The sequence below is a fragment of the Microtus oregoni genome, unplaced genomic scaffold (genome assembly GCF_018167655.1).
Source record: "Microtus oregoni isolate MIOR12 unplaced genomic scaffold, Mior012 000006F_ref0000085, whole genome shotgun sequence".
NCBI lineage: Eukaryota > Metazoa > Chordata > Mammalia > Rodentia > Cricetidae > Microtus > Microtus oregoni.
Window position 1 is genome coordinate 10,507,049 of NW_024543065.1, and position 288,358 is coordinate 10,795,406.

Genomic DNA, 288,358 nt, shown 5'->3' on the forward strand with positions numbered 1-288,358 from the left:
AAGTTAAAGCCTTCATTTTTGTTTAAACAGAAAATGGGAGGGGATGTGGGAGTTTCTTCTGTGTGCTGTGATTACCATTAATGAATAAAGAAACTGCCTTGGCCTGTTGATAGGGCAGAACTTAGGTAGGCAGGGAAAACAGAACTAAATGCTAGGAGAAAGAAGGGTAGAGTCTAGAGATGCCATGGAGCCACCAGAGTAAGATGTGCCAAATCTTTGATGGTAAGCCCCTGCCATATGGCAATATACAGATTAATAGAAATGGGTTAAATTAAGATATAAGAGTTAGCCAATAAGAAGCTAGAGCTAATGGACCAAGCAGTGATTTTTTTTCTTTTTGATTTTTCAAGACAGGGTTTCTCTGTGGCTTTGGAGCCTGTCCTGGAACTAGCTCTGTAGACCAGGCTGGTCTCGAACTCATAGAGATCCACCTGCCTCTGCCTCCCGAGTGCTGGGATTAAAGGCGTGCGCCACCATCGCCCAGTTCCAAGCAGTGATTTAATAAATATAATTTCTGTGTTATTATTTCAGTTCTGGGTGGCCAGGAAGAACAAGTGGCCTCCTTCTACATTCATCGCTCTCTTTTCACCTTAGTGGGTCACCAGGCATACAAGTGGTTCAAAGATATGCAAGCAAAAACACCTACGAATATAAAATACATAAAATCTGAAAATAAAAATGTTTGAGGAACTTGGGAAATGACTCAGTGGGTAAAGCAATTTTCATTTGAGTATGAAGATTTTAGTTGGATTCCGCAGAACCCGAATATCAGTCAGGCACAGCAGTCAGTCTGGAATCCTAGTGTTCTCTAGTGAGATCTGAGGTTATGACAAGAGAATTCATGAAAGCTCTTAGGCCACACAGTGGCTAACACAAAGGAGGCTGACACCTGTGGTTGTCTTCTAACACTTGGGATTTGGTCTGTAGCCCTTCCACCTTCAAACACACACACACACACACACACACACACACGCGCGCTCGCGCGCGCGCGCGCGCGCGGCTAAGTAAGTTCTAAAGAAAAAGTTATAGAAAGCTAAGATTGTGTTGTTGGCTTCCACTCAGGTTTGGTGAAGGTTTTATGACAGATGGTATCACAATGGTTGGGACATGCACATCTGAAAATGCAATATGAGAACATGGGAAGCCAGAGGGCTGGGACATTCTGCTCTTGTTCTTTACATAACAATTCTTTCTCTCTCTCTCTCTCTCTCTCTCTCTCTCTCTCTCTCTCTCTCTGTCTCTCTGTCTCTGTCTCTTTCTCTTACACACACACACACACACACACACACACACACACACACCACAAAGTCAGTTTTATCAAATTCTTCTTGGGATCTTCTTGGGAGCAGCTTGCCCAGGCTTTCTTTGCATCATCACACCATGAAGATTCCATGTTTTTCCTTCTGGCACCCAGGGGACAAAGCTGCTAGAACATGGAACCTTGGAGGCCACACTCAAACATCAGTCCAGAAGCAGTGAGATCATTGAAGTTCATACCACTTTGAAAAGCCACATTGGTGACATGACCACTCAGTACAAGGAGGGTCTGAGAACTTCACCTCTAAGTTCTTCCTTCTTAATAATGTAAGCCCAGACCTAATAGAAGACTTTCTGTGGGTAGAGTTTTACAAAATGCCAGACCAGTCTTCCTCAATTTGCCAGAGCCATCAAATGCAGAGCCAGACAGAGTCCTGATCGCCTGGGGAGACATAACGACCAACCTCTACAAGGAACTTGAGTGGAATCTTAAAAAAGAAGAGCTCAGAAAAACATAAAACAGATGAAAATCCAGGAAAGGATGGCTTTTAAACTGTAAAAATGTCTCAGTGTAGGATGACTTTTAATTTGAAATATATCTCAGCGTAGGATAAATTTTAATTTGTAGTAATATCTCTGTGTTGGGTTTGAGCTGTGGCACATGCACCTTGGCATGCTATGTATTAAAGAAAAAGCAGTCCTGGTGTGCTACACTATTTGCTGATTACCCACGAAACTAAAATGTATTAAAAGATAGTTATTAAAATATATTTTTAAATGATGGCTACTCTCTATATAAATTTACTTCACACGCAAAGCCCTCCAGTTCCCTTGCTTGAGGCATGATGGTAAGAACTCCCCTAGACACCTTACTTCAGTGAAGACAGTTTTATGCTGAAAATAATGTTGCAAGAAATGGATACACATTAAATAATTTTTTAATCCCTGCCATCAGGAAGACAAACCTTCATGTAACACAACTGTGACTGTTTACCTCTAGAATATTCTTGACTGACAACACACTGTGAAAGTTAACTTCACAGTTCCTGGGACAGAATAAATAGATCTAAAACAGTGAGCTCACGCAGAGATGGGGCTTGCTACAGTGCTTTCAGAGATTAATTGAAAAGCATAGTCACCATGAAGGTAATTGGAGTTATGACTCCAAATCTTTCTGAGAAATCACCATCTGTAACCGGCTTTTACTTCATTTATTCCTAGCTATTTCATATACATCAAAAAGGAAAAAGGAAAAGGAAATGGGATACACTAGAAAGTAATGAAATCTGAAGTCATTCTTTTTTTCTATTAAGTAGATCTGTAACCATTGGCACTGCCCCTACCCTTTTAATTCCTTTCTTTCAGATTTTCACTCAGGAGGTACTTTCCCAATAGGGTGATTTTCTTTTTTTAAAGTGGTTCTGGCCCCAGGTTTCCGTCTTGCAGAATCCACCTTCTCCATCTTGAAGCTAAGTGCAGTCAAATGCTGAGTCGCATGCCTTGTGCATGAAGCAGAGACCCATTTGAGACAAATAATCGTGTCTACTGTGTATTGCTTATCTTCCAATGGGAAGGAGGGAGACAGACAGGGAGAAAGAGAGGGCAGAGACAGAGATTGAGATCATGTGTGTGTAGACATTTTATAAGGTTTCTAATTTTATTTTGTTTTACTTTGTTTTAGCAACAGGACCTCCTAGGTAGCCCAAACTGACCTCAAACTTGTGATCATCCTGATTCTATCTTTTATGTGCCGCATGACAGCTGAGTACCACCATTCCTGACTTGCATTTAAAATCTTAAAGCTAAGTATGTAACGTTTTCCATTATCAATCTGAAGCCGAATGACAACATCTTTATTGATAACAATTGATTGATTCTAATATTGTAGATTCCTTGGAACATTACGTCCTAACTCTGACCATATCAGGCTGAGAGAGAAAGAGAGAGAGAGAGAGAGAGAGAGAGAGAGAGAGAAAGAGAGAGAGAGAGAGAGAGAGAGAGAGAGAGAAATTGTCAGTAATTAGCAGATTTATATGTACACCTTAAGGTTTGGCCAGTAGGTCTAGCTCCTCAAAAAAACTGATTCAATTGAAATCCATAATTCAAATTTGTCAAGGCAAATCATTATCATTTATTATTAATGTAACTTGAGGTATTTTGTGTTATACACACACACACACACACACACAAGTTTGAAATTGAAATGGAAAGATCTGATTTTTAAAGAATCAGCAACTTGTTAGGGTTTAATTTCTAATAGAATATTAGTGAAATGTTTGGAACTATTCTTAATAAGGTTTTGAAGGGGTCAGTCTCCCGAGGCTCTAAGATGGTATCCCAGGGAAAAACATACATCATCCTTGATTTTTCTTTCAGATACAATATGCACCTAATGTGTGAAGAGACCAATGGGCTGTTAAAGCAAGACTGTCCCTTCTCCAGGTGCATTCCGGGGAAGCTTTTAAAAGATACTGTTAAGAGGTCTGAGGGTAGTGTTAGAACGCTCATAGAAACTCCGCCATCAGAAAGGAGACATTACAACCTTTACAGAATGAAAAGGTTAGTACTTTGACCAATCCTTATGGTTTTGTCATTATAATGGAAGAGTTGAGCCCTACCAGGGAAACATAAGGGCATGATGTCTATCATAATGGACATTCGTCTGGTCCCTCTTCCTAACACTTGCTTTTAACCCATGTCCTTGTCTCACCATTACCAGGAAGGGCTATGCAGATTCACTCATTGGAGAAAGGTCTATCGCAAGGCGAGCAGGCTCATCTCTCTACCTGCTAGCTGTTATGAAAGTCCAAGAGAAACTGGTTTCAGAGAACTGACTTCTCTCTTGAGGTTCTTGAGTCAGTTATTCCTCTTTGTGTCTTCCCAGGAAGTCACCAGCTCATTTCTGTAGTGAACTTTGTGAGGCAGACTGATTCTTAGCCTCTATGACTACTCTACTACAGCAGCTCTCAACATGTGGGTAGTGACCCCTTAGGGGGGGTCAAATGACCCTTTCACAGGGGTCAACTAAGACCATCAGAAAACCCAAAAGTTGCATTATGATTCATAATGGTAGCAAAATTACAGATATGAGGTAGCAATGAAAATAATTTCATTGTTGGTTATCATCATAACATGATGAATATATTAAAGGGTCTCAGCATTAGAAAGGTTGAGAATCATTGGTTTATCAAAAAGCAACTGTTCTAAGGTCCTGTTTATTTTCTCAGGGCTTGTTGAAGTTACAGAGAAGGAAGAGTAGTTTTTATGCAGGATTTAATTTTCTTTCTGGATTAAGAAAAAAATCCCCTCCCTCTGCTCCTCTAATAAGATGGAGCTCACCAAGGCCAGCTGGACTGTGACTGAAAAAGCATGGGATAAAACTGGACTCTCTGAACATGGTGGACAATGAGAGCTGATGAGACGCCAAGGACAATGACACTGGGTTTTGATCCTACTTCATGTTCTGGCTTTGTGGGAGCCTAGCCAGTTTGGATGCTCACCTTCCTAGACCTGGATGGAGTGGGGAGGACCTTGGACTTTCCACAGGGCAGGGAACCCTGACTGCTCTTTGGACTGGAGAGGGAGGGGGAGAAGAGTGGGGGGAGGGGGAGAGGAGTGAGAGGAGGGGGAGGGAAATGGGAGGTTGGGAGGAGGCGGAAATTTTTTTCAATAAAAAATAAAAAAAAGAACACAGAAAAATAAAAAAAGAAAAGAAAAAAATCCATATTTATCCTTATTTGAATACATAGTTGGGAACAGAAGAACATGATGATGAAGATATTACAAATAGGGGGCCATTCATGGACACTGGGATCACTCATAATAGGTACTATCTTGCCTGCCCGACATTGATTCCTCTGGTTTGGGAAAGAGTTCACTGGTTTCCTCGAGAGGTTGCACATTCCAGAGCTTTCTGATAGCTGGAGCTATATGACAAATTCCTGTCTATTACAGTCCTGAGATCACATTGGATGGTGTAAACAGAACATAGGGAATGACCTGGTAAATAAACAAGTTCCTCTTCCTCAGGTCTAGGGCTTTGCTGATACATGAATGTGTAATCCAAGTTGAATTAATCAGGGCCTGTGTTGGGTCTTTCCTGGTATAATCAAGCGAAGGCAGTTTTTCTCATTATACTGAAGACTGCCATGGTTTGTGACAGTGGCATGATCTCCAAGAAGCACAACTCAAGACAGAGACAATAGTCTGATGCCCTGGTGATGCTGAATATTTTTATCTAACACTAGCACTGTTTGTCACCTTTCGGAGACATGAACCAATGAGTACCACACTTTTAAGCCCAAAGCAAGGAGAATTCTTATTTTCAAGGAGGGGAGTTTGACATTTACTTCTTTAGAAATAAACAACGAGAGGGATGTTTCAGAAAATAAAGAATGTGAGATACTAATAAACATGATCTTAGGTTTATTCTTCACTTAAAGAGTATGGCATCATATTAAAGTGTTATGTACTGGTTTTTAGCCTTGCTTTTAAAGTGTGCTAATTGTGAAATAATTCATAATAAAATATTTAACCAGTTCTGCTAACTTTATAGGAAAGCAGCTGCAGAAAATTTACCATAGGAATGTGCAACTGTATTCTTTGGCTCACTTTAAAGCTTCTCATTCTTCTGTTTTGGACAGAAATCATTAAAAGTGCTGACACTAACTATAACTCTGTCATCATTTTGTTTCTGGAGGCCTGGGTATGTGTGTGTTTGTGAGTGTGCACATGTGTGTGGAGGCCAGGAGTCAACTCCGGTGTTGTTTTTCAGGCACCATAGACCTTGGGTTTGGAGACTTGGTCTCTCCGTCGTGTCTGAGGCTCACAAATTTCGTTAGGTTAACTGCCCAGCAAGCCCCAGGGATCTGCGCATCTGTGTCCCCCCATCACTGGCATTACAAGTCCAATGTCCCATACCCACCCCCATGCCTGATTTTTATGTTGACTCTGGAGTGTGAACTCAGGCTCTTCTACTTCCATGGCTAGCACTTTGCTGACTTAACATCCTCCCGAGGTGCTTAATCATCATTTCAAGGGTGGGTCTTTCTCTGTTTCTCAGAAAACCTACTGAGACATATTGAAGAGGAAGGTATTGATTCCAAGTACTGAGGAACAAACCTAGTACATACACATGGTTTTACTCAACAAGAACTCTCCGAGGTACAGCTGAATAAATTGGGATACTGCTGGTTACATTCCCCTCCTTTCAGGCCAGCTAAACAATTAAGTATTGTGTTTAAAGATGTGCATGAATATTAGTGAATATCTGTGCTGGTTATTCTTGGTTGTCTACTTCACTACACCTAGAATGAACTACAATCCAGAAATGGAGAGCACACCTGCGACAGATTATTTTTGCTTGGTTTGAAGTGGATGGATCCACTTCTAGTCTGGACCTTTGAGGTAAGAAGCCATCTGCCTTTGAACTAGATCTTGAGTCAGGAAGACACACTTTTAATCTGGGTCAGGCCTTCTGCTAGAAGCCTAAATAAGGACATAAAAGAAGGAAGTTTTTGTTCTTTTTCTTGTTAGCAAGTCTATTTCTTTATTGGCATTAAAGCCTGCTTCTTTGGGATAACAGCATATACTGATGATCAGCTGGGATATTCAACCTTGTGGATTTTTGAACTTTTCATGTACTGCCAGCCATTGTTAGATTAGCCTGTAAGTCATTCTAATGAATCTCCTGTGTGTGAGGTCTCCTGTACACACACACACACACACACACACACACACACACACACACACACACGTAGAGAGAGAGAGAGAGAGAAATTTATTCTATAAGTTTTGTTACTCTAGAGAACCCTGACTAATAAAATATCTAATTATATGTAGTTGGAAAATCTGACCAAATCGATTTCAGATAACAGTATGCAGGAGTAACTGCATACTGTACCCTCAGCATGATGGATGTTCCTAGTCAGATATCTTGTCTTGCTAGTGCTCGGGTGAGTGTGTGAAAGTCTCTTACTCTGACCATGGTCCTTTTCATTTGCTTAGTCTTTCTTTCACTATTTGGAAGCCATGTTGCTGTGCCCTTGTTAAATGAACCTGTAGTGTTGCCAGTGATCTTTGAAGGTGATCATACTCACCCACCCCCCACACAGAAAATTACATTTAAAGTGTTTGCTTTGACTTTGGCTTTGGGAAATGTTGTATTATGTGTTGAAGAGAGCAGCGGACTGTGTTCCTGCCACCCAGCTCCCGGCTGCCTGGCTAGCTTATGCCCCAAAATAACAACATGGAAACTGTATTATTTTAAACACTGCCTGGCCCATTATATCTAGCCTCTTCTTAACTAACTCTCACATCTCGACTAACCCATTTCTAATAATCTGTGTAGCACCACGAGGAAGTAGCTTACCAGGAAGGATTCTAGCCTACATCCATCTTGGGCCGGAGCTTCGTCACATCTGTCTGAGGCGTCTTACCTCACTGGCTTCTTCCTCCCAGAATTCTGTTCTGCCTTCCCCACCTACCTATGTTCTGGCCTATCAGGCCAAGCAGTTTTCTTTATTGATTAACCAATTAAACCACAGATTGACAAATGACTTTCCCCCATCAATTATGTGCCATGGTTTGCTTTTCTTTGTTATGTTCCAGATGATTCTTGAATCTGTGGGCTTGTGACTTTTTGGGCTTAGGACAGTCATTATCTCTTGCTCTTTTATTTATTTATTTATTTATTTATTTATTTTATTGAGAAAAGGAGAAAAAAAAACAAGTTTCCACCTCCTCCCAGCCTCCCATTTCCCTCCCCCTCCTCCAACCCTTCTCCCCCTCCTCCCACCCTTCTCCCCCTCCCCCCACTCCTTTCCCCCTCCCTCTCCAGTCCAAAGAGCAGTCAGGGTTCCCTGCCCTGTGGTAAGTCCTAGGTCCTCCCCCCTCCATCCATATCTAGGAAGGTGAACATCCAAACTGGCTAGGCTCCCACAAAGCTAGCACATTAAGTAGGATCAAAACCCTGTGCCATTGTCCTTGGCGTCTCATCAGCCCTCATTGTTCGCCATGTTCAGAGAGTCCAGTTTTATCCCATGCTTTTTCAGTCACAGTCCAGCTGGCCTTGGTGAGCTCCCAGTAGATCAGCTCCACTGTCTCAGTGGGTGGGTGCACCCCTCGTGGTCCCGACTTCTTTGCTCATGTTCTCCCTCCTTCTGCTCCTCATTGGGACCTTGGGAGCTCAGTCCAGTGCTCCCGTGTGGGTCTCTGTCTCTATCTCCATCCATCACCAGATGAAGGTTCTATGATGATATGCAAGATATTCATCAGTATTGCTCTAGGATAGGGTCATTTCAGGTTCCCTATCCTCAGCTGCCCAAGGAACTAACTGGGGACCTCAGCTTGGGCAACTGGGAGCCCTTCTAGGGTCTATCTCTTGTTCTTTATACTATTTCTGTCTCCTCTTCTGAGGGGTTCACTGAACTCTGAGGGATTTGTTGGAGACATCCCATTTAGGATTGAGTCTACAAGGTTTCTCACTCTCTGTAATATGTGGCAGTGAGACTTTATTTGTTCCCATATTCTACAGGAGGAAGCTTCTCTGATGATGTCTGAGCAAGGTACTGATCTGTGAGGACAGTCATTATCTCTTAAAATACAATTTCTCTTCTTATTCTTTTTCTTCTTCTGTTAGTGCTTATTTCATATATAAAACTTATTCACTGTAACTGAGAGTCTCCTATGTTCTCTGTATTTTCTACTTTAAAACAGAAAGAAACTCTTATCTACAAATAACATCTTGACTGCAGGATATGCTAGGGTAATAGTGGCACAAAGTTTGTAGGAGCAACCCACTAATATATAATTTAACTGAAGGTCCACTCCAGATGAAATCCACAACCAACACTGCTTGGGATAGAACTTGCAATTAGATAGCCCATGTACCTGGGTAAAAATAATTGATCTTAAAAAACAATTAAAAAATGTAGTGATAAATGACTTCTAATGATATTCTGCTCTCCTCACAGGACAGGTGACGTTGACCAACATATCAACTTGACAGGCTTTTTTTTTCTTGTACTTTTATTTGTTTACAATTTGGTGCTTTTGCTATTGTTGTTTGTTTGATTTGTTTTGTTTTTCTTTTTCTATGTAGTTTTGGTTGTGTTTTGGGATGTTTGTTGTTGTATTGGGATTTTGGTTTTTTTGGGGGGGAAAAACTTAAAGTCGGGTGGTTAGTGATGGGGAGAGGATCTTGAAGAACTTTGGGGAAGGAAGAATGTGATCAAAATACATTTAAGTTTAAATAATAAAATATATAAAAGTAAAGAAAACTAACACCCCCCTAAAAGAAACAAAGGCCTCTCTAGAACATAAAAGTGTCTACTTCCCTACTTTTCGACCAGCAGTCCTCTTCCTGTTCATCTCATCTGGTATAAAACCTAATGTTTATTCCTCATTGTAATTACTATATTTTTTCAGCTCTGTCTTTTTATGTGTCTTTTTTTCTGTGGAAATTCTTATCTTCTAGTATTTAACATTTGCATTAAAGTTATCATAGATGCAGTGTCTGTTCCACCCAGTCCCACAGCTGTTCAATCCCAAAGAAACACATGGAGGTTCATATTAATTGTAAAGTATTTGGCTTGTTAACTCTGGCTTATTAGTAACTAGTTCTTGCAGCTGAAATTATTCCATAATTCTTGTCTACGTTTAGCCACAAGGCTTGGTACCTTTTCTCAGTAAACGCTCTCATCTTGCTTCCTCTGCATCTGATTGGTGACTACATTTCTATCTTTCTTCTTCCCAGAATTCTCTTAGTCTGGTTGCCCCACCTATACTTCTAAACTAATATAAGTAACAAATCTTTACAGTATGCAAAAGCATTATCCTACAGCAGGTTATTTTATTATTTATTTTATGTTTTATTATTGTTTAGTGTGTGTCTGTGTGTGCATGCACACACTTTGCTTGCATGTGTGACTGTGCTCCACATACATGAATGACACTCACAGAGACAAGAAGTGGGTGTGGGAGTTACCTATAGTTGTGAGTTACCATGTGGATGCTGGGAATTGAATCTAGGTTATTCAGATGAGCAGCCAGTGCTCTAAGCTCTGAGCTACTTTTTCAGTCCCTCTTATGTTATTTTGGTATATTTTTATTTGTAACAAGATCATGCAGAGTTTTGCAGCCTGTGATTCCTGGGCTAATGTAAGACTCCATCTTAGGCTTCCAAATACTTGAAGCTGTAGGTTATAGGCAGGTCTCACAAGGTTCAACTCAGTACTAATAAGTCTAGCAATTGAGTTACCTCATGGATTTGTTACTATGTTTCTCCTGCCACTTCTGTATATCATTGTTTTATTTTATATATACATTATATTTTAAATCATATATTTAATTTCTAGATGCCATTTTAATGATGTGTATATATGTTTATTTATACAAGTACTCTGATGATCCTTTCTAGTGGGACCATTCATTTCTGTGTTTGTGAGACAGTCTTCAGAGTCTACATATGTCACTGTGGCTCTTAAAGCAGGCTGGGTCTGCTCTGAGGCTTTGTTGCTGCATTGTTTGGTCCTTTCTTTTCTACTTCATACACTCTCATTCTGCTGCATGCCGTCAACACTGATGCCTTTGTGTAGGCAAAATCTCAAAGGCAAAAGTGGGGCAGTACAGAAAACTTCCTTGAGTTGTCTTGGATGTTCTATTTGTCCAAAATTTTAGTGTTCAGTTTCTCTAACTGCCAGATGCAGCTTAAAACTTGACACAGTTTCTCCTTCTCAGTCACCAGGCTTTGCTGTGCTTTTAGCCTCTTTATTGGTATCAAATACTACAAATGCCTGGAAGGAGAGAAAAACACAACACTGAGTTCTTCTCATAGCATCCCCCACCTTCCAGAACTCCTATCCTCACTGCTCTGGCAACCTGTCTATTCCTTACAATTGCTTTAAAAAAAATCTGGGTTTTCCAGAGAATTTGGTAGAAGAGTTGATGAGATATCATCTCAGGGTTGGAAGCAGTCGTCTCCACACTCCTTCATTCTGCACACTGATTGACATGTGCTGCTTGAGCATCAAGGCCTTTGATTCTTTACACTAAGTGAATGCTTTATAATTTTTGTTAAAATCCCATTTTCATTTATACAAATATTCTAAAAGTTTGATGTTAAATCTACTAGTGTTTTCCTTTAAGACTCCAACTAATGTTTGAAAGCAGTTTTTCTAAAACCTCAGTCACACCTTCCTGTCCCTGACTTTTGTTTCTTTACGTTAATATTTAAGTTTAAAATTTATCTTAATTTTCTTTCACAGAGTGTTTTGGAATTCTCCTTCCCCCCAATTATTAAGCAATCATTTGAAAAAAATACATCTTTCTTCCTTACTGGCTTGAAAATCTACTTTCTGCAGGTTGAAAATTGTGACATATAGTTTGTTTGTTTCTGAACTTTCATTAGTTTGACTGTGATTAAACATGCCATGTCTGCATTCATAACTGAACTTCAGTAATTCACTGCACTATGCAATAGTTCAAGTAATTTCTCTCTTTCGCCCATTTCTTCTTGGCTGGTCACATAAGGATGTCTTTGAGATGATAGAAGTAGTAACAACTTGGGTTACAGTGGCAATGATGGCAATACAGGACAAGGCCAGAGGAGTGGCCTTGAGGACTGTCACCCATAGAGCTTGGGGAATTTCAAAACTGACAGAAATGCCTGCTTATACATGACTTTAAGCCTTCTAGCATGACACTCTTAAAAATGGTGGAAACACTAACTTTATGATTGAGATTTTAGAAAAAAAAAACCATATTGTGACATATAGGGAGGTCCTCTGTGTGAAGAGCAGAAAAGGGACAGAGTAAGTATAAAACTCCAGTGATATAGTGGAATCTTCTAGCTTTGACTACAGGACAGAGACTGTAGTTGAAAGTTAAAGACATCAAGTGAAATGAAGCAGTGATTACATACTAAATAAAATTTACTGTAGCACCAACTCAATAAATGTATGATTTTCAAGAGGCAGCCCTTTCCATATTTTAAAGTCATATGACATATGCCACTAGGCTATAAACAGTGTTTGTAGTCAAGAGAGAGGCCCAGACTTAGGCAAGAAGAGAATAGATGACTTTTATATCAAGCTTGGGAGATTTAGGGGACAAAATGTTTTAAGTGATAATGTAGATGATACTGGCAGAAATCATTTGATGCAAATTGCCATTTAACCCTGGTTTTGCATGGAATGAAGGTTGGCAAATTGCTATAAGGGCCAAACGTGATTAGAAAGAGTAGAAAGAATTTTTGTAGGTGTTATACCATGGCCAGGCTTAATTCCAGAATCCAGTCTGTTAGGAGAGTAAGCAACTCCAGCATATTTCAGCTCTACTCACTTAAACCAATCTTTTTTTTTATTTGCCTACAAAACCCATAGATACTCTCACTTCATATTGTATATGCAACCTCTAAAATACTGTTTGAATTAAGTACAAAGAAAAGAAAGCAAAGAAACTCACAACAAGCTGACTCTCTTCACAGGTGAGCCATCTTGAAGAATGTGAGTTTGGATATCTGGTGTTACCCCTCATTTGCCATATGGTGTTATGAGCAAGGGGGAGACATTCCCCTTTGCCCCTTACCACCTGTGTCAGGTGAGAGAGCTGGCCCTGAGGTCATGAGTACCCGTTAACTGGTATGGAGGAGGGAGCAATGTCCTCCTTTCCCTTTCCCTTCCTGTGCCAGGCCAAAGAGTGGGTCCCTGTATCATGATAGTGAAGGAGCTGGTCCTGGTTCTCACCGACTGTAGCTCTTGGAAAAGCAGGCCCTGCACCCCACTTGGGCAGCACAGTAATGCTGACTCTGTCGATAGAGGGTGCCAGTAAGGTGAGCTGACCCTGAGAATATGAGCATGAGAAATCTGACCCGAGCCCTCATCTTCCATATGGTGGCTGGAGGAAGGAGAGACGCCCCTGCTGGTGAAGAGCTGACCCTGAGGTAACAAGAGTGAGAGAACTGGCCCTGCCTCTCACCAGTTGCACCACTTGGCAGAGTGGTCTCTGCATCTGATCTGGGCAACACAGTAAAGCTAGCTTTGGTGGTATAGGTGTGGGTGTGCCAACCCTGAGGGTGTGAAATCAGGAGAACCAACCTCACCCTTGCTGCTTGCTGCAGGGGTTTAGCTAGGCAGATGGTGCTGGAGATCTCACCCTGGTGTTGAGGATGAGGGTGAGCTGGCAGGCTAACCAATCCAGCCACCACCCAGGCCCAGAACCAGGGCTATATGAGTTGGTAATCCCAACATTGACTCCATCTACAGACTGGTCCTAAGGACCCAAAGTTGCAGGACCTCTATGATACAGGGCAACAGGAGGATATCCAAGAGGATTCCCAGTGAGGGTACAATATCAAGGATGGAGGCCTTGAACTAGGCCACTGACTTGGTATAGTGAACACTTGAAATTAAGACATATGGACAATAGGGTATACTGTGTGACTCACAATGTCACGCTACAGCTTCCACAATGAGAATTTTCTTTTCTTTTAGATTTTATTTTGTTTTATCTTGTGGGGGAGGTTCCAAGGGCACAGGATGATGTGAAAAGATGGGGAAATGAATGTGATTGAGATGCATGATGTGAAATCCACTAAGAATTGTGTTAGAATTTTGATGGGGATTGCATAGAATAATCTGTAGATTGCATTTGGTAATTTTGGAAAATGTGTTAATAAAAATTTTCCATTTTTATTATGTTGATCCTACCTATCCATGAGCATGAGGGATCTTTCTATTTTCTGATATCCTCTTCAATTTCTTTTTCCAAAATCTTAAAGTTCTTGTCATACTTGTATTTCATTTGTTTGGTTAGAGCTACCCCATCATATTTTATATTATTTGTGGCTATTGTCAAGGGTAATGTTTCTCTGATTTTTTTTCTCAGCCCATTTATCATTTGTATATAGGAAGGATACTGATTTTTCGATTTCATCTTTTATCCTGCCACATTACTGAAGGTGTTTATTAGCTGTAGGAGTTCCCTGGTAGAATTTTTTGGGGTCACTAATGCATACTATCACATCATCTGCAAATAGAGACAGTTTGACTTCTTCCTTTACAATTTGTATCCCCTTGATCCCCTTTTGTTGTCTTACTGCTGTAGCTAGAACTTGGAGTACTATATTGAATAGATATGGAGAAAGTGGACAGTTTTATCTTGTTTCTTATTTTGGTGGAATCACTTTGAGTTTCTCTCCAATTAGTTTGATGTTGGCTGTCAGCTGCTGTAAATTGTCTTTATTATGTTTAGGTATGTTTTTTGTACCTTTGATCCCTCCAAGACCGTTATCATGAAGGGGTGTTGAGTTTTTGTGGAAGAAAGGGAGAAAAGATTATATGAGTGGGGGTGTGTATGTCAAGAACATGACTGGAAAGCCATAGAGACAGCTGAGCGGATGGAGCTCATGGGAATTCACAGACTCTAGGCTGACAGCTGTACAGCCTTCATGGGAAATAACAGGACCCTCTGCATATGGATCACAGAGTGTAGCTTGGTCTGTCTGAGGGGACCCTGGAAGTGGGACCAGGATCTCTCCCTGGTACATGAACTGGCTTTTCAAACCCATTCCCTCTGATGGGATGCCTTGCTCTGCCTTGATGCAGGATGGAGGTGCTTGGTCCAGCCTTAACTTAATGTGCTAGACTTTGTTGGCTCCCCATGGGGAAGTCTTATCCTTTCTGAGGAGTGGATAGGGGGTTGGCTGGGCTTAGTGGGAAAGGAGAGAGGGGAGGGAGGGTTAACTGTTGTTGGTATGTAAAATGCATCTAAAAATAAATTAAAAAAATCTAGTCAAAGGCAAAAAAAATTCCACAAAGAAACAGTAAATGTTAAATTAGGAAAAGAAAACCAATGACAACAAATCTGCTTTAAACTGGATGTAGTGACACATGCCTGTAATCCCAGCACATGACACATGTCTGTAATCCAAACACATGACACATGCCTATAATCCCAGCACATGACACATGGTTATAATCCCAGCACATGACACATGCCTGTGACGCCAACACATGACACCTATCTGTAACCCCAACACATAACACATGTCTGTAATTCCAACACATGACATGACACATGCCTGCAATCCCAGCCCAGCAGCAGAGGATTGGCAAGAGTTTAAGACCAGTCTACCCTTCAGAGTGAAATTTTGTTTAAAAAAAAAACCAAAAAAACAAAAATGAAAACAAACAAAGACTGATTTTGAGGGTTAAAGATTAGTTTTCACAAGATTTCTCTTGTTTCCTTTGGCTTTGGGCATTTTTAACTTTAAACTTTGATCGTCAGAGCAGAATTGTGGAATTGGAAGCTTGTGCAGATCATTTAGTTAGTTTTTAAAGTTACATTTAACCAGCAAGTGAGTTCTGAAGAGGAAATGTTTGCGAGTGGGAAGCTGTGCAAAGCCCAGGAGTCATGTTTCTAAGCACTGCCCTTAAAGACTTTCCTTCACATTGTGGAGGCCACAAAGTTCCCATCGTCTACTGCAGTCATTCCTGAGCCACTTTCATATAGCACTCTCCCCCACCTTCCTTTAAGGTTCAGCAAAAATTTTAATGTGAAAAGATAAAAGTGGTTTCCCACCCTCTTCTGAGGATCAGATTTCCAAAAACAGCTGACACAGGCCTCTTTTGTAATCAAGTTTAATATAAAAGCACCAAGAGTATGCAAATAAAACACCAAGCTAAACTCCAGATGCAGAGAGGTAATGCACTGATGTCACGCCACCCTTAAGGTAAGACACTGCTCCTGCCTGCTGGCCATGTGCAGTGGTCACACCACAGGTACCTGTTTCTTCACGGTCTCACCGCCACTGTGGATGCATAGGCACTGGCAGCTTGCCAACCTCATTACTTTGGGTAGTGTCAGTTCAGACAAACACGCCCCACCCCCACACCTGCTCAGTGTCAGAAGGAAATGAAGCCGCAAGAAGAAGAACAAGGGCTTTACCCACTCTGCCTCCTGCCTGTTCTCGGCCTTCCCCTGCTCTAGTTGTCCCTCCTGGGCTTGGCTGCAGTGTGACATCCTCTCTGCCCCAGGGAGAAAGTGTGAAGAGTAACCACTGCGGACAAGTACTTGTCCACCTAGGGCTGTTCTGCCCCGGTTTGGCCCCCCCTTTGACATTCTGCCTGCTAGAGAGAGGAATTATGAGCAAAGAAAGCGACTGCAGACAATTGACATCCAGAAGCCACAAGTTTCTGTAAAAATCAGATCTGCACACCAACCAAGACAGAGCCATGGCGGTATCGCTGGAAGAATTTGTTCACTCCCTTGATCTAAGGACCCTTCCCAGGGTCTTAGAAATCCAGTCAGGCATCTACTTTGAAGGTAAGCATTTCTCTACTTTTTTAATTTGCTGGAAAGTTTTTTATAAGAGTCTCTTGGGAATTTGTGGGAGAGATTTTAATAAAGAATACACAAAGGGCTGTGTACGTGGCCTGGCATGGCAATTAGGTTCGAACCTCATTGTACCCACAAACACAAATCTTGAGTTTTCCAAAGGAAAGGTGAACACACACACACACACACACACACACACACACACACACAAATGTAACAAACTGTTGAATAGTGGAGACCCAGCAGCTGGTGAAGGAGGGAGAAACTAAGGCTCTAGTTGATGGTGATATCCAACAATGTGAACTGGGATCCTTTTTTTGATAAGAATTCAACAAGTCAACACACATAATGTGCTACTTCTGCCTACTTTTTGAACATTGTTGTGATTGGGTTAAAAAAGGGGGGAGCATAAAATGGCGTTTAAAATAGGTACAAAATGGGCCTTTGTCAATGTAGCAGGCAGTGGTGGCATAGGTCTTTAATTCCAGCACTTGAAAGGCAAACACAGGCCAGATGTCTGACTTCAAGGCTATCCTGGCCTACAGAAGAAATTTCAGGATGACCAGGGCTACACAAAGAAATACTGTCTCAACAAAGCAAACAAACAACAACAAAGATTTCGTTCCCTGTAATAATGCATGTTCTGCACCTGATTAGGACAGAACAGATTGAGCTATGATCAAGTGTTGGTTAGGTATATCCAAAAAGTGTCGTTGATACTTGTTTCTAGATTATTCAAAAAAAAAAACGCAAAAAGGAGAAAAGAACAGCTGAATTTGCTTTGATTCACCCAAAATGAATGTGACATCAAAGGCACAATCCTTACAAATGAGTACTTCCAAGTTCAGAAGGACTTCTAAGCTTGCCTTGCATTTATGCTCCTCTTTCTGTAGTGACCCCACTAAGCTACATAAATGGTGGCAAATTCTATGTAAAGATACAGAAATTAGCACCTATTGTCCACAAAATTCCTCTAAAACTCCGTGTTGAAGAGTTAAAGTTCACTGAAAATTATTGAAAACTAGGCTGGTGAATTTTGGTATAGCTTACTACTGTAAGGAAAATCCCCAATATGTTTTCTAGCATTTTAAAGTTAGTTTGATTACATATAAAGTACTGAAAAACATTTTCTAGGTGGATATATGTTTCTGCTTATAAGAACAGGAGAATTAAAGCAAAACAAAGAACTGGGTCTACTGAAAGTATTAGGAAATTAAAGAATGGTTGGCTTTCCCACTTACAACCTGTCCCTGACTTCCCATGGTTAGATTTCCACTTTTTTTTTTTTTTTTGCTTTGCAAGAAATGCACAGCCATTCTGGTTTTCTTTTTTTATTTTAAGTATAGTAGTCAATCAGTTACATGGGGCATTAAACACTTGGTTTTGAAATGGGCATTTTGTAGCAGGCAGAGGTTGAACATGTCTTTAATCCCAGCACTCTGGAGGCATAGGCAGGCAGATCTTTGAGTTCGAGGTCAGCCTGGTCTACAAAAAAAAAGTTCCAGTCCAGGGTTGCACAGAGAAACTCTGTCTAAAAGAACAAACAAACAGCAACAACAAAGGAATTGATTTCCTTCGCTGTTCTAATGCATGTTCTGTACATGATTGGGATAGAATAGATTGAGCTATGATCATGAGTTGGTTAATGTATGCAATGAATTTGGGAGTTTCCAGTGGGTTTATCAAGATGTATCCATATCACAAATTAGGAAGCAATTATTCAGTTTTACCATACCAAAAAAAAAGGTTGATACATGCACACCTTCCTACCTCCATACTCCCGAGTTTGTACTAGTTGCCCTCAGAGTTTACTTAAGTTTGTGAACTGATATTTGGAATTAGGCCATCTTTCATCACATCTACTCCCTTTCACATCAGAATTTACACTTCTAAGCTGTCCATCCATTGCTTCTCATCTCACGGTTAATGCTTTTAGGGCTTAACAGAAGAAGTCTTTCTGTATACCTACGAAGAATTGTTTTGTAACAGCTTCACAGTTTCAGATTTTATATTTGGTCCTTTGTTGATTTTCAGGATGCGTTGCTATGAGATGTAGAGGGATCCAATTTTACATTTTTTTTTTTACAAGTTAGGTCAGATTTCTCAGTACCATCAGATAATATACTCACATGTGCATCCTTTGTCTTGGAAATAAATACCTCTTCTGGTCTGTTAGTTGATGTTTTCATTATTTGTGCCCAATCATTTGATTTTTTTCTGAATGACAGGTGCATCTGATTCCCTTGTTTTTGCTCAATATTCTAAGGCTGACTTAGCTGTTCAGAGACTTAAAGTGCATTTAAAAAATAACAGCTACTTCTCTAGGAAATCTAACAAAGAGCTTTCTTAGATTCTCTTGGTTTTATATGTTAACTAAAAGAAACAGTAAGTTGTTTCACAAAAGAAACTTGATCCATTACTGTCTTCTTCCTTTATACTTTATTACTATGTTATCACTTAATTGAAATGAATGTCCACAGTTAAGTACATCCATGTAACAGTCACTCAAGAAATAGAAAAATAGTGCTCTAGAAGACACATCGTAAATACTTTTCAATTGTTATCTAGTTTCTTCCCTAAATTAACCAATACTCCATGACTTTTGTTTATTTATAAACTTCATGTAAATGGAAAATTATAGTATGTACTCTTTTGGCTGGCTTACATGTGTTGTAAAGTTAATCTATACTATTCTATACAATTTGTTTTGCTTTCCTTCCTTTTCTTTCTCTCTTTCTTTTTCTGTTTTTCATCTTTCTTACTTTTTTCTTCCTTCCTTCCTTTCTCTCTTCCTTTCCTTATTTCTCTCTTTCTTTTCTTATATCAGTACTGGGGACCAAAACTAAGGCCTTATGCATGCTACGCAAGTGCACTACCACTAGGCAATAGCCCCAACCCTCTTCTCACTTCTATTTTGCTACAGGGTCTTACTAAGTTCCATAAGCTGGCTTTGGACTCACTCTATAGCCCAGGCATGTCTTCAGGTAGTGACCCTCCTGCTTCAACCTACTGAGAACCTAGGTTTATAGGTGAAGACCATCAGTTCTAGTAGTGTATAATATAGTAGTGGATTAATAAACCAAAATTTACTTAGCCATTCTACTGCGGAAGGACATTTGGATTATTTCTACTTTAAAGTCACGGGTAGTGTATTATCATGAAATTCTCTTATACATTCATGTTCACAAGCATATTAAAAACAAGCAAAATGGCTATGTCTAATGGTGTGTATATTGTGCTTGATGGGTGGTGGAAGAAAAATTTCCTAAGCACTTGTTCAGTCTACATTTCCATTAGATGTCTCTGAAAGTTCCTATTAACACATTTGATGATATTTTCTGTCACTGGTTTTCTTGCTTTTAGTCTTTCTGGTAGGAACCCTGCAGGGAGCCCAGGTTTTACTTCACATCTGCCTTCTGTCTAATGAAATCCAGGACATATAGTCTTCTATCCCATGATGCTTGCAGATTCTCTTTAGGACACGGTTCCTGGGTCTGGCTCATTTATATTATGGTTTATAAATTTGTGCTAATGACTTGATTATATATATATATACACCCACACATATATATGTATATATATATACATATATATATATATACATATATATGATAATCAGTTTTCTGGTGTGAATATTTTTTCGCCTGTGAAGCTTACCATTTTCTTAGGAATACCTTTTCATGAGTGGAAGTTTTCAATTTTACTGTTAGAGTGATCAGTTTGCCATTACAATTTTATTCCATGCTGCTAAAGAAATTTTTATTTATCATGAATTATGAAAATACTATGTTAGCCTCTTGAAATTTAATTATTTAGTCTTTGCTTTGTATCTGTGGTCTGCCTGAAATCAATTGTTTTGTATATACGCTATGACATGAAGGCCAAGATCTAGAGAGAGCTAATGAGTACAATGATATTGACAGGAAAGAAAGTGAGACAGCATCTTACTATGTAACTCTGCTGGACAGGAATTTGCTGTTGGGCACCAGGCTGGCATTGAACTCACGGAGACCATCTGCTTTCCACGTGATAGCATTAGAGGGGTCCCACACCCTACCTGGTTGAAAAGCTCCCTTTGCTCATGCTGTATCGTGTCCCCTAGTCATAAACACCGTTGTTGTATTACGGAGTGGCGGGCTGTGTCCCGCCACCCGGCTAGCTTTACCCGAAATAATTACACGGAAACTGTATTCTTTTAAACACTGCCTGACCCATTAGTTTCAGTTTCTTATTGGCTAGCTCTTACATATTGATCTAACCCATTTCTATTAATCTGTGTAGCCCACGAGCTGGCTTACCAGGAAAGATCTTAACCTGCGTCTGTTTGGAGTGGGAGAACCATGGCGACTCCTTGAATCAGCTTCTTTCTCCCAGCATTCCGTTCTGTTTACTCCGCCTACCTAAGGGTTGGCCTATCAAATGGGTCTAGGCAGTTTCTTTATTAATAAGAAATCACTCCCACATCACACCGTGTTTCAGACCAGGATCTCCCATGGCTTCTCTGCTTCTCCAGACACAGTCACAGGGCTGTTCATTTTATGTTCCTATTAAGACAGATTATCAGTCTTAATGCATGCGGAACTGGAGCATTACTGCACGCTCATCCTACATGCTGTATGAGATTATGCTGCAGGGCTGTGGTTCTCTTGACTGCACGTTTGACATCTGACACGTTTTTAAGATTATCGATGTCTGCGTGTGTGCCTTACAAGTGCAGATTTAATTATGTAGGAGGTAAGGTGTCACTGTCCCGAGACATCTCCCTGATGACTCGAAAGCACAGCCAAACTGGAAGCGACTGCTGCGGAATAGGCTTTCCAATGTGTTCTTATTCTTCAAGTTGGGCTCTTTGAATGATCATATACATTTAAGAATTCACTCGTCAACCTCCGCAGAAGTCCTATCTGAATTCTGATGAGCAGTGTATCATTTAGAGAAGGATTAACATCTAGAAAATTAACGAGGCTATGATCTATAAAATTCTGCTCAATGAACTGGAAATGCCTCTCAAGCTATGTCTTTTCTTTTTGGTCAGTAACGTTTGTAAATTTCTTTTGTATCTTCACTGTTTTCACACTTTTTCTGAGTATTTTTTTCACATCGTTGTGTTAATGAATGGTATCTTAAGCAGCTGCAGTTACTCATACCCATAATCTCAGTAGTAGGGAGACTGAGGCCAAAGACTGAAGGCCATCCTGAGATAAATAGCTTCAGACCAGCCTAAGATATGGGAATCCATCCCTAAAACACCAAGTCAAACACAAACAAACCAACTGGGAACCCTTCCACATTTTCAGTTTTGTTTGTTGTGTTTGCTGAATTCTAAGAAAATATGTCTCTAATACCTACATTTTAGATTATTGATTTTTTTAGACACTTCAAATTTTGTAAGGCCTGTTTTCTCCTTCCCAGAACTGTACCTTCATCTTCCCATTGAAACACTGGTTAGTGTTTCTAGCAGAAAATGAAGCAAGGCTAACAGTGAGAGTCAGAACCCTATCACGTTTACAGTCACAGAAAACATCCATACGTAACTCACCATTGAAGTTGTGCAGTTTAGGTTACAGAACATTGTTTCCTTGTTAGCAATGGGTTTTAAAATAAAATCCCTGAGTATGTGTTTTTATTAAATATTCCCCCTGTAGCTTGTATAATGATTACATAAGTTTCTACATTGATTAATATCAAGCAAGGCTTTGCATATGCAGCACAATCAGATTAGTTAGATATCGCTGAATTGGTTTTTAATATTAAAACAACTTTGTATTTCTTTTAGAGAACATTATTGACTTGAAATTTTTATTCTTTGTGTAGTTGCCACCAGGATCCATATAAGGTTGGATCGAGTACCAAACTTCATTGTTGTTGTTTTGAGACAGGGTCTTACTATGTAGTTCAAATGCGATACTTCTGCCTTAGGCTCCGGAGTAGTGGGGTCATAGGCTTGTATACTACAGCTGGCAAAATGGCCCCTTGTCTGAGTTTCTCATGTCATTTTCTTTGTGGTTCTGGAAAGTGAATCCACTACTTCATCCATACTAATCAACTACTTTGTAACTAAACTTCTTGTGTGTGTGTATGTGTGTGTTTGATTTTTCGAGATAGGGTTTCTCTGTAGCTTTGGAGTTTGTCCTGAAACTAGCTCTTGTAAATCGGGCTGGCCTGGAAATTATAGAGATCTACCTGCATCTGCCTTCCGAGTGCTGGGATTAAAGGCGTGTGCCACCAGGGCCCAGCACAACTAAACTTTTAGTTAGAAGTCTTTTCTTGTAAAGATTTAGAGAAAAACTTGATGCCATTTCTTCTGTAACGATTTAGTAGAATTCCTAATACAGTAATTTAAAAAAAAAACTTTTATTGATTCTTTGTGGATTTCACATTATGCATTCTTATCCTATCCATTTTCCCATTACCCTCATTTGCCCTTCACCCTTGCAAACTTCCCCCAAAACAAAACAAAAATCAAAACCCAAACAAAGAAACAAACAACAAAACAAAACAAAACAAACCAATAAAACAAAAAGCAAACAAACAAAAAATAAGAATAGTTTTGTAGCTGTGATAGCTGTAGCTCATCTTTTGTCCTTTTGTCTTTGCTTGCAATTGGTTTGAGGCCTCTGGCTACACTTTTCATATTGGGCCCTCATTGGGGCTCCTCTTGGATATTCTGTCGCTGTCCTGTGTCATGGAGATCCTATAATTTTGGATCTGTAGGTTCATTGCCTCCATATCTGGAGTGGGCCAAATCATAGCCCTCGTTCTGGGCCTGGCTGGTAGCTGGACTGGTCCACTGGCCAGTTTTCTCCTTTTTCTCCACCAGGGTGAGCTCTCCAGCACTGTATCAGCCAGCCCACCCAATGTAGCCTGAGGCAAGGAGTGGGACCAGCTCTCTTGCTATCAGGCCCTTGGGTCACGCTCGTCCACACTCACACTGCCAGAGCCAGCTCCACTGTCTTGCCCAGGCAAGGTGCAGGGCCATCTCTGTCTCTCTCTCTGTTTCTCTCTCTCTCTTGCTCACGGGCTATAGAGGGAGTGTGTGTGTGTGTGTGTGTGTGTGTGTGTGTGTGTGTTGGTGGTGGGTCAGCTCTCCTCATTTCAGGCCCTTAGGATTGGCTCACCTTCATCCCCTCAAACAGGGTCAGCTCTAGGCTGCTATCCTGGTCGGGTGCAGGGCCAACTCTTCTGTTGTTGCAGCTAGTGAGGGGCAGTGCTAGTTCATACACTTGCCTGACTCGGTTGGGGGGTATCATGCCTGCCTCAGGTAGCTGGCCAGAAGGGTGGGATGGGGAGTGGGGGTGGGAAGGAGGGCATCTTTCTCTCAACCATGCTACCATATGGCAGACTGGAGGTGGGAGAGTCATGTCTCCTCCTCCCATGGCTCTCATGGCCTCAGGGTCAGGTTATCTGTGCCACTGCCAACAGGGTCAGTTCTAGTGTACTGCCCAGATGGGTTACCAGGTCCACTCTTCCATTTGCTGCAGCCAGTGAGGGAATCCCAGGGCCACCACTCTTGCTTGCTGTGGGTAGGGAGGGAGAGCATCTTTCCCTCACCCATGCCATCACATGGTTGACAGGGGCAGAGCAGGGTCCTCTCTGCTATGCTCACTCTCTCAGGGTTGTGTTCCCTATAACAGTGTCAACTCTAGTGCTGCCCACGTGATGTGCAAGCCTGTGGTGAGGAGTGGGGTCATCTTTCCTGGTTACCGGGGCCAACACTCTTGCTTTAGTCCGGTGACGGGCAGGGCCAGCTATCCCAGGGTCAGTAAGGGGTAAGGCCAGCTCACCTCAGCCTTTGGATTTCAACAAGCTTGGCTCTGATGATCTTCATGGCAACACAGACAATGGACATCAGTATAGACCCCAGTCACAATTGTACCACAAACTAAGTCCACATGGCCCTTGGCAGCAGCCCAGACCTGGGGAAGTAAGGTCACCCAGATCAGTGTGATCCTTGTAGCAGCATGGCCCTCAGACACTGACATGGTCTCAGGTAGCTGATCAGAGCCTCGGCATCTGGACCGCCCTCAGCAGTAAAAGGCACCACGTACTTCAATTCAGACGCTGCCTGCTGTAGAGCCACCAGACATGGCCCTTGGCAGCAGTCCTGGCCCCAAGACACTATGGCCCTGGGTGACATCACAGACCACTCAGATCAGCATGGCCCTGGTGGCAGCACAGCCTCCAGATGCACACATGACCAGAGGTTGCAGTCTATACTCTAGGCATCCTGTGGCTTGTGGTGGCAACATGGGTCATAGACATCAATACAGACCCTGGCCATGCTACGACCATGCCAATAAAGACATTTTAAGGAGGGATTTCTAAAAGCTAATAATTTTAATTATGTTCTCAGTTCTTTAGCAAGGTCATCCGATCCAGGAAAATTGTTTGTTTGGTTTTTATTGAAAACAATGGCTAAAGAGATGGCTCATTGATTCCGATAACACAGTGTTCTTTAGAGGACCAAAGTTTGGTTCCCAGCGCTCATATCAGGTGGCTCATAATCACCTGAAATTCCAGGTCCAGGGGATCTGTTTCTGGCCTCTGTGGGCACCCGCACTCCATGTAAATGTCCCACAGAGTCTTATACACATTCATATAATTAAAAATACTAAAATATATCCTTAAAAGGATCAAAATATAAAGCCATTTCTAGATAGTTTATTAGAGTTTAGAAAATGCCAATAGCGTGGTCATCTATCCTAGGACAGTTCCCTGAACATACTCACAAGCACACATGTTCTTCTGTTTCTATGGTAACCTGATAACAATTTACTTCACTTTTCCTATTATTTTCCCAGTAAAATAGAAGATGCAATGAAAGACTGCCAGCATATTGAAGAATTCTCATATGAATTCTAGTCGTGTATCTTTTTTTATTTCATTGGCTCACCTAAGTAGAGACTGATATCCTTAGAAGTCCTCAAGACTTGCTCTTGATCATAGCTATTTTTGTGTTTCTTCTTATCTTTGTAGTAGGGTGGGGCTACCCCAGGAGTGGGAATCCTTGTCTTATTCTAGTCATAAAGAAAATCATCTAAAATCTTTTTATTAAGTTCTAAGCACTGGCATTTAATTTTTACTTAAAGAAAATCTTCTTTTCCATGTTTTATAGGTATTTACATGATGAGTTGGTTTTAAAGTTAATGCTGTTTATCTTTAAGCTGGAGAGATGGTTTAGTGGCTAAGAACACTGTCTGCTCTTCGAAAGGTCCTTAGTTCAATTCCCAGCAACGACATGATAAATTGTCTTTAAATATTCATCAGGGAAGTGCTTGAAGAGCTTTGGGTGAGAGCTTGTTATATGCGTGAGGCCATGTGTCAGGGCAGTTGAGGTGTCCCACTCTTTCCATAGGACAAGGGATGAAAGTGAAGAACCTGTTAGAGGGTCTCAGGGACCCAGTTGTTCACTGAAGGTAGCACATTGCAGATGGAACTGAGAAACAGTTCTCCTTCGAGACTAATGTCAATAGCTTCCTCATGGGTATTATTAACAGCTTTGGTAACCTGGGTCTGGGACACTCTCCTTAGTGGCTAGCATTCTCTTGGAATAGAAACCACTATTTAGAATCCTAGATAAGGACCAACAAGATGTCCTCCGTCATCTCAGTAGACTATGGCTGGTCTCAGCACCACAGCCACAATCAGACTGTCCACTTTGTCCACTGAGCTATCAAGGCTCATTGTATTCTCTCTCTCTCTGTATTTTCACATTTAACCATAATTAAATTAGCCAGTAGACTTACCTATTTTAGATCTGCGTTAGCTTTATCTTTCTGAAATGAGCTCTGTAGATTTTACTGTTTTCTATTTTCTAAGGTAATGTTTCAAAAATTATTTTCTAACTTCTCTAACTTCTCACAAAGTTGGTAGAACTCATGTGTCAGGACTCCCAAATATAGAGTTGTTTGGACAAAAAAGAGTTTAGTTTTACTAATAGTCTCTAGTGTTTGGTGTCTTTTATTGATTTCTGACCTAATTTTCTTTTTTTCCTCCTCCTCCTCCTCCTTCTTTTTGTTTCTTTGTTTTTCTAGACAGGGTTTTTCTGTGTAGTCCTGACTGTCCTGGCACTCTATTTGTAGACTAGGCTAGGCTCAGACTCAGATCTGCCTCCTTCTGCTGCCCATGTGCTCGGATCAAAGGCGAGCACCATGACTTTCTGCTCCTGAATCTCCATTTGCTTTCTTGGACTCTCTGATGCTCTGTGTTGAACTGCATCATTTAAAATGATTACTTCCTTCTTGATAAATGCATTTAATATTAAAATGTATATCTAGGTACTTTTGTCAGGTGACATTTTCAGATAGGACCTTGTCCTGTAGCCAAGCCTGAGACCAAACTCATCATCATTCTGCCTCAGTTCCTTTTCAATGTTTAAGAAAGAGCCACGTAGGCCTTAGACTGGGTCCTCTTGCTTTAGTTTCCAGGCTACTGGGCCGAGATTACAAGTGTGAATGATCAGTTTTGGGCTCATTATCTTAATTCTAATTACTATTTCCTTTCTTTTAAATTCAGTGGCTATTTGTTGATTATTCATATGAGATTTAATTTAGCTATCTTTTGCTTTTAATTACTTTTATTCAGTTTCATTAGAGAACAAGGTATTGTGGCCTTTTCTTTTAATAGTCTGATGTTTCTTTTACCTTATGGTTTGAAGTATGCCCTACTTTAAGACACAGAAGTTGAAATTGGAAGCAGCTGACAGGTGACATTAGGTTCTGTGGTACTAGACTAAATTCTTTGAACTGAAAACCACCATGGTAACAGGAACCATGCTAGAACATTCTAACGGGCCCGTTACTCATATTTTGAATGTACTCTTGTCCTACTAAGGTGAGGAAAAGCTGTAGATTATAAATGAAGGACTCAGCTCCCTGGGTCAGTTCAATGTGAGCAATGTCATTGACTTAACCCTGCAGCAGTTGCCTTCGCCTCTGTTACGTGAAGATTGGCCTCACCCTGAAGGTTGCTAAGATAAAGTGAATACATTTAGATAGGCAAGTAACTCATAGTTATCTTGAGAATCATAGAAACTATTATTACTTCATAAAAAATAGTGATACATGGCAAGGAAAACTTATTAGCCATTTCTAAATAAAAAAAAACACAACAAAAAAAACAACAAAAAAACTCGTCACCACAACAAAAGCCCAGACAATTTGAATCATACTGATTCCTACAGAATACAAAGAGAAAAAACAAATCCAAAAAATGAAAAAAAAAAACCCACCCCAGTAACATTTAAGACATTAACAAAAACTCACTAAAAATCCTCAAAAATATTAAGCTAGGAACTCAAGAAAGTAAATTCTAGGGTGCCATAAACAAGGCTCAGTGGTGAAGAGACTCGCTGTCTCGCTCCTGCACTCACCTGTGAGCACTCACCTGGCAGCTCACAGTCTGTGTAAGTTCAGTTAAAGGAGGGGCTCACTCCCTCTTATCCCTTCCTCAGGCACCAAGTGCATATATGACCCATAGGCAGAAATGAATGCAGATCATTCATATAAATAAAAAAATCTAAATACATTTAAAATATTTTAAACTTTATGTATAAAGTTAATATATATATACATATATATATATGTATATATATATATATATATACCAAATCATGAATGTGGAAGAGGATAAACTACTAATAAAAGCTATATCCACAGTAAATGCAGTAGACAGGATATAATATCCTGGCTTCCTAATTTCTGCCAACACTGAGTTAAGTAAATATAAAATGTAAAAATTAACAAAAACGGAGACTAGTTCATATGCCACATAAAAGATTTTTACATTTTTTCTTCATTGTGTGTGTATGAGTGTGCACTACTGACAAAATGGTCATGGAATGATAAATCATCATTTATCTGTTAAACCTGAGAGGTACAAAAATGATTCATAAAACTCTGTGCAGGAAGCCAGTGGGGTGTGGCACTCCTATAGTCCACACTCAGCAGGCTAAAGCAGGAAGTAGGAAGATCTCAACTTGGAGGCCTTCCTGGGCTGCATAGTGATACCTTGTATCAAAAACCAAAAACGAAAAGCAGCTAGGTTAGCCACACGTAGGCATGCATGAGCAGAACCAAGATGAGCCAGGTGATGGGTATATAAACCTCACTGGCATTTCATGTGACAATTAGGTAATCCAATTAGCATATAAAATGTGCACAAATACCAGACCTTTAGAAATTAACTTCAAAACATAATTATAAAGAATAAAAAGTAGTAACTAAATGAAAAGGTTTATTGAAAGATGTTTTATAGACAAATATTATGCTCGCATCAGCATGGAATACAGTGCACAAATTTTAAAAATTCATTATCAAAAATTATTGTCCATGAGGCCAGAATTACATATAGGAACAAAATGCAAAACTCCCCTCTCTTTGGAGGAATTACACTTTTATATGCATGCAAATAGAGCCAATGCTGCAGAAGGGCGGGGTATGTTTTTACTGGGGCGATCAGGACTCACCCCTTAACTTTATTCTTCCCACATATGAACAAGTCTTTACATTTCTATTCTCAAAATGTAGGTTGAAGTTTCCATGTCCCTTAAATCTCAACCAAGGCCCGAGCATTTTCCCTTGGGTTAAGACAATTCTGATGAAATGCAATTTGAACAGGGGTCTGAATCCACGCAGGAAGTGAGCACTACAAATATCTGGGGAAATCAGCTTCTTGTTGAGGACAGCAAGTACAAACCTGTGAAGAGCTTGCTTCATGTGGTTAACAAGCAGGGCGGGGATGAGAGTTATGGGATTGAAGCAGAGCAGTTGAGGGGAGAGGTGCAGAAGACAGAGTTGGTCCAAGCATGGAAGGTCATACTCATCAATAGCATAGCATGTGGCAGGGATGGCTGATGCAAACAGGGCTCTGTGTAAGATCAGGCAGTCAGGAAAGACTTTCTGAAAAGCAGAGAAGATACAGAAAATGAGAGATCTGAAGGGCAAGAAACATCTGGTCATGTGTGCAACAATCTTCCTAATTCTAGTTTTACTTAACTTAGATAGCGATGGACTGCGCCCTACTGAGATGCTCGGGTTGGTGTGAGTGTTTCCTTCTTCATCTAACCTGAAATGTCCAACTCTCAAGTTTCTTTGTAGACATCTTGCAAAGTGATTGTCTATCTTGTAATAAGTAGTTAGAGAATAACAATTTCAAAATTATCTTTACCATAGACACATCATCTATTTGGGGTTCAAGCCCTGCCTAATCATAACAAGTTATAGAAAGGTTGATCTCTGTAATCATTATCATCTTCAATTATTTGAAAGATAGTTTACAGTCAAGAAACAAAATGGAGAAAAGAAGGTCTTAATTTATTCTATTTTTGAATGTGTGGGTGTCTTGTCTTTTCGTACCCTCTTGGGATCATATGATTTAGTTACACTGCTGACTATATGAGCTCTAGTTACTGTCATTTAGGAATGTATACTTTAAGAATCAATGAATAATTTGACATATTCTATCCTTGTAGACTTTGGAAACTGTCAAAATGGAACCCCCAAAGTCTTAGTTGCTAAGTAACTACAATTAAGAGAGACCGGTCCTCATCTGCCTCTACTGAATATGCAGTACACTAAACTGCATGGCTTATTGCTGAAATCACTACTATTTTGAGGTTCTTTAGAAAATGCAACCTTTAACATAACCTAATCATTCTTACCAGAACAATGATACAATGTTATATTTATTATGATCAGGGTGAAGTCTTTATCAACTAAAAAGTAATTACACATTCACGTATTTGAATCACACATTGTCAAGGGACCTACTGGAGTAAAGCTGTTCCCACCTGTTCATAGCAAAGTGAGTTCACCACTTAGCATTTAGGAAATACTTTCTGTGGCTTCTGTGACTATTCTTTTTTACTAACATTACCACAGTTTATTTTATATATGCCATCATTTTGTTTTTGGTGGCGATTAAAATTTTGGCAAATACTCAGTGCATTATAATCTTAATTTTCTAAGAATTATTTTTCACTTCATAAAATTATATTCATAAGCTTGGCACTTTGGTAATTGTGGAGACATAAACTATTCATAACACTACAAACAAAAGTACTGTTAATATTTTGGTGTATTCTCATCTAATTTTCACAAAAGTGTAAGTGAACTTTAAGAAGGAGAAATGTTGATGCTGACATTTCTTTCTTCTTGCTTTACCTAGAATCTTATCCCTTTGTACTACTTTGAATAATTGCCTCAACTTAAGCCATTAAAATTTATTGCCATGATTATCAAATTTTTTACCCAACTTGTTTACCTGATTACTTCCTGGGAAGCTTTCATCCTGTATCCTGAATCATGTGTCTGATATGTGAAATAGAACATTTCATTCCTCTGTAAACACCCTTCTATGGCATTCTCATATTTTTATCTCAAAATAGAAGCTTGAATGAACAATAAAGCTCTACATTGTCTCCCTGCCCATTATTTAAGTTTCTGGTTTACCGGTCCTTCCCCCATCTATGCCTGTGTCTTTCTCACTGTTACACAAGCATGCAGGCTAGTCTCATTAAAGCTTTGCTAGAATTCTCTTCATGTCTTGCAAAACTCCCATATCACACATCTGTTTGGCTAAAACACTTGTCTTTGAAGCCTGCTAAACATACAAGTTTTCCATATCCTTTGTCTTCCATATTCTGCTCTTGAGGTTTTACCAAAATATCCAGGCTTTAAATTCAGGGGCCTCTTTCCATTCTATTTTTCTGGTGTCTTTATTGAGGTATAGTTTGCATCCTATAGAACCTGCTCTTGAGTATACAAGTCAGTGGTTTCTTGTAGGATGATAGATAATATTGTGCCATCTTGCCTAGTTAAGACCATATCCATAGCATCACAGAGCTAGCTTGAGTGGTTTTCTCAGCAACCCCCACTCTCTATTCCAGTCTGAAACAGCCATTGATAGGTTTTTTTGTCTGAATATTTGCCTTCCATAAACAGTTCATATATGAGTCATGCGTCACCTCTTCTTTGGCTCCCAGAGTCTTTCACTTAGTATCATGCTTTTGTGGTTCATCCATGTCATAAAACTTAATATTTTGTTTCCTCTTGCTCCTAATAGTATTTTATTGTATGGACTGCATCACATTTTTTTTTGTTGTTTAAAGCCCAAGACAGACACTTAGATTGCTTCACATTCAGAGATATTTTGGATAATATTCCATTCATTATGCATGAAGAACCAATTTTACCACATCTTCATTGAAGCTTAGTGTTACCTTTTAATTACATCTCCTTGTAGTTTTAATTTGAATTTCTGAATAATGATAACGGTGGACAGTTTATCTTGTGTTGATTAGCACCATGTTTTTTCCTTCTTCAATAAAACATTTCATATTATTTACCAACCCTTTACTTAATTGTGTTCTCTATGGTGTTAAATTATATAAATATTTTACATATTCTAGGTAGTTGATCTGTAAAGTTTTCCAAATATGCAATGTCCAGATATTATCTCTTTATGATCCACCTGAAAAGGTTTTAGCCTTTATTTAAGTCCAACTTATAAAAAATTTTCTCTCCTTTTACAGCTCATGCTTTTGCTATCATGTTGACTAACCCAAAGTCATAAAATTTTCTTCCTTTTCTCTTTTTGATGTAGGCAGGAGGGTTCTAAAGACTGAAATTTGAGGATTTTCTAGACTCACAGAATTTACAAAAGCTGTCGTTTTCCCAAGTGATGATTTATTATCATCCAGTAATGTTTTAGGGGACGTGTGTATTAGCATATTTTGGAGAAAATAAAAGGTCCGTGAGGCGAGAAGGAGGGAACGATGGGGCCAGAAGTGGTGGAAAACCCTAGCAGTCCTTTAGCAGAGCAGAGCATTTCTGGAGATACTGACCTAAAAAAGCAAGGCTCAGCTAAAAATATGAAGAGTTTTCTTCACACGATTCAGAGCAGAAGAGACTTCTTTCTACTCTTGATCAAGGAAGATAATGTTGATGAAACCACACACACATTTGCAGAAGCTAAAGTATAATTTGGACTAAGTCCATAAACATAACGTGCAAAGTGTTTCTTATAGCAATTGTTAAGTGTTCAGAAAATGTTTTTTTTTTACTCCTGGAAGTAAAAGTAAATGTAAGTACCATGTTTTGAATAGTATAACTATTATAATATTGCTTGTTCTTGAAGACATATGTTGAAATCATAGAAATTATTTCTTAAAATTATGTCTCTTCACTTCTTCCTTGGTTTCTTCTAAAAAAAATACATGAAGTGGTGTTGCCCTAAAGGACTCTGTGGCCTGAAAAAAAGAGACATGTATTTTTAATTTTTTTCTTAACATAGTGTGAAAAGTGCTGTATAGGACAAAACAACTCTTGGAACCCTGGTGAGTGATGGAGAATCAGAAGGCACGCACAGAGAAGTGATGATGATGTTTCTGAATTCATAGCCTAAAGAAAAGATGACTAAGCAAAAAGGAACTTTTAGAACGAGAGACAATTGCTTAAATAGAAAGATACCCAATTATAAAATTCCAAATGTGGTCCAATCAGGGAATTCTGGATAGCTGGGTCATTTGTGATCATGTTTTAAATGGCTCTTTAGTTATTCAAAAGATGCTGAGTTCCTATATAGGCTCCACTGAGGTCATAATGGTGGGATACAGATCTGGTGATGTAGTATCGTCATAAGAAACAGACACCAGACATCATCCATGTTTTCTGCCTGTCTGTCAGTGTCTGTGTTTACATGCATGCATTAAGATCACATAAAATTGGCAGGAGAAGGTAGCAGTAATCAAGCCAGGAAGAGTGTCCTCTTCAGAATCTAAAGTTCTAAACGTATCCTACAGCGGTGAGGTAATAGGTACCTGTTCCTGCAGCCTTTGTCGTAGCCATGCAGTCGCTAAGCAAGCTCTCTTTTCTCCTTCCAAAATCAAGACGTGTTCGTTGGAATTAACTTGAAAACTAGAGGAAAAAATATCCATACATATCTAGAATGTTTAAGGCAAGCATCCATTCTGGTGGAGGTAGACTGGGTGGATATGAAAGAGATGAGACGGAACTAAGAGGAGCGTCAAAACTGAGTTTTGTGGTCGTTTCAAATCATCTCGGTTTCTGAGCTCCTGGTAGTCAGCCAGCAAGGAAGATGTTAGAGTTTCTGAACTAGCAGTGCGGGTGGTGGATGGAGGCCAACACTAATGTATTTGTTGCAGCCCAATGGGCTTGAAGCCTTTATAAGACAGTGGCACAGATAACCCTTAAATGTAAAAATTTAAGCCAGAAATGTAGATCAGAGACTCAAGAAGGGTCAGAGCTGACAGGCTTGGTGTCACAGATTTGCAGGGCAAGGATGAAGGGGGGAGGGGAGGACTTTTGTTTCAGGGACTGCACTAGGCTTCGTACCCTATGAGTTGCCACGGACACCAACAAGGGTGATGTGAGTAGAAGAGGTCCTTAAAAAACAAAAAGCAAATTGAAACCTAACGAACCAGGGACAACCAAACACCCGTCTGGTTCAGAAGACAAGAAGATAATAGTAAAGCAGATTATGAATGAAAAGAGGTAATATAAAATGGCACTGAGAGAGTGTGAGGGAGAGACGCTTGGGTTATTACAAGGTGTTAAAAGTAGTGATCGTTAATGTACTAAAGGCTTACTGTGGGATGGAAACTGGGGTGTGAATGTAGATTTAGGCATGTAAGCATATTCAATGGATATATTTTATATACGCATCTCTCCACATAAATATGTAAATATATAAAATGAAGTATATTAAATAACGCTTCATATATAAATATAATGAGGTTATTAACGAATGCTTTTATGTGCTTTTCTACATACAACTATAGTACCCATTGCATATATGTGCACACATATTAATATTATTAATAATTTAGTTTATTCTTATGTTTTTGTTATTTAATTCTTGGAAGTCATTTGTGAGGTAATAATTATTATTAATAATATGATAGCCATTTTCAGGGTCAATTATCCGCTAAGATGGCCTCTTCAAGAGCTAAATTTATAGTGAAATTAATTCTTGTTCTGTACCCAAAAGAGTTGAAATGAGAAATCTTAACATGATTGGCACCACATAAAAAAATCATCGATTCAAGAATATCTCATAACCACACACTAATGGCAGCTGCCCATTCAGGTTTGATTTCTGAGAAACATGCATTGCAGATAAGAAATGGCTCCATATTTGCCTTGTCTTTCAACACATTATTACTCATTTGTTACAATTAGAGGAATTTGACAAGGAAGAATTCACTCTAAAACTGGTTGAACAACTATATTGAATAATGATATTTAGCAAATTATTCCATAGATGGACATATTTTTTTTTGTGGCTTTAATGTTTGCATGAGAATTCAGATGGCAAAATCCTGCCTATTTGAGTACCCACATACATCTTATTTTATGGCTAATTGAGCTTAACGTTTTTCTACCTAAATTGAATGAATCAGGGCCATGGTAGTAAAAGCAGAGAAAATTTGAAAATTATAGCGTGATATTCTAGTTTCATCTATTCATATTTTACAAATTGTATGTATTTATGACGAATTTTTTTTGAATTTTTATATGAATTTTTAACACTGATATTGGTTTGCAGTGTGTCAAGAGAAATGAAAGCGTGTAGAGTTAAATGACATATGAACGTCACACTAAAAAAATCAGCCAAAGAAAACTAGCATTTTTCCAAATGAGCTTATATTTATAAAGACTTACTAAGGACCCTTATCTAAATTTTGAAATAGAGTTTTCACATATTTGTGTGCACTGTTAAATTCTCAGGTGTGGAGCTGTGCTTCAGAGCCAAGCAATCTAGAGTCACGGGGCCTAAAAATGGAGAAACTTAAAATCAGTAATTATGAAATAAATATTAACTTTCCCTGCGAGACCTGTATATAGTTGAGCAACATATGACTGTGAGATAGAATTTGCACACCAATGCAGTTTCAAGACCTGTTGGTTTATTTATTTGTGTGCAAAGTTCTACTTCAGGCTACATTCTTAAAAAGCATATATTTTTCTCTGAGTGATATTTGATTTTTTTTCCTATGCAAACTTTGGAACAGTTTTTGTTTTCCATTTTCTAATATTTGAGACTTTAGACTTTTGGTCAATGTGAAGTTACACTTTAATATAATTAGATATTACATCTAAAGTAAGAACAAAAGCAAAGATTCAAAGTCTAGTGCCTGTGTGTGTGTGTGTGTGTGTGTGTGTGCTTGAGTAGAATACATTTCTTCCTATAGTTTATCTTAAACAGGCCTTATAATTTAGGAAAGAGCTCTAAAACAGGTGCATTACAAACAAGCAGAAAAGCTCGGGGAGAAGTGATTTCAGTTTTTTCCCCCCTAGACGTTGTAAAAGAAAATGACTGCCAGTACTTTCAATGTTGTTTACTTCAATGGAGCTGTGCCAAATGAGAATGTTATTTACATCTATAGTGGGGGTAGTCACACTTGAAAATTTCTCACTTATGTGTTGTTAAATATGAGCCTTGACTTTGGAATAAAATGCAGCCAAATGGAGTTCGGGAACTGATTGGTCGTATGTGCTTTCTTCATCTTCTACCAATAAAGGAACAGTGAGTAACAAAATGAACGTGATTTTAATTTTATTAGCTGCTGCCTTTATAAAAGCGATGGACTCTATGACTTTGCTAGCTCGATGAATTGCTCACAACTTAGCAGGTACAAGTGCTTGGCCAATTATTTACCGCTGCATAAAATTTTTAAAAAGAAAATGGAAAATCTTTGTCTCAGGAGCAGTAACTGTGCATTTGTTGACACTGACTGGCTTTGTTAGGTACCACTAAATGATGAGCAAACCAGTGTGCACGTGAGAATGCAGCCCCCAGCCAGCCTGGGAAAAATCACAAGACTTGTTTTGGAAAATGTCTTTATACAACCTCTGTTCTCCTGAAGGTCAAAGCCTCACGTGTTTATTCAAACACCTATTTTGGTTTAGTTCCAATGCACATTTCAATTTAAAAGTTGAGATTTTAATCAAAGTTATGTAAGCAAACCTAGTACATCTTTTCACAAGATAATCACCACAATTGACAATACCATTTTTGTAATTTTTAAAGAAAAATAATTGATCAGTAGTTTTCTTAGCCCAATTACCTCCTAATTATAATTTTAATTATAATTTTAATTATAATTTTTATTTCTTAATAGAAGAGTTAGGGATGAAGAGTGATTTTCTGCAGGCTCGTAGAGTTGGTTTTAAAGATGGTATTTGAGTTGTCAGAAATGAATACCTGCCCAAGAACGATGTCTGGATTCTGAGCACAGACCCAAGTGCCATAACATCAATAACAATTAAACCCTCATCATTGACACCAGGAAAAGTTTAGACATACTAAAAATAGCTTTTCACCTAGAACTTTTGAAATGTAGTTGTGTCAATTTTGAAATCATAAGCAAAACCTCTCTGATGTTTAAAATGAATCACGTGAATGTCTAAACATTCTTTTTTTCTTAACATTATTTGTTGAAATACGAACGGCGGGCTGTGTCCCGCCACCCGGCTAGCTTTACCCGAAATAATTACACGGAAACTGTATTCTTTTAAACACTGCCTGACCCATTAGTTTCAGTTTCTTATTGGCTAGCTTTTACATATGGATCTAACCCATTTCTTTAATCTGTGTAGCCCACGAGCTGGCTTACCAGAAATGATCTTAACCTGTGTCTGTCTGGAGTGGGAGAACCATGGCGACTCCCTGACTCAGCTTCTTTCTCCCAGCATTCCGTTCTGTTTACTCCGCCTACCTAAGGGTTGGCCTATCAAATGGGTCTAGGCAGTTTCTTTATTAATAAGAAATTACTCCCACATCAATTATTCTTCTGAACCATTTGTCTGTTAAACCTCTTTTCTTTATTGTAAATGAACCTTACTTTAGAACAAAAAAAAAATCCTAAATCACCCAAACTAATATTTTGATTTTAACAGACAGACTTATCCAAGTCAAGTAAGAAAAAAGTGTTTTCTTTTTTTAATCGGGAGAGAGAGAGAGATAGAGAGAGAGAGAGAGAGAGAGAGAGAGAGCGCATGTGGAACTCAGAGGACTACTTTGTGGAGTCAGTTCTCTCTTTGTATCTTAACGTGTGTTCTAGGGATCAATCCCAGGTTTACCAGACTTGTACAGCACATGCCTTCACCACCTGATAGATATCTCACCACCTGTCAGTCAATGCATTTATTTACTATTGATGGGGAAAAGAATGGAAAAAACATCCTTTATATTCACAGTTGCTTTCATAGTGAGATATCTATGATGGAGACAGGCAAAAGTGGTAAAACTATTTCAAGGGATGCTCTATGATAATGTATGTCCAAGTGGTCACACAATTACTAGATTGATATTGCTTCTATCAATTATTAATTTGCCCACCTGAACTTTTCTCAAAATATGCTTCAGAGAACTTGTCTTTTCTCTAGATAGAAATAATATTTTGAAAAAGTTTTTCCTTTTAATACAGTATTTAGCAAGTTAATATTATAATATGTTTTAATGTTTAAGTGAGTGTTTTACTCCACTAACAATAGAGGAATGAAATTTTAATGTCTGCTATTTAGGACATTCTAGTCTTACTAAGAAAAAAAATCTATCCATTGGTAAGTTATTAAACTACTGACAATTCAATTTAACTATTGATGGATTCCATTTCTAAGGACAAGTGGCCTCTAGCATTCTATTTTTGCTGTTGGCTTTCATTCTAATTCCTATCTGAATTCAGAGCCCTTTTCAAAATGGTGAAGAACCACACAAGACAGAATGTATGTTTCGACATGGTTTGAAATATGTCATAGGCTCCTGTTCAGTGAAATCAACCACCCCTACTTATTAAATCAACCTAGTGGAGACTTAATTCTTTTTATAATAAATAAACGGGGAAGAATGTGGGAGGAGGATGTGGTCAAGATCTACAGCATGTGTGTGGGAGACTGTCAAAAAATAAATAAATTATAAAATACTAGGTGAGAATCATTATGCCAGACTTCCCTAAGAAAATGCCTTTTGTTGCAAAGTGACAAGAATTGATTTAACCATCCACTGTTATTAGATTCTTGGTAGATATTGATAACCTTCAGTCCTTGGAAGTAGATGGCCAATGTTAGTCACTTATGTCACAAGCAGACTGATCTAGTACAATTCAAGAAAGTCTTAGGTCAAATTTGACCACATGTGCAAAACATCATTTTTTTGTGTGTGTTTGCAATCAGGATTAAAGCAGTCATCTGGCTCCTGGGTCAGCATGACTCCACCTCAGCTGTTAGTCTTTGGAAGCTCTCAGACAGTACCTTGCATGTGCAGTTCTTCAACGATCTGTGCAGCTGTGTTTACCCTAGGTTTTAGTACTATTCTGGTTAGATAACAAAATTGCCTTGACTCAGCCACTGAGATGGAGGGTCCAGTACAGGGCCTGTCATCGTTAGTGTGGTCAACTTGAAAAGATCTAAATTTACCTGGGAGGCGGGCCTGGGAGCTTGGATTGTACTGAGATGGGAAGACCTATCTATTGTGGCTGGTGCCCTTCTCTACTTGGAATGCTGGACTATACAAGTGGGAAAGGGAGGGTGATCAGCAGGGTGCATTCATTGCTGCCTGCTTCCTGATTGTGAATGCAAGGTGCCAACTGTTTCAAGTTTCTGCTGGCTTGATTGTCTTGGCACTCGAGACTACACTTTTGAATGGGGAGCCAGGATTACCCCTTTGTCTTGAAGTGGCTCTTCTCAGAATATTTTGTCACCGTCACAGGAACGCAACTAAGCTAGTGCCAATATTGATTCCCTATGCAATCTTTTTGCAGTCCTTTGCAGGTACTGGAGTGCCCATGTTCTATTTCTAGTCAGTCAACTTATTTAAATACCACTCATTGAATACCTCCCATGAAGCAGGCATCCTACAATCGTTATTCCTAGAGAACAAAACCTTTGTTAGCATAAGATAAAAATAGATGACATTTCTGGTAGCTTGGGACTTGTGCTTGAGATTTTTCACATTAAGCAGCCCTACCGTGCGTTTATGTTTCTAATTAATGCACTTCAAATGTTAAACAGTCGTTTCCTTATCCTTCTCTCAGAGCTAAAACTGTTGAATCCATGTATCTCATTTTCTAGGCTAGAATATGTTAGGCAAATTACATACATCTTATGAGAAGCATAAACATTTATTTCTAAACATCTTTCAGGAGCTTCATTCTTATTCTTAGTGAAGAAAATCAAAGCATAGAGTTAGTTACTCTCATCTATTTCAATGTCATTCTTACAATTTTCATATATACTTAAATCTTTATGTTATTCCAGGCTGATATATAGTATTATGATAATGCTTTTTTTTATGTAGAACAGTGTTTACAAAATTAACTTAACTTGCGATCTACTACGTCTTGGGTTATATGGATGGAGAAGAGAGGGAACAGAGAAAGTCACTGAGACGAATTTTCCTTCAGAGTAACAGGTTTATTAACACTGCAGATGACAGTGGGGGATCTGAAGATAGGCTTCGGTCCTGCCAGACAAAGCAGGGAATCAATGCTAAAGGTTTCCCAGGGAGGAGAATGAAGATACAATTTGAGGCAGCAGGTTTGGTTACTGTGGCACTAAGCTATGTGTCTGTAGTCAGTTGCATCTTGTTGATGGGGAAGGAGGAGGGATTCAGCTCTTGGCGTGATCAGTGGGTGACCTCCAGCTTTTCATAACAGTTATCTGTATGCCAGAGAGACCCTAGGGGTGTGAATGCATTTATGAGAGCTTTGGGAACAACATCTGGAGTGTCAGGGAATTTGAAAACATGGGTGAAGGAAGGGATGAAGGTTGGTTGATGTGGGAAGGGGTAAGAGTGTAGAGGAAGGAGTGTGGCCAGATGGTATTGGTATCGTACTACATGCATGAAAGTGTCAAGGAATGCATTCATAAAATTACAGGTTATGCTGTACTTTTACTTTTAGAATATTGGAGGGTAGCCCAGAAATTTATCTATAGAAAACCCTCTTCTGATTCTCATGCAGCCTGCCTGCAGAGTTGAAAGGAAGCAGACAGGACCACTGTGCTGGATGATGGTGATTTTCTGAGACATACATTGGAGATGGCGCTCATTGCCTCTTTCCCAGCCTTTCCTTTTCACTGAACCCTAGCACCTGCTGTTTTCTTAGTAGCCTGAAGTCTCAACTTACAAATTTCTTTGTATTTGGTTTTCTGCTTTTTGTACTTAGGTTCCTGTGCGTGCCTGCGTCACTCTACATCTTATTTGCTCCTAATGTCTCTTGTCACTCTGCAAGCAGATGAGTCTCCCAGAAGCTTTCTTGGAAAAACACCTCACAGCGTATCTTATAAATCTACTTTTGATGAGTTCTCTCCAATGGTAGACGTTTAGTTAGAAGATCGTCTTGGAAATCCAGTGGATATCAGACAATCCTGTGGGAGCAGGTGGAATATATTTTCTGGGGGTCCCATATGCCAGTGCGTGCATATGTGGAGGTTAGAGATCCGTGTCATGCTGTCTTCTCCTTTCGCTCTGCACTTTATTTCCTTTGGGGGAAGTTTGAACAGGAATAGAGTGACCAAATCACCTGTTTCATATTGAATGAGGTAGGTACAGTAAGGATGTTTGAGGAATTGGTTCGCCTTACCAAAATGATAAAATTGTGTAACAAAAAATGTGTGTAAAAAAGCCCTTCTTATTATCATGATATCTGGCAGGTATATAACATTGTTCCATTTCATTCCACTCCTTCATAAAATATCTCTTCTTCTCTTCATTGCAGTTTTTAATCTTTTATTTACTTCAGTGACTTTCCCTGTGGTTTCTATCTTTCTTTTATGTTCTTATGGTAGTAGGAGCTTACCAATTTGAAGCTTTTGCTGTCTTCTAAAATAAGTCACCACTGCTAAAACTTTCCCTCTCGGAACTTAAATAGTTGTGCCACACAAAGCTTGATAGGTTATATTTTCATTTTCACTTATTTCAATCCATGACTTGACTACATGGTGTCTGGTGTTTAAGTGCAAAGAGAGTTTCCTGTGAGCATTTTGATTTTATTTTCAGTTTGTTTCTTTGTGGTCATAGATTATTGTGATCCAGTTCTTTTAAGTTTACCAAGCTTTCTTTAATTATAATTTTATTTTTTGTTTCATATGTGCGGTACTTTGCCCTACCTGTGTGACTCTGTACCACTTACATGTCTGGTGACTGTGGAAGCCAGAAAGGAGTAACAGATCCCTTGAACTGGAGACACATAAGATTGCAAGGCACAATGTGGTGCTAGGTGTAGACTACTGGTGGTCTGGAAAAAGCAGCCAGTACCCTTCACTGATGAACCATCTCTTTTCCACCCCCACCCTCATGAACTTCTTTTAAGGCACATTTCATCTCTGTGAATGTCCTTTTGAGCACTTAAAGACAGATGTATTTTGCTGCTATTAGGCAGAATTATCTTTCCGTGGAGACTGGACTTAGTAGTTGACAATGTCACAGAGTTCCTCTGTGATTCAACTGATAATCTGTCTAGCACTTTGGTCAGTTGCTGAGGGAGGGTGCTGGAGTTTCTAGGTGCAGTTGTGACTTCTGTTTCCTTCATTTAATTATTAAAGGGAGTTTTTCAGTTCTCTGGCTTGGTAAATGTGTGCCGAGTATCACCATAACTCCTTAACAAACTAACTCCTTTACTATCTTCTTTTTTTCTTTTGTCTGTATTAGATATTTTTGCTGCAAATTTTACTTTAATAAATACCACTTTCCATTTTCTTTGATAAATGTTTGCTTGGTGTATCTTTTCTAAGCCTTCTTTGAATTTTCCTAATTTATTGTAGTTGAAGCAAGCCTCCTGGATACCTTAGGGAGCGATAACAGATAGGAACCCCAAGCACTTCACTGACACGAGCCTGGAATCTGTCAGAGTACAGACTCTTGGGACTGAGAAAGTCTGTACTTACACTGTTGGGTACATAGAGGCTTTCCAATTCTGGCTAGTGAAAAAATTCCTGCTTTTTCACTAGATATCACCCCAGTGGGAGGAGAAGGAACTTGTCCGTGCTTTATTGAGATACTGAGAGCCCAAGATCTTTGTGTAGTTCCCACCCAGGATTGGGGAAATTAGTACTACTTCAATAGGATGGAAGCCCCAGCATTGAGCTGTACTTTTTCTGATACAATCTAAGCAAAGGATGGGGGTGAGAGCAGGTGCAGGGTGTCTATGACAGTTTTTCAGGAAAAGGAGTCCATGGTATCTACTATCTTTTGCTGAAATGGCTGGAACACAGCCTTATATTTATATTTATTTATTTATTTGGGGACATTTGTCTACAGTAGAGTAGCTATTGCCTGCTTATTGCTTCTGGATCTTTCAACTAGAGCTAAGACTTTGATGAGGATTTTGTTTTGCTTTGAAAAAGATTATTACTATATAGCCAAGGTAAGCCCCCAACTTTTTGTTAATGCATAGTGAGGGGTGAACTTAAACTCAAGGTGACTCAGCATGTTGAGAGCTATGATTATACAACTGTCTGAACCTTGGGCATATTTCATCTGTACTCATTTGGCATTCTAGGTTGCTAACTTTTTCAGCTTTAGATCTGGTGTATATGAGGGTAAAGAAATGCATGTCTATCTTCTCAGAGGCAGATGCCTCTTAATAAGATTTCACAGCAAATGTAAGATTAATATGTCTCGGACTCAATAAATGCTTGTTCAGTGCTAATAAAATCCTGTTGGGTGGCTTATAAAAACCATAATGATAATGTTCTCTGAATTTAGAATTCCAGATACTTTCTCCTAATATCATCTTCATTGTAACTATATTTTATAAACATGCATATATATGATCATTTGATTAATATATTGCACTGTTAAAATTTCATGTAGATGGGTATTAATAATTTATATTTATTTCACAATATAGAAACAAGTGAACAAAATAATTCTTTTATTTGAAAAATGCATATATTCAATTAACTTATTAATAATAAAATAAAAATGTAAGTCAATATAGAGAAAGAGTTAATTTAAAAGCTTCTTTTAACTTTTTTATTATTCTTTATCAGTTCTTATGCATGAATATAAAGTATTTGGTCATTTTCAAACCATAGTCGCTGTCTTTTATATCCCTCCCATTCTTCCTGACCCATTTCTTCTCACCAATCCCCCTCCTATTTTCACATCTTTCTATTTCTTTGTTGTTGTGGGAGCTGCAGGCCTCTTCCCACAGCCCAGCTCCTGGCCACCTGCTAGCTTTACCTGAAATAACAACACACAAATTGTATTCTTTTAAACACTGCTTGGCTCATTTTATCTAGCCTCTTCTCGGCTAACTCTCGCACCTGAACTAGCCCATTTCTAATAATGTGTGTAGCACCCCAAGGTGCGCTTACCGGGAAGATTCTAGCCTACATCCATCCTGGGTTGGAGCTTCATCGCATCTGCTCCAGAGAGCAGAGCTATCAAGTCTGAGCATACTTCCTCTTCCTCCCAGGATTCTGTTCTGTTTACTCCACCCACCTATGTTCTAACCTATAAAATGGGCCAAGGCAGTTTCTTTATTAGCCAATGGCCTTCCTCCATCATTTCCCCTTTTTCTGTTTAAAAAAAGGAGGAAGGCTTTAACTTTAACATAGAAAAATTACATATAACAAAACAGCTATCAAGTAAAAATTACAATATTTACATCTATTTTATCTGTAGTTGGCATGATAACCAGGCTAGCTTAATATGAAACAGCAAATTTTAATGAAGGAATGGCTTACAACACCAGGGATCCAGCGATGAGCAGGAGATACAAAAAAAGAGAGCGGCGGGGCTCATGCCACCAAATTTATATGCAAACATTAGCCTGAGGCGAACACGCCCCTCATTGGGTGGAGTTTTCCCTACATCTCCCCTTTTTGTCTAAATAAGACAGAACTAAACCAAATACAACTATATACAATAGTAACAAATAATAAATATAACAATCAATATTTAGCAAGAAACATATAACAAAAGTTTTGCTAAACATTCTATCTCAAGGAATCTAAATAATGTAGAGAGTAACTACAATTATATAATCTTCAACTCCGTCAAAGATCTGAGAAGGGAATTAATATTACTTAACAAACAAGAGATATTCAAAATGTGCAACAAATGACAGAGACAACTGACTACCTAGGCAATCATCCGAAGTCTTGTTTGTAATGTTGAGTCAACCAACTTTGGGTAAGGCCTAACATAACTGACATACCATTATTAAAGGCAAGGAATTTTCTTAGAACTATCCTACCCTGTCTTGGCAAGATAAGACAATCCTGTTTCATCCACTTATGGATACTGTGTGTATTTGTCAGTAGTTGAGGTATGGGCTTTTCTTAGACCAAAGGCCAGTTCTGCCAAGAAGACAAGCTCCCAGTGGAGTGTCTTTGGTGCTCAATGTTCTCTCAGGAGTAGAGTGGCATTGCCAGGAGTAATTGTGTCTCGCTGGCACAGAATTCTAGGTTAGATTAAAGGCCATTTTCTACAGCTCTTCAAAGAGGCTGAAGATTATATATCTATACTAAATATAATCTCTATGTATCTAAAAGACCTGATTAATTCTCAATATCTATCTAACTTGAAGACTAAGAGAATAAACACCTGTGCAATATATGAAGACAATGATCTTCAACTGTAAACAATATCATTACATATCAAATGTAAACAATGTTATTATATAAATAGTATCAGAGGTAGAAAATGTACATTGTAATATGGTAGATGTATCAATACAATATAGACAAAGTTATAAGCATACTCTTATACAAAAATAGAGGTAGGAACACTCACATTCAATATTCACAATATCAATATACAAGAAACAGTACCAATATAATTTTCTAAGAACAGTAATTCACAAATACCAATCATCCCATCAAACCAGTTAATCCCCCATTTTTTTGAAAATACCCCTAAATCCATAAAATATCTCCCCATCCCCTCAATCCTAAACCAACCACTAAATGATATCCCTAACCCTGAGGGCAAACTCTGTTGGGAGAGGGGACGTTGTCCTCTAAAATTGCTTCTAGCTGACATGGGGGCAACGTTCTTCTTAGGGGGTCCTGGGAAAGCAAATGATGGTAAAATTCCCAAATTAACCTTTGACCTAAGAAAATTGTAACTAGTCTCTGAGCATTTTGAGAAGGTCTGGCCAGAGTGTTGTCAAAAATATGCACCATTCGAAATTGTCTAGTGCAGTTGGTACCAAAAAACAGGTCTAATTTTAGTGCTTAAAAAAAAATCATGACGTCATAATAACCAGATTGAGTTGATGTGCGGCCCCATTGTCATCCTGGAAACTTCAAAGATTACTGTAGGAAAAGTTGTTGTTTGTTATGGGAAATTTAAACATTAACAACAAAGACATATACTGACATATAAAGAAAGACACAGATATGAGGAAAGGCAAAGAAAGATTATCAAGTATATAATTATTCTTATTCTGTCCCATTTCATGGCTCCTGACCTGAAATAGAAACTCTGAAATATCTCTTATCAACAGGCTTGGGATTGAAGAGGGACTGAGCCATAGTCCAAGTCCAAAACCAGCTCCACATATTTATAAAGAAATGTTTAATAAGACATATAAAAATTAATATTTAGAGAATGTATAGAGTTTTATTGTTGATCCTTAGTGGGTCATAACTAGTTTCCATCCATCAGTAATTAAATATTCAGGGTCCCTTAAATTCTTTGAAGATGAGTATTTTCCTGTGGAGATAAGAAAAGAACCCTGACCCCAACCTATCTGTATTTCTTACCATCTGTATGTTCGCCATCCTTGTGAATGAATTGTTATTTATCTTTTCCAAGTGGTTTCTCTTCTTCAAACCTAACCTTTATTAATTTTGATTGTATCCACAATTTTTCCTCACCAGTGGAGACAAGAGCAAAACCCCTACCCCAACGCAGCACATCTCCTGGCTTCCATTGTGAGGTCAGCACATCCTTGAAATAAACTGGTAGATTTAGTTCAGTAGACTTTTCCATTATCCAATGTCTTTCAGCAGCCATTGTTCCCTTCTCATTAGCGTTGAGAAAATTCAAGGTTAACAAAGCATTATGTAACCTATTTCTAGGGGTGTTTCCCACCCCTTTCTGTTTGTTCAACATATCCTTTACAGTTCAATTTGATCTTTCTATGACTGCTTGACCTGTAGGATTGTATGGTATACCTGTAACATGCTTGATATTGTAATAATCAAAAAACCGTTTTATTTTCCTAGAGACATAAGCAGGACCATTATCTGTCTTTACTTGTGTAGGTATACCCATGATAGCCATGACTTCTAATAAATGAGTGATTACTGAATCAGCTTTTTCTGAACTTAAAGCAGTTGCCCACTGAAAGCCTGAATAAGTGTCAATGGTGTGATGAACATATTTTAATTTGCCAAATTCTGCAAAGTGGAACACATCCATCTGCCAGATTTAATTCCTTTGGGTGCCCTTTGGATTAGCCCCTGCAGGCAGTGGCATTTGATTATATAAAGAGCCAGTAGGGCATTTCTTTTCAATCTCCTTAGCTTGTTGCCATGAAATAGAAAACTCTTTCTTCAAAACTTTGCTATTAACATGATTTTTTTTATGAAATTCAGAGGCTTGTAGCACACTACCAATCAATAATTGATCAATTTCTGCATTACCTTGTGCTAGAGGACCTGGCAGACCCGTATGGGATCGGATGTGTGTTATGTAAATAGGGCAATGCCTGTTCCTGATCAAATCTTGAACCTGGATAAACAATGAAGTTAGTTCTGTATCATCAGGTATAAATTCAGCAGTTTCAATATGTAAAATAACTCTTTCTGCGTATTGTGAATCAGTAACTATATTAATAGGTTCTTTAAAATCTCTTAGCACCATAAGAATGGCATATAATTTTGCCTTCTGGACAGAATCATAAGGACTTTGTTCCACCTTACCCAAGTCTTCTGATTTGTAACCTGCCTTCCCTGATTTATTGGCATCAGTATAGAATGTACGGGGCTCCAGTTATTGGAGCATCATGGACGATTCAAGGAAGGATCCAAGAAGTTCTCTTTATGAAGTTAAGCCTCTTGCTTTTTGGATAGTTGTTATTAATGTCTCACAAAAAATAAGCACAAGCTCTTTGCCATGGTTCATTATCTTCCCATAATTTCTTTAGTTCATCAGCAGTGAAAGGCACTATAATTTCTGCTGGGTCTATGCCTGCTAGCTGACAAAGTTTCAACTGGCCTTTTATAATTAACTCAGAGACTTTTTCCACATAAGTTTTCAGTTTTTTACTTGGTTTATGTGGTAAAAAGATCCATTCCAAGATAATATCATCTATCTGCATTAAAATTCCTGTAGGAGAAATTTTTTTGATGGTAATATGATGAGAATACAATTGAGCTCTGGATTCAACCTGTCCACATGTGCCTGTTGTAATTTTTCCTCAATCATTGTCAGTTTTTTTTCTGTTTCAGCTGTTAATTCTCTGGGACTTTTTAAATCTCTATTACCATCCAAGGTTTTGTTCAAATGAATTATTAAATCAGGTTTTATTCTGATAGCTGGTCGTAGACTGGAAATGTCTCCTAACAGTCTTTGAAAGTCATTAAGAGTCCGTAGGCGATCCCTCTGAATTTGTGCCTTTTGTGTCTTGATTTTTTGCAAACCTATTTTATAACCTAAATATTTAACAGAATCTCCCCTCTGAATCGTTTCAGGAGCAATTTGCAATCCCCATTTAGGTAAAAGTATCTTTATTTCTTCAGTCTGTTCAAGGTATCCATGTTTGAATCGGATAACAAAATGTCATCCATGTAATGATATATTATCGATTTGGGAAATTTCTTGCGTATTATTTGCAATGGTTGATTCACAAAATATTGGCACAGGGAGGGGCTATTTAACATACCCTGGGGGAGGACGGCCCAGTGGTACCTCCTCAAAGGTTGAGAATTGTTATAAGTAGGCACTGTGAAGGCAAATTTTTCTCTATCTTCTTTTTGTAAAGGTATAGTGAAAAAACAATCCTTTAAATCAATAACTATGATAGGCCATCCTTTTGGTAATAAAGAGGGCAAAGGAATTCCAGATTGCAGAGGGCCCATAGGTTGAATAACCTTGTTGATGGCCCTGAGATCTGTCACCATTCTCCATTTACCTGATTCTTTCTTAACCACAAATACAGGAGAATTCCAAGGGCTGGTAGATTCTTCTATATGTCCAGCATCTAATTGCTCTTGTACCAGCTATTCTAAAGCCTGTAACTTTTCCTCAGCTAAAGGCCATTGCATTGTCCATATTGGTTTCTCAGTCAACCATTTTAGAGGCAAGGCTCTTGGTATCTCTGAAGGAACAACAATTGCTTGTTCTTGTACAGTCTGAATGGCTGGTTTTCTCCGTTTGTAATATCTTTTAGTATTATTCTCAGAAATATATGCTCTAGAAGTAGCAGGAATGTTAATTTGAGTATTCCATTGTTGTAATAGGTCACAACCCCATAAATTCACTGCAATATTGGCTAATATGGCCTTAATTTTCCTATTTGTCCCTCTGGCCCTATGCATTCAACCCATCTCATGCTCTGCCTTACTCGAGATAGGGTTCCAATTCCCAGGAGTTAAACATTTACATTCTGAAGAGGCCAATACGGATGCCGAGATTCTGGGGTAATGATACTTACATCAGAACCTGTGTCCAGCAGGCCAGTAACAAAAATGCCATTTACACACACTCTCAGCTTAGGTCTTTGATCACTTATAGAAGTTTGCCCAAACACACAGAACTCATCTTTCTGATCATTATTGCTTGTAACAGTAGGCATGGGGCTTCTTAATTGTCCTGATGAGGTACGTTCTTTGCAGTAACTGGAAATGACTGAACCATGTTTGCCATGGGGGCCTGTGAGGCCCCCCCCCCTCACGTTTCCAGTCTGTATCAGGTTGCCTTGTCTATCTCTTGTAGATCTGCATTCATTCGTCCAATGTCTGCCTTTTCCACATCTTCTACATAAACCTGAAGGCTGAGTCCTCCTATTTCTGTTATTTCTAGAAGATGCATTATTATTATTTCTGAAAATCCGTTGTCTACAATTCCTTTTCACATGACCCATTTTGCCACAATTAAAACTTTTGGTATTCTGGTGTCTCCTTTTTACCATTGGAAATTGCTTCTTCTACCCATGCTTCAGGGCCATAGTCAAATGTATCAACATTCAGTTTACTCAAGACCCATTCTTCCAAGGGCACTGATCTGAGCTTTAAAGGCCCCACAATCCTTTTGCATTCCACATTTGAATTTTCATAAGCCCAAGACTCAATCATTATATGTCTTGCTTCTTGGTCAGTTATCCCTATTTGTACAGCTTTAGTTAGCCTTTGTAAAAAGTTACTAAAGGGCTCTCTTTGACCCTGTTTAACTCTGACAAATGATTCCATTTTCTGTCCTGGGTCTTGTACCCTGTCCCAAGCCCTTAAGGCTGCTGTAGTACACATGGAGAATGTGTTTTCATCCAAATTAGCTTGTTCCTGAGGGTTGGAAAAGAGCCCTTCACCTAGAATTTTATCTAGGGAAATGTCAATTCCCTTCGCTCTTTCCTGCTGTTCTCAGAGTCTAGCCTCTTGCCTGAATAAGCATTTCCAATTCAATTGCGGTCCACTCTCAAGTACTGCAGAATTCAATTGGAGCCAGTCAAAGGGCATGGTCCTATTTTTTGTGGCCCAAGATTTTAGCATCTCTTTAACAAAGGAGGCGTGCATCCCAAAAGTCATCACAGCCTGTTTAATTTCCTTGTGATCATTCATACGGACAGGCTCCCATGTATCTTCCTTTATGACCCTAGGGTTTCTGGAACCAACCACTTTCTCTGTTGTTATTACTGGAAAGGCAGGTAGAGCTGTAGGTAGAGCTTTGTGGGAATTGTCCCGGAGAGATTTACCCACAGATGTAGTTAAAATTTGCCTTTCTACCCTTTGCTCTTCTTCATTAGAATTTAGAAATTCCTCAATCTTTTCAATTCTATTCACCATTGCCTTCTGCAATGTCTGAATTTCCTGTTCAGAATTATGTTCCAAAGCCTTCATTGAGGATTCTAAAGTATGACGTTTGTCCATTAGAGATAACATCTCATCTTTGGACATAATTTTTGTGGCATAAACCGTGCCTTCTTGTATTGACAATCTTTCTGCCAATCTGTCATAAGCTTTAGACAAAATCTGATTGTCACATTCAGCAGTTTTGATTCTCTCAGTTAATGTTTCAGTTCCTAAAGAAAGGGACTGAAGCTTACAATCCAAATCAGCTGTTCCCTCTTCCATAGTAATGAATTTCTCCATAACATCAGCCTGTACCTTTTCTAAATTTTACTCAATTGATCGAGTCATGTTAAACAAAGATCTCTTCTCTTCTTGGAGAACTTCAAACTGATTCTTGAGAAGATTGTTGTCATTCTCAATTGTTTTTAAGAGTTCAACCTCTGCCTTAAGAATCCTGGATTCGTCTCATAAAGACTTTATCATATTTCTATTATCAAACCATATAGTACCAAGGAAAACTAGGAATTCCAGAAAGATCCATAGATGTGGGGTAACAGACACCTCTTGTAAAATCTCCCACACAGTACAATCAAAAAGGCTGTTAAAGTCTTGAATGTTAACGTTTTCAGAAATTTTCAATCAAATCAGTATTTTTATTTATAAAAGAAATTTTTTTTTACCTATAATGACCGTTTCCTGCCAGTGGTGGCAAAAGAAATGCACCTGAGTCCACGTAGCCAAAGTCAGAGCCCGTCTGAAAAGTCTACTCAAAACCCCAAACTGAAAGTTAACTGTAAACAGCAGGGGGGAAGGGCCAGGAAACGGGGCAGAGCCAAGGCAGGACTTAGCCACCTGCGGGGAGGGGGATGCAGAGCAGTCACATGTGCGGAGTGGCGTTGTGTACTGATCATGCTGTTTACTGCTAGGTGCTGGGGGGGGGCGCGCTGAATACAGAGATGCTTGCACCACTTGCTAAATCCGAGCAATTCTGGAGGGCAGGTCAGGGCCACACGTGTGGGCAGCTCCTTTGTTTAGTATGGCAGGCGGGGCCGAGTGGGGTTGCCGATCTGCCGAGCTGCCACTGTACTGTGGCCTGAACGTGCAGCTGGACGGGAGTGGGGAAAGTGAAAACAAGCCGGGAACACACTGTGAAAGCTAGTGGGCTATGCTCAGCTGACTTGCTCGCAAAGGCTGGGAAAGATCCAGCTTGCGCCCCAGCCATGCAAGGGCGGGGGCAAAAAAGCCCGATGTTGGAGCGCCAAAATGTAGTTGGCGTAATAACCAGCCTAGCTTAATATGAAACAGCAAATTTTAATGAAGGAATAGCTTACAACACCAGGGATCCAGCGGATGAGCAGAAGATACAAAAAAAGAGAGCTGCGGGGCTCAGGCCACCAGATTTATATATAAACATTAGCCCGAGGCAAATACACCCCCCATTGGGTGGAGTTTCCCCTACATTTATCTTTATCATAACTAAGGAAAACTATAACTATAACTATCTATCTATTCTTCAACTCCATCAAAGACTCCAGAAGAATACAATATTACCTAAGCAAACAAAAAATAAGCAACTTTCAAAACTCTAGAAATGACAGAGATATCTCGCTGCCTGTACAGTCACCCAAAGTTCCTCTGTACCATTGGGGCATCAATCTTCAGCCTTCAGGCCCATAGTATCCAGAGACATTTCCATGAAGCAGGAAATTTCAAAGGCAGTCAGCCACTATCTGCTGTGTCCTGCAGAATGTCTTACAGACTCTTTCATGAATCAGGAACCCCGAAAGATCATCTCATCTTTAGGCAAGTTCAGTAGTCCTCTCTCTGTGGGTTCTCTGTGTCCAATTTATGCAATAGTCCAGACAAGAGCAGTTTCTTGCCCAAATGGCTATCAAACTCCATAAGGATCCTCTTCGATGCCCATCTTCTTGAAGTAGATTGGTGCTGCCAGGAGCAGGCATGTCTCATTGTCATGAAAAACCCTAAGTTATTAAAACATTAAATAGTATATTCTGTAGTCTTTGAAAGATATGAAGAATGCCTATCTGAAATATATCTATGTACATCTGGAAAATCTAACTAACATGACTACAAACTTGACTATTATTAATGATTATCCATTAACAACCTATATACATTACATTTTTAAATGAACTATACAATCACAATACCTTAATCAAGATCAGAAACACATATACATATAACAAAATTGACCTTAAATCTAAATCACTAAAGCAAAATCCATATCAATGTAAATTATTCATACCTATTTCACTTTGTTTCATTTTTATGACTCGCTGAGTTTAACTGGGATTGATTTCCTAAGCATGGGTGGGAGTTATTCAGTGAAGCAAGAGCAACTTAATAATGGTGTGTTGATGAAGAAAATGTCTCTGCCTAGCTCAACAGTCATTGGAGCCAATAGCTCCTTATGAACAGGTAGGACCTTGTGAGTCTCTGTACCATCTTGGGTAGGTCTTGTGCAGGTAAACATGGCTGCTACGAGCTCACAGGTGCAATGGTCATGCCATATTTAGACAGCGCTGCATAGCATTCCTCCCTATCCTCCAGCTCTTATATTCTTCTCATCCCTTTCCTTCATGGTCCTTGACACTTGAAGGGGTTAATCCAGATGTCTCACTTAAGGCTGAGAACTCAACAGTCCTTATTCTCAGCACTCATTTATGAGTTTCGGTTCTAACTGTTGCCAAATTCAAAAAGAAACTTGGTTGGCCAAAGTTGAGAGCAACAATAATCTATGGAGGGAAACATAATTATTGAGAAGGCAACATGGCATCATGTGCATTTAGCAGTGCTAGGATTCCCCCTAGGGCCCTTGAACTGCCTAGTCAAGGGCTTCTGAACAGGGTTTACAGTATCTGTCATGAATTTCTCCTGTGAAGAGGGCATGAAAGCCAATCAGAAAGTGATTGTTTACCCCCATAATAGTCATGACACTATTACACCAGGCAGTGCTTCATGTCTGGCATGTGGGTACTGTAGTTCACAAGAGTCATATCTAGGTAAGACTGTTTGTTGATGGCTTTCCTCACCTAGGAGCTTTCACAGCACCTTCTGGCGCTGTGAAAGCTAGCCAAGCAAGGAAGAAATATCCAGTTCAGATCCAGCCTGAGTTCTCTATGTCCTGCAACTAAAATAAGTGTGTCTTTAGTGATGGGGGCCTACCATCTTGTTTTGAAGGCAATCAAGAGCAATGGCAGTAGCTTGTATTGCTTTGGGGGAACCTCTGGAGCCTCAGTGACCAACAATTCACCCCAGCACTGGTATTATTGTTTAATACACTTTCAGATTCTGAAAACAGTATTATCTAACCATGCAGGGTAGCTCTGTTCAAAGTTTTTAAAAATTATATCATAGCCTATGTTCTATATGATATATGTTATATTATATATAAAATACATAATGTAATATATTATATCTTAGTTTATAAAAGAGTCGTTTTCCATATAACTTTCTCTGCATTCTTACTTTGATTCTTCTTCCATCCCACCTTTCTTCTCTATTCCCTCTTCCTTACCTTCCACCCCAGTACAGATTCTTCATGAATGCTATAGAGATTTATGGTGTGGGAAGGCCTTCTACATATGTGTTGCTTTTATTGGTAAATAAAGAAATAAAGAAACTGGTTTTGGACAATGGCCTAACAGAATATAGCCAGACTGTAATGAAGATCTCTATATATATATATAATGGAGAGAGAGAGAGAGAGAGAGAGAGAGAGAGAGAGAGAGAGAGAGAGGAGAGAGAGAGGAGAGAGTAGGCAGAGTCAGCAAGATGCCATGTAGCCACCAGAGTGAAAAGACACAAGTTGACAGCTGGAACCTTGCCATTAGCCCATGAACCTAATAGTAAAATATAAAATAATAGAAATGAGTTAATTCTAGATGTAAGAGCTAGCTAGCAATATGCTTAAGCAATTGGGCCAAACAGTACTGCAAATAATATACTTTCTGAGTGATGATTTTGGGTCTAAGAGGCCAGGAACAAATGAGCAGTTTCTGCCTACAAATTGGCACCCAATGTGGGGAATGAAGAAGCAGCTTCTGCCTACAGATTTATGTCTTGCCTTGTTACTTTTCAGTCAATTTCTACAAGAAATGTAGCAGTGTATTTTCCCCATTATCAGAGTACTTCACCTACTCACTCAACACATGGATGTGGTAGATACATATACAAAATATGCATTAACAGTTATCTTACTTGACCCTCAAAATAACTATTTGAGGTAATACTATTTTCTCATAAAGTTAAGAAAACTGAGGCTCAAACTGCAATTAGCAGATGAAAAATTTACCTGAAGTCAATAAATGGAGATTTTAGACTTCAACCTGCTTCTAGAGTAGGTATTTGGTCATTCATCATTTTTTTTCTCATTCTCTCCCTTCATTCCTTTCTTCCTTCCTCTGCACTAGGGATTTAACTCAGGCACTACTACATACTGGACTTATGCTCCTATGTAAACCACAGCCCTATAGGAAGCCATCCTTACTTATAACATTTCCCTAGTTAAGCTCAAGAATAAACAGGAAAAGTCCCTTTCTGTCACTGTCTGTCTCTCTCTCTCTCTTTCTGTTATTTTTTTTCGCTGGATATAGTCATCAATTCTACAAGCTCATTCTGTCCTCTTACCCATAGCAACAGACTTCCTGTCTTCAGCATTTTAAATAAAACACACATCTGTTTTTCTATATGACAATGCAAGATTTTATAGGTGCAGCATGGTCTAATTTATATAATATAATATTTAAATACCTTTCTTTCTGGTTTTTGGTTGCACAACTGTCTTTTACTTTTCAACAATACTTTTCTCTTTCTGCAGCACTTTCAACTAAAGGTAATATTTTACTGTTTTCTTGAAGCTTGATTGTGTCTACTTCTTTGACCTTTGGCTGTTGAGTTGTAAAGGTATTTGATGTGTGAAATGCTTTCTGCATGCTGCTTAAATGAAAGGAATATTTTTATTTTCCTCATGTTTTTTTTCTTATAACTTAAATATAGCTGTAATGATGGAAACCCTGGGGTCATATTAGAACATGTGAGATGGAGGAGAAACTGGACAGCACATAAGAAATAGTTGGTCTTATGAAGATACCCCATAAACTCTGGTACTTACCACTGAGTTGTACCTAATAGAGAAAAATTGGTTTTCTTATTTTAGGGCGAGGAAGATGGCTTAGTGCAGTAGTTCTCAATCTCTTAAATATGTGACCCTTTAATATAGTTCCTCATGTTGTGGTGAACCCCCAACCATAAAATTATTATTTTTTTGCTACTTGATAACAGCAATTTTGCTACTGTCATAAATCATAATGTATATATTTGATATACAGGATATCTGATATGCTATCCTTGAGAAAGAGTCATTCATCCCCAGGGATTGTGATCCTGTGGTCAACAAGTTGAGAAACACTAGCATAGTGAGTAATCCACCTTTTATCAGGCCTGATGACTTGAGATTGATTTCTCATGGTTGAAGGAGAGAATGTACTCCAATAAATTGTCCTCTGCTCTCACATGCCCACCATGGCATATTTCCACCCATTAGTACATGAATTCATAGCTACAAAATAAAATAAGTAAATGTGAAACAAGAAGTTCTTGCTTAAGGAACTCTTGTTTTTTATTTGTTTCATCAGTTGAGTAGATGGTCTTAGAATGAGCTTTATGATCAGTGATTCCATATTTCATTTTTTATTCCAAAGAATTAAGCATAGGCTTTAGTGGAAATAAATTGCTTGACTAAACACTACATTCATATCAATTATCAACTCACAGTTTCCTCAAGAATGACAATGTTTATTGAGCTAAAAAATTTCCCTAAAAGAAAGGAGTATCCACATATAATTTTTAAGAGAAAACTTTTTCTTGGCTAATAGCATATATATCAAAGATAAAAGGAAAAAATTTTTAGTTGTAGCTAAAACTATTTCTATCTGGTATTAGCGTATTCTATTTTTTAATTTATGTACAGTGACACACACACACACACTCTCTCTCTCACACACACACAACCTACTGAGTGCATTTAGTGTTCTTATGCACATGTTTTGGCATGACTATTTGGAATTGGACAACCTACCAGGGATGGCTTTCCTGTAGAAGACTGAGTCTCCTTCTCTCTCAGCAGTCACTGATTCTCTGTAGGTCTTCCTCTAGGACTTGACTTGTGGAATATTCCACATTAATAATGGCATATTTACCAGAGTTTTTAAAAGGCAGGTCTTGTTTAGGTGACCTTGTTGTTGAGATTTGATGGGTGCAACTTCCCTGTCCCATCTAGAAGACACTCTAAGTGGGTGTCTTGATCCTCTGGCTCTTTCTACTTCCTCTTACTCAGCGTCCTCTGTGCCTTAAGTGTAGAGGTCACAGTGTAGAAGTACCAAAGGAGGTTATGTATACCACAATCACTTATTTTATGTATTTTGAACACGTGTAGATTTCTATAATAGTTTTCATCTGCTGTACAAACAAGCATGTTTTATAAGGCTGAGATCTTCACTTATCTGTATATGTAATAATAAATATTTACAATATAGTTAGAAATTATACTGACTTAGAAAAATAGCAGTAGCAGATTCTCTTCTAGAGTCTTTGACCTCTCCAGTCATAGGTAGTAAGCTATGTTTATAGTACCAAACATAAATTACATCCAGTTAAGTGATTTTTACCACTTGGGGGGTAACTAATGGTTACCCCCCAAGGTAGAAATACACCATAGGGGGTATCTTGCCAAACCAGTTGTTGTTATAATTCATAGCCTTTACAACTACGTAAGCATCTTAGTTATTGTTCTATTGCTGTGACGAGACACCATGACCAAGGTAACTATTAGGAAAGCATTTAATTGGGAACTTGCTCACAGGTTTAGAAGGGTGGTCCATGATCCTTGTAGAAAGAAACAAACAGGCATGGTGCTGGAAAAGTAGCTGAGGCCTTTACATCTTGATCCGGGGGGGGGGGGGGGGGAGGGAGGGAGGGAGAGAGAGAGAGAGAGAGAGAGAGAGAGAGAGAGAAGAGAGGCTGGGTCTGGTCTGGGCTTTTAAAACTCTCAATCCCATTCCCAAAGGCACACATCCTCTAACACAACCACACCCAATTCTTCCCAAACACTTCCATGCCCTGATGACTAAGAACACAAATATATGGTCTTATGGGAGCCATTCCCATTCAAACCACCACAGTAAGATTATTGATTTCTCCCCTTCTTAGCTTGTACATTACTTTCTGAAACCACGTGATGTAGTCCTCACGAAGTTGTTTCCAGATCAGTTCCAGTTCCATTACTCCAAGGCCTCCACTTAAGTTTTGTGATGTCTTAATCAATAGGATCTTACTCTCAAGTTCTAGAAGGCAACTAAGGACAATGGCGAAAGTCTATGTTCATTTTGAGGTCTTGACCAGCCAACAATTTGAAGGGAGTGTTATCATGCTTCCCATTGCAGTTTTGTTAGACTGTCATCTTGTGTAGTAACTGCATTAAGTGTTTCTATATGTGTGTATGTGCATGCAAGTGTGTGTGTGTGTATTATACCTTACAAAATCCTGTGAATTCTTTAATAGGATCAAAGAGACAGTTGATATTTCATTTTCTTTATATAAATTTCTTGATTTTATTTTCAGATTATTTTATTGTATTTTTGTGTGTATTGGTATTTTGCCTGCATGTGTGTCTGCGGATCATGTGTGTGCCTAGTGCCCACAAGAGGCAGAAGAAGGTGTCAGATCCTCTGAAACTGAAATTATAAATCATTGCAAGCTAAAATGTGGGTTCTGGAAATTGATCCCATGTCTTCTGTGACAGCAGCCATTGCTTTTAATAACTGTACCTCTCTGTCCCCCACTTTTTTGCCTTAAAGAACAATGCAAAAATTTGACACACATATAAGTATACTTTCAAGTCAACTTATTAAATAATTAGTTTTCCTATGGAATTTTTAAACTTCCTTGGTGTTATCTCTTCTTACCTCTCTTCCTTGTGCATAAACTGCCTTCATCCTCCATATTCTAATGCCTCCCTATGTTTTCTACCTAGATGTTTTTTCCTGTATATTTGCATGCCTTCTTTCTCCAGCTTCAGACAATGTGAGCTTTTGTAAAAGAGGAAGTAGATCATTTTTTTCTTGTTTGTTTCTTTATATAGATTCTGATTTAATATTGAGAATTAGAAGGTATTAGCTACTCTGTGATAGAAACTTTAACAAGTTTTATTGACAATTCCTACATATTCCACCATCAACTCAATTTGGTATGAAGCTTTACTCATTGTCTAAAAATTTTGGTAGAATATGGATACAGAAAGTTCTTTCATGAAAAGTAAGTTTGACATCTAATATATGATTTAAATTTTTTATATGTATGTTTTCCTGCCAGGTATTTTGGCCATGGTTTTTAATCCGAGCTACATTTGAAGCTATGATAGAAAGGATGTAAATCTAAGGGTAGCCTGGACAGAGTAGTGGGATGTTGTCTTATCAAAATGAAATTTAAATTTCTAATTGATCTGAACACCAAATTTAAAAAGAGTTACCACTCTTCAAACGCTTTAGACATTCTATTTGTTGTAGGTTTGGCACAATGAGGAAAATTCTTACAAGAAAAAGTTTGTGCAGAACTATAATAAATTATTAAGTGATGTTGCCAATCACTTCACTTTAGACTAAATCACTGCAAAACATGTATAAAATGAAACTATAAAAATGTAAGTAGGTAACTGAAAATTAACATTGTACTGTATAAAGTTACATGGTGTATATAGACAGATGTATGTATATTGCTTTGTTTATGTCTCAAAACAATTTCCTGCTGCCTATCTCAGTAAGGTGTGTCTCAACCTTGAGATCTTCTTTCCTTAGCCACTCCAGTGCTGGAGTGACAAGTGTGTGTCACCATACTTGGCTTAATGTTGATTGTGTTGAGGCCATGTTAGACCTTTAACCTTCTCTTCTTTGTGCTAAAAGAAAACAAACAAATGAAAAAAAGCTAGTGAACCAGAATGCAAAACAAAGTAAAACAAATTTTAAAAAGAAAAGAACATTAAAACCTACAGTAGTTATCAAGGATTTCAGTGCTCCACATATCCAATTAAAGGTAGCATTAAAGATGCAACTTATCATTGCCATTCCAGGAGTCTGTTATGAATGACTAATCATTTTAAAAATCAAACTCAAATCTTCCACAACTAATATCTGATCAATAAAGCAATATTTATCTATAACATCATCTAGTATATACATAAAGTGGTTGCATGGAAAATTTGAGCTCTTTAAATGAGAGAGGAGTGAGACATTAAAACCAGCTCAGCACTGATGTTGTAGCACATTCTACTCTTTGTCCCTGATCCATAACCTTTCAAATACCAGAATCCTTCGCTCTCTTCCCAATCTTCCAGCAAAACATAAATTCTGTGACTTTCTTCCTGATGACCTGGGCTTTTCTTCTCACAGTAAGAAACATCTTGTAGCACAAAAGCTTTGATATCCAAAGCATTTTTTTTTCCTGATGTGACACAAAGAACTGACTTTGAAAGTAAAATCTGGCATATTATATCTGGTTTTCTTTCTCTTTGCAACTGAGAAATTGTTTTCTTATTTTCTTTTCAGCATTGTAAAGAAATCCCTTTATATACATACTGCATCCCTCTTGGACTAAAATATGTCATGTAATAATCATCCATTTTTTATTCTTATATTCATATAAAGAGATTTCAACAATTGTAAAAAAACTTTTATCTTTCAATAAAAATGATACTTTCAAGATTCTTATTTTCCACCCTTCAAAAAGTTTGAGTCTGAGAACCAAAGAATGACAGAAACTTCTGTTATCTTCCCTGAGTGAGGAGACTTCATGTTTTGGCATTAACAGAGGAATTTATATAAAGGAAGAATTTGGCTACTTTTAGATAGTATTTTTCTAAATTTACTACTTGGGTTTCAGTTATTTTAATGTTTATTTTTTATGTTTACTAGAGAAATAATTTTTGCTTTTTATTGGTGCATTAGTTACATTTCTTGTCTTTGTGACCAAAGACCCAAGAAGAAGTAATTTTAGGGAAGAAGGGTCTATTCAGAGGGGATATATGAGAAGGCATGGTAACAGAGATGAGTGTGCCCAACTAGTCATCCACCCGTATTGACAAATCATATGGGAAACCTCAGGGAGTGTCTTCCCTCCTTAGGTAGATATTTCTGGAAACTCCCTCAAGAATCACCAAGAGGTATGACTCCTGGGCAATTCCATATCTTCCAAGCTGACAATGAAGACTAAACATCCCAGCTGACAATGCCAAAGACTACCTTAAAATGGCTGCTTAGTCTTTGTATTCCTTTTACCTTCCTTTAGGCAGGATACTATTAGATTGTACAACCTTCACATTCATCAAAGATATGGTTCAAGTAGTTATACAATAAGCCACCTACAAGGAACCAAACATCTGAGCCACTGCTAATGGTGTTGACAATGTTCCTTTTTGGAACAGACAACTGGTTACAGCCTTCTTTCAAAACTTCATAATCTCTATGTAGAAGAGTTAAAGTCATTGTTTTCTACATGTTCCCAAGGGCTACAAAAGTTTATATGTCTATCCTATAGGAACATAAATGATTCTTAGTACCATGAAGAGTATTTTAGCAACATGAATTACTAAAAGATAAAACAAGGCACTGTAAATTAATTTTTGTTTAAATACGTAAAACAAATGAATTGCTTCACTGAACAGGTTCAGCGAAAGTTTGGACAGTAAATCAGTAGAACCGCAATTGTAGAGTCAATCGTGGTAGTACATTAGTAACACAAGATTGTAGCTGAGTTCCAGGCTCACACTGAGATGTTAAAATTCAACATCTTATTAGATTTAGCTTCACATTATATCTATCTTTAATACATATTATGTATATATTAAGAATAGCTGTAATAATTTGCAGTTAGAACTATTACTGTCATGTATTCTTGTTGATCGAAATGTATATAATCAGAGTGTCCAGGCTCCTGGTATTATCAGAACTATTACTGTCATGTATTCTTGTTGATCGAAATGTATATAATCAGAGTGTCCAGGCTCCTGGTATTATCAAGGGAGTCAAGTTAACAACACCAATAAACTCTCTGTGTATTAGTTTTCTTTTTTATTCTTGAACTGCTTGAGAGTAACTCTGCATCCATGTTTGGAGGTGGTCATATATTTCTACTGAATATTCATGAAATGCTTCTCTATATTGAAAACCCAATTTATTTTCTTATTCTACTTCATTCTACACTTATATTTTGATAAACTACAATTAAAATAAATTATAAAAGTTGAGGAAAAATATGTACAAAATACTAATTTCTATTACTTATTTCAATAAACCTAGTCTTCAAAATGCATGTAAAAATTCTGAAAACTTTACTCTTGGTTTCTATATTATAATTCACAAGCATAATGGCTAATTAAGTACTTTATTAATGCTAATAACCTTTGGGAAATATATACTATGGTAGAGCTTTACTTTTATGTATTGTGTGTGCATTTTACAGTACATTTGAGGCCCTAGATAATCAACATAGCCAGTACATTCATATTAAGTGAGAGGTAGAGAACATCTTTATGACTTTCGTTCTATAGTAGTTTTACTTTACATCTAGGTTATAAGACACAGGCAGGCTTTGAAGAGTCATTACCTATATTTGAAACCAAATCCTTACTAAAACAATGCATCAAATCCCAAGAAACTTTATTATTTGTGATGTCATTTTGTTGCATGAAATTTGAGTAAAATGTAGGGATATTTGGTCAACAATAATATCAGATGATGAAGAACTACACATCTGTGCCACCATCATAGAATAGAAAAAGTTTGTGGTTACATAGGAGAAATGCTCATCCACACACAGACACCCCTTGATCTTTCTACTCTGCCAATCACACAAAGAACCCAAAGATCACATCGGTAATAATGAGCATGCACGAAACCCCATAGTACAGTCTTTAAAATCATGTTAATTATTTAAGAGTTAGTCATTTAAAAACTGAATTATCCCTCCCCCATGTGTACAATGAGTAAAACCCTTCTGACTGCATTTGTATCACTCAGTGTAGTGGAAAATGCAGCTTTCATTTAAATCCCTGTTCCTAACATTTTAATCTTTTTTCCTTTCTTTATATTTTCATTGAAAGTTCAGTCTTTTCCAATCCATAAGATCTTTCATTGCTTTGTTTGTTCAGATTTGATTTTATTTTACTCGAGATAGTGTTTCACTATGTAGCAATGGCTGGCCTTGAACTTGCTATATAGGATAGGCTGGCCTTTGACTTACAGAAATATGCCTGCTTCTGTGTGTCCTGAGTACTGAGAGTAAAAGCATATGCCAGCACCCCTAGACTCAAATGCAGATTTTTCAAAGCTCTCTTGCACACTCCTGTTTTTAGGCTTCATTTCCTGAATAAAATCTTAACCCTCAATTAACTAGAGATTCCGATATTCTTCACAGTGTACAAACCATTCCCTAATTCTTTTGAGGGCAGTCATCCTTACTTTTTTTTCCTATTTTTTTTTCTATTTTTTTTTATTGCAAAAAGAAGAAAAAAAAAACATAAACAAAAAACAAGTTTCCTCCTCCTCCCAGCCTCCCATTTCCCTTCCCCTCCTCCCACCCTTCTCCCCCTCCTCCCACCCTTCTCCCCTTCCCCCCACTCCTCTCCCCCTCCCTCTCCAGTCCACAGAGCAGTCCGGGTTCCCTGCCCTGTGTTAAGTCCTAGGTCCTCCCCCCTCCGTCCATATCTAGGAAGGTGAACATCCAAACCGGCTAGGCTCCCACAAAGCCAGCACATTAAGTAGGATCAAAACCCCCTGCCATTGTCCTTGGTGTCTCATCAGCCCTCATTGTTCGCCATGTTCAGAGAGTCCGGTTTTATCCCATGCTTTTTTGGTCACAGTCAAGCTGGCCTTGGTGAGCTCCCCGTAGATCAGCTGGACTGTCTCAGTGGGTGGATGCACGCCTCGTGGTCCCGAATTCTTTGCTCATGTTCTCCCTCCTTCTGCTCCTCCTTGGGACCTTGGGAGCTCAGTCCAGTGCTCCTGTGTGGGTCTCTGTCTCTATCTCTATCCATCACCAGATGAAGATTCTATGATGATATGCAAGATATTCGTCAGTATTGCTCTAGGATAGGGTCATTTCAGGTTCCCAATCCTCAGCTGCCCAAGGAACTAACTGGGGACCTCATCTTGGGCACTAGGGAGCCCCTCTAGGGTCAAGTCTCTTGCCCACCCTAAAGTGGCTCCCTTAACTAAGAATTGTGGTTCCGTGCTCCCCTATCCACCTTTCCTTTATCCCAATTCTCCTGTTTCCCCAGGTCCCCCCTCCTTCCCTTCTACCTTTTCTCTCCCTATCTTCCCTTACCCCCATCCCACCCCACCCCCAAGATCCCATTTTCTCCCCGGAAATTTGGTCTACTTCCCTTAGCCAGGAGGATAACTATATGTTTTTCCTTGGGTTCACCTTCTTACTTAGCTTCTTTAGGTTCACCTATTGTAGACTCCGTGGTCCTTATTTATGGCTAGAAACCAATTATGAGTGAGTACATCCCATATTCATCTTTTTGGGTCTGGGACACCTCACTCAGGATAGTGTTTTCTATTTCCATCCATTTGCATGCAAAATTCGAGAAGTCATTGTTTTTTACCGCAGCGTAGTACTCTAGCGTGTATATATTCCATACTTTCTTCATCCATTCTTCCATTGAAGGGCATCTAGGTTGTTTCCAGGTTCTGGCTATTACAAATAATACTGCTATGAACATAGTTGTACAAATGCTTTTGTCATTTGATAGAGCATCTCTTGGGTATATTCCCAAGAGTGGTATTGCTGGGTCCAGGGGTAAGTTGACCCCGAATTTCCTGAGAAACCGAAACACTGACTTCCACAGTGGTTGCACAAGATTGCATTCCCACCAGCAATGGATGAGGGTACCCCTTCCTCCACAGCCTCTCCAGCAAAGGTTATCCTTGGTGTTTTTGACTTTAGCCATTCTGACAGGTGTAAGATGATATCTCAAAGTTGTTTTGATTTGCATTTCCCTGATTGCTAAGGAAGTTGAGCACGACCTTAAGTGTCTTTTGGCCATTTGAACTTCTTCTGTTGAGAATTCTCTGTTCAGTTCAGTGCCCCATTTTTTAATTGGGTTAATTAGCATTTTAAAGTCTAGTTTCTTGAGTTCTCTATATATTTTGGAGATCAGACCTTTGTCTGTTGCGGGGTTGGTGAAGATCTTCTCCCAGTCAGTAGGTTGCCTTTGTGTCTTAGTGACCATGTCCTTTGCTTTACAGAAGCTTCTCAGTTTAAGTAGGTCCCATTTATTCAATGTTGCCCTTAATGTCTGTGCTTCTGGTGTTATACATAGGAAGCGATCTCCTGTGCCCATCTGTTGTAGGGTATTTCCCACTTTCTCTTCTATCAGGTTCAGTGTGTTCGGGCTGATATTGAGGTCTTTAATCCATTTGGACTTGAGTTTTGTGCACGGTGATAGATATGGGTCTATTTTCATTCTTCTACAGGTTGACATCCAGTTGTGCCAGCACCATTTGTTGAAGATGCTTTCTTTCTTCCATTGTATACTTTTAGCTCCTTTATCGAAAATGAGGTGTTCATAGGTTTGTGGGATAAAATCCGGGTCTTCTATACGATTCCATTGGTCGACTTCTCTGTTTTTATGCCAGTACCACACTGTTTTCATTACTGTAGCTCTGTAATAGAGTTTGAAGTCAGGGATGGTAATGCCTCCAGAAGATCCTTTATTGTATAGGATTGTTTTGGCTATCCTGGGTTTTTTGTTTTTCCATATAAAGTTGATTATTGTCCTCTCCAGATCTGTGAAGAATTTTGATGGGATCTTGATGGGGATTGCATTGAATCTATAAATTGCCTTTGGTAGAATTGCCATTTTTACTATGTTGATCCTCCTAATCCAAGAGCAAGGGAGGTCCATCCATTTTTTGGTATCCGCTTCAATTTCTTTCTTCAATGCCTTAAAGTTCTTGTCAAATAGATCTTTCACTTCCTTGGTTAGATTTACCCCAAGATATTTTGTGCTGTTTGTGGCTATCGTGAATGGTGAAGCTTCTCTGATTTCCCTCTCTGCTTCCATATCCTTTGTGTATATGAGGGCGACTGATTTTTTGGAGTTGATCTTGTATCCTGCCACATTACTAAAGGTGTTTATCAGCTGTAAAAGTTCTTTGGTGGAGTTTTGGGGGTCGCTTATGTACACTATCATATCATCTGCAAATAACGAAAGTTTAACTTCTTCCTTTCCAATTCGAATCCCCTTGATCCCATTATGTTGTCTTATTGCTATTTCTAGAACTTCAAGTACTATATTGAAGAGGTATGGCGAGAGTGGACAGCCTTGCCGTGTTCCTGAGTTAAGTGGGATGGCTTTGAGTTTCTCTCCGTTTAATTTGATGTTAGCTGTCGGCTTGTTGTATATAGCTTTTATTATATTTAGGTATGACCCTTGTATCCCTAATCTCTCCAAGACTTTTAACATAAATGGATGTTGAATTTTGTCAAATGCTTTTTTACCATCTAATGAAATGATCATATGGTTTTTTTCTTTCAGTTTATTTATATGCTGGATTACATTGATAGATTTGCGTATGTTGAACCAGCCCTGCATCTCAGGAATGAAGCCTACTTGATCATAATGGATAATTTTTCGGATGTGTTCTTGCATTCGATTTGCCAGTATTTTGTTGAGGATTTTTGCGTCGATATTCATGAGTGAGATTGGCCTGTAGTTCTCTTTCCTGGTTGAGTCTTTGAGTGGTTTTGGTATCAGAGTAATTGTGGCTTCATAAAAGGTATTTGGTAATGACCCCTCTGTTTTCTATATTGTGGAATACATTAAGGAGTATAGGTATTAGGTCTTCTTGGAAGTTCTGGTAGAATTCTGCATTGAAACCATCTGGTCCTGGGCTTTTTTTGGTAGGGAGGTTTTTGATAACAGCTTCTAATTCTTCGCGACTTACAGGTCTGTTTAGATTGTTCACCTGGTCCTGGTTTAGTTTTGGTAAATGGTATTTATCTAAAAAAGCGTCCATTTCTTTTACATTTTCCAGTTTTGTGGCATACAGGCTTTTGTAGTAAGATCTAATGATTCTCTGAATTTCCTCTGTGTCTGTGGTTATGTCCCCCTTTTCATTTCTGATCTTATTTATTTGCGTGTTCTCTCTCTGTCGTTTGATTAGTTTGGATAGGGGTTTATCAATCTTGTTGATTTTCTCCAGGAACCAGCTTTTTGTTTCATTGATTCTTTGGATTGTTTTCTGTGTTTCTATTTTGTTGATTTCAGCCCTCAATTTGATTATTTCCAGTCTTCTACTCCTCCTAGGTGAGTCTGCTTCTTTTTTTTTTCTAGAGCTTTCAAGTGGGCTGTTAAGTCTCCAATATGTGCTTTCTCTGTTTTCTTTAGGTGGGCACTTAGTGCTACGAACTCTCCTCTCAGGACTGCTTTCATAGTGTCCCATAAGTTCGAGTATGTTGTTTCTTTATTTTCATTGAATTCAAGGAAGACTTTAATTTCTTTCTTTATTTCTTCCTTAATCCAGGTATGGTTCAGTAGTTGACTGTTCAGTTTCCATGAGTTTGTAGGCTTTCTGGGGGTAGCATTGTTGTTGAATTCTAACTTTAATCCATGGTGATCTGATAAGACACAGGTGGTTACTAATTGTTTTGTAACTGTGTAAGTTAGCTTTGTTACCAAGTATGTGGTCAATTTTCGAGAAGGTTCCATGAGCTGCAGAGAAGAAGGTATATTCTTTCTTCTTTGGGTGGAATAATCTATAGATGTCTGTTAAGTCCATTTGCTTCATTACCTCCATTAATTCTCTAATTTCTCTGTTTGGTTTCTGTCTGATTGACCTGTCCATTGGTGAGAGAGGAGTGTTGAAGTCTCCTACTATTAGTGTGTGCGGTTTGATGGCTGCCTTGAGTTTTAGTAATGTTTCTTTTACGTACGTGGGTGCTTTTATATTAGGGGCATAGATATTCAGGATTGAGACTTCTTCCTGATGAATTGTTCCTGTTATGAGTATAAAATGTCCCTCTCCATCTCTTCTGATTGATTGAAGTTTGAAGTCAACTCTGTTAGAAATTAGTATGGCCACACCTGCTTGTTTCTTAGGTCCATTTTCCCAGCCCTTTACTCTGAGTAGGTGCCTGTCTTTGTAGTTGAGGTGTGTTTCTTGTAGACAGCAGAATGTTGGATCCTGTTTTCTTATCCAATCTCTTAGCCTGTGCCTTTTTATAGGTGAGTTGAGCCCATTGATATTAAGTGATATTAATGACCAGTGGTTGTTAACTCCGGTCACTTTTTTAGTAGTAGGGTTTATGTGTTTTCCTTCTTTGATTTGCGCTGGTGAAGAGTCTCTAGATGTCTGAGTTATTGTGGTCATTGTTGGACTCCTTGGTTAGTGATTTTCCTTCTATTATTTTCTGTAAGGCTGGATTTGTGGCTACGTATTGTTTAAATTTGTTTTTATCCTGGAAAATTTTGTTTTCTCCATTTATAGTGAAGGAAAGTTTGGCTGGATATAGTAGTCTGGGCTTGCATCCGTGGTCTCTTAGTTTTTGGAGAACATCTATCCAGGACCTTCTGGCTTTCATGGTTTCCATAGAGAAGTCAGGTGTAAGTCTGATAGGTTTACCTTTATAAGTAACTTGGCCTTTTTCCTTTGCGGCTCTTAATATTCTTTCTTTATTCTGTATATTTTGTGTTTTGATTATTATATGGCGAGGGGATGTTTTCTTTTGATCCAGCCTATTTGGTGTTCTGTATGCTTCTTGAACCTTTATAGGTACATCTGTCTTCAGGTTGGGAAAGTTTTCTTCTATAATTTTATTAAGTATATTTTCTGTACCGTTGAGCTGCACTTCTTCTCCTTCTTCTACTCCAATTATTCTTAGGTTTGGTCTTTTTATTGTGTCCCATATTTCCTGAATGTTTTGTGATGAGAGTTTGTTGGACTTGTTGTTTTCTTTGATCAGAGCGTTTATTTTCTCTATGTTATCCTCAGAATCTGAGACTCTTTCTTCTATCTCTTGTATTCTGCTGGTTATACTTGATTCTGTAGTCTCTATTCGTTTACGTAGATTTTCCATGTCCAGCCGGCCCTCTGTTTGTGTTTTCTTCTTTGCCTCCATTTCAGTTTTCAAGTCATGAACTGTTTCCTTTATCTGCTTGATTGTTTTTCCTTGGTTTCCTAGGGTATCATTCACTGATTTACTCAATTCCTCGAACTTTCTATTATACTTCTCATCCATTTCTATAAGGGCATTTTTTATATGTTGTTTAAGGGTGTCAATCACTTTCATGAAGTCTGTTTTTTCTACTTCTTCTTGATTAAGGTGTTCATGTCCTCCTGTTGTGGGGTCACTGGCTTCTGGTGGTTTCCTGTTGTTTTTCAGATTGTTGGGAGAATTCCTGCATTGGCGTCTGCCCATCTCTTCCTCCCAATACTCCCCTTTGGATCTTCTTTTACAGGATCAGGTCTTCTTGCCTACTGATGTACCTTCCCAGTGATGTCACTCCCCAGAGATGTTTCTCCACAATGATGTTTCACTAGGTGCCCAGATCGAAACTCCGCGCTGCTTGGTTAGCTCACGAACAAAGGGCCCACCCTGCTTGCTGCTGGCAGGCTATGGGAACAAAGGAGCTACCGGCCACCCCTTTGTCCTCCCGGTTCGGGTTCGGTCCCAGCACCCTAGCAGGCTGAGCAGGGAGGTGCTATGCCCCAAAGAAGGGAGGGAGGGAGGGAGACAGGGGGTGTGGGGATCTGGATGTAAGCTGAATGGGATAGGAAGAGAGAGGCGGTTTGGGCAGTATAGCCCCTGTAGGATGGCCAGGAATTGTGGGCGGGCTGAGGTATGTTCCCAGCTGCCGCAGCACTCACTCACCACAATGATGTTTCACTCGGTGCCCAGATCGAAACTCCGCACTGCTTGGTTAGCTCGCGAACAAAGGGCCCACCCCACTCGCTGTGGTCAGGCTATGGGAACAAAGGAGCTACCGGCCACCCCTTTGTCCTCCCGGTTCGGATTCGGTCCCAGCGCCCTAGCAGGCTGGGCAGGGACAGTCATCCTTACTTTTATGACTCTTTTGATTGACGTGTTGGGGTGAGGAAAGCATGAATTTTGAAGGTTGGTTCTTATTAACAGTCAGGGTCTTGTTCTGCTAGGTAAGCAACAGGCTCACTAATTCATGTGCCCAGTTATCTCAACAATGCATTGAGACAGCAAGTTCATTTGCTTTTAGGTATATTTTTCAGATGCCAAGAAAGAATTTGTCTGGTTTTGGAATGGATAGGAACTTCTTTTTATAGAAGGCTGGCCATACAAATATCTATATCAGTCATAGTTCCTTCTAAACTTCCTTTGTACGGCAAACTTTCTAGAAAAATTGAAGAGCTCTCTCTAATAGTACCTTTAACATCTATCAACCACAATGTTTTGGGATATAAATGTAATATAATAATTTCATATTTAGGCCTGGAGAGATGACTCAGTGGTTAAGAGCACTGACTGCTCTTCCAGAGGTCCTGAGTTCAATTCCCAGCAGCCACATGGTGGCTCACAGCCATCTATAATGAGACTTGGCGCCCCCTTCTGGCTTGTGGGCACACATGGAAGGAATGTTGTACACATAATAAATAAATAGATATTAAAAAAATTTCATATTTAGAGGTTTCATTTATGGACTTGCTGCTTCCTGAAAATATATTATATTCTTGAACATAGAATCCCATAGGCAACTGGTATGGTTCTCTTATACATTGCCATATACTAGCAATCATATTTTTCAGGCAAGACTTCCTAATGCATCCATATCTATCACAAATCTTTATATGAGCTCCACTGTAAAACAAAAACAACAAAATATAACGAAAAGTATCAATCAAGCTTGGTTGTGTTTGCCTTTAATCCCATCTACTCAAGAGGTTTAACTCACAAGTTTTAGATCAGCCTGATCAATTTTGTGAGACCCTGTCTTAAAATAAAAAGTGAAAAGGGATGGCTAAGTAGCTTAGCTTTCTTTTTCTTGCCAGCCAACTCCCAAATAACAGCACGGAGACTTATTATTAATTATGAAAGCTTGTCTTTAGCTTAAGCTTGTTTTTAACTATCTCTTATAACTTAAATTAGCCCATTTTTATTAATCTACATACTTTCACATACAGCTCATCCTGCTTCTTCTGCATCTCTTGGCGTCTCTCCTACACCTAGATTCATCTCCCACTTTCTCCATTGGCCATTCAGCTCTTGACTAAATCATTCACAGCGTATATCTCACACAGGGTACAAATATCTCACACTACTCAACATGCATAGTCCATAGGTTCAATCCCTTGTACCTAATGTGGAAAAATAAAAGTAGAAATCACACCAAAGAACTGCCTGCCCCTTACATTTTTTAAAGTACCCGGAAAGCAGCCAGATAATCTGAATTGTGCTTGGCCCTTTGATAGTAAACACAGAAAGAGAAAATACACCTCACACCAACCCTTTTGTAGGACACGCTGATATAGAAAGACAGTTACTGTCCTACGAATCTCTTACAGAAAAGGCTAATAATGAAAACATTCACATGGGACCTAGTATGAACAAAAATTATATAGTAAATCTGTGGGGTAGGGTGATGAGGGAAGGGTTTGTACATTTAGCTAACTTATTTTCTCTTTTCTAGGAAGTTATACTAAATCCCCAAATGTATGTGGTATCAATAATAAAAATCACCCGAATTCCAGCTTTAATGGTAATTCCCAAATCTCTGTGAGGGAGTGTATACAAAGTGCTATTAGAGCACAGGAGGGAATGGACATTTCTTTAGTTGGATATGAGGAGGCTTTGAGGAGGAGCGTTAGCTGAATCTTTAGGGTTGGCTGAGCTTGGACAGTTCAATGAGCAGGTAAAGCAGTGAAAGAGAAGGCATAGTTTGGGACATGGTGTGTTTGAACACAGACAAGAAAACCTTCCTCTTTCATGACTGCCACACATGCTTTGAGGAGAAATGGAAGGGGAAAAGAAGCCTACTGAACCAATTGTTTCGACTGTTCCTATGTGATCATAGCATTGCTTATATGGATTGGCAAGCAAGGGATGAGCTCATAAAAGGATATTAATGTGTCATTTTTATCGAGCAAAGTAGTATTACAGAGGAGGTGATTTCAAAGGCACATGGCTCTTTCATTACAGTCTTCAGGGGCAATGTTTGATCACTGAAAACAGGCTGCTTTGTTCCAGTTCGCTCTGATGTTTGGCATTATCCTGAATACATATGCTCTGACTTGGAGAGAATCAGACTGTAAAGATTGAAGAGATTTGAGACTTGCATATTCAAAATACATGTCTCCTTGTTAAAATGGGAAGAAGACTACTTGAATATGTATGTCTATACATAAGCAAACATACTTCAGACACGCATCTCAGGAAAAGTTTAAAAAGCAGTCACACATATGTGTTTATTCTGAGATCATGGAAGTTGCCTATTTTTAAAATTCATCATTATATGAAAACTAAGGGACAAGTATATTTTAGGAGGCTTTATGTTGGTAAGAACGAAGTATGAGAAGCTTGCTTATTTCACGGACCTACAAGAAGATATATGCCCTTGTTACCTGTCGCTGACACAGCTTCTGCATTTTGGGTGCTCGTGAGCATCCTTTCAAGTACAGAAGTAGTGAGGATGTGCTTCAGCTTGCAGCGTGTTTGCCTCCTGTGCACATAGCCCTGGGGTTGATCTTCAATACCATGCCAACTGTGTGCAGCAGCATAAGATGCAGTCCCAAGCCCCTGCATCAGAAGTTAATGCACTTCTTAGCCTGCATCATGAGTTCAAGACCAGCCTGGACTATACAAGACATTTTCTAAAGTGCGAAATGGAGAGTGAAGCATGTTTCTACTTAATCTTAAGAATAAAACCTAGAGTCAGACATTAGGGTGAAAGCTGAAAGATCAGAGAAGCAGAACAGCCAGCTACCAGAAACTTCTTTCCTCTACTAAATCTCCAACTGAATGGGGGCACCTGCTTCTTTGAATCCTAGACTGAAATTGTTGTCTCTAGAATCCTCAGATTGAATTGGCACCAGATCCTGTCTCCAACCATTTTATATACCTGTCTCCACATCCCTCATGCTGGGATTAAAGGCATGAGCCTCCCAATTGCTGGGATTAAAAGCATGAGATCCCATGTGCTAGAATCAAAGGTGTGAGCCACCACCAGCACTGTCTGTCCTCTATAGTTAACTAGTGGCTAGCTCTGTCTTGTAATCTCCAGGTAAGCTCTATTTGCCAGAACACAAACAAAACATTATGCAACAAGGGAGAAAGACACACACTCACACACACACACACACACACACACACACACACACACACACACACGCACACAGAGAGGCAGAGAGAGACTTTCCTGGCTAAAAGCAAAATGGTGGTCACATGTTAAATGAGGAATTTTCTATTAGTATTTGCATGGTGTTCTTTTCCTAATGTTAATAAAAAATGCATTTCTTTTCTATTTTTAAGGAGAGAAATAGATGCTTAGGAAGAGACTAAAAACTTTCAATGTGTTGGCTAGAATGCATAATTTTATTGTCATAGAATTCTCCAGCTTCATGCCCTTACAAACTGATATATAATCTTGCACAAATTTATCTTTTGAATTTTGGATCCTTTTGAATATATAAAAGATGGCATTCCCTGCCCGTGAGTTGGCTATAAATCGTACTGAAGAATAGACACTCATTGTACTGAAATTAAGTTCAAGACTTCCAGCTAAAAGGTGTTCAGTTAAATGATGTCCTCTTTTATCTGATAAAGAAAAATCACTCCTTAGCACTTACATATCTCAAATCTTTTACCTGTTACCCACCTCACAGAACCCAAGGTTTTCTGTGAGCGGGTGGCGTGTTTTCCTCTGATTTGTTTTGCAACAATTCCAAAACATGTTACTTCAGCTCTGTGCTTGCAGCGCAGACCAGAGCTTTACGAACCTTAATGTACTTATTAATCATCTGGGGAGCTTGTTAAAAATGCAGGTTCTGATTCAGCAACTTGACCAAGATTCTAACAAGCTCCCGGGTGGCACAGTGGACCACAGTTTGGGTAGTTAATGTCTAGAGTACAAATGACCTCTTATTAAAGTGGGATTTCTTTCTGCACCCAGATAACTGGAGATGTAGATTCCCTGATTTTAAAGTTACTTCAGCCTGTTGTTTTGTGCATTGCAAATCTAATAAAAATATTATTTTTACTTGCTCCACATATTCCTTCTTAAAACAAAACAAAACTAAACAACACCTCACCTCTCTTACTTTACAATTTAGACTCAAGAAACTACTTAAAGTTTCCAGAATGCATCAGGTTTTTTTTTTTTTTTCATATCTCAGTACCTTTCTAATAGTATTGCTTCTGCCCATTTTGGCACCAAGTGACTCTTCTTTAAGGCCCATATCGGCTGTTGTGTCCTTTAGGATTCAATCCTACTTCCTCTTTCCTATGGAAACGGAGATGCCTCTGTGACTTCACAACACTCCACATTTCCTTTATTAGGGTTTCCCACACCCTGGGTCTTTTGCAATGGACTGGCTTCCTGCCCACTCTTGGCAGGACCATGCTTCTGATTGAAAATACTAGACCTTTTATCCCTGATGGCTACGGCCAGTCACAAGACCTCACACCATTAGTTTACTGACTGAGTGAGTATAAAGGAAGCCTGGCTGGGTTGTAATCATACAAAAATATAATTCAATTATTATTTTTCTAATGAACCTTAAACTTGAATTAGGAATAATAAAAACCAAATTCACGAAAAGTTAAATACAGGATGATTTAATGGTAGTGATACAGAATGTCACTATGTGATTTATCACAGCATAGAACTGTTCTGAGTTTACTGACAGAAGATGTGAGATGGATTTTTTAAATTATTTATTTCATACCTCAGCTTGTTCAAAATAGAACTCGGGACTAGCAGATCTATGTCCTCAGGCTGATGAAAGTATAGGAGCATAAGTAGTTAAGAGAATAGTGTGAGAAGACAAATGGGGTGTGGGATAAGATGCTAACAGGTCAAGGACCAGACAAGCTGGTCCTCAGGACTGATGCTCTCTGTGCAGGATGGAAGGTCTCACGTGGCGCACTTCGATTTCCACCCTGCCCGGGAGGCACACCTTTGCCAGGCTGCTAGCTGCCTTCTTGCCCTTTGGCCTCTGGTAGAATCTGGCCACAGAGGTACTCTTGAAGAACAATAAGAGTCAGGACATCTGCTTTCTTAGGTTGCCTAGAAGTGGCTGTGCCTCTGTGTAAATTGTCCTTAAGGAAGTCAAGATCCTTCAGATGACTTTGATTGCATCATGCCATGGTACTCGTTGAGGCACTGATAGAATCGTAGAGTGCTTTGAACTGCGTGAAATCTCAGATTTAAAAATTTTTATGAAAACCATGAATGCCATAAGAGGGTTATAACCTGTCTGTCTATCTATCTATCTATCTATCTATCTATCTATCTATCTACCTACCTATCCACCCACCCACCCACCCATCTATCTATCTATCTATCTATCTATCTATCTATCTATCTATCTATCATCTATATCTCCATATATGTATGTTTACAAACACATGTATGGCTAGAGTCTGTGAGGGCACTAAAGAAAAAAGGAAACTAGAAAATTTACTTTTCAATAGAGAAAATTCAGAAAGCAGACAGAGCTAACATTTGCCCTCTTGGCCTTACATTTAGTGTGATCAAGAAGCTTAAGCCACCTAGAGGGAAAGACAAACCACTATTGTATTTAATGCTTGTAGTCCTGTAATGCTCCTTACACCGGTATAAGTGACTGTTCATTTGTGATGCGATTGTCTTCCAGAGACTCTGCCTTGAGCTGTTCTCCTTTGACTAGGGCTGACTGTTCAGAACTATGACCTCTCATCTTTCCTGATGTTCATAGTCTGATTGTTTCACAGCCCATTCACCTTCTCTCTGGAGACACAGAAAGACAATGAATGAATGAAAACCTTACCATGAGTATCTATGATGAAAGTTTTGTCGAGAAGGGGGCTGAGACTGTGAGACAAAGTACAGCTGCTCTGTTTAGCTGGGCTGTTCTGCCACCTATTGCCATAAAAGTGTTGAGTGCTGTCTCTGGTTTGTCAAAAAGCCACAGATAAAAATGGACAAGAAGACTTAAATTAAATTCATGATGATGAAGAGAACCAGATCTGAAAAATAAATAGGATGCTGTTAGTATGAAGCCTTGATACACAAGCATCTCTGTCTTTGCTTGGACTGTATTATAGCCCTGTTTGCAGTACTGACTCACATTGCTGTTGACTCATATGGGCCTAATTCTGTGACCTGGCAAAAATGTACCATAACTCCTGGCAGCGGGAGACCTGACTGTGGTTTGACCTTGGGTAAATGAGCTAAAGGTGATGAACAAACCATAAAATTCAATTTAAAATAATAAAAAAAAACCAAGATTGTTTATACTTTGCCCAGTGGATAAAGTGAAAATCCAATATGTTTCCTGGTGCATGGTGTACATTCTGGGATAGTCAGATTTAATTAAAGTTTATTAGCTGGATAAGGGAGGAATTGAGTGAAAACATTTTATATGAGGCATTTGGTAGTGATTTTGTTCTTTACTGTTTAAGCTTTCCTTTATTAAAGATTATTTTCTTTATTTTCAGGGTCTATTTATGAAATGTTCGGCAACGAATGCTGTTTGTCAACAGGGGAAGTGATTAAAATCACAGGCCTCAAAATTAAGAAGATAATGGCTGAAATTTGTGAGGAGAATTCTAGAGATTCCGAGTCTCAGAAGCCCTTTGAACTGCCCATGAATTTTCCAGGTACTGTCAACTGCAAACACTCCACATGGTATTAATAGTTACATGCAATCAAAACAACTGGAAACAAAGAAAAATGCCAGCCTCCATATTATTTTTGTTGTTATTGCTGCTGTTGTAGTTTTGAGACAGGTTCTCACTAAGTAATCCAGACTGAACTTGAATTTCAGTCTGTCCTGCCTGGGTGACTGAGTGCTGAATTTCCAAGTCTGCAACGATACTAGCTGCCTGGGGGAGATTGTGTAGTTGTATGGGTTGGAGAAGATAGAATTCTTATAGGTCAATCAATTTAAGAACTGAAAAAGGCAACCATGCTATACATTTTTCATTCTTGTTTGGCATAGGAACTAGTCACTTTAGTTAGCAAATAACTTCCTATTTACAAGTGTTTAGTGTGTCTTTAGAGTTATATTATTTTTAACTGATTCATAACAACATAAACATAATATTTATGAAAGAATGTAATATTTTCATTCATGAATGCATACATAATATTTCAATCAAGGTAAAGATTGCTATTGTCTCAATTATTTATTTTTCCTTATGGTGAACATTGTAGAAACACTTGTTAGTTTTTTGAAATGTACAGTACATACTTAGCCTGAGTCACTTTACTGTGCAACAACATGCCAGGACTTCTGATCCCTAGGAGGGCATTTTGTCATGTGCATCATTAGATGTTCTAGTGAGCATCAAAATAAGTCTGTTAGCTGAGCATGGTGGTGCATATCTATGAGCCCAGCACTTTGAAACAGGAAAACATGACTTCAAGGACAACCTGGATCACATAACAAAGCCCTGCCCATGTATCCCTCTCCAACAAAATTATAAAAATGAAAAAAAAATCAAAACTACATTTTCATGAGACATATAAAACTAATTAGCATCACTTAAACCTATCTATTTTATTTTTAAAACAGTTTCTGTAGTTCCTTGACTCACTGCCCACATGATCTTACTGATCTGCTTGATCCTTTTTATGTAGGTAACTCGACTAAGCTTTCCAATACCATGTCTTGTAGGAACTGGTTGCCCTATATCCGACCCTATTATATATATTTAATTTTTATATACCTATGTGTGAATAGCACAGCATGCATACCATTGGGTAGTCACTAGTGATTCACTTGTCTTGTGCTCTAGACTATGGGCAGTCAAACTTTCTGGAAATGGTCAGACCATCACATTTTAAGGCTTTGTAGGCAGATTGTTTCTTATAACTACTCTACTGCGATCTTTTAGGTCACTACAGGTAGGAAATCAGTCAACCAGTGGTCTTGAGAAATCATCAAAAGTTTTACTTATAAAAAGAAGTGGCTGAAAGGATTTAATCAGTCAACTTATTTGTTGATGTGTGCTCTACACTGCTAGTACTCAGACTTAGTATTTCTATAACCGAGTACACTCAGGACAAACTCAATACATGTCAACTGGATGATCAAATAATACACATCACAAATATTACAATACAATATGTTTCACAGTGGGATTAATGTAAATCTGAGCTGCATAGGATCAGTAGGTCCTGTTTTTGAACATGGATTTGGTAGCTGTATTTCCAACTCCAACAGTTTTTAATTGTGTTACCTTGACGAATTATTTCCTTTCTCCAAATGTAAAGTTAAATACTAATACTGCTATATAGCTCCTAGTTTTTTTTGGAGAAGGGTAATATTGAAATATAATTAAAGTGCTCATTATGGTGTCTTGGAATATAACAAAGTCTACAAAATAGCGATAACTTATATAAACATTATCAGGATTCTCATGGATATCATTGGAGGGATCCAAAATACACTTCAGAGAATGTGATAATTGAGGTTTAGAGAGCAAAAATAAATTAGGTATATTTAGGAGAAGATTCTTCCAAGTGCCATTCTCTGTCCCTTTGAGCCAAAAGCATGCCCATTCTTCCTGGTCTTTCATAACATGGTTTTAAAACCTGGCTACACAGTGGGCTCATCTAGGGAGAGTAGAAAGTCAGGATGCATGAGACATCCTGATTTATTTGGGTGAAGTCTGGTCACGAAGTGTTCTAACAGCTCCCCAGGTGATACTATCATGTACCTGAGGTTGAAAACCAGTGCTTTATAAGAAATAAAGCTAGATGTAATCTCTCAATCATCAATTAATCTCTCTCTCTCGCTCTCTCTCTCGCTCTCTCTCTCTCTCTGTATATATACTGCATGCACATGTCTCATATATCTATGTAACTGGCTTGGAACTTCCTTTGTAGAAGAGTCATTCCTCAAACTCATATAGAGTGCCTGCCCCTGCTTCCAAAATGTTGGGATTAGATGCAAGGGCTTCCATACCCAATGTAAATCACTATATTTTATGCCATAGTTATTGCACTTATTGCAATTTATATGTAATTGGAGTTATTTTGTGCTTTTTGGACTAGCATGATCTAATAGATAATAAGGTGGCTAAGAGCAGAAGTGAAATCATTTATTACTGTAATTCTCAGTAATCAGAACACGATATATAGAATAAACATTCACTTAGCTAAAATGTTCAAAATTTTCAGATAGCGGAAGAATATCTTATTGGACTACTGGAAACACTTGGCTTTTGACTGAAGTCTAGTTTAGGTTATCACTATTTGGAACTTCCTTTGAGCTGCATGGTAACTTTTCATTATTTGAGCAAATGTTTAAAGACATGCTTATAAGTGAGTGTTATTATGAGGGTCAGGATATGATGACTATGATGGTTATGGAATGTTTTCTTTCAGAAAAGACTCTAAGATCCCATATAGATCTTTCTTTGTTATTATCACCTGGGGGGAAAGCTCAGAATCAAGGGCAATTTTCATGAATCCTAACTGCAGCATATGCTTGGTCTATATTAAAAAATTTCATTTGAACTACAATCATATTTTATAATATTTTATAATTTAAAATTCCTTTAATGTTTTAACACAAAATTTTATCGACATATACTCATGATGCATAGTGATAGGCTTCATTTCAAATAACTATATCATGTACTTGGAATACATTCATTCCCTCTTTCTTTCATCACCTCTCCCATTCTTGCCATTCATCCTCCAAGTTTTGCTTCTCCATAAATACACGATTACATATATAATATACATATATTGCATATAACACGTACCTGTAATTTTATATAACTGCATGAAAATCTAGGATCCACAAATTAATGAGCAATAAAAACATGTGATATTGTCAGCTGTGTCTATTTTCCTGCAAATGATATAATTTAAATCTTCTTTAAGGTTAAATATAACTCCACTGTGCATGCACAGCACAATTCTTTATCAGTTTATTGATTGATGAACACTTAAGATGATTTCATAACTTGGCTCCTGTGGATAGTGTAGCAATAAATATACAGGTGACAACATCTCTGTAATATGTGGACTTAGAGACTTTGTGAGCTTACCTAGAAGTAATGTATTTGGGTCATATGCTAGTCCTATTTTTAGCTTATTGAGGAACTTCCATATTAATTTCCACAGGTTGAATAAATAACATTTCTATGCTAGTGTTTATTGTTATTTGTTTTCTTAATGATAACCATTCTGACTGGGGTGAGATAGCATCTCAATGCTGTTTTATTTTGTATTTTTTTTTGGTAGGCTAAGGATTTTGAACATTTCAATCATATGTTCATTGATCATTGGTACTTCATCTCTGTTTGTTATATTGACCCATATACTGTGTGGAATTTAGTTCTTTATGTATTCTAAATTTTAGTCCTCTATGTAGCTGTCAAAGATTTTCTTCTATTCTTAAATTGTCTCTTCACTGAATTGTTTTCTTTGCTGTTTAGAAACTTTTAAATTCTACAGCATTTATCACAGCTTCAAATTTTTTTTCAACTAAACCAAATCTACGTAGTAAAAGAAATCTCTAATGACAATTTTAATCACTGAATAAATGCATTTTAAAAGATACTAAACAAGGGGAAGACCCCTCCAAAGGTGTTTTAAAACATTCTGTCATATCAGGTTAACTCTTAAAAATTCTTTTTGCAGCTGATTTCAAATTTATTCAACTGTTAGAGGACATACTTTCTGAAATTATGAATTTTAAAAATATACTGAGATTTGTTTTATGAATATATACTCTATATAGAAAAATATGTGCCCTATTCTTATAGAAGTCCATTAAAGACTTTTAATGATTCATTTGTAGGGGTGTTGTGCTCATTTCTTAGCTGATCCTTCATAACAATATAACTACTGTTGAAATCATGTATGTGTATATTAAACGAAAGCAGAGAAGAGTTGTTTAATGAAAAAGAAAACAGGAAAGATGGGTGTAAAAAAGGGGAATCAGTAGGACAGGTTGAGGGGTAAAATACGCTCATCAAATCACATATAACATATATATTAAAATGTAATGATGCTAAATACCCCTATTATTATTATTATTATTATTAAATTATATGGTTCCTTAAAATTCTGTACATTTTTATTTAATGTACTTTGAGTGTCTGGGAATATGCATCTATATTTATAATTGCTACTGATTTTGAGTAGAGAATCTCTTTTAACATCATATAACCTTCTTTTTCAGTAATAACACTTTTAAAAGTAAATTTGGTTCAGTTTTTTACATTTTTTTTGACTTATTGATTTTTTAAACAACATCTTGATCTACTGCTAAGCTTGGCTCTGAATTCACAATATTCTTGCTGTAACCTACTGAAAGATGGGATTACAGGTGTGCACTAGCTTGCTCTGCTGTATTTTGTTTGATTTAAAACAATTATTCCAGTTTGCTTTGTCTTTATTTTCTTTTTTGCAACTAATTACACAGTCAATCTACTTTTTTTACACTCAAACTACTTACATTTTTGAATTTAAAGTCTATCTTTTGTAACACATAGCATGTGCTTTGATAATTTTCTCTTATCGTACCAAAGTTCCTTTTAATCATTATTTATCCACTTTTAGCTAATATCATAACTGATAATAAAGAATTTATGACCATTATTTTTTCCTACTTTTCATGTTTTCTACTCTTCTGCTGCTTCATTACTGGCTACTTTCTGTATATGGGCATTTTCAATCTTCCACTTTAGTTTTTGTTGAACTGTAATAGATTTTTCCTTTAGAATAGTTTTAGGTTCATAAGAAACTTGACTAGAAAATTCTTCAGTGAGAGCCAGTCTCCAAAACACCAAAGTCAACCAATCTCCCAACCAAACATATCAAAAAAGAAAGAAAGAAAGAGAGACCTCATTATGATTGTTGAATTACATAGTAAATGTGGTAACAGAATATTTATCTCAACAGAGTACTAGACTGTTTTGCAAACTGACTTCGCCATTTTCTACTAGTATGAACAATGAATGAGCCTTCTTTTTCCATGTCCTTACCAGGAATTGGCTCTATCAGTGTCTGCATTTGATCATTCAGTACTTGTACACCTATGGTATCCATGTAATCTGTACTTAATCTGGTTTTAATCTGCAATTCCCAGATGGAACTCTAGTGATAATGGGTATATTTAAATATACTTTCTGTGGTGAGGAATCTCTTGATTTTTGTCCATTCAAAATGTGTTATGGGTTTTCTTACATTATGAACTCTTTGTAAAGCTTGGATAATAACTTTTTGTCACATTTAGCTTTTGCAAATATTTTCTCTTAAATCTATGGCTTTTAAAATCATTTTCTCATTCTCTTGATAGTGTCATTTTTTGAAACATTTTTAATAAAGTCTTGTTTACCGTTTGTTTCTTTCTTAGATTCTGCTTTATGATTGTACCTAAAGTTCATCTGCAAATCCAAAGTCATCTAGAGTTTCTCAAACTGCTTCTTGGTGTTTGGGGGTTTCACATTTAGGCCTTCTGATTTATATTGAGTTAATATTCGTAAAGGTGTAAGCTCTGTGCCTGTATTCACTTTTCTGCATGCAATGGTGTGGAATTGTTTGTTGCAAAGAATACATCGGTTGCATTTTGTTTCCTTTAGTTGGCTATATTTCTCTGGAATAACTCCTGTGCTATTGTTGTGTCAGATTCGCCAATCTTTATTCTTTGACTAGCACCACTTTCTCTATAATGTTGACACTTTATAATAGGTCTTGATGTCAGGCAGGATCATTAGTCTGAATTTGTTAATATTCAAAACGTTGCCTATTCTGTGCTTCTTTGCCTGTCCATGTCAACTCTTAAAGTTTTGTTAATATTCATAAAATAATCTCCCAAGATTTTGACTGTACTTATAATTAACAGATGTAATTGGGAAGAACTGACTTTTTCTTACAATAGTGAAGCTTCCTAGCCATAGATGTAGAATATTATTCTATTCGTTTATACAGTTTTGCTTTTATCAGGATTTTATAGTCTTCTTCATAGAGAATTAATACATAAGTTAATATATTCATAACTATTGCATTTAGAGATATTTAACTGTTGGGGAGGGTTTACACATGCCAAGATGTGCAAGTAGGAGCCATAGGAGAACTTATCAGAGTCAGTTCTCTTTTATACCACGTGGCTCCCGAGGCTCAAATTCAGGTCATCATGTTTGATGGCAGGCACCTTTATTCCCTGAACCGTCTTGTCAGCCCATCCTTTTGAGCATAGTTACGGAAAGTTTTAAATTTCAAATTCGTCTTAACTATTGCTTATAAAAGCAAGTAGTTTAAAACAAACAAACAAAACCATTTTATGCTTGCTCTAATTGCTCTTTTGGGGGGATTTTTTTTATTAGACACTGTCTTGGATTATTTTTGCTGACTCTTTAAGATTTTCTGTATGAATAAATGTGTCATCTGTGAACAAAGACACTTTTGCTTGAGCCTCTTAGCATTAGTGATCAGCAAAATGTTAAAAAGGAGGCTAAAGAGGACATGGATATGCTACCTTCCCACCCCATCTAGTTAGTAAGCCTTCCAGTGTATTGTCAAGTAGTCTTGCAGTCTAAGGTGCTGAGGTTTGTATTGTATTACCGTTTTTGAACTCAATGGACATGGGGTGTTGTCGAATGCTTTTTATCTATCTTTTGTTGTGATCATATGATTTTTCTTCTTTAGCTTCTGTCTATGATAAATTACACTAATTAATTTTCAAATGTCAAACCATTCTTTAATTAGTAAATAGGAAAAACACAGTGATCATGCAATATAATCCCCCCTTTTTTAATCAGTGGAGGATTTAATTTGATGATATTTCTGAGGATTCTTATAGTAAGAGTAGGGAGATAATGATGTATAGGTTCTTTACTTATTCTATAGGCATGAGAGCAATGCTTACCTACACTGAATTAAAAAGTATCTCCATGTTTTTATCTTTAGGGAAAAAAAAACATGTTTTCCCATAATTTTCTTAACTGTTTGGAAGAACTTAGCGGTGAATCCCATCTGGGCCTGGCATTTTTGGTCTGGAAGTCATTAATCATTAATTCATTGTCTTTGATAAATATAGTTCCGTTGAGAGAGCCAGTTTCTTCTTTGATAAGTTTCTGCAGATTGTGTCTTCGAAAAGGTGACTATTGCAAACAGGTTGGCAAGGTGGTGAGAACATGCTTGTTCATACGTGCCTTGTTAGACTGGCATTCCACAGGAGCTACAGAATCTCTGTTTTGATTTGAGGTATCTGTGTCTACTCTCTCCATTTGTTTTTGGTATTCTGGCTAAATATTATTCTATTTTCTTGATCTTTTGTTTTTTTATTTTTATTTCTTGATTTTCCACATTTAGTGGGACTAGTTTGATCCTTTGCAGCTCCTGCCACTATTAGTCCAGAGTCAGTGAGCTCTCACTAGCTCAGGTCAGTATTTCTGTGAGAATCCCCACCATGGTTTTGACCTCTTTGCTCATATTATTGCTCCTCCCTCTCTTGGACTAGTCTCTGGAAGCTTGGCGCAGTGCTTTGCTGTGGATCTCTGTATCCACTTCCATCAATTGCTGGATGAAGGTTCTATGATGACAATTAAGGTAGTCATCAATATGCTTACAGGGGAAGGCCAGTTTAGGCATCGTCTCTACTCTTGCTTAGAGTCTTAGCTGGGGTCATCTTGTGTAGAATTTCCCCAGTGCTGTTTCTCGCCAGACCCTTAATGGCTCCCTCTATCAAGATATCTCTTTCCTTTCTCTCCCTCCTTCATCCTTCTTGAGTGTCCAGCTAGCTCCTTCATGTTCTCATACTCCCTCCCTTCTCCCCTGCACCTCCCCTTCCATCCTTTCTTCTCTCCCTCCAAATTTTCTCAGGAGAGCTTGTCTGTTTCCCCTTTCCAGGGGGATCCATATCTCAGAATTGTCCTTGTTACCTAGCTTCTTTGTGATCATGAACTATAGGCTGAATATCCTTTGTTTTTCCATCTAATATCCACTTATATGTGTGCACATACCTTGATTGTCTATCTGGGTCTGGATTACCTCACTCAGAATGTTTTTTTTCTAGTTCTTTTTATTTGCTTGCAAATTTTAAGACATCATTGCTTTTTCTGCTGAGTAGTAGTCCATTGTGTAAATGTAACACATTTTTTTTTTATCCATTCTTTGGTTGAGGGACTCCTAGGCTGTTTCCAGGTTCTGGTTGTTATGTATAATGCTGCTATGAACACAGTTGAGCAAATGTCCTTGTAGTATGAGTGTGCATCCTTTGGGTATATGACCAAGAGTGATATTGCTGGGTCTTGAAGTAGATTGATTTCCAATGTTGTGAGAAACTGCCACACTGATTTCCAAAGTAGCTGTAAGACTATGCACTCCCACCAGCAATGGAGAAGTGGTCTCTCTACTCCACATCCTGTCCAGCATAAGCTATCATTGGTGTTTTTAATCATAGCCCTTCTGACTGGTGTAAGATGGTATCTCAGAGTTGTTTTAATTTCTATTTCCCTGATGGCTAAGGATGTTGGACCATTCCTTAAGTTTCTTCTGTTGAGAATTCTTTGTTTAGATCTGTATCCCATTTTTTGATTGGGTTATTTGATAATTTTAATATCTAGTTTTTTTGAGTTCTTTTTATATTTTGGAGATCAGTCCTTTGTGGGATTAGTGATGTTTCCCATTTTGTAGGCTGCCATTTTGTCTTAGGTACTGTGTCCTTTGCCTTACAGAAGTTTCTCAGTTTCAGGGGTTCCCACTTATTAATTGTTTCTCTCAGTGTCTGTGCTACTGGTGTTATATTTAGTAAGTGGTCTCCTGTGCCCATGTCTTCAATGCTACTTCTCACTTTCTCTTCTATGAGGTTCAGTGTGGCTGGATTTATATTGAGGTCTTTGATCCATTTGGACCTAAGTTTTGTGAATGGGGATAGACATGGATCTATTTGCATTCTTCTACAAGTTGACATCCAGTTACACCAGCACCATTTTGATGAAAATGCTTTCTTTTTTCTCTTTTTTAATTCCTGTTTTTTTGATTAATAATTTCTCATCTCATTTTTATTTATTTTTGTCATTTATTTCATATAATTTGTTTCAAATTCTTGTTTCCTGCAGGAGAGTTTCTTTCCTTTTTGCACACATAGACACATGTTGATATACACATATGCAGATGTGCCCATCTACACACACATATATAAATACATCTATCGGGGTTCAGCCTCAATGGGTTCATATGTTTCAGGGTAGGGACATGTGAAATGTTAGAATGAACAGAGATGTAGAAATGTTCGGCAGAATGAGCAGAGATGTAAAAAAAAATACAGAGACATGGGATAGTACCAGGAAGGCAGCTCAGTGAATACTGAATCTACCTGTGTTTATTTCTTAAAATCTCTAAATACCACCATCCAAAAAAAAAAAAAGAGGGGAATAAAGCAAAAGACATTTTTCATCAAGATAAAAGAAGCAAAGTGATTACCATCTGAGTACCCAAACCCACCAAGAAATCACACCCTTCTTCAAGGTATCTTTGTTAGTGGCCATACCTTAAGTTAAATCTTTTGTCAGTAAGTAGGTTTAAACTCTCTGACCTTCAGTCAAGGTGGAATAGATCAGCCACGAGCCACCTTAAAACCCTAAATACCAAATAACCACATCCTAGGTCAAGACATTTTTGTAGCTGCTCCTGAAGTCAGACTTCTGGTCAATCTCTTTGAAAGCAAGAGTAGGCTTAAGCTCTCTGACCTTCAGTCAAGGTGGAGTGGACCCCCTTGTGGGTTCCCACCCACACAACTACTCATCCACCGGTATATACAGGCACTCATGCATGCACACACACAGACATGCACAGATGTGCACACATACATTGAATAAGTTTTAGCTTTTTCTTTGAGAGGCAATTCTCTACTGACAGCACAGTTCCTTGATTTTAATCAGTCATGTTTTTGATTTTCTGTTACAATTGAAGATCACTTTCACTAATTACAGGATGAGGTCAGTAGATTGTTTTCTTTAAATACTCTATGAATTTCACTCCACTCTCTCATTTTATGGTGTCAGTAGATTCAATGCCTAGGTTGTTCTAATCACAGATATTTCATCTCCCTAAATCCTTTAGTGATTATTCTATATAGTATGCTAAGGTGCAGTTTTTTTTCCTTTGTTTTGCTTGGTGTTTTCTGAGTTTGCAGAATATGCTGTTATGTTTAACATTAATTTGGAAAAAATATTTTTCATTATTTCTTCAACTTTCTAATCTGTTCTTTTTTCTGATATTCCCATTTAAACATTTTGTACCTTTTGTTGCTCATGGTTCTTGGATGTTCTGGGATTTCAAAGACATTGTTTTATTTCCTTTTTGTGTTTCAAGAAGATTCTGATTATTTTTATAGCTCACACCAAATCTTTTAGCCAGCCTATAAAAGGCATTCTTAATGCAGTGATTCAAATATGTAAGCCTGACTCTGGTGTTATTTTATTTCATCAAAGTATGTATTTCTCTTTGAGCATGAATGCATTATGATTTTCTTCTTGATATTTAGGCAGGCTGCTGTGGCAAATATTCCTATAGTGACGTGATGACAAGGTACAGATGAGGAGATGTAGTTCGTTGGTCTCATTCTAGTATTGAGCTTGTGCCTCTGAACTGTGACCTCCAAAAGAGCCTGCCCTCCCCTTTAGTGGGACAAATTGGCTGCAGCGGGCTGTATTTGTGCAGATGGGTATTTTCCTCTTCTAAAGTTGAGAGGTTAGTGTTATCATCCTTGCCTTGGGTTAGTTAGGCTTTAACAAAATTCCAATCATTTATGAGCTGATAAATTAGTGTGGTATTTTGGACTTCGGCCCAGACTTCTTCCCTAAATCACAGATGTGTACTTAATGTCAGATTAGAGCACACATGTTTCATAGACATTTAGGATTCCAAATTTTGAAAAAAATATAGACTTTTAAGCTATTTTTAGCACATGTCCTGAAGATTATATATATGGCATTTTTAGCCATAATAATATAGTTTGACTAATTAACTTGAGCATCTGACAGATATTCACTTCAAAAAAAATCAAACGTTGAAGGTTTTGTGAGTTTTTGGCGAAAAACTGTTCTTCTCTATGTTTCTACTTGTACTGTGATGATTCTCATCTTCTTAAGCATATTTGCGACTGATAGATCTTATTGGTATATTTACTCTCTATCTTCTTCATACTTTGTCCCTCAGTTTGTGCAATTACAATAATCTAAAATGTGACCAGTTATCTAGTTTTGGAAGAGAGCATTCTCATGTCTCTATATCTAGATACCCAGTTTCCTTCAATCTAAACTAACTATCACAAATTATTTCTTTATTTAGTTTGATTGTCTACACTTCCTCGGGCACTGGATTCAATGGTTTCCCCATGCCCATATACGGACCATGCTCTTTTTGTGTCTGATTCATTCTTTTTTTAAAACTCAATATTTTAATGCAGTTTTTTATTTGTTTTCTGAGAGCACATACGGGGGGCACATACATGTCACAATGATCATGAGGAGTTTAAAGGGCAACTTGCAGGAGTTAATTCTCTCCCTCTGCTGTATGGATCCAGGAATCTAACAAGTTACCAGGATCAGCAATAGATGCCTTTACCCCTGTGTTATTCCACCCGCCCACCCACCCACTCCTAAACTCTGAATGTTTCAAAGAATTGAAACTAAAACACTCAAATCCTATTCTTCCTCTCGTTGCCAATTGTTTAGCACTTTTCTTACTGAAGTCCCTATTTTTTTTTTTTGTCATGTGTGGATATTAAATTCTTTGCTTTGTAGACAACAGATAGTCTTTTTTTCTTCAAATGAAACCTACAAGTCTTCATTTTTTGTTCAGTGATTTCTGTCTTTGTTTGGGGTGTGTCTTCACAATTCAGGTGCAATCTGCTCAGGGACAGCCTCAGAGAAAAACAGGACTAAGAGGTCAAGGTCTCCAAGGTTTATGTTGGGTGTGCACACAATCCTAGATGCATGCAGAACTATAATGAGTATATGGCCTTTTAAATTCTCTGCAGTTTTATTGAAGCATCCTGGTGTTCTTAAGACACCTCACATATCCAGTTTTGAAGAGCCTGTTCCTCTTACATTCTTGTTTTCCCCTGCCATTGCAGGCAGCTAAGAATGGAAGGCACTATCTACTAAAGTATTTGAAAAATGCTTTCAGAAGAAGGTTTTTGCCATGATGAACTAGAAATTAGTAAAGTAGAAATGACTCTTAGGTGTAGCTTTCCAGAGGGCTTCTAGAAATATTAAATACAGTTTTCTGGACTTGGGACTGAAGAAGCATCAATTATACCTTTCCAAAGTGCTGTTTCTCAGGCTACTGGTTTTCAAATTGCCGTGGAGCTTGGATGGGGATGGCGGGAGAATGGGGACAGAGCGGGCTTAAACACCACATTTGTTCTACTTATGGAGATTCAGTCACCACTGTGATTCTTCTGAGATTGCTTCAACTCTTTGGTTAATTTCTGGAGTCCTGAATAAGATCCCCTTTCTGAGAAGCAGTTTGTTGTTTTTATGTAGAAAGCAGTTTCTAGAGAGGCAGACCTGCTTCATCATTTTGATGACTTCTATCACCTGTGTTGGAATACTTAAACACACACACTCTCTTTCAGATATTAACTGAAACCTTCTGATGAGACACAAGGAATTACAAGGTTTCACTTGTAAATAAACATAATCTACCTACAAAAGATACTGGCCTTTGTGCCAAGGACAGTGTAGCAGACATGGTTCTAAAAATTTAGGCCCTAGCAAACGTCAATGCTCCAGCAAGCATCAAGGTTCCAGCAAGTGTCAAAGCAGGAAAGATTTGCAGGGCTTTAGGAAGGTCAGTATTAGGGAATAGTTGCGAATCTGTTTTGCTAAAAGATAGACAGGACAGCAAACGTTCAATATATACCAGTTCACAACCTTTAATATAATGCTTTCATCTGTCTCTATTTTTGTCACCTCCCAAATGTTCAAATACATTAGAAGATAAAGAGTGAATATTTCATTCCTCTATGAGAATAAACAAACTGCCCAAGAAGCACAGTTTGTTCTTTCCAAAGACAGTTCCCTTTGCTGAACTAAAAAACTTGGCCGTTGCTGCCAAACACAACAAAAATATATCCTAATACTTGGTAGCTGATTGCATTATCCCCATAGATTGGTAAATCACATCATATTTGGTTTATAGTGAGGATCCAAATTCCTAGATTACTTTCTAGCAAGATTTATTCCTCCTCTGTGGTGTGACAAAGTGTGAATCACAAACATCTCCTGGTTAGTCTTGAGAAATACCCTGGAAGAAAATGTTTCCCTACATCTTTATGATGAACAATGATGCTTTTTTTTTCCCAAATAGCAATTGTACATTGTATCTCCTATGCACTGGTTTCCCTTGAAATCTTATAAATCTTTTGCCTTTTACACTGTGTCTCTAAACCATATGCTCAAGGAGAGCTGTAGATCCATCTATAAAACCTCTGCTAAAATTACAAGACTAGATTGAAGAAATTTTTCTCCTCGAATTTTTATATCCTAGTCTATGAATTGTATTACTGTGGAGGAATCTTATTTTGGGAGACAGACGGTGTGCAAGGAATGTGAAAGCAGAGCTTAGAGATGGCAATACCCCTTGCTACTCCATGCGCTAGGCTAGCCTTCCACACTCCATGAAGGTGAGATGATGCTGTGTCAGATGGTATTCTGAATATATGTGTGTATATGTAAGTTATAGAACCAATCCATATTTGACAGATGAAACATCCAGGTAATAGGATTCAGTGTAACCTGCCCAAAGCCATATACTTAGCAAATGGTTTTTATTAATTCTGCACTAGCTCTGTCCAATAGAAATGAGTTACATAAATAATTAAACAATTCTAGTAGCCACATTAATATATTATGCAGTGCTGCATAAAAAATACTCCCAAATTCAGCAACTTAAGACAAAATCATCTCACATCCTTTTCTTGAGCATATGAAAAGTTAAAAAAAATACTATTAGTTGTAACTTGTGAATAAAACTGGCCGAATATAAGTGCTTCTGTATAAAATTGATTATGGTAAAATGATAAAAAATTATCAAATAATTATATGCCTTTTGCCTGGGTGTTAAAAGCTCCAAATCCTTAACAATTTTCAAAATTAATTTTCCCATTGCTAATTTAATTCAGGGAATAACAATAATCTACATTCAGGGGGTGCTGGCAGGTTTTTTGTCAAATTGACACAAAGTTGAGTCATCAAAGAGGGGGAGCCTCAAGTGAGAAAATGCCTCTGTAAGGTTGTCTGGGCCCTGTTTGTTTTCTTGATTAATGGTTGATGTGGGAGGGCCCAGCTCACTGTGGACGGTGCCATCCATGGTCCTGGGTGGTATAAAAAGCAGGCTGAAGAAGGCCGTGTTCCTCCAGGACCTCTGCTTCAGTTCCCACCTCCAGGTTCCTGGCTTGTGTTTCTGCCCTGACCTCCCTGAGTGACAGAATGTGACCTGAGATATGCAAACTGAAATAAACCCATTCCTTCCCCCACGTTCCTCTTGGCCACGGTATTCATCACGGTGGTAGCAGAAAGTCTAAGACAAGTAGTGAATCCTTGCATTTCAGCCTACCACTGAGCATCTCTTCCAACGTTGCCACTTTATAATCGCAGGGAATTGTTCATTTAACTAAAAAGTATGACTCCCTAACATAATCTGACAAAACATTATGTAAAAATCCTTAAAATACATGTTAGTGATAAATAGTATCTTGATCTTTTGGTTTTCGAGGGAATTTTGTTAAAAGAAGCAAGATGTAGGGAAGGATTGCTTTTTTCACCAGGCTGTGAGGATAGAGTGGAGCTGAGAGCAGCAATGTACAGAACTCTGTTCCTCACGGGACTTGCGATCCTAAGAAGCAGAGGACATTTTCCCACATTTTCTGGGTCAGTTTCTTTTAAAGCATGTCATTCCAATTCTCACTTAAGCAAAATAAAATCAGTTGTTACTACTATATTGTTTTTTTTTTCCTGGTCAAAGGGAGTTTTATACACAAACTATGTGAGAAAATGCAAATTAACATGCAAAAGAAAGTCAGCTTTTGTAGTAATTTACTGTTTTAATCTTAGGGTCAATTGTGTTGTGTATTTAAAACATAATACGATTAATTTTCTTAGTTTCTAGCCTTTGGTTAGCAATAACATATACCACCTTAAGGACAAATAGATTGTAAAATTCTAGGTTAAAATAATATTTTACTTTCCACCCATGTGTATTTTAAATTCTTAGCATTGGACCAGAATTTTGTTTTGAATACAATGACACGAAAATGGGCAAATCCAGAGCTGATGTTGTTCTTTGATATTTCATGTCTGCTTCTGAGCTCTATTTTATTATTCTGTGTTCATTTTTCCCCTGTATATGTAACTCTGCTAATGATGTTGTCTTTCAGCATTACCATGGAAAGACTATTATGAGAGCAACTGACTTGCCCTTAAAAACTGTGAACACTGATCTTTAGGTCCCTCACTCTTTACAGAACAGACATAGTATGGTTTGCTATTTTATTTATACTCAATGATATTTCAAGCATTTAGAGGCAGTTTATAACATCCCCCATGATAATATAGCTACAAAAATAGTGCAAATTCTGTCTTATATCTTGCTATATATCTTTTAGCAAGAGTCGTTAGAACACAACCTAGTTTTCATCTCCTTCTTGACTCCACAAACCAATATGCACAGTGTCTACCAAGATCAACATTTACACTAAAGTAGTACAAGTTTTGTAATGGAAGGATCTATACTCTGAGGTCATTGATTACTCTTGGTGTTGAAAAGTCTATGGGTTTTGATAAATGAATAATGATACATATTCATCATAATAGTATCATATGAAATAGTTTCACTGCCTTGAAAGTCTTCTGTGCACCGGTTATTCTTCTACACGCCTACACGCTTTACTGACTATGAAGTCTTACTTTTTTCTAAATGTCACATGCTTGGAATTAAGTGAGTGTGTGCCCTTTTCAAATTTCCTTTGTTCATTCCCTAAATGTACATAAGGGGTTTTCAGAGTTTTTCATAGATTAGTGAATTATTTCTTTTTAATAGGGCTTGATATTTCTTTGTCTGTATGCGCATTGTCCACCCCCAAACTCTCTATATTTCTTCATATTTTAATAATTACAAGGAAGATCTACTGTAGACATTGTTGAATAAGTTTTCATGGCCCAAGTTTAGAGTGTATCAATTTCTCATACTATTACCTGCAACACATAGAAAATAGAAGAAAACTCAAGGAAAGTAATAAAAGCCCTGTAATTTTCATACTAGAGCTATTTAATAATATTTGTTTGTGATATATTTATATTATTTTATAGGTACAGTAAATAACTACCCACAGGTAGTCACTTGCATTAATATAACATGCAGAAGTTCATCTCTATATACTTACCTCTGTCAATGAATATTCTTCAAAAGGACACTTTTTTTTTGTTTTGTTTTGTTTTTTGTTTTTGTTTTTGGTTTTTCGAGACAAGGTTTCTCTGTGGCTTTGGAGCCTGTCCTGGAACTAGCTCTTGTAGACCAGGCTGGTCTCGAACTCACAGAGATCCACCTGCCTCTGCCTCCCAAGTGCTGGGATTAAAGGCGTGTGCCACCACCGCCCGGCTTCAAAAAGACAATTTTTGTTTTCTGTATTTCTCATATGCATCTTCCATTTTTATTACATTTTTCTTGATAAGTTATTGATGCAATTTCTATTATAATGAAAAATCTTTGAAACAAATACTTTATTCTTACATCTGATTACTGCAGTTTCATGGGCTTGAAATTATTGGCTTAAAAGTAAAAATATTTTTAAAGAGTTTTTGTTTTTTTGTTTTAGGACAGAATCTTATTATGTAGCTCAGGGTGGTTTTGAACTTACTTCTGTATCAGCCTTCTGAGCACTAAGAACTCATGCGTGTGTGTGTGTGTGTTGTGAAGCTGAGAGTCAAAACTAGTTCCTTGGATCTCCCAGGTGACTACTCTACCATCAGTCATATCCCCAGACCTTAAAACATTCTTGACATATACTGCTAAATTACATTTTGTAGTATCTTCACCAGTCTGCACTATTATTAGGGACATGTGAGGGACCAACCTAGGTGCTTTTTTTTTGGCGGGGGGGATTTTTCGAGACAGGGTTTCTCCATAGCTTTTGGTTCCTGTCCTGGAGCTAGCTCTTGTAGACCAGATGCTTTTTAAAGGCTGAAGTTGAACTGTTCATCTTCCCCTTATGTTTTTATACCTGCAACTTTATTAGAACTTGACTTAATATAACAAAACCTATGTGCTTAAAGAATGTGATTCTATGTTCGTTGGTATCCTTGTCCCATACAATAATTTTTTGAAAGCACCCTCTAATTAAACTTATAATTTAACTGGAGTTGAAAAGAGTAGCGAGGCTTGAGATGGACAGCAGAGACTGTGCAGCTCTTGGAACACCGCAGGCAGGTATGGACCATCCTGTGTACGGCTCTTCAGCTGGGATGTCAGGGTGCCTGTCTTGTATCTTATTTGGTATTGTTTTAGAAATGGGAATAGGTAAATATGCCCAGGATTCATGAGTTGGAAAACATCCAACATTGAGATGATGACCATTATTTACAGAGAACAATAGTGCACAGAAATACTAGTAAAATTCAATGAAAGAATAAGTTGAGAATTTTCTTAATTAAGCAAGCTTTCTAAGATGATGAGTTACAAAAAGGTGTAAAACAGTAACAGACATAAACACATATTTATAAATATAAACATAACTGTTTAGTATATCTTAGGATTACTTATTGAATATTTACTTGACTTGATCACGTATGTATATGTGGCCCAAATAGAGGACTACAAATGTCTAAGGGGATAATAGGAATTGGAGAGGGGGATAAGGTGAAGAAAGGCAGGGTAGGCAGTTAGGGAATGAATACACTCAGCACAAATAGGTAGATATAAAAAAAAGGAGTAAATATATTTTCAAAGAACCACAAAATTTAGGGAAAATATATTAAAAATAGTTAGATATGTTTAATATTTTGAATTAGAAATTTGAATTTTACAAATATATTGATTCTGAATTCGTTTATGTTTAGCTCAATGATAAATGTAACTTATGTTTTATAATAGCAATTACGCCAATATTGGTCCTTGAGGATATAACTGTGAAGTTCATTTTGGAGAATAAAAGATCAATCATATTTAAATATTTTTCAAAATGGGGTGTTGAGGAAGTATTTTTCTACCAACATTAGTGCCTAATATAAAGCTATAAGTTATATTATACTTTATGGAAGCAGAATATTACTTTGGGGTGGAGAATTAAGTTGTTTAATTATATTGAGCCTTCTAATCTACAACAGAATGTCTCTCCATTAATAGTTACATGTAATTCAGAAAAAGCATAGTAAATTGGATCATCAGCTTCTAATACATAGAAAATAATAGAAGTAAATGAAAAAAATTAACGTTTAGCTAATACTGATTATATTTAAAACAGCCTTCCAATTGCAAATTATAAGACTGGTTAAAACTAAACTATAAACCAAAAAGTCAATAAAAGTTAACTTTGATGAGGCAGGGCTGTAATCTCAGTTATAATACTGGTATCTGGCACAGGGCGATCACCAAGGTCAAGGTCTTCTTGGGCTTTAGAGTGAATTCAAGGCTGGATTGAACATCTTATCTTGATCCTTTCCCAAAAATGTAAATAAATAAATAAATAAAGGAAAATGGGTTGAGGGTGTAAATTAGTACAGAACACTAGGTTTGCATGTATGAGGCTTTAGGTTCAATTTTTACAAATGCACACACACAATCAAATATCAGCAAAAAGATAAACTTAGTGGGAAGTTAACTGAGAAGTGAGCAATGGACAGAAGTAATTCAAACGGTTTCTACCCACATGGAATCTAGTTTGTTCTCACTGGTATAAATTAATACAATTGTGAAAACTTTAACCTATGCAATTTAGCTACATTTTTCTGATTTAGCTACATTCATTTTGATTGAAAGAAGTGTCAATAAATGGCCACTCTCCAATGATGTGGGAGTGTCATATATCAATCTGTTGATTTCATTGGTTAAGTAATAAACAAACTGCTTGGCTGGCCCTCATAGGTTAGAACACAGGTGGGTGGAGTAAACAGAACAGAATGCTGGGAGGAAGAGGAAGTGAGCTCAGACGGACAGCTCTGCTCTCTGGAGCAGAGACGCCATGCCCCGCTCTCGGGCAGACACATGCGATGAAGCTCCAACCCAGGATGGACATAGGCTAGAATCTTCCCGGTAAGACCGGTGCTCACAGATTATTAGAGATGGGTTGATCGGGATATCAGAATTAGCCAGTAAGGGCTAGAGCAAATGGGCCAAGCAGTGTTTAAATGAATACAGTTTGTGTGTTGTTATTTCGGGCATAAGCTAGCCGGTGGTGGGAGCTGGGTGGCAGAATGCAGCCCCACAGCTCCCACTACATTCCAATCAAACTGAAGGTTAAATCATACACTATATGAAATCAAATTCAGCAATAGATTGCCTAGCCCTTCAGAAAAGATTTGATATTCTTTAGGATCTATCGGTCAATTAACTAGCAAATGCTTACTTTCTAGATGTGCAGAGATTATGGTTAAGGACTACATTGTGCATGTCTATGCCTTGGACCAGTCTTCCTGGTGGAATGGCAGTCTACAGAAGGAAAGGCCTTCTAATGTTTTAAACATTAATCCAATGCTGTACACATCAGAGTAAATTCTAAAGCAATAATTATTTTAGAATTTTTATTAGGGAAAGATAATGTAATCAAGTTAAAAGCTCAGGTGCAAAAAATGTAGTAATAAAAATTTTACACTATGTTATTCAGCCATTAAAAGTTTTATTTGTTAAAGATTCTTAAAACATTAGTTTTAGTTATGGTTTGAAACTAAAGAGAGAAAGTTTATACAAATAGCAGTGTTTCGGTGTTTTTGAAAAAAACCTTTTACTGGTATATCCATAAAGATTAGTAAGTATATGCCAAAAATTAAAGAGACTTTTTCAGTCTAGTGAGAACGTGAATGATTTTAATAGTGAATATGTCTGCTTAGATGAATCCTAAAACTCTACAAGTTAAAAAGAAAGCTCAATAAAGAAAAAGAAAAGAAAACTTGGGTGAACTTGTAGCTATGTTCTTCAACTAATCAGTTTCCTCATGCACTGAGCTGTAAAATATTAACATCATAAGAGTTTATCATGTACCTTGGCACGCAACACAAGCAAGTATGTCATGACTTCTCTTACTATGATTATCTTTTAAAAATACATAGGGAGATTTTATTAAATTTGGCTCAGCATAAAATGACCTTTATAATTCTAAGTTTCAACTGTCTTATTTTTTTTAAGAAATTGGTCCTTGATGATATAGTTTTGATATTTTCCATCACCATTGTAAGTAAAATTTTTATCGGGAAGTTGAAGAGTTGAAGAGGGCTGATAGATTGTCGATAACCTTACTAGTTATATGTCATAGGTAGAAAGCCTAATTGGTTTACCTTTCTTGTGCATCACAGCAGCAAGTCTGATACTTTTGGTCTTTTGTTTTTTTAAATCTGATTTTATTCCTCAAGTGCTGTAATATGAGTGGCGGGGCTGCTTCCCACCACCCGGCTAGCTTTACCCGAAATAATTACATGGAAACTGTATTCTTTTGAATACTGCCTGGCCCATTAGTTCCAGCCTCTTATAGGCTAGCTCTTACATATTGATCTAACCCATTTCTAATAATCTGTGTAGCCCACAAGGTGGCTTACCAGGGAAGATCTTAACCTGCGGCTCTGTCAGGTGGGAGAATCATGGTGACTCCGACTCGGCTTCTTTCTCCCAGCATTCTGTTCTGTTTACTCCGCCTAAATTCTACCCTATCAGAGGCCAAGCAGTTTCTTTATTAATTAACCAGTGAAAGCAACAGTTAGGCAAATGACCCACCTCCATCACTCAAGTTAAAATTAGATATCAGGAAACACTAATACTGACTGTCCTTTCACTACATGAAAAAGTGCAAACAGCCTATGCATTAATAAAGACCAAGTGGAGTAAGAAAACAGGAGAAGCATCTTCCAAAGAGTGGCAGATGCCCACAGGCCCCGAAGACTGTCAACAATTAGCCCTTCTAGAGAAGGCAATGGGAGCAGGGAGGTATAGGCTGAGGGTTGAACTGGAGGTAAAATGATGAGGGAGTCATAAAAAACCCCAGTGGAATTGGGAGGCCATGTGTCCACAGGAAGACTGGCTAAGTCTTTGGCTCAATGGCTTTTTAGATGGCCTGAGGAGGATTGTCAGAGGATGACAAGTGGCTTTCCAGCTAAGTCTCATGGGCAGCACAGGCTGCCCATGCTTGAAAATGTCAAATTTAGGTGGGACCTCAAATTCCTGTTCTCTGGAGCTGAAGGGCTACACTTGGAGGAAAGGATTTCTATTTTAGGCTGGGGGATTTAGGCAAGGGAAAGTCATTCCGTTTTCTTTATTTTGCAAATCAAATGATTTACATTGCAATCTGCAACATCCATTTAAAATTTACAGTTATCTCAGAAAATTATACCTCTCTTAATTTGAATTTAATGTAAACGGATCTTAGTTGTTTTTGCATAACTATGGGTAACAGATTAAAAAAAAAACAACAACAGCACTGACTACATGGCAAAAATCAGCAAATATGTCAAACAAAGCACCACAATCCCCAGAAACACGACGGCATATGTTGACAGTTACAAAAGAATTGCTGCTGTTTTCACCCTTCACACCAGAATAATTTTTTCAATATTTACCTCCCATGTGTCGAGAGGGAAACATATGGGGCTTTGCATAATCATAAGCACAAACAGGTGGCTACTTAGGTACATTTAATTTGCAGGCAACATCAATACCGAACAACACAATCAGCTCTGCATGGCTCCCAAAATCTTGCCACGAACATTCCATTAGCAAATTAAGATCATTAAAACAGAGGGAGGGGTAGTCCCCCATCTATGGCTCCAACTACCTTTCAGAGTTCTGAATAAAATGCGTTTTCAAGAAACACCTTGGCATTTTGTGGCTTCTTTTGTCCAGGGTAACTTGGGGAGCTGTGCATAATGCCTACCTCGTGAATACTACAAGCAGCACAACATGTGCATTTAAATGTGCTCACAATGGTTCTTTCTCTCTCTCCACCACTGCTCTTTATGAACATAAAATTATGGTGGATAAATTTTCAGTCTTTTATCAAAGCATAGGTTTGGATTCCTGAATGGAACCTGGAAATACTTCTCCCAAGGTGGGCCACCTAAACACGCCACCTGAGTGTTGTAAGGAGCCACTTATTTCCCAGTCAACCCAGCAGCTCAGAACCAAAATAATCACACAGAAACCATACTATTTAAATCACTGCTTGGCCCATTACCACTAGCTTCTTATTGGCTAACGTGTATATCTTATTTAACCCATGTCCATTAATCTGTGTATCACCACATGGCAGTGGTTTACTGACAAAGTTTTGGCATGTCTGTCTCTGGCGGGGGTTCCATGGCTTCTCTCTGGCTCCATCTCCTTTCTCCCAGCATTCAGTTTAGTTCCCACACCCCCAGCCTAGCTCTGTTCTACACTATTAGCCCAAGCCAGTTTCTTTATTAACTAATGGTATTCACAGCATACAGAGGGGAATCCCACACTACCTGAGGTTTATTTCCATTTGCAAACACTAGTGAAATCTGTGGAAATTATCATCACTGGGAAAATTTGCTCTATGTGTGCTAGGGACTGAGTGTCGAGTTTGTGTTGTCAGTTTAAAGTTTGTTTGGAGTCAGTCTAGAATGTATAGTATGTTTTAGTTGGCATTGAACTTGTAGTGATATTATACCATCTGACCTCATAGTCAACCTGTAATGGCTTGGAACCCGAGTAAGAGGAAACAAGAGCGATAATAAGCAGTTTCTTTATATATTGTCTAAATATGCTACTCATTTGAATTTAAATATCATAATGACTTTATAAGGTAGGTGATGTCATTTACCCTACTTTTTAGAAGAAGACATTGTATCTGCAAAGGTTTGTGTTCTCACATGCAGTGCAGAAAGGGCTGGGCTAGAACTGAATTCCAGTTTTCAGAACTGGCAATCTCCACTTGAAACTACCTAACTCTTATATTCCTGGCCAAACTCAATAAATGTATAGCATTTTGAAGACCCTCCAACAAAATCCATTGTGATATTCTGGGGTGTGAATAGTCTATGGAAATTCTACTAAAACACTGGGTTTGAGGTGTCAAAGTTATCATAGGCATACACAGAAATATTACAAAATGTCTTGGCAATGCAACAAAATGATTGAAAAGCAAGAAGAACCATGTGAAGTGAGAGGTCTTATAGACAAATACTGAATAACAAGGATGCTTAGGAATTTGATTGCAAATCAAACCAGATTATGCGCGGAAGCTTCTGCTTTAAGACAAGATTCACAGAAATCTACAACTGGAAAATCTATCTCCCAGCCAGCTCCTTCACAGGCATCGTTCCTTTAAAGAATTCAAGCATCACACACAAATGCACACACACACATATATACATATACATTTATATTATATATGATTTTATACAAAGTTTACTTGCTTCTGTTTGTATATATTAGATTTTACTTGTATCACAGTGATAAAAGTTTTTTATAGTAACAGTGAATATACATTTATATTTGTTAACTTTGAAGTATTAAGGAAGGTTCATCCTATTTTCCTGTTTTATTAGGCTGGAATATTATTGTTATACCCCATCATGTGGTTGAGGGAAAACTTAGGTGGGAGAAGAAAGGCTAACTTTGTCCTGTTTAGCTATGTTCCCATGTGTTTGTAATAGTAATGTTTCCAGTCCATGGTTTCTTATAGGGCATGTATAAAGTGTTCGCCTATTTCATGAGGATCCCTATATTTGAAACCTATAATCACATATTTTACAAATCTGCTTCAATATGTCTGGTGACCTACAGCACACTAATGTACATAAACTTGATTGGGCAGTGCTTCCACCTCATCTGCTTGGTAGAGTCCCTAGTACCTCCCCTACACAAGGCTGCGTCAGAGGCAGAGTACCACCAGATACCAGGGATTAGTACCAGACAATGTCCTAAAGATCAGTGATTTTCCTTTCCTTCTCTTGCCTAATTTTGAAAATTCTATATCTTTCTACGCCCAAAAGGAAGATCAGTACCTATGTGGAAACCACCTGTGTCAACTTATGAAAAGCTAGGCAGCTGATGATTTGTAATAATGAAGTAAAATTGAAATGCATAAGTGTGATTAAGCCTTTGTACTTTTGAAAGACCAGACCCTAATGTGTTTCTATGAGTTTGTGATAAGGGAAAATTTATTCAAAAGTTCACATCTTTATTTGTGAAATGTTCATGTTTTATTAATGTAAGCTATTTCATGTTGCTATTTCGAAAATAAAATCGTATCATGCATGCAAATTGCTGCCCATGGTGAACTGTTAATAAGTTAAAAACTCTAATATTGTTGCTATGAGAAGAAGATGAGAAAAATAGCTAAATTTTATTTCAAAATTATTTATGTTAGAGATGAAGGAACTAGATTTGGTTGAAATTGGGAAAGAAGCTTGAAGGCTAGACTAAAGTAAAAAACTCAGCAATCTTCTAAACGATTTTATATGGTGGATTCAAAGTTATGCTCTGATATATTTTGAGGAAACATAACTTTAAAATTGATTACAGAAAAGAGAAAAAGGCAGAAAATTATCTGAAGAGAATAAACCATGCACAGAGAACTAACAATAAGTGATCCCTTCTTTCTGGGATTGGGGGAGACTGACTAGTTTGGGCAAAGCGAAGGCCACCTTGGAGAGCTGCAGACAAACACATCCTCTTGCTCAGAATAAACACATCGTTCTTGTGAAGAGTGTCCTTGTAAGTCATATGTATAACAGGGAGACAGATTGGCTTGCTGAAGAGAGGAGGAATTTGGATGTCCCAGCTCTGATTAGAGATTTTTAGAGTCATGATTAGGCTGTGAAAATTGTGACCTTTTTCCATGTTTCCCAGTAGTGATGTTTGTTTTACTGCTCTAAAAAGATAATTGTCAAGAAAAACAATGCATATGAAGAAATTATTCAGACTTGTATATTTCTAAAAATGTCTCACTGCTTAGTGTTTTGAACATTATCGAGTATTGGTTATGGACTGACAAGATGCTCAGAGGGTCAAGGCAATTGCTGGCGAGTCTGATGGATCTGACTTTCTGACTTTTGATTGATAGGACAGATATCATAGAAGGAAAGAACTGACTCCTCAAAGATGCCCTGTGAACTTCTCACACAGGCCATGGCCTGGGCTCTCCCATACAAATATGTGCATTTAAATATAATAAAAATTGCAAGTTAGAACTCCCTCAAAATGTAAAATAAAAGGCCTTAGAGAATATGTTCACCTATTCACTAACTCCAACACTTCAATTTGTTTCATTTTCCTTACAATTTTTTTCTCAAGTGACGTGTTCATTCTATAGGATTTTTTTCTCCTAATATATGAATAATGGTGGGAGCGAACAAAATAGTTTAAGAGGGAAAGGCGCTTGGCACCAAACAGTCTCCGAGACCTACCTGGTAAAAAGGTAAAAGCCCAACCCTGCAATCTAGCCTCTGACTTTCATATGCTTCTCGCGGCCTGTGTGTCACACACACGCACATGCACACAAAATAAATAAATGTGAACAAAGACTAACACACATTATTAGGAAAAAGCGTGTCCAGAAAGGAAACACCAACTGTGAAGTTATTGGAATCATATCCCTAAACATCGTGAGTGGTGAGGTATCAAAGGAACTGTTCGAGAGAGCTGCTCAACTTTTTTTTTTCTAAATAGTTCACTACAGAAATGGAGCTTAAAGGAGACCATGGTTGCAGTAGACAAGTGTGTGGCCACCTTTCTATAAAAAGATGCCCCCGCTACTGAAGACCAGGATTGTTCCCCACAATTTGAAAAATATACCTAAAAAAGAGAGCATGACAAGTAGTTTAGACAAGTAGGTAGGCAGGAACAGCAAGTTTAACTAGGAGTCAGGTTTTGTTTTGTTTTCTCTATTTCAAATTCTTATATTCTTTGTGGATAAAGATGGTTCGAAGTGATGAAATCCACAAGAGATCAGTCTTGATGGTGTTTAATTTTACATTCAGCTTCTGACACGGTAAACTGGATTTGCAATTGTGACGTCATACTCAGCACAAGCAAACCTGCGCCATTTGACATGATACCAGTGGCTACTCATTAGGAGGGCCGCTTTGGACTAGTTGCAATAGTGGAAGAAGAGCTAAGTTAATCAGATCGTTTCCTTGCATCTTACCATTTGGTATATTAAGTTGTGTTCTATGTCACCTCCTAGGAGAAAATATACGAATTCATAGATACAACTTCTTGCGATAAGGCACCCAATAAAATGGAATAAGGACAGTGATTTCCCTGATACAATAGTTGCCAATGGGGATCAGGTTCCTTCTAATCCTTGATACTTTAGGTCTGCTATCACCTTAGATGAACTCTACTCTTTAAGAAAGAGGACTCTAAATAATTCTTCTGTGGCTCATGGCATCCATATATCTAAAACATAAATAAACCTGTTCCATGAGCTTCTAGATATATTTTAGTTTTTAAAAATAGAGAAATAATACAAAGGAAGAATGATACATTTAAGATATTCAGTCCTGAGGGATGGTCAGATGCCTCAGTGGAAAAAATGCTTGCCATACAAACATGAGATTCAATTTTTTACCTTTTTAGTACCATGTTTTTCTATATCCCACCATGCTGACCACAATGACAACAATGGACTAAATCTCTGAACTGTAAGCCAGCCCAATTAAATGCTACTTATAAGAGTTACTGTGGTCATATTGTCTCTTCATAGCAATAAAGTCATAACTAAGACAGAGGAGATTCCCAGGAATTTCCATATTACGGGAACCTTAAAATCCCTATAAGCAAGTAAAAAGTCAGGCAGGCAAAGTGTCCATCTCCCATCCCAGTACTTGCGAGGCAAATTCAAGGGATGTGTGGAACAAGCTGGCTAGTTAGGCTAAATGATCAGTGAGCTCTGGTTTCATGTGACAGAACCGGCATGAATAAATAAAGTGCAGGGCATTGAGGATGTCACCCTCTGTCAATTCCTGTCTTTCCCCAGACATGGGCACACATGCACACACACCATCACATATAGGTGGGCATACCTTTGAGATCAAACATGAATACTCACACTCATCTATATACACATGCACAAAGTCAGTCCAAGCAACAACCTAAGCAGGCATAATTCCATGAAGCCTTTTGGGGAGTGCTCATATACTGTGATCCATTACATTATGATTTATTAATGTGTGTTTTCCTCTGAGAATTTTACAAGGAAAGAAAAATTTGACATTCTACATGTCAAATTTCTCTTTAGAGAGTCGTAGTGCTTCCAAAGTAGCAAAGAACTCTTACATTAATTATAATGATGCAATTATTTTTCATTATGGTAAAGTATACACAACATGAAATGTATTTTAAAGCATATGGTTCAGTTACATTTAGTACATTCATCCTCTAGTTCCAGCTGTACAGCTTTTCAATCAAAATCTGACTGAATCTGTTTCCCTCTGGGAAATGTATTTCACTTTTTAATTTGGTGCGTCTAAAGGAGAATATATTCATGGAAAAAACTAATCAAATCTTCTCTTTTTTAAAAAATTAGAAAAATGTTGAGAGATTAAATGACTTTCTTAAAATCACATTGGTAGTTAAGACAGCATACATCTTAGCGGGTTTCCTATTTCTGAGGACAGGTTATTTGGTATTTCAAGAAACTTCCTTTGTTTTAATTTCTGTTCCTGTTCAGATTATTTAATAATCTAAAAAGTATATGTTGACATTTTTAATAGAAGAGTTTAAGATTCAAGTAAGCATCTTGGACTGAGGATATAGCGCAGTCAGTAAAATGTTTGCATAGCAAGCTTGAGGGCTGCGTTCTACCCTGAGATTCTAGGTAAGAGAGCTGGGCCAGGAGCCTAGAATCCAGATAGAAGGAAATGGAGATGGACCCTGGTCCTCATCAGAGAGCCTATTTGGTAAGCTCCATGCCAAAAAAGAGACCTTGTCTCAAGGACAGTGATACAGAGGTGATCGTTTGGCTTCCACACACATGTGCATGCCCTTCGGTCTACCCATGTCCATACACATATTCATAAAATACGCACCTAATATTTAAATGTTATACTATGCTTGACTTATGACTTTATCATCATGATTTTCTTATGACAACTTTCCTTGTAATAACTCTAATCACACGATTCTCTTCTTAGGTCTATTTAAGGTCATGGCGGATAAAACTCCGTACCTTACAGTGGAAGAAATCACAAGAACCATTCATATTGGACCTAGTAGACGAGGACATCCTTGCTTTTATCACCTGAAGGATATAAAAGTAGAGAATCTTATCATAAAGCAGGGTGAGCCAATAAGGCTCAACTCAATTGAAGAGATTGACGGAGAAGTACTGGTGAATTGCGGTGTGGTAAGGAATCATCAGAGTCATTCATTCACTTTGCCATTGTCACAAGAAGGAGAGTTCTATGAGTGTGAGGATGAACACATTTATACCCTAAAAGAAATTGTTGAATGGAAGATTCCTAAGAACAGAACACGAACTGTGAAACTTACAAATTTCTCAAATAAGTGGGACTCGCCCAATCCATTCCCTGAAGACTTTCATGGAACTGTGATTCTCAAGCCTGTTTATGAAATCCAAGGAGTGCTGAAATGTAAGTATACACTGAGAATGACCTTCTGGGTTAGTGAGCATGGTGGGGGTTTGAGTAGAACCCCACAATGGAATTAGAAACTTAAGAATGAGACTCTGTCCCTGTCATTCATTAAATCTCTTAGATTCTGCATCTGTACTTAAGAAAGCCACAGATAGATCTGTCTTAAGGAGGTAATTAAATAGTAAGTATGCAGGTTATATTATAAACTGTATAATGCCATCCCAAGCACAGGATACTGTAACTATCAGCTATAGGTAGACTAAAATGTTTGTTCTTTTTTATTGGTTATTAGAAGTTAATTCTTAAAATGATTATCCAAAAGCAGTTTTCTTGTTTTTTTTTTAAACCATGACAACTTTTTTTTCTAAATCCCTGTCTGTTATAACTGGTCACAATTTCTTTTAACATAGATTTTCTGACTTAAAGAAGACGATGTGGTAAATCAATTTTCACACTGGTATATTCCTATAAGCAATCTTCACTGAGCTTCTTATGTTTTAAAACTATCTGCAAAAAGAATTGCCATTCCAAAAATCTTAATATATTAAGAAAATTTCAAGCTTATGGTATGTAAATGGGGCAATTAATAGATTACATACTTCTGAATTGGTTTTAGACAAGCCTGATAGCATGCCCAATAATCCTGGCTTTTCTGGAGGCTGAGGAAAGAGAATGGCAAGTTCAGGCCTGCCTAGATGACAGAGAGTTCAAGACTATCCTGGTCAAATTAGCAAGACTCTGTCTCGAATTTTAAAAAAAGGAGCACAGAACACAGATGAGGACAATTGCTTAACATATGTGAGGTCCAAGGCTCAATGTCATTCAAAATAGGAGCCTTGAGGGAGTTGGGTTTGCCCTCATAGAGTTGTTTTGAAAGTGAAATGAAATAGTACTAAAGATCACTAAAGAACTTAAGATCACTAATCAATTAAAATTCAATCAATTGATTTTGAACTACAGGTATAGAAATAGTTTGTGTGATTTGATTTTATAAAATATTGAGACCACTGCAAATTTTAGAACTCACAGTAGCGTTCTGTTAGCTGCCCCAAAGCAAGCAACTGAGATGGGTGACTGAGTTTTTCTTACTGTTCATAAACAATAGATAACATTTTCTCATTTTCAAATCAGTGATTTTTCTAAAATTATCGTCTTCTACCTATCACCTGCTTGCAAGTGAGAACAAACCCAGAACTCAAACTTATGGACCAAGAGGTTAGAACTTTTAAATCGTTGGATTAGGAATCAAGGGCTCATAGTTGGATGGAAGGTAGTCAAATGATGCAAGAACCAACTTAAAGATTCACTGCAAAGACAACTTTTCAGAAAGTGGATAAGTGCGTGGACATTCAACACAGCTGCGTAAACAGAGATAAATGTAAGAATATACATGGCAGGTGTGTGCGTGTGTGTGTGTGTGTGTGTGTGTGTGTGTGTGATCATTCACAGAAGGCCATGAAATCTATCTAAAGAGATAAACTTGAGATTTATTCTAGTCAAGACAGATTGTTAAGCTGGGAGAGGTAGAACATCGAAGTATAGTAATTCCAGTGGGAAATTCAGCTGGATTACAATTCTGTTCAATGGACAAAGCAATGGGAAAGACAGAAAACATAGACGGACTTAGTATGTGCAAGATGTACCATAAACAGGGTCTAGACGTCTATTGGATGGGAACTTGGTCAATAGATCAAACTCTTCTCAGCCTTTGATTTCGTGTGCTGGGTGAATGCATATGCATTTACTAAATATGAGCAGCCAAAGAGCAGGATTTGTTAAAATAATTGTTTAGGTAGATTTAATTAGAGGTTTCTTCTAACCAAGAAGCAACTTTTGGTTAAACAACATTCATGAAATGTTTTAGCCCTAGCCCTGTTTCTACTGTTTACTAGAATTAAATTTTCTTGTTCCTTGTACTGGGTCACTTTTTTGGAAAAAATTTTAATGTTACTTCTTAACTGTATTGGCAGCTCAGGATATATATTGCGTGAGACTAGCTTGCATGTATACAGACTACAGAACATTTCATGAAAGCAAAGAATGGAAACCTGCCCTAAGTACCCCATTAAAAAACCTTTTGTGTTATAGGTATTTTCCCTACATATGATGAGGAAATGATGCTTTCACTCATTACAGTTTTCTTTTGTAATTTTTTTTTTTTACATCGAAGTCAGATACTTCTTGAACTCAAGAGATATTGCACGGTTGCTTTTGCCCTGCCTGGGTATCAGTCTAAAACCCTGAGGCTTGAGTGCTTTTATTCCACCAAAGTGACAGGAAAAAAAACTTGTCTTGGAGAGATAGAATGTTTAATAGTCATCTTAGAGGAATATGGAAAGTCATGGGACACTAAAGGACTATAAATACTGATTTTCTGAAGAAAAAAAGAAAATGGCAAGTTACTAAAACAGAGGAATACAAATATTTTACTCTTATAGATCAACTATATGTTACTAATGTGACAATTTATATATCCCAGAGGAAGGAAAAGCAACAAAAACAATGAGGCAGTTCTCAACATCTGGGTCATAACCCCCTTTGGATGTCAGATGAATATTTCACAGGGATTGGCACCCATCAGAAAAGAAGTTCTACTTTATAATTCATAATGCAGCAAAATTGTAGATATGAAGTAGCAGTGAAAATAATTTTATGGTTAGGGGTCACCACAACATGAAGAACTGTATTATCATAGAACTGTAATGTCATAGCATTAAGAAGGTTGAGAACCTCTATTTTAAAGGGGAAACATGTTCCTGGTTTCTGGTTAAAATTCAGTTCTCGGCCTAGTATCTTCCTGGTTATCAGATACACTCAGAGATTGATCCAAGTGTTACTACATTCTCAGGATAAGTAAATACCCCAAACCTGTAACTATTGGTCTCATATAAATCATTTCAATATGTGTGTTTTAGTTAGGGTTTTTGTTGATGTGAAGAGACACCATGTCCATGGTAACTATTATAAAGAAAAACATTTTATTGGGGTGTAACACTAACAGTTCAGAGGTTTAGTCTATTATCATCATGGCAAGAAGCAAGACAGTATGCTAGCTGAGGATCCACAAGCAACAGGAAGAGGTCTGGAGCACTGGGCTTGGCTTGAGCATATATGAGACCTCAAAATCCACTTTCAGAATGACATTTCTTTCAACAAGATTATTCCTACTCTAAAAAAATCTACACCTCCTAATAGTGCCATTCCTTATGAACATATGGGGGCCAACCACATTCAAAACACCACAACGTTTTTCTGGTTTTTTTTTTAAATATGAAATTAATGTGATTGGGCACATGGAAGAAGACTCAATATTTAGAATAAAAATTGAGTCATTTAAGTTTTCTTTCTAAAAAATAGAGGTCTTGAATATTGACCTTGTTAATATTATGTTTTGGTGCATGGGTTAATAGTTAGTTCCTTTTTAATTAAAAAAAATTCAGTATAAAAAGATGTCTTTCTAATGAAGTCTTTTACATGAAAGCTTAATGCTGCCCAAACCTTGGGGGCTCAGTCTTCAAAAAATTATATAGAGACATCTCCTTTTGTCATAGCAGATGGTTGAATCCACGAGGTAAAATGGAGACTCAGAAAGAAAGTTCTGGATGTCGCATTTTCAATAACAGCTGAAAAGGAGGGAAACACTTTCATTTGTAGTTCCCTAAGGCCTTAGGCTAAGCCATGCTGTTTCACTTCTTTCTGTTGTTTAATTATAAAAATCAAAATGCTGAATAATACCTAAGAAAGATGAGACAACGTTACATGCGAACCTTATGACTTTGACTATTCTCAAATTTCCCCTATACTCCCCTCCCCTACTCCGAGGTAATTCATTTTTAGTATCTTCTTCCCTGCTTTCTGGTATTTGCCTTCCTATTCCCAAATATTAGGACCATTAGTGTTTTTCAAGTCATGGACCATTTTCGATAGTAATAATTAACATTTTTTTTTCTGGGTCATGGATCCTCTTTTTTTGTTGTTGCTGTTGTTGTTTTTAGCCTTATTTCCCATTTCCAAACTCTCAATGCATGGTGTCAGGTCTCAACACCAGTATTTTTGTTAATATAATGCTGACCCAAGTAGTTTATGATGAGTATAATTCCTTTCCTGTCATGATGACCTTGTTGTTTTGGCTTGGATTTTTTTTTTCAGTCCTTTCCCAGATCTCCAAAATATCTGTGGAAAGAAAGGAAAAAGGAAACAGAATTTTCCAGAGTGAAGCTATTAGTAGTTCTCTACGTGGTGCGATTTTCCCCTGAGGACATGAGCTCTGGAGTTCCCCCATCCTTTCACTCCAGCCTTTATCGGCTGCCATAGACTATTAAGTAGGGGCTTCCACTACAACCATCCTGACAGTGTCTTCTTCTGCCTTGTATTGGCTGAAAGCTGTTTCTATAATCAAATAAGGAAAACCCTCTTCCTTCCTTGTCTTAGAGTCCTGGCAAGGCCCATCCTCCACATGAACCCTCAGACCAGTAAAGAAACTGCAGGTGTGAAAACCTTTTATCCCCCTCCCACACACATGGCTGGCAGTTTAGCCACTATATAATTCTAGGTGGACAACAGTTTCCTGAAGTCTCCACTCCTCCCTCTTCTGTGATTGCCTCTGAGGGACTGTGGCTTCCTGTGGTCTCCACTGTGGGCTGTGGTGGTCTATTTTTTCATAGTGATGATAATTTTGGATCTGAAAGTTTATGTGTTTATTTTCTGTAAAGAACTTTTTTTTTGATATCTTCTCAGTAATAATTGTGTTCTGTCTTTAACTTCCAATTACAAATTAAAGCCTCAACCCCAAACTAAGGCTTCTTTGTCTTGCTGTCTTGATTTGGTTTACCTTCATGGCAATTTCCTTAACTACAGTTCTACCATAATGATGAATTTTAAATTTCAGATCTCATATTTTTATTACTAAGAATTATGTAATAATGTAATATATCATTTAAAATATGCTGCCCCAATTTAGCTTTAAGAATGCAGTATGGTATTTTATTCCAGAGAAATTTTTCTATTTTCCCATCGTTTTAATGCTATTGCCTGCATCTTATAGCCTTCACTTGTTTTTTGTTGCTGTTCTGTCTGTTTTATTCTTGCTTCAAGTTTGGATTTATCATTCTGATTAAGTGGGTTCCATTAAGTGCCTGCTATTTGTCACATGTCCTTATTGACATGTGAGGCACTTTTCAAAAGTTCTAGCGTAGGTACCACCTATGTACAGTCTCTGTGTTTATGAATTCTAGGCTTTTTCACTGTAGCTGGGCATTGCCTGTACCAGTTCTATGATTTTTTTCTTCTGGAATTTACTTAGTTTCACTGAGATATTGGCCTGCTGTCTCCTGGGGTTATATTTGATCTCAGTAGCGAGTAGCTGAAGGACTCACCATGGTCCCTATGCTTTTAGACTTAAGACTACTGGTTCCCAACTGAAACGTTCTTCTGTTACCCCAGGTTTTGAGGTCCTTTGATGTAGTAATATGGAGGGGTTTCCACCGTCCCCAGAATACGGTGAAGACCTGCATCTAATATTCAGGCATTAAAATAAACTACTTTGTTTTTAACCACTAGCTTCATTTTCACATTTAAAGGGGTTGTATGTCTCAAATTCCTAAATATTTTGGGAATTCTGCGGAACAAGCAAGGCATACTTTTCCCCGTCTCTGTGTCATCAGGCACACACTTATTCCTCGTCCCAGTCCACGGAGCCATTTCACAGCCTTTCGTAAGATTTCTAGCATCCTTGATTTCACTTTGCAGATGTCAAATGTATTGACTCTAAGTCTTTGAGTCGGTGTTTGTTTGCTTGTTTCTTTTCTTTCCCTCTGTTTTATTATTTTATCCTTCTTGTAAGTGTGAGGGACAAGAGGATTGGAAAGAAACATTTTCCATAAACCTCTCTACTTGCTTAATTAGTCTTAGCCCAGAATGTTAGCAAGACCCACCGTAAATTCTGAAAGGACTGGATGATATTATTGCAAATATGAATGTATTATATAAATACAAAGTATTTTAGTAAAACAACGTTAGTGCATAAAGAAATTTCTATGGTTTTTACATTTATTTTAAAGCTTCAAATACAACAAATGTTCATAAGCACTCCGTAAGTCAAGTACAAGAGTGAGTGATTAAAGCAATAAAATATTGTTTATGAACAAATATTTAAATAACACTATACAGTAGATCCCATTTGGGTAACAAAAGCTTTTATTTTCTGACTCAGCATACGTGGATTTGATTTACTATGATGACATATTTGTGATTTTAATGGTTAAAAAGAATGCCAGCTTTATGACACTGAAGTTGCTATTGTTTATATTCTTACTAATGGATTATTTTGGTTATTGGCACTTTCCTTGATGTATTATGAAATTCTGGGATGTCATGATATCAAACACCTGTGCATAGAGTAGTTAGCATCCATTTCATTTATTTCATTACTGTTAACAGAAATATCAAAAGGCAAGCAGAAGAAGGAAAATATTTCTTTAGGTACCTATTTGTTTTTAGACTACCAAATACTAAGATTTTTTTATTAGTATCCTTTGGAGAAATATATGCATGTATATATACATATCCACATATATAGTTGGTCAATATATGTAGTATTATTTATTTATTTATTTAAAAGAATTGACTTTTTCACATGTGGAGTTGATAGTAAGTTCTTATCCTGTAGGGTGGAATCTCAGATGTGAGTTAATGCTGTAATTTGAGGCAGAATTTCTTATTTCTAGGAAACCTTTTGTCTAAGACCTTTAACTGAGTCCAGGTATTATTTGCATAGACATGGCATCTTCACCGCCAACCTTAGGTTAGTGCTTAATGAAGCAGGAATTCTAGCCTAATCCTGTTTACATGTAAAAATAGTCATCATGAGGCTGCATAGGGAAACCCCGTCTTAAAAACAAACAAGACAAAAAACCCCCAAAACCAATAAAAAATATAGGGAACTATATCATCTAGTATAAAATACTTTTTTTGACAAATTTTCTTGAGATTTGATAAAAAAAAGAACAAAGCATGAAAGGTAAAATGGTATAAATAAAAATAACAAGCACACATATCTTCATTTTTAAATGACCCGATTTCTCAATGAGGGTCATGGGATATTTTATTGAAATATCAATTTATAACAATCCTATAATATTATTTCTCTGATGTTTAAAAATATGAACATGTATTAACTGGGCATAGTGGTGGCCACTGTTTTTTAAAATGTGCATTGGTGTTCTGCCTGCATGAGGGTGTTGGGTACTGCGGAACTGGAGCCACAGACTGCTATGAGCTTCCGTGTGGGTGCCCACTTTTAATCTAAATTTTTGTGAGGCATAGGGAGACAGATCTCTTGTGAGTCTGAGGCCAAGCTGATCTACACAGTGAGTTCCAGGATAACCAGAGTTACATAGTGAGACCCTGTTTCAAAAAACCCAAATATAAACAAACAAACAAACAAACAAATAAGTAAAATAAAATTTAAAAACCTTAAAAATTAAGTAAATAAAACATGAACATGAAAAGTTAGAGGTGATTATCTAGAAAATTCCAGAGTATGACCTTTGTTCATTTGAAATAAATTTGAATAATTTTTTTTTTAAATCACAAAATAAGTACCAAGAAAATTTAGGTTAAAATGGTTGAACTAGAAACCAAATTTTAATGTAAGAGTTTGAAATAACTCAGAACTGAGAAATCACCAGTCAGACTCATAACTGAGGTGGAATAAAGAGTATTATCCATTCCAAGAATGTAACAAAAGTATTCACTGGCTGATATATGGGGAGGGAATTTATAGAACTGCTTTCATGATAAAGCAAACATGTAGCCTTAAAAGGCAACTGACAAAGAAATCAAGCTTACAAAGTGAAACCTCCCAATGGGTAAGTAACCAACCTTCCTATTAAATAACAATACAGGAGAAATATAAGCGGGAGGAAACCAACCATGGCTGGGACTTATGAGAAGAACTTGCTTCGCGTAGCATTCCCTGCTTTCATGTTCTCAGTAAGACCATCCAAACAAATGTTCAGTTTTCTACAAGTGAAAATTATGTATCCAAGGAAACATGCATTGCCCAACACCAACCAAGATTAAATGTAATTGTTTGTTTTCTCTTGAAAGACACTTTTGAGTGAGGTTCTCAAAACTCAGACTGAGATAACAGGGCCTCTCTGGTGGGCCATGCATAAAGGCCTCTAAATAACATTTGCCTTTGCCTGAAAAAAACAAGGAGGGGTGTGTGTGAAATAACTCAGGTGCACAGAGAGGAACAAGTCTTGGTTTCTTGGAGAAAATGGAATCAAATTGTTTTTCATAACAGCTCCCTTCAGATAACCTGATAACATACCTGGCCAGAATAATTCATATTTACCCAGAAGGAAAATTTGGAAAGTCTAAACTACAATTGTCAAGTACATATTGCTTCTCCTTCAGTCTAGTTTCAAACTAGAAAATTTGCAACAAATACCTCCAGGAATGCCTCTCATACCGAGTTACTACTGCCTTATCTGTCTATCATTATGAAGTCAAAGACAGCGCTTCAGCAAGTGACATTTTCTAACTTAGCTTACATTCTTTCTCTATCCTTTTTATCAGGGGAGAAGATCGCACTTTTCCTATTGTAAAATAACAAATGCTTGTTAAAAGAACTCATAACACACACTCATACACACACATACACACACACACACATACACACACATGCACAGGCAAGTGCATACACATGTAAACACCCAGAACTATATTTTACAAAATGTAATCGGGTAATCAAAGTGATTTATAAATTTATTTAAAATGTGATTTTCCTACTCCTACTATGGATATTTTAAATAAAAGCATATGCTGTTTTCTGAGAAAAATGAAAGAGCAGGAGAGATCTGGAGCTGATTCTTTGCTGTAACAGTACTTACATAGGAATAGTTACATCTCCTCCACATTTAAAATATAGGATACTAAGTTTTGTTTATTTGCTCAGCCTTGGTGATCTGCCTGCTAAAAACAGAAGGTTTCAATTTATAACAAAGAATTCACAATACCTTGTGTTTATGTTATTTGAACAGGATATTCCTAGACGGAGATTTCGGGTATGTATTGTCTTCAGTGTTTCCCATTAAATAAATTTTGGAAAGCATTCTCCTGCTACTTCTAACACTTCTTCTGTTCCCCATTTTCTCTTCTTCCTAGGGTTCCCATGTCATGACACATCTTTTGTAACTGTCCCACAGTTCTTGGCTTCTCTGTTTCATTCTTTTCAACCTTCTTTGCCTTTACTTTAGGACATTTTATTAGCTTATCTTCTAACTTCTCTATTCTTTGCTTGGCAGTATCTTAGTCTATTATGTAATTCATCTTTGTTTCTGTCCCAGTTACTTTTTTCTCCAGAACTCCCACATTTCTTCTGTATTACCCATTTTTTTTCTTCAGTGCTTCTCTTTGCCTACTGACCATTCACTAAATACTTGGTCAGATATTCCAAACTCTTCCACGTTTGAATTTGGTTTGTTTCCTGAATTATGGTTTCTTGATAATGAGGGTCTCGTGAGCTCAAGCTATCTTGAAGATACCATGAATTCCTGTGTTGAAGGGAGCTGCTGGTTTGTCCTGGCCACCCAGAACTGAAATAATCACACAGAAACCATATTATTAAATCACTGCTTAGGCCATTAGCTCTAGCTTCTTATTGGCTAATTCTTACATATTAACTTAACCATTTCTGTTAATCTGTGTTTTGCCATGTGGCTGTGGCTTTCCAGCTAAAGTTCCAAAATCTGTTTCTGGTGGAGCTCCATGGCTTCCCTCTGACTCCACCTCTTTTCTCCCAGCACTCAGTTTAGTTTTCGCCATCTAGCTCTGTTCCCCTATAGCTCTGCTATAGGCCCAAAGCCTTTCCTTTATTAACCAATGGTATTCACAGCATACAGAGGGATATCCTATATCATTTCTGATTCTCCTGCTTCCATCTTCCAAGGGTTGGGATTACAGGCATGCCTTAAACTAGAATTGGGTTTTGGTATGTGCTTTTTGCTTCATCAAATTTCTTTTTGTCTTTTATAACTTATCTTCTAATTATTCACCATGGGAAGCTGAACAAGATGTTTCAAGTGGAAGAAACAAAGTTAAATACTGAGTAGTGTGATGTTTCTATGTTTATAAGGCTAGGAAGAAGGTGGTTGTTTTACTGTGCATGTTGTAACTGTGTCAAAGTCTACAATTTCCTGTAATGTCTTTGGTCAGTTCTGCTTTCATTTCTCTAGGTATACCTTTGTAGTTAGTATCTTAGATGTCATTCTTTCATTCAGAATCCTGTTATTGTATAGGAGTAGTCAAAAAATTTTTGCAGGTGAGGTACTGTAGTATCATATAATTATGGTTCAGTTATTCAGTGAGCCTGTGTGTCTAGGACATGGTTTTCATAATCATAAGTGTTACTCAGCTCCTGGCTCCCCTTCTTACAGGGGTGATAGAATGTTTGTCCTGAGCTGGAGTGGGTATTCCCCTTCCCCTATGTGGTTATAGAAGAGGTTGTGGGTATTTCCATTTTCCCAAGTAGAAACTAAGATAAAATTGACTTAGGTTGGGTAAGTCCTTTCTTCCAGTTGACTAGGCTTTGATAAAACCTCACATGCTGGTTAGATTCTGATAAAAATAAATGTTCCTAGATCAGTCTTTTAAGGAGATCAGAGGTTCTGGTAACAGATTTTTTTTCCTCACTTTAAAAAATGCACAAGGGAACTTTCTCTAGTCTTCACCTAGAGAACCTGGTGTGCTTTCTGGAAAGCACATGAAAGAGTAGGGAGTCTCGGTAAGCACAGCCCTTCAGTGTTAGTCTCCAGCTCATTCTTAGACTCCCACAACTAATCAATATCCCTTTAACATTGTCACCAGGGTCAGTGATCTGTGACACCGCATCATCTATGCTATAGTTTCCAGTGTCCTGCTTCCTTATTACTTCCCCTCTCTGAAGGATCTAGAGCATGTTGCCTATGCTATTTCCCTTTGCATAGGCATACACAAAGCGATTTTGTTCCATGCTTTTTGTTTGTTGGTTTGTTTGTTTGTTTTTGTTGAGTAATAAAGTTTTGAGCAAAGAAGAGTTCACTTTGCCAATATTTTTAGACTCTTACATCTCAATTATTTTATAGAAGTTTGACAAATGCTCATTTTATAGAGTAGATCATTGAATGAGAGAAATTACAACTTTAAGGGATTCATCTTAAATGAAGTCCAACCTGCTTTGACAGTAAAACTATTTTACCTAATGAAATTTTAAGTGGAAGTATATTTTACTTAATCATTACTTTTGGTGTTCATTTAAAGGACATTGGGGTGACATCTGCTTTTCTCTCATTTTATTCTTTATTTCCTGTGATGGAGACATCATTCTAGATTGGAATGTATTGATGGACAAAACAGTGAAAGACTTCTGATGTTAGTGAATATGCTCTACACTGAGGTAATAAATAATAGAAAATGTAAGTTCTGTGAAATGATTGGAAGTTAAACAAGGCATGGTAACTGCAGAAACTGAGGACACAGGGCAGGCAAGGATTATCATTTAGGATAGATTACATTGAGGAGCCGGGTGGTTGTGGTGCATGACTTTAATCCCAACACTAGGGAGGCAGAGGTAGGCAGATCTCTGTGAGTTCGAGGCCATCCTGGTCTACAAGAAGTAGTTCCAGGACAGCCAAGGCTGTTACATAAAGAAACCCTCTCTCAAAAGGGGGGGGGGGGTTGAGTAGATTGCATTTAGGAGGCAACGATTGAGCAGATTTGAAGAGAGCTCCACCATGAGGACCTATAGGCATATGAGTCACAGCGTGCAAAGAAAAAAGAATTGACAAGAGCTCAGAGAGAGGTCAGTGAGTTAGAGTGAGACAACTTAGCAGAGGAGATCAAAGCAGTACTAAGGACCAGGTAAGGACTTAGCTTTGTTTGATACTGTGGTTCTATGAACAGATGGTAGATACAATTGATTTAGGACCTAAAAAGACTATCTGTCTACTCTTTTGAGATCTGGCATTATGAAGACTCATTAGGAATACTTGCAACAAACCAGGTAAGAAATAATGTGGCACAGACAAGAATTGTCTTGATTGAGGTGATGGTCCACAGGTAGTAGAAAGAAAGAAGATTTGAAGGCATCTCTGGGTTTAGTAGAATTAAGAAAGATAAAGAAGATGGAGAAAGCATTGGATAATGTTCACTTTGTGAGGAAGGACAGACTTTACTTCAAACATGTTAATTTTGAGATACCGACTATATGTGCAAATAAAGGTCTTAAATAGATACATGAAACTGAGGGACATTATTTGGCTAGAACAGTAACAAACAGATGCTATTTAAAGGTATGAACATGTAATGTGAAGGTGCTAGATAGAGAACTGTAGGTGAAGGGCATAGAAAGAAAAGCAGCCAAGACACTTTAAAAGGCATGTGTATGTGGGCAGTGGGTGGTGTGGAAAGAAAACAAACTGGAGAAAATGAGAGGGATCATATGTAGAAAAGGGGAAAATTGATCAAAGTAGAAGGAATCAAACCTGTTTTGTCAAAGGCTATTGGTATGTTATGCAAAATGATATCGACTAGCATCACTTTAGAAGAGTTATAAATCGAAGGACCAACTCACAGTAACTTTTATTATACTCATAGATGGGGGCATGTCCCAACCCTTATCAGAGCAACTTCATTTGGCAGTAGATAGAGGCTAACACAGAGACAAGTCATGGGCCAAAGTGTAGAGAGCAAGCGACTGTAGAGTACTCAGACCTAAATAAGGACCTCTATATCCCACCCCTACTCCCAAACTCAGGAATTGTTGTTAAAGAGGGTGCAGAAAGACTGTAAGACCCAGAGACAGTGCATGGCTACAAGGAAACAGTACTTTCTGCATACAGTTGGGCAACTGTCATATGAACGCATGGTAGTTTTGATAGCATGTATGAGGCCTGTGCAAACTCAAGCCAGCCCAAATCAAAACACAGAGATGAAAGATGAGCATAGAGTCTCATTCTCTGCTGAGAAGCTATTGGTAATTAATAGCTGCTGGGAAAGAAATTTGTTTTGTTTTGTTTTGTTTTTAAGAGCATTGGCTTCCTGTAACTCTAATATACTCTTTTGGGTGGCCATACACAAAAGTATATATAGGCAGCCCTAAACTTGTTTTTTTTTTTTTTGTTTTTTTTTTGTTTTTTTTTTTCCTTGCACTCAGTTGCTTTTATTCATGATACTTATTACAGGAACAAGAAGCAAAAAAATACATAGTAATTCATAGAAGTATACTACATCACAGAATATTCAACAATATTGTCGGAGCATTTAAAATCATCAAATACCAGTTCAATTGAGAAAAACCAAAATGAGAGGTTTGGTATAAGAAGGAACATTTGTAAAGCCCCTGTTAGTTCTTTTTTCTGCTTACAGTATGAGGAGGGGGAATGTAGATTCAGAGCCTTTCTAAATTTAGAGTGATTTAATCGATGGATAAATGTTGTATCTATTCCTCCTCAATCTTTTTTAATGTTTTTTCATTTTACATACCATTTCCAGTGGCCACTTCCTCCTATTTTTAAAAAATAGCAGCCCTAAATTTGACTTGATGGATTAAAAAAAAATAAATGAGGTCTCTAAGTTGGGTGGGTATGGCATAGGGGATGAGTATGGGAGTAGATGGGGAATTGAACATAATCACAATACAATGTATGAAAATCTTGAATTACTAAAAAAAAATAAGAAACAAAAAAAGTACTGAAGGTCAGTAATTGGACACTGAAAATTTGAATATAGGGGTTATTCAACTTGGCCTGAGATTTTTTCAGAGGCCATGGTAATCTCCAAAAATAAGAAAGCTACTCTTTGCCCACTGCACCCACTGTGAAGCAATGTATGGCCCTGATATTCTGATGGGATTATTCAGAGATCCCTCAAAATCCCAATGACATCTAGTCTACCAATTTATACTTCTTCCGGTGTTTAAAGAATAGGATGGCCATCTAAGCTTATTCTAAAGTTCTGAAAACTGGTTATTTTTATTCAATGAACAAGATTTTAGTTTCTAAAATTGCCTGGATTTAAGAATTCCCATGACACATATTATTAAGTTTGGGAATACGCTTTATAAAATAAACTGAAAAATAAGAGAAATTGGGGTTTATTTTTCTTAGAGCTCTTTTTTTTGTTATTTCTTATTTTAAATGAACCTATAAATTTTACAGCACTTTATTGTAGAGGTCACCACTTATTTGACTTTATTTTTCTACTAAATAAAATTATATGTTTTATGCTATGTCATCATAAACTTTATTTAAAAGAATATATGGGGAATGACACACATTATATAGGTTGTATTTTCAAATGCTGAATAAATGATTAATGATGGTTAAAAATAACATGAAATGTTATATACGAAAAATATATTCTTTTTTTTTTTTTTTTTTTTTTTGGTTTTTCGAGACAGGGTTTCTCTGTGGTTTTGGAGCCTGTCCTGGAACTAGCTCTTGTAGACCAGGCTGGTCTCAAACTCACAGAGATCCGCCTGCCTCTGCCTCCCTAGTGCTGGGATTAAAGGCTTGCTCCACCACCGCCCGGCCAAAAAATATATTCTAAACTTTTGCACTTTTCATGTTCAAGAACATTGGTAAAGTCTCTAATGTGGTGTCACATGCCCGTAATCTTGACACTCGGGAGAAAAAGGCAAGAGAATTGCTACTCTACTTGGGGAGGACTGATTGGGATATACAGTGAGTACCAGGTTAGTAGCCTTGGTTAATGAATTAGGCTGTCTCAAACAAACACAATAATAAGAAATTCCACAATACACAACTGTTAGCAGTTCCACCTTACCCACTTCCCCACCCCCCCAGACAAAAAAGCAACAACCAACTGACCAAGCAAACAAACAAACAAGAACACTGACTTACAGAAACTAGAGATAGGGGAAAACAATATAAATTTATGAAAATGTTTATACAACTTGTATCAGAATGAAGCCAGAATATATGCTGTTATGAAATCATTTTGAATTCAAGAATATTAATAGCAATACTTTCGGGTAAACTAAGTATTATGTAATTGAGAAAAATTAAAAACTATGTACACATTGTTTTAAGTGACTCCGCAGTCTCAAATAGTTCTTAGAATCCTGAGTCACTTGTTCTCAGTGATATGCTGTGTATCTACCATCTTGCCACGTGTGTTCTTTGACTTTGACCCACCCTATAACTCCAGTTCTATTTAGGTAAAATATAGTACTGGTGGGGAAAAAAAAGTTAATTTTGACATTTGAAAAAAAATCTATCTTTTATGCCATACTTACTTTTTTGTGTTTTTTTTTGTTGTTGTTTTGTTTTTTTTGTCATGTGTTGTTAAGCCATATAGGATAAGATTAGTGTTAAGAGCTGTGCTTTTAGGGCCTTATAAGTGAGCTTCACCTGAATTACCAAACTGGTTTCTGTAATGATTTGCATACAATCCCTGGATCTCAAAATTAAGACAAATCAAACAATGATTGTAGTAATAAGGGTGGCGGGGCTGCGTTCCCAGCACCCCGGCTGCCTGCTCGGCTAGCTTATGCCCCGAAATAACAACACACAAACTGTATTCATTTAAACACTGCTTGGCCCATTCTCTTCTAGGCTAATTCTCACATATTAATTTAGCCCATTTCTAATCATCTGTGTGTAGCACCCCAAGGTGCGCTTACCAGGGAGATTCTAGCCTATGTCCATCCTGGGTCGGAGCTTCATTCCGGGAGCGGGGCATGGCGTCTCTCTGAGGCGTCTGCCCCCGAGCGGAGAGCTGTCGAGTCTGAGCTCACTTCCTCTTCCTCCCAGCGTTCTGTTCTGTTTACTCCTCCCACCTATCCTCTAACCAATAAAATGGGCCAAGGCAGTTCCTTTATTAGCCAACGACCTTCCTCCATCAAATGATAAGATGCACACCTATTTATTTATATTTATATTCATATTCATATATATATGATACATGTCATAATACAAATGTATAATTGCAAACCTGAGTAGCATTTGAGGCAGGAGAATGATGGCCATTTGTAGTAGTAAAGAGGAAGTGGTTTTTGGTAATGTTTATAGGGTATGAGGGATTAGATAACGTCTATTTCTTAAGCTAAACATGTTGGCTTATGTATCATTTTTATCATAAAATTTCAAAGCTGAAAAGTCTCACATAAACAAAATTATATCATGATTATTTTAGTTTCTTTATCCCCTTCTAATTGAAATTTATCTCTGGTTCCAGGAGACCATTTCACAGAAAGCATTTTGAACAAAATGTCAGTTGTCTTTTCCTTTTCCTTTTCAGTTCAAAAGGACATAGTCCGGCTTCTCCCCAGTTTAGACGTTGAAGTCAAAGATATTACTGACTCTTCTGATGCTAACTGGTTTCTTCAGCTACTGTCTACTGAAGATCTTTTGGAAATGACCAGCAAAGAGTTTCCTATAGTAGCTGAAGTTATCGAAGTAGTTCAAGGGAATCAGCTGCCTCAGAGTATTCTACAGCCTGGGCAAACAATTATTATCCACAAAAAGTATCAGGCTTCGAGGATCCTAGCTTCAGAAATTCGAAGCAATTTCCCTAAAAGACACTTCTTGATTCCCAGTAGCTACAAAGGCAAGTTCAAAAGGAGACCCCGGGAGTTCCCAACGGCCTATGACCTGCAGATATCTAAGACTGAGAAGGAAACTCTCCATGTGGTAGCCACCAAAGCCTTCCATACACTTCACAAGGAACTGTCCTCTGTGTCTGTTGGGGACCAGTTTCTAGTGCATCACTCAGAGACCACAGAAGTTGTCTTTGAGGGAACAAGAAAAGTGAACGTTCTGGCCTGTGAAAAAATCCTCAGTAAGTCCTACGAGGCAGCCCGGCTTCCTCTGTACATGGAAGGAGGTTTTGTAGAGGTGATTCATGATAAGAAACAGTACCAGATTTCAGAGCTCTGTACACAGTTCCGCTGGCCCTTCAATGTAAAGGTGTCTGTGAGAGATCTCTTCATGAAAGATGACATTTTGGCCGCTACCCCAGGACTGCAGTTGGAGGAGGATATCACAGACTCATACCTACTTGTTAGTGACTTTGCCAACCCCGGAGAATGTTGGGAAATTTCCATGAGCCGACTGAATATGACTGTTCAGTTAGTTAGTAGTAGTAATTTGTCTATGGATACAGGACCAATTCAAGTTAGGACTCTGGTAGAAGAGATCACAGAAGAACAATATTACATGATGAGGAGGTACGAAAGTTCTCCCTCACATCCCCCGCCTCGTCCTCCCAAGAACCCCTCAGCAGAGGAGATGAAGTTAACCTTGCTCAGCTTAGCAGAAGAAAGAACAATACATCTGCCCAAGTCTCCCAAGGTAAGACATCATGGATTTTTCTTGTCTAGACAATGAGTTTCGAGTTGCTTCTGAGTTTGCTTTTTACTTGCTTTCCTTTCTTTCTTTTGTACCGATTTGAAAGAAGCCTGTCTGATGCCTATTAGATGAATCAACATCAGCAGAGGAGAAAGCTGTTGCAGCAGTTTGTGCTTGGAGATTTCACCAGTAGAAGTAGCATGAAATCTGTATGGAGTTAGAAATAGAAGTGATGACATTTGGCCACGGCTGCGCAACATTGCCATTCCAATTGACAACTGAACATGTTTAATAAGAGACCTCAGAAAGAATTTCCTTTGATTTTGGAAGTGTGGTTCATTTTTCTTAGGTAGAATTCTCTTAATACCTCACCCAGAAAATGAGCATACAATAAACTCCCATCTTCTGGTGGGGGTGGGGAGGGAGTAGGAGTTTACTAGTAACATGCATCTCTAACACATGCCTTCGTTTTGTTTTGTGTGCAGAAAGATGTAAAAATATCTTGGCAGAACTATGTGTGAGAATGTGAGCATCTGCCCACATAATGCCTCTCGGAATTGTAATCTTTAGCAGTTCTACTGAAAAATAAAATCAATAAACCTATAGGCACCATGGGATCTCTATGGAACTGGCAAATCCACAACCGCTTGAGATGTCAGACAGTAGTCCAGTATTTTTTCTACTTGATCTTGATTCTTAACCACTGCCTGCTGGCTACTTGAACCTACTAGGGCATACATGTTTGTGTGTGTGTGGCTGAGGTTCTATGGTTTATGGAAGGGGAGTGTGTTCTGTCCCAACAGATTGCTAGAAGTACAAGAAAAACAAAACAATTGGTAAAATAGATACTATCTATTCTTGCCTCATCTTTAGGAGCGATAGTAGCACTGGGCATCAAGACTTGTATATAGATGTGGATGTGCTTGTGGTTGTATATAACAAAGACTGTTCTAATTGTATGCTAAAGGAATTCTTAAGGATTACTAAACTCATTTTCTCTACCAGGGGGGAAAAAGATAAAACCAGCAAAAATTTTCTTTTTGGAAAACTATTTTTTAAAAAAAAATGACCAAATAAAACAGTTCCAAAATAACATTGATTAGCTAAAGTAAATGGTTTGTTTGATTTTCAGACTTAGCATATATTTCTCACTGAGTTTCAAAGATACTAATACTGATGGTCAAGGTGTAAGTCTAGAATTCCTAGGTTCTTGGCATCTTATTTCAAGAATAAGGCCAAAAATTCACATATTTGCAAATAGCAAGAAAGCAATGTTCAAAGCAAAGCCATAGAACAGATCTCTGTCCAGTTCTCACGTGAATTTATGGTGTTGAGATCTGAGCCTCACTCTGAACAATGACTGTTTGTGTTGTAAGGAACCGCTTATTCATCCTGGCTGCCCAGAACCAAAATAATCACACAGAAACTGTATTAATTAAATCACTGCTTGGCCCATTAGCTCTAGCTTATTGGCTAACTCTTACATCTTAATTTAACCCAATTCTATTAATCTGCATATCAACCATGATGTCTTGGCCTACCAGCAAAGTTTCAACACTTCTATCTCCATCTACAGATCCATGGCGTCCCTCTGACTCCACCCTTCTTTCTTCCAGCATTCAGTCCAGTCCTCCCCACCTACCTAAGTTCTGCCCTATCAACAGGCCAAGGCAATTTATTTGTTAATAATAATCACGTAACACAGAGGGGATGCCCACATTATGTTTGGAGTTGGTGAAGAGTTGTCAAGATGTTATAAAGTTCTGGAACTATTTTTATTTGAGGAGCAAGAATTGAGGGGCAGCTTAAATTTGAAAGACTAAACTGTATTAGTTAAACCACTGCTTGGCCATTAGCTCAAGCTTCTTATTGGCTAACTCTTACATCTTAATTTAATTCATTTCTAGTATTTTATATTTTACCACAAGGCTCGTGGCCTACCAGCAAGGCTGCAGCATGTCTGTCTCCGGTGGTGGCTCCATGGCTTCTCTCTAGCTCTGCCCTTCTTTCTCCCAGAATTCTGATTAGTTTTCTCTGCCTAACACTGTTCCCCTATAGCTCTGCTATAGGCCCGAAGCAGTTCCTTTATTCATTAATGGTAATCACAGGATACAGAGGGGAATCCCACATCATTGGTTGAGTTGAAGGGCGGGCATATTTGATGCAGTAATATTGTGACGGACTTTATATGACAGAAAGAGAAAAAAGGTTAGAGCAGAAAACAGGGATGATGGGTGAAGGGTGATGTTGGTAGATGACTCATCAAACCATTGAGAAGAATACACAATTTCTTGTTTCAGTTAATTCCATAAATTGTCATGTGGGTAGAAACAAAGCATTGTTATTTTCTCTGAAATCTCTTAAAAACATCGCTGATATTACCATTTACCCGTATTCAGAGGTACTGGTCTCCTCATTTTCAGTAATTTTTACCCACCATGGAGACGGGGGTTTTCTCAGTGGATTGTAGATGGAACATAACAGATAAGTCAGTTTCTGTGTAATATACCCAGAAGTGTTAAAAACCAATGGTTTCTTATTGTCCCAGTGTCACTCTTCCATGTCTTTTATATTCCATGGGATAACTTCCTTAATGCTTTTCTTTCATGTATGCTTTTGAAATAATTGGTTTTAAGATTTTTTAATGCTTAAAATTAGGGAGCTGCCATTTAAAACAACCCTCTAAGTCTTGGGGTTTTACATGGGATACTGCTTTAAATTTGAAGAACAATTTGTGAGGGTTATTCAGAGTTTAAATATTAAGACTCATTTAACTTACTAAAATGCCTTTTTATGTGCACAGAAAAGAGTACTAGATGCTTCGTTATGTGGCTTTACTTTTGCTTTCCTAATGGGTCATTAACTTTACTAGATCATTTCTTGCATTGCTAAACAACAGGGCAGATGTATAGGTAGGCTAAAAGTAAGATTCTACAATGTATTAAACATTAGTAAAATCCATCTGTGGCAGGCATCTGTGGTCAGTTAGGAACACTATGAGTTCATCTAAGATGTTTCTAAATTAAGAATATATGGGGACATCTCATAAGAACTAGGTGAATTAAATAATTCTTTGCCATGATAAGATTACCAAGTATTCTCTTGTTTTGGCAATACCTCAACAAGGACAAATGAAACGGCAATAGACTTGGAAGACTATGATTTAAGCATAGGCAGAAGCATATGAAAAGACACTGGATATCAAGATCAACTACATCAAGTAGTTTTACATGGATTTTATCTATGTAGTCGGAAGCTGCTCATTCATTTCCCAAAATAGTTACATAGAAACTATATTGATTAAATCACTGCTTGGCCATTAACTTAGGTGTGTTTCTAGCTAGCTCTTACATCTTAAACGAACCCATTTCTATTATTTTATATTTTACTATGAGGCTTGTGGCCTACCAGCAAGGTTCCAACTGGCAGCTTGCATCTTTCCCCTCTGGCAGCTACATGGTGTCTCATTGACTCTGCCCTCTTTGTCCCGGTATTCAGTTTAGTTTTTCCGCCTAGCTCTATTCTTCTCTGCTGCAGGCCAAAGCAGATTATTTACTCATTAACCAAACATATTCACAGCATACATATGGGAATCCTACATCATGCTGTAACAATGTTAACATATTAGTATATGGGTAATAATGCATATAATCTAAATGTGGGTGGGGATTTCCAGAAAATCTGTACAATTCTTTTATGCTGATGACATAATGCAAAATAAAACCTTTAGTTTCTATGCAATTGGAGTCTTAATTAGACAGACAAGTGTTATAAAGTTGCTGAAAAAACAAAACCATGCCTCTACTTCTACTTTGAGTAGGATAAACTCCTACTCACAGGTAGGGTTTCTGTGTCAGAACTAGTTTCAAATAGCTCTGAAGAACATAGACTCGATGGGGTTTTGCCTGTCATGGATATATATGGCTATAGCTTTTGAGTACCACAAAGGAGAAATGGAACTTCTATGTTCTGATGAAAAGGCCTATAACCAGAGAGAAAAACAAACCTTTGGTTGAAAGATGAGTTATTCCCCATCTTCAGAGACTGTAGCTGGGCCCAGAAATCTTACATTTCATGAACTCTGTTTGGCCGTTTAATGCCCCTGTGTCCACTTGTTCCTGGAATTTCTAGACTTCTGTGGACAAGAACACCCATAGCAGACATTAAGGCAAAAGGCAAGGGGGAGGCAGTGATGGCAAAGTTCTGTGCAACAAGCAAAGTTGGAATGCTGCTGCAGAGCCAGAGCTGGGACTGCAAAAGACAGAAGGAGAGCCAGGGTTTGTGCACTGCAGAAACAATTATTGCTCATCTGCTGCTACTGGCCTGTCACTTCTGATCTTGGCTGCGACAGAGGAATCTTATTAAAGAAATCCAGGCTCCTGGGTTACATGGAGAGGAATGTGACAGACACTCAGTTGTAATTGACAGGATTCCATCCCAAATGTTGTGATTTTTGTTTTCTTTCTCATTCACTGGATGTGCTGTAGGCATTAGGAGTATCGAAAGAGACATCTGTCAGAGAAGCCGTGAATCTACTTTCTTTCTAAATGGAGATTTTCGTCATAGCAGTTTTCAAAGACCATTGGCATTGAAGATAGAAACAGACATCCTAAAACACTCCACATTTGAATCTGGAGATAAGACAAATGGAGGGCATGGGGGAGTCTCTCAGAAATCATGGGCAAATCTTAGTTAGGAGGCACAAGTTTTACACATAAAAAAAATCAGATACTTACCTCTTGTTCTTACAGCATGACACAGATGAGTAAGTCAGCACTTTCAAGTTACCTGAGTTAGGAGTGTACCCCACTGGAATGTAAATTACCCAGAAACCAGTGAAAATCATGGGACAATTGGGCTGAGCATAAAAATAAAAGGAAGTGTTGGGTCAAAAACGGGCCAACCTTGAGTCACAGCTGGACCCGGGAGATCTGTGTCCTCTGTAGTGTGCAGAGCCACTGAAAGCTGTTTCTGACATCTCCAAGTGGGAGAGGAGTACAAAGTTAGAAAGTTTGGCTTTGGTCATGGTATTATACCACTTCTAGTTAGATCTCTGATGTCTGAATTTAGTACTTTGGATGTAAAAGAACTGTTAAAACTTAGTAAGACAGCCCAAAATAGGGACTGATTTCAATATATTTCAACAAATGATGAATACCTCACCAAATTTTTTTCTCTGTAGAATTTATGTGTAAAACTGGTCTTATTGCATGACTGAAGTGGACACACATTTGGAAATATTTGGGGGAAAATTTGGCCTTTTTTGAGCTCCAAGCAGTTGAATACTCTCTCATCAAAGATATAGAGTCCAGAGAAGAGTAGGAAGCTAAAACGTATTAGCCACATCCATCTGTGGTGGGTATCTGTGGTCAGTTAGGAACACTAATGAGTTCTCACCAGGAAATGCTATTTTCAAATTTCTAGTTACAATTCTTCTCTATCCTTTACCCGTGGCATCAAGAACTAAAATATTTACAAATTTGTAACTATCATGTGACCACTAACAGTGACTATTACCTGTTACCCATAGGAAAAAAATAAAATTAAAAAATTGTGTTTCAGTATTTTAGTAAAATAATTAAGTTAAAATTAGAATAGATGATTTTTGCATTAGATTTCTAGCTTTTAAGACAATTAGATTAGCTTTCGTTTTAAAAATGAAATGGCATACAAAAATCCCTGTTTGAAAAATAACAGAAATTTGTAATATCCAATATACAGTGCACAAAAATGAGGATACTGTTTTTTACTGCTGAGTAATACTCTAATATGTATGGCAATGGGTTTTTGATCCTACTGCACGTACTGGCTTTGGGGGAGCCTAGGCAGTTTGGATGCTCACCTTACTAGACCTGGATGGAGGTGGGCGGTCCTTGGACTTCCCACAGGTCAGGGAACCCTGATTGCTCTTCAAGCTGATGAGGGAGGGGAACTTTATCGGGGGAGGGGGAGGGAAATGGGAGGCGGTGGCAGGGAGGAGGCAGAAATCCTTAATAAATAAATAAATTAAAAAAAACAAGAAAGTAAACCTGAAAAAACAAAAAGAAAATGAGGATACTGGAATCACCAGCTTTTCACAACAACAATAGGGATTGTATTGTCCACAATCATTGAGTGTAATATGGACTTATTAGGTGGTCAATCTGTAGTCACTGAAAACTCACTATTTCTCTCTCTATTTCTCATTCTCATTCTCTATATGTCTATATAAGTATATACACATATACATGTAAGCATATATATAGTATATAAGTATATATACTGTGTTATCTATATTCTTATCTTTGGAAATACAAGCATAATTATTGACTCATCTAAAGCAGGCTTTTAGAAATGGTCTTTTGTTTTCTTTTAGCAACTATTAATCCTGTTGATCTAAAAGCTTTTATATCTCTTAAATACTGCTGGGATTTCACACTTCCTCATACAGGGCCATATATATGCATATTATATTTATATAAACATATATAACTTACACACATGCACATATGTAAACTTTGATATATATATATCAAACTAGAAAAAAGCATATGTCACAGATACATATGATTGATATGCATATATAGAATACATGGCACACACACACACCTGGATATGTTGGTGCATGTTTGCAATCCTAACACTGCATAGGTTGAGATATCACAGGTCATATGTTTAAGGTCTGTCTGGGATATAAAAGGAGACACTGTCTCAAACTAAAATGAAAGGTAAAGTATGAGGGATGGTAAGATAACTCAGTAGAGAAAAGCAATCAAGCCTAGGACCTGAATTGAAACCCTGTGCTCCTCATGGGAGAAATGACCCTTACACGTTGCCCTCTGGCTTCTGTTGCCATGCCATGTATATGCTGTGCTGAGGACAGAAGCCAAGATGTACATAATAAACAAGCACCCTAGCAGCGTAACTTTATCCTTAGCTCATGCCTTGTGCCATTTGATAGCTTTTCTTGTAGTCTTCTGCTGTGGGATAGTCTTTTTGTATGCTGTGAACACATGATACTCTCATTGGTTAAGTAATAAAGATGTTTTGACTTATGGCAAGGCATTATAGAGCCAGGTGGGAAATTTAGGCAAAATAATAGAAGGGTGGTGTCTGGGAGACACCAGACACCCAAGAATCAATATGCCAGTAGACCAGTAACACCATGGCCATGTGGCAAAGTATTGGTAAAAAATACGAGTTCATTTAAATGTAAGAGTTAGCTAATAATAAGCCTGAGTCATCAGCCAAGTGTTTATAAGTAATATTAAGACTCTGGTTATTCAGGAACTGACAGATGGGAGAGAAATCTCTGGTTACTGTCTTCCTAAATTCAAGGTGGTTTAGAGTTAAACTTCAGTCTCTTTTCTCTTTAGAATCTAGGCTTATTTTATAAGTTCATGTCCACAATCACAAATCTTTTCCTTTTTAAAGTTTTATTAAACTTGTTCATTGTTTAATATATGAATAATTTGCCTGCATGCATGCGTGTGTATCACACATGTGCCTGGTTCCTGCAAAGGTCAGAAGAGGGCACCAGATCCCCTGGAGGTAAAGATGGCTGTGAATGACCATGTGGGTTCTGGGAGTTGAACTTGGAGCCTCAAATGCTCCTCACTGCTCTCAAGTCCCTATTTGCACAAATTTATTATGCATATTAAATGACTTTCATTAGAATTAATAATTCATATAGATTCATTCATGAACCCACTAGAAATTGTACCATAGATTTCTTCTGAAATCTGTTTAAGGGGCTAGAGAGTTGGTTCATCACTTACAAATGTTTGTTGCTCTTGTAGAGGAATGAAGTTTGGCTTCCAGCACTCACACTAGATGGTTCACAATTAACTGAGCCCCAGCTCTAGGGGCTTGGAGGCCCTCTTAGAAGTCTGCTTGGTACCCTTATATTTACACATATACTTGCACACACACACACACACACTCATACATGTAAATAAATAATAAAATAATTTAGACAATATTTAAATATTTTAAAATGTATTTAAGGTGTTAAATGTATTTGAATGTGTTTAAAAATCATCTGCTAAAGAAAGTTCTATGCTAGAGAAGTACCAGATACTACCTGATATGCAGTGAGTTTACAATGCCCCCTGCAGGATATTTAAAGGTCTAGAAAGTTATCAGGATGCAAAAATACTTTGTGCTGCCACAGAACCCATAAATACGGATCTGCCATGCTCAGGACTTTCCTATTTTGGCCCAATGCTGAGAAGAAGGCCCAGTATCCTCTGAATGTTCCCAGAGACAGGAATTAGGTGCTAGAGGACAGTATAACAATTACTGTGCTCTCTAAAACAAGTCAAACAAGCAAAGCAAAGAGCAAGCAAACAAAGAAATCACTCCTTAACATTAAATCTGCTTTATCAATTTTTCATCTTTGGGAATACCAGCACAATGTATTGGCTCGTTGGCTCATTTAAAGCAGGCATCTGGAAACGGTTTTTTGTTTTCTGTCTTCTTTGCCTATAGCAACTATTATTCCCGTTGATCTCACTCCCTTTATGTCTCTGGAACACTGCTGAGATTTCACACTTCCTCAGCACGGAATCCCATCATTTCTGGTTTGCATTTTTGAGTTCTACGTGTAACTATTCTTTCTGTTTCTTTTCATGAAATACTCTAATTAATTATCCATGTTGCTAACTTCTTTATCATTTTAAGAGAGACTTCTGCCTGTGTGACTTTCAGCTGGCTATCTTCTGTGTCGTCCTGCTGTGTTCAGGATTTCCCACTATTTGCTGTAGCTATATTAAATTTCCAATAATTATTGTCCTTTTAATGTTTTCTTCATATTATTAGTATCTTCAGATGATAGACAAGAAAACTGAGCCTTATAGGCTAATATATACTTATATGAAAACAGTGTAGATTTTAGTATAATATAATATGTACAGAGGAGAACAAGTAAAGGTATGTATTAGAACTTAATACAGGAAACAGACATGAGTCATGAAATAGGATATAGTGGGGGTTTTTTGTTGTTGTTGTTGTTGTCGTTTAGTTTTAATTCTGACCTGTGTTTTTTGGTTTGGGAAGGAGTGGCTAAGGCTACAAAAATATATTTGATACTGAAAATGTAAAATCTAGTTTTGAAACTCCACAGTGTAGAAGGAGGGATGTTTGTTGGGTTTCTGGCCACCCGGCTAGCTTAAACCCAAAATTATTACACTAAATTGTATTAATTAAATCATCGCTTGGCCCATTAGCTCTGGCTTCTTATCGGCTAACTCTTATATTAATTTAACCTATTTCTAGTAATCTGTGTAGGGCCACATGGCTTTGGCTTATCTGCTAAAGTTCCAGTGTCTGTCTCCACCAGGGCTACATGGTGTCTTTCTAACTCTGCATTTTCCTCCCATGCTATAGGCCAAGCCAGTTTCTTTATTCATTAAGCAATAAGAGCAACACAGACAGAAGGACCTCTAACACCACCACAGCTTTGGAATGGTTGTTCTGTATGGAAGTCCTTTGAGGTGTCTAGATTTTGGATCTGGTTAATTTCTGTTTGTTTGTTAGATTTGTGTTTATTATTATTATTTTATTTTATTTGAAAAAGAAAACAAACTATCTTTTTTCATTTTACATACCAATCCCAGTTCCCACTCCCTCCCCTCCTCCCACTTCCTCTACCTCCCTCCCTCCCTCCCCACCCCCATTCACTCCTCAGAGAGGACAAGTTACATTGCTTTGGTTAAGGTTCAAGGCCCTCCCCACTATATCCAGGCTGAACAAGGCATTCATCCAAGGAGAATAGGTTCCCCAAAAGCCAGTACAAGCAGTAGGGACAAACAAACCCTGGTGCCACCACCAGTGGTCCTGCAGTTTGCCCCATTCATACAACTGTCAACCACATTCAGAGCGACTAGTTTGCACCTATGTTGGTTCCATCCCTGTCTGCCTGGAGTTGGTGAGCACCCATTAGCTCAGGTAGACTGTTTCAGTGGGTGTTCCCATCATGGTCTTGACTTCTTTGCTCATATTCTCATTCCTCCGACTCTTCACCTGGACTTTGGGAGCTCAGCCAAGTGTTCCACTGCGGGTCTCTGCCTCTGTTTCAGTCAGTCACTGGATGAAGGTTCTATGATGACATTTAAGATACTCATCATTCTGACAACAGGGCAAGGCCAGTTCTGGAACTCTCTCTTCTAATGCTTAAGGTCTTAAGGTCATCCTTGTGGATATCCAAGTATCTCTCCAGTGCCAGGTCTCTTGCTAGCCCCATAATGGCTCCCTCCATCAAAATATCTCTTTCCTTGATTCCATGTCTGTTCTTTGTTTTTTTTTGTTTTTTGAGATAGGTTTTTGTGTGTAGCTTTAGAGACTGTTCTCAAACTTACTCTGTAAACCAGACTGAGGTCTGGTTAATTTTAATGTATGGTGATTTTATTTGAAATTTCTATTAAATAAAGTTTTAATAAATTCAAAAAGTATTTTTTTTGCTCAAAGAGAGCTACAATTTAATGTTAAAGCTAGAATTATTTGTTTTATTTTATGACATAAGTATCTTACTGTGTAGCCTCTGATGGTCTTGCACTCTCCATCCTCCTGACACTGTCTCCTGAGAACTGGGATTAGGTGTATACATGTATATAACCTAATAGATGAGTCTAGAATCATACAGATGATCCCAAAACCTAAAATTAAATGCAGCTTCATGTAGCCCCACTTTTAAAACTGGGTTGCTGGGCTATCCACCTAGACAGGAATTAGAACCTATCATCAAGTTCAGCACTATAAGCCACCTTCCCATCTTGGCACAGGAACAAATGTCTTTAAAGTGGTAAAGACTAAAGTCTTCTTCACATCTCAGACCTAGTCAAAGAGTGATGGGGAAGTTAGCAGAATGGGGAAAAAGACCATTTTTCAGGAATTTTCTGACTACATTTTGAATGATTTCATGTTGAACATTATGGGTAGAGTAAATTGACTCTTCATCTCTGGTCCTCTGATGCTAAATGATTTGACTTCATGTGATCTCTTTGGTGCCTTTCCATTGGACCATGGGATTGTGAGGATAATAGGAACTTGTATTCAAGCCATATATATAAAGTCTAAAGAGGCTGTGCCTGGAGCTTCCCCCACCTGGCAAGAATTAAACAAACAAACAAAAAAGTCACTTTGAGAAATGTCACTGTGATGATGTAGGTTCTCTGGAGTGAGGAGAAGGAGCAGTGTTTAGTACCTTCATTTTCTGTAGAGATGAGCTGGGAGTGTCAGCTAGAAGTGATGGCTTTAGTCAGGAAGCATCAGTTCAAACATACAACTGCCAAGTAATGTGCAGACATTTCACATGAAGAAAGGGCATTGCTCGCTCCTTCCATGTATACCAATATACAACAATGCCCTGAGAGTAATTGCTCTTTGTGCTTATTCTCCTTTTTACCTAAGCTGTATGCTGAGAGTCAAAAAGAAAATTTAATGAATAAAGAAATACTACTACTGAGAAATTAACCGTTCTTAGTTTTTTGCTATAAACTAGAATGTGTAAGGAAGAAATTGAGCTTTATTGTTGTACTAAAGAGAGCCAAAGTTATATATGTATATATATATGTATATGTATATATATATATATATATATATATATATATATATCTGTTAATGGTAAATGTTTATGGGTGTGTGGTGCTTGTATGTGTTATGTGCTAGTGTGGCCACATATGTCTATGTGCATGTATGAGGACTCCAATGAAGAATATCAGGCATCCTTCTTTATCTCATTGTCTTTAGAAAGATGATCTCACTGTACCAGGGCTTGCCATTTTGGATAGACCTCCTGGCTGGATCTGCTGAACTCCAAGCCCCAATACTGGAGTTACAGGCTTGTAGAGACATGTTTGCATAGCTCCAAGCATGCTTTGATCTCAAACTCAGGTCCTTATTCTTGGAAAAACAAGCACTTTGCAATTTGTACAATGAGCAATCTTTTTAGCCCAACAAATGTCAATTTTAGAAAAACTATTTGCTTACTAATAATCCCCTCAAGAGATCTTTCAAGGTTGTTATTATTGTAACTTGAAGTGATGTACAAAAGCAAGAGTCAAGTTGATTCTGGATAAACTATATGAGTTTGCTCAGTCTGCCCCTTAGGAGCATGGGTATTTGTGTTGTTGAAAGACATACTTTGTATTTATCTGAGTATTCATTCAGATATGAGTTGGCATGCTCCATGCTGCTACTCTCCTTCATGGTCCTGTGTGTCAAGGTTTTTAAAAACTGCTAATCAAAAGGTCAGTTCTCCATTTCAAATAGTTTTTGGCACTCTGTAATTAAAAAATATTTATGTGATAACTTAATTTGTATTCTTTGTTACCGTCCTTTGATGTCTTATTCTTTGTTTTTCCTTGTTTAGTTTCTAGTCAGCTTAGCATATTTCCATGTAGATAAGTGATATGAGGTTTTCCTCATCTTAACTTCTAAAGCTATGAAATGAAATCTGTTCTCATATTTTTAAAGGAACAATTTAGAGTGCACTTGTAGATAAACATGGATTATTTAAGTCTGATGACCGACTTATGAACAGGAAATAAAAGTTATGAACAGGAAATAAATGTTCTGCACTTTGATGACCAATATCTGAATTTGAACTCTCTTTGAGTATTGTTTCTTTGGATCTAACAGAAATCACTTTGTTCAGACTCAGAATCATCCCACATTTTTCTTGATTCAATTTACCTACTCTGTATTATACAATGTAGCCATTCTATTGTGTCATTCATATCTATGTGTGTGTGTGTGTGTGTGTGTGTGTGTGTGTTTAAGGTCTTCTTTTTCACATTTTTTTTCAGTAGCAATGTAGACTCTCAGTTACCTCATTCTGCTTAATGAACTTCTTAAAGGACCTCATCGACTTAAAACCAAACAAATACCTTGTGATAATTTGATTAAAAAGAAATCAAACAATCATTTATTTGGATAATTTGAACTTTTAGATTTGATTTTTGCATCGTGTTAAGTGGTTTGACAGCCCATCCAGCTGAATCTTCTCATTAACGTCACGTGAATCTCTCTGGAAATTTCTGACACTTCTCCAAGTTTAGAAAGGAGCGCATGTGGAATGAAATGGAGTGGGAAAAGACTGTGGTGTGTGGGTCGGTATCGAGGTTTCCACAGTGACTTAACAGGAGGAGATGCGAAGTAATTGAAGGATTGAGTGGAGCAATGCTGGGGAACAAGTCCCCTTTTATAGGTCTCATTCTGTTTTGGGGCTGTGAGTAGACCATGGTAGTATGGAACATTGATAGAAGAAGAAATGTCAAGCAAGAGGACATTGGGGCACCTGATGCTACCAGGGACCAGGAGGACAGTGATGAAGGCCATAAGTAGCAGTTAAGATCATGTCTATTTGAGTACAAAAACAAAAGCTGCCTCTCCCTGACTGCACTTCCACTCCTACTTTTAATAAAGAATCTACATTTCATAATTTGACTGCTGACCTTTAAAATTTAGCTTATTCCCATCTGAGTCCTTTTATTAACAGAACTGTCTTTTCTTAGGCTTTAAATAAACTTAAGTCTGTGGAAAATATTGAACATCTCATCTGAGTTTAGGTAACTATGGTTTAAAACAATTTTATGAAAAATTAAGAGACTTTGGGTTTTGCCCTAAATTTGTTACTCATTTGCAGTGAGATTTGGGATCATAGCAGTATCCTTGCTTATAAATTTAAAAGGTTACAGTGAATGACCAGAACCATTTCCTCTAGCTTACACATTGCACACACTTAGGATTTTGTATTTACACACTATATATTAAAGAGTTGATATTAAAACTATTTATTTGAATGTCTTAAAATATCAACAGGATGCCTTGTTGTAGCTGAAAAACTCTAAAAAGACAAAAGAAGAAAAGTCTCTAGACTTCCTTCTTGTATGCTGGATGACTGTGACCTTTCTGGCAATGTACTATAAATTTCTGTGTCTTTGGTATCCAAAGTGTTTACTGTGATGTGTGATTTAACGGAACCCATTTTTCATATAGCCGGAGCCAGGCTTCTGTTTTCATCTTCTTCTATCTACTTTGTGAGACTCTTTACAGGAACTTCTCCTGTTTAGAACCACCACCATGGTTCCCTGTCTCAGTTCCGCATCTCAGAAACCTGACTGAATGGTGGCATCCTTACCCTAATTCTGCAGGACTCTACTTCTACCTGACATCCATCCATTTGAAATGAGCATTCCCTTATTATTCACCCTTGATGTTTCTTCTTAAGCTTCCTCTCGTTGCCTAAAAATTTGGTACCCATGCTAGCTGCACAAAGGGCCATTTCTCATGTGCAGCCTGTCCCTCTTGCCTCCTGTATTACATGATGCATCAGTGCATTGATTTCATGTGGTGGTGCTGACTGTTCCTTCCTGAAACTAAACAAATTTGCTTGCGAATAAACATAACAATATTGTTTTCTCCATCTCAAGGGTGTTATATTTATGACTCTATTTGCCATGGAGAGACTAGAATTAAGATAGTAAGAGGCTGTGCAGTGAAAGGTAGGAATAGCTTGTTCTTGCAAATGGAAAGAAATTTAGCCTCATTTAGCTAAAAGCACAAGGCCATTCTAATCACACATTTGACATCATGACCAGGCCAGGGGAAAAATGTACCTGCTCTATTATAATTGGCTCTGCTCACTGAAGTGGATTCCTCATTGTCTGCACAGCTACAGGAAATATAGTTAATAAAAGCACATGTCAGCCCAAGTGAAGCTGTTCTATAAAGCTCGGCCAGACCACTCTGTGAAACTGTTATTTCCTATTCTGAAAACTAAATCTCGAATCACAGTTAAAAGGTAATCAGTCTTTAGCGGAGTAGTCTTGTAGAGGGGAGCAGTAATTCCGGTTTGATTGGTGACATGGGCTTTTCAGGGAACAGTTTAAAAAATAAAACAGAGGAAAAGCAAACACACGCCAAATGGACATTTCCCAGAATTTTTAGGACATCAGGCCACATTGATAAATATATTGCACTTTCTAAAAAATATGTGTCTTTACTAAGCAATACTGGGAAAACACTCCAACTCTTTAGACTTCACTGCTTTGACTCACTGTGACATAACCTTGAGAAATAGTTCACAGGTTTTTCTGGTCATCTTTTGTAACTGGGGTATCTTATCCAGGTTTCCAAGGTCTGCCATCAGTTGTCCAGCCTCTGGCTTGCAGATCCATGATACATATTGGAAAGGCGATATGTGAGCATCACTTTCAATGGTTTTTCTCTTGTGTTCCTTTTATGGATGCTGTGCTTGCTTCTGCTGTTCATAGTACAATATCCTTTTCCTCCTTGCATGATTAGAAAGAGAAAATCATAAGAAACACCATACTATTCCATTTGTGTTTATTCCAAAATATATTGTTCATTTTTACACACACACACACACACACACACACACACACACACACACACACACACGGGGAATTATATGGCCTCACCAAAGAGAAAACTTTATGAGTTTAATTTACAAATTTTATGATTTGAAATAAAATTCCTTCTTTTAGGTGAAGAATATTAGGCCTAGAAACAATAACAAGCATAGAAACAAGTATATTTTTTTTGCATGGAAACATAAAATTGCGCGACATTGTTGGAAAGACAGTGTTTTATAGCATCTCCTAGCAGATTTGTAGCTGTCAGTGCTGAGCAGGAGGCGGAGCCAATACAGAGGCCTCACTGCCTGCTCTCTTTCCTTTGACCACACTGACAGTTCTGGGTAGTTCTCACTTCACTGAGGAGAGTTTTACAGAGGACAGTTCATCAAGGACCCAAGGGAACTTGACCACTGTTTCATTAAATTTTCTCAGCAATTTATAATTTTTTTTCCTTTCGAGGATTTATTTGATAGTCTTATTACCGGTGTACCTGTCTTATCTGAGATCTGAGAGATTCTGCACAGCCAATACCATGTTCTGAACATGTGTAACCATTCTCAAGGGATGCTTAATTAGTCTTTGTCTAGTATTGGACAAGAGAATAAATTTTCACGCTGTGAAAAATCTCGCACTGAAAATATTTTAATCATACACACAATTCACACATTTTTGGTGCAAAAACTAAACATGGCTCAGACATCTTTCTCTCCTGCACACTAACCATATTTGGTAGGTTGGGATAAGTAGAGACCGATAACCAAACTAAACAGAACAATGGTCCCTCAGGCTGGATAGAGTTATCACAGGCCACTGGGAGGACTCTTTTTTTTTTCTAATAATGAAATTGGAAGCCTTCAGGAGCAGATAAGTGATATGATTCTTGAGGCAGGAGGATTGTTACGAGTTCTTGGCCAGCCTATAGAGTGAGACTCCCCTGCCTTTCCAGACAGACTTTCTCTGTGTAACGACCCTAGAACTCACTCTTTAGATCAGCCTGGCTTCAAACTCACAGAAAACTGACTGCCTCTGCCTCCCCAGTGCTGGGATTAAAGGTATGTGCCTCCTCTGCCAAGTGACTATGTCTTAATAGAAATTTACTGCAGGCCCAGAGCAATGGCTCAGTGGTTAAGAGCATTTGCTATGCAATCATGAAGACTCAAGAACTGCCATGAGTTGAAGGTATTTCTAGACTTTTCACACTGGAAATGTGATTAGCTTTATCTGCGCATTAATGCCATTTTCTTTTGCCTTTGAAATATATTTGAAAATATTTGGACTCCTTTAAGTTAAATACATTTTATTTTTCTAATATTTCATTACTTTGGGGGATATAAAAGAATGAATAAGATTAAATAAAATAGCTCTGTCTATGCAGAATTTATTGTATGATCACACTAAGAAGAGGATCTCCACTGGGATCATTATATTTTGGGATCTCTTAAAGAAAATATTCAAAGATGAAATATTTTAAAGGACTTATTTTCAAGTATAGTGCTGCAATCTGGAAATGCATTATAGTGCCTTTTAATTAGAGGTAAATTGTTACTTTTAAAGGTCCAGGTAGTTGGGAATAAGGCAATAACTATGGATCTCACTCATCGATTAAATGAGAATGTTAACAGTGGAAAAGAAAACAGTTTTCCTTTTTGTCTTGTGGAATAGAAATTAGTATTTGCATTGGGGCTCTAACCTCCTTTTATTCAATAATAGAAAACTACTGAGGACAGATTGGCGAGATGGCTCAGTGGTCTAGTGACCTTGGTGCTCTTCTTGAGGATCCGAGTTCAGTTTCCAGTAGGTGGCTTACAACTGACTGCAACTCCAGCTCTACAGTCTAGAGGATCCATTGCCCTCTTCTGGCTGACCCGTCCCCCGACATACACACACACACACACACACACACACACACACACACACACACACGATAAAAATCGATCTTTGAAAAAGAAAAGTACAGAGTATATTAGAAAATGGTGCCAGACATTTAGCCTCAACACCTGAATATGATTATTAGGAAGCAAAGCTCCATCTTTCATCTTAATAACTGTCTGACTTCTTGAAGAAAGATTACTAGTAACCACTCCATTTACCGGGAGTCTTGCTTGTTCAGGCCACGTATCAGCTCAGAGTCTTAGCTGGGCAGATTCCTTTGTGCCATTTTTACCCGACCCTGAAATGCCCCTCCCTTTTCCAATCATTTCTTTCAGTACACTCCCTCCACCTCCCTAATCTGATTGCTCATGTTTCCCATCCCCACCTGCCCCCAGGACTTGAATAAAAGGTGAATTTCTTTACATACTGTTGGTGGGATGTAAACTATTTCTATAAATGAAATCAGTATGGAATTTCCCCAGAAGGTTAAAAAGGGAGTGGTCCAATAATCCTTGTACTGGGTGTTTCCTCTGAGGAAATACTGCTGGAAGGATGCCTGCCTCCCAGTGTCCACAGCAGCACTCCTCCGAGTTGCCAACATAAGTAATCAACCCAAGCATCAGTCAGATGCTGTACAGATACACAGTTGAATATTATTCCGTCATAAAAGAGCTAAACCCTGTCTTTTGTGCTACTGTGGTTGGGACTGGAAAAACATACATTGACAAGTATTGTATGATCTCACTTGCACCCAGCACCTAAAAAGTCATCTCTTAGGATTTGGCAGTGAAATGGTTGTTTTAAGATTTGGGGAGGATGAGAAGGCTGAAGAAGGTTAGCAATAGGAACAAAGGTGCAGCTATACAAAAGCGAGCACTTCTGGTGATTTAATGCCCAGTAATATAACTACAGTGAAATAAAGAACTATGCATGACTGGGACAAAAAAGAAAGAGTCTGACAAGTTTTCCATAGGGAAATGATAAATGTTTGAAGATAAAGGTGTGTAATCCAAGTTAAATATATGTGGTGTGTACATATACCAAAACATGATAGGTGTAACTTTGATATTTCTATGTACTCATTGAAAATAAACACTAAAATACATTAATATGCTTAAACATTAATAAGCATATCCTTCATTTTTCTAAATCCCGGGTTTGCATTCCTAAAGTAGTGTACTGTGTTTTCTGATTGCTCCACAAAGTCTTCCCAGCGGTTGATAATGTTGTTTACATTCCATTACACTGAATATTCCCTGAAGCTTCCTCAAGCAAGAACAGATGGCCAAACTGTCGGAGGGATGGGGATCCTATTTACTTCTCAAATATGTAGGCTGCAAAACATACATTCTAGACTACTTCAGCCTTTTTACTTCAAAAAGAAAATTAATGTTACATTTTCAATGTTTTGTACAGAAGTATGCCTTAGAGATGGTCATCCTAGGGCAAAAATAAAAATGTGAAGTGTCTTATGGGATACTTACAGCTGTCAATGCTGCTGATATTCTCTTCGAATGTCTGCATCTTATTGACAAAGCTGTTTCTCAAGAGAACCCACCCTCACCTAGGGTATTTGGGCATTAGAATATAGAACTCTTTCAGTGTCTGTAATTTCGACAAACTCAAGTATGCTAATGGTTTCCATGATGGACTTAGTACAATTACAAACGGTGGTTAAGAATATGTAGTGATATATTAGTTATGATGATAGTCATTCATTCTTTCCTATACAAATGACAATACATATAACATTTACCTAACTGAAGATACTCTTGGTTTTAGTCTGTTCTGTTTTTGTTAACACTTTTAAAGGCACTGATATCTGAGTAAGTAAGAGAAGACTTAGGACCAGTTCTCCAGTGTTCATTTGTAAGAGTTAGCAGAAACATTGTCATGATTTGATTTCTAAAATCTTTTTATGTGATACATACCAGACTATGTCAGCTTTGAAAAAGCAAAACTGGCCAGAACAAGATTGCTTCCCTTAATCCTAGAACTCCACAATCTGAAGCCTAGGAATTGTGAGTTTGGTGTTAGCCTGGACTAAGTAGTAAGTTTGCAAGTTCAGGGTTATCATAGGGCTTGGGAGTGAGGTCTTGACTCAAAATGAAGTGAGATATCAGAAGTGTGGGAACAAGAAGAGTAAGGGACGTTTGTATAGTGAGGCAAAGATTTCTGCTTCAAACTAACAGAATCCAAATATTTCCTGGTTTGCCTGTATATGGGTCACAGAGGAATCCCTGAATAGTGACTGTAAATGTGCAAATAAATGTGTGTGTGTGTTGTAATATGAGCAGCGGGGCTGTGTCCCCAGCACCCCGGCCACCTGCTAGCTTATGCCCTGAAATAATTACACGGACACTGTATTCTTTTAAACACTGCTTGGCCCATTATATCTAGTCTCTTCTCGGCTAACTCTCACACCTGGACTAGCCCATTTCTAATAAAGTGTGTAGCACCGAGGTGTGCTTACCGGGAAGATTCTAGCCTATGTCCATCCTGGGTCGGAACTTGGTTGCATCTGCCTCAGAGAGCGGAGCTATCGCATCTGCCCAGAAGAGGGGAGCATGGTGTCTCTGAGCTCACTTCCTCTTCCTCCCAGCATTCTCTTCTGTTTACTCCACCCACCTATGTTCTAACCTATCAGGGCAAGCAGTTTCTTTATTTAATTAACCAATGACCTTCCTCCATCATTTCCCCTTTTTTTGTTTAAACAAAAAAGTAAGGCTTTAACTTTAACATAGCAAAATTACATAAAACAAAACAGTTATCAAGTAAAAATTACAATATTTGCATCTATTTTATCTTTATCTTAACAAAGGAAAACAACTTAACTATCTATCTACTCTTCATTTGCATCAAAGACTCCAGAAGGATATAATATTACCTAAGTAAACAAGAAATAAGCAACTTTCAAAAGTCTAGAAATGACAGAGACATTTTGCTGCCTGAACAGTCACCCAAAGTTCCTCTGTACCGTTGGGGCATCCATCTTCGGCCTACAGGCCCATAGTATCCAGAGACGTTTCCATGAAGCAGGAAATTTCAAAGGCAGTTCAGTCACTATCTGATGTGTCCTGCAGAATGTCTCGCAGACTCCTTAATCAGGAACCCCAAAAGATCATCTCACCTTTAGGCAAGTTCAATAGTCCTCTCTCTGCGGGTTCTCTGTGTCCAGTTTATGCAATAGTCCAGGCAAGAGCAGTTTCTTGCCCAATTGGCTATCAAACTCCATAAGGATCCTCTTCGATGCCCATCTTCTTCTTGAAGTAGATTGGTGCTGCCAGGAGCAGAGTGTCTCATTGTCATGAGAAAACCCTAAGTTATTAAAACATTTAAAATGCCATATTCTATAATCTTTGAAAAATATGAAGAATGCCTATCTAAAATATATCTATCTACATTTAGAACATCTTAACTAGCATGACTACAAGCTTGACTATATTGTTTATCCATTAACAGCCTATATACATTACATTTTTAAGTGAACTACACAATCACAATACCTTAATCAAGATCAGAAATACATACACATATAACAAAATTGACCTTAAATCTCTATCAATAAAGCAAAATCTATACTAATGCAAATTATTCATATCTATATCATATCCCCCTTTAAATGTAAAAGAACATTTATAAACAATATATGGGAACACGGGCACAGTTATTTCTCTCCAAACTGCTTCCTGCTGAATAAGGGTGTCGTTAATTAGGTCTTTCATGGTATAACCTGTGTGCTAGTTTCATCTCAGTTGGCAGTTGAGCGAAGCAATTTTCTGAAGGCGTTCACAGCAACCCTTCAGGAGGGCGTGCTCCATCATACCATATTGGGATAGAAGCAATCCACAGACTCTCACCCTCTGTGAAAACAAAATAAGAAACTCCTTTCCAAAGCATCATGTCCTTAGATCCAAATTTCGAAGTCAAGGCATTTCCAAAATATCTATGTTGGATTAGTTCAGCAGCATTTATAAACAAATATCTTTTAGCAGCTGTTGCCCCTTCCTCAGCATTCAAACAATTCAAAGAGAGCATAATAGCATACAGTATCAAAATTCTCTGTTTATTTCCCATCTTTGTGCACTTTATTTTATCCTCTGTTTTGTTTATTTTTTATTATTTTTTTGCTTTTTGAGACAGGTTCTCTGTATCTTTGACCTGGAATAACTCTGTAGACCAGGCTGTCCTTGAACTCCCAGAGATCCCTCTGTCTCTGCCTCCCAGGCATTGGGATTAAAGGTGTGTGCTACCACACCTAGAAGTCACAAAGGTCAATCTCCCTCTGTCTCCCAAGTGTTGGGATTAAAGGTGCATACTACCACACCCAACAACTCTCTTCCTTTTTTTTTACTTTAAGAACTTCAAACTTTTAGCCTGCATATATTTTTAACACACAGTAAACCATTTAGAAATTTTCTTTGTCTTTGAATCTCTCTTTACTGTATATCTCTCTCTTTCTGACCACACGAGTCTTTAAATTACTGAGCAATATGGGTGGGATTAAAGCTATGGCTTTGGCAGCTAGATCCAGCCCATTCCTTAGCTTTCCAGCCTCTTGGCTGAGGTACTGGCTGTAGCCATGTTTACCACCACAACTCTATGGCATTGCAAGGTCCCTGCCAGCAAGTAAGTTGCAAAGCATTATGTCCACAGACATCACACAAGTCCTCTCTCTATAGTTGGCCCTCCTGCCTCAAACAGTCAAGAGTTTGCCCTGGCTGGATTGCCCAGAAAGCCGGCATTTTAAAACAGCACAACTTTTTTCCTTCTACAGCTGAAAACAAACAAGCATTCAGTTGGCTTTTCATCAACACCATTTAAATGTTTCATGGCAGGACCTCTTAAGAGCTGCAGGGTTTTGCAGCTAAAGCTGAGTCAAGAAGCCTCTCTTAGATGAGAGCGCTTGCTGGCCTCTAGCAAGCAGAGTAGACCCAAGAAATTGTTGCTACCAAGAAAACATGCTTTATTCTTTCCCAAGCTTTCTCAGGCTTTCAGTGGAGATTCAATTGTCTACACGTCTGGGCGCCATTCTGTTGTAATTTGAGCAGCGGGACTGTGTCCCCAGCACCCCGGCCATCTGCTAGCTTATGCCCTGAAATAATTACACGGACACTGTATTCTTTTAAACACTGCTTGGCCCATTATATCTAGTCTCTTCTCAGCTAACTCTCACACCTGGACTAGCCCATTTCTAATAAAGTGTGTGGCACCGAGGTGCACTTACTGGGAAGATTCTAGCCTATGTCCATCCTGGGTCGGAACTTGGTTGCATCTGCCTCAGAGAGCAGAGCTATCGCGTCTGCCCGGGAGAGGGGAGCATGGTGTCTCTGAGCTCACTTCCTCTTCCTCCCAGCATTCTCTTCTGTTTACTCCACCCACCTATGTTCTAACCTATCAGGGCAAGCAGTTTCTTTATTTAATTAACCAATGACCTTCCTCCATCATGTGTGTGTGTGTGTGTGTGTGTGTGTGTGTGTGTAGGAAAGACAGAGAGAATATGCAGATCATGTGTGTAATGTGTTAGAGTGTATTGTATGTATGTGCGTATGATATATGTGTACATGACTGTGGGCCTGTGTGTGAAATTGTATGCGTGTGTGTGTGTGTGTGTGTGCATTCTTTTGAGCCAGTCACTATGTGGTTCTATGTAAGTGAGTGGATGTGTGTGAGTGGGTAGCTGTATGGGTACTTATGTGTTGTGGGGAAGTGTTTGCAGCATGTTGTTTGACTAGTCAGCCTCACATTTTCTGCTCTGTAGGCAGCATCTGTACTGAGAAGGATGAGCCCTATATGAGAGCAAGATCATTAGTTCAAGAAGGAAAATGGGCTCTGAGAGACAAATTTCTAATAGAGAATGTTAAAATGAGAGAAGTATTGTTTTTATCTTAATTTTATGTGCTTGGGTGTTTTGCATGTGTGTATGTGTGTATACCACTTGGATGCCTTGTCCAATCAGAGGCCAGACGAGGATGCCAGATACGCTAAGACTGGAACTACAGACAGACAGTTATGAATTGTCATGTGGATGCTAGGATCCACACCCATGATGAGCAGTCTGTACTCTTAACTGCTGAACCATTTCCCAGCTCCAGGAAATATTCTTTTACAGCAATTCCTTAGGAAACTTTTGCTTTTTGAGAAGGAAAGTAGAATGGTATCTTTAAGGGCATTAAGTTTGAAAAAGTGGCCTCTTCTAAATGTCTGTCATCAGTGGAGTAACTAGAGGCCAGAGAGGTGGCAAGACAGGTCCTAAGTCAAACAGCCCCCCCTGATTTAGCCTTAGTTTGACAGGCTCACTTTTTGAAAAGAGAAAGGTGAATTATAGACATCTATTCAGACTTTTATTGCATCTTACTGCACTGCATTAGAAATACTATCTTTCATCTGAGTCATTCAAGGCAGGTGTTTTATTCTTCAAAGTATGGCATTTTTTTCCTCCGGTGATTTAGATTTTATTTGCTAAGTAAATGAGCAAAGCAAAATGAATGAATAAGTGATTGATGATTGACTCCATGCAACTGGAAATCCAAAAGACTATGCTAATCTCATTATCCCAATATTGATTTGAACAAGCTGCCTGTATGTCTCCATTCTGGGAGGTAATGCACCCTTCAGGAACAGTTCAAAACTCTTAAGTCCCTGAGAGACCGGAGGTAGGAATGATGTTCCGGGGACTGTCTCTGAAGTGAACCTCCACTTAAAGGTGCAGTTTATCATTTAATGCATAGAGGAAAAATCAGTCCAGGAGAAAGGCTTTCAGGGCTTTCTGAAAGATGATAAAGTTGCAAGCAAGAGCGATTGAGCACTTAGAGGAATTTGCTGAGCACTCAGAGTGCTCAGTAACTATCATTTTGACGATAGACTGATCACATGGAGGGTGTCTGTACTTTTGGCTTTCTGTAGAAATTTTGTTTCATACAATCATTGTCTTTGTTTCATAGGGAAGAGAGGATTTTGCCACTACTCTTTGGGTACCTTCTTTAAATGTAGAATAAGAAGTGGCACCTAAGTTTGATAAATCTGCTTCTGCGTAAAATTTTTTTTAAAAAAATTAATTGACTGCATAAATGGAAATTTGGGTGCAAGCAACTTAGCAGGTATTTTTTTTCTGTCTTCTTCGGTGTTATCAACAAATGTTGATATGTTGTTATCATATGTCCACAAGTTTATTTCAACATTTTCTGTGAGTCATTTGTAACAATGGCCTTCGATCTAAGCACCACACCTTATGCACACATACATTGTTCTTGGGTGACAGCAAAGAGCCATGCTGGGACATGTCCATTATTCTGGCATAGGGGCTTGGAGTGGCTATTGGGAGAAAAAGGGAGTGTAGTTTGAGATCAAAGCTGTGCGTTCAGCCTCACTTGTAAAAACTGTTTACATGGAAAGTCCGAAGTAGAGCAGAATTGGATACATTGTTTTTCTTGAAGATAAGTTATGTTTCAACAAGTTTAGTACACAGTACATAGTTTTAAATAATCTCAAAGCATATGATTAACTTGGTTTTACAATCTTGGGTGAATGTTCAGTTTGTGAAAGCAAGCTACAAGACGCATTTCAGAAAAATCATTCTCCCCTCCCCTAAATCATGAAATAGATAACAATTTTTACAATGAAATAAAAGGAACTAATTACAATATTCTGATTGGTTTTGGATAATAATTGGGACAGCACATAATTTGTATGTGTCAATTTTACATCTCATTTACCTGAGTAAACACATTGCAAAAATGGGCAGTTTTTGTTTTCCTAACGTGTGTAAGGACAACAGTAATACCTAAGCAGCTACCAAAATCAAAGATCTTCAGCAGCTGTGAATTGAGTGCGAGAGCAGGGACTCCTTCACTGGTGACACTGTGACTTCATTTCATCAGTACAGAATGGAGCCACGGCTTTTATGCTTTCTGAAGTTAAGCTATAGCTATGCCCCCTGGAGGATTTGAGATGTAGGGCCCCCAGTTTTCCACATTTACATAGGTGCTGGAGAACCATGTCTGAATACCACAGCTCTTTGGGTCTAGATTTTGGACTTAAGGATATAGTAAATAACTTATATTGGAATCTATTATCTGTTCCCACATGCTTATTATTTTAATCTCGTATCTTTGATGTTTGGAGGCAAATATTTAATGTCTGAGAGAAAATGTGGAAATATTGATTATTAGGCCCAAAAGACAGTTCCGGGAGTTGACTGACTCGGTCATGACAAAGGCATCGTGGTCGCCCTCTGAAGGGTATTAGTTCTTTATTCTCCCTTCCTTTCACTTCGTCTATTTAAAAGAAAAGTTTTTTTCCATCTCAATGGCTTTTAGGACCAGACTTTAATAAACACTTCAAAGTAGTCTGGCTGGATGAAATACTGTCATACATTACTTACTAAAAATAAGATGCAAAACTGCACACATAAAGAAAACGAAGCAGTATGCTCTGGTGGCTTCCTTTTAATGAAAACCTGGTTTATATATGACAAAAGGGATTATTGTCATTCATATCTTCAATATTCTGGTGGCTCTAAGGGACTGGTAAATTTAAAAAGGTTAAACACGTGAGAGACATTCCAAGTTTAGCTGATAACTAGATTCCTCGGAAAGCATCTATAGTCACACTAAACAGAATTGGGTAAACGGTTTCTAAATGCCAAAAGTCATCAGAAAAATAAAGACTCAATTGTATGCTCTTTATAGATAATCAATATTAATTATAATGACATAGGTTAAATGTAAAAGAACAGAAAGATACGCATTGGTTATACACATACCTGTCATTGAGGAGGAGGAGGTTTAAAACATGAAAGGTAATTTTCATTTTGTAAATCTAATTTAGCGCTGGTATTATTTACCTTGTTCTGTAGAGAAGATGGTCAGAGGCCTTTTCTTTCATATTTGAATGGTTTTCTATTCTGATTACGAGCTTTCACACACACACACACACACACACACCCCAAAGACTGTGAGAGAGAAACACACACACACACACACAACACACACACACACACACATATTTGGGAATGCTTTGAAATTTATTTAGATTGACAAAACTCCAGATAACCACCCAGGAGTATTTTGTCCTTGTCAGATTCCAACCTCAACAACAGTGATTAGAGCAGCCTCGCTGCCACCTTCATTTCCCAAAGAACCGTTTGCAGTGGATCCTATGGTAGGAAAACTAGTCATTCCTTTTGAGAAAACTCTCAAATTCCAGCCATTATAGTCACTCCCTATACACCTTGAAGGAAAATTCACTCATTGGTAAATCATCCTGTTCAGAGAGCCCAGGTAATGTTTGGACTATAACAAATACCCACTCCTGTTGAGGGAGCTGTGGGCCTCTTCCCACAGCCCGGCTCCCGGCCATCTGGCTAGCTTATGCCCCAAAATAACAACACACAAATTGTATTCATTTAAACACTGCCTGGCCCATTTCTATTAATGTGTGTAGCACCGAGGTGTGCTTACCGGGAAGACTCTAGCCTACATCCATCCTGGGTTGGAGCTTCATCGCGTCTGCCTCAGAGAGCAGCGGCCTGGCATCTGAGCTCACTTCCTCTTCCTCCCAGCATTCTGTTCTGTTTACTCCACCCACCTATGTTCTAACCCATCAGGGCCAAGCAGTTTCTTTATTAGCCAATGACCTTCCTCCATCACACTCTTTTTATCAGACAAACAATTCTCTATTGATTACAGAAGCACCAGAGAGAGTGAAAGCAGCAAATCTCAGGCAGCAATGGTTCTTTGTCCCTCATCTCACTCGCCACACAGGGAGTGATGCTTTCCAATTCTTCATCCAGCACTCACATTTTTATTTTGTGTTATTTGTGTGTGTGTGTGTGTGTGTGTGTGTGTGTGTGTGTGTGTATGTGTGTGTGTGGAGGTCAGTGGTTGGTTGACACTGCATGTCCTCCACTCTCTCACTATCTTATTTTTGGAGATAAGTTCTCATACTGAGCCTGAGCTCACTGATTGGCTAGACTGATTGGTCAACACTCTCCAGGCACCTGGCAGTCTTTGTTACCTTCCGTGCTAGGTTCACAGCTGTGCCTGGCTTTTTAAGTAGATGCAAAGGTTTTGAACACAGATTAGGTCCTAAACCAACAGAGATATCTCCCCAGCCCCTGAAATATTTGGGCATAGTTCAAAAGAATGATCTAATTAGCATATTATTTCAAAATGCCAATTTTTTTTTCATTTTAAAAACAGTTATTTGAATAGAAATTTAGTCTTTCTTAGCCTATTCTTTCATGTCCAATCTTTTGTTTCTTTTGATAGTTTGAGTACTAAAACTTTGAGTTGAAAATATGTTTTCCTATTCATAATGTCTCAGGTGTTATTATGAAGACTATTCCATAGATCAAAAGTGCTACAATATTGTTTGATCAGCCTTGTCACCAGTAGGCATTTATAAACTATGAAACAAACTTTTGAAAATAAAAGGAGGAAGGGGCACAGATAACCTAGTTTTAGAGAAAAAAATAAACCTTCAAGGTATTAGCGGTTTATGAAAGCCAAGAATAAGGGACAAGAGGTACATTTTGAAAATGTTGTACATTTAAACTCCATCACTTCAGTGAACAATTTAATGCAGGTGGATAAGTACTATACCTACAGCACAGGACTGTTAACGAAAGTTTCAAATTCAAAGAATTGGAGAAGGTAGTAAATACTGTAAAAATATTATCAAATATTATTTTAAAAAAACTTAGAAATTGTGTATCACAAACACATCACAGCAAGGAATATAGAGAGCATAGAAAAAGAAATTTTATACTGACAAAATGTCAGTTCTTTAGGAAGATACCATGCTAGTTTTGTTTTGGGTTTTTTTGGGGGGGTTGTTTTTTGCTTTTTGTTTTTTCTTTTTGAGACAGGGTTTCTCTATAACTTTGAGGTCTGTCTTGGAACTAGCTCTTGTAGACCAGGCTGGCCTCGAACTCACAGAGATCCACCTGCCTTTGCATCCCGAGTGCTGGGATTAAAGACATGAGCCACCATTGCCTGGCTGATACCATGGTTTTATTGTATATGTACCTAATAGTTTGAAACATGTAAAATAAAAACCTGTTAGAGAAAAATAAATGAATTCACAATTACAGCTGGAAATTGGAACATGCCTGTAATACTACTTGATAGAAGGAAAGGGAGTGTGGTGCTTTGAGTAAAAATGTCCCCCATAGGCTCACATATTTAAATGCTTGGTCATCAGGGAGCAGCCCTATTAGAGAAGGAGTAGAAGGATTAGGAGGTTTGGCCTTGCTGGCACTAAGGGTAGGCTTTGGGGATGGGCGTTGAGGTTTCAAAAGCCCTTGCCTGTAGTTGCTTGCTTTACTCTTTTTCTCTTTGCTCTTTGGGGTTGTGTCACCCAGCTCCTGAATAAATGCACACAGGGTCTTATTTTTTCTTATGAATGCCCAGCCTTAGCTTGGTTTCTTTTTTGGTTTCTTTTTAGCCAGCTTTTCTAACTTAAATTATCCCATCTACTTTTGGTCTCTGGGTTTTTACCTTTCTCTGTTACTGTATACCTTTCTTTACTTCTTACTCCATGGCTTGCTGTGTAGCTGGGTGGCCAGCCCCTCACGCCCTCCTCCTTTTCTTGTTCCTCAATATTCTCTTCACTCTAGTGGCATTTCAACTGTATTTTAATAAATAAAGACTGCCTGAAGATCTGAGAGTAAAACAGTCCCACTGGTCAGCCTTACAGACCAGGTTATGGTAACATACACCTTTAATCCCAGTAGCCATAATGACAGGTACCTTTAGTCCCAGTAGCCACAATAGTTGCCCTAGAAATCAGGTGGTCATGCCTTTAATCGCAGCCTTCTTTGAGGATTATGAAACAGGAGGAAACAGCTCTCAAAATACAGTCTCATTCGAAGATTTTTGGAGCCAGGATTGCCACTTCAGACTGAGGTCGCGGTAATAGCCAGCGGCTGTTTGGCTTTTCGGCTCTTCAGGTTGAACCCCAAATTCTGACCCTGAGTTTTTATTAATCATGCTTCACTTCCCAGACTTCTCCATCTGTTTATTCTCTGTCTGCCAGCCCTGCCTATCTTCCAACTCTTTATTGGACCAATTACGTTTTAGACAAGCGAATTAATACAACTTCACAGAGTTAAACAAATGCAACATATCTTTGCATCATGAAACAAATATTCCACAGCATGAAAAAATATAACACATTTATAACTAACACATCTATAACTTCCACAACACATGCCAGGCCCATTTCCCATTCTCTCTCTCTCTCTCTCTCTCTCTCTCTCTCTCTCTCTCTGGAGATCAGAATGTAACTTTCTCAGCTACCTCCAGCACTATGACTGCCCCCATGCCCCCTCCTTGCTTCCTGCCTTGATAATGAAACAGGCCCCCAATTCAATGTTTTCCTTTATAAGAGTTGCATTGGCAATGGTACCTCTTCATGGCCATAGAACAGTGGCCAAGACAGAGAAAAAAAGAGTTTGGTTATAGAAAAATTTTAAAAGGTGAATCTGTGTTGTGGGGCTGTGGGCCTCTTCCCACAGCCCGGCTCCTGGCCGCTTGACTAGCTTATACCCCAAAATAACAACACACAAATTGTATTCTTTTAAACACTGCTTGGCCCATTAACTCTAGCCCTTACAGGCTAATTCTCATATCCCAATCAAGCCATCTCTAATAATCTGTGTAGCATCAGTCTTACCGGGAAAGATTTAGCATGTCTGACCTGGCAGCTTGCTCCATGGCGTCTGCCCAGGAAAGGGGAGCATGGCCTCTGAGCTCACTTCCTCTTCCTCCCAGCATTCTGTTCTGTTTACTCCTCCCACCTATGTTTTAACCTATGAGGGCCAAGCAGTTTCTTTATTATAATTAACCAATGACCTTCCTCCATCAAATCTGAATTGGTTGCATTTATTTTATTTAACATTCCATTTCAAAAGCAGGCTCTCTTTGTAAGTTTTAGAATATTCATGAGAAATATAACTAACATCTACATTAGTTATCTATTTTTTGTATTTATTTATTTATTTATTTATTTATTTATTTATTTATTTATTTGAGATAGGGTTTCTGTAGCTTTGAGACCTGTCCTGGAACTTGCTCTGTAAACCAGGCTGGCCTCGAAACTCACAGAGGTCCACCTGCTCTGCCTCCCGAGTGCTGGAATAAAAGGTGTGTGCTACCACCGCCCAGGTTTTATTTATCTATTTTTAACACAAAAAAATTCTACTGATAGACAATCCATGGAAAGAAGCATGTTCATTATTCCACAGTTCCTGCGAGTCTAGGCATCCAGGCACTTAGGTGGACAGTCTGGTTCAGGATCTCTAATGGTACTCAACTAAGGTCCCAGCTAAAGTTTTCTTCATCTGAAACTCTTCTTCCTATGTCATTGTGTACCAAGGCAGGTGACTGGGACTCTAACCTATGGCCACATACATATACATACACATCTACCTGGAGAGATGGCTCAGTGGTTAAGAGCACTTGTCCACTGAACTTTTAACCTATTAGCAGACTGCAAGAAGATGAATTCTCTTTGTAACTTAATTTCAGCTAATGCATCCTCCCAGGTCTTCTTTATTCTACTAATAAAAGCTGGTTCAAAGTCAGGGAATTGCATGAGAGAATGAGTACAGGAGGAGCTGATGGCTGGGGGTTAAGTTTATCACCTGAAAGTCTAGAACATTGAAGACAATTTGCAGATTTAGGCAATGAGTAGATAAACCATAGGTAGTAAATTCTTTGATTACAATGGGGTTAATCAATAACAAAGTAATTTAGAACAATTCCTAATAACTTGGCTCACAAGGCCAGCTTCTAAAGAATATACATATCAGAGATAAAAATTACAAAGACAATCAGAAAATAATTTGAATTTTTAAAATACAAAGCACAACATTAAAATTCTATAGTGCAATTAGTATGATGGTTTTATTTCCTCATGACAATAATGTCTTCTACCTTAAGAATTCAGAACAAGAGAAAAGAGCAAGGAACAGATATTAATAGATAAAGATAATAGCTGAAGCAAAAAAATATTAAAACAATCAATAAACCCAGGTTTTGAGATTTTGGAAAAAAAAAGAACAATTGAAAACCTCGCAAAGGCCGAATTAATAGAAAAACATACATGATAATGAATCAGAAGAGTCAGTATTGTTGGCTGTTGATTATCTCTCTCCCAACTTAATCCATGTACTCATTATAATTCAGATAAAAATTCCAGTTGAATTCATAATATTAACAATTTACAAATTAATACTAAATGTAAATAGCAAAATAAAGACCCGTGAGTAGTGAAAGTAATTTTATAAAAGGAAGCAATACATAGAGTAAATAATGTTATCAATAAAGGTACAGTAATCCAAACCGTGTGGCACTGGCATGAGAAGAAAAGGAAATGCAGAAGACAGAAACAAGCCCATTCACAAATGCCCACATGTTTTCAGCAAAAACATCCATGGGATTCAACAGGCAAATACATTCTTTTTAAGACAGTTGCTTGGAGCTATGAAGACAGTTTAGGATGCTTGCTGACCTTAGGGGGCACCCAACATTATTTCCCAGCAGCTGTACTAGGCAACTCATGACCTCATGCAACTTCATTTCCAGAGACCTCTGTTGGTCTCCTAGCAGAGGAGATGTAGCACCCCCCCCCCCCCATCACACAACTAAATTGAAATAAAAGATAGTCATTTATTTCCAAATCAAATTCTATGGGAAACACTCATCTATTGTTTGAAAATGCAGTTTATTTTCATGGACCTTATTTACATGAAGAGATTCTGGACTCAAGGAATGATCTGGATGGAGACAGGGCTTTGGGGGTTTCAAGGGGTCTATAAGTATATCTTTAAAGTGGGAGGAACAGGAATCATCTTTGGCTAGAGGATAAAACTTGTGGTAGCTAGTCTCCAAAACTGAGCCCCAGGCCTGCCTGATCTAAAGCCCTTCTACTGTTTACTTCTGTAGTTCAGATGTGAAATGTCCCCTTTAGGCTCATATATTTCAACACTTGTTTCCCAGTTTCTGGTGCTGTTTGGTTTGCTTGTGAAGCCTCGGTGGAGAAAGAGAGTTTACAAGGGAGGGCTTTGAGGTGTTGTAACTTGGTACCACTTCCCACTGCTCACTCTTGGCTTTCTAACTCTGCATATGTGACCAGTCAGTCTCCTGCTACTGCCAGGATGCTTTCTCTGAGATGATGGAATTTATCACATTGAAATGTAAACTAGAATATACCGCACCTTCCTTAGACTGATTCTTGTCATTTTGTTAAACAATGAGAAAAGTAACTAATACAGCTCTCTGTCGGGTTCGTGCTTTCCCTGGTATTGCTTCAGTAATCAACAGAACTGTGGTGACAGCATCGTTGGTCCAGCTCTCTTGCTGAGGCACACAAGGTTGGGGAGTTTCTCCTTTGTTCTTTAAGGACACCCCAATCTGTCAAGAAAAAGAGCTGGCTGTGTGATTGGAGAGATGATTGGGATGCTCAATTGTCAGAGCACCCTAGCAGAGCCTATTTTTCTTAACCACATCGTCAGGCAGAGAATGAGACATCATGGGTGAAGTGACCCACGTGATATCATCAGGCGCTGGACGTGGTTGCTTCATAGTAGTGCAAATAACAAAACAACTTTGTGTGAAGTGCCTGGATCTTGGGTGGTTTATTACCTGGAGACACTTAAATGAGCTATTTAGTCACTGGCTGTATAAGAACACAGAATGATACAGATGGAGAATGAATAAATGTGGTAATTGGGAGTGTCTTACTCTAAACTTTAGTTCACCTTAAATATTTTCTATAGCGTATAGTGATGTGGTTGCTGGCATTAGAGCCACACAGAGTCATCGCTCTATTAATTATGTTTTAGTTTTTCTGGCTTCTTTAATAAGGTGGCTTTTAACAGAGTGATACTTTAAGCCATTTATAGATCTTGGCAGGCAGAAAAGATAGCAGATGTCACGCCTTTGATGAAAATACCCATAATCTGCCTGTTGTCATGAAAGGATATTTCAAAACTCTCAAAGCGGAAGTTTAGAATTGTAGAAACTTATCAGCCATAGAAAGATAGACGATTCTTCAATAACTATTTTTAAGATCTCTGAATATTTTTACAGTGTTCCAATTTTAATGACAGAAATGAGATAAAGAGGTTCAACACACTCTAAAAATGTAAATCCTTCTTTGGGAAGAGTCAAGTGTTAGACCTTGGTAGCTAGTGGCATATTAGGGATGTGTCTGATGATCAGAAACCTAAAACACTCCTCCAAAAGCTTGCCAGCAGGTCTTGATACCTTTGCATCGGCTTCCTTGTGTGGAACTGCTATAAAAAACTACATTCTTTGTCTTATTCCCCAAGGAAGTATATTCCATGCCGAAGATCTTATTTTTTTTTTTTACTGTGAAATCTTGAAATCATCCTCAGCTACTTAATTTTATTTTAACAGTGCAAGTCATGCAAAAAGTTACTTATGAGCTCCAAATACTTACTTGGGGTTGGTATATCTTTACGTACAAACCGACATTGAATTCTGGAACTTACCTACTGCTATCACATCAATTTAACTTAACTTTATTTTTTTTTCTTCTAAATATATCTTGGTCGATGAAGCCAGGAGGGGGCTAACCAACTTCGACTCCCTGAAGAGTAAGAATCCCTTCTCCATGGAGCTGAGTTTCCCCTGCTTTTAGTGAGCCAGATAATTGGAGGGATCAGATCTCTGCCATTCAGAACATCTTACAGGTTTAGACTTCTCTGAGAGTGTGAACATTCTAATGATCTGGACTTGAGAAACAGAATAGCTGTTTTCGAGGAAGAGCAGTGTGAATTAAGAATCTGTTGGCAAGCATGCTGGTTATAGGAAAAGAAGTTTCAGAACGACGTTACGAGAAGACAGTTGAGTGTTCTGGCTATATACAAACCAAACGCTACAGCCACAGGATTCCAAAGGCTGGCCTCAAGAATTTGATCATTAAGCAGAAAAACAAGCAGGAAGATGCAGGTGCCCTGAAGGAGTCTCAGTCAGCAAATGAAGGCTATTTTTGCAAAATGGGCCCATGAGCCTATTTCCCCCTTGTACATTGTGAAGGAAAACACAAGCGATGGGAAACTTGCCGAAGTGTGAATGATCAATAGCTGTGGGAAATAATGCTAATCTCATGGAAAATCAAGCATATGTAATTATTAAAATGAGAAATTTGAATTCACTCAGGACAAAATGAAGGAAAGGCTAAACCTCCAGAGGGTGAGGACGCAGATTCTTGAATGCCCTACATGTGTGCTTTTGGGCCTGGCAGTCCCATTGAACAGTTATTTGTGTTAGAGAAACCATCAATTACACATTCAAAAGAAAAATCACTTTTGGATTGCTTTAAATATTGAACATATTCAAGTAATCCAGGTGTCTATTGATGGAAGAAAGATTAGGTAAGCCAGAAAAGGCTACACTGGGAAGCATTCAAATGCTAATGCAAATGTCGGTAGGTTTTAAAATAGTGCTCAAGACAATTTATTAAGTGAAAATAGCAAGTTGTGAATCAAGGTTTACATTGCTCTTCCTTTTATTAAAAATCCCAGACAAAAATTGCACGGTTTGATATGAGCATATACATCTCTATAGGACGTGATGCGCACGCGCGCGCGCGCACACACACACACACACACACACAGAGTAATTTGCAGTTGCCCTGGGGAAGGAGGTAAGAGAATAGTGAGTTAAGGGCTATGAATATATGAATTTTATGATTGTGAAAGAGAAAAATTATGGAAAAATTCATAATGTAACTTAAAAGAAGTCCATTATTGTTTCTACTGATGCTTAAGTAAATTGTAAATAAAAATATTTTCATAGTTTCAACATCCAATGTGAGGTTAGTGACAGCTGTGGAACTTAAAGGTAATTGCTAAGAGTCTTTAATAAAGCAGAGACAATCCTTAAGTCTGTGCAATAAACATGACGGGCAGTAGAGGGCGATGCCTGAGTAGGTGAACTAGGGCTGTTGAGCATGTGGGATCACCTCTGCAATCTTTTCTCTATGTGTGAAACTAGATACTTTCTATCTAGCAAGTTTGTAGGGGAATGCAAGCAGGTAATTATAGGACAGCATTTCAGACACAGCCAAGCAAATGACAGGCCCCCATTCTGTCAGTTTTCACTTATTCATTTCACACAACCTCAACAGTTTAAAACATTTTTCTCAGTTCAATGTAAAGAGAGCCAAGGACCACAAACTCAAAGCATTTGACCAATTCTGTGAGATTCTTAAACATTACATGCTTTTTACCCCATAGTCGTGCATAAAGTGCTTTAATCCCAGCACTCAGAAAGCAGAAACAAACAGATCTCTGTAAGTTTGAGGTCAACCTGCTATACAGAGAGAGTTCCAGGACAGCCAGGGTTGTCCACAGAGGAAACCCTGTTTCAAAAAACAAAAACAAAATGAAACAAAGCAAAATTAAAAAAACAAACAAACAAAAAGCCAAACAAGAAAAACAAAAAATAACCAAACCAAACAAAAATAAAACAAAAATGTTTTATCCATAAACCTTTAATATAGTTTGTTAAAATCTTCATTTGATATATCACTTAAGAAATAAATCACCTAAAGTATGATTATTGTTCTCATTTTCCTGTTGTGGTGGAAGTCAGCTAGAATTTCGAAAGCAACCTGGCCACAGACAATTGCAGAGTGAGTTGGAATCCATGCTATTTTCTGATGGTGTGTCAGAAGGCTTGAGCATTTCCATTTCAAGCAGAGCACAGCCTTATTCTACTTCTCATCGAAAGACTCCTCAGAACTGACCACCTGTTAAGCAAGGAGGTCTGCCAGTGTCCTAGGAGCTAAACCTCAGGCTGCCAAAAGGGTAGAACTTTCCAGAAGAAAGGGAAGCATAGGAATAAAACTTTAGCCTCCATCATCAGATAACTGCAAACACTGTGAGTAACTCGGGAACTTCTGTTTGAAAACAGTCTAATATTTTTAGGCTTACTAGATTTCTGATCTGAATAATCATACAAATATATAAGATTCAGGTAACTGTCATTTTTAATCAACTTGAATTTCAAAATAAAATTTATACTCTTTGAAGGAATCATTCCCCGTCTGCCTTTATTCTTTCATGAAAGAAATTACCCCAGTCTTTTTTAAAGGAAAATTCATAATATAAAAGGAAACTTTGATTAGCGTCTCTATTCTGTTGTTTTCTTAGCAAAATATGGCTTCTTTTCAGGTAAACCAAACCACCCTTTAGATTATCAAACCAATGATGAAGCAAAAATATTTACACTTTGAAGTCAGAGGGAACAGCTTGCTGGGTTGACAGTGTCAAGAGGGAGGAAAAATATGCCTGAAGTCGCTAATGAATCAGGAAACACACCATGGCATTTAAGTAAGTTAGAAGAGATGGGAGATGAAACCCTGGAATATAAAAAAAAAATATGTTAGTTACTATTTGTTTCACAATGAAATGCACTTCTTTCATCAAATGAGAACAGTATAATATCTGTGGATGGAAGCATCATCTCCGATCTACGCTGAGGAGCAGACTAGCATGTGCGTTTGTGTGTCTCTAAGTGCTGCTTTCCAGGCAAAAGTTTTAAGAAGAATGGAAAATATATTTATAAAATTTGGGGAAACTTCCGCTTAAACTATCTTAGTTACTTTTCTATTGCAGTGACAAAGCACCGCGTCCAAGACAACTTATAAAAGAAGGCATTTGTTTGGGTTGATGGCTTCAGAGGGTTAGAATCCAAGATGGAGAAATGAAGGAATGATGGGAGGAACAGCTAAGATCTCACATCTTGATTGTCAAGCAGCCAGCAGAAAGAGACACACTGGGAATGACAGGTTTCTTTTGAAACTACAAAGGTCATGGGCAGTGACACAGCTCCTTCACAAAAAGCCACACCTTCTAATCATTCCCAAACAGTTCTAACTGGAAGCCAAGTACATTGATGGGTGAGCCTATAGGAGCCATTCTCATTCAACCCATCACATAAACCATTAGCAAGTTCCGGTTATTTTAATTGGTCCTGTTGAACATATTTATACATTTAACTATCTGAAGAGTGGAAATAACTTTCTTAATATTTGAGATAAAATAGAAAAGATGTTGAATGGAGCAGAGAAAAACCTTAGGTCCATGTATGGGCAGTAGAAGGCAATGCTATTTTTAACCGATTATTATGAAAATGAATGTTTTAAAACAAAGATTTATGATTGTTACTCAATAACTCATCATCCATTTTATATTTGTGAAACACTGATAGTTACTATATAAAACAAGTAGAAAGGTACTTGAAGTGTGTAAAATTCCCCTGGAAATTTCTTGTGGATATCATAAACATATAAGTGGTTATTAGAAGAATTAAGGATGAAATATAATTGGGCCTATAGAAAGACAGCTGAAAATTCATTAGAGTTCTCATATCAAGAGGTCATAGAAAAAGAATTTTAAGCTGATTTTCAATATGTTTCATAGATTCAAAGCCGTCAGGCTTGACGATCTACCTTTCGGAGGGTAAATTTAATCTCTGTGGTTCTAGGCTACTTTTAATCACTTGATAAAGCTTAGTCCTGAACTCAGTAGCAATGAGAATTTATTTAAGAATATTTGTAGGTTTCATTGCAAATGGGTTTGTATTGTTAACCCAGCATTCAAGCACACATGGTGATTTTCTACTCCCTCTTCAAAACTTGAGAAGTCATTCCTTTTATCTGGAATTACAAAATCCTCTTCATTGTTCAGAAATATCTTCAAATTCAATAGCATGCCATCACTTGCCACCCTTGTAGTCAAATCTCTTGAGTCTCAAAATTTGTCAGTAAGGTCAGCATTTACATCCGTTTTCATATTAGAATTCACTGCAATGTGAACCTTTATTATTAATCCTGTTTTCTTTTTCTAAGGTTTATAGCATGATGAAACTGTGTTACTTTGTGAAATATTTTCTAGAAAAAAGTTAACAGATTAAAGACATTGAGCACTAACGAGATACTAAAAAGTTGTAATTTTTACCTCTAAAAGAATTTTCCTTGTGAATTTAGTCTTGAAGTTACAAAATGCTGAGAGCCTGAAGAGACGACTTACATTTATTCATTTGCCTTACTGAAGTTTTGAGGAAGACAGTATAAGTTTTAACTGTATTCTTGACTTGGAGAGTTCTTAAAATCTTCTGCAAGTGTCCCATTGGCATACTAGAGCACCCTGTAACTGTATTAGATTTTAGGGTTATTGGAGCTGACATGAAACTTTATAATTCACAGTTTAAGAAGTTTCTTTCAAATTTTCTTTACAAATAAAGACATCGGAAAAAATGAAATATACGGTTTTGCTGTAGTTGGAGGTGGCTCCAATTTTTCATAAAAGTGACTCCACAAAAAAAATTCTAAAAACCTTAAATATGCAAGAAAATAATGTACTCAAAAACTAATGGCAGATTAAGACATTGTGAGGCACACCCATTTCCAACACGTGTTGTTGTCTCAGGTGAGGCCAGCATTCAGTTCTTTTCTGTAGGGACTGCCAGTATGAATGGTATTGCCAATGGTGTGCTTTAGGGAGCATTTGAAACAGATAAGCAGTGGGTGGGGCAAGTCTGCGGATGTGTAACCCACTCATGCTATCTTTGAAGTGACGACGATAACTAGAAAGGCAGTAAAGAAGTGTGCCTTGGCCGTCTAACCTCCTTCATCAGGAGGCTCTTCTCAAAGCATACCTTCAAATCACTCCCTTTCAAAGGCTCTTGCCCCAAGTTAAAGGGAAGTTAGAAAGTTCCAGTGAAATGAAACGGAAAGACAAACATTGCTGGCAAGTGGGCGTGGGAACATATACAGGAAATGAGTTTGGTCTTATGTTTGGTTTTATGTTTAAGTCACAAATATTGTTACCAAGGTATTTTTCCCCGTGTCTTTCAGTAGCAGAGGATGCTATCTTATCTAATTCTGTTGCCATGGCTAGAGCCTTGCACATCCCTTTCTCTTCACATTTAAGGGACCCCCTCTGTATGTGGTCACATTCTCATCATCATCAAGTGCACTGCACTGGATCTGCTCCCACATCTTCTTCCCAGGATTCAGCTCCTTGTCAGGCTCCAGTGAAAGCACTGGAGATAATTCCTCTCCAGAGTGGATCCATTAGAAGCAGCCCAGTTTCCCCCTCTCTATAGCAAACTCACATACCATTCTTCATTTGACATAGTAGTACTCCATCCTTGTGGCAGGCTCCAAAGTGAAACCACCTTCCTCTTCTTTGGATGTTCTAGAGGAACATGACTCACCATTCCATTGACAACCATTCTTGAGGATGACTATTTCCTCAACATACTAAGATCCCCGCATCAGGTTATTCTCTGATAGTAATGGCACAACCAAAACTGAAGATCCAGAGGAGAAATATCTATTGACTTAGTTAAGTCAGCACTTCCCACAAATGACTACTGAATTTTTTCTTTCTTTTACGCCTTTTCATATATATCTATATATCTATATCTATATCTATATATATATATATATATATATATATATAACCTTATGTGCATGAGTGGTTTTTTTTTTCTGCCTGTATGTATATGCACCACATGTGTGACTGAGAGGTGAAAAGAATGCAACAGAATCCCTGGAATGGGAATTACAGATGGTTTTGAGCTGCCAGCACCTTCTGTTTTCTATTTTCTCTCCTGCCTTCTTTCTTTCTCCTCCTCCTCCTTTAATTTTCTCTTCTGGACCAGTCGCTTCAGTGGGTTGTGCTGTATTTGCAGGAGCTTGAAGTTAGCTTGCCGAGGAGTACCAGATGGAAATGGGATTTGTTTCCCTCCATTTTGACTTTCTGCCTGGATTAGCTCCTGTTTTAGGCCTTCAGTTTCTTTCCCCAGCTTAGCATTTTCACTTTGAAACTTCTCTGTCCCTCAAAGATGCCTGCGTAATTGCTTTCTCCCTCAGAAGAGTGACTTGCTGCTGAAGATGTTTGACACTTTGGTTGGCTTCTGCACTGCGTTATTGGCTATTCAGAAAAAGAAATCACAAAAACACAAAACAGTAAAGACAGTTAGAGCAGAACCACCCAGATTTAGGCAGAGACCTACCTCAAGAATTTTGTAATTATTAAATGAGATAGAGTGCATGCAATGTCATGTACCCAGTGAACACTCAGTAAAAGTTACCAATGGTAAACGTTTTCAGTTGTCAATTTTATCATAGGGATTATCCTGCCTGATGGAGGAAGGTCATTGGCTAATAAAGGCACTGCCCTGGCCCATTTTATTGGTTAGAGGATAGGTGGGAGGAGTAGGCAGAACAGGATGCTGGGAGGAAGAGGAAGTGAGCTCAGTCTCGACAGCTTTCCTCTCAGGAGCAGACGCCAGAGAGAGACGCCATGCCCCGCTCCCGGGATGAAGCTCCGACCCAGGATGGACTAGGCTAGAATCTCCCCGGTAAGCGCACCTTGGGGTGCTACACACAGATGATTAGGAATGGGCTAAATTAATATGTGAGAATTAGCCTAGAAGAGAATGGGCCAAGCAGTGATTAAAAGAATACAGTTTGTGTGTTGTTATTTCGGAGCATAAGCTAGCCATGTGGGCGGCCGGGTGTGGGGGACGCAGCCCTGCCGCCCATATTGCTACACCTGCCCACTTCCATGTTTTTCTAAACTAGTGAAGTCTTGCTTATTTTTATCTGCTCAAACAAGCTTCTTGTGGTGTTTAAGACTTGTGTAGCTGCATCTCTTCCCAGAATGTTATAGTAGTAGCATAGGACCTGTGACTGATGATTTGTACTTTTTTTGAGTTTTAAAAGTTCTCAGCATGTTATAAACACATACATTTCTTAGTTTAGAATAGTCTCATGTCAAGCCTTAGGACCAGTAGTTCAGATCTGTGGGACGAGAGAATGAACTAAAGGTGAACGAGGAAAGTTTCTCTTTCAGGGACATATTTTCAAACATTTGCAAGTAGAGGTTTTTTTTTTTCTCCTTCATATGTCATACATGATAAAGATGGCAACAAACCTAGTATAAATACTTGGTTTTTCTTTGAAATCAATTTTAATGATAATTTAGTTTATTATGCTCAGGAGCACCTGTCTGGAGGACCCACCACTTCTTTGGGGGTGTTAAAAAGTAATTGCTTTTGTTTAGGACCATGTTCATAAGCTAATTCAGTTAAACACAGAAACAATAAAAAATCTTAATTTTTGATGGGTTAACCCTGAAGTTTACATGAAAGAATTCTGTGAGCTAGAAAGCACTATATAATTCATGTGACAGATCAGAAATAATTTAATCCCAAGGTTTTTTTGGTTCACACAGATTCGAAGACTCACTTCGCTCAGTGCTCTTTAAATGACACCTCTCTGTTCTTTCCTTAACGTACTTTCCCTTAAAAAGAACAAAAATTCTTTTTTTTCTCAAACCATTTTATAATCTATGCAAAAAATAGATGCTTCTATTACAATATCACAGAAAGTTTTGCTGGGAAATTTTGTTATGGAATGAAAGCATGTTCCGCTGCCTTGAAACACAGATATTTTAATTTCCCCACTTTTCTCTTTTAAAATAGGATGATTCTTTTTATGGTGGTGCCAGGTTTTCATTACTTTTGCCACAGAACAATCACAAACTGACAGAAATGTTCTAATGGAAAAATGTCTGATTTGAAACGTTGTGACATATTATAGACTTACCCCTTCCCCCCAAATAATCCAAGATTAATTGTGATCACCTTTTCTATTGGGATGGGAATAATTGGGTTGCAGAGCAATGCACTTCTGAGTTCAAGGTGATATTACCGTTTCCTTGTGAAAGCTCAGTACAGAGATGCTCTCATGTAATTCACCTCAGAAATGAATTTGACTAGCATATTAAAATGCTCTGCAGTATACTATCATTTTTGCTCCCCCCTTCCAGCTGAATAAAGCAACTGTCATTTTAGGAAATAACTAATTAACAAAAGGCACGAGACTATGTGGATGAGTGACAGAGGACTTGAAAGGAAAAAGTCACAACTTCCTCTAAAAGTGCTAGGAAATTTTTCTGAAATGTTTTGTATACTGATCACTCAGGGCTCTTCGTTTTTTATTATCGTCTTGTCAAATGTAGCCATTAGAGGATCCTGGCCGACAGCCATCATGAATCAAGTGGAAGCTGGTCATGGAGCCATTGTGCTGGAGATGGTCACACAGTAGCTTCCATCTTTTATGCTGCTGCTACAGAAGTAAAGTTGATGAGAAATAACCTTGTTGTGTAATTCAGAGCTATCATGGAGTTTGTCAACCATTTCAGCGTTATGTTTCTGGCATTGATCTTCGAGTTAACGAACTGTTTCTGTGCTACCGTTTTTAACTGACAGCAACTTTGTTCATTTGTACTGTGTAATCATACAAATGAGTACTTGCTGGCATGTTGATACTTTCCTGTGCAGACTTTCAGAAAGCTAATCTGTTGGAATGAAATATGGAAACTTTGGATACTAGTGTTCTTAATGTTTTAGGTGAGATTGTGACTAGGACAGACAGGCTAGTTTTACTGTCAACTCGACACAATTTAGGATCGCCCAGAAAGAGCCTCTTACTGAAGTATTACACAGATCAGGATGGCCAGTGGATACATCTGAGCACGGGGTGTTTGGTTATTAACTAATTCAGGCCATTGCCAGCATCAGTATCCCCTAGGGCAGGGTGTCTTGGAGAGCATAAGAGAGAAGGCTGAAAGCATGCAAGCAAGCAAGAAGCCATGTGCCATTTCTTCTCTGTCCTTGTCTTCCTACAGTAATAGTTTGTAACCTGAAACTGTGAGGCAAGTGAACCCTTTCTCCCTTTAGGTGTGTTTTCTTATTTTCTCCCAACAACAGAAATGGAACTGAGAGGCCACTGACTCTTTCATTCCCTTTCTTTCCTTTCGTTACTTTCCCTAGGGGATCATTTGGTAACTTAGTTACTTGATGTGAATCCTTTCTTGCACTTAGATTACTGTTAGCCATCTATTAGTCGATTATAATGTACAGAATGAGGGTATTGTTTTTTCCCAATATTATCTTGTAGGACACATTTCTGTAGCACACACACACAAAAAGCCATAGTTAGGTTGACACCAAGATTTAAAGAATACCATACTGTTCAGAAGATGGTATCCTGCTAGGACGGTATCCTGCTATACCAGATGTTTTCCTCCAACAACCTATGGAACTTCAGAAAACACTCTGGATAAAACTGAGGAATGGTGCCGGGTGATGGTGGCGCACGCCTTTAATCCCAGCACTCAGGAGGCAGAGGCAGGCGGATCTCTGTGAGTTCGAGACCAGCCTGGTCTACAGAGCTAGTTCCAGGACAGGCTCTAAAGCCACAGCGAAACCCTGTCTCGAAAACCAAAAAAAAAAAAAAAAAAACAAAAACAAAAACAAAAAAAAAAACAAAAAAAAAACTGAGGAATGGTAAATACTATATTGGAAACATCACAGTTCTTGTTCTATGACCTGTTTTGTCTCAGTAGCAACCCAATGAGTGCTTAAACCCAAAATCAAACTAACCAGTCTCTTATTTAAAAAAAAACTTAAAAATTATTCCTATTACTGTTATCATCATTTTGTATGTGTTAGGGTACACACTTGTGACGCAGTGTGTGCTTGGAGAGAGAATAACTTTCAGGAGTTGGGTCTCTCCTTCCACTGTGGGTTTCAGGAAGAGAACGCAGGTCATCAAGCTTACACAACTGTTTTTACCCATTGAGCCACCTCATTGACTTAATAAAAATCTTTAGTTTGAGAAGAATTGGAGAACTTTGTAGTTAGGAGCCCAATATCTATCATTATTACCTCTAGGTTTTTGCCTTCTAATAGAAGGTACACTGTAAGTGCAGCTTGATCTTGGTTTGTGAGCTCTTTAACTTATGACTGCACACACTTTGCTAGTATTTTGTTGAGAACATCTTTGCTCTAGAAGATCCTTATTGGGCTTTGGTAGCAGATAATCCTGGCTTTGTAAAATAAGTTTATAATTATGCCTTTTTGTCGAATATTTTGGAAGAGTCTAAGAAAAATTCAGCATTATTCTTATTTAACACCGATGGCATTTACCAGAGAAAATCCTGGATTTTTCCTTCAATAAAAAGTATTTAATTATTGAAGAGGTTTAATCACTGAAGGTCAGTTCAGCCTTCCTGTTCTCTCATGATTCAGTCACTATGGGTTGAATGTGTCTAACACTGCACCAGCTCCTCTGGTTTGCCAGTTTCTGGTGAGTAATGTTCATGGTGTTTCGTCATCATGCTTTGCATTTCTGTGTTATCCATTGTGATATCCTCTTTCATTTATTATATGTATTATATGTGTCTTCCTTTTTATTCTCTCATCTAGGTAAGGTAAAGTTTGTTATTTTTTTTCCTTTGAAGAACAGCTTTCAGTTTAATTGACTTGTCCCTTTTCTTCTCTGGTCTTGATTCCAGTTGTTTCTATTCAGACATTGTTTTTCTTTGTTAACTTTGGGTTTTGTTAATCTCACTAGTTTCTTGAGATGTAAAGACTGTACACTTGACATCTCTCTATTCCTTTTTCTGTGTGTGTGTGTGTGTGTGTGTGTGTGTGTGTGTGTGTGACAGGCCTTCCTATGTTGCTCAGCTAGTTGTGTATATTCCTCCAGTCAGGGTCCTTCTGCCTGTGGCTTTTAAGAGCTGGACTAACAGGCATTGACTGCCACATCACCCATGTCATCTTTATTAATGCAGACATTTATAGCTATAAACTTTTACCTTAACACAAATTTTGCTTCAATCCATAAATTTTGATGTACTGCATTTTCATTTGGTGTCAAGATTGTGGTGATAGCCTTTTTATTTCATCTTTGGTCCATTGACTGTTTAAGAGTGTTAATTTTTCTTCCTGCTTCTAGTTTCATACTAGGAGCTTAGGAAACATTCTCAACATAGTTTTTATCTTCTTGGGAGATTTTTAAGTACAGGGAATTAAGCCCCAATCCTATACATTAGGCTGGTACTGTAACCCTGAGCTGCTTCTCTCACCTTCAAACTTCTCAAATGTTTTACAAATGGCTTATGGCCTAATATGATCCACGTTGGAGAATGTTTGTTTGAGAAGATTATGTATCCTGATGCTTTGTGATATACTGTTGCATTCATGGCTGGTAGGTCTACTTGGTTTCTATGATTGTTGAATTCACCATTTCCAATGTGATTCTATGAGTAGGTGAGAAAGAAACCCATGTTGGTAGCACAGTACTAAGTCTTCCTTCTATTATTGACTGTTGTCTATCTGTTAATTTCTCTTAATATTTGTTTTTTATATTTAAGACCTTCAGTGTGTATGTATATATGTATTATATACTATTATAATCATCTGATGAAGTCTGTCTTTTTGTCTCCTGTGACAAATTTTAAATTTAAAGTTATTTTGTAAAGTATAAGCATCGCCATCTCTGCTCTCATTTGGTTAGTCTGCACAGAATATTTTTTGTCATCTCTTAACATTCAGCCAGTATTTTTCTTTGCAATTTCAGTTAAATTTCTTTGTTCCCCGTTTTCTTTTGTGACTAGATAATTTTCATAGTGATATGCTGTGATTCTTTCCTCTGCCTAGTATAGGCATAAAATACATAAAATATTTCTTAATCATAGCAGAGTATTTAAAGCTGACAGCAAGTAACCTGAATCACATACAAGAATCCTATACTGCTGTTTCTTCCCAGGAGCACATCTTGTTATTGATGTCGTTATTTACAATTTTTTATCTTGCCTATTAACAAATTATCATAGCTATGGTTATTTTAAATTTTGTCACTTAGCTTTCAGAACATAGTGAAAAGCAGTTGATTTGCCTTCTTGGTAGTCAGAGAGTATTCTGCATTTAATTTTAGTGTCTTTAATTAGAATCTTTTTCATTTCTACTCTCGTTTCTGTAAGGTGAATGTAGGGATGATTAGTTCTTTCAGCTTTTGGTTCCTTGGAAAAATTCTTTTTTTTTTTTTCTCCCTGCATTTCTAAAGGCCAGAATTGACTGGGAAAATACTCTTAGTTGGCATTTTTTCTCTTTTTGGTTTTGTTTGTTTATTTTCTATTTCAGCACTTCTAATATGCCATCCCACAGATTTCTGGTCTGCATAGCTTCTGCAGATACACACACTATTCAGATTTTAGGAGTCATTTCATGTTCTAACAAAACCTCCAAGTCTATTTGTGTATTCTGTAATACTTGTTAGTGTGATCAAAGGTACTAGCAGCACTGCTCCTCATCTATGATATTTTAATTAACTTTCTATTCTGCAGGATGTCCGAGGGTAAGGCCTATTTTACAGTTTAAATTTTATCTCCAATTTTTATGCTCATAGTCTAGTAATGCTTTGACGGGGTCTCATCCAATAAGGTGACTTAATTGGCATCTTAACCTTTTTTCATAAGTTTTCTGAGATTCCCCATCTGCTCATAGCATGTTTCTCATGTGCCTGTACGTCTCCCTCCTTATCCGCATGCCATGTCCCATTAAGACATAGGGCACACACAGCAACATTCCTATGGGGGACACTGAGAATGAGATGGGCATTCTTTCTGAATGTCTTTGCTGTTGACGTCTCTCTTTCAATAGCTCCTCATAGCTGACGTCACGATGACTTTGCTTCTCTATCAGCTCTACACAGTACACTTGCATCTTCTGTCTGGGTAAATACTGAGCACACTTGCTTTGCTTGCAGTTGGGCTTAACCTCCATATGCCTTTTGGGTCTTCTCAGATCTGAACTACCGACACTGAGGAAGGTGCCAGTTATGTACAGTGCAGAGCCTGGACAATCCTATGTTTCTTCAGTTGAATGAAGCAGACATTCTCCCCATGGCAATCCCGAGATTTGGAGCTCATGGCAGCCTCAGGGCAGGATCAAGTATTACTAGGAGGAGATTTTTACTAAAGGGAATAATCTGGGATATGGATTTGCCACCAAAGTCAGATTCAAAGGATGCTAACTAATCTGGATGAAACATAGCATTGGTCGTTTCACACTTCTTTATTTGCAGACGGATGTTTAGTCCCCGAGACATAGCCTGCTAAGAGTAAAACATCTATAGCGGAACTGAGCCTGGACACTGAAATCTGAGCTCATCCATATTTCAGTCTCACTTTCGAGTCAAATGTTTCAATATGAAAGAACTTGGTGTGTGAACTTTCTGAATATCAAGTTTTCACTCAATAAAGCATCAACACATTACACAGTATGTTATTAAAGGTTTACTTAGAAGTTCAGGCTCTGAGAAACTGCTTTCCTGTGAGTGCTGTCTTCATAATGTGGCCTTTTAAAGGTTCCTTTGGTTTATGCAATTGCTTTTGTTTGCCCTTGAAGTTCATCATTATTATTATTATTATTTTACCTTCCTTCATTTTAGCTACCTAGCAGATGGCGTTCTTGTGGGGGTGTGGAATAGGCATGTCAGAAAAACAGAAAATCTAAGAGATACTGAGAGGAAAGTATAGAAATACATTCTATAGAAAATATAAATATGAAGATGAAAATCTCTGGAGTCCCTCTGGCTTCCTTTAGTCCACATGGAAGCAACATGCATTGCATTCAGTGTCGACTATGAGCATTAACCTCTTTTGGGGCTCATGTTACATAGTTCAGGGTAATTTATGTTTTTATATATTTAATTTTACAATGCTAGTGCTTGAACTCAGGACCTTGCATATGCTAAATAAGCATTTTACCTCTGAACCATACCCAAGCCCTTTCCATATAACTTAAAAATGATTTTATTTATTCTTTGAGAACTTCTCATATGTACAAAATATGTTTTGATAAAATCCACCCCTACTCTCTTCTCCAACTCATCTCACACTCCTCCCACTAAACTAATATAATTATAAAAAATAGCTATCATCCTATGAGTAATTTATATGCAGAAATGAATGTTGTATAAAATATTTCTGAAGAGAAGCAGAACAATGTTAAATAAAATATTGTATATAGTTCAAAGCATAGTTAATTTTGAGAAATCTCTATTTTATGTACCCTTGCTCAATTTGATTCATAACTAATTCTTTTAGGTTAATATCTTATACAACTAACATTTTCTATGCATATTTTATGTCCTGCGTAGATAACAAATCTTCTATTATTTGCCATTTACTGCTAAATCTAGTACCATTTATCATTTATTGCTAATAATTTCTTATCATAAAGCTGTATTTATATGTAATATACTCTTGTTAGCTCTTTCAGCATATTTTGATAAATGAGTCGATAATGCTTAGTGAACATGACTAGAATTGCCATTTCTAGATTATATTCTAAATGTGTGAATGAATAATATTACTTCATCTGAGCCAAACTGTAAAGACAAAATTTCTCAAAACATTCTTTAAAAATTATTATTATTACTGCTGTGTGTATATGAAATGTGCACTGGTTCCATGCTGTGTATACGGATGTCAAAGGACAATTTTCAGCAGTCAGTTCTCTACTTCCACGTCAGGTTCTGGAGATGGCTCTTAGGTCATTAGGCTTGTTTACACTTATACTCAAATCTCACATTTTTTGTTTGCTGTGCCATCTCGCTGGCTCTCACAGATTTTGCTCGTCCCTGTGCTATATTAAACAGTGATGGTTGTGCTAGAATGTTAATTTACAGATATTCATTTTCTTTTTATTTCCTCCTTAATAAGATGGAATTCCTAATTTTTAAGGTGGCTTATATTATAGACATTATCTTTCCCAGTGTTTCTTACATGTATGTTAGTTAGAGGACAAAGTTGGAAATGCTGTATGCAGATTCCAAGATTTGTTTCTGAGGGAGGCTTGCGAGGAAAGCTAGTTACTGGAGTAAGTAAAGTGGATGGAACTACAGAAGCCATCTGGACCAAAGGGGGAACCAGTATTCTGTGGAGGTTATGAACAGAAAAAGAAAGAGAGCTCTAGCTGTGTTGCTAAGATGATGTACTTCATGTCAATCCTGGGCAGCCTACCTATACATTATCATGGGCAAAAGAAAAATATCTCTTCATTGTACCACTAATACCTGGAGTTTTCTTTCACATGTCAAACAAACCCGATTTCATTTAATATTCATTGAAAGTAGAATAGTCAAGAAAAAAAGAAAAAGAAAAAACCAGAAATGGATGTGAAACAAGTCATTTCAGTGTTGTTATTCATACTAAGTTCAGGAAGATATGCTTCTAATATTTCATGTTAGCAATTTGGCAAATCTTTGAAAAATCTATCCATATTTATAGTTAGAGCAAGTGTAGGTCTAGGTAGTGTAGTATTTATTTAAATAAATGTGATTTGTTAAATTCTTTACTTCAAAGCAGAATTCAAATATAAAATTCTTATTTTAATGCTATTAACTCCATCACTGTAAATGCATGTGCCCTGTGTAAGAGCTATAATTTTGCATGCATGTAGCACACAATGATTATTATCTATTATCCACTAACTATAAATGAGAATTAGGAACAATAAATGACTCGATAAAATTAGATTGGTTTTGCTTAAGCTTTTTTTTTAAGAAAAAAAAAACAGCAAAAAATAAAAATAAAAACAACCTGTAGACAGAAGTTTCTGTCCCACCTGGTCCCACAGATGTTCAGTCCCAAATAAACACACAAAGACTCATATTAATTATAAACTTTTTGGCCTATTGCTCAGGATTATTACTAACTAGCTCTTATAACTTAAATTAACTCATGTAGCTTGGTACCTTTTCAGTACAGCATTCTCATCTTGCTTCCTCTGCATCTGGCTGGCAACTGTGACTCTGTCTTTCCTCTTTCCAGAATTCTCCTTGTTTGGTCATCCACCTACGCTTCCTGCCTGGCTACTGGCACTTGATTAAACCAAGACAATAACAAAGTTTTACAGTGTGCAAAAAATCATTAAATTGTCTATAATCTGTCACTCATGTTTTAAATAAACACTGATTGGTCAGGCAGGATGTATAGGCAGGAAAACCAGACAGGAAGTAGAAATGATGCAATGAGAACAGGAGAATTCTGGGAAGGAGGAAGCTGATTCCTCCCACTCCTGCCCAGACCACTGAAGAAGCAGCATGTAACCTACCCAGCTGAAAAAGGTACTGAGCCACATGGCTAGCATAGATAAGAACAATGGGTTAATATAAGCTACAAGAGCTAATATGTAAACTGAGCTAATGGGCCAATCAGCTTTATAACTTATAGAGATCTCTGTGTGATTTTCTTTGGGGCTTGTCAGCTGTGGGGTACCAGAAGGGACAGAAACCCCAACAAGCAGGTCCTGTCCATGTTACAATGACCCATAGTTTTACCCCTCTCCTTGCTCCCCACATGTTGAACTAGACAGTGTGGAGTTGAATATGTAAAATTAGAATTTAAAAATAGAATCCATCTTAAGGATGCAATGCTAATATACTATGCTAATACTGCATACCAGCCCTTGAAGCTAGTCAGAAGAGAATGGATTCTATTACAATACAAACATTGCCTTTGGCTTCATTTGTATAAAAAATGTAGCATCCAAATTCCTATAAACATTAAAGACTATCTTTTTAAGTTGTTTCAGAACTACTCCATATAGCCAAGTATGTTAGTATACTCTTGTGGTTCCAACTACTTAATAGACCTAGACAGCTGAAACATTTGAGTCAATTAGTTTAGACTAATCTGGGCAACATGGTGAGACCATGTTTCAAAGGAAACAAACAGAGGCAGCAATACACTAGGTGGATTCACTATCATTCCCTATAAATTATTTCATACTTAAGATTTGTTTCTTAAGTGCACTTTTTATAGAGAGAATTATCAACCAAGGTTATAGTCACATTAAAGACGTGGATGCATTTTAACAAATTGTTGTCTTCGTGTGAGGAAAAGATTGTCTGGAGTTATATGTTTTTGAGTAGTTTTTGGATGAGTTTTGCTTTTTCTGTGTGTGTGGCTAAGCAGAAGACTCATTTTAAATAATTCTAAACTCAAAAGTACTTTTGACATGAGTTCTACTAATCATACTATTATTATAGTATAATTTCTTTCTTTTTTGCTTTCTTGAAACCAGAACATATAAAAGCAAAAGGCCAGTAAGAATTTTTTATTTATTTATTTTTTTTTATTAAAGATTTTTGTCTCTTCCCTGCCACCGCCTCCCATTTCCCCCCCTTCCACAATCAAGTCCCCCTCTCTCGTCAGCCCAAAGAGCAATCAGGGTTCCCTGCCCTGTGGGAAGTTCAAGGACCACCCAACACCATCCAGGTCTAGTAAGGTGAGCATCCAAATTGCCTAGGCTCCCACAAAGCCAGTATGTGCAGTAGGATCAAAAACCCATTGCCATTGTTCTTGAGTTCTTAGTAGTCCTCATTGTCCACTATGTTCAGCGAGTTCGGTTTTATCCCAGGCTTTTTCAGATCCAGGCCAGCTAGACTTGGTGAGTTCCCAATAGAACATCCCCATTGTCTCAGTGTGTGGGTGCACCCCTCGTGGTCCTATGTTCCTTGCTCGTGCTCTCTGTCCTTCTGCTCCTGATTTGGACCTTGAGATTTCTGTCCAGTGCTACAATGTGGGTCTCTGTCTCTGTCTCCTTTCATTGCCTGATGAAGGTTAATATTCAGGAGGATGCCTATATGTTTTCCTTTGGGTTCTCCTTCTTATTTAGCTTCTCTAGGATCACTAATTATAGGCTCAATGTCCTTTATTTATGGCTAGAAACCAAATATGAGTGAGTACATCCCATGTTCCTCTTTTTGGGTCCGGCTTATCTCACTCAGGATAGTTTTTCTATTTCCACCCATTTGCATGCAAAATTCAAGAAGTCATTGTTTTTTACTGCTGAGTAGTACTCTAATATGTATATATTCCATACTTTCTTCATCTATTCTTCCATTGAAGGGCATCTAGGTTGTTTCCAGGTTCTGGCTATTACAAACAATGCTGTTATGAACATAGTTGAGCATATATTTTGTTGTATGATAGGGCATCTCTTGGGTATATTCCCAAGAGTGGTATTGCTGGGTCCAGGGGTACCGAATTTCCTGAGAAACCACCACACTGCTTTCCAGAGTGGTTGCACAAGTTTGCATTCCCACCAGCAATGGATGAGGGTACCCCTTTCTCCACAACCTCTCCAGCAAAGGCTATCATTGGTGTTTTTGATTTTAGCCATTCTGACAGGTGTAAGATGGTATCTTAAAGTTGTCTTGATTTGCATTTCCCTGATCGCTAAGGAAGTTGAGCATGACCTTAAGTGTCTTGGCCATTTGAACTTCTTCTGTTGAGAATTCTCTGTTCAGATCAGTGCCCCATTTTATAATTGGGTTGATTAGCCTTTTACGGTCTAGTTTCTTGAGTTCTTTATATATTTTGGAGATCAGAACTTTGTCAGTTGAGGGGTTGGTGAAGATCTTCTCCCAGTCAGTGGGTTGCCTTTCTGTCTTAGTGACAGTGTCCTTTGCTTTACAGAAACTTCTCAGTCTCAGGAGATCCAACAAAGCAATATAAGACAAAAACACCATTGAGTTTGTTTTGTTTTGGCCATCTACTGCTGGGGATGGGACTTACCCTGAGGTATGACTTATATACCCAGTTGACACTCCATCACAATATAATTTATATGTAATAAAACTACATGTATTTAATATATGCAGTTTGATAATTTTGGAAACATGCAAATCACACAAATTACTACAGTCAAGACAATCGGCATACCCAGAGCTATCAACATTTTCTTATATCTTCTTGCAATTAATATTTCTCCTCATCCTAATTTTTAATTTTTTTATGTTTATGAATGTTTCTCCTGCATATGTTTCTGTGCACTACATGTGTATCTGGTGGCTATGGAGGTCAGAAAACTGTTTGGATCTTCTCTAACTGGAATGTCAGACAGTTGTGAGCTGCTTATAGTTGCTTGGAATTAAATCTGGTTCCTCTGCAAGAACAGCAAATACTCTTAGCTGCAGAGCCATGACTCCAACCCCAAATTTACCTGTTGTTGATGTCTAACATGAGTAGAATCATACAGTAATCATTCTCATTTACTCACAACAGACATTAAATTTATCATAGTACATTATAGATTCCTCATTTATGCCATAAATGGTAAGATAACTTTTTTTTAGAGGCTGAAGACTGAATAATATTTGTGTGTGTGTGTGTGTGTGTGTGTTGCCATAAATGGTAAGATAACTTTTTTTTAGAGGCTGAAGACTGAATAATATTTCTGTGTGTGTGTGTGTGTGTGTGTGTGTGTGTGTGTGTGTGTACGTGCGCGCGGGGGAGTGCATGTATGTATTTTGCTGTTTTCTTTATTTGTCTGTGGATGGACATTTGGGTTGTTCTACATCTGGTTAGTGTAGCTAATACTGCAATGGAGATGTGATTGCCGATATCCCTGTGCCCAACTGTCCCCCTCATACATTGGATTAAACACAGTTTGAAGTGTCCAAGATAATTGGATATCAGAGGACATTGGAAAATCAATAGAATCAAAAGAGACAATAAAAAAAATTTGTTTCCTCCAAAAAATTTCAAAGGATCAACCCTGCTGAACTTTCTGTGTAAACGACCAGATGACTCTCACAACCGAAGAAAACACACGGGGCTTTTGTGGTTTTCCGGGAGGCAATTTCCCAGGCAATCAATATATAGTGTGTTTTGTGGGCAACCCTGGGCTTTTCACCTGATATCTTATATTGGAATGTTGATTAAGTTCAAGGATTTAATAAAAGTTCTATTTCTAGATCTCAATTATTTCTCTTTACTATTTATTTGGTTCTGGACCCAAATAAAATTTCAAGGGATGGCATACTATATTGTTGTAAGCAAAACCTAGTAAATTGTTTCTTTACCCGAGAAAACACCTCCAGGTAACGTTCAGAAATGACTCGAATAATACTGAAAGCCATAGGCTTCTTAGCTACAACTTATACGTTGTTCACGACAGAACTGATGCTAGGTAAAAGATTTGCTTTTTTGATGCTTTGTGCATCTGAGAAATTTAGGCTAGGAATTATGAAAGGCATTGATTTAATCATCAAGTTTTTCGTCCTTGCATGTATGTCAGGCAGCCTGGGGCACAAAAAGATGTCTATAGTTTTATTTGAATTCAGCATCTGTCCACAGAACAGCCAAGCAACACTTGTACGTTTTCCTTTAGAGAGCCTATCTAAGGAACCTTTTATTCTGTCCTTTCTCTTGAAAGAATGAATAGGACGTCTCCGAACACTCATTTCCCTCCAAACCCTTCTCCTGAAATCTCATTCTTTTGCTCCTCTTAAACACCGAGAATATTTCTAACATGAGCATCTTCTTTTCACTCACATCCATTCGTTTCTAAATGTCAAGCAGACTTTTTCATTTAGATTGGCTTTGAGTGGGAGAAACATCGAGAGGACCCGCATTTCCCCAGGCTCAGACTTTATCTCTGTGGTATTTGATGCCCACACGATTAGCAGACAACTGGGAAACTCAGAATTAAAGGACTCCCACGCAAAACCTTCACTGGAGCTAAGGTATCACCATTTACTTCTGTGGATGGCAGCTGTCTGATGGCACGTCTTACCTTTTAATACTTGTCACTGGGCCCTTATTAGCATGGTGACTTTCACCGGGAGAGCAGCTCAATTTCCACCAGGCAACCATCTTCCTCAGGCTCGGCAGTATTAGTAAAAGTAATATGTTCCTTTAAACATTTGCCTTTTCCTTAACATATTCCATGAGTTTTGAAAACATATTTGCATGTTTTAGTTAATTCATATATGGTGGCTTCACACATTCATGGATTATGGTGGCGATGTCAGCGTGAGGACACAGTGTGTTATTAAATCAGGGTCATTGGCATGCCCAGCTCCTCAGCAGGTACCTTTTTTGTTGTTTTCACACAACAATTTTGAAATAATATAAAGTAAATTCTAACTGCAGGGACCCACTGTGGAAAATAACCCTAGGACTTCATCCCTTTGTGTCACTCTAGTACATTCCGAGTAATTAACCTGCCCAACCCCTTCCTGGTTACCTTTCCCATCATCCGGTAACTGCTGTTCTGCCTCTGTATCATTATTTCACTAGACATCCTTCCTTTAAGGTTATCTATGCTGCAGTATGCATCAGGATGTCCTCTGGTTTAATGTTGGATATTATTTCACCACATAAGATAACATAATGTGTTTACTCATTCATCCATCAGTGCACACTTGGATCAATTTTATAACTTGGCTACTATGAGTAAGGAGAAACCTATTAAAACAGATCTTCAAGTGTCTATTCTAATATCTGCTTTCATTTCTTTGTGTGTGCGTGTGTGTGTGTGTGTGTGTGTGTGTGTGTGTGCATGCATGCTTGCAAGCTTGCTTGCTTGCTCGTGGGTGATTGTGGGCTCATGTGTTCCGTTGTATACATGTTGATATCAGAAACCAATCTTCCAGTATTGTTCACCTTTTTGCCCTCTTTGGGACAGGGTGACCTGTTGCTGCAGAAGTCAGGCTAGCTGGCCTCTGGGCTTGTGGAACCTTTCTCCCTTGCTCACCGCCCTGTAGGAATAAACTAGGACTGTGGACACCTGTACTCCTGTGTCTAGCTTTCCATGTGCGTTCCAGGGATCTGGATTTTTGTTGTCAGACATGTACAGCAAGTAATTTTACCAACAAAGCCAGTCCCCTACTATGTTTTGAAAAAGATACTATCAATTACACATCAGATTTGGTTGGCTAATACTTTATTATTTATGTATTTAGATCCATGAGGAATTTAGTTTTCCTTTCTTAGAATATTCTTGTCAGATTTTTAAATTGAATATAATTTCATTTTTTGAGACACATCATACAATATGGCTGAGGATGGGCCAGAATTTACAGTCTTTCTGCTTCAGCTTCCTGTGTTGTGATTTTGGATATGCAGCATAAACTACTTCAATTGTCCGTGCTACATAACTAAAATTGGACTTCTCAGATAAAATAATAACTTCCTGAGAAATTTTCTAGTGCTTTCATGGTGGCTCACATCTTTTTTGTCCATTTTCCATTTTTCCCAGTACTTGACATGATTGATTATACCACTGAATACACTTCATTTATTTGTTCTGTCCCAATTATTGTCTTTGTCATTGTTCAGAAATACCAGTTTGTTAATTGCTTGTGAGCAACTGATGCTGATGAATTTCAATGATTTCTCTGTCTTCCTTCTGGCCTGAGCACGTCCCGTAGCCGTGCCCTGTTGTCGTAGCTGGTCAGGACTACTATTCCCATTTAGCTTCTCAAGAAATTGTTTCTTTGATCAAATTTGTTAGAATAATGAGTTCATGTAGAAAAGGATTAACTGAGAGGCAAGGTGACCATGATGACATCATGGATTGCTTCAGTAACTGCAACAGTGGCTATATAATCCAGGCTACTAACTTTCTACTTGAATACTTTTTATTGTGCTTTTCATATGCTTCAAGCTTTAATAATTAATTCACTGCAGATCTGTTGTTTTTCATTAGTTTTCTATTTTCTTGTTTCATCCCATAGTGTGTGTGTGTGTGTGTGAGTGTGGGCGCATATGGGATGGCTCTATGTGTTCCTGTGTGCATGCATACTCAAGTAGGCTTACATATGTATGAGCACAGTGTGCTTGTGGAGGTCAGAGGTCAATTTCCATCTCTCCCTCAGTTGCTTTCTATATTGTTTTTCCAAACAGCCTGTCTCACTGAATGTGGGAGCTCATTAATTCGGCTAGGCTGTCTGGCCAATGAGCGTCAGGAATCCACCTGCCTTTGCCTCCCTATCACCAGGATAACATATACATTGTGCCTGACTTTAATAAATGCGTTGTGTGTCTGAGCTCAGGTTCTCATGCTTGTCCAGCAAGTACATTATCAAACTCAACCATTTTCCGAGGTCTTTCACCCAACTTGTGCATCTTTCTCTTGTTATGCAGTCCGGTGCATCCTCTGTCTTGGCAGGCTCTTTCTTTCACTTTGATTCTAGTTCCATACTTAAGGGAAATTTGATGAGCAACATCAAACAGTGCTATTGTATCAGCTATTTTTAAGATCCAAAGAGATACCAAAGAAAATAAAAATGATATTCCACATTTAAATAAAGGTTAGACCTTACTTGACTTCTAAAAAGGACATAAAATGCACAAGACAGCGCATTTAGCTTTCAAGCAAATGGCAAGCTGACCCTTGCCATGAGAGCTTCTGCTGTGTTGACGGTGTCTATAAACCACAGGCAGAGAAATAGTAAAATTGGATTCTGTGTTTTCAGATTTAGAAGTGAATTTTCTACCAAGCCACAGTATTTGTAGGTTTTTTATTGTTTTCTCAAAGATGTTATCTATAAAATTTAAGCACTTTTGGAGGTGGGCAAGCAAACATATCCAATTATCTTTTTATAGGATGGAAGGGAGGGGAGGAGATATTTTCAGGCATGATTATAAAAGCAAAATTCTTAAAAGGCCTTTGAATTTTAGAGTACTTGTTGGGAAATATGAGAAAAGTATACCATTGAATTCCCTCTAAATGTCTTTCTTTTCCTCTCTTCAAAACAAGGTAATAATGGGTTTATGGTTTATACTGTGGAGTCCTAGTTACTCATAGAGATAACACTATGTCCTTCAGTCAATAAACCCTCTTCTTTCTCATTGTCATTGGTGACCACACACTACCTTGAATTTAAGGGGAGTAAAAGCTGAGTTATTTATGTTGCTGTATTTTCCATAGCAACTCAGAAAAATAGAGCTTATATTGGGCTAAGAACCAGGGATTGGCTATTTAGTTGGACTGGAATAAATAACATTTGCTGCATTTCAGAATAATTCCTGAACAATAACTATTAATGGTTTGAACTTTACATTCAGTAAGATTTTAGCTATGCTTCAATGAATGAGGGGCTTCTATTGCGGCATTTTACCAACAAGCCACCAGCTGTCATTTATACGAGATCACCAACTAATAGCCTTAACAGTAGCATCAGTCACAAATATGGTATTTTCCTTTCTCTGTCTGAGTTCTGCTTCATGGTCTCTGAACATATTTGAGCTTCCAGTACCTAATAACTTGGGTGTTTAAAGTGATTTTAAAAGTCTTTTGTGGTAAACTTATCCCATGGGTTCAGGAAAGATATACAAAGCAGTAAGACAAAACCAAAAACAACAAAAAACCAGGTTTCTATTGAACTACTCTAATTTTTTGCTTTCTCTCTCTGTGGAGATTCTCTCTGAAATGCACAGGATTTAAAGACACTCTATATTTTACCTATTAGTGCAATAGAATCTTAGAGTACACAAACATTGGGAAGGTGTCGGGTAGATGATTCCTACAAAAGAATTACAGTGAATAAGTTGGGCACAGTGGAGTAGGCAGCCTAGGCTCTTTCTGTCTTACAGAATCACCTTCTTCTTCAGTTTCTTTTCTTCTTTTTTATGCTTCTGTTCATGTGTGTGTGTGTGCATGTGTGCAAGTGTGTACATGCCTATGTGACTGTACATCAATGGAAGCTAGGGGATAAGCTCAGATCTCATCTTGAGGAAGGCCATCCATCTCCTCAGACAGGGTCTCTCATTCTCCTGGAGCTCTCCCATTAGTCTTCATTGATTGGCCAGTGAGTCCCAGAAATTCAGCTCTCTCTGTGTCCACAACCCTGGGATTACAAGTACATTTCACTTAACCAACTATTAAAAAAATAAGTTTTCTCTCTCCTCTTCTCTCCTCCTCCTCCTCCTCCTCCTCCTTCTTCTTCCTCTCTCTCTCTCTCTCTCTCTCTCTCTCTCTCTCTCTCTCCCTCTCCCTCTCCCTCTCCCCCTCCCCTCTCTCTCTGCATGTTTGTGTGCTGTGACACCCAAGACAAGGTCAGAGGGCAATTCTTCAGAGCCAGTCAGTTCTCTCTTTCTATCATGTAAGTTCTGGGGTTAGACTCAGGGCAACAATTATCTTTATGCTTTTTAAGCTTCTTGCTGGTTCCCTGCTTTTTTTATGTGGGTTCTGGGGGTAGAACTCAGATCTTCTTGCTTGGCTTGCAACTCTTTGCTTATTGTTTGCTCCTTCCCTGAAGCATCGTCTTTCAGTCTGTGGCCTCGAGACAGCTGTAAGTCATAAATGTTAATTTTCCACTCATTATTTGTTTCTTCTTGCTTATTATTTCTGTTATCATTCTGCTGACCTTCCCTGTCACCTGGGTACACGGTCCCTTTAAGAGACAAATTCTGCCCACTCCCAAACTCCCCCTTCCTATTGAGGCAAGCTGATCTCTAGCCTTCTCTCCATCTCTTCCCTCTAGGTGTCCTTTTGCATCTCCTTTCTGTCCATCCCCCTTCTCCCCGCCCCTTACCTGCATAATCCCCTTACCCCTATACCCTTTCCAATACCCACTAAATAAACTCTATACCTAAGTGGCGTATCTGTCTGTCTTCCACCCGCTGCGGTCTTCCACGCACCAGGGGCCCTGCCAGGATTGCTCTGCCACAAATCTTTCAATTTCCCAATGCTTTCCTTTTTAGTAAGTAAAATGCATCCCCTCACATTGTCCTAGATGCCAAATGATACTCTCTTCATGCTCCTCAAATACCCTTGCATATAGAAAAATGTGATATGGTTAAAAGGGGAGAGGTTTTAGCTAGGGGACCCTAGTGTGGTTTCCCTGAAGATGAGAAGCAGAGGAGGAAATCAGGACCCAGACCAGCAGGGTGAAATGATCAGCGGGAGGGTAATGGCTAGGCTAGAATAGTGCCACCACTGTTTTCAACCCTTGGGAATTTAGAGGATAATATTTTAGACCAGTAACTGTGTGATAGTTTTCAGTTGTAGCTATAGAAACCAACACAGTGGGCCAGGGAGTGGTGGCACAAGCCTTTAAACTAAAAGATGGGAGGCAGAGCTAAGCATATCGCTGTGAGTTCAAGGCCAGCCTGATCTACAGAGCGAGTTCGAGGACAAGCACCTAAAGCTACAGAGAAACCCTGTCTTGGAAAAAAAAAAATACAGTGTACGAATATTCCAGAACTCTGAACCTGTGAACAAGCATGTGTTTTCCAGACGTTTTGGAATTTTGCCAAAAATTGGCTAGCCAGAAAACTCCCATGAGTTACTTATTTGATTAATTCATTCATCACACATGTATTGAGGGCTCCACAGAAATTGGAAGTTGGATCAGCAGAAACATTGCCGGGAGCCCACTGCCCAGTAGGATGGACTTGAAAGCTGTCAAACTTGAGATTTCCTGATTCTACAGCTGAGTATAGCAGGAAAGCATTAGATGGGGTGGCAAAATAATCCGCAAGGTTCTGGGCGGAAGTCTTAAAATTGTGTGTGCAGAGGAACAGGAGTTACAAAGGTACTACATAAAGTTGAGAAACTGACAACCCTAATTTTATGTGACAAACATCGCTCCTTGCACCTGAAGTAGGGCAGAACTTGCTATTCTCTGGCCTCTCTGTGTTGCCTTGTTTACCTGAATAATTTGCTCCCAAAGTCCCCATCCATATAAAATAGTTCTTTTTCTATGCATGATTATATCCACATATGCTACAGTATTTGGAAATTGGATTACAGTCCAGTTCTCTGTGGATCGCTATGAATTTAGTTCTGGGTAATGAGTATTTTTGTTACTTAAATTTATACTGAATTCCTACACTTGCTTTATATTAGGTATATTAAAAATAGTTTGCATTCTCCAGATGTATGGCATATGGCATTGCTTGCCATGGTGGTGAGGGACAGAAAGGGAACAATGCCACGGTAGGGTTCATCCTTAGCTGTGTTCTCCTCTCTGTTAGTGAAAATAGGAAAAAGCCAAGGTGGAAAGAAAGCTACCCCTGCCAAATCATTGCCTTCTCCCCACCCCCAGGGATATCACTTTCCTGGAACCCCATCCCTTGCTGTGTCCAGTGTTCCCCACAATGATCCTCATCTGTTCCGTAAATAAAATACAGACAGCATTTTAAAATTATATGAATCCCTGTACTGACTATTTCACTAATAAGTGATTCATGTCAGAAGCAGGAATTTGTTAGAGGTATAAATTTGTAAGTCAGAAAATGCATCCAAGTTATCTCTTGCAGTGAAGGTAGTTGATGGATTCTCTATTGCTTGTAATTCCCGAATGCGAATGTCAGTAATCACAGCGTTAAGCTTCTAATTCTTGAATTAGTCTGTGATATATTTGTGCCTATGTAGCTAGAGAGCAAAATCCTCAAAGCCAGCACGTTAGTCATATGTCTCGGGGACACATGCATCTTTTTAAAAAGGTAAAATTAAATGTATTTTACATAGCTGTTTGCCAAAAAAATGAAAATGTTTTAAGTAAATATTCTCGGAGCTGAGATAAGAGTGCTTGGGATATGGGTGGCATTTGAAAATTTCTCACTTAGCTGTGATTTCAGAAACACAATACTCTGAGGTACTCATTGGTGCATTTACCAGTCTGCTGAAGTCTTCACAGTCAAGGGAGGGTTCTCCTTGCACTCCTAGGAGGGTCCAGTGTAGTCTGGAGTTCATGCAAATAGTCTTTGTACTGAAGGTGTAGGTATGACTGAAAAAAGAAAAAAAAAGCACTTTTGCCCATGAAAGTCACTTTTCAAATCAGACATTTAATCCCAGAGCAAAGGACTCCTGGCGGATTTCCCACATTCAAATCCAATACACAGATATAATGTCATTGCTTAGTCAGCTGCAAATAGCTAGATACGATGGGGAGCACTGCCATCTGGTGGTCATATAAAGTTACTACCCAAGTCCCTCTGGTTGGTTATGTATAGCCTAACTTTAACAGATACGCAATTGTGAATGTGTGCTATTTGGCTAATTATAAAAACAAATCGGTTCTTCTGTGACATCCACGTAAAATGCATGAAGCATGAGTAATAAAAACTCAGAGATAGAAATTGGGGTTCAGCCTGTAGGTCAGAAAAGCAAAACAGCTACCCACTGGCTCTTACCTCTACTTCAGTTTGAAAAGGCAATCTTGTCTTCAGGAATCTCAAAAATGAGACTGAGACTGAGAGCTGTCTCCTTCCATCTTATAATCCTCTCTAGTGCTAGGATTAAAGGTGCACATCACTACCGCCTGGTTTCTATGCCAAGCTAGTATGGGGTTAAAGGTGTCATTGTGGCTATTGGGATTAAAGGTGTGTGTCATTGCTACCTTGTCTGTAAGGCTGACCAGTGGAGCTGTTTTACTTTCCTGATCCTCAGGTGAGCTTTATTTATTAAAATACAAATGAAATGCCATTATACATGCATAAACATGCATTAACATGCATTAACATGCATTAATTATGGATGATCTCGCTCACTATCTTTTCTCCTATATGGTCCTGCTTCTTGTTCCTAATATGAAAAACTCCATGGCAATAACCTATATTTTTTTATTTTAAAATCTTTTCTTATTTACATGCCTATCCCAGTAAGCACTCCCTCCCCTCCTTCCACTTCTCCCCCATTCCCTCATTCACCCCCATCTATTGCTCAGAAATGGTAAGGTTTCCCATGGGGAGTCAACAAATTCTGGCATATCTCTTTGAGACAGGACCAAGGTCCTCCCCCCCTATATCTAGGTAGAGCAAGGTATTCCTCCAAAGAGAATGAGCTTCAAAGAGCCAGTTCAAGAACTCAGGATAAGTCCTAGTCCCACTGCCAGTTACTCCCACAGACTGTCACAGCCAAACATTTGTCACCAACATTCAGAGGGTCTACTTTGGTCCTATGCAGATTTCCCCACTGTCAGTCTGGAGATTTTTGAGTTCTTACTAGCTGAAGTTAGGTATCTCTGTGGTTATACCCATTCTAGTCTTGATCCCCATTTGCTCCTCCCTCTCTTCCACTGGACTCTGGGAGTTTGGCCAAGTACTTACCTGTGTATCTCTGCATCTGCTTCCATCAGTTGCTGGATGAAGGTTCTATGATGACAACTACGGTAGTCACCAATCTGATAATAAGGGAAGGCCAGTTCAGGTACCATTCCCACTATTGCTTAAGGGTCATCCTTATGGATTCCTGGGAATTTCCCAATTGTCAGGTTTCTTGCTAGCTTTATAATGGCTCCCTCAATTGAGATATCTCTTTCCTTGCTGTCCCTCTCTGTCATTCCCCCATCTCGGTCATCATGTTCCCTCAAGTTCTCCTCCTCACTCCCAGTCTCCCTTATCCCTCCTCTTTCACTTTCTCTTCTTCTCCCACCCCAAGATCCCCACGTCCTCAGGAGAGCTTGTCTTTTATATGTCTCTCTCAAGGTTCTCCTTGTTACTTAGTTTCTCTGGTATTCTGGACTATAGGCTGGTTATCCTTTGCTTTACTTCTAATATCTTCTTATGAGTGAATACGTACTGTGTTTGTCAGAGGCCAACTGAATGGGAAAAAGATCTTTACCAACCCCTCATCAGACAGAGGACTGATCTCCAAAATATATAAAGACTCAAGAAACTAGATATCAAAATACCAATAATCCAATTAAAAATGGAGTACAGATCTAAACAGAGAGTTCTTAACTTTGAAGAATCCCAAATGGCTGAAAGACATTTAAGGTATTGTTCAACATCCTTAGCGATCAGGGAAACACAAATCAAAATGACTCTGACATATCATCTTACACTGGTCAGAATGGCTAAGATCAAAACCACCAATGATAGCTTATGCTGGAGAGGATGTGGAGGAAGGGGACCACTTCTCCATTGCTGGTGGGAGTGCATACTAGTACAGATATTTTGGAAATCAGTATGGCAGTTTCTCAAAAAATTGGGAATCAGTCTACTTCAAGACCCATCAATGCCACTCATGGGCATATAACTAAAGGATGCATACCCATACCACATGACATGTACTCACCTGTGTTCATAGCAGTATTATTTGTAATACCCAGAACCTGGAAATTACCTAGATGTCCCTCAACTAAAGAATGGGTAAAGAAAATGTGGTACATTTATACAATGAGTACCACTCAGTAGTAAAAAACAATGGCATCTTGAAATTTGAAAGTAAATGGATAGAACTAGAAAAAAACTATTCTGAGTGAGGTAACAAAACCAGAAAGGCAATAACCTACTTTTTAAGGCAACTGTAAATTTTATACTTGAATACCACACAGAGGTCAAATGAGTAATATTTTGTTTTACTTATTCTTTTGAGACAAAGAAACATGTAGAATTTATGAGGCAATATAAGAAAATATTGTTACTTTGACCTATTTTTAAAAATTACTGAATTTTTTTTATATATCTTGATCATATCCTATTCCCTCTCCCAATTCCTAAAAGACCCTCCTTACCTTCCTACCCATCCAAATTCATGTTTTCTTTGTCTTAAAGGAAACAAACAAAAATACCCCTCCCCCCAAAACAAGTAAAACAACAAAACAGAAAACAAAGAACAGAAATCAGAAGATAAAAAACTAAGTTTATGACCTATCTAATTTCAGTTCTTAGCTGATTTATCAGCTATGGGTTCATTCTCATGAAGTGTGCCTTAAATACACTTTTCATTTTTTTTAAAAAAAGTGATTGTTTACTCCTATAATATTTGTGCCACTATTGCACCAATATATCATGTATGTCACAGGATTTGTACTTGGTGAAATTAATGATGACTTTTCCTCCAGTAACATGGAAAGCACCTTCCAGAATCTTGAATACTAGTTAGTAATGGTGAAGCTTCTAGTTATGCCCTAGAAATGAAGAATATTTTAATTAACAAAAATAATTACTATTGAACAAGTTACTTCTTATATTGTACATTGTTTTACTTTTCTTCTGGTAGCATTAATAAAATGATGCCGATGCAGATCTAAATATTTTTCTTTTATTCTTTTGATCATTTAATTTTTCCTTAGCCATCATTTCCTAGATTTCAAACACTAATATAAGCCCTCTTATGACCAAAAAGAAAATGGCAAAGGAGTACTCATCTCACATCACCTTAGGATATAAAGAATATAGAAGTCATAAAATGGCAAAAAAGAAAAATAACATGGGTGTATGTTATATAACATGTAACATAGGTCTGCAAATGATAGGGTTTCAACCTATGTGCTTGTTTGTTTTATACATGTGAATGCTGTTTAGGTCTTTTATAACTGTGCTTTACTTATCAGCTTTTGGCTTTTATCTCCTTTGCTGGACTAATGTTTACTATAGATCTTGCATTTTTAATACACTTAAAATCCTTATATGATCCTGGGGGTTAGATCTTGGATTTTTTTTTTTTTTTTTGGTTTTTCGAGACAGGGTTTCTCTGTGGCTTTGGAGCCTGTCCTGGAACTAGCTCTCTGTAGACCAGGCTGGTCTCGAACTCACAGAGATCCGCCTGCCTCTGCCTCCCGAGTGCTGGGATTAAAGGCGTGTGCCACCACCGCTCGGCAGATCTTGGAATTTTTAACCTATATTTATAACTTGCTAGCTCATAAATATCCCTTATTATCATTAATTTTGTCCTCAGCCTTATTCAATGTTCTACATCCAGAATAAATACAGGAGTAGGTTGGATTTTTTTTTTTTGCAGTTTCAAATACAGTGCATGCTTATTTTATAATCACCTAGACCATTGAGTAATTTATCTTTCAATTTAGTTTTCAAATTATATAACAAAATTAACTTTCAATACATGACTTTAGATATGTGTTATTTACTCATACCAATAGAGAAATAGCAAGCTTTCTGGTAATTAAATGGGAATCTCATATATAGGTATAAAAGGCAGTGAATCCAAACACTCTTCCTTTAACCTCTTTATTAAGCACTCTGAAGTGCTTTTCTGGATGGAGAGCTTGGCTACTATGTACAATCTCATCTATGTTACCGTAACCCTATAAGTCTTTCCAAGGATTCTATTTGGTGTATATGTAAGGGGAAGACAGCTTTCTTCCACCTTTACAGATTCCTTGTCCAAAGAAAAAACTGAATTGATACAAAAAAATAATAGAAGAAAAAAACCATAGTTAATTAACACATTTGTGTGCTGAAATTCACAAAATATGATAACATAAGAAAAATCAGACACTTGAAGCTTAAAAAACATTCTGGGATACAGAAATTGGTACTTGGTGAGGAAGGACGTGGTAGGTAAAGGGTGTCCTGTTATATAGCTTAAAAAGTTGCTCAGGTAATAAAGCATGTCCAGAGCAAGGTTTGTTCCCTCAGAGGAATAAGCAATAGTGTGTCTTGAGGTGGTGTCAACCTCATCTTTTCCTTTGTATTCCTGAGTTAATCTTTCTTGGTTGATGACATTCGCTGAAAGAAGTTTCGGGATGAGTGATGGAAGATCTGCATTTATGTAAATAAGGAGAGCTCTGAGACAGCCTCTGCATGCGCTGTTCATCCAGAACCCTCAGTTCAAAGTCATTGGCTCAGCTTGTCAGACATAGGGGCTGCATTTGTCAAACCCCTCGGCTGGAACACTGATTTCCTTAATGGGGGATATAGTAGTTTAATGACTGCTTTGAAGTTCAGTAGCTGAAGGTCGTCGGAAAGGACTCACGCTAGCAGACTTCTCCAGCATTCCTTGGAAGCATCTTTGACCTTTCATTAAATAAACAAACACTAGTATTCCGAATCTCAAAGTAAACAACACAGAGTGTGCCAGAGAAAAGTGTCCTCAACCCACTGATGCCTGTGATTTGGAGGAACTGCCCTGGCATTTGTCACACAGGGCTTCCAGAGGCTCTCAGTCGCCATGGCAAATTATCTGTTTTCATCATTCCAGCCTAGAGCCACGTGATCACAGGGTCCGCGGGATTGGCTTGTTCTTCCCAAAGCCTCACATGATCTGCAAATGTGTGTTCTGAAAACACTGTGCCCGCCCCCCCTTTATTCAAAGGCTTGACGCCCTAAATGTATTATACACAGCTGGAGAAGAACCGACCAGGTTGTTTTGAACAAGCAAGTAAAGGAAGGCAGAAAAAAAAAAAAAGAAAGAAAGAAATACGATCTTTGAAACTGGTAGGATGGGATAGTCTCAGTGTGTTGAGTATATGAAAGAATTCTTGTGCCCCCTGCATTTGAAGAACTTCATCTAATGAACAGTCGGTCTTGAACAGAAACCCTCACCATGTAGTTGTGTTGCCTGTTGGCCACAGATTTTTTTTTTTCATTGAGAGGCACTGCTCCCTTCATGTCCACTTTGAAGTTTAAACAAAACAAAAATATGGTTTGTAGTAACTTCAGTTTTTTTGTAATTTGATATCTTCTCTCAAGATATCTACACTATTGAACAAATTCCATAACATGTTGCATGGGGCTAACTTGGTGGAAATATAGGCACCTTGGTTATGTTATTTTGCCTTTCAAATGACACAGACACACTTGCAACCCTGTATGACAAAGTCATTGAGAATGTGAGCTGAGCATTTTATTCTAGCCACTGTCCCCTGGGCTTGTTTTTTCCTAATGCTGTACATGCTAATTGTTTGAGAAAGTGTACATACTTGATTGATTGTCCATTGCCCGCCTCTGCTTAGCTTAGCATGTAAACACCTTTTTGATTTGAAATAGAAAATTTTCAGTCTTATGGTTGTTTTTTTTTTTTTGCCTAAGACATGCTTGGACAGTCCTTGGTCACCTTTTTTCTGGTCTTCCAGCAGAATCTCATCTCTTGTAACTGAAATTTTCTGAAATACATGCTGTTTTGAAATACCTTTAAAATGTTTCTTGCTTTGGTCCAGTCTTTCCTTGCTATCCTTCCATTCTTTCATTTTTTTGAATGGAAATGTTTGTCCTGTCTTAATGGAATACTTATATTTTGATTTTATGGAGGCTCATAGTTAAGATTTTGTCAATACACAGAGACTTTTGTCAATGATGGGACTATTAAAGACAATAAGGATTTATGCAGTTGGACTGGATGCATTCTGGATATGAGAAAGACTTGAGCCTTTGTGAGGTGTTAGAATATTTTAAGATGTGTTACATTTGTTTATGCTATGGAACATTTGCTTTAATGATACAAAGATGTGTTGTGTGCTTTTATGCTTCATTTATTTAACTCTGTGAAGCTGTGATTCTTTGCCTAATCTAAAACCCCTGGTGGTTTAATAAACAGCTGAATAGTCAAGTCGGCAGAAAGTTGGGGCTGGAATACAGCAGGAGAAAAATAGAAAAAAATTGGGAGGAGAGGATAACAAGAGAACAAGGATAGGAGGAGATCAGGGGTCAGCCACCCAGCTACATAGCCAACCACAGAGTAAGACGGAAAGTGAGATTATAGAAGTAAGACAACAGCCCAGAGACGAATTGATAGATAGGATAATTAAAAAAAAAAGCTGGCTAGAAACAAGCCAAACTAAGGCAGGGCATTTGTAAGTAATAATAAGTTTCTCTGTGTACATTTATTTAAGATCTGGATGACAGGCTCCCAAAGAAGCAAAGAGCTAAACGAGTTTTAATACAAAAATCAAACAAAAAAACCAACAACATTTTGGTGCTCCAATGTGGGGCTAGAGTAAAATCTAACAACAGTGAAGTAATGATGGTGTGTCGTGATTTAAAAGAGATGTATTCAGATATCGAGTGGACAGGAGTGGGCTTGTGATGGTTAATTTTCTTTGCAATTTGAAGGCATTGGAAATCACCTAGGAGTCACATCTATAGCTGTGTCTGTGAAATATTTCTCCAAAATGATTAAATTGAGGAAGGATTATTCATATTGAGTGTGGGTGGCACTAGGACCCCATGCAAGAAAAAAAGGTGTGTGTGGGGGGGGGGGAGGAAATAATCCAAACACCAGTATTTTTCTTTATCTGCTTTTTCAGTACAGACATAGCGGTGACCAGCCACCTCACACTCCCACTGCCATGCCTTCCTGCCACAGTGGACTGTACCTCTCCTTAAATTGTGAGAGAAAGTAAAACCCTTCCTTAAAAAGCCAACAAAAAGTTCAGCTATCTAGTTCACAACCTTTGCTCTACCCTTTGCAAAACTTCCACACTATGGCTTCTTTTGCTCGTCTGGAGAAATATTGAGTCAAGTCCTCTAAGAATACAGAAAATCTAGCATTATCAGCCCATCCTTTCTGAAATCTGATAGATGTTTCCTTATGTTGGATATAAGTATATTATTGTCTTGATCGCATATCTTAGGAAAAATTATATTTATAGATTTATTTTTAACTTAAAATGGGAAAAATCCAAAAATACACCCAAAATAATTAGAATAGCATGATGAACTCCCGTGTACTGTTTCTTGACTTTGCCAACTGTCAATCGAAAACCAGTTTAATCCCATCTGTATCATTATTCTATACTGCAACTGAAGTGTATAAAAAATAAATGAGTTATCATTTCATTTAGTTTCATCAATAAATTACTTTATAGGTAACTCTAAGTGATAGAGGTATTTAAAATAAACAATTCCATACCATACTTGAGACACTAGCAGTAATTCCTTATGGACGTCATCAGGAGTCAGGTAAAGACAAAAATTTGCCTAGCTGCCTCACAAATGTTTTTTATAGTTCAAGTCATGCTCTAAAGGATATTCATGTATTGACATTGGCTGGCAGATATTTACGTCATCACTTTTGAACTTTTATTTTGGGGGATTGGATCACATGTGCTACTGTGTACACTGGGAGGTTCAAGGATAGTTTAAGGGAGGTGGTCCCCTTCATTATGTGGGTTCTTGGAATCAAACGTAGGTTTTTGAGTTTGATTGTGCGTGACTATACCCACTAGGCCGTCTGACTGGCACCTAATTTTTTGTCTTTTCGAATGTGTATTTCCTTCTACTTTTTTACTCAGTACGTAGAAGGAAAGAGAAGGTTTTCCATAGAGAAGCCCACAGCATGGATTTTGTTGGTTGTATTCCTGTAGCTACAAGTGAACATGATTCAGGACAGCAGTCACATAGTGGCCACAGAGGAACTCGAGTTAACGGGTGGCTGTTTAAGGGCCCTTTCCTGTTTGCCAAGCATCCTCCCTCTCTTCACTTAACTTCTTCCTTAGTCAGTTTCCTTCCTTGTTATCACAAGTCAGATATCATAGACTGAGGTGGCATATATTCAAAGACTTGCCTGTGAAGAGGAATCTTCCCAAAGTGTCCTTTGTTCTGTTTTTCTGTTTATTTGTAGTTAATTTCCAAGGCTTGATAGTCAGATTGTTTACTTAAAAAAAATACAGCCAGGGTCGTCCATTTCAGCGAGATTTATAAAATGGATTTCCTCCTCCTTTTCTTTCTTTCTTTTTTTTTAAGTTAGTAGTTCTTGATCATTATTTCAAAGCCATATGAGAGTCATGGTTACTAGGTCTTGGTTTTGTTTCCAGATAGCCGGTATCTCTCAAGTCAGGACATAAAATGACATCTACTCTTGACTTCATGGAATTACATTGCATTATAGACTCAATGAATCTAATGAGGTAATAATTATATTTTCTTGTTTAAATGAAATTAAGCCAGATAAAATGAACAAGTATTGTTTTAAAACATTGCTAAAATCAACCTGTAGATAAACATTGTAGAAAACACTGTTCAGAAGTAAAAGACAAGATCCATAAGAGAAGGAAATATTTGATAATATTAATAGCTAAGGAGTATCAAAAATTCTGAAATATATATTCTGAAAACAAGTTATTTATAAATATATAAGTTATATATAACATATACATACAAATATATATGTATATGTATCCAGTAACAGAACACAGAGGGATGGAGACAGTGGGCAAGATGCTCAACTACTTACTGTACAAATAGGTGTGAAATTTAGATATTTGGTTTGGACTGTCACCCTCAATGAATTGAAACAGTCTAGGAAGTGAGCACAGATGTCTCCAGAGCAGAATAATTGGAAAGAATGCCCTCCCTTGAATAGGAGTGATGACATTTCATTGGCTGGGGGCCATGATAGCATAAAAATGGGAATTTAGAAAAACAGTGAGAATAGAAATTCTCTCTCGCTTTATTTTGTCGGACACCATGGTAACTGTTGCAGTTTGCACCCCCTCCCTTCCAAGATAGACTGAAACTGCAGGAAACTGTGAGCAAATTAAACCTTTCCCTCCACACGTTGTTTCCTCAAGTGTTTGTCACAGAATTAAAATGTCTAAGCGATGCTCTACGTAAACAGAAAAAGAACTTGCAGCAACCCACATAAAGCTATTTAGGCTCTACAGTGAACTGAGAAATACCAACTAAAACCATGAGGAGGTAATACCGACACTTCAGAATCTCTAGGATTTTTGAAGAGACAGTTACAACTCCCAATATGGAGGAACTGAAATTTCACACATTCCTGAATGTATTTTTTCAGGAAAATCTTTTGCAGGGTCTATGAAGCTAGATGGATATGCACCCAGTGAAAAATATGTTACATTTGTCACTTTGCTCACTGATCTGAGAAATGACCATCAGAAAGCAACCCCAAGGGAGGGGACTTTATTTTGGTTCTTAGTCTGAGAGGACAAAATTCATTATTGGATGAAGACGTGACAGTGGGGCATGTTTGCTCATATCACAAGGCAGAGAAAGAAGACTGCTGGAGCTCAGCCAAATTACTTCTGTCTGGGAGCCCCAGACTTGGGATGATGGTAACCTCATTCACAGGTCGTACACCCAAATCTTCTCTGCAAAATCCCTCACAGAAATACAAACATGTATTTTCTTGATACTCCTAAGCTGATAATTGAACTTAACCTTCATGCATCTTTACAGAAATCTGCATGTATGTTCACCTAACAGAAATGTGCAAAAGAGAAGCAAAGAAATAATAAATATTGATATAGTATCTTTTTATAATAGTTAAAATTTAGAATCAACCCAACCACTTTAATTCCTATTCAGTATATCCATTCAAGGAATATCCTATGTTATATCTATAAGGAAAGAGTACAACCAGAAAGTAGAGCATACTGTGTGATGCACAGTGTATGGAATTCTAAACAGTGATGAAAACAAACTAGGCTAGGATGGTGCTTAGCTTGATTTCAATTGCTTGAAATGCAATTGTGTTGAGATGGGAATATTCTACTTCCCGGGGTGGTAAGTCCATGGGTGAATTTGATTTGCATTGAGTCATTATATTGTGTTTCTTTTATTAGTTCATTGGAAGAACTATACACTACAGTAAATAAATTTATAAAGTGCACTTATAAGCAAAATAAATCTTTTTTTAAACATGTAAAATTAACAGTTTTTCCACACTCCTGATATTTTTCTATCAGTTACAGTAAGAGGGAAAAATCATGTACTTTTTGCTTTCAAGATTTCAGTTAAAACTTGAAATTATAAGGAAGAATAAAATGGAGCTTTCAAACACTCTTATGTGACAACTTCACCATATTTTATTCTGTATTATTTAATGTTATCCTTAAAGAAAATAGGTTGTTATAATTAATGATATATTTTTAAGCTAAGTAATAAGAATATAAAGATAATTGTCTATAATTTTCTATTGATTAAAACCGTTATTGTCAATACAAAGCTTTGTTACATTTAAAATTCAGAAAAAATAATGTCAACTTCTTTGACCTTAAAAAGCAGAGTTAAACTGTTATATATCATTGGGCACACTAGTAATTTCCAAAAATTGCTAAAATGATACAAAGAAACAATGTAGACAAATTAAGACCATTTATTTAAAAAATGTTTGTGAAAGAATTTTACAAAATGCTGAATATTTCACCATACAAATACTTGTGAACAACCTAGAATAGCATTCAGTGCTTAAAAAGCTTAAAATAAATTTAGGCAGTTATTATTTGTATAAAAATGTAACTCATCAAAGGAGGCTATCTATATAGCTGCATGAAAATCCATGTTATTCACGGACAAATGTATTTTCTGTGTGGCTAGTTTGTGTTTCAATAATGAAGTACATGAAGAAGATTTTTATGCATTATGCCATTATTCTGTCTCTGATGACTTGTTTAGGGAAAATATTGCTTTCTGGATGAATTAAATAAATACAACCACTGTCTGGAATTTTTAAAATTATACTAAAAGATGGCTAAAATGAGTCTACTTTTGGAATACATTTGCAGCTTCATTATAGACAAGTTACTAGGGCAAAGACATTGTAGCCAGGAATTTCCAAGGTTTTTTCTACATGATGTTTTCAATATTATTAATTTAAGAACTAAGCTATAAAATATAATAGAATCACCCAAGTAGGGGGAATGTCTCTAGTATTCATCTGCATCTTTTAGAGATTTGCTGATTATCTTGATGACAAAACATTCTATTTAAAATGAAAGATGTATCTACTTGTATTCAGGCACATTCCCAAGTTCTTCTGATTTATACTAAATGTCTGAAAGTAGTGAGAATACGAATGAACATACTCAAGTTACCTTTGATTGAAAAAAACTAAGAAGTTACTATAATAAAAGAGCTGTCTTGCAGAGATCATTTTGAAGATCGATTGTTTGGGCATATTTCTGATTTTGTGTTCCTTCACTGATGAAAACAGACTATAATCTTTACAGCCTGCCCTATTTCAAACTTTGAAACTGTGGAAAGAGACTTGAAGAGGTTACTTAGTCAAGTGCTTGCTATATAAGCATGAAGAACTGATTTCAGATTCCCTGCCCACACAGAAGCAACTAATGAGAGACTTTTTCTGTTTAGATCCATGTATTTCTGTGAGGACTCATGTCTATTAGGGATAGTTATTATCTCTCTTAGTTTATAAATCATCTGAATTATGATCAAATAGTTGAACTTATATACCATAAAATTCCAAATCTAGACTTAGAAGTTGATGATGATCAAATATTTCCTAAACATATCACTAAATAAAACTTTCACTTAAAGTGTTTTTATTTGAACTATTTTTCTTTTAAAATTTCAACTGAGTTTTAAAAAAATGCATGTGGTATATCATTAGAACAAACACATATACTATATATTTGTTTCTGAAGTATGTATATGCAAGTTAATGTACAAATATGGGGACTTTGTGTTCAAAATATTTTTACAAAGAATATATAATCAGACAGTTGGGTATGGTGTTGCATGCCTTTAATCCTAGCACTGGGGAAGCAGAGTCAGGTGGATCTCTATGAGTTAGAGGTCAACCTGGTCTCCAAAGTGAGTTCTAGGACACCCAAGACTGTTACATAGAGAAACTCCGTCTTGAAAAACAAGCAAACAACAAACAAAAACCCCATGACTAAAAAAAATAAAGAATAAGTACTGTACAGATGATTGACTTAGAAACTATTACAAAATGAAAACAAAACAAAACAACAGCAACAAAATACACACAGAAGAGATTAGAAGACAAATAATTCTGGAAACAGAAGGGAATGACATTTGTGCAGGCAGAGGGCAAACAATTTTCAGAATTGATGAGGTGCTTAGCAGGCCTATGTCCAGCTGAAGGAAGAGGAGGAACCATGAGGTCTTCAAAAAGCCAGTGTGATGGGGAATGTTACCGGAGAAAGTGTCGTCAGCGTAGCCATCAAGTAGGAAACGGATCATCACTCTGCAGAGCCAGGAGAATGGGAGAGAGGGAGAAGCAGCTGGAAGAGTAGGGTGGTATTACTAAAGATAGGACCAAGCTGGCACATGTTAGAGAAGAGTCAATAGATGAAAACTCTAAGAAGAGCAATTGATTTGAGAAGTTGGGGTGAGGCAGGAAGAGGAATAGCCACACTGCTTGGAGGTGGCACTCAAAAAAGGCTAGAGAGCACATTGTAAGTCAATAATTGGGTGACTTTTCTCTGAGAAATCAACAAAATATCTTCTCACCCCAGACAAAGCACCACGAGCAGAAATAGACCAAAGTTCTACTCACGTTGGCTCATTGAATCTAAGAGTCTACCCACAGTTACTTAGATGAAGGTGAGTGAGGGATTATTTGCAGGAACAAGAGGAATTTATAGGCTGTTACATGACTGAACAAAAAAGATCTAATTCTCTAGCAAGGATTGACTGTCCGTATTTCGTTGGGAACGGTCAAGTTCCCAGCAACCCTCTCTCCCCTAGTAACCATGAACAATTATAAATCTTGAGGAAGGAACCAGCCTTGAGAGCCCCACCACACATGACAGAAACATATCAGGTTCAATTTTGAGCAGAACTCCTTTTGGTATCACAGCTGACCGTTCAAGAGGCCATGAGTAGCCAGAAGACAGATTTGCAGGACAGCAGTGAAGATAAGAGATGGAGAATCAGGTTTCACCTAGCCCTGTCGCAGTTGATGAAGTGGTTAGGGAGTTTCATAAGTTCGTGGATTTCTAGACTGCAGAGATCACATGTCAGATAAGAGGAAAGGGCCTGGTATCAAACAGATCCTGAGATAACTGAGTTGTCAGCAGGGACATTAATTTATATCAGAGACAAGTAGTGAATTGCAAAACGTTGGGGATTGGTGAGAGAAAAATGTAGGAGCTGGCAAATAATGGATGAGCAGAAACTGAGGATCTTGTTTGTAATCACCACAATTCAGCTGTTGGCATAGGGCTTCAAAGGCAGCCTGGAAGGGGAAGTGAGGTCAGGAGAAGGCAGATAAGGTTTCAGGATGGAGGGGGAAGGACAGTGTTGTCAGAGTGTGTGTGAGCAGAGTCGATTTTGAGGATGGGACATTCCAAAAGGCAATAATGACTATATTCCACAGAAACAAGGGGTTCAAAACAAACAAGAAAAAGAATTGAACAGAGATATGAATGCAGGACCCTTTCCAGTTCTATTGGTAGAAAGACAGAAAGGGAGAGTCAAGAGCTAAGAATGCTATCAGGTACACAGTGTGGGGGTGACCTGGAAAAGAAAGGCTTTGCCTGGGATTCAGCTATAATTTGGAGAAAGTGTTTCATAACGGGGCCTAGCAATCCTTTCAACAGCTCACAATATATAGCATGTATGGAACATCACAAATATCGTCAGTGTAGACAACTTGTGTTTTCCCATCCATTAGAAATAAATTTCATGTTAAAATATTTATAAATATTATCAAGAATCAATTTGTGGGGTGATGTTGCTTAGTTGGTAGAGTTCTTTTCTAGCCCATAAGACACCCCAGGTCAGTCCACAGCACCACATGAACCAAACATAGTTCATAGTTGCAGGAGGATTTGGAGATCAAAGTCATCTATGACTACATACCAAATTCAAGACTAGACCGCAATGTGTGTGACCCTGTCCCATAAGCAAACAATGAAGACAGCAGCAACCGCTGTGGGCAAGAAGCAGTCAGAAGAGCAGCAAGTGTTAGGATGTTGTCGGGACTGAGTCAGAGTGAGGTGATAGACAGCAGCTTTCACAGACCTTGCCCTATGTTGGCCACTTCTTCATAGACACACAAGCTTTTTAGTTTTGGCAACATTTTAGTGCAGGGATGCCACTTACATTTCTACAGTGTGAACGCTTGAATCAGACTCAGAAGAACCGTTCCCAGCTCAGTCGACTAAGTGACACCGTTTTAGACCAAGTTGGCATATTCTCTACTTCTTAAAGGTTCCTGTGAAAGCATGGGTTTTAGTCCTCAGAAAATTGAACTGATTTAAAATGTAATTTTTAAGAAACAAATTCAAAAAAATTTTGCTTGCTACAGACCTATTATATGGTCCACTGCAGCTCCTATCTGGCATCTGTAGCAAGGACGGCTCTGCTGGACACTGTTTAAATGCTCCTCATATGGCCCCTAATTCAAAACTAATTGCACCCAGACTAATTTAACCAAAACAGGGTCACATTATTTTCATACCGTCGTACTTTCTGTTTTTTTGATTTCGAAATAAGATGATTTGTCTGCCATTTAGGCACCAATTACCCTTCCAGATTCTGAGAGCTATGATTTTTCCATTAAAACAGAAACTATGAAACTTGTGGACCATAACCATGCAAACCAATTTTTTTAAGATTTGCAGGAGAGTAACATAATGAAGAACGAGAAAGATTTCTGTGCACCGAGAACCATTGTGGAGTTCATGACATCAACACCTTGAGTAAGCCGACCTTGGCGTCTGCAGGACAGGTGCTTGCCACATTAGCTGGAAAACAGCCAATTTTTGTGCAAATGTTTCTAGTATGTGGTGTAACAGGAAAAACATCTTTGAAGATTGCAGGGCTTCTCGCTTATCTCAGAATAATAGTGGTATAAATTAGCTATCCATTCTATTCTTATTTTACTACAGAAATATTTTGGTTAAGCAGTGCTTCTAATGCTTACACCATCTTCAGCTGAATTCATGGAATTTTAGAGGAGTGAGGAGGGATGAATTGAGCTGGCCAGATATATAAAATATGCTCTTGAAATGTGTCTTTGAAAGTGGGGATTTAAAACAGTCTTAACAGCAAGTTGAAAGGTTTTATCCAAGAGAACACGGAAAGATGTTTAATATATGATATGTGATAAGGTTTTCAAATCATGGCTTCAACTGAGATGGCTCTGCTTCGACATAATGGCAATCAGACTGAGAGGAAGATGTAGTCCTTGAAGGGCTAGAATGAGGGTAATCATCTCTTATCAGGGCAATATAGTGAATAGGTACTTAAATATTCATTTTCTAAAGATCAACTGTTGATTCTTCGATCCAAGAGAAAGGAATGGAGAGATAGAAGCCCTATTATGTGTCTAACCAAATGGACAGACTGGACTGTCTGTCAAACAAACTGGGCCCAAGAAGATCTCAGTGTCACGATCTATGCAACCTCCGCTGCTGATGGAGTTCCTCATCAGCTGTGGGTTAAAGCCCAGCTGGTGTGGTCAAAGTGAGGAGCCCAGGGCCTGGAAGGTCAGTGATGGTGGCCCAGAGTCCTGAGGCTGTGGAAAAGTTGGAACTCAGCTTCTGGTGGGGCAATGGAGAAGGCCCATTGTGTGTGGGCCCGAACAGACTTTCAGGAGCAATAGAAGGCTAAAAACAATTGAAAGGAGCATAAAGGTGCAAAGCGACACCTTCTTTTTAAAATCAGGAGTAGCAGCTGGATGTACCCCTCCCCCTAGGTATGAAAAGGAATACATTCTGGGCAGAGAATGGCTTTGGTGACCATATGTAAATAATCGTGTGAAACCTTAGGATGTTGTCTGGCAGAGAGGACAGTGTGGATGGTCGGATCTAGATAAATTTTCATAGTCTGTGTTCTTTCTTGCTTAGTACTTTCCCTAGAAGTATCAAATTAAATTAGAGTCTTACAGTGCATAATGAAAAATGTCTTGCTTTTTAAATTCACTTGATGACCTAAATTGCTTATTGTGCTGAAGCCATGTGACCAAAGAGAACACACAAATAAAGGCACATGACAAAGAAGAAAAATTACTCTTAGGACTTCTGTATTCTTACTAGCATTTTAAAAATAATAATATCATTTATCATTAAATTATTATCACCATTCAAAACATAAGGGAAACCAAAAGAAGCCCTCACATACAGAGAATGAAGGAAGTCTGCTCCAAGGCCTGCATCTACTTCTCGAGAATTCTGTGGCAGTCGGGACATGAACTGTCAGCTTCAGTATCCTGTGGGTGTTCTGGGAGCATGTAGTGCTCAGTCCCAGAATTAGTGTTACTGTAGCAAACCTAGGATTTCTCAGGACGGTGGTTACACTCCATGAGAGCACAAAAGCTGAGAAACCACGGGAAGAAAGTTAGCTAAGAAATCCTTGAATAACGCTGGACATTTCCTCAGAGTTACCAGTTAAACTGACTTTCTGAAGAGAAATAGTTCAGATGTTGGGGCAGAGCACTGGTTTAGGAACATTGAGGAGCTAATTTTTTAAAAAACAAATCAGTTTGGAAAGGATTGCTCTTCTGTCCCCAGATATTATGGCATGGATATACAACCTGCTGTGACACATACACAATTAAAACTAAGAATTCGTGTTTAAAACATAAGAAGAATAGCATCGAAAGTAATGCAATGGTCCTTTGATATCATTGGCCAGGATTTTTTATGACTAGTTCATTGGAAATCCCTCAGAACAAATTATTTCTTTTGATTGTGTAACAAAGAGTTGTAACACAGACCGGATGCATGGCATTCCAAATCTGTGCCAGTTCACCGACTCTTTGCACAAATTTTATCAGTTTCCTCTGGACCTCCACCTTCAGTTCGAAGGTTTGATATCCAAGCAGTGCCAACCGGCGACCCCCTTTTTATGTTGGTTATCAGGCAATTCTCTCAAAGCCCAAGGTTCTGTGTTCACACTCAGTTCTTGATTCTCACTTTACTTAATATGACCATAATTTTCACTTATAGACCAGTGGATATTGAATTAGAGATATATAGGATACTATATAATCATATATCTTTAATGACTGTAATAATTAGCATGCTTAAAAACTCAGAATTTGAAATACATATTTGATGGATAAAATGAATGCCTGAGGCAGAGAAAAGTTTGATTGTAACATAGAGATACAGGTGGGATGTTAAATGAGGAGTTTTCCTAGATGTGACTATTACTCAGAATTTTCTCCACACTAAGACTGGATGAGACAACATCAGTCCAGGATTCATGCTAACCACAGGTTAGCGGACAAGTAATAGCAACAGTAAGAGACATAGTATATAACAAGATGGTAAGCACAAACACAGTAGAAAGTAAGGATGCGGTGCCCAGAATTCAGGGGAAGTGGACCATCAACCCAGGGATAACTGGAATACAGCTATCACCATTTACAGAGTAAGTGAGTCTCCAGTGGCCCTTCTAGTCAACACACGAAGGTAGAAGCTGTGCTCTAAATGAAAGCTGAATATGTAGCGGAGTGAAGTCTGTGATCCGTGAAGTGAAAGGGAAATTCAGAGTAGAAGCATTTGAGAACCATAAGAGGGGACTTGGGAAATGAGAGAATTGAAAGTTGACAGATGGCAACTAGGCAATGGAAAAATCACTGTGGGAATTTTATTGTAGCAGAAAATAAATTGTAATTTAAGATATGGGAACCCAGATTCCTGATAATCCGAACTCAGGAAAAAGGGATGAGAAGATGGGATTGGGTTAGTGACTTACGGGACATGCAGCTCCTTTGTTTGAGGTTGGGGACTGGGGTCAGGACCTAGTTATGAGTAAAGAAAAGCCTTAGAAAACCCCACAGGGCTCTACTAGAGGAGGCTCTCCTTAGGAAGTTCTTTCAGTAGAAGGAAGTTATTAATTTATGAAATGCTGTTGTGTTTCTAAAATATCCACTTCTACAAATGTTTGTACCAAGAAGTGCAGGGTTTTTTTTTTTTTTTACATAAACACTAGAACATCATGATCAGTTGTTTTTTTTTTTCCCACTGTGACTTCATGACAAAGATCTCAAACTAAGAATGTCTAAAGTCTCTTCTTTAGAATTTGGAGTATAGTATAGTATTCATAATTTCCACAAACTGCCTGATTTTCACCATCATTTTATTTATTCATTTGCTTAAAGCATTGGAGATATGTTTTGTTTCATTTTGTATTGTATGGGTACCAGAGAAGGAGCGGGAATGGAGCATACACAGTGCAAACATGGAGGTCAGAGGAAAACTTACAGAGTTCAGTTTTCTTAGTTGTTTGTGGTTTGTGAATGAGTCAAATGTAAAGTCGTCAAATAAAAACTTGTGGATCCCAGGAACCAAACTCAGGTCATCATGCTTTGCAACAAGTGCCTTTATCCACTGTCATCCCAGGGGTCCCTCGATGTTTTCGTATTATCAGTTGAATTTGGTATAAAGAAAGTCATTAAACTATTTTTTCCATTAATCTAGTTTATTTTTCACTACTGAGAAACTATGATTTAACATATATCTTAGCATTAATATATTTTCCAAAAGCATGTAATTACAAATCAGGAGGCTATGCAGATATTGAATCTTCATCGTTTCAAAAACTGTGTGATGATACTGCCTTGACACAGATTTAAAATTTCATAATATGCCATGAGTGTATATTTTGTAGCTTGTGAGCAAATTAATTTAAGCCGTATGATGCTAAATAGTTGCATTTACTATCAGAACTCAAGTGGTCCTTTGAGAAGTCCCTGGCAGTATTACCAAGCTTCCATCCTTTGATTTTAGAAAGGGGACTTGAGAATTATCTATAAATGACTCACCGCATTATTTTAATCCTCTACATAAACATATTGAGACATTGTATTTGACACTCTGAGGCTTTTATATATTTGCATTGCCACACAACAGTGTCTGGGATAGATTTTTAGGATGAAACAGTCATCACCACACGATGTTGCTTGACTACCTGGAAAAAGCTCAGGGCATACAATTCAAATCACATTTAATTGATTCATGAAGCTGTGGGGTTGAGCCTGCTTGATCTGGTTTCTCTTGGTCTAAACTGGACTCCTATAGATGTGCTTCACCCCAGCTTACACAACTGGTACCCTAGGTAAACGGAAGCTCATGGTCAGCTTCCCTCATGCTATGCTACATATGTTCTCATCACTTCATGGGAATGCAGACCTGAGAAAATAAACAATAGTGTGGATTGTTCGCCCTCCAGATGTGTCAATATCCTGTTGATTCAAAAGGAAGCCGTGTGGGTACATGAAAAGTTAAAGCAATAGAGCCTGGTAAAATTGCATGCAATGGACATAGATAATAAGGACACAACTGATCTGTAACCTTCAGTGAGGTCACTATTCTGTGCAGACAGACAGGACAAATGAATTACAGAATGACATAAAGATTATGGTGGTGGTGACCAGGAGTTATAGCCACACCATTTTTTTCTTTGTTAGCTTGGGTAAATCAGGTCATCATACTGGTCTCTCGTTTCTTTATATGTACTTCCCAAGATTCATAAGGCTTTTGTTCTATAAAACAAAGATTTAATGTGTTAAATTCTATACATAATATGTATGAGGAACTTTAGAGACAAACTCAATGTGTTGACCCTGGCGCTAAATTTGCTAGTGTAAATGGCCAAATTTGGCTGGTTAATTTTAACTACAAATCTGCTAATATTTTATAACCACATTCAAACTCTTAAGTTTCTAGTCTGGATTTGATTATGAAGCTAAGGTCTAAAGTTTAATTTCCCCCTTAGTCTTTGAGTGTGGGATCATAACTGATGTATCTTTTGAAGTATGCAATGTGTCAGTATAATGTCATACATTATGATATATCCTATGTGAGTTACAGGAGACCATTGACGTGTGCCTTAATAATTAATCATTATGATGAGTCATTATCCTTAAATTGGACAAATGACTTTGTCAAAATTTCAAACTACTTACTAAAATGCATATAAATTTAGAGCAGATATTAAATTTTCTTCTAAATAAAGCATAGAGATAAATGGGGCTGGAGATATGGTTTAGTCATGAAAAGAACTTGTTGCTCTTGCAGAGAACCTGGGTTTGGTTCCTAGTACCTATGTAAACTCTCACAAGTGTCTGTAACTCTAGCTCTAGGGGATCCAATGCCATCTTCTGGTCTTCTTGGATACCAGGCATGCAGGTGATATACACACATACATATAGGCAAAGCACTTGTACATATAAAATTTTAACATAAAAATCAATTTTAAAGAAGAATAAAACTAATGCCGAATTGATTTTTAATTATGTAATAAATGACAGAGTACTGGCTTGCTTGACTTTCAAGATAACATCTGGGTAAGAGTGTTCCCACTCTCACTGTTAGAAGTCCCACAAAACCCCAAGCTAAACAATTTTTTTTATTTTAATCACTTAGCTACCTCAGAACTCCCACACCTAGATTCCTAAACTATATCAATAAACATGATTTATAGCTTAATTTGGCGTATAGAGCCTTCTCTTTCAGACACAGAGTAGTGACTTGCCATACCATAAATGTTTACCCCTGTCATTTCTCTAACTGGCATTTATTTGGGGCTGACAATTTACATGTGCTTGCCGTTTCAGAGTCACCATGCAGACAGAGTCAAGAAACTTCACCCAGCTCAAGGTGGCCTGGATTCAAGAATACCAATGGGTTTTCGAAATGATCTGGTTGATGTGGAGAAGCAGAAGAACAAGCAGCGGCCACTGGAGTAACAAGCAACAAGGTGATTGCAGGTTAGTTAAACCATCCACTATTGTTACCTACCTACCTGACAAGGGGACAATGCAAAAGTTATTGCTTCCATATTGTTTGGAATACACAGCATGTGTATAGAAATCAGAGGCCAATGTTGGGAATCTTTTGGGGAGCTCTTTACCTTTTCTTTATTTTGCTTTTTCAAGACATATCATTTTATTTTGTGTAAATGGGTTTTGCCTGCATGTTTATCTATGTATTGCATGCATTCAGAATCCTGGAAAGCTAGAAGTAAGAGTCAGATCTCCAGAGATTGGAAGTACAGAGAATTATATTCACCCTATAGGTACTGAAAGAACCTGAGTCTTCTATGAGAACAACACTCAAGTACTCAAGCACTAAAAAGTCCTTGGAGTTCTCCAACTTACTTTATGAGGCAGGGTCTCTCTCTGAACCTGGATCTCATATATTCATCCAGGGACCTTCCTGCCTCTGCCGCCTCCAACTCTGGAGTTACTCAAGCACATCAATGTTCCTGCCTTTCTATGTGGCTGCCTGGACTCTAAACTCAGGTCCTCATGCCTTGCAGAAGAAAATTTTCTGACAGCCATCTCCCTAGCCCCAATCACAATATTCTATATTTTCAGTAGATGAATAAGGAAGTTTTTATGGGTTGAAAGAGCTGATGGTAACTTAGTTTCAACCAATGCTCAGACCTTACCACAGAGAAGTTTCTTCATTCAGTGTATGATGGCTAAACACAGAAACTCATAGTCAACATGCAGAAAATAAGTGACTGGGGAGGACTCAGACACAAATGAGATATCCATGTCTTTTGTTAGGAAGCTCAGAGATCATCATGGAAATTAAGGATGGTGAGACCCAGAGGTTGGAGAGGATCAGAGCAGGTGTCTTCTGGACATGACAGTGTGACTGTGCTTGTAAACTTACAGTGGTGGTTGCTGTCTGTACAAGACCTGCACAAGGACCAAGCTCATCTTCAGTTTAGCATGCAGTGAAAGAGGTTCATCAAGCCTTGGACAGATGATAACTTCTGGAGGAGGAAGAATTAGTTTTCTTTAAGGGTATAGCTTCTGGTAGATCGACCACCCTACCCTCCACTGGACGGTTCCATCCCCAGGACTAAATGCACAGCACAAATTGGAGTCAATGGGTTACTCTGAAAATAAATTTAAAAATGGAAAAAAAGAAAAAGACATCAATTTGGAGTGAGTAGGGATGTAGAGATGGTCTGGAAAGAATTAAAGGAACAAATTGTGGGCGAATGTGGTAAAATACATACTATAAAGTCACAAAGAATTAGTAAAAATATTAAAAATTATATTACTAATCCAATGCAGTCTTGAATTATGGTGGTTTAGTTTGTAGGGAAGGTGATGTGGCATTTTCCATCTCCGCTGAAGGCAAAACAAGATCAAATGAAGTTGTGAGGGACTAATCACAATCAACTAAGTAACCAGACTCACTTCCATACGGTGGGACTCTGGCATGTCTTTGCAAGGGAAATGAGGATTTTCTCCTTTTTTGGCAATATTTTAGACACAGCAAATCAGCTCAGTTCCTATGACACTTATCTTCAAAACTTCACATTTAGTTCATAGGAAAATTGAAATTAATTATTCTTAAGCATATGGTTTGTTCCTCCCTCCCTTCCTTATTTGATATTGTAGTGCATATGATTTTTTTTTCTCCAAGGACATATAAAAGACAAAATACTGGATCTAAAGTCTCTGAAGTGTTTCTGCTCCCAACCCTGTCTGTACTATCTGAGTTCTTTCAAGTAGTTAGCTTACTGGCTTCTGACACTTCTATAAAAATATCCCATAGAGCTTTTCTTATTACGTTTTCATTGACTCTCTCCGAGTGATAAAATGAAATTCTGTAAAGGGCTTTGAAAGCCATGCATATTGCAATTCCTCCACATTTCAAACACTAATCAAGTGTGACTATAAAAGACACAACCGCTGCAGTGGAAATTGGTGTAGCGGGTTGGGACTCAAGCCATTATTAATTCATTGGAAACTATTTTTTTTTCTTTAAGATTATGGATCCTACAAAGTACCAGATAACACAATTCCTGAGATCAAAGTTTTTTGTTTCAATCACAGGGAACTTGGGTATCTAATCTTCCCAGCGTGTGCGTTTCTGGGACAGTACAGCGGTTGCCCCAGCTGTGCCCTGAGTGAATAATGCAGAGTATTTCATAAGCCAGAGAAGCAACTTACACTGTGCTCATAAATGATGGCTTTAAGAAGAAAAGGAGCCTCGGATTAAAATAATAGGTCTAGGCGAGTGAGACTTCCTAGCTTCCTACAACAGACTAAAGTGAAATTTCCTTTTAGGGGTCAATTTCAACATGCATTAGCTTGAAAATTACCCACTATAGTGTCCACAGAGTATTCTTATTTGCTTTTCCACCTTCAAAGACAACCAAGTTGGAATCTTCAGTATGTACTATTATGGTGTGACAGTTCTATACATAAAAATAAAAAGGGAAAGTAGACGACAAAGGAAACTTGGCCAATTTTGTTTTATTTCATATAGTATACATACCCTTATTTAAAAATAAACTGGCCAATTGGACTCACACTCACCCCGTGTAGATTGCTTTTCTCTGAATATACAGTAACCTCTTCTGAGTTCAGGAGGAGCAAATGAGGTCCCTTCTAAGTCACTTTCCAGACTCCTTTTTCTTCTTTCTTTGAGACAGGGAATTGCCACATAGCCTAGCTGACCTTTAACTTACGGTCCTTCTACCTCACCACTCAAGTCTTAGAACTATTCTCATTTTGTGTCTCCAGGATACCTAGCTTTGTTCATCAGATACAGGAAATTGAGCCTTTACTGATAAATATATATATATCTGATGATAAAGTATATTATCAAGTTAGATAGTCATTGTAAACAATTAGAAGGGTTTTTCCATGTAGCCAAACAGGAACTATGCAATAGCAATGGAATGCACTATAGTTAGACTCAGAGAAACTGACTCTGGACAGTATTGCCAGCTCTAGCTCTTTTTTCTAAGATGCTGCTGAGAGTGCTTTGTGGACCTCCTAAATGACCTTCTGTGGGCACTAAATTTACTCTAGTAGCTTGGTGATTCTCTCATCATCTTTCAGCAACATCATCGTTAACTCTGCATGTTTTGCCTATAAATAAGAGCACAGCTCTCTGAAAGTACCGTGTATGTATGGTGTGAGGGTAAAGTTCAGACCTCTGCAGTCTTAGTGCTGACTGCTGGATTTAAAAACTTGCTTCTCCACTTACTCGTAGTGTGCCATGAGCAATTTGCTAAATTCTCTATATTTGTCACGTTGGGTCCATATGTACTCTACCCCATAGGCAACGCTGAAGAGCTCATTAGATAAAGGAGGTCAAAGTTAATCTAACACATAGTAGACTCCAACTATGTCAGTGCTACAAGAAACTACTGACCCCATGAGTCGATTTCTAAGAAAACTTTATTTTCCAACAGGACCTCTGAGAAGTCCTGATGTTGTGGCTCCTGTGGGCATTGAGGCTTAGTTATTTTTCCTTTGAGAATTGGGCCGTCTTTGGATTTTTATAGCTACGGACAAGGGATGGGATGAGAAACCCTCCTTAGCTCCGTCACTAGTTCCTGAGTATAAGAAACATTGCTATGATGACGTTAACTGGATCCCTGATGTTGTCCTCTTCCTCCTTGGCAGTGGTGGCTAAACAAGAGCACAGTGCTCTGCTGTTTAATCAGCCTGAGAGCTATTTTAAGTAGCTGACAGGTGTTAAGTGGAAACGTTTGCATTAAACAGGTTTTTTTGCCCACCCAAATCCCTGAGCTGATTTGCACAATGCAAATTGATTGGGGAGTGTTCTCAGGAAAAACACTCAAGGCAGAGTGACAGACACAGGCTTGGGCAGAGGGAGAAGATGAATCCTGATATAATCACTACAAAGATGTCAGGGTATATCTCAGGGAGCTCTCGGATGGGCATGAGGTGCCCTGAGTTGGGGCAGTTTGCTGTACTCTCTGCATCTGTCAATCATTGCATGTAGCTGTGACTATGGAAAAGGAGGCCTCTTTGGACCCAGAGCAAAGACATTCAGGATAAGAAGATTAATATTTACTTGAGAGGAGGAACTTGTTATTATCTTCATTCCATATTAATTGCTATGATTGCTTCTGGTAAATTCCCTGGATGCACAGGGACCTATTTCTTCTTTCTTCCTTGTGTGTCCCCCTGGAAGCTGAAATCTTCGTGGAATGCATAGATGTTGCCGATTAAATAAAGGTTATGCTTTCTTGATTCATGATCTTTAATGTAATTTTTTCCTTTAGATTCCTCAGCTATGTTCCTTGAATTATACCAAATGGTTAGACAAAATCTGTCATTACTTGTCCTTTATAAATTAGACCACTAACCAAGGAGAGAAGTACAAAGCCAGAAAACAAAACACAAGTGCCTTGCTTTCTAGTCTAAGCCCTGCCCAAACCTAAATGAACAGCATGTGCATAAGTTATTTCCGGTCTCCAAGTTTCACTTTCTTCGCCAACCTCAAAGACAAGCTTCATGCCCATCAGTTTTGAGCGATTATGATGCAACACCCTCTATTGATAGAACATTGAGGTAGTAGGCCCCAAAGAGTCCCATATCAGAATAATGATGTGGGATTCTCCTCTGCATGCTATGAAAATGTTTTATTACTATTGTTTAATAAAGAAGCTATTTACTCTGCCAATGGCTTAGCAGAGTAAAGTCAGGCGGGCAATCCAAACAGATATATATATATATATATATATATATATATATATATATATATATATAGAGAGAGAGAGAGAGAGAGAGAGAGAGAGAGTAGGCAGAGTCAAAGAGATGCAGAAGGAGACAGACGCCAGATCCTTATCAGTAAGCCACAGCCTCATACCAATACATAGATTAATAGAAATGGGTTAAGTCAAGATGTAAGAGTTAATTAATAAAAATCCTGAGCTACTAGGCCAAGCAGTTTCATAATTAATACAGTTTCTGTGTGATGATTTGGGTCTGGGCGGCTTGGAACAAATGAGCAGTCTTCTTTTACAGAGTAAGACTCATTTGGGTTGTTCTTTACATTGAATTCTCACTTCGGTGGGTGGACTAAAAAAACAGCTGAAAAGAATGAAACCCTATGGGAAAGTTCTCCTCTAAGGTCAAGGTGGAACCCTGACAATAAAGACTGGATAAGAAAGTATCTAAAGAAGTGTTTGTATGGACATTGGTTTGGCTTAAACGTGTAACCTAAACTAAGTTTCACTTGCATGATGAGAAATAGGGCACAAATGAGTTCCTTATAAGGATTATTTTAAGAACCAGATAAATTAGGGATTTTGTATTTAACACCTTGATTGACAACTTTGTTATACTGTGTCTGGAGGTTTTACTTCAGATATTAACATCATTAAAAATATTTTTTATATTTATTTATTTTACATCCCAACCACAGTTTCTTCTTCCTCTTCTCTTCTAGGCCACTCCCTGCCAACCTCTCCTCTGCCCCACCTCATCCACTCCTCCTCTGATGAAACATATCTTTGCTTCTCAATTTTAATGAAATACCAACACTATGGTTCAGTGCTGTTCAACAGTGATCTAAGCTCAGTAAGAGTATTTAATCCCCATACTAGAAAACCTATCATTTAAAATGTTAGATAACTTAAAGCTGACAACCAACATCTGGTTTTTATTATTGTTGGGTTATATGCTAAAAACAATTCTATTTTTACTTGTCTAACTAAAGTCTTCTATACATCATCACGGGTATGGTGTGGTATTTCAGCATGTGCACACATGTCCTGATCAAACAAGGATTTGCTACCTTATCCTTTTTATGCTTTAAGCCTTCGACCTCCTCTCATCATATTCTATATAAACTATATCGTTTATAGTCATGCATCATTTGACAAATTCTAAATTATCATTTTCCATTAGCAGTTGGTGAGCACTGACAAGCTTGCCCCTCTTTTTCCCTAGAGATTAATTTATTTTCTGCAGTGCTTGTTCTTTGTAGAGAACTTCACTCGTCAGCCTTCACCGATGGGATTTCTCATCAGCAGACTGGTAATTAAAAGAGCAGCACAATGTACTGCACGGAGAAGAAACAACAGCTTTCTGGACAAAGTGATCATTTTCTTTTTCTTTTACTTTACCTTCTCCTTAGTCTATGTCTCCACAAGATCATGAACTACTAACAAAACAGGTCTTTTAGTAGTGGGATGTGTTGTGGCAAGTGAGCTGACTTTGCAACCAGAAAGACCTAAGAGTAAACTCTACCTCAATGTCAGGACTTGTGATTTTGCCTCTAAGTTTTAAATTGGGATATAAATTCCTATATCACAAGAATACTCTTGTGCACAAAGAAATCACTTATATGAACATTGAAATTTTGATGTGGGGCACCTATTTTGGAGAGCAGAATTGGAATCTATGACCTGTGGGTGATATATCCTAATGCCTATTTCTGTACAGCTCAGAAGTTAACAAATGTTTGTTCTTACTTCTAAGTCCTTAAAAAGGAAAGACAAGATAGTATTTTCTGGTATGGAAAAAATAATATGAAATTTAAATTTCAATATCTATACGTAGCATTGTATTAGGACATAGCTACATTGATACCTTTATATGTGGTCTACGGAGGCTTTGTTGCTAAGGGAGCAAAGTTGAGTGGCTGTAACAGATGTTTACTATCTAACCCTATAGAGAAAATGTACTCTAATCTGTGCACTAGAAAAAAATTATTGGTTCTTGGTTATACCAATAATCCACTTAAGCATGTTTTTCTTGTGATTCTGATATAGGAGATGTTTAGGAACCACATTTTAAACAGTGATACAGAAGAGAAACAGAAGAGTATTTTTCTTATTCTCACCTATCATGCCTACTGCATCAGCAAATTCTATTGGTTTATCTTTAGTCTATAGGATATGACTTTTTCTCTTCCATAACTAATCATGTTAATTCAAATATCTGCTATTATCAACCATTGTTTCAGAACTTTTTCCTTCTTAAGTAGTGTCTTACTAGATTGTCCAGACTGACCTTGAACTCAGAGGCTCAAGACTTGAATTCCAGCCTGTGTCTACTGAGGGCTGGAATTGCAGGCACATACTATCACATGGATGACCAGGATTCTTAAATCGGCTAACTAATTCTTCTTCTTCTACCATTGTTCCCAGATGCTTGCTCTCAATACAATAGGCAGGTGCAACCTGCTGAATGCTAAGTCAGTCCAAGAAACCCTGAGAATATCCCACAGCAATGTTCTATTTTTACCCATCTCTTTGTTCGAGTTCCATTGGATTTCTACTTCTCAAAGTCTCAAGAGGAATTCCAGTCATACACTTTATCCCAAAATTAAGATGACCCTCCCTATTCCCTCCTGTAGACCAGCCTTGAGCTATTTTAGTGGTCTCTTCTATAACTATCTTGCCTGAAATGATAAACTTTTAGCTGACTCTGCCTCTTTCTTTCAGATAAAGTAGCATATGCTTTCCTTTTAAATTTTGATTATTATCCTCCTGCACCACAGATGGGTACCATGATTACAGGAATTTTTTTAACATTTCCATCTTGTTATAATTTTAGACACTAAGAAATATTGGGTGTGTGGTGAACTCTCAATATTTCTTGAACAAAGAAATGCCCTTCAGATTGCTATTCTGTACTTTATAGACAATGTGTGGCAACTCTCAAACATTATATTTTAAAAAGGTAAAAATATTCTCCAAGAACAGAAACCTAAGGCTTAGCTCTAGCTCTGAAAAATAACCAACTATGAATTAATTACCACAAACGACAGGGGGTGGCAGCTGTTCACACGTGTTATTTGGTACTTGATCTTAGCCCATAGCTAAATTTCAAAATGTGCCAAAAAGGGAAAGCAAACAGTTGGCACATCATTGAAGCATGGATGAAAACCCATTTGAAAATGTTCAGAAGTTATCCCATAGAGGACTCAAAAGTGACTGAGGGCGTCGTGAAACTCCTCCCTTAAAGATGCTGGCTCACAGTTTAGCAGCTCAGTCTCAGACTTAGCATTAGGAATCTGTCTCTTGGTTCTCAAGGATAGTGGGATGTCTGTAGTCTTGATTCACTAATGTTTTAGGAAATACCAATTTTATAAAATAATTTAAATCAGTTTTAGATATATTGCAGCTTGATGTCTACAAAATAGGTAAAAATAGAAATTTTCCTTCATTTTAATCTTCTCAAACAGTTGACTTTATGGCAATATTTTTATGTTTTTAGCTGGAGTGGCAGGTGAGTTTTGGAGATGTGTATTCCTTCTAGTGAAGGTCATTTGCTTTGCTTATACTTTTTAGAAAGAAATGAAATAAAACTCCATTTATGTCTGTTCAAATGATGAATGATTTGTTTTAATGTCCGAGGAACTTCTCTGTGTGATTCCAAATTCCTCAGCTAATCACATCAACTAAATAATTGGTTCAGCGGATCTACAATTCAATGTAAAAACAATCACCTTTGTATTAAACTTGTGGTATTTTCAAAAGAATGGATGATAAATGCCTCAAAGTAAAGGTTTTCATATCAATTTGCATTCTAAAATCTAAGCAATTGTCAGAAAAAAAATGGTTCCTGTCTACTTTCAGATTTCTTACAAGTGAGAGTATGATAGGAACAAACTTCTCTTCATGGTGAACTTGGCTCTGTCCACTGGAGTGGTCACCAGAGTGGCGAGCAGGAGCAAGAACGAACAAGATCAGACTGTCGAAGTGACCTAGAAAGTCTCCTTTAAAATGAATCTGGCTTATAGCCATTGTTTTAGTTTGAGATAATATAATTATTCTAATATCCTCATCTTCCACTTTTCTGCTTTACTATATACTACTGTAAATCAGTTTATAGACAGGAGAGAGATGACAGACTGAATTCTCCCACTGCAGGCCTGTAATCCTTTTATGTGAGGATAGGACTATAATAGCAGGTGACCTTTCTGTTGTATTACATATTTTACAAATCACTTGAGATACATTATTTCATTTGATATTTTTCAATTCTGTGTTTCAGTAATTATCATCAAAACACATTCACTAACGAGGAAATAAAATGCAAAGTTTTGTCAAGACATGCTGCCCTTAGTTGTATTCTCTGGACTCAGGGCTAAGTCTACATCCTCCATTCTTTCTATAGTATAATTATTTAAATTTACTTTTTTTCCACCACCAAGAATTGAAACACTGTGAGGTAGAAATACTGTTATCCCCTTTTGTAGATAATGTCTGAAAGGTGGTGTTGGGAGCAGAAATTAAATCTGGGCATACAGGCTGAAAACTTTATTTTAATGCATGTTTTACCCTGGGTGGTATGCTGCTATTGTGATTTGAGAAAGATCAAAAAATTTAACGGCTGCTGCTGGGGACTATAATTGATAAGAAATAAAAAAAAACAAATCCAAGAGAACATAGGACCTTGGCACATTCTGCCTAAAGACACCTAGCATGGCATCATCCACCAGTCCATGACAGCAATGAATGGAGATATTAACCCCTTATGGGAAGGAACATGATTTGTAGAGAAACTGTTTAACTTTCTAATTTGAAATCTTCTCCTTTCCCAATCAGATTGTGTCCTCCTTAGAAAGTCAGAAAACTGTAGGTTTTGTCTTTATATTTCTCTCACATTATAAAAATTGGTAACAATGATGAGACAGTTCAGGCTCTTGATAGTAACTCATTTAATTTTAACCCTGTACAATTGATATTATTGTATCTCACTCCTTCTTATCTTTAAAGATGAAGAAATAATCCCATAAAATTAGGTAATGACAGAAAGGGATTTTAAGAATGGAAAGAAAAAAAGGAGTAGGCAGAAAGGAAAAGAAAGGCAGGAACTATGAGAGAAAGAGAAAAGGGAAGAAACAAAAGAAGAAATAGGAAGAAAAAGGAAGCGAGGAGGAAAAAGAGACATCATAAGATGATGAAATTAGGAGGGTTCTGTGCAGACCTAGTCATTAATTTACAGATCTCTGGTACCTACTGATGGAGAAAGGTCATTGGTTAAATAAAAAGAAACTGCTTGGCTCTCATTGGTTAGAAGATAGGTGGGAGGAGTAAACAGAACAGAACGCTGGGAGGAAGAGGAAGTGAGCTCAGACTCCACAGCTCTCCTCTCGGGAGCAGATGCTTCAGAGAGAGGCCATGCTCCCAGCTCCCAGGCAGATACAAGCAATGAAGCTCCGACCCAGGATGGACATAGGCTAGAATCTTCCTGGTAAGCGCACCTAGGGGTGCTACACAGATGATTAGAAATGGGCTAAATTAATATGTGAGAATTAGCCTAGAAGAGGCTAGATAGAAATGGGCCAAGCAGAGATTAAATGAATACAGTTTGTGTGTTGTTATTTCGGGCATAAGGTAGCCAGGCAGCCGGGGTGCTGGGAACGCTGCCCCGCCGCTCTTATTACTACAACCTACAATCCAGGCACAAGCAAGTCAGAGAAATTTCAGATTTGGGTAACTCTTGACCATTTTAGTGCAGCACTCCCTACTTGCTCTTTTTTGGGTTCTGTTTGTTTATTTTATGCTACTCATCCTATCTCTCACAACTAACAGCACCATAGTGGGAAGGAATGAAGCCTCGTATCTGAGAACAGAGAGCTCTCTGTCTGCTTCTCTTTGGAGTCCGGTAGGATGTTGTGCCAAAATGAGTCTATTTACATGGTAACTGAAGCTTGAGGTAGTTTGACTGTTGCTTGAGAACGGAGCATTTGCTTCATTTTAATGTTCACAGGTGCCTCTTTACTCTTAGAATGACACTCTGTTTCTGTTCTGCCTTACAGGTTGAATATCACAGTCAACGAAGACTGCATCTAGAATCCCAACTATAGATCACAGATAGCTTCAGTCCCTCTCCAGCTGTGGCTAGCTGAGCTGGCTACAAGTTTACTATTTCCTCAGTTTCCTGCCTTACATTCTCCTAAAACGGATGTGTTATGATGGGGGAAAAATGCATGTAAAACTGTGGCTTTCAACTGTAAGCATGTTATAAATCTACAGTATTATTTTCTGTCTCATAAATATCTACTTTGTCCCTGAATAATTTACATGGTTTCCTTTTATTTTACTTTTTGGTTCTTTTTGCTTTGACTCCTCCCCGTTATTTCTCAAAAAGAAATATGCCTGCAGGAATCCTATAAACAGTCTTTGCAAGCAGCCGGTACACCCTCCTGATGGATTCCTCTTACCTTTTTCTTCACGTATACAACTCTTCAAAACTGAAAAACATCAAAAGTAACAAGATGCAATGGAAGCCACTTGGACAGTGAACATAAATGTTGCCATGGAAAAGGAAGTCTATTCCTCTAGATGAAAAACAACTATCTCCTAATGACCTCTAGAAGAATCTGGCCTGGGCCAGGGCAAAGACAAACACAAATATAAAAGGTTTTAGAACATAAGGCTCAAAGATAGGCCCATGATGTGAATTTTAAATTGTCTATTCTGTTTCCTGAAATACACACGTGATGTTTCTGTGATGTTTAAGACATATTTATTTAGTGTGCATATGTTTTGTCTCTTACTTTTACTACTAACATTTAACAATCTGAAATAAATTTACACTTCAATTATTGAATAAAATCCCATTTTAAAAGTGTAAACTCTCACTGAGTTTTCACCCTTTTTCTGGCAATTTTCTTCCCATTTTTCTAGTGTTATCATCATTTCTGCTAAGACTCAAGGAAAATTAATTACATCTGAGAGTGACTTAAAATGTCCAAGTTTCTTCTCTGGTTCCCTGGGAACTGTGAGCTCACATTTTCAATTTGTTTTATAAATACACTGTAAATAAATCTCAAGTCTCAACAGCCAAAGTCAATATGAGTCACAGAACCTCTTATGACCTTTTCTTTCTACTTCAAAAAGAGAAAGCTCCTGACTAAAGCATCACCCAGGTTCTAATAATCCACCTTGTATTTTATGCACTGTATTTTCCGCAATGTTTTGAGCAAATGCTTATTAGGATTGTAGCAGACCATTTAGTCAGCCATAATATTTGATAGGAAGAGAAAGACAACATCATTGTAACAAGTCATATAAATATATCTGACATAAGCCAAAATAAGTCTCAATGAATATATAGTAGAATAGTACTTATCATTACATGCCTGTAAAAATTAAGGTCAAACACATTTTTATAAGTTTTCTTACCATGTATTAAATACACAGGAGATTGAGATTTTTCTAGAAGAGAATAATGAGAAGTCTTAGGTTTTGTTCATAGGTCAGATTTTCCACAGAACTTAATTCTGATCTCATAATTAATTTATAAGTTGAGAGAACTTGTTTGATGATTTAGTACATAAGACTCTCTCAAGATAATAAATCATAAGAGAATTTTCATTATATAAATAATCACAGCTAGAGATCTTTCATATAGTGTTTATATTCTGATTTCTTTCCTTCTCTCATCTTTTTTCTCTTTAAGTGATAACAAAATTTTATTTCAACGCTTTGAAGTTTGCTTAATGACTTCACTGCTATAATATCTGTGTTGTCTATAATTTCCAAAATTTAAGAAGATTGTTTCACTTTTATCTATTTTTTCCAGTTTGTATCTATTTGAGAAGGAAAATTTAAAATCAACATCTCTGTATTTGAGTATTTGAACACCATAGAGAATCATGACCCAAGCACACAGCCCAGGAAAGCTAGACTGTGGATGCTCTGGGACCTATAACATTTGTCATTTTTCAGTTAACGGTGAGCACTGGATATTTGTACTTTGGTGTATGAGCACAATTGAGTTTATTCTTTTTATAAGTCCATGTCTTTGACTAAAATAAGAAAATTAATTCTCCTCCATTTGTTGTGAATCATCAAGGGCTTTCCATGGGAAATCATGTATATCATTTCTAACTTAATGTAAGTCCCTTTGCATGCTCTGTTTATAGTTGTTTTGGTATCAGAAATGTAATAAACTTTATGACCTATCCGAGATCTTGAAAAATTGGAAATAAAATTTCTGTTTTTTTTTTTTTTTACCTAAATGTGTTTTTGGTCATGGTTAACTGTGAAACAACTTACTTTCTCTAACAATTAAGTAAAATTATTCTTTAACTAGAACTGAAAGCAGTTTTTCACTACTGAGGAGGCTGCCTGTTTTAAATATGTCAGGAAAGGTTACTGCTACATTTCCACCCACTGTGGGGTCGCAATGATGGACCCAGTCATGACAACCAATTTTCACAGCATAGTTGTGTCATGTGGATAGTGTCAGGACTGCTACATATTAATTCTATTAATTAATAAGTTGCCTTCCCTAATATGGAATAATTGAGGCAGTGTGTGGGACGCTGTCTCAGTTATGGTTACTATTGCTGTGATGTAACACCATGACAAAAAGCAAGTTTAGAAGGAAAGGGTTTATTTCACTCAACAGCTTATCATTAGGAACGCACCCAGGGAAGGAACCTGGAAGTAGGAGCTGATGCAGCGGTCATGAAAGGTACTGCTTACTGGCATGCTCCCCATGGCTTGCTCACCCTGCTTTGTTAGAGAACCCAGCACCACCAGTCCAGGGGTGGCACCAGCCACAATGGGCTATGCTCCACCCCAGCAATCAATAACTAAGAAAATGCCTTACAGATGGATCCTATGCAGGCATTTTTCTTTCAAATGAGGTTCCTTTCCTTCAGATGACTCTGGCCTGTCTCAAGTCTACATAAACCAGCTGGGAAAGATGGCACCTAGGAAGGTTAGTGTTTACTAGCCAGGACAGACGGCATCTGGAAAGGCTCCGTTGACTAGTCAGGACCGATTTCATCTGGGAAGGTTAGTGCTGACTAGCTAGGACAGATGGCATCTGGAAAGGTTAGTGTTGACTATCCAGAAGAGATGGTACCTGAGAAAGTCAGTGTTGACTAGCCAGGACAGATGGCACCTGGGAAGGTTAATGTTGACTACACAGGACAGATGGCACATGGGAAGGTTAGTGTTGACTACACAGGACAGATGGCACATGGAAGGTTAGTGTTGACTTGTCAACATGACATGTTCTAGAATCATCTGGGAGACAATCCTCTGGGCACATCTGTGAGGGATTGTTTAGACCAGGTTAGCTCATGAGGGATCATGCTGATTTGGTTGATGGAGGTGAGAATGACCGCCCTAAGGGAGGGCAGCAACATTGCCTGAGCTTAGATGCAAATAAAGGAGAGAACTAGCTGGGCACCAGCATGCAGCCCCTTCTGCCTTCTGATGGCAGGTGCGATGGGACCAAAAACCTTTCCAACTGCTCCAACGCTCCACCCGACAACGTCCCTGACTTGAGGGACTATACCCTGGAACCTATGTCCAAATAAATCCATCCTTTCTTACAATGATTTTTTTTTTTAAAATAGAGAGAGTTTTTTTTTTTCATAGCAACAGAAAAGTGCCTAAGAAAGGAAGGAACTATGAAGGTGAAAAATGTAATTTCTTTAAAACGGACTGGCTAGATGCTTATAACCCAACTTTAATATTAAAACTGTTTTAAGCTCAGAGTCAGCATTTAATGTGGCTTTCAGGTCATTACATTACAGTTTATTCAAATGGATGCTAATTAGGATAGAATATATAAATTTGTGGGAAGAAAGAGCTAGAGTTAGGATATAAAGGGACTTTGATAATTTAGGATACTAAAAATGGAATCCAGTAGCTTGAATATTTTTTTTTAATTTTACCATCAAAATATTTATAGAATTTTACCACTTACTGCTCCTATTTCTATTTTCATAATTCAAACACCAAATGGACTCCTTTGGTGTTTTGGATAACACTGCAACATCCTCCCCATTTTTGTCTTGATACAGATCAAGCTGGTCCACTGTTGTATGCAGAATGGAAGCTTCCCACTTTGCTCAGAATAAAAGTCAAAATGTCTAAAATTATTTCAAGCAATGTTTTGCCTATAACGAACTCTGAAACAGAAAGAGATAAACTTTCCCAAATTTATTCATATTCTTACTGTAGATATTTTTTCTCTGTGGGCAAACTAGACAGCTAGAAATATACTCGTATAGTGCCTGGAGCTTTGCCCAATGGGAGGACTTTCCATTGCCATTGTCTTTCAGGTTCACCTGTGCAAGGGAAATTAAGGTTGACTGATCCATATAACAGTGTAATTAATTTTATTAGTTGCTAATAGAGAATTTCTTCATTAGCTTCTTAAGTATAAGCTGAGTGGAAGTATGGACACATCTTAAAGATCTTGATCACTTATTCATAATGACTCGCTTGCAACATTTTGACCCCTTCACTTCCAAGCTCACACATGCCACTTGGATCTTATGGTAGTCTGCAGCTAGGCTTACCTGATTTTTATGAATTGGCGTGTGAAACAACATCTATGAAGTCTTTTCTGGTCAAATATGACACAATGTACTGTTGTCATACACTCAGTCTCAGTAGCGGATGACAACTGCTTTGAAATAATGCATAATTCTGTGATAAAATGTCATGACCATGCTCCATGGGCTGTAAAGGAACTTATCTATTAGGACTTACTGAAGATTTCATGTACTCTATTTGCCATAGAGAATGTTAGTATCACAGAGTTGTCAGAATCACATGCGAGAAATCGAATTCTGCTCAAATCACATGCCTGACTTGCTGGTAGTATGTTTTCTTCTGGATCTCATGCAAGACCACCAGCCATTTCTATCTCTTCCAGAATCCAGAACACTACAACAGGTAAGTCTGGTATGCTACTTCTCGAAGCCAAATAGATCTGCCAAGTACTGTGTATATTAGTGTAAAGAGTCATCAGTATTTAGACTATGCTGAGAATGTTGGTGCTCTCTGAAAATTCCTGTTGAAATTTAATGCTGCAATATTGATATTCATTGCTACAAATATTAAAGGTGGCATCTTAAATAAACACCAGTCCTTAAAGCTCAACTCACTTGAATGGAATTAGTATTAATAAAAAAAAATATAAGGAGGGTACCCTCCCATTTTGTCATGTTAGGGCACAATAAGAGGTGCCATCTTTGAGTAGAGTCTTTAACAGACACTAAATCAGCTGACATAGGGATTTACATGTCTCCAAAACTTTAATTTATAGTAATTAATTTCTATAATTTACTAAGGATGTAACTCAGTTGATAGAGTACTTGCCTAGCTTGTGTGAAATACTGGGCTTAGTGTCCCCTCGTTGAATAGACTAGGCATGGTGTGGTATTTGGCAGTAATTCAAGCACTGAGGAAGCAGAGTTGGGGGGGGGGAATCAGAAGTTCAATGTCATCCTAGGTTATATAAAGAATGTAAGGTTTCTGGGTTACACAAGATCTTAATTGGAAAAAATAACAATAGTAAACATATAGGTGAGCAAATTAACCCAGTCAAAGGTATTGTATATAGCACCGTAGGATGAGCTAATAGTCCAATACCTATGGACTATCAAAAATTATTTTTCTCTTAGAGGATGTGGTGCCATGAATGAAAATGATCCCCACAAGCTCATAATTGTGTGACTGGACAGGGATAAGGAGGTGTAGCCTTGCTTGAGGAAGTGTGTCACTGGGGGTGGGCTTTGAGGTTTCAAATGTTCAAACAAGGCCCAGTGTCACTTTCTCTTTCTGCTGACCATGATCCAGATGTAAAACACACAGCTAAGTTCTAATGCCATGTCTTTCTGTATCCTACCATGCTCTCAACTATGACAATAATGGACTAAATCTCTGAACTGTAAGCCAGCCAATTAAGTGCTACTTTTATAAGAGGTGCTGTGATCATATTATTTCTTCACAGCAAGAAAGCCTTAACTAAGACAGAAAATTCCCAGGTATTCCCAGATCATGGGAACCTTAAAATCCCTATAAGCAACACTTTGGACCACTGTAAAATTGTATCTAACAATACCCAAATTGCATATCTCTTATCACTGAATCCACGTTTAACGTGTTAAATAGTATATTTTCCACAGTGGATTGTTGTGATATTTCTGGGTGGTTGGTGGTTTGGATTCTGTGATGGCAAAGCAGGAAAGTTGATGTTTCACTGGGGTTAAAACTGGAAGAATTGTTTTCATACTTCTTTAGGAACTAAAATTTATTTATTTACCAGAACTTTGGTTAACATAGTATATAATAAAGATTTGGAAAACTGGCCTAATAAAGATATATTGGCTATAATTAGAATTGCTATATGACCTACTTCATTGCCAGATACCTCTCTATATTGAACTATTGTGGGGAAGGAACTGATAAATAAATGGTATATTAGAGGAATACCCAGGATCCCATACCCTGTATTCTTTATGTCTCTAAAGTAGCATAAATTTATGGCAATGCACATAGACTATGATATTGTTTCATGTTTCTTATTTTGTTCAGAGGTAAATGAACATAGTTTAAGGGGATTCACCTTAGTTTATCCATCTGTAATATAGTGTAGAGAAAACATAAAAGTATTATAATTATAACAATTGAAAACAAACCAACTCCGGTTAGGCATAGCAAGATAAAGTTTATGATGTAGTAGACATAAGTGGTTGTCCAACATGCAATAAAGATGGAACTTTGAGTAACATACAAGCAACATGGGAAGACATTAAGGAGACTGTGGAAGTCTGTAATACATTTAGTTGGAGTTTTTAGGAGAAATTGGAGAGATAGTAGAAGAGGAGGCAAAGTAGTATTCCAAAGAATGATGCCTGAGAACTTTCAGAAACACAAGCATGTGTCAGGGAATGTAAAAAGTTCATCCCCATGGAATGTGGGCGAGATTTGAGAAGACAGACACAAAGATAAAATGAGACATCAGCTGGGTACACAAATTATAGGTCAGAACAAATCTAGGGATCTGTGTGCGGTGAAATCTCAAGTGAGAACTGTGATTTCCATTATATAATCATCAAAATTAGAATAAAAGAGCTTTGTTAATTAGCAAAAACACAGTTTATAATTAGTTAAATCTTCTTAGTGAAAAAAATACCTAACTCGTGTACTCTAAAAGAGAAAATAAATCTTGCAAAGACTTGAGAACTGAAAAGGAACTGGGTATTGAAATAGGCCTCATTGAACCTTAGGCATTTGTAATAGAGTGTACAGAGAATTATATGCAGAATACATAAGAAAAACTCACAGATTAAGTTAATTCTGATAGATAGTTAATTGCAGGCAACCTAATTTTAAGAAAGGACAAAGGGCTTATGCAGCTACTTCCCCAATGATTCTATCCAAACAATGATAATGAAGTAGGAGAATGTAATAGTGAAAAATGGGATCCACCTCAAGGTGGAGGCATGCTCTTATCTTCTCTCCTGGGAGTTAATTCAGTTGCCAGGTCAAGGACCTTAGCTAAGGGAACGAGAGAAGTAGGTTTACCTTCAGATAATGTACTTTTCCTTTCCAGAATTCCCACACCTGCTGTGGGCCCTTTCAGCAACCAGGAGACTGACTCTGTCTTTCTGTATCCATGGAGAAATTTTTTTCTCTCCTGTCCTATTCTCTCTGATTTTGTTCAGAGCCTAAGTAAGCAGTGAATTCCTCAATGCTTTGTGCTTCTTAGTCCTTTCTCTAAAGATCCCTTCCTTGTCACCCAGTTGGCCTCCATGCTTGATTATCTTCTCCATTTCTCTCCTCCCAGCAGCTGCAAGAGTGACATCTTGCCTGCACTGGAGATTTATTTTTTCTTTTACATTTTTATTTCATAATAAATAATTATTCATAAAAATTAATAGAACCCATGTACATAGATTAATAGCTCTATATTAATATGAATTCTTTGACAACTTTATATATTAGTGCTGCATTGACATCACTCCTACCTCCCCAACTCTCCTGACTCCTCCATTCTTTAAATATGTAAACATACAAACATACTTAAGTATGCATACACATATATAAACATACTAAGTCCATTTACTTTGCTTATCCATAAATGTCTATGGCTGACCACTTGGGATTGAACAGTCTATATGGGAGTTCATCCAGAAGGACACCAACTCCATATCTTTCTGCAGTATTGATTGCCTCTAGATCTTCATCTAGCAGTGGAACCATGTGTAATTTTGTCAACTTTATGTAGAAATTTTTGTCAAGCCACTCACAAGTAACCATGTAGAAGATTAATATTAATTATAAATGCTCAACCAATAGCTTAGGCTTTTTTTTAATTTATTTATTTATTAAGGATTTCTGCCTCGTCCCCACAACCGCTTCCCATTTCCCTCCCCCTCCCTCGATCAAGTCCCCCCCCCTCATCTGCTCGAAGAGCAATCAGGGTTCCCTGACCTGTGGGAAGCCCAAGGACTGCCCACCTCTATCCAGGTCTCGTAAGGTGAGCATTCAAACTGCCTAGGCTCCCACAAAGCCAGTACGTGCAGTAGGATCAAAAACCCTGTGTTTGGCTTAATAAAAAAGCCAATAGCTGAACAGGAGAAGTTTAGGCAGGAGAGCCAAACTAAGAATGCTAGGAAGAAGAAGGGCTGAGTCTGGAGTCTTCAGCAGATGCTATGCTTTGTCATGTGACTTGGTACCTTTGCTCAGTATACCATGCCCATCTTGTTTCTCTCTGCATCTGCTGAAGACTACAGACTCAGCCCTTCTTCTTCCTAGCATTCTTAGTTTGGCTCTCCTGCCTAAACTTATCCTGTTCAGCTATTGGCTTTTTTATTAAGCCAAACACAGCAACATACATTCACATGGTGTAAAGGAATGTTCCACAGTAAACCCCTACATATCAGGCTCAGATGTGGGAGCAGAGGAAGCACTGAGTGAATGAAGTCCCAAGTAAATATTTGTGTACTTGTTGACATGGAAATGACCATGTCAAAGAACTCAGAACCACAGACCCACAAAGGAATGAAAAAGCACTCTCCAAAGAAAGTGATTTGAGGAAAATGGCAATGCCTTCCTCTGGTCCATGTGTGGATGTTGGTAGTATATGCAGAAAATGTCCACCATAGCTTTCTCTGTCTTTGATATTTACTGCCTCCTATAGAAAGACTGCTCACCTACAGAAACTGTTTGATGGAGATTTATTAAACCTGTTCCATTGAAACAGCTGTATACCATAATCTCTGCCTGCTTATTTATCTGTATAACCTCATCTCTTTGTTCAGCTATATATGATAACCCCACCTCTCTGTTCAAATCTGTATAATGAACAAGCTGAACTTCCTGGGTGCTATAGTTTTTCCATCAGAAAGATCAGACCATCTTATACCAGCCTTCTCTCTCTCTCTCTCTCTCTCTCTCTCTCTCTCTCTCTCTCTCTGTGTGTGTGTGTGTGTGTGTTTGTGTGTGTGTTTGTGTGTGTGTGTGTGTGTATCTGTCTTTTCTTCATTCTCTCTTTTTTCCAGCTAGTCAAAGCCTCTAGAGGCTGTGCAAAAGACCTGGCCCTCACAAAAAATCACAGAAGAAGCAATAAGATCATCAGGGTGTGAAAACCACGAAGTCTGCAGTCAGATAGTGTCTTCTGTATGCGAAGGGAAAACCACAGCCTTGACTCTCAGCAGCATGCCTGAACAAAATAAATGTAATGATACCAGTTGACATGCCAACATGGACAGGATTTTTCTTTTAATTTTAAATTGAGCTTCCATTTGTGTCTGTTTATTATGTTTTTCATTAATGACACAGAGATCACCAAGAGAAATTCCAGTTTCTCTGGTATGGAGGAAAGCGGTGGCTCTGCTGGGACATCCCAAGATTTCTAGAAACACCTCTTTATTGCTTAAGTTTTTAGCTGGTGGAGAAAACAAATCTCAATCTACACCCCTAGATGGCAGCAACAATGCACTCAGAGTCACAGGCAATCCAAGGAAATGAAGATTAATCCACAGTGAAATATAACATTACAAAACCAGCAGACAATTAAAATTTAAAGAAAAAAGAAAAGATAAGGGTAAGTTTTGAAGAAATTATGGAGCAACCAGATCTCTTACATGTTCCTGATGGGAGTTTAAATTGATCCATCTAAATATAGATCTACACTATAGTTATAGATACACTAAAGTTAAATATAGACCTGTACTATAACTCCAATTTTTATTTTTTGAATATTTATTTATTTTAATTTTATTAAAAATTTCCACCTCCTCCCCTCCTCCCATTTCCCTCCCCCATTCTCCCACTTCCCCTCCCCCTCCCTCTCCAGTCCAAAGAGCAGTCAGGGTTCCCTGCCTGTGTGAAGTCCAAGGTCCTACCCCCTCCATCCAGGTCTAGGAAGGTGAACATCCAAACAGACTAGGTTCCCACAAAGCCAGTACATGCGGTAGGATCAAAACCCAGTGCCATTGTCCTTGGCTTCTCAGTCAGCCCTCATTGTCTGCCATGTTCAGAGAGTCCAGTTTGATCACATGCTCCATCAGTCCCAGTTCAGCTGGCCTTAGTGAGTGAGCTTCCATTAGATCAGCCCCAAGGGCTCAGTGGGTGGGTGCACCCCTCGGGGTCCTGACTTCCTTGCTCATGTTCTCCCTCCTTCTGCTCCTCATTTGGACCTTGGGAGCTCAGTCCAGTGCTCCAATGTGGGTCTCTGTCTCTATTTCTATCCATTGCCAGATGAAGGTTCTATGATGATATACAAGATATTCATCAGTATGGCAATAGGATAGGGCCATTTCAGGCTCCCTCTCGTCAGCTGCCCAAGGAAGTAGCTGGGGACATTCCCTTGGACACCTGGGAACCCCTCTAGAGTCAAGTCTCTCCAGAAATCTGGTATTTTTAAAAATCAGTACCCTTGAAAATTATGAATTATGTTTGTAGATGCTTTATTATAACATCTCCAAACTGCCAATAGCACTCAGAACGGAGTGATGGACAAGGAAACTGTTGCGAAAACATGCAATGGTTAGGACGTGGCAGAGAAGGGTAATCCACTGATGTATGTGTGTATGATATACACACATATACATACATGAGTGTATTTCAAACCCTTAGGTGTCAATGGTAGAAACGGACAGAATGGTAACACATGGTATATGACTGCATGCATGTGAATTTTGAAGCAGACAACACTGCGTCAAGGTAAAAAAAAAGGGGATGTTCTATGCTTGTTCTGGTACTATGAGGGCACCCTAACACTTCCTAATAGGCTAGCAATTCTAATTATTAGTTCTTGGTATGGTTATATGGAAGCAGACTTACATTCATTAAACTTTAATCAGAATGGTGCACATCACTGCATGTATGTGATAAAGCAAAGACATGGGGAACACAAATCTCATACTAAATTCACCTGATGTAAAGGCCAAAGAAGAGATAGGTTAGGAAGCCTATGGAACTAACAGGGAATTAACAGAGTCAGATTTCTTATTTATTATATGTACATAATGTTTTATGCATATGAATTATATCATAGTAGGGGAAAACAATGACACAAGAATAGCATTGCTGTTTGTCCTGATTAACAGAAGGGTCAACGTTCCACAAACCTGCAAAATATGCATAAGACTTCTTTGTATGCAATTTATTTGATCATATTATAACGTTCTCTGGCATAGTCTGTTACTCTACTCTGGCTGAGATGTATTTTCCACTAGGGTGGCCTCATAACTATTTTCTTGTATTTATCCCACATGCTACTAAAAGATAAGGAGTACATTTTCTTCAGCATGTTCTTTAAAATGCCCAAAACACTTTTGTTAAAAATAAATTCTTTCTATGCTGTTTGTCAACAATCTTATCTTCCTTAGTACTGAAGAATGAAAACTAAATTCTTCAGTCAGTACAGGCTAAGTTCTCACTGCACTTACTGCACATGGTATCTATTCACAGTTGAAGGTAAACTTGACACTTTCTTTTTGCCTTTGTGCACTTTGAGTAAGTGTCAAACTTGGCTTGAGTTTTTCTAATGCCTGAAAAGGTGCATGCAGAGTTGTTTTTCTATGATAGTGATTCATAGTAAGTTAGGAGGAAGGGGTCTCAAGCACCCACCTGCTTGACTATAGAACAGTAAACTATCAGATGAGCTCTCCTGTATCTCCCTCCCCTCAAACATGGACAGTTCTGGTTTAGAGTTGAGAAGCATTGTCGTGCAAAGTGCCTCACATTTAAATTGTAATTATATATATTTAACTTAGAACAGTCCATGAAAAATAAGCTTATTTTATGAAAGGTAGCAAAAAGATCACCTATGTTACTACATCTCTCTTGTTCACTATTATTATTGTGGCATATACTTGAATAAGTTATTATACATAAAAGATGTACAATCTTCCTTTGGTGCTGTTTTGAGAACCCATGAGAATGTCAATATCCATGATGTGCAAGCCCTTTAAACAAAATGGCATAATTACTTTTGCAAAACTATCCAGACTCTCTTTTACACTTTAAATAATCTATTATTTATAAAACTAAATATAATATAAATGCTATGTGAACATTTAATATTTATCATGTATTCATCTTTAGTAAATAATGGCAATACAAAAGGCCATATATGTTCAGTATAGACAGTTTTGATTTGAGGTGAGTTCAAGCCAGTGATGCATAGGACCAGGTATACTCAAAACAAAAATATAACCCATGCTCACAACAATTTTTCTGCAAAGTGAACCTTAGGTAGGGAAGACAGTGTGCTGGGACAGCAGGATGTATGTATGGGTCCAATAGAAATCTAATTCCAGAACACTGAGCCATAGAAATTAGAATCCCAAGTAGATTTTATGTTAATATAGAAGTCAATGACTGCTAAAGTGAAGGAAAAATAAAACTGCTAAAATTTGTTTCCAAATTTATCAAAGATAGTAAGACTAGGGATTTAAGCATAAAAAATAGAATTTATGAGAAATCTTAGGAGTTCCTCAAATATGAATTTTTCTCAATTATTCATTCTCCCAAATTTGCTTATAGTTGAGACTTAAAAATTATACATTTAAGAATATATATCCAATATTGGACTACCTAACAGGTTTTCATACCATGTAATTATCTGTATTTCTAAGGTAAGCACACATTAGAGCCATTTTCTCACGGCAATTTTCAGGTGTCCAATGCATTATCATCAGCTCAACCTCCTGTGCTGTATGTACATTGGTCTAATCTCTAGAGCTTGTTCAATGAAACGTTAAACCCACAGATCAAAATCCCCTGTCTTGCCTGCTGTACACCAGTTACCTTTTTCCTCTCTGCTTCTGAATTAGAAAAACAAAATGATCAATTTAGAAAGTGAAGTAAACTGGGTATGGTGGTGTTTATCTTTAATTCCCCATATCCGGGAAGCAGACAGAGGAGTATTTCTGTGAGTTTGAGACTATTCTGGTCTACGTAGCAAGTCCCAGACCAGGCAAGGTTACATAGTGAGATCTTTTCTATAAATAAAAGGATGGATGGAAGGATGAATAAATAAATAAATAAATAGTGAAGGAAAAATACTATGTAAACTCATAAACTAACAGCAAATTATACAAACATTTGAATGCCATGTGTCACCTATTGCAAAGATATAAATTTATTTTATTTTTTGAATTATGTATATGTGTGTTTGTATGTAGATATGTGTATATGTGAGTTTAAAGTGCCCTCAGAGGCCAGAAGACGATTTCAGAGACTGAGGAGCTGGCGTTATGGGTGGTTATGAGCCATCAGATGTGGATGCTGGAAGCCAAACTCAGGTCCTCAGCAAGAACTCTTAACCCCTGCGCCATTTCTCCAGCCACACAGTGGCATACATTTAAACACTCCCATATTGAGTGAGTTGTAGAGAAACATTGCTTTGATGTGGTTTTGGTGTGTACATGAAACAACAAAAATTTCAAATATCGTTTGACAAAATCAATTCAAACTCAGTTGCCTTTTCTATTACCAGATCACTTGAATGATTTACTCCAGGTTAAAACCAGAAATTATGCCAAGAAAAGGGAACCTGATGAACTTTCTTCCAACTATACAAAGTTATAAACAATTCCTGCATCTGCCATCATCTATCAGTCACACAAACATGAAACGAATTTGGAAACAGTTGTGGGTACGTTGCAGGCAGTTTGTGTACATGAGAACTGTCTACAGTTTTTCAAGTTTTATTTTCAAACCATAAAGAAAATGTGCAAAAGTGCCCCTTCCTGGTCAGCCTGAAAGTGGAGTAGTGAGTACCAGACCTTGAGCACTGCAGGAGCCAGGCTCAGGTGGCACTCGCAAACAAACAAATAGAAGCCCTGTGGGTGGGTGGGTGAGGTTGAATTTAATCAGTGACTGCAATAGGTATATGGTGGAAATATGGCCCTGAAACCCACTAATATGCACAATTAACCTGGGTCAAACAAAAAAATCACCGTTGTTACGGAGGGCCTCGATTGTGGAGGAAGGTAGTTCAACTTTTTGGTGATAGGCGTGCTATGTTTTAAAGATTACTAATGAACATAGTGCCCCTGTCTTCATGGCAAGTTTCCCTCAAACAGGAAATGGTTGCACTTACCAAGTTTTTGGGAATGCTGTCAGGAAGTGAAGCCTGTCAGTCTGGGCTAGTAAACACACCCAAGTCTGGAGAGATTTGTCTCTGTCACCAGACTCTCCTGTTGGGAGATGATAGATGATCCAATCACTATGAGGAGTTGTTACACCTGACATGCTATTGCCCTAGAAAAAGCTCTCCAATCCATCTTCTCATTTCTTTCTTCTTTTTGTATGTATTGTGCTTCCTAGCTACTGTGGTTTTTCATCTCAACTCAATTGCAGTAGCAAGCTGAAGAGTTCGATTATTTTCCCTGGGATTCCTGCTTGATTTAGAAGACAGCCTCATTCTCCTTTGCCTTACTACTATAATAGATATTACATAATTACATCTTCTTATAATGTTGACCATCTTCTTAGATACTGTATTTTCACTAACGTCCTGGCATTTAGGCTGTTGGTATCATGCCCATGAGTCTTCTGAGACATTCTGTAGGTCTGTACAATGTAATTTTTTAAAGCAAATACACCTCTAAACAATGTGAAAATTTAATTACTTTACTTTTCTATCTCTAGTTCAAATTTGAAGTTGAGATCCAGGCACCCACAAGGCAGTTCACACTCATCTAAACTCCAAATTCAGGATTTCTGACACCCTCTTTTGATGCAATAGATGGCATACTGACAGAAGAAATAGCTATACATATGAAAAATATAAATAGAGAAATCTAAAGACAAATTGCAACTGTTTGCCTGTTGATATATCAGTGCAGGCAGGCAGTTACATTGTGTATCCTGACTCTGCCTACTCTCTGTCTGTAACTCTTCCAGCCTGGCTGTATTCTCCCCTGTCACAGGCCGATACAGCTTTATTCATTACCCAATAAGAGCAACATATACACAGAAGGACACCTCACATCACTATGTGGGTGCTGGGAGATCAACTAGGGTCTTCTGAGAGAGCAGCCAGTCTCTTAACTGTGGAGGCATCTCTTCAGCCTCAAGAATAATGTTATTATTGGGAGTTTTGTTCCACAAATAAAAGTTCCAAATACTGCATATTTGCCTTTTTCACATTTAGCACTGTTAAGTTATCTTTTTAATCCTGTCTTTCTATCTGTCCCAGTCAGATAGGTTCACAAGGGCAGCACTCAGTCTACTTTCTTCTCTAGTCCCACGAATGCCCGACACAATAACTGAATGAGGATGTGAAATGAAAGGCTTTGTTCACTGATGGAAGGAAGTCAACTTTGACCTTTGGAGCATCTTGAGTGAGAAAATGTGATGACACTTTCTCTTCTCTGCTTATGAATTGCAACTCCAAAACTAAAATTATTATTAATTATTAATGTCAATGAGATTTGTTCATAAGATACAATTTAGAATATTGCAATTATGTTAGTAATAGAACATTTATTTGTGGTGTATTTTTGATATTTTCAACTTTTGCTTGTTTATTTCTATATTTGCCATGAAAAATATGGAAACCCTGATTACAATTTTTTTCTTGCCAACAAATAATTTTAAGCTACTATTATTTCTTAAAGTGACGGCCCTTTTGTCTCTGTCGTAAGACCTGAACAAGTAAGAGAGGAAGAATTTACTTTGCTCTCAATTCCAGATCATCATGGTGTGGAGTGTGCTGTGGGGAAGAAAAGAACAGTCCACAAGATGGCAGCCAAGATCAGGGTAGGAGGGAGGGAGGCAAGGAAGGAGAATGCGAATAGGTGGGACAGGGATACTTTTCTGTTCCACCTGTCTACATGGGTCACAGTTTGCAGCCTAGTCCTCCCTATGTGCACATTATCCCGTCCAGAAGTACCCTCGTAGACATAGCCAGGAGCGGTGCATTTTCCTAATCTTAATCTCTTCCCCGTACAACAAAAGAACTCTCATTGTCTGATGATTCACGGACTGAACCCTGTTGTAGTCATAGCTCAATACAAACAATCCCCAAATTCATACTCAGCCTCCCAGTTAAAGCAGTGGAGAGTTCCTCATAACAGGGGTGCTATAATGTACATTTGATTTCTAAGGTTAAGTACATTTGATTTCTAAGGTTAAAACTGGTAAAAAAAAATTAATTCCTTTCCCCTGTAAATAGCAAAATTACAGGCCTCCTCAAAAGGGCTGTTTTATTCACATATTAAGAAAATATTAATCTCCAGGCAGTGGTGGCACACGCCTTTAAGCCCAGCACTTGGAAGGCAGAGGCAGGCGGATCTCTGAGTTCAAGGCCAGCTTGGTCTACAGAGTAAGTTCTTGAACAGGCTCCAAAGCTACACAGATGAACAACCTTGTCTCAAAAAACAAAACCAACCAACCAAACAAACAACTCCATTAATCACAGACAGTTGCAAATAAGTTAATGTGCTAATCTATTCGTATTTCATAAACATTAAAGCAAATGCTTGGTTTTAGTTTTCTGAAGCTTTTTGTTTGTTGGTTGGGCTTTGTAAAAATTTGATTTTACTTCATTCAAACTGCCAATGCCTTTGAATTGTAACTTTTTAACAACGAAAATATAGACAGGATGTGGTTACAGAAATGGCCACTAGATGTAGCTAGTCAACTAGTTTGTAAATTTCAGCAGCTGCAAGATTGAGTCTTCCTTTTCTACACTAAAACATCTCTCACTCAGAGCGAAGAAGCAAGTCCCACGTGACTGTGGCATCAAGAGGTGAAGTGAGAGAAGTGGGAAGGTGGTTGTTTACAGCTGCACAGGACTGGAGACCCAGCCTGGCAGCGGAGGTAGATTCCGATCCTTAAGGTTTCTTAAAATGGTAAAATTACAAAAGTACACATGAATCTAGTTTTAATAGTCCTATGATTGGTGAATGGGGCTGTCATTTGCACCATTTTATTTTTTTTTCAGGTTCTCGGCCATGGTTTGGCAGTTTAAAACTCTACAATATTAACAAATTTGATGAAAAGTAAGTATGTGGATCATGAAAAAACCCTTCTAAGCAAAATTATCTAAAGCAATGTTAACTTTGAGTAAAAGTAGATCATATAGAGAGATAAAATTGGTAATATCCAAGCTTAAAATCCATTTAAGTGTAGTAATATGAGCAGCGGGCTATGTTCCTGGCATCCGGCTGCCTGCACGGCTAGCTTTATACCCGAAATAATTACCCGGAAACTGTATTCTTTTAAACACTGCTTGGCCCATTAGTTCCAGCCTCTTATTGGCTAGCTCTTACATATTGATCTAACCCATTTCTAATAATCTGTGTAGCCCACAAGGTGGCTTACCAGGGAAGATCTTAACCTGCGTCTGTGTTGGGGTGGGAGAATCATGGTGACTCACTGACTCAGCTTCTTTCTCCCAAAATTCTATTCTGTCTACTCCACCTACCTAATTTTCTGTCCTATTAGGGCCAAGCAGTTTTCTTTATTAATTAACCAATGAAAGCAACAGATAAATACAAGACCCACCTCCATCATTTAAGTCTTCACAAACCTTTTGGCTTTATCTAAAATATACTTACAATATCTGAAATATAGTTTAAATCTCCATATCTTAATGCACTTTAGGAATATATAATACCCCTTCTGCTATATCTTGGCTTTTTTATATTTTTCTGCAACATTACAAATCATTTGATTGTAAATGACTCAGACGAGAATGCTTATTCTGACATTGGGCTAAGTGGGTAATTTATAAACTTGCTTCAGTTTTCATTGCTACATATCCTAGGAGTTGGGACAGCTTAATGCAAAGCACTGGGATATAAGGCATCTCTTGCTTGTATTTGATATCTATAGAACTGGAAAATTATTTTAAAGTCATTTTGATTACTGTTTCCATTAATCAGGCATGTTTCTATGTTTAACTTTTTTTCTGTTGAATAATAAAGGAGAAAGTGACCTGAACCAGTTGGTGTTATTTAGTGTTAGTGTCATAAAAGAAAGGACCAGGAAATGAGAAGCTAGAGAAAGGATGACTGGGGTCAGGAGACCTTGAACAAGCTATATCTTTTGCTGATCAGTTTTATTAAAAAACATGGGACCATATATAGAGTTTTAAGAGGAGAAATTGGATAAAAATTGGAAGAAAATGATCATACATTGGGATGAAGTCAGCAGAAATCTAATCAAACAGTGCTGTACAAGGGGAACACAGGGTGTCTCAAATGCATCAGAGACCGAGTACACAGTGGCCTTGGGACTAGTAACTCCATTGTCTTCAGGGGGAAAATTCAGGTACCTGGAACTCAAACCTGAACTTCTTTGAGAGTCTAGCTCTAGCCCCAGACCAGACCTTGCCAAGTCTGCCCTTAGGCAAAAATGAAAAACTAGGGTCCCTTTATGCTTGCATAAGGGCCTCTAATAAAGCCTTGGATTGACCAGGCTATCAACAAGGAAATAACTCTAAGCCTGAGAAAATGAATAGAGGGTTCATCTCTGATGATTGTAGTCCTCAAAGATACACAGTGTATTAGTTTCTTGTCTCATTACTGTAAGGAAATGACTGACAGGAAGCAAACTGATAATGGGAAAGGTTTGTCTTGGCTCACAGTTTGAGGCACCATATATTGTCAGAAGAAATCATGGCAGCAGGAACTAGAGGCAGCTTATTATCTTGTATCCATAGACAGAAAGTAGACCATTGATAGAGCGAGTGCTCAGTTCACTTTCTCCTTTCTCTCCAGTCAAGAACCCCCTCCCGTGGACAGGTACCACCACAGTTAAGGTTGGTCTTTCCACCGCAAATCATCTAACCTAGACAATTCATCACAGACATGCTAGTAGACTTCTCCTGGGTGAGTCTTGACACCATCAAAGTGATAGTGATATTAGCCCTTTACACCAGCCTTTCACAGATCTGCTTTGTGATTTTCAAACCTTAAAGATAGTGGAAATTCAAACTGATTTCATTTTCTCTTAGTCTCATGTTCCGTAATTCTTAAGAACTATGACTAGCTGGCTATTTATGTCCTTCCAGTAAATCTATGAATTTTTTCCAATAGAATACATATATTGGGAGATGGTAGATTATTCTTAATCCATTATGCTGATCATTTCATCAAATGTTTAGTTTCTCACTTATTTTCCCTTATGCAATAATATTGTAGCAGTTACTTTTCTATTGCTATGATAAAACACCATGACCAAAAGTGAGTTATGAAAGAAGGAATTTATTTCGGCCTACATTTCCAGAGGGTTAAGAGTCCATCTTTGGTGGGGGCATATGGCAGCAAGCAGAAGGTTCATGGCAGAAATATGAAGCTGAGAGGTTTCATTACCATCCAGAAGCAGGAAGAGAAAGAACTAGAAGTGGGTTAAATCTATAAATGCCAAAAGTTCATCTACAGTGATGTATTCCCTTCAACAAGGCTACATCACCACCAAAACCACCACCTACTAGGGACCAAGTGATCAAATAAGTGAACCTTAGAGAGACATTGCTCATTCAAATCATGACAAATATCCAATAAACTGGATTATCAGGTGATGCTATCATAACCATGGTATAATAGTACTTCTAAGAAAAACAGTTAAACCCAAGGATGCAGGAAAACGTTTTGGCCAGATTCTTGGAATTTGTTATGTGTGTCTTACATAGCTCACCAGGTGAAGTCCTACTAATCGCCCACCTGTAGTGTCAGGTGTTCGGTTTCACGTGTGTCCATGGAAGTAAAAGGCTCACTATAGGATGAATTTTGTCTTTTGTAGCCACAGGCAGGGAGCCAACTGCTGGCAAACTGACTGCATATTACATGGCAAAAGGTTTGTTTTTATTGTTATACAATTTACACCTTAGCAGGACAATTTCCACATACCAAAACCTCTTATCTGAAGCTCCCTAAAGAAACAAATGACAAAGCAATTCTCGGTCATATAGTATCTTGGTGTTTCAAGTCCCCAAAAACCAAGTTTTGCAAAAGTTTTTAATCTTTTAGGAAGCACTCATGAAAGATTTACGTACTTCAAACAGAAGGCAGTGAACACAAAAGGTAACAGTTCACAAAAGGCAGATCAAGGGCCCAGGTGCTTGTACTCCAGAATCAAGGCAGCTGCAATGCTCTGCAGGATCTCCCCCTTATTTTAGGTTACTAGTTACATTGAAGATTATGCAGCCTTACAGTAAATAAAGCCTTTTCTCTGTTAGTTTGTTTCATAATGTTATGCAAGTAAGCCAAACTACATTTTAAGGCCAATAAATTTATTACAGCTAGAACAAGAATAACAATCACCAGAACAAGAAATCTATTAAAGTGTTTTATAGGGTTGAACAAGTAAAATGTATCTGTAAGACTTTCCATAACATCCATTTCCATTACATCAGGTAACTTTTTTTGTGAAAGTTTTCTTAATTTCTTCTGGTAAGTTATAAATCATTTGAGAAGAATAAGGGTGACCCATCAAATGCATCTCAATCATGTCCCAGTCATACCTGCTATTGTTGAAACTTAGTGGTATAATACTAGGATGTAACATTTTAATTTTATCTGTTTCCCTCAATGTTTCTAACTGATCTCCCAATAGTAGAACAGCTTGTCTCAAATCAGCTATTTCATTAACTATCTCCCTATCTATTTTATTTTATTGAGTCCAAAGTTCTGTAGAGTGGTGATGTCAGTGTCTAAAGAACTCAACAGTTTGAATTTATGAATTGCCAGTTCAGTTGTTGTTAACAGTAGCGTCAATGTAAGAATTCCCATAACTAGAATAATGACCAGGCCAAGCATTTGAAATGTTCTTCTTAATATTCTTTTAGCGAGCTTCTGCACTAAGGTCATCACAGGTGAATCTTGCCATGACCTCAATAACTTCACAGGTATCTAGAGTACTGGTCTTGCTCTAAGAAGGTTGAAACATTCAAAAGGATACATTTAAAGGCATACAACACAGGAATAACAGTCTTCACAAGTCTATTATTATTATTAGGTGCCACTACAAGGCTCCTTCAGTACCAAATAAAGTAATGATACACATACTATAAAGGATGACTTTTAGTATAAAAGATGAAATTACTTATTATCCTTAGTGCTTAGCTTCCCTTCCCATGCTTAAAGAAGGTAGAAAGCACTTGTTAGTTTCTGTTAGTCTGAACAGAAATGCCAAATTATAAGAAAGGACTTCTATAAATTTCCTGTACCCCAATAATAGGTTTCTCCAGCAATGAAGTAAGCCAGATCAAGCCAAATAAAAAAGAAAAGATCAGGTATATGTGGGCAAAGATTTCCCAGGTGAGTTCTCCAGTCCCCAGAGAATGAGGTGGAGAAAGAGAGCAGGAGAGAAATCACATGGCCCTTCTAGAGGAGGGGACTTAAATAATCTGTAGGTACAGAGCAAATGACGCAGCCCCTACAAGCTGGGTTTGTGCCCAATTGTAAGCTTTAGGTGGGGACTTGAAGAATTGACAGCCTCAGAGGAAAAACTGCCATTTTGTGGCTTTTCTGAGAGGGTGGGGTTTGGAGACAGAGGCATGGCTGGATCAAGCAAGGGTGAGCTGGAGATTCAAGCTGAACAGACTTAACATTCCAACTCCATCCCATTGAATAGGTTTATTAACAGTAGAGCTAATTTCTACAGCTCCATTTGAACTATATCTGTGCCATATTAATTCTGAGTGAGAATATTTTCCTTGGGAAAGGAGGGAAATAAAAGCCATTGGGCTTCAGTTGATGATCTTTCTACATGCGATATGAATTAGCACTCAGGACTTCTCACTCTTATGTTATTACCAATATACCAAGTCAGATTCCTTCTTGGTAACCCAAATCTCACAGAAAAATAGAGTTAGGGAACGAGCAACATTAATCTCTTGTCCTCTAATATGAGATGCCTGAAGCATATAAAGCTTATTTTGATAACCGTGGGTGGTATTAACTATACCACCATTTGAAAGTTTATTTATACATTGAATTCCATTTTCCATACAAATAGGAATTCCTTGTACCCCACAGTACAATTTATAATTTCCTTACCCTACTCTGTAGTCTTAGCAAGTACTTAGTTGTCATAAGAACCAGGTAGCCAAGGTGATTCATTAACTACCACAGGAATACCCATATCTCCCCAATTTATTCCTATGTTAATTGGAGAATTAGGAACATAGGCCCAATATGTGTAGTTGGTTCCTGTTACCTGTACAGTTACCAGAAGTAGCTTAGCAAGGACGAGGGTTGTAGCATGCAAAGGTTCTGTCAAACTTTGATCAGTTTTGATGGTGTCCATAACTTCTCCTACAGAAACATAAGCATGTAATTGGTCTCAACTTAACAGCTTCCCTGCTTTCCATTCTGATGTTAAAACATCCTGATAATATATAGGCTGACTCAGCTTAGCACTTTTTTCTCCACAATCCAATGCCTTTCAGAAACTGTGGTCCCTGTTTCATAGGCATTTAAAGAATTTAGTTAATTTTGATGGGATTTTGATGGGGATTGCATTGAATCTATTGATTGCTTTTGGTAGAATTGCCATTTTTACTATGTTGATCCTCCCAATCCAAGAGCAGGGGAGATCCTTCCATTTTCTGGTGTCCTCTTCAACTTCTTTCTTCAAAGACTTAAAGTTCTTGTCAAATAGATCTTTCACTTCCTTGGTCAGAGTTACCCCAAGATATTTTATGCTATTTGTGGCTATCGTGAAAGGTGATGCTTCTCTGATTTCCCTCTCTGTTTCCTTATCCTTAGTGTATAGGAAGGCCACTGATTTTTAGGAGTTGATCTTGTATCCTGCCACATTACTAAAGGTGTTTATCAGCTGTAGGAGTTCTTTGGTAGAGTTTTTGGGGTCGCTTATGTATACTATCCTATCATCTGCAAATAACGAGAGCTTAACTTCTTTTCCAATAGAAATCCCCTTGATCCCCTTATGTTGTCTTATTGCTATTGCTAGAACTTCAAGCACTATATTGAAGAGGTATGGAGAGAGGACATCAAAATTCTTCACAGATCTGGAGAAGACAATAATCAACTTTATATGGAAAAACAAAAAACCCAGGATAGCCAAAACAATCTTATACAATAAAGGATCATCTGGAGGCATTACCATCCCTGACTTCAAACTCTACTACAGAGATACAATATTGAAAACAGCTTGGTATTGGCATAAAAACAGAGAAGTTGACCAATGGAATTGAATAGAAGACCCTGACATTAACCCACAAACCTATGAACACCTGATTTTCGATAAAGGAGCTAAAAGTATACAATGGAAAAAAGAGAGCATCTTCAACAAATTTTGCTGGCAAAACTGGATGTCAACCTGTAGAAGAATGGAAATAGATCCATATCTATCACCATGCACAAAACTCAAGTCCAAATGGATTAAAGACCTCAATATCAGTCTGAACACACTGAACCTGATAGAAGAGAAAGTGGGAAGTACTCTACAACACATGAGCACAGAAGACCACTTCCTACGTATAACCCCAGCAGCACAGACATTAAGGGCCTCATTGAATAAACGGGACCTCCTGAGAGTGAGAAGCTTCTGTAAAGCAAAGGACACTGTCGCTAAGACACAAAGGCAACCCACTGACTGGGGTCACCAACCCCGCAACTGACAAAGGTCTGATCTCCAAAATATATAAAGAACCCAAGAAACTAGACCGTAAAAGGCTAATCAACCCAATTATAAAATGGGGCACTGATCTGAACAGAGAATTCTCAACAGAAGAACTTCAAATGGCCAAAAGACACTTAAGGTCAGGTTCAACTTCCTTAGAGATCAGGGAAATGAAAATCAAGACAACTTTAAGATACCATCCTACACCTTTCAGAATGGCTAAAATCAAAAACACCAATGATAGCCTTTGCTGGAGAGGTTGTGGAGAAAGGGGTACACTCATCCATTGCTGGTAGGAATGCAAACTTGTGCAACCGCTTTGGAAAGCAGTTTGGCGGTTTCTTAGGAAATTCGGGATCAACTTACCCCTGGACCCAGCAATACCACTCTTGGGAATATACCCAAGAGATGCCCTATCATACAACAAAATATATGCTCAACTATGCTCATAGCAGCATTGTTTGTGATAGCCAGAACCTGGAAACAACCTAGATGCCCTTCAATGGAAGAATAGATGAAGAAAGTATGGAATATATACATATTAGAGTACTACTCAAAACAAGGACTTCTTGAATTTTGCATGCAAATGAATGGAAATAGAAAGCACTATCCTGAGTGAGGTAAGCCAGACCCAAAAAGAGGAACATGGGATGTACTCACTCATATTTGGTTTCTAGCCATAAACAAAGGACAATGAGCCTATAATTAGTGATCCTAGAGAAGCTAAATAAGAAGGAGAACCCCCAAAAAAAACATATAGGCATCCTCCTGAATATTAACCTTCATCAGGCGATGAAAGGAGACAGAGACAGAGACCCACATTGGAGCACCGGACTGAAATCTCAAGGTCCAAATCAGGAGCAGAAGGAGAGAGAGCATGAGCAAGGAACTTAGGACAGCGAGGGGTGCTCCCACACTCTGAGACAATGGGGATGTTCTATTGGGAACTCACCAAGTCTAGCTGGCTTGGATCTGAAAAAGCCTGGGATAAAACCAAACTCGCTGAACATAGCGGACAAAGAGGACTACTAAAAACTCAAGAACAATGGCAATGGGTTTTTGATCCTACTGCACGTACTGTCTTCGTGGGGGCCTCAGCAGTTTGGATGCTCACCTTACTAGACCTGGATGGAGGTGGGTGGTCGTTGGACTTCCCACAGGTCAGGGAACCCTGATTGCTCTTGGGCTGACGAGGGAGGGGGACTTGATTAGGGGAGGGGGAGGGAAATGGGAGGTGGTGGCGGGGAAGAGACAGAAATCTTTAATAAATAAATAAAATTTAGTTAAAAGCATTATGCAGTTTCTTCCTGGGGGTCCTCATATCCAGCTTCTGTTTGAAAAAGCAACTCTTTTAGAGTGCAAGTAGATCTTTCAACAATTGTTTATCCTGTAGAATTATACGATATCCCTGCAATGTGTTTTATACTGTAATGTGCAAAAAAAAATGTTCCATTTTATCAGAAACATAATCTGAGACATTATCAATTTTAATTTGTATTGGTACGCCAACTACACCATTGTATCTAATAAATGTGTAATTATAGAATGAGTTTTATCATAACTTAAGGCAGATGCCAATTGAAATCCAGAGCGTGTATCCATAGTATGATGAATACATTTTAATTTTTCAAATTCTGTTAAGTGAAATACATCCATTTGCTAAATTTCATTCTTTTGTGTGTGTACTTCTCATATTACTTTCTGTGGTTAAAGGAACTTGAATGTACAAATAATAAACAGGACAGCTTTTTATAGTTTTCTTAACTTGATGCCAGATATAGAATTTTTTTAAAATCTTTACTATTAACATCATGTTTCTTATAAAATGCCGAAATTGCCAATATGTGTCCTATCAGTAATTTAACAATTTCTACATATCCTTTTGCTAATGGCTGAAACAATCAAGTGTGAGACCAAATATGAGTGATATATAGTGGATAATTTCTGTCCCAGACTTTTTGTTGCAGTTTCATGAAGAGCAAAGCTACTTTTGAATTATCAGAATAAGTTCAGCAGTTTCCATATGCAATGCAACTCTTTCTGCATATGGAGAACTGTAAATGGAGACTGCCTTTTCATTTCCTGACTGCCCAGACCCAAAAAATCACACAGCAACTATATTAATTTCAGTACTTCTTGGTCAATGGCTCAGGTGTATTTCTAGCTAGCTCTTATATCTTTTTTTTTTCCAAAGGAGGTGAGTTTTTTTATTGTTTGCTTTGTATTCATAGGAGAATACAGTACAGAACACAACAGTGTATACTGTTACCAGGGGTTACAGTTTGGACCTTTCTTTTTTTTTATATCTTAAACTAACCAATTTCTATTAATCTGTGTATTGCCACAAGGCTGTTGTTTACCAGTACAGTTCTGGCATCTTTCTCTTTCAGCAGCTACATGGAATCTCTCTAACTTCACCGTCTTTCCTCATCTATCTCTCCTTGGAGTTCTCGCCTTGCTATATTCTGTCCTGCTATCAGCCAAAGAAGCTTTTTTATTAACCAAAGGTAATAAAATATATTCACAGCGTACAGAGGGAAATCCCACATCAGAGAATCAGTAATGATATTAGAAGATTCAGTAATGTCTAGTAAGACCATTAAAATTACATATAACTGAAGCATATGGTTTTTGAATTACTTTACTTAGGTTTCCTGCTTTATAACCAGATATTCCTAATTTATTTGCATCAGTATATAATATATATGACCCCCAGAAACAGGTGTTATTTTTAACTATGTGGGAAAGTAACATAATAAAGTTTTTGAAGAGATGGTAAAGGAGTAAAGAAAAATAAACCACATAAAGATGGAAAATACACAGAGAGTCTAGATTATGTATATTATTATATTTTCTATAAATTTTTGACTGTTCATGAGCTAACTACAGAGAGACATTTCATTGTACAGGTTGCTAAGCTAAACCAACATACATATTTTGAGTTCAAAATTTGAGTCTAAGAGTATATTACTTTGGAAAAGAGGTTCTGCTTTTGTTTCCACAGAGGATGAAAACCTGTGGATTCTTTCCAGTTTAATGTGGTTTGATGGTACAAAACCTTGCTGAAAGATCTCCGTGAGCTCTAAAAATACTTTGCCCAACAATCAGCAGTAGGAAGTTAGAAGAAAACAATTCCCAAAATGATTGTTTATAAATGTTTGTTTTCATATGATATAGAGATGAATACTTTGTATTTGTATGAATCTTGTTCTGTTGATACAAACTTAAGGTCAATTTTATTGCACTATGTGTGTGTGTATATATACACACTGTTATTTAAGGTATTATGTTTGTGCATCTCATTTAAAAATGTAATGTATAATTAAGAAATACAGATTAATAGATTATAGTAGTCAAACTTGTAGTCATGTTAGTTATGTTTTCTAGACATATAGAGATATATTTCATTTAGATATGCAATCTTCAACACTTCAAAGATTTATAAAATATGGCATTTAAAAAGTGATTTTTCTCAACAGAAAGATATATCTGTTTCTGGTAGCATCAATTTCTTCAGAGAGGTGGATGGGCTTTGAAGAAACTTATTATGGAATTTTCCTGAAATGTGACAAGTCTAGTTGTTTGGGCAAGAAACTGCTCTTGCATGAACTGTTTGATGGTATACTGTATGAACTGGACATGCAGGACCCACAGAAAAATGACTCCTGAAATTTTCAAAGGACAGAATGGTCCTTCAGGATTCCTATTTCACAGAAGAAACTGCCTGAAATTCTGAAGCACACAGAAGAAAGCAATGACAAACTTTCTCAGTACATGGTATGACAGATCTTCAAATTTCCTGCTTTACTGAAAAATCTGCCAGATATTATGGGCCTGTAGGCTGAAGATGGATGTCCCAACATTACAGAAGAACTTTGGGTGAATGTCAAGGCAGAAAGTTATCTCTGTCAATTCTAAAGTTCTGGAAATTGCTTACAATACACATCCTGTTTGCTTAGGTAATGTTATATCCTTCTGGGGTCTTTGAAGAGTTGAAGACAGATAGTTTTAATTATAGTTTTCCTTAGTTATGATAGAACATAAATTAGATATGAAATTTTAGACTCACAAAGATAAGATAGATGATAGTATATTTTCTTTAATTTTTCGGGATACAAATAGGGGCTAATTATTGTAACTGTAATTCTTGCTTGATACCTATTTTGTTATATGTAATTTTACTATAGTTAAGTTAAAACCTTCGTTTATTTATTAGACAGAAAAGGAGAAATGATATGGGATGTCCTTCTGTATATGTGTTGCTTTTATTGGTTGATGAATAAGGTTGTTTTGGTCAATGGCTTAGGAGAGTAAAGTGAGACAGAAAATCTGAACAGATAAATAGAAAGAGTAGGCAGAGTCAGAGAAATGCCATATAGCTGCTGAAGGAGGCAGATGCTATGTAGCTGCCCAAGAAGCAAGAGGTGACAAACCACTAGGCTCATGGTAAAATTTAAAACAATAAAAATGTGTTAATTCAAGATATAAGAGCTAGCTATAAATATGCCTGACCTGTTGACCAAACACTGTTGCAAGTAATATAGTTTCTGTATGATTATTCATGTCTGGGTGTCCTGGAAGTGATGAGCAGCCTCTGTTTACACAAATCACTAGCTATAATAGGCCATTCTTTAAGTAATAATAAAGGTGAAGGAACTCAAGGCTGTAATGATCCCTTATATGGAATTATCTTATTTACAGCTTTCAAATCAGTTTCTTTTTATTTTTATTACAAATACAGGAGAATTTCAAGGACCAATAGTTTCCTCAACGTGCTAAGCATCTAAAAGTTTTATTTTTTTTTAGTAGTTCTCAACTGCCTGTAATTTTTCTTAAGGACCATTTCTCCACCCATGCAGGCTTATTAGTTAGCAATTTTAAAGACAGAACACTTGGGTTAATGGCAGTGATCCTTACTCCAAATTTGGATAGCCAATTCTATTTTGTCCTGCTTTTGGACAACCTGTATAGACTGTGATTTTCTTTGACAATTTTCCCCAATACCTTTTCTAGAAATGTATCACATTTAGCAACATTATTCAAGCTGGTTTTAAAATTGTGGGAATATTATTTTGAGCTTGCAATTGTAACAAATCCCATAAATTCATTACTCTATCAGCCACATAAGGCTTTAATTTCCCTACCTGCCCTTCAGATCCTATACATTTCATACACTCTATACCTTGTTTAACCTGAGGTGATGTTCTAATGCCTCTAAACTGACTGGTGACTTCTAATAAAAGCCAGGTGGGATTTCAAGATTCTTGAGAGATTATAGATACATCAGCTTCAGTATTTAATAAAACTTTAAATCTCAGTGTCCTTTATTTGTAATTTTAGCTTTGGCCTCCCATCATTAACAACAGTTTGTCAAAATACTTTCTGTCCAGTATTTATAAAATCTCCTGTTTCACATATTAGAGTTTCTTTGCCTTTAAAATATGGGAGTAATAACAACTTCTATCTGTATAGTTCCCTTTTACTTAGGCCATTTATAAAACATTAAAAGCAATCTCTACAGTATTTTAAGAGGTGACTTTAGACAATACCCATGGGTATTTTTATGAAATCTTATCCTTTTTTTAATAGATTCCAAGTAACATGTTAATAACGTGCCATTTACTAGCAGTGTGTAACAAATAATTTATCTGTATCTTATTTAGCGGAAAAATCATTTTTGTAAGTTCTTTATCAGTAAGTTTATTTTTATGAGCTTTTGCGTCAGAAGCAGCATTATTTAATAAACTAACATCCTCTTCTGTTTCAGATGTTACATTTTACAGAATCTAGTCAAGAGTTTCCGGAAAGCAACTTAAAGTTCTCATTGTAGTAAACAGGCAGAGCACACCCAGTAATATAGTTTGAAATCATGAAATTTGATCTTTTATTTCATTCACTACGAAAACTAAACAGTCGTTCAAACATTAGTTAGACAATCAAGAGAAGAACACATCCTCCATACAATGAGTGACTAATGCCTCTGGGAGTTCAAACAGTGTTGGCTTTATGCCCTGAACGAGAGTTATTTTTTCTCACTAGAAGTTAAGCTTCTTTTAATTTTTTCTTTCTCCCATGAAGGGACCATAGATAATAAGCTCTTCCTTCTTTATTAAGAAAAAAAAAACCATTTCTCACGAAGGGCACTTTAAAATTGAATTATTTCTGCTTTGAAGGAAAACAAAACAAAACAAAAACCCATTTAGTCCAAAATTAAGCTAACAAATAACAAGAAAATTCGAAGCTCTGGGGCAGCTGTGCTTAGCTCAGGCTGCTGCAGTGAGACCTCCCCTGTCTTTCTTTGAAATTCATAGACCACAGCTCTGTGGTGGTGGGCTCTTGGCTGAAACAGAATGCAGTTGTGAGTTCTGCGTTCCACCTAAATTTCTTTCTTTTAGCAGAAAGAGCCATTTTTTTCTTCCTCTCTTTCTACTTGGACGAGGTCTCCCCCCTTTAGTGTTTATGTATGGGGCTTGTTTGTAATCTGTTGGTCTTGATTCAACATATTCCCCTTCTCTACCAGAAAATCCTTTTTTCTTGATTACACATTTCTCCTTTTTCCACTGAGAAACTTCTTTTCCTTTTATCTTCTCTACTGAGAAGGGCAGTTTCCCTTCATCTTATTCTTTGTCTCAGGAGCTGTTCTATTTCTATCTTTAATATTTGTGATAATTGTGCAGTTGATGTTTTTTTCTTTTAACATGTATTTTAGCAACTGTACATTTTGCTGATCTTGAGATGAGGAGTTTAAATTCCCCTTGATCCTGCCCAAATCCTGGCATTCTCTTACACTAAAAGCATACTTTTTTTTTTTTTTTTTTACTTCCAGTCCTAGAGTTTTCTGGGTCCCTTTTTCCTTCAAGTAAACTGTTTCCTTCATGTAAACTGTTGGCAAAAAACTTTTTTATTGTTATACAGTTTACACCTAGCAGGTCAATTTCCACATACCAAAACCTTTTATCTGAAATTCTCCAAACAGAAAAATGCCAAAGCAATTCTCACTCACATGGCATCTTGGTGTTCCAAGCCCCCAGAAACCAAGTTTTGCAAAGCTTTTAGGAAACACTCATATAAGATATACATTTCAAACAGAAGATAGTAAACACAAAAGCTAAAAGTTTACAAAAGGCAGATCAAAGGCCCGGGTTCTTACACTCCAGAATCAAGGCAGCTGCAAATGCTCTTCAGGGTCTCCCAGTACATCCACTGCTATTTTCATTTGTATCACCTCTAGAATGATTCACGGAATTCAAAGTCCCCTGTGTTCTGCCCACTTATGGCTCTCTTTCCCCATCATCTTGTGTTTTATACTTTGGCCAAATGATTTACTTGAATTTTTGTGAAGGGCTATGTCTGGAATTACTTCTGTTGCATGTAGATGCTACTTGTTTCAAAGCTATTTGTTAAAGAGACTGCCCTACCTTTGCTGCTCCATCAAAGGTCACGTGCCTTTACCATGTGGCTCTGCATCTTGATTTATCTGTGTAGTTCCCTTGTCCCATATATTTATTGTCTCACTGATTCCAGAGCTTTATAATAAGTCCTGAAGGAGACTGGTGTGAACTGTTCTGGAGAATATTCCTGTGTTGGTGAGAAGAAGTTACTGAGTAGAATGTCCTGTAGCAGACAGTCATGCATGGTGGATGGTTCTTACTACCCTGAAGATTGAGAAAGGACCATCAGATGTTCCAGAATAGTCTGCTATTCTGAGTAACATGGCAAAGTTTTTTGTCAGCCTGGACTATCTAGAGAAGTATATGTTTGTCCCTCATCATTTATATAAATTTGTAAAGCATGGCATTTTTTATTGATTTCTTAAAATCAATAAATAAGCTTCCTTCTTATTTTCTTTACTATGAATCAAAGTGAAAATGGACTAAAAACAAAGGAAAACCATGACATTCTTCATATATATAAAAGAGCCTTTGGTTACAACTTTTTCTTTTCATCCATCCTTCATTAAAGCAAATAAAGCATGTGTATCTATATGAGTGATATGTAGTTCCATCCAGGATGAAATAAGAGAAGTGGCTATTTAGGAACTGTGCAATAAGTAGGCAAATCTTCCTTATCTATGTGTCTAAAACTGAATTGAATATGCATATCTAGCTGACAAATGTTCAGTCATTACTGCCCTTGTAACAACTCATTTATAAGTAGTTCCCCACAAAGCCAGTGTTGTGATATTGATAAATACCTTGGAAAGCAGAGAGTTAGGAATACTTAAGCTGCTATGTCCCTCCTCAAAGTTTCCTATGGCCTCAAGGGAATTTATTATTTCAAACTGGTGAATAAAGAAAAAATGGCTATAGGTGTCTTCACATACATGGTGCTCATTAACTCATGCAGGCACAGCTATTAAGACATAAATAAAATAATTTTAAAAATCCACTATATTCCTGGGTATTATGGGCATACCTTTAATCTAGTACTCAGGAGATGGGCAGAGGGATCAACTCTATGAGTTCAAGGCCAGCCTGGCCTATATATAGCAAGTTCCAGTGAGAACATATCTAAAAAAGCAAATAAAGAAAGAAAAAATAAGAAAGAAGGAAATAAAGAAAAGAAATGGAGAATTAAAGAATATTAAATATTAAAAAATCTTTATGCATGGCAGGTGATAAGCAGTCAGAAGTAAACACATATGAAGTCTGTGCCATATTGAGACATGGTAATGAAAGAAAATGTTATACTAATTATCCGTTTTTTTAAAACTTACATGTATTCATCATTGACTTTATTCAGAAAGGGGCATGCCAGAGCTACGAGTCTGTTGAGTTTTATGTTGATCAGCAGACACTTAGAAGCACACAAATGGCAGTGCTTGCCTGAGAGAGATTGTATATAGGGGTTGAAAGCTTAAGTTTTCCTACACGAAGATTGACTTGGTCATTGTATAAGATAACTATAAACTTCCAATAGAACAAAGTCTTGAGGTTACTGGACAGTTTACTGGCAGGTCAATTCTAGAATACTCTGTCTCTGCTGAAAGAGCAGAGATGTGTACTTAGGAAGATAACATTTTCAATAGGCATTTGCTCTACCTCTTTACAAGATCCCTGCCTGCTTTTATAGATTTTCGATGTTTCAATTGTTCTTTAGGTATTTATGCAATACTCTTTCTGAGAAGGATACCTATTTCATAGCTGAAGAAATGTCAGCTATGTCAGTGTTTCTGGGCTTGCCCTTCACTTTAATGGACAGGCTTGTTGATACATCAGTGGAATACCAACATTAGAGACTGTCACTATCTTGTAAGATTAGTGGTATGTGATTCATATACGTGAACTGTTTTGTACCCCCCTCCTTTGGAAACTTGCGCGGTGCCTTCTGGTACCATGAAAACCTCAACCAATACAAAGTATCACAGGTAAATGGCCAGGAGAGGTGACACCCCCACCCTGGTGAAAAACATATCAATTGGTAGTTTAGGGCCAAATGTTCAGGCCTGACAACATGCATGAAATTAACATTATATGGACTTTCCAGGCTATATTTTGGAATATATATGTATAAATATGAGTCCAGCTCCACCAGAGTTCAGGTCCCAAAGAGGAGGCGTGGAGTCAGTGAAGGAAAGGAGAATACTGCCATGATTTGAGGGTGAATTGGGATGGCTGCCCATTTATTGGAAAAAGAATACACCTTTCATACTGCATACTTGCAGAAAGAACTAAATGAGAGAAAGGGGGCATGTGAGCTGGGGTCTGGCTCGTGAAAAGGAATTGAGGAAGTTAGTATTAACCTTGACAAGTTAATAGGCACCAGTCATATATTAATGGAAAAGCCACAAGTTCCTCTTGTCAAAGATAATAATGACTCCATTTTTTAGCAATGAGGAACTTTTTTCAGACCCCTGAGGGAATGGGCACTTTAGGCTAAATGTTTGTCCTGGGGAAAAGGACTTCCTTGGGGGATCAGACACTTCAGTATAGAATAATGTAGTTTTTAAAATATAACTCAGTTTATCAAATAGCCAAAGCTTATAATAAGCAAAGATAAAGGTAGACAGATATTACCATGAACCTGAGTAGGCCTTAGGAATTTATAAATCTTGATTATCAAGTATACCTTATTTAACAAGCATATGTTACTTACCTAAATTTTCTAACAGCTTGGTGTTAACTCATGTGGAGTAAACAGAGTTCTCATACTATATAATTTCACAGTGGTGGGGATATTTTCCAAAGAAGTATATCGCTTAAAGAAGCTATAAACTCTTGCTCCATTGAAGCCCATAGGAAAAGCATAATAGTGAGAATCATTGAAAATGAAAGTAAAAAGGTACTGGAGAATTGAGATCCACAAAGTTGAAAAGCTGGAACTTAATCAAGCAGCAGCGGCTGCCATGTGATCCATACCATATATCCAAATACATGTATGCCTGCAATAACAATTGATGAAAAAAGAGGCTGTGAAAATGAAAAAAAAGTGTGGTGAGGTATATGAGAGTATTTGGAGGGAGGAAAAAGAAGGGGGAAATATAATTAAAATATAATAAAACCCTCGAATACAAAAAACTAAGATTAATGGCATCTTTTTCAGTCAAAATTGGTATAGGTTTTGGCTCTTAGAAAGTTAGACATGTGCCAAGGTGATTATTATACAGACTAATTTTCTAAAAACCTGCTTAGAGCCACCAATTAAAAAGAACCTATTCAGCCAGAAGTAGAATCTTTAAAAAGCTGGCTCTGCCACAACCTTGAAAATATTAATGATGTGACATATTCCAGTTTTAACTAACCCATGTTTTTACTATCATGTTCTTTTCTTGTTTCTATGTAACGTGAACCAACTAGTGAGCCGTGTCTACCATCTACTGTATGTTGTACAATTAACAGCTACCCATTTAAACTGGTTACATCGTCAGCACCATCATCTTTATTATTATCATCGTAGATAACATCATCGTGTTTTTGACAAGAGAAAGTAAAAAACAACAACAAACAAGCAAACAAAAAAACCCAAAGCCGGGCAGTGGTGGTGCGTGCCTTTAATCCCAGCACTCGGGAGGCAGAGCCAGGCGGATCTCTGTGAGCTCAAGGCCCGCCTGGTCTACAAGAGCTAGTTCCTAGTTCCAGGACAGGAACCAAAAAGCTACAGAGAAACCCTGTCTCGAAAAAAAAAAAAAAAAAAAAAAAAAAAAAAAAAAACTAGCCTAGAGTGGCTCCCAGGAGCCCAAGGCGATGTCCCCAGTTAGTTCCTTGGGCAGATGAGGATAAGGAACCTGAAATGACCCTATCCTATAGCAATACTGACGAATATCTTGCATATCACCATAGAACCTTCATCTGGTGATGGATGGAGATAGAGACAGAGACCCACACTGGAGCACTGAACTGAGCTCCCAAGGTCCCAATGAGGAACGGAAGGAGGGAGAAGATGAGCAAGGAAGTCAGGACCACGAGGGGTGCACCCACCCACTGAGACAGTGGAGCTAATCTATTGGGAGCTCACCAAGGCCAGCTGGACTGTGACTGAAAAAGCATGGGATAAAACCGGACTCTCTGAACATGGTGAACAATGAGGGCTGATGAGAAGCCAAGGACAATGAATGGCACGGGGTTTTGATCCTACTTCATGTTCTGGCTTTGTGGGAGCCCAGCCAGTTTGGATGTTCACCTTCCTAGACATGGACGGAGGGGGGAGGACCTTGGACTTTCCACAGGGCAGGGAACCCTGACTGCTCTTTGGAGGGAGGGGGAGAGGAGTGGGGGGAGGGGGAAAAGGGTGGGGGAGGGGGAGGGGAATGGGAGGCTGGGAGGAGGGGGAAACTTTTTTTTTCCTTTTCTCAATAAAAAAAAAAAAAAGAAAGAGAAAAAAAACCCGAGTGGAAAACTTGGTTTACACTGTTATTAAACCTACAGTAAATATTAGCTGCCAAAGAGTAGTGATATCACACAAGTCTAGAACCTAGGACAGTTCAGGTTTTAAAAAGATATGCTTTCTATGTTTGGTTTCTTTTTGCTTCTATATTTTTGTTTATATATTGTAGCTGTAGAGATAATTTTACAGATGGTATTTTGTTATATCTCTAATTATTCTGTTGAATCCAATAGGTCACCAGTTGTCAAACTGTTAGATACCAACTACAGATGCTGAAAGATGGAAGAATTCAGAAAGCCATTCACAAAGCTGTTCAAAAACATCTGGATTGACTTTAGCATGGGCATACATAGAATTGGTTATAATTGGTGTTCTAATGGTTATGAGAACTGAGTAAATAATCTTTACACATGTCTCATATTGACCATAGAGTGGTCACATGGCACAAATTCAAATAGCTGTGGAGCAATGCAAACCATGAGAAATTGATCCAACACCAAATTATAATCTACAGACCATGGAAAGAACTTCATAATGGAAACTGATAGACTTTTCAAGTAGATTGATTGTAAACACAAAATATCAACATATTCAGCAGGATTAAAGATCTCTACCTATCACAGTCTCCTAATGGTAGAGGAGTTAGGGTAGAACTGCTGTCTCTGCATTCCTCACAAGCCAAATTTTGCTACTCATTATCTTATTAAATATGCACACATTAAAAATGGACAATGACATTCAGTGGGGAAATGTTGTGTAATAATCCTCTGTACACTGTGAATATGTATTAATCTCATTGGTTTAATAAAGAAGCTGACTGCCCAATAGGTGAATAGGATACAGTTAGGTAGGAGAGCCAAACTGAGAGTGATGGGAAGAAGAAGGGCAGAGTCAGAGGTCACCAGACAAACAGACAGAGGAACAGAATGAATATGTCATGGTAATAGTGGTATCACCACATGGCAAAGCATAAATAATAAATATTGGTTAATTTTAAATGTAAGAGATAGTTAGTAATAAGCCTGAGCTATTGACTGAGGATTTATAATTAATATTAATTTGGAAGTAGGCTGGTGGGACAGGAAAACTCAGCCTACAATTTCAAAATGCTAGACAAATAGAAAATATTTGAATGAGTTCAAGTGAATCACTACGTTTTGAGTAATGTGTTATTAACCCTTAGTAGTCAAAGAGCTACTTGCAAGTCAGCCTGAGAACTTTCTCAGGCACCTAACTCCTTTTCTTACACCCTTATATCAACTATGAATACTTTTATGTAGGGAAAAGGTTATTTTAGCCAATCTAACTTTGTACTATGTTCTTTTACTCTAGGGGCATACCCTATATGCCCCTCTATCTTGTAAGCTACATTTTCAGAAAAACTTTAAGCATATGGTAGGAGGACACTGATGTGTTGCCAATTCTCCTAACCAGTTGGAGCCTGTCAGCTTCTTCTAAGTTTATTCTGTTTTGATTGTGTTGTTTCTGAGTTTACCTAAGGGCAGATGTACCAAGAATATCCTGGAACCATGGTCTCATAAAGAATAGTGGTAAAGATATAGTGATAAAGATTTTTATCATAATCTCCAGGGCATATGGAAGACTTCCTAGTATGTCCAGATAAGGTTATTTCTCTGCAAGCAGAAGTGACAATATGTTTAGGACTTTACTAAAGAAAGTCAGACATAATTTTCTCAGCAAAGGACATAAAATTAATCATAATACTAGAAGCTCCCCCACCTAAGAATTTAACACACAGAGACCAAAACTGAAAATGAAAGACAGCATAACAGACATCAAAGCATTTGGCTCAACTTTGCTGGAGCTGTGTCAAACAGCTGGCTGTGCTGGCTTCCTGACTCTCGCCATTTCTGGTGGATATGGTGACGCCACCAAGACTTACCCTTCTTATTCTCTTAACACGAGATTCTTGGCACAGGGGGGAAGGAGTGTTACAAATTCTTGAGGTGCCTTGTTTCAACAGTTAGAAAGCCAGCGTGACTATGGGATAAAGCCAGTTCAGGCGCCCTCTCCTCTGCTGCCCAAGGAACAAGCTGGGGACATCTCCTTGGACACCTGGGAGCCCCTCTAGAGTCAAGTCTCTTGCCAACCTTAAAATGGCTTTCTTAATTAAGATATCTACTTCCCTGCTCCCATATCCACCCTTTTTCCATCTCAACCATCCCATTCCCCCAAGCTCTCCCCAATCCTCCCCTTCTCCCTTCTCTCTCCCCATCTCTCCTTACCCCCACCCTACCCCAGCCTATGCTCCGAACTTTTGCCTGGCAATCTTGTCTACTTCCAGTATCCAGAAGGATAACTATATGTTTTTCTTTGGATTCATCTTCTTATTTAGCTTCTCTAGAATCACGATTATAGGCTCAATGTCCTTTATTTATGGCTAGAATCCACTTGTGAGTGAGTACATACCATATTCATCTTTTTGGGTCTGGATTATCTCACTCATTAAAGTGTTTTCTATTCCGTCCATTTGCATGTAAAATTCAAGATGTATGAATATCTTGCATATCACCTAGAACCTTCATCTGGTGATGGTTGGAGATAGAAACAGAGACTCACATTGGAGCACTGGACTGAGCTCCCAAGGTCCAAATGCAGAGCAGAAGGAGGAAGAACATGAGCAAGGAAGTCAGGACCGCGAGGGGTGCACCCACCCACTGAGACATTGGGGCTGATCTAATGGGAGCTCACCAAGGCCAGCTGAACTGGGACTGATGGAGCATGTGATCAAACCGGACTCTCTGAACATGGCAGACAATGAGGGCTAACTGAGAGACCAAGGACAATGACACTGGGTTTTGATTCTACTGCATGGACTGGCTTTGTGGGAGCCTAGTCTGTTTGGGTGCTCACCTTCATAGACCTGGATGGGGGGGGGGGCTTGGACTTCCCACAGGGCAGGGAACCCTGACTACTCTTAGTATTGGAGAGGAAATGGGGGAGTGGGAAGGAAATGGGAGGAGGTGGAAATTTTTAATAAATAAATAAATAAATAAATAAAGCCAGTGTGAAAGACAAAGTGTTTCTTTAGAATATTCTCATTTCTTCCAGACATGCCGATTCCACCAGCACTAAGGCTAGAGGTGTACATCCACACTTGGCTTCCATATGGGTGTTGTGGGTTTTAAATGAAGTCTTCAGACTTCAACAGCAAGCACCCTTCTCTGTAGCCAAGATTAGGCTTTTGAAGACCAGAACTCTTCCTTGTACTAGAAAGTAAGCATCCACTGAGGGGCCCTTTCTGAGAAAATTGTGTTTGCTGTAACTAAGTAGATAGAGCAAGGCTTTCATGATGGATGGTGAGCAATTTGTCAGATCATACTTCCGAGGACTAGAATTATATCTAGCAATAAAAGAGGTAATTTGGATGTGACAACTTTGTGTCAAGAACAACTAAAAACAAGAAAAGTCACCAAGTGCTCAGGGGATCTGATATTACTGGCTTTGGAGATTGTCAGGTGCACTTTACCAGGACACTGAAAACTTTTCCAAACTTCCAGTATTGACTAGCTTTATTGATACATATCCAGTTGGGTTGAAACGCATTCCAATGGGACAAAAACCCTCAGTAATGATGTGGGTTCTGCTAAAACACATTATTTTCTAGTATGACATGCCCAACTCCATTCAAAAGACAGGAGCCATGCCTTTGACTGCAAGGTAATGGTAATCCCACTAGCCAAGAATAAGATCACTACCACAATTTAAAGTCAAATTTGAAGCAAGTGTAGATTAAATACTGGCCAGGTGGATGGACTCTTTGGGCATGTTCATCTATTTATTGTTTTCCAGAAAATGTCCCCAAGTCACATTTTGCAGGGGCTTAAGAAGGCAAATCCATAATTCACCTCATTTCCCATGAGGTCCAGTCAGGGGCAAGCATATATCCTGATGTGTTTTCTGCTTGTATATCTTCTGCCTACATCCAATCAGGGACAAGGGTACATTCTGACATAATTCCTGCCCATGTCTGATTAAGAACATCATGTGCAGATAGTCAAAAAACTTATTTAGCGGAGTGAAAATTTTGCTTGTTATCTCCCATAAACAATAGTCTTCTGAATTTTAGGAGCTATCTATCCTTAGACAAGGGGCTTGCAGATCAGAGGCATTTTGTTTCATGAATCTCTTAGGCATAGTAATTAAAACATAACTTTGGCTCACACAGTAACACAGGGGCTTAAATGCCTCAGGAATCTACTGGAAACTATATGCAGCCTGGAGCCTTCAATCTACTCGTAAGGTATGAATAAACCATACCCTAAAAATGACTTTAGACAAAGTATGTCAAGAGACAAATCTAACATGGAAGATGATTCTGTCTATCTCCCTTCTTTCCTCTTAGACGTGGATTGCAATTGAGTTCTTATGGAATTATGTGTGGAGAGTTTTAAAAAATATTTTGCAATGATGATACTTTCCACATACTTAGAATATGAAAGTAGAAAGAAGCATCATGTGCAACCACTCAGTTAAGCTCTAGTCTGTATGTGTGATCTTTCTTCTTTAGGATAAGATTGCATCCTGAAAACCCACTAGCACCTTTCAGAGAAAACAGAGCCCAGAAGATCAATTAATAGAAAAGTACAATGTGTTTTTAACCTCTCACATATCTGTCTTTAACACTTAACAAGTTTTAAGATATTGATCTGTCACACCCAAGTAAAGAAGGTAAAGATCCCCCTACACCAAAAAAAAAAAAAAAAAAAAACCTGACCCTCTATGGAACCAAGAGTAATCTCCTAGATATTTCAAAGGGCTAGATTCAGACAGGAAAGCTTAGATAAGCATGTGAGACATTGCTTAGACTCTGCTTCATCCACCTTTTCCTTTGTCAAAATCAAATCCAGTCTATCCTGTTTATAGACTGACCTCTTATGGTTTTTGTGGTGAAATATCCACCTTGCCATTCTACTTATTTGCAAGGTCTCTAAGTGGTCAGGGGATCTAGGGAAAAGCATTCACCTTTAAGTTAAAATGTATGAACTTAGAGAAAAATATTACATTTGAAACTTTTAGGCCCATAGTCTTAGTAAGTAGAAAGGGGAAGAGTCCTAAAACCAGGAGAGAGGAAAATATCATCCTCAGGAATGTCTTAGGAAGACTTAGGCTGTACTTATCTGGAATTCTTTTGTCCTGTGAGAAGTGAATTCTAGTGCAGTTGCCCTGAGTAGGCGCTAGCCAAGGTCCTTCATATTTTCTCACTAAATGCCTCAGAGCCTCTCCAATTCCTCAGGCACTTTGGCCACCGGCAACTGTGCAGCTGGCTTCTGGGTCCGGTTTTTCCCGTGGTCATGGAAGCTCAGGCAAGATGTGGGCTTCTCTGGTTGTCTCTGTTCAGCATTGCTTTCTTGCTCTCTTTGTGCTCATGCAGCTGCTCACCAGTCAGGGACTTCCAAGGAGTGCACCATCTGTGATTTAAACTGAATAATTATTTTTAATTTGAGCATATCTTTCAGTACTTAATGCTAAAATCAGATTCAGGCCGGCCACATGGCTACAAGTGTACCATAACACCTATTGGCAGGTAAGAGTTATTGTACCTACTCCAGCTCAAACTCAACCACAGGTAAGATTTATAGTTTAAAATATAAATCAGAAATTATAATTTAAAAGGACAAGATTACAGACAATTTAACAATCTAAGAATCCAATAGCTTTTTTACTTATACTATGTATGATGTTATATAAGGTTTATAGCCGGGTGGTGGTGGCGCACGCCTTTAATCCCAGCACTGGGGAGGCAGAGGTAGGCAGATCTCTGTGAGTTCAAGACCAGCCTGGTCTACAGAGTTAGCTCCAGGACAGGCTCCAAAGCCACAGAGAAACCCTGTCTCGAAAAAAAACACCAAAAAATAAAAAATAAAAAAAAATAAAATATATAAGATTTATATGATTTCACTCCTACATTCCTCTGTTTGGTTCTGGGATTAGCTTTATCCTTCATATTTTCTCCTTAAAAACATGATTTGGTAATAGGGCCAAGAGTGAGACACTTTTGACTGGGAGAAGATCTTCACCAACCCTGCAACTGACAAAGGTTTGATCTCCAAAATATATAAAGAACTCAAGAAACTAGACCGTAAAAGGCTAATCAACCCAATTATAAAATGGGGCACTGATCTGAACAGAGAATTCTCAACAGAAGAACTTCAAATGGCCAAAAGACACTTAAGGTCATGCTCAACTTCCTTAGCGATCAGGGAAATGCAAATCAAGACAACTTTAAGATACCACCTTACACCTGTCAGAATGGCTAAAATCAAAAACACCAATGATAGCCTTTGCTGGAGAGGTTGTGGAGAAAGGGGTACACTCACCCATTGCTGGTGGGAATGCAAACTTGTGCAACCACTCTGGAAAGCAGTGTTTCGGTTTCTCAGGAAATTCGGGATCAACCTACCCCTGGATCCAGCAATACCACTCTTGGGAATATACCCAAGAGAGGCCCTATCATACAACAAAAGTATATGCTCAACTATGTTCATGGCAGCATTGTTTGTAATAGCCAGAACCTGGAAACAACCTAGATGCCCTTCAACGGAAGAATGGATGAAGAAAGTATGGAATATATACATATTAGAGTATTACTCAGCAGTAAAAAACAAGGACTTCTTGAATTTTGCATACAAATGGATGGAAATAGAAAACACTATCCTAAGTGAGGTAAGCCAGACCCAAAAAGAGGAACATGGGATGTACTCACTCATATTTGTTTTCTAGCCATAAATAAAGGACATTGAGCCTATAATTCATGTTCCTAGAGAAGCTAAATAAGGTGAATCCAAAGACAAACACATAGGCATCCTCAGGAATATTAACCTTCATCAGGCGATGAAAGGAGACAGAGACAGAGACCCACACGGGAGCACCGGACAGAAATCTCAAGGTCCAAATCAGGAGCAGAAGGAGACGGAGCACGAGCAAGGAACTCAGGACCACGAGGGGTGCACCCACACACTAAGACAATGGGGATGTTCTATTGGGATCTCAACAAGGCCAGCTGGCCTAGGTCTGAAAAAGCATGGGATAAATCCGGACTAGCTGAACATAGCGGACAATGAGGAATACTGAGAATTCAAGAACAATTGCAGTGGGTTTTTGATCCTACTGCACGTACTGGCTTTGTGGGAGCCTAGGCAGTTTGAATGCTCACCTTAGGAGACCTGGATAGAGGTGGGCAGTCCTTGGGCTTCCCACAGGTCAGGGAACCCTGATTGCTCTTCGAGCAGATGAGGGGGGGGGACTTGATCGGGGGAGGGGGAGGGAAATGGGAAGCGGTTGTGGGGACGAGGCAGAAATCCTTAATAAATAAATAAATTAAAAAAAAAAGAAATGATAGTCTTTACAGACTGATAATAACCCACTAAAAGGGGAATCCACCAGTCTGGAAAAGGGTACAACCAATTTGACAAACAAAACCCAGTCAATGACAGAGAGTGCTGAGACATTATCTGAGAGAATTCATACTGTTGAATGAATTAATCGAACTCCATATAATGGTTATGATAGATTGACTGATGGAATGTCTTACCAGGAAGGTAATATGCATGCTATAACATTATGTCCAAGGATGAAATTTTATCTTTACTGGACAGACTTCATACCTTGGAATCCTCAATGAGGGCATTAAAACAGGACACCAAACAGGTGACCCAGACATTACAAAAGGCAGTGATAAAAATATTTAAAAAGTTTAAAGAATTTATGAAATTTAATGACCAGAGACAAAAAATATAAAGACAAAATGTAGCCTCATTAGTATGTACCAAACTCCAGAATAGCTTGCCCAGAGTTCTACTTGCCTTTTTAGTAATAATATCAGAAAGAACATCTGACACAGAATAACCTAAGGCAGTCAAAGAAAATTAAACAAGCAATTGTATCTTATGGAATATATTCTTCCTTCATTAGGAAAATGGTCAAAACATGGAATTCAAGTGACAAGGCACCACCAGAAGATTGGATTCAGTTAATCTCAGAGGTCCTAGAAAATAGACCTCAGCTGCTTTAAAAGTGTAGGCTCAAAAAAAAAAAGAAAAGAAAAATTAAATGGGATAATAGATAATTTAGTGTGAACTTATTCACACTAATAATAATAGTAGGCAATAGAGCAAATAAATGCTTGCTAGCTATCATTTATGGATAATTTATTTTGCTATAGTTTTTGTTTGTTAATATAAGTTCAAATTATATTTGTTATTTCTGTTTATAATATTTATATACCAATGCAAAGTTATTCTGTCTGATTATATATGTGCATGTTTCTACCACTGTTTAGGACATTTTCAATATGGATACAACTTTTAGGATATATTTTCATATTGAATTATATATTATTTTTACCTCTGATCAAGATACTTATACATTGTTTGCATTTCAAAGTCATTATCTTAATTTGCTGCACATTTGCTTACAGATTATTTATTATTCTTACATGAAGTCTTAGTCTTTAACATATACAGGTATAAATATTATAGGTCAATAGTTGTTCATGCTTGTTATACATATAGACAGATTAATTAGGTTCTATAGATACATAGAGATTGTATTCTGGCTAGATAGATAATCTTCAACCACTTCAAGGATCTGTAGAACATGGCATTTAAATACCTTAGGTTATGTTGACATGAGACATGATTGCTACTGACAGCACCAATTTATTCTTGAGAGAATGTTGAGCACCAAAGACACTCAGAGTTTGTTTTCTTCTTTGCACAATAGGTCTTTGGGCAAGAAACTGCTCATGCTTCAAACACTGAAGAAGTACATGGTTTAAGGACTGAATAATCAGGACACAAGGAAAAGGACTGCCAAACCTTACCAAGACAGGATAAGATGGTTCTTAAAATTTTCCTGACTCTGAAAATGGTCTGTCAGTTAAGCTAGACCTCAGCCAAAGTTGGTTGCTTTCACATTGCAAATGAGACTTTGGATGATTGCTCAAGTATCCAATTGTCTCTGTCATATACTGCTCACTTTGTAAGCTGCTTGATTGTACTTCCTGCCTGCTCAATTTAGAGTGTGGCTTTCTGGGACCTGGAAAAAAACAGCATGTAGCCTAGGTGCCCTCTCTTTGTGTGGTTCCCTCACAGCACAGCTAAGCTTGGACTTCTTATTCCTGTTTCATAAGTTTTCCCCTTTTAATAAATAAAAATATATATTTTTTGTCTTTTAGCTATCCTGGTTATTTCCTGAATCAAGTTAACTTCTACAAAGACAGTTTCTTCATTAACTGATGGTATTCATAGCATACAGAGGAGAATCCCAAATCACCTCCCCTTTTCTGTTTCAATAAAAAGGAATGTTTTAACTTTCATAACAAAAGAGGTATCTACTTTATCTTTTATTATAACTAAGGAAAACTTAACTATCAATTCTTCAGTTCCATCAAAGACTCCAGAGGATATATATATTACCTAAGTTAACAGGAAGTGCATTCCAAGCAACTTCTAAAAATTAGATTGACAGGAACTTCTTGTTGCCTGGACAGTCACCCAAAGTTTTTCTGTAACATTGGGACATCCATCTTCAGCCTACATGCCCATATTATCTGGCAAATTTTTCCATGAAGTGGGAAATTTCAAAAGTAGTTTCACCTATATTTTCACAAAGTGACATAATATAAAATCTGTAGAGTGAAAAAAGGTATGCATGCAAACAGATGAGTACTGGATAAGTCCGTAAAGTTAAATACACAGTTTACCTCTTCAGTGGAATGAGGTGTGGAGCCAATCCTCTCGGAAAGCGAGAAATTATGCAGTTTTACAACTTGGTGACCCTTTGCTGTCTGATGAGACAGGCTCTGCTCATATATTCCAGAATTTATGTTTTTACTTATCCAAGACCTTTCCTGCTAAATCTTTTTTTATTGCTTTTGGATCATCAAACCTATTATGAGTGATATCCCTTGTGTTTTACAACAGATTAAATGACTTCTCTGTTATCTGAGGGCCATGGCAATCTCGATACTCACAGGCATTATGTTTGTCACAGTCAAATTCCCTAGACCCTATATCTTGGGCACTACTATCTCTGAGTCAACAGTATCCATCCCTATGAAAGAAACCAGATGTACATTGTAAGGACTTTCAATGTCTCAAATTTTCAGGAAATTGGAAATAAGTTAATCGTTATCTGAATACCTTTTTTTCTAAAAATTGAGCTGTACTTAAATATGGCTAAGCTAAAATGATCTGGGTCAGGCTCTAGAAGTCCTGATCCAACGTAGTGACAATAAAAATAGGCTGAGCCAAGTTTTATTCTTGTCTCTTTGTGAATTATTCCCCCTTGTCTTCCGTAAACCCTGCATGAGAATTACCACAAAAATCAATTTACAAAAGTCAGTAGCCTTGCTATACACCAAAACAACCATGCTGAGAAAAGGGTCCTGGGCAGTTCCATTTACAGTAGCACCATTTCTCATAGAAGTTGACCAAATATAAGATAAATTGGCACCTTTGTTTTCTTTTCATCTTCAGAAGTTGAGTTTGTTATTAATTTATTGATATTTACTGCAAGTCTGCTCTCATATCAAGAGGTGACAAACTCTTGGGAGATTTATTTTATTTTTCATGCATTCAACTTTGAAGAGTTTCATACTGATTCAACTTCCATGAATACATATCATCCAAATACTGTGAAAATACATTAGCCATGAGTTGGGAATAACTTGAGATTGGTTTCACTGGGGAAAGAATGGGATATTTCTTATGCCCTTGAAAAAATGTGAATACAAATGTTTGAGTAGAATCATGAATCAGCCATGGGCATGAGCCTCACCTGTTCCTACTCTTCACGTTCCCCTTCTCTCGCACAAACAGAAGGAACTCCTATACCAATACACAGACAATCTGGATATTGTATGTTATTATGTTCTTTTTGAATTGTTTGAATGCTGAGGAAGAAGCAACAGCTGCTAAAAGATATTTCCTTATAAATGCTACTGAATTAATTCAAGATAGGTATTTTGAAAATAACTTGACTTCAAAATTGAGGTCAAACTATATGTTATTTTGGAGAAGAGGTTGTGCTTTTGTTTCCACCGAAAATGAGAGCTATGGATTCATTCTGAATTAAGAAAAATTAGGTTCAATCAAAAAAGACCACCTGAGAAATCTCTGGTAGAAACAGACAGCCCAAACGTCTGAGTTCTACATCCAGAACAGATTCAAGACTGCTGCTTGAGATGATCAAGACTCACAGGATACTCCAGTCAGGACTTGATCATAATTCTAAATTTTAATCCATAAGATTATCAGTGCCCCCAATCAGCTGGAAGTAGCCTGAAAAACTATGCCCACATTTCCAAAAAATTGGACTATGGATATTTTCCTTTGTTTAGAATGTCGGTTATGGCTAATGGTGAGGAGAAAATCTAAACAAAATATATTAGATTCAGAGTTCTTGTTTTTTAAAAAAAATAGAGGGGGAAGTGCTGTGGGACAATGGTCTGTATTATGTCAATTATATTTTAAGTAAATGCTGATTAGCCAGTAGCCAGGCAGGAAGTATAGGCAGGACAACCAAGAAGGAAGTAGAGGCAGGTTGATGAGAACAGGAGAATTTTGGGAAGAGGAAATCTTGGTCAGCAGTCTTGTCCCAGCCACAAAAGAAGCAAGATGTGACTGCCCTGCTGAATAAGGTACCGAGCCACAAGGCTAACACAGATAAGAATACTGGGCTAAATAAGAGCAATCTAAACAAAATACAAAACTACATACAATAAGAACAGATATCAAGTATAAAATTACAACCAACATAAACAATATTAAGCAAGGAACACATGATAAATTTTTTTTAAAAATTATTTATTATATATATACTGTATTCTGCACCAGATCTCATTACAGATGGTTGTGAGCCATCATGCGGTTGCTGGGAATTGAACTCAGGACCTTTGGAAGAACAGGCAGTGCTCCTAACCTCTGAGCCATCTCTCCAGCCCCAATATATGTTTTAATAGACATTTTATTCCAAAGTGTCTAAGTCTTGCATCGGAAATAGGCTTGGCTAAACCATAAGAGAATGGTAACTATGACTATCTAATCTTTAACTTCATCTAAGGGCTGAGAAGGGAGATAATATTACTTGAGCAGGCAGGAAGTGAAACCAACCAGCTTCCAAAGTGAACAGTATATAGTGGAGACAATTGGCTACCTGAGCAATCACCCAAAGTCTCATTTGCAATGTTGAAGCAACCAACTTTGGCTATGATTTAGTGTAACTGACAGACCATCTTCAGAGGCAGAAAAATTTTCAGAACTGTCTTATCCTGTCTTGGCAACGTTTGGCTGTCCTTTTTCTTGTGTCCTGTTTATCCACTCCAGATACCATGTACTTTGTCAGTGGTTGAGGCATGGGCAGTTCTTTGCCCAGAGACCAATTGTGCCGAGAAGAAAACAAACTCCGACTGGAGTGTCTTTGATGCTCAAAACACACTCAGGAATAGATTGGTGATGTCAGTAGCAGTCATGTCTTATGTCAACAGGACCCTAAGGTATTTAAATGTTTTAAATATTCTACAGATCCTTGAAGTGGTTGAAGATTATCTATCTAGGCAGAATACAATCTCTATTTACCCAAAGAACCTAATTAATCTGACTATATGTATAACAAATATTATTATTTAATACCTGTATAATTTAAAGACTAAAACTTCCTGTCAGATCATCATATAATCTTATATGTATATGTATATATATATGAATATATAGATCTGAATTTGGAGTTGGACAATGGCTTTGACCACATGTCCTCATAAATAATACTCCCTTTTCTTTATGTTCTTGATAATACTTATTGGATAGTTATTTTTCCTTCTGTCAGCATCCAAACCTCCAGGGTATCTTGAATTTTTGCAGATGTGTATTTTCTGAAAAGACAAGAGCAGAACTCTGCCCCAACTCTATATGATTTACTTACCACTTGTATAGTTGTCATCACTGTGGGTGGTGGCACATGCCAGTAGGATTTGCCAGTAGGATTTGCTGAAGGAGGCAACCAGAGAATCACGCGTCCCACCTGAGCTTCTGCAAGTGACAGAAAATATATTCCCAGAAGCCAGCCATGCAGTCGCAAATGGTCAAGGTGCATGATGACTTGGATTGGCTCTGAGGCATTTAATGAGAAGATATGAAGCACTGCATCTAGTGGCTACTCAAGGCCACTGTGAGGGAATTCGATACCCAAATGAGCAGCTGGAGACCCAACCGCCATGTTGGGGGCCAACTGTAGAAGTTAGCTTGATTCTGGAAATAACCAGCCTAGTTAAAAGGTAAAACAATTATATTTTTATTTATTATAAGGATTAAACTCATGAAACAGCAATGAGAAAGAAGTCCAAGCTCAACTATGCTGCAAGGGAAGCACACAGAGGATATTTGGGTCATGTGCCATTTTTCTCTGGGTCCCAAAAAGCCACACCCTAACTTTGTCCTACCTCTTAAAGATAATTGGTTGGCAACATTTCCCATCATTGATTAGTATATATTAGTTAATGTTCAAAGTATGATAGAACTCTGCCTATATGTATCTGTCCTTATTTCTATCCCTCTTCTATCTCTCCTCTCCCTTTCTCCTTCCTTCCCTCTCTCAATCTCTCTCACACTCTCATTGTCTCTATTTTTGTATCTGTGGGTTTTGTTTTGTTTGTGGCAGCTTGTCACTTTGTAGTCTGCACTGGTTTCAAAATCTGTGTTTCTTTGGCTTCCCTGGAACTAGAGGTCTTCCAACATCCAGTGTTCTCATGCTGAAACTACATAGAAATTTATCATCATACCTGATATCTAGTTCACACCGTGGGGGAACAAATTTCTTATTTATCATGAGATGTTCCATCTGGATCTTTTTGTTAAGAGTGCACAGTTATCGAGACTGTGAATTTTGTTTAAATAGGAGATAGACAGATGTTAAGATCAGCTTCTGTGGAGAGAGGGAGAGAATGAGTAGGTGTTTTCCCTCTGGAAAAATTTGTACACAAATACTTGAGCAGAGAGGGGTATAATCTCTTTCAAAACTTGAATTTTGAATGGCCCCAGTATTCATGTTCTCTTCCTTGTCAGGCAATGTAACTAATTTCCTTTCCTTTCCTCTCCTCTCCTCTCCTCTCCTCTCTTCTTCTTTCCTTTCCTTTTCTCATTCTTTTTCTATTCTTTCCTTCCTTAAATATTTCTCTCTCTCCCTTCCTCCCTCTCTCTCCCTTTCTTTCTGGCATAAGACTAACTGCCCCCCCCCCCAGAAATGATAATACTGAATTCCACTCTGTTTTGTTCTAGAATCCCACTCTATTATCCCATTTATACAGCTTTGTCCCTGTTCCATATGAATTACTGACTGAGTGAAGAGACACAAGGAACTTAAAAAAATCCTTTGAATGTACCTAAAACTACTTCATTCCTGCAAGAAGGACTATAAATGGCACTGCAAAAAGTGACTTTCGATGTTGTATCTGCACTCTAGACAATAAAGCAAGAGAGAAGAAGCTTGCTTCCTGATATCCATAGCCACTTATTCTTTGGCTCCATATCTGACAGTAGAGTTGTGATTAATTATTTAAAATGGATTCTATTCCAAAATTTAACACAGTGAACAATAGTGTTGAATGTCAGATGGATTACAAGCAAGAGAAAATGATACCCAACTTTACAATGAGTTTATACAAGTAGGAAATATGAGTTCTTTAACTTTGTTGATCTTTTTAAATTAATTTTTGTTTATTTCAAGTCTTTTTTAATTCCATTAAATTCTAGAATAGCTTTGCTTGTATTTTTGGAGTAAATAGCATTCTAGACACTAACGAACCAAAGTTTAGCTGCAATTTTTTTTTCTTTTTTGGATTGGCTCTGCTTGCTGCAGCTCTTTTAAGAGAAAGGTCAGCAGTAGCAGGAAAAGAAAAGCTATGAGGTTTCAAAACAGTAGCATCCTAGTTTGCCAGAACAAACAATTCTGACTCTTTTGGAAGGTCCAGCCAAGAAGCATTTAAATGGGATTTGTAAGAAAGCATATTACAAACTTCTTAATGGCTCAACATAGACCTGCTGCATCCGTGGAACTGGAGTGGTGTGTATGGCTTGCAGAGGCAGTAAACATACCTCCACCATGTTAGACTGGGTGGAGCCAAAAGACAAGAAAGCCTTAGCCCGAGTCATGCCAATGCTTAACTTTTCAAGAAGAGCTTAGCATTTTAAGAAGTACTACTAGACAGATTAAGGTATTGTGTTTGTAAAGCTCATTTAAAAATTTAAAGTATAATTAAGAAATATAGGTTAATATATAATCATCTATAATAGTCAAGCTTGTAGTCACATTAATTAGGTTTTCTAGATATACAGAGATGTGTTTTAGATGGATATTCCTCAGATCTTTCAAAGACTACAGAAATGGCATTTAAATTTTTTTAATAACGGGATTTTTTGTGACAATGAGACACATATGCTCCTGGAAACACCAATGTACTTCAAGATGGGCATCAAAAAGGTGCCTTATAGAGTTTGTTAGTCATTTGGGCAAGAAAGTGCTCTTGTCTAGACTGCTTGATGGTATGCTGTATGAACTGGGCATGCCTGATATATAGAAAATGACTTCTGAAGTTACCTAAAGATGGTGAGAAAGTCCTTCAGCATTTCTGCTTCATTTAAGAGTCTACCAGACATTCTGCAAAAATAGAAGAAATTGACTGACAAACTGCCAATAATGGTGGAACTGTCTTTGATATTTTCTGCTTCATGGAAAAGTATGCCAGATCCCATGGGCCTGTACCCTGAAGATCGATGCTCCAATAGTACAGAAAAACTTTGGGAGTTTGTCCAAGCAGCAAGATATCTGTCAATTCTATAGTTTTGGAAGTTGCTTAAGATGCACTTCCTGTTTACTTAGGCATATATCTTTCTGGAGTCTTTGACGGGGTTGAAGAATAGTTATAATTATAACCATATAATTATAGTTTGCCTTAGTTATGATAAGAGATGAAGTAGATATAAATATTGTACCTGTAATTCTTGTTTGATCCCTGTTTTATTATAGGTAATTTTACTATGTTAAAGTTAAAGCCTTCCTTTTTATTTAAACATAAAATAGGAAATTGTGTGGGAAATCCTTCTGTATATGTGTTGGGTTTTTTGGTTAATGAATAAAGAAGCTGGCTTGACCTGTGATAGGGCAGAGTAGAGCTAGGTAGGGAAAACTAAACTGAATACTGGGAGAAAAAAGGCAGAGTCATGAGACACCATGTAGCTATGAGAGGGGAAAGATGTGGGCTGCCAGTTGGAATCCTGCCGGTAAACCGTAAGCCTTGTGTTAAAATATACAATAATGGAAATAAGTTAATTCTAGATAGATGTAAGATCTAGTAGTAATACACTTAAGCTATTGGCCAAGCAGTAGTTGAAATAATATGGTTTCTGAGTGATTAGTTTGTGGTCTGGGCAGCTGGAAACAAACAAGTGGCTTCCTACAACAGAAAACCATTCTTGTAGTCTTAAATTACTAAATAAAGGCAAATGGCTCACTGTTGTAGCTTTTTGCTGATTTTTATTAAATGATTTATTTCATAATATGTGCTTTAGTTTATAATTTTATTATGAAGAAACTACTGTTGGGATGTTAGAGGACAGTTTTACTATTTGGATGTTAATTGTATTTGTACAGTAAATATTATATACATGAATGTATGTATGTTTTGACAATAATTTATTTAACAAGAACTTTAAAATAAACATGCAGGTATATATCAATGTAATGAAATAAAATTAAAACTTTAAAAATTGAGTCTTGTATTCATCACATAGAATGGGTGCAAGTTTGCTCCAGATACACTATGGTCGTTCAATTATAACATTTTCTTATCTACCTTTTAGGCATATCCATTATATATAAGACTGTGGAAATAGTACTTAAATCTCTTTGGTTGTCTAATTTGTCTTACAATATTTAAAATATTAGTATCAATGTATATCCCTTAGAGAGTTCTTAGAATGACTAAAAACTCTCAAGAAATACCAATTTTAAAGAGTTGGTTAAGCAAATTTAAACATCAATTCTCTTTCTTTCTTACCTGTAGATTATCAAGCCAACAACATAGACATAGGGAATACTTTTATCTTTACTTTCTGTCAAACCCAAAACAGCTTTATTTTCATTTTCTTTTTTATTGGTTAGTATCATATGGGAGATAACACTTATGAAATATTGGGTATATTTATTTTTAAGCGAATAGTTAAGACATTGCTTTGGAGAAGCTGCCCATCTTCAGATAGTTACATCATTAAGAATAATGGGCCATTTCTTTATCTGCAGTAAATAGCATGATGATACTACTTACCTAAGGCATTTTGCAGTAAGCCTTAGTCATTTATTAAATCTGCACTGGCAAATGCCCTTTTTTTTTTTTTGGCTCTGTAGCTCTCTAGATGTTTTGCTCAGAGATTTGGCATCCTCTAAGTGATAAGAGGTTTATGTGTCTGCTGTTATATAATGAGCTTCTGTGTCACTCAAAGAATCTAACTCAAGGAACAGTGAGAAGATGTGGTCTGCTCTTGCAATCCCCACTTTTTTGTTCCTGAGTCTTTTTTCAGTAGGATTAGCCTCAAATCCAGAGTCAGTCAGAGCTATAAATAAAAACTATCCTCCTTTTTGGGATCAAGTTAGTGGAGATATAACAGTATTTCCAGTGAAGGATAACAAAATCATCATTAATATCTGGAATTATGTGGATCGACTACAGATGTATAAGATTCTCATAACACAAACAAACAAATATTTCGTGCATATTGGAGCAAATGATACAGGCAACGTACTGTGGGCTCTCGCTTTAACTTATGGAAAGCTATATAAAACAGGTATGTACATTTTAATGCTTTCCAATACTTTTCTTTTTCATTACTAAGTTCTGAAATGTCTTTAAGTGTTACTGCTATTACAACCATTTCTCCGCCAGTGAAGAAATTCCTATGGTTTTTGGTCAATGATACCTGTAGTATTACATAGTATACTTGTCTTTACACTTCATAAACTTTCTGGTATGAGAGGAAGTACAGTCTTTTCTGCAAGTCCTTGTTCCATAAGCTATATGTGCACATAGCATGAAGGAGAAATATCCCCTCTAAATCAGCAATCCGCAGACCCCATGACCCAGCCTAACTATCTTCTTAGAGAAATTGGCACTACAAATACTTCTGTCTCAGGAGTTATGATTATTCCAGAAAAGATTACAAAACATCAGTTCACTAAGAAATCAAAGTGAAATTTCTTACAAAGAACAAATGTACAAGAATATACTTTTCCTTAAATGCCTGGATTTTGCCTCATTTTAACAGGAACAAAATCTAAGACGTGATACTTCCTGTGGTGTTCTTGAAGGAAAGTGTGATGACAGTGATTGAGTCACCCACTTACCCTGAAACAAGAAAGATGGGGTAACCATTTAAAGATGCAGGGCTTCACCTGTAAACCATGTTTCTGAAAAGTTCTTTTCTTTTTTTCCTGTGTTTTTAGCTGTATTTTTCTATCCAGTACATCTTTTCTAAGGTTCTTGAATCAGTTTTCTTACCACTGAGGCTTTCTAAAATTTAGTAGATTTCCCCATTCGTGATATTTCTCCCAACTTGTCTTCTTTGACTGTGACTAGACCCAGAGCAATCATAGAATGAAACAATGCTAGAACTACACATATTGTTGCAGAAATTTGGTTTCTGTTGATTACAGTTGCTTCATCAAGTGCTCAGCCTTTGTGGGAAGAATGACTTGGCACTCAGAAGCCACCTGGGAAGTGTAAGCTTCTGCATAAGGATTTCTAAAAACAGATAAATTTATTTATGTATGTATGTATGTATGTATGTATGTATGTATTTTACACCCGGGCAGCAGTTTTCCCTCCCCTCTCAGCCCGCCCTCCCCACTCTGTTCCCAACTCCCAATCCACTCCTTCCTTTTTGTTTAGAAAAGGATAGGTCTCCTGTGAGTATCAACAAAACATGACAGATCAAGTTGCAGTAAGGCTAAGTAACTCTCCATGTATTAAGGCTGGGCAAGGTGACTGAGTAAGAGGGATAGGGTCCCAAAAGCCAGTAAAAGAGTCAGAGACAGCCCCAATTCCCACTGTTAGTAGTCCCACAAGAGGCTCCAAGTTATACAACTGTAACATAAAAGCAGAGTGCTTACATCAATCCCACACAGGCTCCCTGATTGTTGGTTTGTCTCTTGTGAGCCCCTATGAGCCCAGGTTAGTTTATTCTGTGAGTTTTCTTGTGCTGTCAATTGGGACTTTTACAGAGGAGCCTCAGACTGCTTTCCAACTGACAAAACTCCAGATGAAACTCCAGGTCCCTCTTTTCACTAGCAAGGACCCCTTCTTCCTACATTTGCTTTTTTCTGTTCTGCCTTTTCTCATGAGTCGCTATTAAAAGCCTGAACGTTTGTGCTGGACATTTTTACCTACTCCTTTTGCTCTGCAGGTAGATTTTCAGACCCTTCCAATAGCTCAGCGTATGTTTATGATGCTGGATCTCCTAGCTATATATCAGTCAATAGTGGCTGGGGAGGTAAGTGTTCTCTTTGGACTATGTGCCTTTACTGATCTGTGGGCATGATACTTGCTTCTTCATGGTGTGGGATTGATTAGCTGAGGTGAATACTACCATTTCCTTGGAGAAGATACACAAGTTTCTCTTCAGTTTTCTTTGGTACAAATCAAATAAAAAAATATACAGGTAGTTCTTACTGTAACCTATTCTGAATTAAGACACACAGTCCATTGTTGCCTTGAGTGTTGAAAATGACAAATTTCTTTCTCCTTAAGTACCCAGGATTTGAGTTGTTTATTCTCCGTCTTTTCGGCTCTATTTATATCAAGTACTATCTATTCTGTTTGTAAGTGTACTACATGATTTATTAAAACTCTTCAGAGGCATGTTTCAAATCAGTTTTGATGACAACATAATTAGATGTTGAAAGCAATTGAACAATTTATCTCTTTATCCTTCTATTCCAAAACTCTTTTTATTATACACTGATTTCTCAACTTTTCTTCTGCTAGCCTATTATTCTGCTAAACTTTTCTTCTGAAACAAATAGACAAAAAGGTTGCTTATGAACTTGTATTCAAACTAACTCAGTCACTTTAGGGCCTTACAGAAAAACATCACACTAGCCTGATTCTGATAGACACAGTGGTCATCAGAGTCCCCTTCATAATTAAAACCCATAGAAGATAATATTCTAAAGGTGAGTTATCTAAATGTTTCAAAACAATAGTCATGTTTTATAATGAACAAAATTACTTTAATTCTATTACAGTTATCTTGAAGTAAAATTCATATCTCATTCACAATAGCCTCAACAACAATCAAATGTCTAGGGATAAACCTAAGCAAGGAAGGGAATGACTTCTACAATGAAAAATTTAAGTCTCTGAAGAAAAAAATTGAGGAGGACATGAGAAGTTGAAAGACTTCCCATGCTCATGGGTTGGTGGAATTATTACTGTGAAAATGACCACCCTACCAAAAGCAGTTTATCAGATTCAATGCAGTCCCAATCCAAATCATGATGCTGGACAGACCTAGCAATCCTAACCAAAATAAGCAAGGCTAGAATTATTACAATACCAGGTTTCAAGTTATGTTATAAAATTATAGTAATGAAACCAACATAACATGCTGGAGAGATGTCTCAGCAATTAAGAGCTTTGTTGTTCTTACAGATTCAATTTCCATCACATGGTGCCTTATAACCATTGGTAATGCCAATGACAGGACATATGGAGCCCCCTTTTAATCTTCATAGGCACCAGGCATTCACACAGTGCCCTTACATGTGTACATGAAAAGTGATCTCACAATGAAATAAAATAATTGTGAAAACATGGCTTATTATGTATATATTGTCGTGTCATATTAGCACAAAGAAAGACATGATTTGTGTGTTATCTCTACCAAAGTTCCTTGAGCTCTCCTAGTAGCTTGTGTTTCCTAGGGTCAACAGTTTCAATAGAATGGTTTGTGGTGCAAGTGGCTAAATTATTTAGGCAGAGTTTTATCTGTTTTGTTAATCACTATTTTGAGCAGGTGGTGCGTAATTCCAGACACTTTTCTTCTGCTCCCTTGCAGGTCTTAACTTCTTTGAGATTGTTATGAATTTCCTTGCTGCAGTAGAATCAAAGTTTTTGAATGTACCATATGAGATAGTGCTAGTATCTCGAGGGGAGAACAAGTCTGACTTCTGTTATTCTGTAAAGGAATGCAGGGCATCATACCCAGAAGCTATGGATGCAGCCGTAGAGTTTTATCAGGTAAAACAATGAGACTACTGCTTTTTCACCCAAGTGGCATATATGAAGATGGAGAAGAACATCCATTGCAGCTACAATTGAAAAATATACTGAGATTAATATTTGTGTAGGACATAAACTACAAGTATAGAATGATAAATTTTTTCTGGAATTCAGGTTGGTATTCTGAAATGTTGCTAAATGGATAATTAGCAGTAATTTAGCATGACTGAATTTATAAAGTTTTTAAATTAATATAGTAATTTTCAAATTTTGTTTATCTATGCAAGTGAACTAACATAAATATGAATATAAAACAAATAAGAAAATTAAATGTCACCTTCAAGTCTTAAATTTATCTTGATAATAAAATCTATTTCTATAAAATTAGCTGCAGCAATATTTCAAAGTAATCTGTTTTAACATTATGTGAGCTCAGTTATTAAAATTATTTGAGTTTGATATGAGTTCTATTCTCATAAATCCCATTGTTTATTCTGTAGTATTTGCAGTCCACGAGGCCAGCTCTTGGCAATGTTTCTGTTTATAACGCAAGTGAAGAGAGAGCAACCCTTCTAATGTGGAAGGCCCATCGGGCAGCTATCAATATTGGATTATCAAAATTCACCAACATGTAAGATAACTGCTTTATGTGATACAACCTCCTCTCTATTTTTCCTAGTACTGTAAACGATAACATATAGAATTTTTGTCTCAGAATTCAGTTCTCCTATTTTCTAGAATGTCTCAGAAAGCCCATTTTCCATTTATTTAATCTGCTAATCATTTGGTAAACCAGCAAAGAATAAAATGAAAGGTCAGTTGAATATATTCATATCTTTCCAAAAAAGGCCCACAACATTCTCTGAAAGTACCGTTTAAAATAAAGTAGTTCACTAAGCATAAACAATGTCTTATGAATGCAGCATGAAATAATTTTCTGTTGTTGGATTTCTGATTACACACATACACACACTTTCTTTTTTACTACCCATAGAATACTGGTTCTAGACTCTATATAATTATACACATCAACATGGTTGACTCTTGTGGCACATAGCTATTACTAACATTCACAAAACCCAGGCAGGTGGACCATGATATCAGGCTGGGCTTCATGAAAAGACTGTCTCAAAACAAAAGGAAAAAATAAACAATAGATATTTAAACAATTTTTGTAAAATCAGTAGTATTTACATTTAACTTGCATGTATTCTTTTGAGTGCTTTACATAATTTCTAGAATGATTATAACACCCAGTTCATTTATTCTTTTTTTTTTTTTTTTCCGAGACAGGGTTTCTCTGTGGTTTTGGAGCCTGTCCTGGAACTAGCTCTTGTAGACCAGGCTGGTCTCGAACTCACAGAGATCCGCCTGCCTCTGCCTCCCAAGTGCTGGGATTAAAGGCGTGCGCCACCATCACCCGGCCTCCAGTTCATTTATTCTGTAGAAATTGTTGCCCTGCGTTGTTTAAGAAATACAGAAGGACTGGAGAGATTAAGAGCTTAGCAGTTAAAAGCACTGACTGCTCTTTCAGAGATCCTGAGTTCAATTCCTAGCAATCACATGGTGCTCACAACCATCCATATTGAGATCTGGTGCTCTTTTCTGGCCTGTAGCCATACATATGGGCAGAGGGCAGAACACTGTATACATTATAAATAAATAAATCATAAAGGAAAAAAAGAAGGAAATGCAGAGGGGAAAATCGATGTACATATAATAGAATTGCATTTTTTCCTGATTTTATTTTTACTGTTACCTGGTTGGATCTGTGCACACAGAACCCATGGCTACAGGTGGCCATCTGTGTCAGGTAACTGAGAAGAGAAGGGGAGGAAGATTCTGAGTCATATTTCACATCAGAGCACCATCTTTCAACCACAATCCAAACCTGGTCTAAAATATTAACTTTGAAATACCGGTTTCTCTTCATTTTTAGTCTCTAGTTTATTCTTTAATTTTCTGGAGACAATATTCAATGTCGACAAATTTTTAAACATTTTTATTGCTGTCTATTTTTTGTTCTGCAGTAGGAATTAATTCCACGTGAAGATTATGGAAATTACAAATCTCTTTGTATTTGGTAGATGTATGTGCATTATTTGTGCTTATAATAATGTCTGATATCTGGTCGTCTCATGTGTCTGAGTTTGCTGCACATTTTCATTGAAATTCTTTCAATTATTTTATTAATCCTTGCTCCTTTGTTTTTTCATACACAGTTAGGAACTTTTAAATATTCATCAACAAAAACTGAGCATTGAATAAATGTAAGAAATGTGATGAATTTCAGAACAGTTAATTTTTTAAAAATCAAGTTTATAATAATCATTTTCATAGATATTAAATGTAACAGCTAGAATTATTCACAAGGCTATTTTTTCTGCTAGAAATCATTACCTTTTACTCTATAATTTCTTGTTTCTAGTTCATTCTCATGGAGAAATCATTTTAAAAGTTGCATCTTCCTTATCTTGATAGATGTTAGTCTAAAATATTATGGTTTGGGTTTTTTTTTATTTTCAAACTATTTTAAAGTTTCTGCCTTATAGCACTGATATAGGATATTTGTTTTATCTTTTTGATTTTCAGCTGTTATTTTTTAATTGTTTAGACTATTTTGAATTATGTGCTGGACAATATAAGAGATATTTGTTGTGATAACTTCTACTTGTAGATGGTAGTAACTTAGTTATAGGAAGATTTATCCTTTTTTACTCACAGTTGTATTAGAAGCCCACCTGTATATTCTTATTGCCAACTGGATTATGGTTATTGAAAGATGAGCTTGTGCATGATTCATCTCAATAAAAACTAATAGTTATTTATAATGAATATATCCAAATTGAAAATAAAGATAGATTTTAGACTTCATTAAGGTTAGTTGCTATTTGTTCACATATGTGTACATATATTTGTTCACTTTTTTTAAAAATTAATTTATTTGTTTAAAATTTCCACCTCTTCCCATCCTCCCAATTCCCTCACACTCCCGCCACTACCCCTCCCCCTCGCTCTCCAATCCTAAGAGAAGTCAGGATGCCCTGCCCTGTGGGAAGTTCAAGTCCCCCCATCCAGGTATAGGAAGGTGAGCATCCAAACAGACTAGGCTCCCAAAAAGCCAGTAACATGCAGTAGAATCCAAATCCAGTGTCATTATCATTGGCATCTCAGTCTTCCCTCATTGTCAGCCACATTCAGAGAGCCTGGTTTGATCACATGCTCGTTCAGACCCAGTCCAGCTGGCCTTGGTGAGCTCCCATTAGATCAGTCTCACCATCTCCGTGGGTGGACCCACCCCTCGCTGTCCTGACTTCCTTGCTCATGTTCTCCCTCCTTCTGCTCTTCATCTACTCTTAAATCTACTTTTCATCTTTGGCAGTCTCAAATGAAATCTAAGAATGTATATTGTGATATTTCATTTTGAGATTGGCATTAGCTTCATCATTTGTTCCCCCTTTCCATGATTCTGGCGAACATTTCTCTTATCTTTGGATGTCTGCTCATTACACTGATTTACTTTATTATATTTATATTATGACCTAACCTCTTATGTAGAAAATAATTGATTCTTGAAAAGCAAATACATAGAAATTAGAGAATTCAATAAGGAAACATGGGGCCTAAACTTGAGGAACTGGGGAGATGGCTCAGAGATTAAGAGCACACACTGCTCTTGCAGAAGATGAGAGTTCAGCTCCCAGCATTCCCAGCTCACAGTTGCATGCATTTATCTCCAGCTCCAGGGGAGCTGTCTTCTTCTGATTTCCCCGAACAACTGTACTCATGCACTCTTCATCAAATTACATGATAGTTCTCAGGAATAGAACATGGTAGGAAAGCAAACATTTGGAATTTAAGTTTTATTTAAAAAGGATTTTTTTTATAAATTTATTTATTTATTAAAGATTTCTGTCTCTTCCCCGCCACTGTCTCCCACATTGAAGCACCGGACAGAAATATCAAGGTCCAAATCAGGAGCAGAAGGAGAGAGAGCACGAAAAAGGATTTTTTTTAAACACGTTACTTAATTGTGTTCTTTAGGTCATGGTACTCTTCAGTGTCTGAAAGAAACTTCACCGTGGACTTTCTAAACTTCATGGAGTTTTGTGAGAGCACAGTATACCACTCAGATTTTAATTCTTCAAAATCCTTTCTTTTGGGTTTCCCATCTAAGCCACTTGAAGATGGAGAAAACATAGCTTCAAACACGAACTTCAAAACACGGGAAAAAGCATTTCTTACTTTAGTAAAATTTATGGCTAATCTAAATAAAGTCACAGGTATGATTTTGAAGTATGAGTGAAACCTAAATGAGTCAAAGCCACATGAGATCTGAATATTGAATAGCTCACTCAACAGGAATTGTTATGTATCTATTATATTTTAGATAAATTGAATGTAATTATAAAAATTGAAGAAACAGCACATTATTAAAAAAGCAACAGAATAACTGTATAAATAATTACAGTGCATTTTCACCCATGTAATTTTGATATTCTGATAGTGCTTATATTTTCTTAACTATCTTCAAATATTTGTGTTTTAATTTTTACAGATGGCTGTTTTTTTATGGTTTGGAAGTCGACTGTGGAATCTACACAACTACGTCATTCTTTGGGACGTTTCCTTATTGAAACTCTTTTGCTAATGCCCCTTAAAGCATAGCCTAAAACTATTTTATTACATGTTGAACATTTTAATTCCATATTAAAAAGCAATTAAATATTATAGTCAGTATTTTATAATTTTTCTGTTTCTTTCTATCCAACTTGTGCCTTCTTATTTTGATTTATTAGCCAGTAATGATTTTAGCTGAATAATTATATGGCTAACAAAAGTCTAATTAATTTTATTGAATGCTTGAGTTACAAGTAAACATATCTTATGTTATTTATTTGTCTTCATTTTCCTAATTTCTTTTGCCCAAATGTTGTCCATTTTACTATTTCAAATTTAGATATTCTGTTGGCCAGATTTATTTGAACTTGACACAAACTATAGTCATCTGAGAGGAGAGAACCTCAATGAAGAAAATGTTTCCATAAGATTAGAGCTGTAGGCAAGTCTGTAGGTCATTTTCTTAATTCATGATTGATGGGTAGGACCCAGCCCATCATGGGTGGTGCCATCTCTGGTCGGGTGGTACTAGTTTCAATAAGAAAGCAGACTGAGCAAGCCATGGGGAGCAAACCAGTGAGCAACTCACCTTTATGGCCTCTGCTTCAGCTCTTGCCTCCAAGATTGTGTCCTTTTGCATTCCTGTTCTGATTTCTTTTGATGATGAACAGTGTTGTGGAAGTATAAGCTGATTAACCCTTTCTTCCCCAAGTTAATTCAGTCATGGTGTTTCATGGTAGCAATAAAAACCCTAATACACAGATATTATGTTTCTATTTTCATTTTTTTTTCTAAAGAAAAATTCCACGATAGTTAGGTAGCCAGTAAGGTACAGGGGATAGAAGAGGATCTTTTGAGAAAGGAGAAATAGAATATAACGTTATGAAGGGATAAAGGGGAAACTGGAATAGGAGGATTAAATAGGAAAAGGTATGGGAGGGCAGAGTAGAGGATGGAATGTGGGAATGTGGGTATTAGTTTTAAAAAACTTCTGAAAGTCTATATGGAAACCCATTCCTGTAGATACTTCCTATATAAAATCCATATATCTATATGTAGATATATATAGCTATAGCTATATGTTGATACTGGATACACAGAGCTAATAACTCGTTTATCGTGTGTGTGTGTGTGTGTGTGTGTGTGTGTGTGTGTGTGTGTAAATTTTACACGGACTTAACCAGATTAAGGCAGATAATTCCTCACCTTGATATCATATGCTACCAAATTAAACCTTTACTATCAGGTAACATGCACAGCACCGGGAAAGGGTTAAATCTTTTTGAGTTTAAATCAAAGCTGTCCTATAGATTCCCCCCAAACCTAACAGGCCACTGCAAATGCAATTGGTTACCTTTCGGGATATAATGGCAAGACCATGTTGCTGATGATGCCACATACTAATGTCATTGAACGTGGAGAAATTAAGCTGATGCTCGACTAGAAGCTTGACTACTACTAACTAGAGTTCATAATGCTCTCTCTGTATATAGACAATATCATAAGAGAAAAGTAATAACCTCACTCAGCTTCAAACACCTGAATATCAGTAGCAATCTGCCTGCCACATATGCCACTGGTAGCAACTTCCTGAAATATATACAAATAACATGAATAAAATATATGAAGGTGATCTTAATAAAATTGCCAGCTAATTGGGGAAACATAACCACAATTGACTATCTCTTGCCACCAAACTAAGCTTCCACTACCCAGTAGTGGGACTGAGTTATATCCAATTGAGTTGTTGGCCAAAGAGACCCCATGGAAATAATCAAACAATCCAGACCATTGACAAGACTATAGATTTTTCTCCACAAACTTAAAGCAAGGCCACATTGACGAAGACAACACATACAGAACTCATTGAACATGGAGTTGTCGAGCTGGTGCCTATGTAGAACTTTCACCCTTACATTCCAGCGTCTTTGGTACAGGAGCTCTGCATGCTTTCAAAAGAGAGAAAAATACCGAGTCAACCACAAAATCTTTATCTACAATGGTCTATTATCTGCATGATATGCTAAAGCTTTGGTGGTACAACCCAATAACTGATTTTCTTAAGACCCACTCCATCTGATGGAACCCATAACTGGTGGTATTTAGAAAACCAAAAACCTGAGATGAAATAGCATAGCGACCTGGGGTAAAACCAAATAATACTTTTTCAAAATTAAAAAAAAGAAAAAAGAAAAAAAGCATAGTGATAAAATGACTTCTAATGACATTCTGCTATACTTAGTGCTTTGTTCAGCTATCATCAGAGAATCTTCCCCCTGCAGCAGATAGGAACAAATATAGATACCTACAATCAGACAATATGCAGAGACTGAGAGACATGGAACATGCAGTTCTAAATGGGAAATTTCCACCACATCCCTCCTCTCATAGCTCCGGGACCATTGTCTCCCCAGAAGAGGAGGCAGAAAGAGTGTAAAAGACAGAGGGGATGGAGGACATGAAGAAAACATATCCTTCTAAATCAACATGAGCAACGCTCATTTGAACACACAGAGATATCATATATCACATATAGGTCTGCACCAGGTCCTCTGCATATATATTATGGCTTCCAGTTTAGTGGCTGCTATCTATATAATTCATCTTCTTGGAGGGAATGAAATGTATTTTGAATTGAGTTTGGATGTAATATGCCTCCTTATGCACCAGGAATCATATACCAGGAAACTTTCCCCCAAATTGTATTATGTTTGAATGTGCTAGCATTAAACCATCTGGTATCAGACTCTCAAAGACTGATCCAGTCTGACACAGTCAAGCTGAACTGAGCTTTCATTCTTACCTCTTAGAGGATGATTCTGCTACTGGATATGATGCCTGCAAGGACCTCCACATCTTTTCCTTCCTATTTTTGTCTTGCCCAGCTTAAAGGTGATCATTTTACTTTATCTTACTATATATTATTTTGTTAGATACTTTTAAAATGAATGCATGAAAACCTAACCACTAGGGTAACATCAATAACTGAACACTTATACTTCCTGAGAAAGGGAAAATCAGTTTTCTCTAAGAGAGTGACACCAATCTCAGCCACTACAGGACAGCCCTCGTGTCCAGGAGTAGCTGAACTACAGCTTTGCAGGGTGCTTTCATTGATTTATACTTTGGAAATCTTTTTTTTATTTTGTTTTTCTTGTTTTTTTAAAGAACAGTTTTATTGTTTTTTCTTGATTGAGGGTCATTTGTTGTACTGAACTTTTGTTTAGTTTTTGAGAAAGAACTTAAAGTTGGATGGGTAGCAAAGGGAGAGAGGATCTGGAAGGATTTGAAGGAGGTGAAGAATATGATAATAACATATTTAAATTTGAAAATTGTTTTAAATAATAAAAATTATAATGGAAAAAGTTATGCCACTGGTGCAATAGTGGCACAAATGTTATGAGAGTAACCAAGCACTTTTTAAAAATTTGGGTTTAAGACACAGCTTCACATTTGTCTTGATGGCTAAGGAGCTGTTTCCATCACTCATCAGCCAACATTGGACCATACACAGCTATCCCAGAGTGATCACAGGTATAGTTGTATAGCTACCTAGCACCAGAGACTAACTTCCTGGTATCATGAAGTTATGTGTCTGTCTACATGACTACCAGCTGTGATATGGACCTCAGAGCATTTCTGAGACAGTACAGATTGATGTGACTGTGTGTTTATCCATCTCATCAGTACCTCAGGTGACCATAGGATAGACAGCTTTCATTACTACTACCACAATTTCAAGAATCATAGCCTGGAACAAGAGCCCATTCAAAATAGGCATTACTAGATAGTAAGCATGGGACTTTCTCTTGAAACTTAGTGCTTTATTGTAGGGGAAGCCCAGCTCAATGGGAGGCGTGTTCGCCTCGGGCTAATGTTTATGTATAAATCTGGCAGGCATCAGGCCCACTGGTCCTTTTTGTATTTCCTGCCCATCACTGGATCCCTGGTGTTGTAAGCTATCACTTCATTAAAATTTGCTGTTTCATATTAAGCTAGCCTGGTTATTACACCATATACACTGTATCAGTAAAGCCTAAATCGGGGAAGATCCCACTTGTCCTCACCCCTGAGATTCCCTTCTGATAGAACCTTTGGACAACTTTATCAGAAGCAAAGCAAACAGTCCTACTCTAATAGGTTTCTGTTCTTTCCAACATTTGTAACTGGTTGCAATGATCTTAAGCCATGAGTCCATGTCATAACAAGATGGGCCTCAGTCTTTTCCTCTGTATTGTTCAGTGGCAATGCCAAGCATTTTGAGGGCACTACTTTACAAAGTTCACACTACTTGACCAAGGAAGTTGGGGAAGGGCCCCTGGGTTTTATCCCACTGGTGAGGTCCTAGAGAGTGGGGCATCTGGCTCTCTGGCCCTGTGGTTGTTCACTCACCTCTTAGGTACCCTCAGTATTGGTGCAAGCTGTGTTTAAGGAAGTCTAAGAAAACTTTTTTTAAAAAGGGGCTTCTAGACCCACAAAAGCAGGATCCAATTGTAGATTCTTGCCAGTTGCATATGTCAGACAGGCTCTGTTTGTTGGTAGCAAGCAGAGGAGTAACTCTTTAAAGAGAAGGCTTCCTGAGTCAGCAATAGCAACAAAATTTTTTTGGCTCCTTTAAGAAACAGCTTCCTGGTTTGTGCTGGTGGCACAAACAACTCTGGCTCTTTCAGGAGGTCCTGTTATGGAGTACTTAAATGGGATTTATGAGCAGCATTCTGCAAATTGCTTTATGGTGGCTGTGTTCCTGGAGTTGGGTGGTGAGCATAGCTCACTGAAGTGGTGGACATACCTCCTCCATGTTGGATGAGGCAGAGCCAACAGGCAAAGCCACAGTGTTAGTCCTAGCTATGACTGCTTAGCATTTAAAAAATGTGCTCCTGTTCAGAAAATGATCACAGATATACAATAAAGACAGATTCAGACAAAATAAACCTCTAAATGCATCACAGAGTATTTAAAAAATGTACATAGGCTTAAGAAAAAAAAATGAGTATAGACAGTTATAGAAAGAGTTTCAAAAAGTAAAGCATTCTTTAAAGAGACAATATAAGTAGTATAAAAGAGTAAAGTCATTGATTAAAGGAGTAACAATAATAAAATAAATATTAAAAAGTAATAAAAAATAAGTCACATAAAGATAAAAAATACACAGAGAGCCTGAATTATGCATACTATTAAATTTTCTTTGGACTTTTTGACTGTTATTGAGTTAACTGCTGAAGAAGATTTGATTCTGGAGGCTGTTAAGCTAAACCAACATATATATTTTAAAGATATCTTGACTTCAAAATTTGAGTATAAGGATATGTTACTTTGGAAAAGAGGCACTGCTTTTATTTCCACAGAAGATAAGAACCTGTAGATTCCTTCCAGGCTAATGGTTTGATGGAACAAGAGCCCCTGAAATGTTTCTATGAACCTTAAAAATACTTTTAAAAAAAACTTAAAAAAAGCAGGTAGCAGTTTGGAGAAAACAATGCCCAAATTCCCAAAATAATTGTTTATAAATGTTTGTTTTCATTTAAAGGCAGTTGATTATAAGTGATTAATGGTCATAGTCAATTTCTAAAAAGAAATATATTGGTCTATTGATACAAATTTAAGGTCAATTTTGTCACCCTGTGTATATGTATTTCTGCTCTTATTTAAATGTGCTTGCGCAGCTCATTTAAAAATGTAGTGTATAATTACAAATTACAGATTAATTGTCATTCATAATAGTCAAACTTGTAGTTAATTAAGTTTTCTAGATATACAGAGATATATTTCAGTTAGATAGATAATCTTAAAACACTTCAAAAACCTATGGAATATGGCATTTAAAATGTTAAATGAACTTAGACTTTTCTCAACAGTGAGACATGTCTACTTCTGGCAGTACTAATTACTTCAAGAGGATGATGAGCATTGAAGAGGCTCCTTATGGAGTTTGCTAGCCATTTGGACAAGAAACTGCTCTTCTCTGTACTGCTTCATGGTATGCTATATAAACTGGACATGCAAGATACACAGGAAAATGACTGCTGAATTTTTCTGAAGGTGAGACAGCCCTTCAGGGTTTCTACTTCATGAAAGAATATGCCAGACATTCTGTAGGACACAGGAGAAAGTGACTGACAAACTGCCAATATAGGTGACACAGCCTTTAAAATTGCCTGATTCATGGAAATGTCTGTGAGATACAATGAACCTGTAGGCTGAAGATGGATGCACCATTACAGAAGAACATTGGGTGACTTTTCAGGCAATGAGATGTCTCTGTCAATTCTAGAGTTTTGGAAGTTGCTTACAATGTACTTCCTGTTTACTTAAGTAATATATCATTCTGGGGTCTTTGATGGAGTTAAAGACAGTTAATTAGTTATAGTTTTCCTTAGTTATGATAAAAGATAAATTAGATACAAAACTTTAGACTCAAAAAAATATTGTAACTGCAATACTTGTTTGATATCTGGTTTGTTATGTGTAATTTTACTATGTTAACGTTAAAACCTCCTTTTATTTCGAAAGATGGGAGATGATATGGGATTTCCCTGTCTATGCTGTGAAAATATTTTTATCACCATTGGTTAATAAAGAAGATTTTATTGGCAGGAAATCCAAGCACATATAGAGAAAGAAAGAAGAGAGAGTAAGACAGATACCATGTAGCTTCCAAAGAAGAAAAATGTGAGAACCTGACTGGTAAGTCACTGCCTCAAGGTGATAAACAGATTAATAGAAATTATAAAGAGGAAGCTAGAAATATGCCTGAACCATTGGCCAAACAGTGTTGTAATTAATGAAGTTGCTAAGTGATTATTCGGGTTTGGCTGGCTAGGAAATGAATCTGTAGTCTCCACCTACAGCCCAATGAGACAAGCTTTGAGACATAGGTCTTTTTTCAGTCAGATGTGCCAAGCAAAGAATTGGCATGATTTTTATGCTCCTTTGTGTTAATAACCTTGATTAGATGCCTGCAACTCTGACCTTGTGCATAGCTGTAAAGTTTTAAACTTATCCTCTATTTACAAAAATGTTTAACCTAGTTTGAACTTGCTCTGAGGTAAAAATGTGCTAGTTGTGTAGAGTTTGTCTTAGACTGAGAAGAAATTGATATTTTCTTGTGTTAGTTTTAGCAAAAGGAACAAATTGGGGTTTTCAGTACCTTACAGTCCCCTTGGGACAATAGATCTAGTTATGAAGCATATCCTGGTATTTTTTGTATATATCAAAATCATATAGTTTAATGGGAAGTCTTCTTCCTGACTACTGATGGATGCCTGTGTCCATAAGATTGAAATGCAATATGAGATTACATATATACATTACATGAGGTAATGAATTTCACAGTAATGAAAATTGCTTGGTACTGGCAAAAAACAACAACAACAACAAAAGTCAGACAGGTTGACCAATGAAATAGAATCAAGGACCCAGATATTAATAGATATTAATCCACACAAAATATGAACACCTGATTATTGACAAATAATCTAAAATTATATAATGGAAAAAAGACAGCATCTTCAACAAATGGTACTGGCATAACTGGATGTCAACATGTAGAAGAATGAAAATAGATCTATATCTATCCCTATGCACAAAACTCAAGCTCAAATGGATTAAAGACCTCAATATAAATCTGACCACACCGAACCTTAACAGAGAGAAAGTGGGAAGTAGCCTTCAATGCATGGGCACAGGAGACCACATCCTAAATATGACACCTGTAGCACAGACAATGGGAGCAACAATAAATAAATGGGACCTGCTGAAACTGAGAAACTTGTGTAAAGCAAATAACACAGTCAATATGACAAAAAGGCAGCCTACTGAATGGGAAAAGATCTTCACCAACCCCAAATCAGATGGAGGACTGATCTCAAAAATTTAAAAAGAACTCAATAAATTAGACATCCAAATTCCAAATAATCTAATTAGAAATGTGGTACAGAACTAAAGAGAGAATTCTAAATAGAAAAATCCCTAACTGCCAAAAGACACTCAAGGAACTGTTCAACATCCTTAACCATAAGGAAAATGCAAATCAAAAAGACTCTGAGATATCAATTTATACCAGTCAGATGGCTAAAATCAAAAACACCAATGATAGTTTATACTGGAGAGGATGTGGAGTAAGGGAAACACTCCTCCATTGCTGGTGGGAATGAAAACTTGTACAACCGCTCTGGAAATCAATATGGTGGTTTCTCAGAAAATTGGGAATTAACCTACCTCAGGACCTAGCAATACCACTCTTGGTCATTTACCCAATCTTGCTCAAGCATACAACAAGGACATCTGTTCAGCTATGTTCATAGCAACATTATTTTTAATAGCTAAAAACTGTAAACAACTTAGATGCCTCTCAACTAAAGAATGGATAAAGAAAATGTGGCAATTCATACATTGGCGTACTATTCAGTGGTTAAAAACAAAACAACAACAACAAAACGATATCTTGAAATTTGCATGCAAATGAATGGAACTAGGAAGAAAACGATCCAGAGTGAGGTAACCCAGACCCAGAAAGATGAACTTGGTATGGACTAACTCTTAAGTGGATACTAGCTGTAAAGCAAAGGATATTGATTCTAAAGAAGCTAAGTAACAAGGTGAACCCAAAAAAAAAAAAAAAAAAAAAAAAAAAAAAAAAAAAAAAACACAAATAGATTTACCTGGAAATGAGTAAGAGACAAGATAGCCTGACAAAACTGGGAGCATGGGGTAGGGAGAGAATGGAGGGTAGAAAGAAAGGAGAAAGGGGAGAATGATAACTTGAGGGAATGGAATAGTCGAGATTGTAGTAAATAGGGGCGGCGGGGCTGCGTTCCCAGCACCCCGGCCGCCTGCTCAGCTTATGCCTGAAATAACAACACACAAACTGCATTCATTTAAACACTGCTTGGCCCTTTAGCTCTAGCCCTTACTGGCTAATTCTGATATCCCAATCAACCCATCTCTAATAATCTGTGGGCACCCGTCTTACCGGGAAGATTCTAGCCTATGTCCATCTTGGGTCGGAGCTTCATAGCATGCGTCTGCCTGGGAGCGGGGCATGGTGTCTCTCTGAGGTGTCTGCTCCCGAGAGGAGAGCTGTGGAGTCTGAGCTCACTTCCTCTTCCTCCCAGCGTTCTGTTCTGTTTACTCCTCCCACCTATCTTCTAACCAATAAAATGGGCCAAGGCAGTTCCTTTATTAGCCAATGACCTTCCTCCATCCCGAGATGGAGGAAGGACAGAGATGATAGCATGAAAAGAGGTGTTTTGATTGAGGGAGTCATTATGGGACTAGCAAGAAACCTGGCACTAAAGAAATTCCCAGGAATCCATAAGGATGACCCTAGCTAAGACTAGAGGGTGAGGAGAGGGTGCCTGAACTGGCCTTGCTCTGTATTCAGATCGATGAACATCATAAATGTCACCACAGAACCTACATCCAGAGGCAAAAACCTACAGCAGAGCACTGGGCTGAGCTCTCAAAGTCCAGTTGAAGAGTGGGAGGAGTGAGAATGTGAGCAAAGAAGTCAAGATCAAGATGGGGACACCCACTGAAACAGCTTACCTGAGCTAATGAGGTAAACTCATTAGCTAAACTCCAGTCAGACTAGGCAGGAACCAGCATAGGTCCTAACTAGTCCCTCTGAATGTGGGTGACAGTTGTATGGCTAGGGCAGACTGCGGGCCACTGGCAGTGGCACCAGGACTTATCCCTACTGCTTGTACTGGCTTTTTGGAAAACTATTCTCTTTGGATGAATACCTTGCTCAGCCTAGACATAGTAGGGAGGGC

The 288,358-nt window shown here is 37.8% G+C and overlaps 2 protein-coding genes across 4 annotated transcripts; both read left to right on the forward strand.

Moving 5' to 3' along the window:
- Positions 1 to 16,490: 16,490 nt before the first annotated feature.
- Positions 16,491 to 205,988, forward strand: Themis (thymocyte selection associated). The gene is given in 5 exon segments (XM_041653576.1): positions 16,491 to 16,581; positions 76,320 to 76,481; positions 105,156 to 105,614; positions 121,923 to 122,974; positions 205,842 to 205,988. Coding segments are annotated over 5 exon segments (1,911 nt in total).
- Positions 205,989 to 270,216: 64,228 nt separating this feature from the next.
- On the forward strand, positions 270,217 to 279,329 carry LOC121450054 (protein LEG1 homolog). Of its 3 annotated transcripts, XM_041654731.1 has the most exons (6): positions 270,217 to 270,534; positions 272,149 to 272,235; positions 273,802 to 273,983; positions 274,466 to 274,596; positions 278,010 to 278,248; positions 278,524 to 279,329. In XM_041654731.1, the coding sequence occupies exons 1-6, from the start codon at positions 270,219 to 270,221 to the stop codon at positions 278,631 to 278,633; spliced, it is 1,065 nt and encodes a 354-aa protein (XP_041510665.1). In that variant the 5' UTR covers positions 270,217 to 270,218; the 3' UTR covers positions 278,634 to 279,329. The 3 variants fall into 3 exon arrangements, with proteins under 3 accessions (XP_041510665.1, XP_041510666.1, XP_041510667.1); XM_041654732.1 differs by lacking the exon at positions 272,149 to 272,235; XM_041654733.1 differs by lacking the exon at positions 278,010 to 278,248 and having other exon boundaries at positions 278,524 to 278,638.
- The last annotated feature ends 9,029 nt before the right edge of the window (positions 279,330 to 288,358 follow it).

What these genes read in the sequence shown, in the direction of transcription:
- LOC121450054 (XM_041654731.1), top strand. Translation starts at nt 270,219, where the DNA reads ATGTGGTCTGCTCTTGCAATCCCCACTTTTTTGTTCCTGAGTCTTTTT. An exon ending in CAGCCGTAGAGTTTTATCAG is followed by an intron (nt 273,984 to 274,465) that starts GTAAAACAATGA and finishes TTTATTCTGTAG; the next exon opens with TATTTGCAGTCCACGAGGCC. An exon ending in TAATCTAAATAAAGTCACAG is followed by an intron (nt 278,249 to 278,523) that starts GTATGATTTTGA and finishes TAATTTTTACAG; the next exon opens with ATGGCTGTTTTTTTATGGTT.